This window comes from Lytechinus variegatus, chromosome 8, assembly GCF_018143015.1.
Source record: "Lytechinus variegatus isolate NC3 chromosome 8, Lvar_3.0, whole genome shotgun sequence".
Lineage (NCBI taxonomy): Eukaryota > Metazoa > Echinodermata > Echinoidea > Temnopleuroida > Toxopneustidae > Lytechinus > Lytechinus variegatus.
The window spans coordinates 20,166,306-20,387,647 of NC_054747.1; the positions used below are offsets into that span (position 1 = coordinate 20,166,306).

The 221,342-nt window shown below is 36.5% G+C and overlaps 5 protein-coding genes across 6 annotated transcripts; 4 read left to right on the plus strand and 1 right to left on the minus strand.

The window, feature by feature from the left end:
• Positions 1-1,902: 1,902 nt before the first annotated feature.
• On the plus strand, positions 1,903-17,023 carry LOC121420124. Its single transcript, XM_041614660.1, has 6 exons — positions 1,903-2,067; positions 3,245-3,407; positions 5,805-5,936; positions 10,773-11,138; positions 15,661-15,822; positions 16,436-17,023. The coding sequence occupies exons 1-6, from the start codon at positions 2,023-2,025 to the stop codon at positions 16,537-16,539; spliced, it is 972 nt and encodes a 323-aa protein (XP_041470594.1). The 5' UTR covers positions 1,903-2,022; the 3' UTR covers positions 16,540-17,023.
• A 10,822-nt stretch (positions 17,024-27,845) lies between these two features.
• On the plus strand, positions 27,846-37,622 carry LOC121419548. Its single transcript, XM_041614004.1, has 3 exons — positions 27,846-27,958; positions 36,527-36,894; positions 37,415-37,622. The coding sequence occupies exons 1-3, from the start codon at positions 27,890-27,892 to the stop codon at positions 37,620-37,622; spliced, it is 645 nt and encodes a 214-aa protein (XP_041469938.1). The 5' UTR covers positions 27,846-27,889.
• A 717-nt stretch (positions 37,623-38,339) lies between these two features.
• On the plus strand, positions 38,340-136,095 carry LOC121420125. The gene is made up of 45 exons (XM_041614662.1): positions 38,340-38,389; positions 38,963-38,986; positions 39,558-39,581; positions 40,154-40,177; positions 41,893-42,005; positions 57,334-57,395; positions 58,343-58,518; positions 60,583-60,609; positions 64,428-64,616; positions 65,906-66,043; positions 67,005-67,210; positions 67,441-67,591; positions 72,416-72,529; positions 73,354-73,473; positions 74,243-74,356; positions 75,338-75,481; positions 77,610-77,815; positions 78,598-78,760; positions 79,330-79,446; positions 83,556-83,687; positions 91,896-92,009; positions 94,320-94,433; positions 95,123-95,233; positions 96,255-96,374; positions 99,744-99,866; positions 101,210-101,370; positions 102,140-102,377; positions 103,215-103,334; positions 106,756-106,872; positions 108,063-108,185; positions 109,170-109,330; positions 110,608-110,839; positions 111,961-112,077; positions 114,771-114,881; positions 116,425-116,538; positions 117,479-117,808; positions 122,124-122,243; positions 122,582-122,701; positions 123,428-123,814; positions 125,804-125,947; positions 127,201-127,308; positions 130,931-131,050; positions 131,383-131,502; positions 132,229-132,615; positions 133,859-136,095. The coding sequence occupies exons 1-45, from the start codon at positions 38,347-38,349 to the stop codon at positions 134,005-134,007; spliced, it is 6,348 nt and encodes a 2,115-aa protein (XP_041470596.1). The 5' UTR covers positions 38,340-38,346; the 3' UTR covers positions 134,008-136,095.
• An 8,088-nt stretch (positions 136,096-144,183) lies between these two features.
• Positions 144,184-178,880, plus strand: LOC121420127 (uncharacterized protein PB18E9.04c-like). Of its 2 annotated transcripts, none has more exons than XM_041614663.1 (22): positions 144,184-144,824; positions 145,617-145,662; positions 146,969-147,244; positions 150,117-150,154; positions 150,740-150,797; positions 153,093-153,362; positions 154,302-154,339; positions 155,165-155,219; positions 155,570-155,740; positions 156,536-156,661; positions 157,461-157,687; positions 158,327-158,376; positions 158,735-158,843; positions 160,698-160,810; positions 162,217-162,319; positions 163,053-163,254; positions 165,865-165,931; positions 166,710-166,776; positions 168,711-168,826; positions 169,463-169,589; positions 170,233-170,274; positions 178,522-178,880. In XM_041614663.1, the coding sequence occupies exons 1-22, from the start codon at positions 144,792-144,794 to the stop codon at positions 178,594-178,596; spliced, it is 2,409 nt and encodes an 802-aa protein (XP_041470597.1). In that variant the 5' UTR covers positions 144,184-144,791; the 3' UTR covers positions 178,597-178,880. The 2 variants fall into 2 exon arrangements, with proteins under 2 accessions (XP_041470597.1, XP_041470598.1); XM_041614664.1 differs by having other exon boundaries at positions 146,972-147,244.
• Positions 178,881-181,575: 2,695 nt separating this feature from the next.
• On the minus strand, positions 181,576-205,472 carry LOC121420128 (NXPE family member 3-like). Its single transcript, XM_041614665.1, has 6 exons — positions 204,957-205,472; positions 190,496-190,632; positions 187,626-188,219; positions 186,904-187,082; positions 185,579-185,646; positions 181,576-183,468 (listed from the first exon to the last, which is right to left on the minus strand). Exons 1-6 carry the CDS (start codon positions 204,958-204,960, stop codon positions 182,633-182,635), a joined length of 1,818 nt encoding a protein of 605 aa, XP_041470599.1. The 5' UTR covers positions 204,961-205,472; the 3' UTR covers positions 181,576-182,632.
• Between the last annotated feature and the right edge of the window lie 15,870 nt (positions 205,473-221,342).

Below are 221,342 nucleotides of genomic sequence, written 5' to 3' on the forward strand. Positions count from 1 at the left end.
TATTTATTTATTCTCCCTCTATTTCACATGACTGTAATTATTCTACATGTCTCTCATTCTGTGCCCCTCTAATTCCTTCAAGATCGACCTTTCAATTATTGACCATTGTCACAGTGTCACTAGGCCTACTCTAAATGAATTACATTGCCCCAACCCAACTTATCCCCCCCCCTCATTAACCTCTTCTTTCTCAAATCATATCTCAGTGCACAATGTGTTTGTACACACATGTACAGCATGTTCAGACCCGGCGCCATCGCAATCGGTGCGGAAATAGAGATGGATAAGGCTGGGAAGTATATTCCTTGATCCTGTATCATACAGCTTAGAGATTGATTGCGATGCTGTTTTTTGCGATTGATCATACACAATGGTTAAATGGAAGTCGGTCCCACGACCAAGCACTAAGCGTTATGTTACCGGACCCTGATAAAGTTCCGAAACAGGTTGGCAAAAAAACAAAACATAAACAAAAACAACGACATGCACTTTTAATTAATTTTTGGCAGACTTGTTTCATCCTTCTGATTTGTTTCTGTTTATGGCAACTCCCGTAGGAACTCGGCAAAACAACGTCTTGCTGGTAAACGCCAAGCTGGTATATACCTAGGATACATATTACGACTAAGTTAATCAGTCATAGTGGCTGACCTTAATATAATAGACGACAGATATTACTCTCGGGCATTGTTTTGTATCAAAGTGGAGACAATGGCAGAGTGGGGATTCGAACTCACAATCTCGCGATTATTAGTCCAATGCTCTAACCACTGGACCACACGACCCTACCCATGGTCAGAAAATACCTGATGAAAAATCAAGTTTGGGTAGTCGGTTTTAGGATCAACCATAGTCCACATAACCCACCAAAGAATACAGTAAACCCCTTTATATCGATAAACATTTTTCTTAGGGGGGCAGTAGCGGACATGAATATGAATATTTATATGTCCAGAGGCGTATCCCGCCACAAGCGTGTGCTCCTAGGGACCTACGCCTTCCTCTGTACACATAATTTGTATATATTTATATTCTTTATGGAAATTGATTTTATGTGAATTCTTGTTAATAAAAGTGAAGAAAATTTGTAAATGGAGGAAAATAAATGTTTATTTGAAAAAATGAAATATAATCTTCTTAAAAAGGGAGTGTTATTGATGATAATGTTGATGACAATGCTAATGATGACGGTGATGATGATGGTGATGATAATGGTGATGGTGATCATAACAATAATGGTGATGATAATAATGATGATGATGATGACGGTGATGATGATAATGATAATCATCATCATCACTATCGTCATCATCATCACCTAAATGGTAATAGGTGTTTCAAATGCGCATTTCCCAACGATTCGATTTCATGACGCGACTTATACAAGTGCTAAAGATAATTGATGAGTAATGATAAAACTATAAATGGAAAAAAAGTAACGAAACCAGGTAGGTAGATGACTATTGACATAGATATGGGATTCAAGATCAGGCTGAAAAAGTAGGACTGACCACCTAAGGACGGAGTCTCCATAAAGACCAGTGTTAACGTGCTTCTGGTGTTGATGGTGTTGATATATAAGAATGGGGCATGCCTCACCTTCTCACTGGGGTGTGAATGCCGTCGGGACAGTTCATCAGTATTCATCATCTGAGTCGGATCGTAGCTCATCACCCATCACTGTTATTCATTAATCAGAAGCTGGTACTACTTCCTTTCGACACTCAAAGATTGCCCTAGCATGGGGACGTGGCGAGATTGAAGTCATTAAACAGAAGCATCCTCGTCATGCTTATTGACCCGGTCTGTATGTGTGTGAGGTACTGGCGGATCCAGGGGGGGGCACATGGGGATGGGATGGAGCTCCCCCCCCCCCCACCCACCCCCACGCTTGAGAACCTTAAAACTATAGTGGAAAATGTCGTGCATATTACGTAAGTTAATACCTTTTGGAAAAGCTGGCTTGGAAATATTGAGATGATAACGGGCAGAAAGATCAGAGATTGAACTGGACAGAGAAAGATGGAAAACTTTGACATTCAACCTCTCTACAGAGAAGGAACGGTGGTAAGGTAGGTGATGGTGCGCATGCATGTTATTTCAGTTCAATTTATCTAATCATCTCAGCATCAAAAAACATGAATGTATGCAGTATGTACAAGAATGAAGATGACATAAAATAAAGGAGAAATAGGAAACTACTGGAAAAGTTTATTAAAACATGTAAGTTGTAGATTTTTGCTACAAGTAAATTGAAATAAAATGAATGAAAAAATTAAATGAAAAAAAAACATAAACACAGTATCCATGGTATCAGAATTGACAAGCATATATACAAGGGGGAAGAAGTGTAATGTAGGAATAGGCGAAAAAAATGTAACTGCGCGCGGGGTAGGCTTTACAGGAGCGCTTTCATTGTGAGGGTTATGCGTGTGAGTGTGGGCGGAAGAGGGTGGGTGCTAGAAAGGGTCGGTGTCAAGATGGGTGCAAGCTCGGAATGTTTTTCTATAGTCAGAAGAGGAGATGGCTACTCTGATTTAATGAGCATACTTTAATGAAAAAAAATTAAAAAAATAAATAAATTCTTTAAAATTTGAAATGTTACACGTTTTAGTTTTGACGAAATCAGAAGTAAGCAATACTGAAATATATATATTTATTTCTTATTGGCCTAATTTGAAAATTTTTTTTTTTCTTTCTGGCATATAGATCTGCATTGTGTTTGAATCAATGTAGTGAATGTGTCTTCGTAGTCAAGTAAAAAAGAAATGAATACAACATATAAAAGAGTGAACACAACAAATAAAGAATGAATAAATCCAGGGCCCCCGTTTTAAAAAAACCCTATGATAGTAACAAATACATAACTTCTATAACAAAAATACAATCGACCAATGAGGTCGAAGGATTTCAGTAGCTTTGATTATAACTGCGATTTGTTTATTAAGTTTTTATGAAACGGGCCGCAGAAATTCATCGACGTCACAATGCAATCTCAATGCGAAACAAACACTACAGAGGGTGAGTGACTCCAAGCTTTGCTCTGATTGGACAATGCAAAATAAAGAATTTAATTAGAATGCGCGCGCAGACTATCTGAAAGTTGGTATAAGAACGTAGTCTGCTGTGATTATTACCAGTATCATCCAACGCCCCTCATCACCGGTGATCGCAGTTTGATCGACGTCGAGCGCAAAGTCAGGGTGGTTCGTCATATTCGGCTTTCATCTCCGTTTCTAAACAGATTTCAGTCATCTCGCTTGGCAGTCCAAGAATTTGGAAGAAGATGAAGTTCACCATGTCATCATCTCTGCTTTCTGTTGTGTTGGTTCTAGGGTTGGTAGCCCTCATCTCGGGAGCACGGCCAAAGGCTAGTCCAAGACGAAAGCCAAGTAACCTAAAAGCCAGTAAGTAAGAAGAAAAAAATATGTTATGTTTAGAGTGTTTCGTCAATTTTCTTTTTTTTTTTTTGGGGGGGGTCTATTAAAAAAACCCTTGCCACTTGGAGTAAGAGCTGTAACACGCTGCATTATATGAAAGGCTCTTTTTGTCCTTAAGTTTTCATTGTGTCACCAATATACATATCTACACTAATATTTAAGGGAACAATAAACAATATCTTTATACAAGCAAGTACATGAATTTTGTAATGTTCTAATTATGTACGTCTTAGATATTTATTTCCACGTGGATGAACTAAACCAGGAGGTAAACCGATTTGAGCAAGAGCAGACACAAAGATATTGGAAAAAAAAACTTTGTCGCCTAAATAAATTGATATTTTCTTCAGAATTTTTATCAAATGAAAAGGGGAATTCTTGGAATTTTACGAAAAAAGGGTGTCGCGTGTCTTCGGGGGAGCATTTCATAAAAATAGTTTTCAGTTATTTTTCACTGACTACCTGCTCTCAGCCAATCAGATTGTACGCAATGTTGGGTTTAATAGCCCAACATGTGGTTAAAAAAAATGCCAGACAAACATGCATGTTCCCTTTTTACCCAACATTGGGTAAATTTTACTAGGTGTTTTTAGAGTGAGAAAGCAAAGGCAATGAAGAGGTCAGTTGCAATACGCTGGAAACCTCGACTTATGATTTTCGTTATCTGTTTCCCCAGTTATAGTATTTTAGATTTATTTTTTTCTTCCTCGTGGCATTTAGTCCTTAAGTCATCGGTGTATTAAAGGGGTGCCACCCTTTTTGGAGAATGGGCGTGTAATACGACAAAATGATGATGAAGATATTTTGCCTGACTGCTAACAGAGCACGAATGTTTGAATATAACCAAAGGCTTTGGGTCTAGTCTGATGGACCTGGTACGCAGTAAAAGAAAATATTGGGTAAAATTTTAACCAGCACGAGGGTAATTATTTGTCCAACCAATTTTGGGCAGTATTTTATACAACGCGGGAAGCATGTTGTCCAGTAAGTTTAAAAAAATAAGCACCAATTATTGTCAAAATTTTACTCACACTCTATGAATTAAATGCCCAAAAGAAATGCCCAATGTTGGTTGGGCACATAATTACCCTCTTGTAGCACTTTTACCCAATACTGTAATGAGGATAAATGCTTTTAAAGGGTACTAGCGCATGAAGTGGGAATCGAACCCGGGGCACTGTTATCCGAAATCCCCACTCTATGAATGACCTATCATTCCAACTCTCATATGAAGGCGAAGCCCTCAGGCTCAAAAGCAGAGATTAAGTTTTGTCAGATAACTTGATAAAAGCATGATACATGCTAACAACTATGTCTATGACGATGTTGTGATATTTCTAATAAAAGTTCGCTATTATCCACACATTCACGTGCAAGATTTTTCAGAGGTGAGAAAAAACATTTTCTTTAATGGAGATATTTTTGCTATTAAGATATCAAGGGTAGAATCGTTTCTAGCACGGAGTTTATTGGAAGGGATACGTCTATGAAAAAAAGAGAATATCCCACTTTTACATCAACAAGAAATCTGTTCAGTGTGGATATGACATCTTTGTTATCATTTATAAATCTTCTACATATTGGACACGTTGCTGCGAAAGCTAATAACCTTAATATATTTTTCCTGCAAGCTCATGTCATAAGTTTTTTACAAACTTGCTTGGCTTGCCCAGAACTACAGAATATATCTTGCTTTTCTGAAAAAAAATATCACTAGCTTTTTATAAACTATGGATTTTGCACACATTCCTAAGATTTTCTTTTGGCTCTCGGAACTTAGCTTGTATACAGCCTAGACTTAGAATGTGATAATATTGAACGCTGGTATTTTTTAATCGTATGCTGTGTCAGGTTTGAACAAAAAAACATTTCGTGAATAGAAAGTATGAAACGTTTGAAGTGTGCATGATTGAATGATAAAATTCCATGGTTTATACAACTTACATCTAACATTGCTTTGTCTCTCATGCCGGTCACAATTCCGTCTCCAATGTTTTTTTGCTCTTTCTTCTTCTTCTTCTTCAATATCTTCGATATTGATGGGTGGTGTCCAGTGGCGTACCTGGGATTTTTCACAGGGGGTCAAATTCGAAATTCATCCGCCCCCCCCCAAAAAAAAAAAAAAATGTGACAACCAAAAATAAAGGTATTTAATCGTACCAGAAAAAAATTAACAAGTAAACAAAAAGAAAAAAAGGTCATCAAGCTCGTCAGGGGCAGGGATACGTCCTTTGCATGGGTTGTGACTCGTCAGGGCAGACTGCCCCCCCCCCCTAGGAACGCTAGTGGTGGTGCCCTACATCTAAAATTTGTTTCAACGATTGATAATAGAGTCAACTTCTCATTTACAATATCCTCCAATAGATTGCTTCAAGTGTTCTCCTGGCCAACTTGACTCCCCGTGCATCAAGCCACAACTTGTGTGCGATTTCAGGCGAGACTGCCCCGGTGGTGAGGATGAGGTCGAGGAGATATGCCATCGCTCTCGATTCACATGTAAGTTCCTTCTATTGCATAACACGTCATTTCCCTTATCACATATGGGGAAATTAACCCATACAAAAGAAATATTATAAAAATAGCAGAAACAAAATGAAATATATTGATGAAGGTGTGATGAAGATCCATCAATGATTACAAAGGCTTTTAGAATTTTTTATATGCGATATATGCGAGCAGTTTAGCCATAATCTCGATAGATTGAAATTTTTTTCTTATTGAATCTTCGGTATATCAGCAGAAAATTATTTCAGACTCGCTCCTGAAAGATAAAGAAGGTCATCATAAACCATTAAAAAGTAAAATATACGTAGATTATTTATAAAAAAAAACATATGGGCAGCTGCCAGAAAATGCCGTCAAAAATCCAAAGCTTGAAACTTTAATAACCTTTGATGGATTTTCCTCAATTTTCCTCAAACCCTCACCAATACATTTTTTCCTTCTGGTACTTTTACAACAAACTATTCTTGAGGTAAATTTCCCCTTTAAATGTTGCCTGTAAATATGGATTGGATGCGAACGAACGATCTGTTATTTACCGATGTGCTGGTGCTAGAATCGCACAAACCAAGCCTACTTCAAATCAATTTTTTAGATTAAGATTTTCGATGATATTGTGCCCTTACTATATACATTTATCTTTTATCTTTACTTTTACTCTCGTAAAGGCCACCGCACACTTTACGACTGTTCACGATCCGATTTTGGAACAAATCGCACTCTGGTCATTTTATGAAAATGTAAATTGAACATATCATTATATTTGAACTAAATTAATTGAAAGTATACTAATATAACCATTTTGAAAGATTGCAAACCTTTATTTTGGAGTAAAGACCAAATTGGTTTCAAATCGTAGCCAGTCGTACGACTGCTTTGACGTCATTACCGACTAGATATTAAATTCGCTTTTATTATTTTATTTAAAGAAGGATGATAGTTTAATCACAGATTTCGACATAGGTATTCGTACGATGATTTTGAACATTACACAGTAAGATATTCCAAGTCTCAATATTAGCATCGAATTCTACATTTTATTCTGAAATCGGGGCGCAGACCATAAGGTGTGCGGTCGCCTTAACATATAATTTACTCTCATCTTTCGTTTTTGTACAACTTCATTCTTCATTTCCCCCTCTCTCATATCATTTTAATTTCGCATCTCTCCGTTTTTCATGCAATCCCCTTTCTTTATCTCCGTATTTGTGATCTCCGTTAGCCTTGATAGGCATGATAGGTGTTTAATATTATTTTGTACTACCATTGCTATGAGTAGCCCACGTAATAAAGGCTTTGCTTTTAGTTGCCTAAATTTTCAAAAAATATAAATTACAAGGTTCTGATATATCGGTGTGATATCCGTACAGACGCATTTATTTCACTGTGATGATTACACAATACTATATCGTATTGAGTCGACAACATTTACTTCATTTGTATTTTAGAAGAAAAAACGGAAATTAAATGAAAATAAAATTTTGAACTTTGTGCTGCTAATATATCGATATTACTTCAAAGCAGAAGCCTAGAAATATATACTTAAAAATAAAATTAACAGGTCTTTCAATGTGTTTGGCCCAATAAGGCTCACACTAGATTTGATAAACATAATTTCCACTTTGATATTCATAATTATGGTATTCAGAACCTTGATTTTTTTTTAAGTGTTGGAACGCAATCACACACAGCTCGTATAGGGTAATCATATTAAATGAAGGCATATTTGTGCAGAGGGTCATAAATGCCCGTTTCTTATTAAACCAAGCGAGATCGTCACGACGACCCTCGGGTACATCGCCGTGATTAAAAATGAGCGGGGATGCACATAAGCTGAAAAATAGAACGGGTCCATTGGAAGATAATCACTTAAATACAGCTATGGTCATTATACACGCACCTCCTACGGCGGTTTCACACGATTAAAGGTATTCTCGAAGGAGGCAATCTTATTTCATTGCTCAATCTTGACCTGCATACATAACAAAATAAACGAGTAAGGTTTGATTGAATTCAAGCAAAAAAAAAGTAAAAAAGATTTATTAACACAGGTAGATAACCCTACCAACTAAGAGTGATGCTGCACATTATGTCAAAGCATTTTACTCTTGTATTCTGTCATATGTAACCTGTTTCACCTTTTAAAAACCGAAGTCTGAGGTGTCTTCAACGTGATTAAGGTTTTAATAAATTTAGAATATTTCAAAGAAAAATATTATGGTTTACAATGTCAAATATTGATATTTAAATTTAAAAATGTGCAGTGACTGAAATGATTGTCGGAAGAGGAAAGGAAACTTGTCCTGTTTGTGTGTTTGTTTTACCCAACGTCATTCGTTTTCAACGTTTTAAAGAAAGAGACTTGCGAGTAAACTATAGAATAGTGTGAAATTGCTCTGATAAATCCATGCAATAACCCCTGTATACCTAAAGGTGGTGACACACGCGAAATCTGCATGTTATTACCACAAAAACACTCACTTTCCTATACACACATAATTCCGTTAAATCACCGCATAACCGAGGACTTTTGTATAATCATGAATATGAAGTTAAAAATCTCATGCACGGAGGGGCAACATGATGTTTTACCTTTCAGTCGATGATAACCGCTGCGAATCGAGAACTCTTTATATGCAAGAGCCTGCAGTGTATATAATTTGAAACCCGAAACCATTTGCAATTGGCCCGTATAGGCGCGTACTGAGGACGTGTAGTTTGTGTCCTCAACAATGTGAATATGTTGTATGTGTCCTCATTTTCCTCCATGGTTTAGTGCATCATTATTATTATCCACATTCGCCCCCCACCCCACACACACACACATACACCACCCTTACCATAATGATAATAATGATGAACATAACAATAACAATACAAGTAGAATAGTTATATTACTAGTAAGTATTTTGGACGACTCAAACTTTTGTAAATGTACCATCATACTGCCAGATATATTTCCACCTGAGTAACTTATTTGTTTCTATGTTTTGCTTATGCATGTCTATTATCTTACTAAAAACCAGTGGAAAACACATTTCTTCGTACATTTTCATGTTGCGTAGACAAAATAAAAAATATTGTACATTCTATTACCAAAACAATCATATAACTCGATCTGACAGAAAATGATGCACCCCTTTCTTACCCCCGTTCCGTCCTCAATTAGCAAAGATTGCTGGTACTCCAGCGTTAAGGAGGATTTCCACCAGAGGGGTCTGGCGACATAAATCCATTAAGGTCCATACCTGGAAGCCTGATTGGGGCGCAGAGCAGGTGTTTCTACCTCTGGAATTACTGGGTCAATGTAGAATTTGTTTTTGTTTTGTTTGTTTACTGTTTTGGTCAGATAATATTGAATTCTTTATACTGTATAATGGGGTTATTCTTAGGGCATGTAGGGAAGGCTCCCATGTTGTGTGAGGGGACTTCATTTTAAGTGATAACATCCCTTTGATCCCAGGACGTAGGTACGGAAAAAAAATGATTTCACACGGAGCTAGATCCACTTTTGATATTTCAAAGAAAAGGACAACAACAACAACATTCGTTTACCCTTTTGCATACTTGCTTCTTGGCAAATTAAAATTATCAGTCTTTTTTTCGTAATTTCTCTTGATTGATATTGAAATTTATATATTCATATATTAATGTTCGAAAAGCTAGGGTTGGGTGATTAAAGCACACTATGAGTTAAATAACCGGATTTTCTTCAGAAGAACATTTAGCAGCTTTTCGAACGATAGTCTTCAAATTGACATGGAATTATTAGACAAACAAGGTTGATATTAATGACGTAAAGAGGTCATAATCGATTCCATAAACTGTTCGCAAGGTACAAGCATATCTTACGAATAAATTGAGAACAAAAAGCGTCATTTATTGTGTGATCCCTCGTTTTTTTTTTTTTTATTACATTTGAACGAGATACTTTTGTGTTTTTTAATAACTATATTCTAATTTTGTTATTGAATTCAGATGTAAAAATAAGGAAATTATGGCATTTTAAAAGTTTTTTTTCCATATTCGAGCAAAACAGTGATATGCTGATCGAGTGTGTCACACACTCACACCTTTTCATTTTCATTCGCATCTTCCCGTGTTAAATATAAACTATATTATATTTCCTCTTTATTTGTTCACATCTACTTGATATTTTCCCGTTTTTCGGGGGGGGGCTTGGCTTTAGATTTCAGGGAATACCATGATGTCACAATCTAGTGCTCCATACTCTAGTATGGGAGCCATTTAACGGACATATCAGGAAAAAACTTATGTAATATCCTGTGCTAAACCCATAAAAAGAACATTAATGAGATCTTATCCTCTTGTGATACGTTGCTCGAGCGCGAAGTCAAATATCAAAAGGGAATATGAGCGAAGTCTGTTTTAATGTTTACTGACGTAAATTAAATTCTGCTTTGAAATAACAATTTTTATAGACCCTTCGTATACTGCTTTGCTACAAGGCGATCCCCATTGGTTATCGTTCTTCATGAAAGTTCTTGTTCTCATTATTCTTTTCATCATCTTCTCATTCTTCTTCTTTCTCTCGTTCTTCTCCCCCTCCATCACCTCCTTCTTCTACTTTTCCTTATTATTCATCTTCTTTTCTTCTTCTTGTACTTACCTTTTTTCTCTTTTTTGTCTTTATTCTTCTTCTTCTCCTCCTCCTCCTACAGTCCTCATCATTCTTTTTCTTATAACTTCCTTTCCCTTGATAAATCGTTATAACTAGCATTACTCTCATTAATATCTTCATATCATTGACATTGTTTGTTGTGTCATCATTGTCAAAATAACTCATTCCCAAATCTGCTTAACTTTCAGCCACGTACAGTGTGAGCATCGATGATCCTATTTTGATACACGACAGTGACAACGCACCAGCCCCCTTACCCGGAACCAACACATTCTTTGCCCTCGATCGATTCACCGGTCCTCCGGGATCGCACATCACGTTTGAGTTCACCGACGTCGCTTTCTCGGCTGAGACTAAGCGATCCCGTCGCTCCTACATCGCAGTGGGGTCGGGCGACGATCCCACGATGGTCTCTACCCAAGTCGCCCGCATTTCGCCCGATACTCTGGCGAGTACGGATGGGTACACGGTTAGCAGCAATGAGGCGTGGTTGCTTGTAGTGCACCCAAAAGGAGAGAACATCGGCTTCACTGTCCGTGTAAACGTGGTTTCTGGTGAGTTGCGGGAAATAAAGAAAAAATACTTACATGCTAAATGGAGAGCTAGACGGAATGTCGCTAGGGAATTTTGATTTGGAGTGGAAGACTAAGATTATCAAAGGTGCTGAAAATATACATTTAGTATGATAGTAGTATACTAGTAGTTGGAGAAACAGTATAGATACATGTAGTTGCTGCAGTAATAGTTGTATAGAAGAAAAATAGTAGAATACAAAGTGGTAGTTGTATAGCAGCAATATACATGATATAGTAGTAGTAGTAGTAGTAGTAGTAGTAGTAGTAGTAGTAGTAGTAGTAGTAGTAGTAGTAGTAGTAATAGTAACTAGTAGTAGTAGTAGTAGTAGTAGTAGTAGTAGTAGTAGTAGTAGTAGTAGTAGTAGTAGTAGTAGTAGTAGTAGTAGTAGTAGTAGTAGGAAATAGTCGTAGTCAGGTAGTAGTAACAGAAGCAGCAGAGTTAATACAATCAGGCTCGCAGTAGTTGTACTAGTACAGTCTAGCGGTGATGCGTGGTGCAGGTGTTTGGTGGTGGTTAAGTTGTAATGGTAATTACTTCGATTTATATTTTTTGTGAAAGTAGAAACTTACAGAAGTAATATGTATGGTGTAAAAGATACTAAGGCGGAAGATAGGGAATGATACTTCCGTTATTCTTATTTGAAAGTGGCGCCAAGTGACTTTTCATTTTCTTCATCGAAGTAGCTCGAAACTTTCATTAACATTCATAAAAACACATTTCCGCTCTGCGACCTTGTTTCTATCTTCAAACCTAGCATCACAATCGTTTAGATTAAAGAGATACGTCAGCATGATTATGACCCATTCATTTACTACCATACGAAAGATAAGCCCCATAATCATTGTTGATATCTGGAAATCACCGCTTCACAATCAGAAATGATGAACCGTTGCCATGGCAATGGTAGATTAATTGTCACCTCAAATTGCACGACCATGAACGTTCGCAATGGACTCGTGCTACATCCTTCTGATGGTGATTATAATGAAAACAAAGAAAGGGAAGCCCTAGCCGTTTAATGAAGCTCTATAGTCTGGGTGTCACACAAGAGGTCATTTGCAGAAAGTGTTTCAATCAAACATAACTCTAGAAATCATTCGCAGCTTGATTTTCAACAAATCGAGAGCGCGCATTTGGGATTTGCGACTGATGTTTTTTAACTTACATTCAATCGCAAGTCTTAGAATGCTTGTGATCAAGAATTCAATTTCTATATCAAGAAATTATTGTCTGTTGTTTACGAAAATTGATTCATAAATGGGTACTCCAGGCTGAAGATGATAATAACAGACAAGAAATATCAGACAAACCTTACTCTATTTATTCAGATATAATTATTTTAAGCCCGGAGTACCCCATTAACAAAAGAAATATGATTAGACGGTAAAATCAAGTGTTCTACATCATGTACATTGTAGGCACGTCGGCATACGATGGCTGAAAATGTGCAATAGATACTGATGATAATAACAATGAAAACAATAATATAAAAAGAAATAATTATACTTATTACAGTAATAATAATAAAAGATAATGATAGTAGCAATAGTAATAATAGCAATAAAGATGATGATAATCACAATTATAATAGTGATATCAATAATAATGATAATAATAATAATCAAGGAGGTCGCTTCAAGCAACTTCTTGAGAGAACTTTGAACTCTGCCTACTTAAATGATGATATACATGCACATGTATTATTGATACACTTACATTCCCTGCCAAAAAAATCTCACTAATTTGAACCCCGACATATATAACTTTTTTTTCAAAGTTCTACAATTTCAAACCCTTTGATCTTCAATAATTCATTGATCAGTGACTCCGCCATATCTCACCCATGGTCCTTGGTCGTCGATTAATTTCCTGTATCTGGTTCGGATACAATGCTTTATATCGCTGCCCTAGTTTCTATCACCACCTGCATGTGATCTGACTTCACACATACACTCTATCAAGAGCATGCTATCCACCTTCATTAAACAGGTTTCAATGTACCACCCCCTTCCTAATGCCGTCTTTCAAATTGTATTGGGCAATTCCATATGGTCGCATGCCATAAGGTGGTCCAATTTCGCGAACAGGGTAAAAATGGTCAAAAATTTTATTATTTGATATTTTATAGCTATTACCATTCTCTACATAATGAAAAAGTTTTAAGTTTTGAATACCGTTATTTTTTTTTAAAATGACTAATTAACAGCTAATTATTACATAGATGTCAATGTAAATGTGAATTTTGAAATGCGTTTTTCTCAAATTGGACCTGCTGCACATAAAATGGTGTCAAAAGTTAATGCAACATTGGATCACCCTAGTATTTTGCAGTTATAATCTTGAAACATCAATGATTAAATCTGTACCAAAAATAAAATAATTATCTATTTTTTTATGCATGTTAATTATACTAATTAATTAACAGTATTTAATTTTAAATTTCTGCCCCCCAAATACCTGTCACTGTATTTGTATGCTTGGCAAAATGACAACATCATGGGTAGAAATGTTTGTTGCAATGATACACAACATTTGTACTAAAAATTAAGATTACAAATTAGAAAAATTAACCAAATCTCTCCAGTTTACTAATTGATAAGGTTGCAGATGAGAGCTGACATACACATGTATTCCATTGCTGCATATTTTCAAAATTGTCAAATTTTTATGACATTTAGTTGTTCCCTGCTTTAAAATTCCCAGAAATATGAGGATATCAGTCATATTACATATTATACTAAGTTGTTAATTAGGTTTAATTAACATTTTATCATTTACCGCATCCACCGGCTCCACATCCACCGGCTCCGCCACTCCTGTTACTTCAAACTTAATGTGCTATAGTTTTTGTTCCTGATATTGTATTGATCTAATTCAATAGTAATATACTTAGCCTATAGTTCTAGCTTCAAAATGAGATATTACTCAATCAATTTGGTTAAGATGCTGTGATGTAGCAACAATTTATCCATGGCACCGTGTGGAAAATTGTTCATACGCCACCCTTTTTGCATACCCAACTTATGAAATGCGACCATATATGTCTTTCGGACATATTTCTAGTCTCTTAGCTGATTGCTTGAGCAGTAGATTTTTTTATTATAACGTTATAGTGGCTAGTCATGAAAAACGATTAACAACAAAAGATGGTTGATTATGGGTGTATTAGAGGTGAAAATATTGCGTGTTGTACATGACGACCCACTAGTGCTTAATTATCACCAAAAAGTAACTTGAAGTTCCTCTTTTTTGGACAGTAAGTTGAAAAATGTTGCAAAAATGGCTGACTTTTCTAGCATGGAAACGACCTATTAAGGAGTTTAAAATGTATTTTCAAATGCTCGTCATGACAAAGAACAACAAAGAATTCTTTGTCGAAAATTGGCGAATCAGAACGCAATTTAGTAATTGATTTGGACAAATGACATAAGACAAAAAAAAACGAAATGCGAGTTTTCGTCAGCTCTGAAACGTATATGTTCTTTTTTTTTAAACAACAAGTGCACACCTAGTTAGCAATAATGCATATAGCATTTCCATTTATTTGAAAGCAGGATAAAAGAGCATTCCAGATTAAATGCCTTGCTCATGGGCATAGGTGCCACGGCGGGGATCGAACCCCGGACTTTCCATGTATAGCCAGGCGCCTTAGAGCACTCGGCCACGGCACCTCCATATGTGGCGGCTCAGCTGCGATAGCACGGTTAGAATTAATATGATTTGGAGAAAATGTCGAGCAAAATTGAATTAGAAATTCGCGGAATAGTTACAGAAATGATGATCACAAAATTAAAAGGAGCAATTGAATTTATTGTTTAACATCAGTTCTGTTTGAAATGTGTATACATGACATCAACGACATACAACGCCTTTTCTCTGTCAATTTCATTTATACACCTTTTTTTTGTTCCGTTTTGGTATGTCTTCCTTGTCAAGAATATTAGCCAGGCTTATACAAGAATGATGATCGAATATAAAAGCCATAAGTAATTCCTGATTTGTATTCTTAGAGCAGCAAATATTGAAATGAGCATAATATCACTTATGATATCAGGGGTTCATAAAGCTGTTCGTTAGTTAAGAGCGACTTTAAGAACGACCGGTGAACTTTTCTTACACGCTAAGCCATCGTAAATGAACATTTGGGTGGATACCATTTACCACAAGAAAGGATCACCAGTCGTTCTTAAAACCGCTCCTATCTTTATACTAACAGCTCTAAGTATGAAACTACCACCTGTAGTGTAATGATTCAATCTACATGGTTGTTCACTTTTGACTTGTAATATTCATCTTTTTTACGGATTTTCTTCCCATCATCGCCAAATGTTTTTATGTTCCTTCGCTCTGGGCTTTCTCTATCTCTCTCTCTCTCTCTCTCTCTCTCTCTCCCTCTCATCTATCTACATTCCTCCTTCGTGTCATCTTTACCCTTCCTTCGCTCTCTCCAATCACTCCGACATATTCGATCTCTATCCTTTCCCCAATCCTCTTTTTCAGAGAGCCCCGTGATCGTCCCCGCGGTCGGGAATGATGCTGACGTCGACGTGGGTATGTCAGCTTGTTTCCCGTGTCTCAGCAGTGACCTGATTTGTGTCAGTTGGGACTGGCACTGTGACGGAGCGAATGACTGTGACGAGGGAGAGGACGAGATAGGCTGCCGTAAGTGGAATTTATTTCTTGTCTGGAAGTTATATTCTCTAATACATAATTATTTTTTGCTAGATTATAACACTACTGAGTACGTATGAGTAAGCCTCGGAATTGTTCCAGGTGCTAGTACAAACAATAATGTTATTTACAAATCAATGATAACAGGTCAGTGTTACAGTCATTACGTGTCTGGTGTTCCACAGGGAAATATCATTGGTCCCTTGTTTTGTATGATCTTGATCTCCGCAAAGGACCCTCGTTAGTCTAGCTATGTTTTTTCGGTGTTTTGTTTATCTTGCTTCTTGTCAGAATTTTGTAAAAATCGTATGTACAAATAGCAATTTTTAATGCAGAATTGTCTAGTGATTAGCAGGACATGGGCTATTTTTATCAGGCCTATATCAAATAAAAATGCGATTTTCTATTTCGAAAACTGACAAAGGCCTCGACTTTTGGCCTGCATCGCTTCCTTTCTTCATTTGCTTTTACAACTCGTCTGTTTCTGTGTTTACATTGGTATTTCAGGAAGAAAAAAATATTTCATCAGCAAGAAGCTTGATATTTCATATTCATTTAACAATATAATAACTTTAAATACATTTCATGATATATTTATCTACAGCCTGCCTGGGATTCGAATGCAGCGATGGTAAATGCATTGAGAAGGGATTCCAATGTGATGGCATCGTTGACTGTTCCAACGACGAAACAGACTGCCCTGCTTAAAACGCAAGATGGCGCTACAGATTAAAGATCCAACAATCCCCATTTATCGGTGTCTGTTGTTCCCAATATATTCACGATGTCACATGTGTGTTCCTCTGTGATAATTTCTTACCACCAATTTTAAATGTGAAACAGTGTGGTAGCCCGGATGTTATGAATAAAGGATTCAGTTCGCTAAGTTCAGTACCTAAATTCAGAAAAGGGGAAGTGGGGGGGGGGGGGGGGACAACATATTGACGTATTTACTCGGTCAGTGTTTTCAATAAGGAAATCGGATGATGGAGATCGTGTATAAAGCAATAGATAAAAAGGTTGGTTATTAGTCATGATCGTCATTTTGTAGTTAATAATGCTTATAGCTATATGTATCTACGGTTTATTTTTTCCGCACACTATTTTATTATTATCAAATTCAAATGCATCTCCTCCCCTCCTTCTAATCCGTCTCTCCCTCGTCCCATCTAACCGACATCCCGGTCATTATGGGTCCAGTTTCATACAGACTTGTACAATTTTTGTGAATTATTCACTAGCAGCCAATCGAATCGATTGATTTCGAAGACTTTAAACTGCTGTTGAATTGAAATGAAATTTATTTGGTTTATTTCATTCTATATCCATTTTTTTTTTCAACATACAAACCAGAGATTCAAGAATGGAAATCAAAGACATAAATGAATGAAAATCGATCATAAACAAAAAATAATGACTTACATTTGTAAATTGGTAACGACAATACAAATAATATACAATAAGCAAATATCATAGATAGATTAAACATTTGAAAGGTATATGAACAGTTGTATGTATGCTAATAAAAGGATATTGCAAACATTTCTTACTGTGACAGGTTTTATGAAATTGGGCCTGTGATCTCGCGATTTCTCTCTCTCTCTCTCTCTCTGTCACTTCCTTATCTACATAATCCGTTTTTTTTTCTCTCTTTGTCCCCATTTCCTTTCTCTGTACAGTATTTACTCTTGGTTTGTAGTTAGTGAGGGATGAATCTTATATGGCTTATACTGTTAACAATATAGATTGCTTTACTCAATTAGGTGTAAGTTCGTCCCCAGCCTAAATCATTTTGGTTTAATTTCAAATCGAAGACATTTCAAGTGCACCCTAACTATTTGTAATACATATATTTCATTGTCTGCTAAATGAGTGTTGTCAAATTAATTAATATAAAGATGTAAATCAATATCATTAATTAAGGTTTAAGCTTTCTCATTGCATTGCTTAGAAATAGTGTTATTCAAATAAATGTTTTATCGACCCTGCTGCATTTTTTTTTTGTTTTAAATCAATACCATCCTTGTTTTCATCTGTCATTTTTTTGTATCTAGAGGTTTTTATTTGTGAAAAACTTCAACTTCTTGACATACAGAAATCGAAATAAAATACAAATTAAATATTATATCTTTACAACTTAGTGAATATGTTGACAACTGATAAAATACATAAGGGCAATTCCACAGGTTGGGACAAATCTGTAACGTGAGTAACCGACACATTCCAAAGATTTGCCAGGAGCATAATAGAATTTCCCAAGTTTTGTTTTTATACAAAGGATAGTCAGACTGTGTACTTTGTTGTGATACGGAGATGTTTAGTTCCTATCAATAATAATGGAGTTACAGCTCCAAGTATGAGTCAAGGTGTCTCCAAATGTAACGTGAGTAACCGTGGAATAGCCCATAACACTATGTATACATGTATTTTGTTCTTTATTTTTGGAAGCTCTAACATTGTTATATGCCATATTTCTATTTGTTAACTTGCTTCTTATTTCTTTTCAAATAAGCCCAGAGTCATATCTCTCTCCAAATAAAGCATGCAACATTGAAACGTCCTATCACATTATCCCAAGAAATAATTGTATGGGCAGTATGTTGCCCAGGCTTGGTTAAAATTTGGGCATTTTTGGCCTATTTTAATAGTGTACACACTGTTTATAATCGAGGTAAAAGATGATAATGATCTAAAAATTCCCATAAACGTTAATACATATATCTAGTGTAAGACGTGTCTTCTTTTACATTCACTGGTGATACAATGAACTACTAAAAAAAGAACCCACGTTACTTTGAAAGAATGCGCGCTTACAACTCGGAACTTCGTGCAGTCAATTGTAACACACCGAACAGATTAAAATATATCAGAAATGAATCAATATCGACACAACCCCTTGGATTGATAGTCTATAAAAACAGACTCCCATGAACAAACTTGGTCCACGAATCGGGGAGTTAACTTAATTTGGGGGAAGTCGGAATTATAAATCGATTCAAAAAGGTTGTGCGGCATCTCTTTCCAATGCTGAGAGCAAGGCCTGTGTCAGGTTTTGGGAAATACAAAGATTTATTATCAAAGTGTTTTTTTTCTTCATGAGATATGTTAGGGATATGAGAATTTCATACGTGATCACATTTACGTGAAATGTGAAGTGTAAAGCACAAGAATACGTGCGCCGCACACACACGCACCCTCACTTATTTTCCACTTACTCTCTCTCACACACACCCTCAACTATTAGCACAAGAAAAAAACGGCTGTAGATCAGGCCTCATTCAGACAACAACCAGACATGGTTTTCGAGTATTTTTAAGAAAACACCGACATTTTAAAGACAAACAGAGCGTTCCACTTAATCAAAATGGCGTTACATTTGAATCAAAAATAGATTTTCGCAATATGAATTAGCAAAAACATGCTTACACCCATTGACTAATGTCTGTGCAAACATGAACATAACCCATCGTGACATGCATGCGTGAGCGTGCATTGAACGGAGGATGTCTTTCTTGTTTAAAGTTATGTAGCTATTATTTTTTTTCTTAAATAACGTTCCTAGGATTTAGGAGGAAAACACAATTCGGATTATGGGAGGGGGTGATACCTGTAATCAACACATGAAATGAGTTCGTTTTCCCAGTTCATTTCATGAATTTCTCTGTTTATAATGTACTCGCCCACGCTTTCGTCAAAAAAAAAATACGCTCAAAGATTTTCGTCTCACTGTTCAGGGCCCTTGAAAATATGTAATGAAACTATAGTTGATAAACAGTCGGAGAGCCAGCCAACCAGGCATTCATTTATTTGTATAAATATTTAGTAATGCTCCATAATGTCACATGTACCGACAACAACAGTTTAAACTTCAAAGCGTGTAATATTTTAATGAGCACTTCATATATGTAGGCCTACAATCTTAATCGTGCCAACACGGAACCTAATAGTCCCGCTTTCTGAATTCAGGTTTAACTAAGACCACTGTCTAACTCTGTGATAAACTTATGGGAAACCATTTTTTTATGCTTATATTGTTTTTCTTTTGCCTTCACTATCATGTTTTCTTTTGCCTTCATAACGAAAAAAAAAATGTGTAAGTTATCATTCCCAGACCATTATGAACAAAGTGGGTTTCATTATGAGTTGATAATGGAATGTGTCCCGTTTTGGATTTTTGCCCAAAATGACTCTCCATATATAAACATGATAAACGAGAACTTTAAACCATGCAGGGTTTAATATAAATCCGGGTTCAGAATACGGGTCATAAAGTCAAAATTAATAGCTATTTTCGAGGAAAAAAATATGAAAGTATAACAGGGCAAAGAGCGCAAAAATAAAATATTCGAACAACCAGGAGGTGTGATTTCAGCACTTGCTCCTTTTGCGAATACAGTATTCTGTACGAGAAGGTAGCGAGCCCGAGTCCAACTCCCGGACACAAGTTGCAAGGATCTGAAATCAAACAAACAATATTCGCAACTCATCAACTGAGCGGAAAGGTGGTATCCCTGCGTTGCTGTTGACAAGAATTTGGTTTTAAATTATGATTTAGAGCATAAATTTGGAAAGCATATTTTTCGTGCTAAAAAAGGAGAGATTTAAAAAAATATACCAACACACGACTTCACTCTAATCTAAAAAGAGTAAAAAAAAATCTCTGGCCCATATTCTGGTCTAACTACGGCTGTAACCATTTTCTTTACATGTATCCCTCACAGTGTATGTTCAATCGTCAGCTCGTGTGACACTCATATCATTCATAACTGACTAGGAACGAGTGCAGAAATAGTTTCCTTTATCAATACATGTAAAACATGAGGAAAGAGCCAAGTAAACATGAAAAGTAAATGAATATTATACATTTTTGGCTTTCCATAACTTTAACACAGTCTTATATACTCCATTAATTGCCTAATACGCCACTGGCAAGGTAGACAGATGGATGGATAAAGACAGAGAGAAAGGGGACAAATGTGAGTTTCAGAGAGAAAAAGAAAGAAAGAGAGGGGGGATTTAGAAAGAGAATGGAAGAGAGGGGAGGTGTGTGTGGGTCTGCATGCATGTGCGTGTGCGTTTGCTTGAGTTTGAGGAAGCTGCACATTAAAATTAATCATTTCTGTTCTCAAAAGAGGACTTTTATCATCGTAGTTCATACCAACCGACATCGCTCGCTCCCTGATGAACAAATTAGTAAATAAACTTTGTACGCTCTTCACATAATGTTCAACCAAGCAGTATGAATACAGTCAAATAAACCTCACTGAACATCAAATTCTTTTTATATCATCATCAAGCATGACTGCAAACGTGAAAAGAAATTGTGATTTGTTTTTCTTTTGTCTATTTTTTTGCACCTTAACAAAACAACCTGGCTGAATTCCATAAATTTCAAAACGTACGAACAAAGAAAGAGAGGGATTTTTTTTAATCACCCTGCCCCGTGGCAGGACTACAATCTAAAAATCAAGGATATAATATAAATCCAGATTGGCTGTGGATATATAACTTCCAGTCGAATATTAGATTTAGTTTTAAACCTTTCAAATTTAAATATAAAACAGATTTGAAAGTTTATCCTTAAGATTTAAAATAAATCCAACATTCGGCTGGTCACTATCCACAGCCGATCTTGATTAATTTTGAATCCTTGATTATTTTTAGAGTGCTGTTAAGGGATTAGATGTTAATAATTTCCGGGAATGATGAAAAATGCCATTATCAATTCAAGTATGTGCCAGGATTGAATTAACGGGTAATTAATGATAAACTATATCTTCAGATGAGATAAAACATTGATTGGCCCACTAGATGTCTTTGTTAAAGCCCGTCTCAATCTATGCGATACGGTGCGACGCGATTTGTCATGAAATCGCATTTTGCAGTATTTATGAAAGTTCCAAGAAATACAATTATTTCATTTAAAGTTTGCCATTCCATATTTTTACTTTGCGGCAAGCCCTATGGTCGGAGTAAAGTCCAAATCGACTTCAAGTCGCAGCTAATGATGACGTCATAACGATTTGGAATTGAATTTGCTTTTAGTCATTCAGGGAGGCTTCTATAACCAACTGGACTGAATTCGGATTTCCGTAGTCTTACCACTATTCTAAACTGCGATCCGACTATTCTAAACTGCGATCCGTAATGTTTTATAAGTTGGAATATCCATATCTAATGTTATCACAATAAATTTGAAATTAGGATCCTAACGAATCGCGTAGTGGGAGGCGGACTTAACTTTGGTCCCTATTTCCATAATGGTACATCCCATGGTTACAAAGTTCAGTATAGCCAATCACGGTGAAGGTTTCCACAAAAGTGAACAATAAAAAAAATATCCTAACCGTGAGTGTCTATCATACAACTGGACCCTGGTCTGTTCAAATAAATAAACAATCGACGTGCCAATACCCCGACCCTGGGTGCTAGTGTGTCCATGCCATCATATTCATGAGATAAAGATATATGCTCCAGGGGCCTGTTGCTAAAGGTTTGGCCATAACAAAATCTGGCATACAACTGAATAGAAATTCGAACAAACAAAATTATGCCATTGACAATAACACATTGAAAAACTGGCCAAAAAAGGCCAGTGCTTTTGTTTTATGCAATAGCCCCTGTTTGTTATTCCTAATCCGTCAGCATTCGATTTAGTCAAGTTATTTGTTCTTTTCTTACATTTTGTCAGGGTAGTCAATTCATCTAGGTCTATATTAGAAGAGGTCTTCTGTGGGGTCCTGAATAGTAAAATTTCACCGAAATGCATAACGTATGTTAAGAACAGTTCAAAATAAATTTTAAAAAGAAAAATAAAATAAAATAACAGTTAAAAAAATTGGAGTTCCCAATTTTCACATGAAAAGCACGACTTCATTATGAATAAAGACATAATGATCACGTAATGAAGAACACATCCAAAGAAGGTAGATAAATGAGGAGAATCATCGCAAAGACAAACTTGTGAAACAATTAAAGATGGTCATTGGTAACATCGTTCTTATCCTTGATAATTGTAGTCCAGTCATTTTAACTTTTCACTTGGAACAAATTGCAACAGAATTTATTCCAATGCAGAACATTTCTTTGATGTCCATAGAAGACCATACTAAAAGTCCCAAAAAATCCGAATAGGGGAAAGTGTTCTAATTTGCATAAACATCATGGTTAATTTTGGCCATATTCGCTCATTAAGTTTACGTAGCAGACGACGCTAGTGTATACTATGTACTCAGACCCGATTACAAATAATATCAATTTCGGCCTCGATATACTATAAACATCGACTTCTTCAAACTATCGCTATATCATAAATATCAGAAAGCAAAAATTTATACTACAAGAACATTGTTACCATTAACATTAAATACATTAATTCGATTCTGTTTGGACTCTATCAATTGTTTAACATGAAAGGGTCTAGGCACGGAAACTATCATATGCTAGTCACGTGACATTGTACACCAAAATAATGACATTTACTGCTTGCTTGTTCAAGAGAAAAATAAGATGTAGCTATTAGACCTGCCACATCCTATCATACTACTATTAAACTATATACCGAAGTCACACTTTTTCCGTATTTTGCCAATTTATAGGAAAATCTGTCAATTTTGAGCCCCTGAAGAGGGAAGGGGTCGATGCGCCGTATTTTGCCAATTTATGGGGAAATCTGTCACTTTGGAGTCCCTGAAGATGGAAGGGTCGATGCGCTGATAAACCAAACCTACTCATCTCTAAGTTTCAAATAATAAAAGTGACTTAACCATATAGCAGAAATGCCTTTTGCCTGAATAGGGGGGGGGGGTCAAACACTGCAATTTTGTTTTAAGAAAGAGTAAAAATAAACACAAAAGGGTGGAGAGACTTCGGAACCTCTAAGGGGGTAGGCTTTGCTGAGCCAACACGTCTTTATTGTTGTTGATAGAGGAAAATCTACTATTTATCTCCAAGTGGTTACGAAACAATGAAAGAAATTTGCTATAGAGCAGAAACGTTTTGCCCCAATAGGGGCTCCAAATTGGCAGATTTTCCCCATAAATTATAAATAAAATAAGGAGGGGAAAATAGACAAAAAGGGTGGGGAGACTTAGGGAACCTCTGAGGGGGTAGGCTTTGCTGAGCCAGCACTTCTTTATATAAAGCTGATAAAGGATTTTTTTATCTCCAAGTGGTTACGAAACAATGAAAGTGGTTTGCTATATATACATATATATACAATTTTTTTTGCATCAATGAGGGCTCCGAATTGATAGATTTTTCCATAAATAGGCAAAATATGGAAAAGGGATGGGTGAGTTTGGCAAACCCCTGAGAGGTTGGGTTTGCTGTGCCAGCACTTCTTTGTATGTACCTGATGAAGGAAAATCTGATTTTGTTATCTCCAGGTGGTTCCAAAGAATAACAGTGGTCTACTGCAAAGGGGGAAACGCCTTTTACCTCAATGGGGCTCCAAAGTTTTACAAGAAATGGGCAAAATACGCAAAAGGGGTGGGGTGATTTTAGCAGCCCCCTAAAGGATGTAGGCTTTGATGTGCCAGCACTTCTTTATACGTAGCACATAGAAGAAAGGCTACTTTTTTGTTTCCAAGTGGTTTTAAAACAATAAAAGTGGTTTACACTGTAGCAGAAACATCTTTTTGCCTCAATGAGGGCTCCGGATTTATAGATTTTTCCAAAACTTGGCAAAATATGGAAAGGAATGATTGACTTTAGCAAACCCCGTAAGGGATAGACTTTAATTGCTGTGCCAGACTTATCTGATAATAGAAAATCTATTTTGTCATCCCCAAGTGCTTACAAAACAATTAAATCGGTTTACTGCAAAGGGGAAACACCTTTTGCCTCAATGGGGCTAAAAATTGTGCGAATTTTCCAAGAAATGAGCAAAATACATAAAGGGGTTTCGTGACTTCGGAAGACCCCAGAAAGGGTAGGACTTGCTGTGCCAGCACTTCTTTATGTGTAACTGATAGAGAAAAGCCTACTCTTTTGCCTCCAAGTGATTTCAAGACAATAAAAGTGTTTTTCTTTGTAGCAAAATACCGCTTTGTCACATTGGGGGCTCCAAAAAGCATGATATTTTTAATAGTTGAGCTACGGAAACTTTGACAAGCTATTGCGGGGCTATGCTGTTATGTTCTTGAACGTAATTAAATGCAGGATGCAGAGCAATGCATCCTCTAACTTTTTCTAAGAGATTTCATTAACATAAAAGTTACTTTAATATGCAGAAAAAGCCCTTTGTCCACACATCAATTTAAGTAATATATACCTTTGTATCGCTATACGTCATTGTATTTACGCGTGTTAGTCACACCAACAAAGGAGAGGCTAGACCGATTTAAGTACTATCTTCAAAGGCATGCGAGCGATCGCGTTGTAGTCGATATAAAAGAGTGACTGGGACACGGAGGTTGGTTTTTGGTGTCACTTTGTCGCAATATCGCATAATACATTCGGATGTATTTGCGCTTAATCTAAGCAAGTTAAGACATTAATACTGTTATGAAGCATATCAATTTTCTCGTTGATATATCCCCTTCCTTGTCGAATGCTGATATTTTGCATTAGTTGTTGATGCTAATGATAAAACAGAAAGATATCAATGCTTATGCAATTTTTTGACCGAAAACATGGACATTTTGACATAATTTCTCACATTTTTCGAAAAATATGAACCGGGCAGTCCCGGAAACGATTGCAATCGATTTATGATATCTTAATCATAGTGAATTGCGTATTCATTTCAAGATTTTTCCATTATCTGTACAAAAAATATTAAGGATAAGGCATATCAATTAATTTTGGCAGCCATCTTGGATTTATGCAAATTAGCTCCCTTTCCCCTATTCGGAAAATTTGGGACTTTTAGTATGTTGTACTAGAGACCTCACAGAAATGCATTGTGATAGAAAAAATTCTGTTGCAATTTGTTCCAAGTTTGGTCAAAATTTGGGCTAAAATGACTGGGCTATTGATCATCTAGGATAGGCTAGCAGGATATCATGGCCTCGTCTTACAAAAGATGCGATTGAAACGAAAAACGAAATGAAATGAAATATAGAAATGCACCGTTGTCATCATTTTTCCCAGAGGAAATTTGGCAAAGCCCTTTCAAATCAAATGAGAGCACACCGAACTGTCAAGACAAGGGTGACTGTATGAGCGTACATTATACATTATCTTGAAGATATATTGAAAAAACATGCATTTTGGCATTGCTGGCTTTCCATAGTTGTGTAGTTGATCTGGGGCCGATTGCACGAAAGGGTCTTTGCAAGGGCCGTCTTTCGTGTCGCCCATCTTTTATGATGCGCCATGTGAAACGCATTTTAAATAAATCATCTGCAAATATATTTCATTCGTCCGTTAAATTAAAGAAAATATTTGTTTATAAAATAATGTGATATATCATGAGATTGTATAAAACTTGATTTAAAAGCAAACTAACGAATCTTATTCTTTATCATAAATTTCAGAAACACCCCGCCTATAGCGTATCATAAAAGATGGGCGACACGAAAGACGGTCCTTGGAAAGACCCTCTCGTGCAATCGGCCCCCTGATCAATCGTAAGTCTTTGTAAGATGCGGCACAGGTTAGATCATTCAGACGTCCCTCTCTTCGTCTGTCCGACAAGACCAAGAAGACTATGTCAGAACCAAATGTGGACTGAGTTGGCAACAACATGAGTATGACGCCTTTTGACTAAAACAGATGCTGATCGAATGCTAAGCAATACTTACAGAGTTCACTGTGATAACGAGCCTAAAATTGGACTCTTTGTGTGTGTGGATTTTTGTAAGTATTTTTATTTATTTATTCTCTCTAGATTATCATTGCATTCTGTATAAGGGGCCCCTCTCACAAGCTCTGCTTCTATGTGGTCCCAAACCTATCATGTATTCTCATTTCTTGTTCAGTTGAATTATGTAATATGTCTTTTGTTTTGATTAATTGGTTTAAATAAACTTGAACTTGGATGAATTGTTTGTTCCAGAAGAAAGTGGAGTGATCCATATCACACAGGCCAACCATAAAGATCACTCAACAATCCAACATTGCTCCATCTTAACATGCTTGAGGCAAAATATCTATCTCGGGTTTTCAGTAGATGCTAATACGTGTAGTAAAAAAATCGTCATAGCGCTGTTTCACGGACTACTGGCGTATGTATTCATCATATGAAACACTGGAAAAAAAATAAATCTTGTAAAGACATTCTACCACTTCTAAGGACATTACACTATACACTCTTTAAAAAGGTTTACCCAATATTTGGTAAAATGGGAACATGCATGTTGGTGGGGAAAAAGATACCCAATACTTTGTAAATTTTACGCAATGTTGCGTTTACATAGCCCAATATTGGGTAAAAAAAAATCATCTTCCCTTTCTAACCAATTGCTCCGTGTTTTTAGAGTGTATTATAATGACAGACAATTGCCCTGACACGTGCTTGAAGGCTCTGCTTTTTCGCCATGCTATCATCATCGATCACGGTACTTTATTTAGTCTACATGTATAGGCAGTAGGTTTCAGTTTAAACGTTTTTTTTAAGGAACACGCCTTTAACCTTTCCATGGACAAATGAACCCTTGAAAATGTTGATAATTCGAAGATCCTTTTTCAATTGGACCAAAATGGGCCCATCTTATCCAAAGAAATAGGGTTACTCGGAAGTATCATAACTAAGATGGCAACCAGATCCAGTTTCCAGCAATATTAGCCAGTCACAATTATGCAAAATTCCTACACGCTGCTCCATGCATTCTTCTCGTCATGAAAATCATAAGAATTCAACAGCCATACTCTACTACTCTCCAACAAAAGATCACTATTCAATCGGAACAGTAATAATTACCTGTACGGTAGGGGTCCTGTTCTGATGAACTTGGAGTGAATAGTGGAACGCATATCTGTTTTCTGAACCATTGCAGGGCGAGGTTGTTGTCTGAATCATGTCATAGATATCATATTGTGAACCTGATTTATGACTAGAGACCGTTAATGCGGAGGAGTTGTTTCAGGACAATATTAGGCCTACGTTAGCCCCATGGATGAGTTATTCCCGAGGGCCGTGGATTCGAGGCCAGAGGTGTTCAAAATGGATCAGGACCTAGCGGTAAGTCTAAAGACCTTTATTGATAGGCTTTACCTATTGGCCTAGATCCGCCTTCCTGTTATTATATATTTTTCTAATCCAATAGATTGAAAGGGCGTATTCAGAGGGATAATCTAGCTACCCTTTGAACGCGTATACCTCTAATTTCAATCAATGTCTTGATTTAGCCCTGAGCCTCTCAACCGCCAAAGTTATGAGACGCCAAATGTCTAAATATTGCAGTCGTTTTATACATATATGCATGGGCTCTGTTTTTCTTTAATGATGACAAAGCTGTGATTTAATACAGCACTGTACTATAACCAATTGTGAATATTTGTGTGTATGTAAATGTATACATATACATACATATACAGTGCGTATCAATAAAAAAGGTTTACACTTTGAAAAAGCCCTGGGAATTATAAAAATATACAACATGTGGGTATTTTTTCACATATATTTTTGGGCTTGGGTCTCATCTATCCAATGAAAGTAAAAAGTATGACAGAATGTTACACTTGAGTGAGCACTGTCAATTTTTGTAAAGCTCGCAGAAATCTGTTTGCGCAGAATGCTCGTTTTTACGCTATGTCAAGGGAAAAGGACGAAATCAAACTTACCCTACGAAACATTTCTCATACATTTCCCTTGCACTTTTAGTCAATTGACATAAAACGTATACATTCAAGCATTGTGTAACAATTTTGCCACCGAAATTGAAATTTCAACACGTAGTAAACACAAACTTTACCTTTTTTGCGCCAGCTGGATCTTTCAATTCAAATAAACATTTATTTTCCTCCATTTTACAAAGTTACTTCATTATTGTTCACAAAAATACACTTCAAGTCAATTTCTATAAAGAATAAATATAAACAACTTATGTGTAAAGAGGAAGGCGTATGTCCCTAGAAAGGCTAGAAGCATATGCTTGTGGCGGGATACGCCTGTGGACAAATATATACAATACACAAAATACAATACAAAGATAAGAAGATAAGATAATCTGAAAAGATAAGATAATCTGAGGACGTAACTGAATCTGAACAAAAGTTTATAGCAGATATATCCAGCATTTTTCACTAAGTTTTTATCATTTAAAATGGGCTTACATTTCATTTGTAATGTAATACTTGTTTCTCCACACTTTCCCCAAACTTGACAATGATTAACAAAATAAAAATCAAGCCTAAGCCATTTCATGTAAATCACAGCTCAGTTTGAGGCAAATATCGTCATGATGGCATCTGTGTGTTTCGGGTGTAGATAGGGCGCAATGCTCTCTTCGAAGTGTTTTGGGCAAGGAAACAAGTTTAATAGGTAGAAGATAGCAGGAAAGATAGGGTAGAACAGAAAGAAAAAGTTCAAACTTCAAGCAAACAAAACAAATCCAATCATCTAATAAAAACCATAATGTTATTTGGGTTTTTTTTTAATGTATTTTAAAAATTTCATGAAGTAAAATGTTTTAAAAATGAATAAAATTTCAAAGTGAAACATATTGTCAAACTTAAAAAAATTAGATTAAACATTGCGGCATCGTACACACCAAGACTCAAAACGAAAGCTGAAATAACTAGATCTATGAAAAGTCAATAACTTGTTCCTCCGATTACATCTCCAAATAATGAATCTGAGAATCCATAATATAATTATAAAAATTTCCCGCCTATTTTTGTGATTATTTTGGTGGAAAAACTGTTTATCATGTGAGATTGTTTGCACCATTGAGAATTTGCTCCGATTCTACATGCCTAGCTAACAGCCTGCCACACACGGAGGCCAGTTCGTTTGCAATGTATTGGGTTATTAGCAAGAAAATGACCGCAGAACTTGCAAAAGTCTATGTACAGCTATCGATTTAATTGTTGTCTCTGCTTCGTCATCTGTTGGTTATTTAATGAAAATTCGTCACTGTTAAATGTTCTGAAATAATAATATTCTGAAATACGGGACAAATAGGCGTCCCGGGAAGGGTTTGTCGGGACGCCGGGACAAAGGAGCAAAATACGGGACAGTCCCGGGAAATACGGGACGTCTGGTCACCCTGGTTAAACACTAAATACCCTACCATAAACCTAGTATAAAAGCCTATTCCAAACCTGAACCTAATTCTATATCTTAGATGAAATTAAATCCCGAAAAAATTGTCGCAGAAGCAAATGTTATGCTACCAGTAATGAAACAATAGTAGTAACTTTTATGCCAATTTCGAAAATATGAATTAGTTGTTGTTGTTATTTTTATTATTATTATTGCAATTTATATTCCATTATTATTTTTATCAATATTATTGTTATTTTTATTATTATTTATTTACTAGGCCTATAATTATTGCCATTATTATTATTATCATTATTATTGCTATCATTGCAATTAATATTCCATTGTTATTTTATCAGTTTACTATTCATAGTTTACTATGAATGAAATCTTGGTCATCGTTAACAAAATGCACAATGGGAACAGTTCTGGATATGATAATGTTAGCATACGCCTTTTAAAATCAGTAATAAAATCTTTGCTCATTCCATTAACTCATATTTTCAATTTGTCATTGCATACTGGAGTTTTTCCATCTGTTATGAAAATCGCAAAAATTATCCCTGTGTTTAAAAAGGGTGATGCAGATAACATTGATAATTATCGGCCGATCTCAATTTTACCTTCATTTTCTAAGATTCTTGAAAGGCTGGTTTTTAATAGACTCTCTAGTTTTTTACATGATTTCAATGTATTATGTTCTGACCAATATGGGTTTCGTAAAGATTTTTCAACAGGGTCTGCAATTCTTGATTTATATGATAAGATACTACGTTACGTTGACGTCAATAATCATGCAATATGTGTTTTCATTGATCTTTCGAAAGCCTTCGATACCATACCTCATGATATATTGTTAGCTAAATTACGTTTTTACGGCGTCAGAGGTCTGCCTCTTGCTTGGTTTCATAGTTATCTGTCTGACAGAAAACAGTATACATCAATAAATTCTCATAATTCTTCTAATAAAACTATATTATATGGTGTGCCCCAAGGCTCTATCTTGGGGCCTCTGTTGTTTCTCCTTTACATGAATGACTTTGGCAACTGCTCATCTTTCTGTAAATTTACATTTTTTGCAGATGATACCACAATTCTTGCCTCTGATAAGAATTTTGAAATTTTGACGGAAAAAATGAATTTGAATCTGAAATACGTGTATGAATGGTTGATCTGTAATAAACTTTCTTTAAATATATCGAAAACCAAATTTATTGTATTTAAAAGTAGTAGAAAATCAACTCCTATGTATAATAATGTTTCCATTTCTATCAACAATATTAGAATAGAACAATGTACAGTGGTTAATTACCTTGGTGTTCATTTAGACGACAACCTGTCTTGGGATTCTCATATATGTTTTATCACAAAAAAGGTTTCTCAGTGTGTTGGTATAATTAACCATTTAAGGTTTGTTCTCCCTCTCCGCATTTTGTTTATGTTATACAATGCTTTCATCTTGCCATACATTATGTACTGTAATTCAGTCTGGGCAATGAAACATCCTTCTAAACTAACCAAGTTACATAGACTTCAGAAAAGGGCATTAAGACTCTGTTCAAACTCTTCTTATCTTGCTCCTTCACAACCTTTATTTAAAAAATTCAATACTTTAAATATATATGACATCAACAAATTACAAATTGCTTCACTGATGCATCGTTTCTTTTCAAATTCACTGCCTCCTAACCTCCAACTTTTATTCAGTCTTAACAGCTCTATCTACAGTTATAATACACGAAGTTCTAATATGTTCCATCAATGGAAAGTATCGTCACATTTGTTACATTGTTCTCTTCGTTATGTTGGTCCAAAAATTTGGAATACTTTACCTTCTTCTTTACAGTCTGTACGTTTTAATAATGCCTTTAAGAGGCTCTATAAAAGACATCTTCTCTCATTTTATGATGCCTAATTGTAAATACGTTTAATTGTTGTTATTATTTATATCCCTTTCTTTTCTCAGTTTAACGGTAATCAATAATATACATTGCAGAGAGTTCTATACCGGCTTTTCTGTGGATTTAATACTTGGACCGTTGTTTGGCGCTAACCGCAGGTGAAACTGTTCACCCGTCGGGAGCGGCTGCATATTTCTATGGTGGTGTGTGGATCGCACGTGTGACTGTTGCTACGTCGGGTGTCTTAGTATGCTTGACGTGCTAGCGGCTTTTGCGTGCGATCTGCATTCTGCCTGGTATGTGCATTGGCTCCCGGCGGGTGGATGGAGACACTATGTGCGGGCGTTGTCCATTGCAAAGCCTGTATACATGTAATAATGATTGTTGTGCGTTTTGGTGCATCCAATTCATCAAGCCTCATTGGCTTTTACGGATGCACCCTTTCCATTATTTTGTATTATACCTTGTACTTTATTATTTGTATGCTATGTATATTACATTTCCTATTTTGTATCGTTTTAATCGATTTGATATTTCCATTTTTACTTGTATATATATATGTATTTTAATGGAAATAAATAAATGAATGAAATAAAAAAGTTTAACCATCCTCATCAACGTAAAGGCTGTTCACAAAGTGACTCCGCATCACCCAGGTTATTCCGCTAATTAAGGAACTCTCTTATTTCATAAAGTGATAATAAATTTAAGACTTAGTTAAATTGAATGAGAGATTATCCTTATCGATTGCATGTGAAATATGCAAGATATCATACCTCAAAATGCCTATGGAAATAGTATAAAGAATAGCAAAACTTTGGCATAAAATGAATTAACAAGAAAGTGTGTTATTTCTGATACATGTCTGAAATCCATTAATAAAAGGTTGAAATACAGCTTAAAGGTCAGGTCCACCCCTGAAAAATTTTGATTTGAATAGAGAAATATCAAACTAGCAAAATGCTAAAACTTCATCAAAATCGGATGTAAAATAAGAAAGTTATGGCATTTTAAAGTTTCGCTTATTTTTCACAAAACAGTGATATGCACAATTCAGTGTCAGGCAAGTGAGTCAGTCGATGATGTCCATCACTCACTATTTCTTTTGTTTTTTATTGTTTGAATTATACAGTATTTCGTTTTTTACAGATTTGACAATATAAGGACCAAGTTAACTAAATCATATAGTTTTAAACAATGCCAGTTCCACATGTTCAGGGAGGAATAATCGCTGTTTCATTTGACAATGAGGAGAAAATTAGAATATTTCATATTTTATATAATAAAATACAAAAGAAATAGTGAGTGGATGACGACATCAGTCTCCTCATTTGCATACCGACCAGGATGTGCATATAACTGTTTTGTGAAATTAAGCGAAACTTTAAAATATCATAACTTTCTAATTTTACATCTGATTTTGATGTAATTTTCAGTGTTTTGCTTGTTGGATTTTTCTCTTTTTATTCAAATCAACTTTTTGTTTGAGTGGACTTGTCCTTTAAGTCCTTCCCAATAATTACTCTTATGTCCACAATACTTGTAAAGAAAAATAGATTTATTATTCACAAATTTTATAGATGAAAGATGACTGTTTGTTCAGAATCACGAGACACGTACACGTGACGATCTCGGGGGACGCCAGTGTTATATCATGGGGGATGTGACTTAATACGACTTTTTGGGGGGGGGGGTGGAGATCTTTTCAAAAAAAATATAGATACTCTTGTTTGAGAACATAACATATACTTTTTTCATAGTTTTTTTTATCTCCCCCTTAATCCAAACACATTTTCGTTCATTTACTCCCGTTTCAATAATTTTAATTTCACTAAACTAAACACCCTATTCCGCCCCCCCCCCCCATTTTAAACCCATCTCCTGCCATTTTATACATAAAAAATGGGCTTATAATGGTGTTATAAGGGGCAGGTCCAGCATTTTCCGAAATACGACATCTTCAATTGTGTATGTCCAACATTTTACACTACATATATGTTTTCTGGCTCTCAAAGGAGAGGAGAACTAGTGAGATTTGCCCCCCCCCCCCTTGATCTACCACTGGGTGTAACTATGCAAGACCATGGTCATAGAGCAAAAGTCTTGGGGGTCGAGGGGTGTTTCGCAAAGATATAAGTCTGACTGAAAGGCATGACCGCATTGGTCAGATCTTGCAAAGAGGACGCGCACTACTGCATTTTGATTAATAAGATTGCGTGTTGCATGTCACGCGTCAGCATTTAGTGCTACTCTCTGTCATAATTAAGTGTGTGTGAAACACCCCTTATCTCATTTGAGGTTTGGAGGGAGGGACCAGACGAGCTTAATAATTAGCCATGGCTGGGATTCGAACCCACGACCCTCTGAAAGACGAGATTCAGAACAACTGGACCACGACTTGCCCATGTGCATGGGGCAATCACCCCCCACGCCCCCCCCAGGCTGTGGCGCCGCCCTTTTTTTAACTGCACCATGGACATCAAAGGAGAATCCAGCCTTAATCATAAAACATTGCGTTGTTGGAAAGGAAAAAATAAATAAAACAGAATGGTGAAAGTTTGAAAGAAATCGGAAAAGCAATAAGAAATTTATGGCTACTTTAAAATTGAGATATATAAACTACATTCACTTTAGAAACACTGAGTAAGATTTTACCCAATATTGGGTAGAAAGGGAACATGCATGTTTGCTGGGTATTTTTTTCTCTACACCATATTGGGCTATTTTAATGCAATATTCCGTAAAATTTACAAAATATCTTCTTTTTTTTAAAAAAAATCTTTTTTTACTCAACCAACATGCATGTTTCCATTTTACCCAATATTGGGTAAACCCTTTTAAAGTGTATATTTCAAATTGGCAACTGGGTAGGTAAATTATGGCATGAGGCAAGGACAACTTTATAGTGATTACAAATTGATACATCTTTTTTTATAAATTCATAACTTTCTTACTGTTTGTCCGATATTGTTCAAACTTTCACCTATCGACTTGTCTGATTTTTCTTTTTCCTCTAAAAAAAAAAGTCCTATTTGGGTTGGATTCCCTTCAACTACACTTGTGGTGATCATACACAGCAAGCACCCTGCCATGTTGACTTGGGATCTTTTTATGTTTCATAATTCAAGAATTTGACTCTATTGAAGACGTCATTGTAGTCGGTACATTTTCCAAGGGCTGGATTTGTTTGTTTTTTTGTTCAAGACCATAAGCTTGTCACCGCCACGTTTAGAATGAGCGTGGGAGATAATCATTATAAATCTTTGTTCGACCATGGACCCTAGTAGACTGAGTTCATGGTTTAACAAAGCCTTATTATTTGCTTAAAATGATTCAATACCTTTTTAGAGGTACGATGTGGCACAATACTTATTTGTCACAAACTCAAAGGACCGTAGCATAACTGTCTGACTGCAAGAACAGTTCATGTTATTGGGAACATTACCTCACAGAAACCACCAGAAACAGTGTGTATGATGGCACACACAAAATAGTGTTGGCAAATGAAATTTAACATTTTAAGTGAAAATGAAAAATGTATGGAATTCTTTGCAGGGTATTCACTTAAAATCATTAACCAGAAAAAAAAGTGGCTTGAATCGCTTCCAAGCAAAGATGTCATCATGGAATAAAAATGTAAATAGAGTATTATTGAATTCAATTCAATTTATTTATTTTTCATTCTTCAAAATAATACAAATAAGTACAAGATAGATTGATTTAATTTAGATAATAGCGTGAACAAAATTCAATATTGAAAAAAAAATATATACATATTCGAAAGTGATTTAAATATAAATTAACATACATGTCAAGTTTAATCAATATAATTAATATCATTAAATATAATTAAATCAATGCAATTATATATCATAAGAAGAATTCACCATGATCAAATTAATAAATTAACAATAGATATTTGAATATATTGTATAAGCTAATTTTTTTAAATAAGCTATATTGTAAAAAAGCTAATCATCGTCACCACCACTATGCATCATGATAAACATCAGCATCGCCACCATCATCGTAACCATCATTAACACAATCATCATCGCCGCCATCATCGTTGTCGTCGTAATTGTTGTTGGGTTAACCTTTCCTTTATTAAAGTCAAAATTACCATCATCATAATTATCATCACCATCATCATCACCATCATCATTGTCATCATCATCATCGTCATCATTACCATCACTGTAATCCTCACCATCACCATTGTCATCATCATCATCATCATCATTATCATCATCATCATCATTATTATCTCCACCACTCCCACCACCGCCATTGCATCATACTATAATAAAAGTCTCATTGTTCAGGAGGAAGAACTAATTGGGAGCAGGGATTGACTTTTTTACATGTCTTGTACTGCAGTTTCGTTTCAATCTTAAGTATTTGTTTCTCCTCGTTATCATGGCGGGGGGGTGGGTGAGGATATTATGATACGCGGAACAAGATCAAAATGTGACGTCATTTTCTCAATGGAATGATAGGGGAATCATAGTATAGCATGGCTCGCGGATCTCTTTTTTTCAAACTCCCCCTTCCCTGTCACGTAATGAGCCAAAGATCATACTTGCGAATTGTTTTTCAAAATTGACACTGGTATGCATTGTTTACCCCCGTCCCTCCAAAGTCTGCTGCTAATGAGAGCCCTTACGACAAAGCTGATGTCCAGGAAAATGCTCTCGATAATCCAACCCACGAGATGGACACGGGCGAACAGACCAATGTGGACATGCCACCACCGCCGCCACCCGATGAAGATGTCCCGAACGACATCGATTTGGTCATTGACGCCGAGGAAGAGATCACTGAGCCTTCAGCCTTGATCGACGTCAATGTAGTGGATAAAAACGGAGACGTCGTCGATGAGGGAGACGGTAACGCCATCGAGGATCCGGATGGTGTGGAGCCGCATGAATACTCATACGTCGATACGGTTAACGAGCCGGTGAACGAGGAGGCCGGTCCATTGCCAAGCAAATCGATTGAAGATAAAAGGTAATGTACAATTTTATCTTGTCAATGTTATCTTTCCAATCTCTCCAATAGATATTTGATTGCGCAATAATAAAAAAAAATCGGGGGTCCGGACATGGCATATGGCATATGGGAAAATGTAAGCTGAGATCATGCGAAACGAGCTAACATTTTTTTGGCTAAAAAAATAATTTTGTGATAGATTTTCACATAGTATTCAGAAAAAAATCTGGATCAACCAAAGCCGACCAAAGACCGATCTAAGCTAATAGGTTATTTTCAGTACCGTATCATTTATCTGTTTGGAGAATTTTTTTCTCCTTGATGACTGATTTTTAGTGGATCCCCTCATTTCCATACACGCTTAATACTATTTAATACAAGCTTTTATTATATGATTATGCTAAGGTAAAATTAATATTGCACTCGCACTTTGATTTTTATTTGTTTTTTATTCATATTTGTCATGGAAATGAAATAAACTTCTTGAATCTTGAATCTTGAAATCTTGACTGCCATTTGATTTTTAATCCATTGATAGGTACGAGACCATCAAATTGCAGACAGAGTATCTCAGTGAAGATGAGATACAACGCAGAAGGGATAAATCTCTCAAAATCTGTCTTGGGATGTTTGTCGTGGTTCTCATCGGCCTTGCTGTGGGACTGATTGCATTCTTCATCAGTAAGCATGCAAACCTTCACAGCGAAAACTGTGGTGCACTGCTAAAACTCCAGAGAAAGTGTTAAACAACCCCAATTTGATTTTGGTCAAACACCAGATTAAAACACCAGTATCACAACAGCATCGGTTTGATTCCAAACTGGTGTTGTTTCATTACCTCTCTGGCATGTCTGGTGTGGACATATCCCGGGCTGATGGTAAATCAACAGCGGAGTTCTGTAGTGTAATAGCTTGCAATACCTTTGATTTGGTATTCTATAATTTTTTGGTGTCGTGTTCAAGTGTTCAATATTGGATAAAAATGCTCAATGAAGGTGATTATGTGTCCAACCGACATTGGGTATTTCTTTTCGGCATGTTTATTTATCCCGTGTGATAAAAATTATTTGATAATTTGTTGATTCTTTGATGGATTTTTCTCAAATCTTCGGCAATACATTTCTTTTGCTTTATTAACAATATTTTTTTTTTGTCAGGGTGAAGTTTCCCTTTAAATGGTGAGAGAATGAATGTTTAATCCCCTTTCCTATATTTTTATGTGGCAATTAATTTTTGTATTTTTTTTGGGGGGGGGAGTGTTTATAAACTTTAGATTTTTAATTGTTTTCTTGTATTTACCTCTGTAGACTTTTTCCTCCACTCTTTGTTCTATGATTTATTTTATGTAGGCCTATTTAATGGGCATTTAAATGGTCATTTTCTAATGCTTATATATGTATGTTTTGTAACTATAGTAGAACAATTTCATAAATTGAAACTTAATTATAGTAATTATTCACAGCGTATTCGATGGGAGATCTGACCCCAACGACGCCAGAGCCAACCACTGAACGTAAGTTGACATTAGCGATGAGTTACATTGGATTTAGCAATTAGTTGTACTGAATACCATTTACTTACTTTTTGTTACAATTGCTTGTAAAAGTCATAATTCATTTTGATCGTGTACATTAATTATTTACCATTATTATTATTAATAATAGTAGTAGTAGTTGTAGTGTATAATAATCATGATATAATAGTAATGTTTTGGTATGTTTATTATTTTCATGTGAAATAAAAATCAATAAACGAATGAAGTAGTGAAAAAATAAACAAAGAAATAAACAAACAAACAAATAGATAAATAAGCAAGTAAATAAATTAATAAGTAAATACAAACAATTCAATTCAGAGAACGAAAAATTAATCACTTGAATACCATCCAGGGCCTAAAATAATTATCTTAACTATGACCATGGTCCTTCAGCCCCACTTCCAGTGGTGAAATAAACATAAAATTGTTAGATGATATTTCATTTCAAAATACATGTACATGCATAATTAACTATGTTTCTATATAATTTTGTTTTTTAATAAAAGGATAATTATTGACACATTTCTTTTCGTTGTTTTGAACATGCAGCTACCCAACCACCTATTCAGACTGGTAAGTTTGCTGTTGGAATTGTGCAAGGAAATACCAACACATTTTTTCAATTTACACATTATCACAATTATCATTATTATTATTATCATTATTATTATTATCATAATTATTATCATCATTATAATCATCATCATCATTATCACTATCATTATTTTTTGTAGTACTAGTCGTAGTAGTATAGTAATCATGATATAGTAGTAATGTTTTGGTATGTTTATTATTTTTATGTGAAATGAAAATCAATAAAAGAATGAAGTAGTGAAAAAATAAACAAACAAACAAATAGATAAATAAGCAAGTAAATAAATTAATAAGTTAATACAAACAATTCAATTCAGAGAACGAAAAATTAATCACTTGAATACCAGCCGGGGCCTAAAATAATTATCTTAACTATGACCATGGTCCTTTAGCCCCACTTCCAGTGGTAAAATAAACATAAAATTGTTATATGATATTTCATTTCAAAATACATGTACATGCATAATTAACTATGTTTCTATATAATTTTGTTTTTAATAATAAAAGGATAATTATTGACACATTTCTTTTCGTTGTTTTGAACATGCAGCTACCCAACCACCTATTCAGACTGGTAAGTTTGCTGTTGGAATTGTGCAAGGAAATACCAACACATTTTATCAATTTCCACATTATTACAATTATCATTATTATTATTATCATTATTATTATTATTATCATAATTATTATCATCATTATCATCATCATCATCATTATCACTATCATTATTTTTAGTAGTACTAGTCGTAGTACTATAGTAATCGTGATATAATAGTAATGTTTTGGTATGTTTATTATTTTCATGTGAAATGAAAATCAATAAAAGAATGAAGTAGTGAAAAAATAAACAAAGAAATAAACAAACAAACAAATAGATAAATAAGCAAGTAAATAAATTAATAAGTAAATACAAACAATTCAATTCAGAGAACGAAAAATTAATCACTTGAATACCAGTCAGGGCCTAAAATAATTATCTTAACTATGACCATGGTCCTTCAGCCCCACTTCCAGTGGTGAAATAAACATAAAATTGTTAGATGATATTTCATTTCAAAATACATGTACATGCGTATCTATGTCTGTGTTTATTAAAAGGACAATATTATTATTGACACATTTCTTTTCGTTGTTTTGAACATGCAGCTACCCAACCACCTATTCAGATTGGTAAGTTTGCTGTTGGAATTGTGCAAGGAAATACCAACACATTTTATCAATTTCCACATTATTACAATTATCATTATTATTATTATCATAATTATTATCATCATTATTATCATCATTATCACTATCATTATTTTTAGTAGTACTAGTCGTAGTATCATTAATATCATTATTATCATTATTATTACTACTATCAAATTGTCTCAGTGATGTCCATTGTAAATTAGGAAGCTTTTATGGATTGCAATGGGCATGTGACAAAAATTCTGCATATTTACATTGAAGTGAAATAATTATGCGAAGTATGAATACATTAAAATCGCATTGTCCTGTCACTCCGTATGTGTAAATTCGGCATCATGTGCTAACTAATGCCGAGTGTTTAATCCAGTGGTCGGAATGTTTATATTTGGATCAGTATTCATTTCATCTGAGAGGGAAATGAAGAGTTTATTTGAAAAGAGGTTAGGTCCACTTTGGACCATTTCGAGAAAAACCATGTTTTTTATTCTCCTTTATTGCAATATTCTTATGAGAAACTTAATTGTCATGATGTCCTACCCTATCATGTGAACATACAATTGGGTATAAAATAAATCTACCTGTCTTCATTTTTTTTCTATATATCTTTAAAGAATTATCATTGTGAACCTAACCCCTTTTGCAACTAAACTGAAATTAATCCAATCTCTTTTGATAAAAAAAAGTTAATTTTCTTTGCCACTTCCATTCACGTTTTCATTTGAATTGCAAATTTTCTTTGGTATCATCGAAGTGACTAAAAATTTAGAGGTTTTGAGAAATAAAAAAAATATGAAAAATAGACCTAACCTTTATTGACAAATGAGTTGCTGAGAAAAGTTTTGTTGCAAAGGGTTTAGGTCTGCTCCAAGAAAATCATTTTTTTTAATTCTCCCATATTGCAATATTCTCATGCAAAACTGAATTTCCATGATACCCTACCGTGAGAACATAAAATTGGTTATAAATGAAATCTAACTGTCTTCATATTTTTTATGATATTCTTTTACAAAAAAAATCAATGTGGACCCCTTTTGCAACTAAACTAAAATAGACCGAACCCCTTTTTAAAAAAAATTTTAGTTCACTTTTTAATAGGAATTTTAACTTTTCTTTGGAATCATCTTATAGAGCTCCTATACATTGAGACATAAAAATCAAATTTGATGAAAAATTGACCTAACCCTTTTTTGCAAGTGAGCTCTTCAAATATGATAACATTCCCAACAGAATAGGGGAATGACGCCCCCCCCCCTCGGTTATCTAAGTAAATAAGGTGAAAAAGAAAGAAGAATTTAGCGAATATGAGAAAGGATGAGAGTCAATGACAACTTCGCAAAGAGGTTCCATGACATTTAGCTCCAGCGACAATTGTTCTGGTGAAGAAAAAAACTGCTCGTTAATCCGAACAATAAATTGTAACCTCCAAACCTAAATACACCTCAATCCTACAATCTTTACATTATTCTGAACCAATAAATCTAACCCTACGCCCTCTGAGATACTAAGACCGGAGCAAATTAATGCGGTCGTGTCATCAAGAAGGTTGATAGAATAAATGGTTAACTTGTGTCCCAACCTTTTGCATCACCGATACTACCTTTATGGAATCAATAAAGTTAGACACATCCCTTTATGTATCATACAGTTTTTGTATCACAAGTTTGATGATATTGCTGTGCCATTTTTCTTCATAGATTACATCGGTGCCCAGTTGAATATTACTTTCAATGACAAGAATTTCACCGAAGCTTTGAACGATCCCACCTCTCCTGAATATCAGGCTTTAGTTGACGAAGTTATCGACTTGGTAAGTTAGAGCAGATACGAAGCTATAGCGCCATCTCGAGTCTTCAATTACTCATGGTATCACAGGCCTAATTCATTCCCCATAGACTCGTGTGTTGAAGTGGCACTTAAAAAGAATTCATAAAAAATAAGGAGGAAATTCGAGGGTTGAATGTTTTCTACTAGTGGATAGGATAAATGTCTGACATTCCATATCTGACCAGAAAAGGGTACCTCGACCGGCTCATTTTAGAAATAAATCAGCATTTACGAAGACTACACCTGACGGGACCAAGGAAAAAGAAATATTTAAATTTTATTTTTTTCCATTTTAAGAAAACAAACGTTAATAATATGATATATACTATGGCGAAAATAGTCAAATTGACTGGTTGCCAAATAAAAATAAGAACCCCCCCCCCCCAATTCATCACTTGAGAGAGTAAAATAACCATAATTCTTCCGCCAGTAAAAATATAGTTCCATAGTGGTGAAATATCTTTCCACTTTGGAAAAGTAAGTTAGTAGGTACCCTCACTAGAATCAGTGTTGGATTATCAGTCATATTCATACATTTTTGTCAATCAGCAATATCAAATTCAAAAATTGAGCAATGGGTTGGCTCGAATGAATATCTTTTGCCTGCCAGTTGTGATTAGGCCCGTGCAGCATCATACCTCAGTTTCCTGACCCAAAGTGTTAGTGCAGTCTAGAAAAATAGAACCACTTGAATGGTAACATGCTAATTAAAGATAAATTCCAGTATTGGTAACGATCTCAAAATGACTTTTTACAGAATCTAATATAATGACCACCCAAGTGTCTGTTTGTATGAATAAAAAATATGTGCCAAAGGATTCTGGAAGAAATTGTGTAATTGCTGAGAAATAAGCAAAACAAGCGCGGATTCGGTCACTTCCGTCGGGTCTTTATTCCAGAAATAATAATACACTGTCCCACGTGTGCCTATCTGTGTTGGTGATCTTCAGTGTAAACATTTTTCAGCGTAGATTTCAAGATTTCACAAAGTTCAGTTTATGTAACTGTACCAGATCTAGATCCTCGATGATATACTGACAATTAAGCCTGGTTTTACAGACTTTCTCATGAAATCAGTGTTTACTGCAACTACTGGAATTTCTCTTTAACCACTCAATGCATTTATACCGCAATAATTATGCTACCAAGTAGCAAAACAATTACCTTTCCTCTCAAAACAGTTTAGTTTATCTATACAAATACAATTATAGGTCAAATTATTCTCTGTAATTATAGTAGATAACTGAAAACGTATATTTCAAAACTATGTAATTAATAACACACGGTCAATGAGAGACCACACAACAGTTGGTCGATGGGTCATGATACAATGATTTGCATGTGCAATCGTGTTTCAATCAGGGTTTAGACCTGCAGACTTATGTCGATCTTATCAAGGAGACAGGCCTAGGCCGAAATTTATACCTAATATGTAGGCGTTTATTGTTAAAAAATCAATTCTTAAATAATTCTTCCCAAAAGTAAAACGAAATAACTAAATTTTGCACTTTTTACCAAATGCGCTTATTGGGGTCAAATAAGGGGGAGGGGGGGGGGGATTATACTCACAGTGTTTGGCATCCTGGAATGTGCCAATGTAAGGGCATAAGGGCCTATTAAGTCACCTTGTTGTTAGAAAAATTCCATAAAGTGGGAATGGATTTGAAATGAAAATCCTTGATCATAGGGCCCAGGGAACGCGAGAGCGGGGGGGGGGGGCTTCAGCCACCCACTTTTTTCCAAAACCGTGTACAAAAACGAAAAAAATACCATAGGATTGTGATTTTCTTTGCATTTAATTCAGCCACCCCCACTTTGAAAGCCGTTCTGTGGCCCCTGGGGCCTACCTCACATTTTCGATTGTTGTCCCCCCTTGTGGTTTTCCTATATGAAGCCCCGGTATGATGCGCGGCGCAGGTCAAGGATTTTTTTTTAAGAGGGTTCATTTTGTCCTAAATATTTTGTACAAGCAAAAAGGAAAACCCACAAAACCCTTGACCCTAGGATCAAGCCTGAATTATCTTTGAAAAAAAAAGAAAAGAAATCCGTGGTGCTAAATATGCGGATGAGAGGGGGGGGGGGTTGTATCCATTGCGCCGCCCCGTTACTGTTGCTATAGCTTGCAAACTTTCGTACAATCAGAATTCGTGTGAAAAATTCTTAGCTTTGATTGGTCAATAATTTGGTGATGGAGGCGTGGCTGAGGCATGCGGGATATGCGACGAAAAATAAAGCAGCACCCAGATAGACCGACCCAGACTCTTTTAGCTTGGACCTTGCATGGTTGGTATGTCCATGATGACTATGAAAGTTGGTTACCGATAACTTTATTCCTTACTTTATATCGGTGAAATGTCTGCAGATGAAACAAGTTCATGTAAGTAGATATAAACGTTGGGCTTAACTGCACGTAGAATCTTTGTTACATTCTGCTCGGTCAAACGAGTAGGTATTGTTTTGATTGTCTAGTCCCACATGTTGATTTTTTTGTTTGTTGACCACTCTCTCTCTCTTCGGTGATCCTCCACTGTTCTGGAGATTCTAAGATACAAATAGAACAATTCCCAGTCAGGTAAATCACAGGTTCAGCAACAGGTTGGAACGGTAGCCATGCATTTTATGTAGGAAAAAGAGAGATTTAAGGAGCAGACAGTTATTGACTTCGGATGGGAGACCAGCTTTGATGGGTTAATAAGGTAGCACAGGTGAATTGGTGTGGGTCATCACTCTAGGCGACACCGCAATACTTACCCGTGTTAAGAAACTGGGACTCCACTCACGCGCATTTGGGCCGCCCTAGCTTAGAACTAAGCTTTCTTTCCGTAAAAAAAAATTATTCTTATGATTAAATAAATATTACTTAATACATGAATACTGTTAAATCGGTACTCACCGGTTCTCTTCTTGAATTTTCTGCCAATTTCCCACGCTGCTGGCTACAATTCCGCGTTAAATTTTGTCGCCATAGACAGCTGTTCATGCAACTTTATTTATAAATGGAGCGCCCTTTACGAGAGTTGTTAATGCCGCGGAGAAATCGTTAGGCATTTTGGCCTGTGTTCAAGGCGTAGCTGTTCTATTTTTTTATAAAATTATGTGTGAGATCGAAATCTCAGCGAGTAAACACTCTTCCATATGGAAGAGTGTAGACTCGCTGTGATATGATCCCGATAGGGAGGCGCAACACCCCCACCCACATGGGCGCAAACCCCAGGGCCGGGGGACATGTCCCCTCACCCAAAATAGTAGGGGGCACATTATGAAATGTCCCCCTACTATTTTTGGTCATTTCATTCAAAATCGAAATGTATTTTGGAAGAGACGATCTTACTTTTGGCATGCCCCCTTTTTTTGCTTGTTTGCTTGTCAAATTTCTTTTGGTCAAGATGACCTTCTTTAGAGGGTGATAAACCTTCTTTTTTTTGTTTGTTTTTTGCTTGTCAAATTTTCCAGCCCCTGGTCCCCCTACCTTTGGGGAGAGATTTCCGCCCTTGCAAGTAGACATACTCTTGATATTGTTTGCGAATCTGCACGGGCGTCGATCGAGGGCTGGGGATGAGGAAAAGCGGTGAGACGAGAAAAAAAATAGAACTTAGAAGGGAAAAGGCGACAGAAAAAAAGTGAACGAAAGAAAAATTAATGGAAAATAAAAGGGAAGAGAAAATAGGGAGAAATGTGATGGGTAAAATAAATTATGGGAAAAGAGTACAGAAAAAAAGTGAACGAAAGAAAAATTAATGGAAAATAAAAGGGAGGAGAAAATAGGGAGAAATGTGATGGGTAAACAAAATTATGGGGAAAGAGGACATAAAAAAAGTGAACGAAAGAAAAATTAATGGAAAATAAAAGGAAGGAGAAAATAGGGAGAAATGTGATGGGTTACGTCGAGATTTCATGTGCCCGTGCAAAAAGAAATGAGCAGAGGTTGACATGTTGTCCGTTTGGGCAAATGCCTGTCTATATTTCTCGGACTGGCGCTCGTGTTGCAAAAATTATTACCGTAAGCTGATGAATCACTGCTTCATGTATACCGACAGTGACAGGATTTAGCCAGGGGCGGATCCAGCCTTCGCCAATAGGGGGGGGCGGAAATTTTTTCAGCCATATTTCCCCCGATCGGCCGCTCGAATATGATTTTTTCCGGGATTTTTTTGTTTCTTTGAAGGGGTAGTCCTAAATGGTCACTTTTTAGATTTATTCTTATGAAACATAAATGTATAATACCATAACCCTTATTTGTATAATGCGAGTGGAAAGCGAGAGCTAAATTTTTTTGTAAATTTTATGTACTTTTTCCTAAAATTTTAAACATTCTGGGAAATGTTTGTTTTCCTGAAAAAAAAATGTGTATGCAAGTTAATAATTACTACGAACGTAAAGAGTGAGCAGAAATGAAGTGATGGAAAAAGTATTGTTAGATACTTGCTTGCAGTTGGCCATGAAGACGTTACACATTTTAAAAAATCAAATAATGTGAGCGCGAAGTGCGAGCCGAAATTTTTTGACATTTTTACCTGAGGAATGGAAATTCTTAGACGTTTTGTAACTTAACTGAATAGGTATATAATTAAACATGCGAGCACGAAGCGTAAGCAAAAAAAATCGAGATTTAGACCTGCTGAACAAGACACTCTGTTTAATTAGTATTGTAAATCATGAAAAGGATGAGTAAGTGGGGATCTTCCTTACATTAATAATGCGAGCGCAGAGCGCAAGCAGAAATTTTGTGTATACGTTTTGAACTGCTCAAAATTGTACCTGTTATGGACTGCTTGCATTTAGCCATGAAGACTGCATATTTCAACATTCAAATATTGCAAGCGCGAAGCGCGAGCTGAAAAATTTTGACCTTTTTTACCTGAATAATGAAATGCTAAGCACTTTTTGTAATCTTGGAATGACTCTAAGTATTTTATTGATGCGAGCGCGAAGCGCGAGCGGAAAAATTCTGGACGCACTATTCATGTTTTATCATGAAAAGGATAAGTTATTTATCTGCGAGCAGACACTTTTTGATATTGTGATCTGAAACTGGATAATGATTTAAATAGAGAACAATCTGCGTATCTGAATTAACGTGTGTTTTAGATTTCGACCTAGAATTTGGGTATTCTAAGTAACTTTCTTATCATGAAAATCAATAAAGAGAGCGCAAAGCGCGAGCTAAAAATATATGATATAACAAAGGGTGAATTTAAGCTCTGTAATGCAAACACTTTGTGGGAAAATTGTGAATTGTGATGGATCACAGTTAAAAAAGAGCTGATGTATTTTATTTTTATTACTTTGAGTTTTAACATAGGACCGGAACATGCTATGAGGGCATTATGTCATCATATGAAAATGATGACCATCTTCCTATTTCTCTCGCATGGGAGCGCGAAATGTGTTAATATTATGGCCTGAAAACTGGACATTTAAAGCACTTTGTAATTATGCATAAGAGGCATTATATATCTATCAATGCGAGCAGAAATCGCGAGTCGAATTTTTTGATAAACTGTCATCAAATTAGTTTGATTTAGAATTAATATTGGGATATACATAACCGACTAATCAAAATGCTAGCGTGCGGCGCTAGCTGATACGTTTTAAAAATCTGACCTGAATAGGGAACTTTTTTGAGAATTTTATGGAATACAGGAAAATAATAGGTACCTGAAAATTCAAATTTTGCGAGCGCGCAGCGCAAGCAGAAAATGATAATGTTCAGACGATAACACAGACATTTTTACAGAGCACTTTTTAAAAATCAATTTGTAAATGAAACAAAATAATGAAAGTTCAATTTCCCAGCTGAAATATGTTTTGTATATTGACTTCAAAGTTTGATTTTTCAAGCTCCATACTGAGCAAGATATGCAAATACCCTAAAAGACAATAAGGCGCGAAGCGCGAGCGAAAATTTTGTATCCTAACAAATAGATTTAAAAAAAAATTATTTTCAGAGTCTTCCCCTAATGTTATTTCATTTAATCATGTTCCTCCTCTTATGTTTGCCTTTCTTCTTTTTTCCTCTCTTTTCCCTTCCTTTTCTCCTTTCTTTTTTTTCTTTTTTTGCTCCGCCAATAGGGGGGCCTGGGCCCCTCGGCCCCCCTGGATCCGCGTATGTTAGCGGTTGTAGGTATAAATCGCGCTCTAACGCTCTAAAACTGTGTTCTTTATCAAAAAGCTGTCTTTCATATTCATTTTGTTCGCAAAAGAATATAAAGTTAATTTCAATCATTGTATATAGTTATCCTGTTTATGATAAAAATACTTAGAAATTGGGTTAGGTTAGGGTTATCAAATTATCAGGGCAGAAAATATATATTTTTTTCTCATTTTGCGCGTCGAGCTGGCACTATTTGATCTGTGAGATTATTTTTTTTAAGACATTCATTGTATTCACAGCAATAATTATTACCGTAAACATTGCGCACGCGCCGCATGAATTATGTAGATCAGGTGAATAACTTACCGCTACACACGAGCAGTTGCTCTATATATTCTATGTAATATAATATATAGAGCAACTGCCCATTTTTAATGGTCCATAATATACCCACTTTCTTCTTTTTTGGAACGAGTATGAATTTATCTACTGATATACTGAATGTACAATAAAAGTCATTATCATGTATTTCTTGGCATTTCATTTACTTTTTTTACCATAATTATATCACACAGCTGCTCGCATAGGCCTACGCCGTCACAAATAACAAAACAAAATCTCACTTTTTTTCTTTTTTGGTGGGGGATGGATTTTCCATACGCATACGTACAATTTTTCAAATTATTTTTTTCTGCTATTTTCATAATAAACTTTAAATGATTTCGCCTTTGCACTATTATTTTTTTAAAGACAAAATTACATCATCATCATATCATCGTCACCAACTTCATTCTCATCTTTATCACCACTACCACCATCATCATCATCATCACCGCCACCATCACCACCACTATCATCTTCACCAAGATAATTTTCATCATCATTATCATCATTGCCATCATCGTTTTTTTTTTCTTATTTTTTCTCCTTCCTGCTTTTTTCCCTTCCTATTTTCCTCTTTTTAGAGGGCACACCACCACGCCCCCTTACTGGATATCCGCCTCTAACGTTTGTTGTTGTATATAAGTTGGCGGATGCCTCATGAAATGAAATAAGATAAAATAAGGAAAGGGAAACTAATTAGAAAAAGGACTGAGGAGAAGAAAAAAGAAAGCCAAACAAACAAGAAAAAACAATATCAAAATTTTGTTGTAAAGTCTTCTACGTCAGTTTAATAATTATGTTTTCAATGAAATGAGAACATAAAAAAATGAAACAAGTAAGATGGGCTATACATCGTAGCAAAGAAATAGAGGGAAGCTCCGAGACAATAAAAAGGGTGAGAAAAAGAAAAGACTTTGAAATACTCACAACACGAGCATAATAAAAAATTATGGAATAAGCAAGGACAAGTAGCTGAGGGACACCCCCCCCCCTCTCTCTCTAGTTATTTATGTATCAAACTCGCATACACAAGAATTTCTTACTAATCAAAATATTGCGAGCAAAAAGCATGAGCTGACATTTTTTTAAATATTCAAAACTGATAGAGAGACACATTTTAAACAATTCATGAATCATAATAATTATACAACTAGCTTACCAATCGAATCATTCGATTGCGACAAATGATCTGAGAATTAATGCTTTTAGGAATTCATTAAATTAAAGCAAAGTATCTCAACATTAAAATAATTAAGGCGGGCGCAAGCTATCAGCTAATACACCGATAATTTTTTTTTTGACATTTGAAGTATTTTCGGTAATCATGAAAAAGATTGATATTTCATGAAAGCTCAAATCCCGAAGAGCGGAATATATTTATTAATTGACTTTTTAAAAAAATGTTCTAAGCCCCATTTAATATTTGATTATAAGTCGATGCAGTAAAAGCTGAAAAAATAAAGTATTTTGTGTTCCTCTATCATAATTGTCTTTCTCTTTAACCCTGGTTCTTTTTTTTCTGGGGGGAAGCATTTTGGTTAAAAAAAGAGAGAAAAAAGATAATTGCTGGCTTGTGGACGCCCGGTGTGGACGGTGGTAGGGACACCCCCGCCCCCCCGTAGTTACGCCAATATGGGACCAAATGATCCTAAATGTCCGAGGCGAAACTTGTGCAATCAAACGTTATTTCTGAATAAATTAAAGCTTGCGCTGTTCAACTTCAATCTCTTTCAGCTAAATTTGCGATGAACGCTGCGTTATGAAATATATAATTATCAACATCTGGCGAAAAGAATAACCGACCGATCACCTGACGAGAACGCGTATTACGTGATCTGCATATCAGGTCCGATCGCGAGTCAGAAGTGAAGGACAACTGCCAAGAAAATCAGAAAAAAGTCGTCAAAATGTAAGTTCCCCTTCATTTCTTTCAATTTTTTGTTACTTATTCAAAAATAAATGTCTCATTAAAGCAAAATTTCAACAAAAGCCTCAAATTTAGCTAGTACTTTTGTTGAAATTACAATAAATTTAGATCCACATAAATCTCTAACCCAATTTTAGCACTGATGTCGCCTATGAGGTCCATACATGTAATGTTTGGACCTCATTGGTACTAGGAGTGTGGGTCATCAGCAGTATACACGTCTAGATAAAGTGGGAAGTCAGTGAGACACTCCTTTACTCTGAGTATGAAGTCTTGGCGGAGGTGGTCAAGAGCGGAGCAAGATCCAACAAAATGTTCAACTGTCTCATCATCACTCTAGGGCCTAGGCGACACCGCAATACTTACCCGTGTTAAGAAACTGGGACTCCACTCACGTGCATTTGGGCCGCCCTAGCTTAGAACTAAGCTTTCTTTCACGAAAAAAATTGAATATTCTTATAATTCAATACATGTTAATAATTACATTAGTTCTGTTAAATAGGTACTCACCGGTTCTTTTCTTGAATTTTCTTGAAAATTCCCACGCTTCTGGCTTCAATTCTGCTATAAATTCTGTCGCCATAGACAGCTACACATGCAACTTTATTTATTAATGAGCGCCCCTTACGAGAGTCGCTAATGTTGCGAAAAAATTGTTAGGCATTTTGGCCTGTGGTCAAGGCGTTCTTCTGTTCTATTTTTTTATAGGTATGAGATCGAAATCACAGCGACTATTCACACTGTTCCATAATGATTCCGAAAGGAGGTGCAACACCCCCCACCCACATGGGCGCAAATCCCAGGGGGACACTTCCCCCTAACCCAAAATAGTAGGGGCACATTATCAAATGTCCCCCTACTATTTTTGTTCTTTTATATATGATGGAAAGAAATAGACCTACATCATTTAAATCGAAGTAAAACATGTATTTTGAACGAGACGACCTTCTTTTGGCGGTGATAAACCTTCCTTTTTTTTTTTGGTTAGTTTTTTTTTTTTTTTTTTTTTTGCCTGTTTTCCAGCCCCTGGTCCCCTACCTTAGATTTCCACCCTTGCCTCCCACTACTCTTGATATTGTTTGCGAATCTGTTTTGTAAATTAAAGGGGAATTTCACCCTGATAAAAAGATGATGAAAATATGAGAAAAATCATTTCAAAATATCGATGAAGGTGTTATTTGACAAAAAATGGAGTTGATAGAATTTAGAATGCTTGATTTATTGTGACGTCTATAACGAGCAGTTGCTCTATCCTAAATATAAAATGCCCAAATTTCCCATTTTTAATGGTCCGTAACGACCCACTTTTTTTCTTTTTGATAACAAGTATGAATTGATATACTAAATGTACCATAAAAATCATTATCATGTATTTCTTGACATTTCATTTACTTTTTTACCATAATAATAGCTGCTTGCAAAGGCCTACGCCGTCACAAAAAAACCCGGGGGGGCACTTACATTGACGAGTGGATACCATGCGCGACCAAAAAAACATGTAAAAAGGATGTCCTTTTCACGATAGGGCACGTTATCTACATAACGTGATAAGGGTGTCAAAAACACAAAAATAACGAAAAAAGGGTATCTATTAATTCGCTAGGAAAACCGTCGTGTTTAGGGTCTAATTTGCGGGGATGATAAAACAAAATCAAAATGTTTTATAAAGGATGTCCTTTTTGCTCCAACACTTCGTGTTTAGAGTCCGATTTGCGCGAGGTGTAGAAGGTGGGGTCGTACTAAACCAAATAAGGTAAAGCCAACGACCGAAGGACCCGTAACAATAAAATATTCCTGTACTTGTTTAGGGGTTCATTTCAGGGAATATTTGCCAAGAGTATCGTTTTGTTTCCAATACTTGTTAAGAGTAGGGTTTCACACGCCAATACTTGTTAAGGGGTGCATTTTCAGAATATGGAAATTACGTGTTTAGGGTGCTTTTCGAGACCCCATGGTCGCGCATGGTATCCACTCGTGAATGGAAGTGGCCCCCCCGGCAAAAAAAATCTTACCTTTAAAAAAAATTGATGGGGGATGGATTTTCCTCGAACGCATACCAATTTTTTTTCTGCTATTTTCATAATAAACTTTAAATGAATTCAACTTTGCACTACTTAATTTTTTCAAAGACAAAATAACAAAATTACATCTCGTCATCATCATCATCACCACTATCATTAGCATCACCATCATCATCACCACAACCGTCACCACAACCATCATCATCACCAAGATAATTTTCATCATCATCATTGCCATCATCATCTTTTTTTTTTCTTTATTTTTTCCCCATCCCTTCTTTTTTTTTCTTCCAATATTCCTCCTTTTTTTTAGAGCGGCACACCGTCATGCTCCCTCACTGATTATCCGCCTCTATATGCTTGGTGTTGTATAAATTGGCGGATACCTCATAAAATGAAATACTGAAGAGAAAATAAGGAAAGGGAAAAAGTAAGAAGATGAGGAGAAGAAAAAAAGAAAGCCAAACAAATGAAACAAAACAATGTCAAAATTTCGTAATAAAGTCTTCTACGTCAGTTTAATAATGATGTTTTCATTGAAATGAGAACAAAAAAAGAATTGAAACTATAGGCGGCGGAAGCGGGGACGTTCCCCCCTAAATTTGTTGTTGACCTTTTTTTTTTTGCTTGTCAATTTATTTTCCTACGTCCCCCCCTAAAATGTTTGGGTTGAGAGCCTTTTTTTTTTGCTTGTCAAAATTTTTTAGGTTGTCCCCTCCTAAAATTTGGGGCTTCCGCCGCCAATGATTGAAACAATGAGGTAAAAAGGACTACATTATATAGTGTAAAGAAATAGAGGGAAGCTCCGAGACAATAAAAAGGTTGAAAAAGAAAAAAATGTGAAAACACAAAGCTCTCACAACATGAGCATAATAACAAATAATAACAAATAAGCGAGGACAAGTAGCTGAGGGACCCCCCCAACTCTCTCTCTCTAGTTATCTATCTATCTATCCGACTCGATTATATAAGAGAAGAATTTACTAATCAAAATATTATGAGCAAAAAGCACGAGCTGATATTTTCTATGAATATTCAAAACTGATAGAGAGACGCAATCGAATTATTCGATTGCGACAAAATTGATGATCTGAGAATTTATTGTTTTTAGGAATTCATTAAAAGCATAAAGTTGATCAGCATTAAAATATGGCAGGCGCAACGCATGAGCTAAAGCTTTATAGGCATACACCGATAAAAAATTTTAAGTATTTTTGGTAATCATGAAAAAAATTGATATTTCATGAAAGAAAGCTCAAATCCCGAGGAGGAATATTCTTATGAATTGACTTAAAAAAAAACTGTGGTAAGCCCCATTTAATATTTGATTATAAGTCGAATAAAACAGTAAAAGCTGAAAAACGTTCGCGTGATATTTGGCAACCTCCCCCCCAAAAAAAAATAAATAAAAAATAAAAAAAGTTTTTAACTATAATAATGATCGAAGGTAATTTTGTCTCGCGTAGAACTGGACAAATGAAAAAAAGATTGTCACTAAAAAAATGAAGGTAATTTTGACCCACGTAAAATTTGGCGAGCCCCCCCCCAAAAAAAAAAAAAGGAAAAAAGGTTTTAACAAGCAAAAAAAGGCTAAAAAGAGAAAGAAGAGACAAGAATATGAACGAAATATCCCCATTACAAATAATGCTGTGATCATCATAAGGGAGGGGTCACATAACTAGTATGAACAACGTATTTAATTCCAAAATATTTACTACAAATCTCAATAGGGGGATCGGGCAGAAATGCTCACCCCCACCCCCCCCCCCCCCCGATCCGCCACTGATTCCAATCAATAATGACATTTATCTGCAATACTGATACTTTGAAATCAAGATACGGAAGATTGATACGCTTTACATAAATTATGAACGTCTGACAAAAAGATAATCTACCGATCAGCTGACCAGTTCGCGTATCACTTCGGAGTTGATCACTCGTCGCAGCTGTGTGGAACGCTCACCAAAAATCAACAAAAAGGGCCTGAAATGTAAGTTCAATAGTAATTCATTTTAATTTCAACTCATTTTTTTAAGTATTGAAAGTTTTCCCACCAAATGAAAGTCATATCGCATAACTCCAATATGTATTAAGGCGTACATTTACCAAAGTCTTGGGTTTGAAATCAGAACTGAATTGTCTAACCCATAATTTTGGGTAATGTCGCCTATGAGGTCCATACATGTTAATGTTTGGACCTCATTGGTACTAGGAGTGCTCATCATATGAGTCGCAAAGGGGGCAGGTACGAGTGGAGGACTTTCCCAATGTGTGGAGGCGACAGTGAGTGAGATATGTGGATGAGAGTAGCTGGGCTCTCACAATGAGTGCGAAACGGATTACAGGAGAATGTGAGGACTTCGGATAAAGGAGATTAACTGAGGGTGGTATGTGATCAATCCAGAACTTGAGAGTTGACTTCACACGGATGCCCTGGGCAACGAGATCATTGATGGCAGTGTAGATCTTGTAGGCCTACTTAATCAATTTCTTAAAGGTGGAGTAAGGAAGTGGTTTCAAGATAGTACTGTGAAGATCAGGGAGGTCATACTTTCTCAACGTATCCTGGATGACTTGGATAGTTGGAGTCCATGCTCCGAGAGCTGCCAGAAATGTCCGATATTCGAAGCGGTTGTGGTCCAGATTGGAGAGTTGGCCGAAAAGGAGCAATCTATCGAGATCTATCTGGATGGAGAGAGGCAAGAGGTTGGTGAGAAGATATACAATCTCGTCCGCCGCTGTTATTGGGACTCCAAGAACCCTCTTAAATAGATGCAATTGGGCTTTGTCGAGTTTCTGTAGCATGGATTTAGTGAGTTTAATAATAGGAGCGCCATGCAATATCCTAGGAATACAGAAAGTTCGCCAAAGGTGTGCAATCAGCAAGGGGGAGAGACCGCCAGCATATGCACCAGAGCCAGACAGGGAATAGAATGCACGAAGGCCAGTTCCGATGATGCCGTCAGTAGGATCAGACCGAGGGCCGGATTTTGAAATTCCAAGGTGAGGATGACTGGTTTTTGCATCAACAATACTTCCGTTGACTGTCCAGGAAGATTTTGTGGGATGCTTAGCATTGTTGAAGACAATCACTGCACTTTTGGAAGGATTGATTTTGTAATGCCAGAACTCCGCATAGCTGAATGTGGCATCAAGCATCAGCTGAAGCTCATCTGGAGAGTTGGCTATCAGTGCGACATCATCAGCAAGAACAACAACGCCAGAGAACTGTCATGCTTCAATCCACTACTCATCCTACGAACAACTGGACGTCTGTTCCAGGGAGTTTTTTTAACATTTTATATTTCTCCTGGTACACTGATGGTTTGAGATCGTTAGAAATGCAAAATCCCTCTGACGGGGCTCATCGATTTTTGTCTTAATTATTTCATAAAATTATAAAAAGAACTTTTTTAAGTTTTAGTACCAAAAATAATAGAAAAAAAGTGACTTCCACCAGCTGTCGTGCAACTCCCACTTCCATGGTTTATCCTTAACAGCTGCCAGCCCTATGTTTCGAGGAGTTTTTTAACATTTTTAATTTTTTTAATTTCTCCTCGTACACGGCTCGATATCGTGCAGCCACCATGACACTAGCCTAGCCCTAGGGGTTAACAATGCAACCCCCCCCACTGACGGGTCTCATCGATTTTTATCTTTTTTTAAAAAAAATATGTAAAAAGAATTACCAAAATCATTCTGTTTAGGCCTGAAATGCACCAAAAAGGGGAAAAATAGACTTAAATGGGGAAAAAGAGTGACTTCAGCTGCCGCACAACTCCACTTCCCTGTTTTATCTAAACTTAATACATAAACATATGGCCACTGAGTCCTTGTACAGATCGAGCTAGAACTTCTGTCTCTGTATTTGGTGAATGGAGCCAACGGAGTTCAGCGGAACAACCAACATAACAGAGACCGAAGCTTTTGGTCTATAGGCTTATCCAAACTTAATACATAAACATATGGCCATTGCATTGAACCCCTGTACAGATCGAGTTAGCAGAGTAAATATAACAGAGACTGAAGTGGTTAGTCTATAACCTGTCAAAAAAATTAAGAGTGAGTATGGCTTGGGACTGGGTTACATTGACAGAGTTCCACTTGCAGGACTAGGAGGCAGCGTGGCTCAGTCGGTTAGAGCGCATGTTTCGGATATACATGAGGGGTTCGAGTCCCACTCATGCCGAAACGCGTCTAACAAAAAAAGTGTGACGCTATAAAGCCTATTAACGTTATAGTGTTGTGTGTTAGTGTGCCTCACCACTGGCACTGCATTCAGTGCAGGTGTAAATACGGTTGGAAAAACTCTCTGTCCATCAGAAAGGACGCAAATGTTGGTACCGTGTATAGGAGAGGTACAACCTATGCCAGTTAAAAACCAATACAATAGTCATCAAAGAGTAGGGTTTTCATCCGGTGTATTGCACTTGCCGGTCCCGGCAAAATCCAGGTCAAATACCTGATGTGTTTATGCCCAGGAGGGCCCTGCATCATATACATCGAGATCCAGATAGTATGGTAGCGAGATATAATGCGCCATGAGCCATCTGTGCACGTTTATCAATATATTGAGGCATAACAGATCAGTTACCCAGAATTTAATTTGGGGGGGGGGGGGGTGATGATTGCATGCGAGTAACGTGCTAACACAGAGCGGGCAAGTTGCGCTCCCTAAGCAGTCGGGTGCTGGGTGGGGGTGTTTCAAAGTTAAAGTGCAAGAAGTCGCTACGATTACATGTGATCTACATATTACATTACTTTCTGTGGCTGAGTGTAGATGAGTTGCAGTTTGATTTTCCAAAGTATTGACATGCAACAGCCATCCCCTAATGCTTTTAAGGTTTTTGAAAAAAATTGTATTGCTTTCTTTTTATTAATGTAGATAAATGGACTACTGCAAAATGGATACTACGCCGATGGAAATACAACTGTTGTGGAATTCAGGTAATTCATTTAATTCACGCAGTAGTAATAAATTAGTATTCAGCAATAACATCATTAAAAAGAGCAACAACAGCAACTAACTGATTTAATGTCCATTCAATACATCTATTAATAAAGATATAATTATGCATTGTTTCTTTACATTTCAATCAAAATATTAGTTAAATTTACATGTACCCTTGCAGAGATGCCAAGTTCAAAGACCAGCTATGCATGAGATTTTCTGTGAATCTGAGTGAGATCACAGACATTGTGTACAATGTATATGGGGATAGGCTGTGATAGTTGCGTGAGACAGAGATTTGAGGGGATGAACAAGAGTCCAAAATGCTTGAGTCTCAGGCATAATGCGTGAGACTTGGTAGCTCTGCCCTTGCAAAGCAGAATTCATGTATTTTGTTATGCATGTTTTCTATGACAAATCAGATTTCCATTTGAGATCAAATTTGAAAAGGAATTGCAGGTTTTCAGGAAGAGTAATATTTTTTTGGAAACACAAGGAGGCGCGATAGCTCAGTCGGTAGAGCGGGGGATTCGTATTCTGGTGACCCGGGTTCGATTCCCACTAGGTGCGCTAGTGCCTTTTGGTAAGGCATTAATCCTCAGTACCAGGTCCTTCGGAGGGGACTTTAAGCCGTCGGTCCTCTGGTTGCTTGCTTACAAGCATTGACGCTTTCAAGCATTCACGCTTTCTTAGCAATCGGGTAAAAAAATCACATCCATCCATACAAAATAACTGTCTGTATCTGAGTAATGAGGAAAGTCTGAATTCATATATGAACTCATATTTTTAGTTTAGTGGTATCCTAATGGCATGATACATGTATGTACCAAAGAAGCAAAATGGTAAATTCATTATATCCCAATCACATGACACTGATATTTCCATGATAATTTACATAGCCTATATTTTCATATTTTTTTCAATAAACTATTGTTACATGCAGGCCTGGAAGTATTGTGGTTGTCCTTGTGATAACGTTTGATGCATTACCGGATCCACTCGTTGTCGTTCTAAACGATGGTGGAACTGATACCCTTGCTAATGTCATTGGTCAGGAATTAGTCAGCCTACTCACAGATGGTCTTTCGGATCAAAATGCTGCAGTTGAATTGTCTGACGGTAACCGCTTCTCTATTATTTCCCCTTTTTCAATTTGATCAAAAAAGAAATATTACAGATGTGCTGAAGAAAAACAAATGTTATGTCTTTAAACAGTATTCATATTTAAGGAGAATATCACAGAAAATGGTCCAGTACATGCCCTTAAATGCCATAATTCTCAACATATACTTTAAATAATGGCTGAAAAGATCAGGCCAACATTTTTTGTCAAGTCCCGTATATTAATCCTTAGGTTCAGATTTAATGGACATTTTGAAAAATATTGTGGTAAAGATTAAAATTATCAAATCGTGTTCATGTTATTACGGAAGAATATTATAAACAAATTGTCCACTGCAAAAGGATTGCTTTTCAAGTAATTATTCAGATGTAGCCCTGTACATGCTTATCTTTGTCCAGTGCGTTGGACCTTCGGAAGAATCAAGTCAATTTGAAAATAAAACCTCATTTTGGCAATTCCAGAGATCTAAATGCTTTTTCAGCTAATGCCAGTCCGTGGATTCATAACGAAAAACCTTTTACAGTCACTTGGAGACAGTTTCATGTATTCTAATTCATAATTTTTTTTAATAAAAAATTTGCAATGATAGTTTAATACTAACTGAAATCATGTAATTTGATTCACTGATGTTGTGGCATAGTGGATAAGTCTCCAGACTTTGAACCACAAGGTCCAGGGTTCAAATCCCACTACAGCACTCACATCCTTTGGCAAGGGGCTTATCTACATTTGCCACTCTCCACCCAGGTGTAGTAAATAGGTAGGCGGTAGGAAGAAATTCCTTGAATGCTCGAGCGTCCGATTAGGTTAGCTGTGCTAAAGCTGGGGTAATAGTATGCAGTGATAAAACACATTTATATTAAGTGCTATATAAATGTTGCTTATTGTTGTTACTATTATTATTATTATTATTATCATTATAATTACATGTTATTATCATTTATATTACTATTATCATTTAGTATTAATATTATTATTATAGGAATGGGCTGATTTGTTATCACTGTATATAACAAGTCTTTGTGAAAGTGGGTCCTCGGGGCTAAATGTTACCAAAAGTGAACTGACCGACTTTGCACGTGAGTGGTCTCTCATTCACCAACTTCTTATGTGCTATGAATAGCTACATTTAGTTTTAAAATTGTCCTGGTGGCTGTTTCATAAAGCTGTTCGTAAGATACAAATAACTTTTAAGGCACGACTGGTGATCCTTTCTTGTGCTATGCGATATCCCTATGTAATTGATTTATGACCTAAGAACATGTTCCAGTCGTGCGTAAAATCGTTCGTAACTTTACGAACAGCTTCATGAAACACCCACCTGTTGCAATAAAAAGTACAGAAGTGATGACGTCACAAAAGAGAATTTTTGATACCATAGTTTGGTAGAGCATGATGAAAAACCCCCACTACCAAATTTTGGTGGGAATCGGTTCATGGGGGCCTTAGTCTATGACCTCATGAATACATAATTAACCCCATTGAACATGTTGAAGTCAATGTATTATTTGCCTGGTTCCTAATATTTAGAACCAGGCCAATAATACATTGACTTCATAGGGCTAATTACATATTCATGATTTCATATCTTGGGGCCCCATGGATCGAATCCCACCAAATATGGGTTGTGGGGTTTTTTCATCAAGCATGGTATCAAAAACGCTGACAGGCAAAAAAAAAAAAGAAAATGATGACATCACACTGATTTGTACAGGGAAACTGAAATGTTTTGAGGGGTGGGGGGAGTACTTGTTTTGTTACTAGGGGCCCGTTGCAGAAAGAGTTAAACTCAAGCCAAAAGATATCAATCGCAAAGTCCCAATTGTGCGCTGTTGATTGGTCAAAAATCAAGTTGTGCTTGGTTTTTAGAGTTGCGATTGATTGCAACTCTTTCTGCAATGGGCCCTTGATAACATACTTGTAATTATTGCAATACGAATGTACGGGGTAGTGATCTTGTACAGATATCTTTTAAGAGGGTCATGTGAGGGCCACATGATTAAAGACACCTTTTTTATTAATATTTTATTTCTCTATCTCTTTCTGCTTGTTCAAAACAGTGGTAATTGAAGAAACGACCACAACAGGTAAGCCTGTACTTAGGATCGATAACAGTGACACTAAGGCCCGAATTCACAAAGGTAGTTTGAAAACCAACGGTTGAATCCATGGTTTATGTAGATTTCCTGTATTAATTACGCTTCATTTAGCGCGTATCGGGCGTGTGTATAAAAAATGTCCAATGCTGGTGCGCGCTTTTGTCACAGTGCTCCAAATTGACACCTGTTACCATGGTTAGATACGCTATTTTATTCATGAGTCCACTGTTTTTATTCATGAGCCCACTCTTCAAACAGTGGACTCATGAATAAAATAGCGAATCTAACCATGGTAATAGGTGTAAATTTGGCGCACTTTGACAAAAGCGCGCATCAGCATTTGACATTTTGTATACATGTGCCTGATACGGGCTAAATGAAGCGTAATTTATACAGGAAATCTACATAAACCATGGATTCAACCGTGGGTTTTCAAATCCACCTTTGTGAATTAGGGCCTAAAGGTTTGATAGTGATTGCAACTTATAGTCAGGCAGCATATGTCATCTACTTCGAAAAATTGGCTAAGTCTGATTTTTCACTTTTATGTGATTGGTGACATCATAAGGAACAACTTCCAACTTGGTGACAAATTTCTAATGGTCATCTTGACCATGTGAGGGGTCAAAATTGGGTCAATATGGGTCAATTTTTGGAATTGCCCCGATTGTGTTGAGTCATATATCAAATTGTTTGTCTGGCTATACTGAACAAAAAAGTGTACACAACCATATACTCTTGACTTCCCATTAAAAAGTTATACCCGGAAATGTCAAGAGGTCAACGAACTTTTGTTATATATTACATGGCCAATTACACTGAAGGTGATAAAAAGCTAATATTTTCGTTTTTTCTGTTTTGCATGTGTGTACTTTTTATTTTAATAAGTTCATCTTCAGAATTCGTTACCCAGAAGATATTAAGGGTCAAGACAAGGTCAGGGAAAGGTCAAGAGGTCAACAAACTTTCACTGGTAGCCAAAATACACTATAAAAGCGGTTTGAATTTAGAAGTAGGTTCTTCATTTTGAAAAGTCTCTAAGAAGACATTATCCATTAGATAAAAAGGGGTAAAATGTGCTCATTTAGGAACAAAATAGATAAACAGTGATAGACGTCGAATAGTTTAAGTGTGGTATCATGGTTTATTGCAGGAATACCTTGAAACGACTTGACAAAACCTATAAAAACCGTATCATCTTCATGACGTTATAAGTGCAACCAGCTCTTTCCGAGTTGCTTGATTTAGGAACTCAATTCAAGTTCTTTTCATTTCCAATTTACCAGTCTTTGATATGTAAAGAAACATTTCATCCATTTGCTTTGTACAGAATATTTTAATCAACAGAAAATATTGTAATGTACTGGGGTATATGTGTAATACTATGCTAATAAACACATCGATTGATCAGAGCTCCCAACTCCAAAGAAAGATGCCCAACATCTTATTTGACTTAACTTACGAATAAGATAATGAGGTTAGGATTGAGGATGATATGACAAGTTGGGCTCCAATTGTTCCTTGATTAATTGGAACGAGTGACTGTTATATTATTTCTAACAAAGAGGCAACATTTTTCAGGCATGCTCATTGTAGTCGTTAGTGTCCATTATGCGGATGTGATATATTCTGACCATTTCTGGAGCCAAAAAGGACTGCACAATATTTTTGATTGTGCTGTCATTAACACGGCTTTTCAGGCCTACAATTTTATCAAGTTTTTTTTCCAGAGCATACAACGTGAATCTAAACTTAATACCTGTTCTCACGACAGTGATATGCATAGATGCTGATTGTTCTTTTGTCGTTTTTTTCTCCTACTTTGTGAACTACCTGGATGTTGCCAGAAATAATAATCACATCAAATTTCATTGAAGTAAACCACGGCCATGCCGCAGCGGGCGGAGGTGGCAGCGGCCCCCAGAAATTGTGAAAACTTGCATATTTTTTTTTACTGAAAGATACATAATAATTGACCAAAAGTAAGCACGAAATCTATAAATTTCTCTTTACAATGTTCAAAAGCGGCCCCGATGATTAGCTCAGAACAGCACAACACCAGAATTGTGTAGTCCTTTTTGCTGGCTCCAGAGATCGAGTAATGGTCACAATATATTACATCAGCATAATTGACATACACTTCTACAATACGCATGCCTGCATAATGTTGCCTCTTTGTCAGAAATAATACAACCGTCACACATTTTGAATTAATTAAGGGAGCAATTGGAGCCCAACTTATAATATCATCCTCAATCCAAACCTCATATTATTCTTAAGTTAATCCAAATGAAATGTTATGCTTCTTTCTTAGGAGCTGGGGCACTGGTCAATCGATGTTTATTCTGTTAACATAGTATTACACTTATACCCTACTACAATACAATAATTTCTGTTGATTGAAATGTTCTGACAAAGCAATGAAGGAAATGTTTCTTTACATATGAAAGACTAGTGAAAATGAATTGAACTTTAATTGATTTTCTTAAAAAAGAAACTCGGAAAGAGCTGGTTGCACTTATTACATCATGAAGATGATAAGATTTTAAGGGCATAAGGGTTTGTCAAGTTGTTTCAAGGTATTCCTGCAATACCATGATACCACACTAAACGCATTCGACGTCTATCTCTGTTAATCTATTTTGTTCCTAAATAAGCATCTTAATTTATTTAATGTTATACATACAGACTTTTCAAAATAAATAACCCATAAAAAATGAGACTTCTACGATTCTAGTCGCTTTTAGTGTATTTTAGCTACATGTTGACCTTTTGACCTTTCCCTGACCTTGTCTTGACCCCAATATCTTCTGGATAAGGACCTCTGAAGGTGAACTTATTAAAATCGAAAATAAAAAAGTACAAACATGAAAAAGAAAAGAAAGAACCCCCCGGAAAATAGTTTTCTTAACACCTTCAGTGTAATTTGCCATATATACAATGTAACGAAAGTTCGTTGACCTCTTGACATTTCCGGGTATAACTTTTTAATGGGAGGTCAAGAGTATATGATTGTGTACACTTTTTTGTTCAGTATAACCAGACAAACAATTCGATGTATAACTCGACACAATCGGGGCAATTCCAAAAATTGACCCCTATTGACCCCATTTTGACCCCTCACATGGTCAAGATGACCATTAGAAATTTGTCACCAAGTTGAAAGTTGATCCTTGTGATGTCACCAATCACATAAAAGTGAAAAATCAGACTTAGCCAATTTGTCGAAGTAGCCTGTAAATCATGACATATGCTGCCTGACTATTATAATGAAAAGCTCTGATTAACTCTTAACATGCCAAATTGATTTTCATTGAAAAAGTATTAGAATTTCTTTTTGATCTTTGAGATGATATGAAAATCCTTGCTTGGTGTGAAAGAGTGGAAATTAATCCCCAGACACAATACAATGCACATTGTTGTTTTCCAAAGCCTGTATTGCTAGTATTAAATAGAAAAATGATGATATTCTATGGTTTCAAACATAATCTAGAAAAAATTAACACCTGTTCATATATTAAGAAACGATTGTTTTGGAAAATGTGAAATTGTTGAGAAATTGACAAAATAAGTGTTTTGTTCCAGGCAGGTATCCGGTCTTTTTCCAAGCAATAATGATAATACATGGTCCCACATTTGCTATAATATCTGCGTTGGCGATATTCAGATTAGCAATTACTCAGCTTAATTTTTTAATTAACGAGATTTAAATCTATTACTATTATTACCCATTTTCTGTGTAAATCTATATGCATTGGGCCTCAGACAAACGTTCATAAGCTATTTTCTTCCTTTGGCATTTTAAGTGGAAACTACTGTAGGGACAACAACCGAAGCAACAGGTCCCGCCACGCCAGAAACAACTCCAGAGTCAACTCCAGACACCACTCCAGGAACCAGTCCAGAAACATCTCCAGATACCAGTCCAGCAACCTCTCCAGTAACTTCGCCAACAACCACTTTGGAAACCACAGTAGCTTCTACGACACCGGAACGTAAGATGTTCCTTAAAGTTTTAAAGATAAATACCAGTTTTTGTAATGATCTCAGTTAAAGTGACCACCCAAGTGTTTGTATGTATACATAAAAAATATGTGCCAAATGACTCTGGAATGAAATATGTAGTTGCTGAGAAATACGAAAAGAATTCTATCAAATGTCAGGTATTTATCCAAGGAATATTAATACACTGTCCCACATATACCTTTTTTGTGTTAGTAATCATCAGAATTATAGGTTCTCAGCTAAGATTTCATGATTTCACAAAGATCAATTTATTTCATTGTGGCACTCTGTATCTCTGATAATATGGTGGCAATTAACTGTGATTTTAAAGACTTTCTGATGAAATAATAGTTTGGTGCAACTACTTTTTTTTACCTTTAACCGACAATTAGGGAAACATACCCTGATAAAGTGGTGGCTATGACGATTTATCAGTATTATGTCACTATACAGGTGAGGGGTCAGGATATTGAATTGTAAGAGCCATCAATTGTAACTGACTGAATCTGTGACAAACCATCTAAAAAAACCTTACAAAGATTTGATTTAATTGAATGGTGAATGAAAAACTCACAAGATACAGACAAGCAGCTGAATTACATCATGTTTTGTTCAAATTATAAATACACAAGAAACATAGCAACTATTACAAAAGACCGGGCGTGGTGGCTCAGTGGTAAATCGTCCGCTTCATGAAGGGGAGGTCAAGGGTTTGGTCCTCGATCAAGTCATACCAAAGGCTTGGGACCTTCTGCCTTCTTGCTAGGCGCTCGGCATGTAGATTGGAGAAGGGTAATAATAACATCGTTGTACAAGGCAGAAACGGAAAATACAAAAAAATAAATCATAGCGAAAAAGTTATGGGACAACACACCGGCTTAAGATTCAGACTGGACAAAGAATTCCACATATGTCACATGCTCAGATTCCAGGGCTCTGTAACACAAAGATTAGCGATCAATCGCTAAATGAACTGACCAATCATTATCAACGTTGCACGCGCATTAGGTTTAAAATATTGACCAGGGACCAATCAGAGCGGTATTTTCATATTTGCAATTCATCGCAAACCTTTGTGTTACGGAGTCCACACTGCTGTTCTGATTTACTGATTTTTGACAAAGGCTGCTTAAGGGCATTTGAGTTTTGACAGAAGACTTATATAAAAAACGCCTGCGAAGTGATTGCTAAAATGCCTTATCGTATAGATGAGTCATCTGTCAGTAAATTTGTTCTTGGGCATTGTTCCTGATTGCTTTACTGTAATCTCTTTGAACAGTTACTTGTGCTGATGACGAGTTCGCCTGTGACGAGGGACGCTGTATAGATGAGTCAGCTGTATGCGACTTTATTCCTGATTGTAGAGTGTCCAGAAACGACGAAACAGAAGATCTTTGTGAAGTTTCCTTGTTGACAGGTAAAATATATCTCCTAATAATAGTGTCGCATTATGGAAAATGATAATGAAATATACTAATTATGACACGTGTATCCAAAATGTTGTGAAAGAGGAGAAAAAAGAGAAGACTAAGTGATATTCCCCCCCCCAGACTGACAAGAATAAAACTACCCTGGAATTATTCAATACGGTTTAACCCTTAGAAGACGGGGGGGGGTGGTGATTTAGCCCCCCCTCGACATTTTTCGTGATATATCCGCCGCTTGAAATTTTTTTACTGCGTCGCCCGCTGACTCTTTACTTTCAAGTCTTGTGCAACTTTTGAGACCAAAATTGTGACCCCCGCGGTTCCGAAATTACGCAACATTTCGTAAGTGCATGCAGACCCAGAATTACTCAAAAAAACGTGAATTTGTGTACAAATCCAATGCAAATAGTGTTTTTAGCCAAAATTTGATATTTTGTCATTATTTTTCCTTTTACTGCTTAAAGTCAATTGATTTTATCTTGTTAATGGTCAAAATAAAGTCCCTGACAATTTCCATTGAAAAAAACATTAGAAAACAAAAAATCGAAAAACAGAGAAATACATAAGAAATTTAGAAAACAATAGCATACAGAAGAAAATTAAAGGTGATGTTGAAATTTTTGAAAAATAAATTTGATCAGATGCCTATCTAGAGTATGTGAAACAAAAATTAGAATTTTAGGGGCATTATTTTATTAATTAGAGCAAACTTATGATTTTACGCATAAACTAGCATAATTAATGAGCAATGAGATTTTTCGCAGAATTTTATATTATAGCTTTGTAGATAATGCCATGGGTAACGCACGTGCCAATTTTCGTCGCGATCGACGGCTGAGATCATAAGGGGGGGCTGAATCAGCCCCCCCCCCAGTCTTCGTAGGCATCAAAATAGCCCAGTCTTTTTAGGGTTAACTCTAGTAATTCACTTTCATGACATTTTTCTTACAGAGGATATCAGCGTTACATCTCGAAGGAACGCGACATTGATGGCTCCTGATAGCTACCCAAGTAGAACCGAAGACACCCCACTGGACTATATCCTTTATCGATTGACCGGTCCAGCTGACTCTTACCTACACATTGATGTCGCTTCTCTACAATCCGACGGTCCTGATTCAATAGTGACAATAGGAAATGGACATGACCCAGTAGAGGTAATTTTGAAAGATAATTAATTGAAAGAGTAACCCTTTTATTTCCCATCTCTTTTGGGCCTGTAAGATACAACTTAATCCTAATTAGACTGGGCTATTTTGATGCCTAAGAAGACGGGAGGGAGGGGGGGGGGCTGATTCAGCCCCCATTATGATGACCAGGATCCCATGTATTTTCCCCGTTTCATGGTGACAATGCACGGCACTTCTGTTTTTACACAATGTTTCAGGCATACTACCTACCTGATGGGATATTCCTGAGCTCACAATTAAACTCTGCATTTCCTAGCACCTACTACACACCAGATAATGAAGCATTTGTATTACTAGGAAGGGCACCAGAGGAGGATGTAGAAATCAACATCAGGATTAGCGTATTCCGTAAGTATAACAATCATATCCTCCTTTCTGGTGCGTTCCAGATAAAAGGGAACTGGGATTCCCATGTCTTTTTTTCTTCAAAGGCAAATTTACGTAATCATATAGTTCAATTATTCCTTTTTATATTGATACCTGATATGTGACAAACACTTTACGCATTAATGAGCAAAACGAGTTTGAAATTTTAATGTCAAAATCAGACCTCTCAGAAAAATAGGACAAGATTAGTTCATGATACAATGAACGTGTTTATTTTACGATTGGCTCATTAGCATAGTCCATGGTTTTGTTCATTGTACAATTGAAACCTCTGTTTAGAGTAGGGGCCAACATGTCTAGATTGGAAGCCCTTTCTTAACCCTAAAAAGTCTGGGGGGGGGCTGATTCAGCCCCCCTCGACATTTTTCGCGATAAATCCGCCGCGCAAAATTTTTTGACCGCGTCGCTCGCTGACTTTTTACTTTCAAGTCTCGCGCAACTTTTGAGACCAAAATTGTGACCCCCGGGTACGCGGTTCCGATATTACGCAACATTTCGTAAGTGCATGCAGACCCAAAATTACTCAAAAACGTGAATTTGTGTACAAATCCAATGCAAATAGTGTTTTTATCCAAAATTCATAAATGTATCATTATTTTTCCTTTTACTGCTTAAAATCAATTAATTTTATCTTTTTTATGGTCAAAATAAAGTCCCCGACAATTTCCATTGAAAAAACAAAAAACAAAAAGTCGAAAAACAAAGAAATACATAAGAAATTTAGAAAACAATAGAATATATAAGAAAATAAATGTGATGTTGAATTTTTTAAAATAAATTTGATCAGATGCCTATCTAGAGTATGTGAAACAAAAATTAGCATTTCAGGGGCATTATTTTATTAATTAGAGCAAACTTATGATTTTATGCATAAATTAGCATAATTAATGAGACATGAGATTTTTTGCAGAATTTGATGTTATAGTTTTGTAGATAATGCCATGGGTAATGCGTGTGCCAATTTTCGTCGCGATCGTGCGATCGACGGCCGAGATCATAAGGGGGGGCTGAATCAGCCCCCCCAGTCTTCTTAGGCATCGAAATAGCCCAGTCTTTTTAGGGTTAAAAGACGTTTGATATCATGTTGATAGTGGCAAGAATAAAAGTTGCATGGTTACAGGAACTAATGGAAAATATGTCATTTTTGTCTCACCTGCGAAGCAAATTGAGACTATAGGCGCCGCTTTTCCGACGGCGGCGGCGGCGTCAACATCAAATCTTAACCTGAGGTTAAAGTTTTGAAATGATGTCATAACTTAGAAAGTATATGGACCTGGTTAATAAAACTTGGCCATCTGGTTAATCAAACTTGGCCATAAGGTTAATCAAGTATTACTGAACATCCTATTAGAGTTTCATGTCACATGACCAAGGTCAAAGGTCATTTAGGGTCAATAAACTTAGACCATATTGGAGGAATCAACATCGAAATCTTAACCCGAGGTTAAGTTTTTGAAATGTCATCATAACTTAGAAAATATATGGACCTAGTTCATGAAACTTGGACATAAGGTTAATCAAGTATCACTGAACATCCTACATGAGGTTCATGTCACATGACCAAGGTCAAAGGTCATTTAGGGTCAATGAACTTTGGCCAAATTGGGGATATCTGTTGATTTCCCCTCATAACTTTGAAAGTTTATGGATCTGATTCATGAAACTTGGACATAATAGTAATCAAGCATCACTGAAAATTTTGTGCAAGTTTGAGGTCTCATGATTAAGGTCAAAGGTCATTTAGGGTCAATGAACTTTGGCCGAATCGGGGGTATCTGTTGAATTACCATCATAACTTTGAAAGTTTATTGGTCTAGTTCATTAAACTTGGACATTAGAGTAATCAAGTATCACTGAACATCCTGTGCGCGTTTCAGGTCACATGGCCAAGGTCAATGAACTTTGGCCGAATTGGGTGTATCTGTTGAATTACCATCATAACTTTGAAAGTTTATGGATCTGATTCATGAAACTTGTACATATGAGTAATCAAGTATCACTGAACATCCTGTTCGAGTTTCAGGTCACATGATCAAGGTCAAAGGTCATGTAAGGTCAATGAACTTTGGCCATGTTGTGGTTTTTTGTTGAATAACCATCATATCTCTGTAAGTTTATTGGTCTAGTTCATAAAAAGTGGACATAAGAGTAACCATGTATCACTGAACATCTTGTGCGAGTTAGAGTAGTATTCAAAGTCAGCACTGCTGCTATATTGAACCGCGTGATGCAGGTGAGACGGCCAGAGGCATTCCACTTGTCATGTTTTCTTGCTAGATAATAATTTTAAGAACAATCACTTGTCATGTCACTGTTTGTTACCATCATTACATGTACCTTTATCAATATCATAATTTTCATCATCATCTCCCTTTACTGTTATCATTAACTTTTTTTTCATTGTCATTGTAATCATCATCACCATCATTTTCATCATCAATTTAATAACCATCATCACCAAAACTGTTATCATTATTTATATTGTCATTGTCATCGTCATGTTCAACATTGCCATCATCACCATCATGATTTTCAACATCATTTTCATTATCATCATCATCAACAATACCATTACTGTTATTTTTTAATAATATTTTCATTGTCATTATATCCATCATGACCATCACCATCACGATTATTATCACCATGATCATCATCATTACCATCATTATCACCATAATTATCAACAATGTCATCACCATCATTTTTATTTATTAAACATTTTCATTGTCCTTTTCACTATCACCACCATCATGATTTTCAACATTTATCATTTTCATCACCGTCAAAAATACTATCACCATTACTGTTATTTTTATTAATGTTTTCATTGTCATTGTCATCTTCATCATCACCATTATTATCATCATCATGATCATCATCAACATCACCATCATTATCAACAATATCATCACCATCACTGTTACCACTATTTAAATTTTCACCTTCACTATAAAGATCATCATTATGATTTTCAACATTTATTATTTTCACCATCATCACCATTATCATCATTATTATGACCATCATTTTCATCATTATTACTATTGCTGTTTTCATTTTTAGTTTCATCAGCTTCATCATCACCATCGTCATCATCATCCAAGCCTTGAAATAAGTGGGCGCTGAGCGCAAATTCGCGCTCATAACGCCATCAATTGCGCCCATGAAGCCCCAAAATCATCAAAATTTTGACGACCGGGCGCAAATATTTTCCAGGTAATTGCGCCCGCCGTGAGTGAGCAGTGAAGCCATATCATACATGTAATTTAAATATCTGTAAAGCCAAAATCAAATAACTTTCAATTTACGATAAACACAGTTTAAAATTGCCAAGTGCGTCTTTTTCTCTGTACCATAAAAAGTGAGCTACGTCCGTCTTTTTTTTCCTGTAATACATGTGCGCGCGTTCTTCCGGTAGCGGTTTTTCCATACTTCACCATGTGCAATTTCTAATGCACACATTTCCAGTCGGGATATCACAATTCTGTGATATAGTAATTCGAATTGCACAGGAGATAGATCCCTGTTCACAGCACATACGATGTGCAAGTCTTTTATCCTCTCAGTCGCCGACCGTGCTTGTCAAAACGGAGCCTTAATAATCCAAAATAACTTAGCTTATAGTTGTGAATTGTAGCTTTTTAATTTCTTTCCTGGAGAGGGGTAAATATCAGACAATAAATAATCTAACAAGGCTCCATCTAAAAAAAAATAAGGAGGACGCCGCGTGCACTTGAGTGTGGTGTTAGCAAGCCAGTTTTGAGCTCATGTCTGCCAGAGCTCTGGGTGAGAATTCTATCAGTAATGGCCTAAGTGATGGTGATTTTCCGTTTGAGATAGAGTTTAGATTTCATGTTAATTTTTGAAAACTGTCAAAAAACTTTATGATTTCTTCATTGTGATGAATATTTAAGTTATTAATGAATACATTTTCACCGAATTCAGACTCTCCCAGAATGAAAGGCATTTTCTGTGGAGATCTGCGTTTTCAAATAACTTGTGAAAAACTTAAGGTATGTGAACCTACAATACATGTACATAGCCTGTGGCTATGTGCTGGAATTTGAATAGACTGAGTTATTTATTGATTTCGTATATGCAATCCAAGTGCACCTCACAGCCACAATCACACACAAACACTCACCCACTCCCATGATTCAAACCATAAAAAAAGCCTTAAAATTTTTTTTTTTTTTCTAAATTTATTATTTGATCTGAATTCTCTCTTTCTCCATCTCTCTTTTTTTTAATTTTTATTTTATTAATTTATTTAGATTTTTTTTTTGGGGGGGGGTTCATTGATCATGGTTCATTAAAGACGAAAAATAAATAAGCCCATGTGTGTGTGGTTGTAAAGGGGATGTGGAGTGAGGGTGTCAAAACACTTAAACATTTAAATCTGATTTCTTAAATGTTTGAATAAGCCTAATACTTAGCATATGCTATTCATTTACTAATTAAAAAATTGCAGGAGCTGCGCTTACTATAAACAAATTTGCGGTGTGGTTCACCGTTTTATATATATATTTTTTTAAATTGCCCCTGGTTCCAGAAAATTGCCCCCGGTTCCTGTAAAAAGCCCGTGAGCCGGGGGCAATTTAAAAAAAAAAATTGCCCCCGGCTCACAGGTGCTTATTTCAAGGCTTGTCATGATCATCGATCAATTCTCTCAAGATAATTTGATGACACTTTTTTCAGTTTGATGACACTATCTGTGGCATCACTCAGCAACTCTTTTGACTACTTGCTTAAACCACCATTTCTGTTATTATTCCATATCAGAATGCCCACAAGAGGGAGCTGTACCATGTCTCCGCTCTGCTGAATGTTACCTTCCAGATCAAATTTGCGACGATGAAATTCACTGCCAAAATGGAGAAGATGAACTCAATTGCCGTAAGCATAATTTCATTGATATCATGTCTCTTGTAAGAACTAGGCAATATACATGTAGGTTTTCTTATTTAATTAAATGAATTAATAAGGTTCATTTATCCGGGTCTTCAACCAAAATAGTGTGGAAGTTGTCTCTTTGTTTGGCAATTGGCATGCTCAAGCAGTATGAAATAATGTACTTAACATGTTTGTAAACATATGATATATAGATTGATGACAGGGGCCCATGAAACCTTATCGAGCCGGGGGGAGAGGGATAACACAGCCCTTACAACATTTTTCACGATATATCTGTAACATGAAAAGATTGCGATGCGAAGTTTATTTTTTTATTTTACTTTAAGTCTTGCTCAACTTTTCAGACAAAATTCGCGGCGCGGGGGTGTGCGGTTCCAAAATTACATAACATTTTTAAGTGCATGTCGTATCCAAAATTGCTCAAAAACATGTTTTTATTGACAAGTCCAATGCATATTTTGTATGTACGGTAACCAAAATTCATAAATGCATCATAACGTTTTTTTTTTTACTGAATAAAAGCAATAAATTTCATTTTGATGAAGTTTACTGCATTTTGCTCTGTGAATTTTACTCTATTTATTTAGAAATAAACATATTCAGCCCAGAGTATCCCTTTAATATTGCTGGGAAAAAGACCAAGCAATTTGTAAAATGTTGTGCTTATAATTCTTTGGCATATATATTTATTATTTATTTATTAATGCAGACACTTTGATAGTCATTTATTAGATTCTGTGCGAACTCATTTTGAATGCATTACCAGAACTGTTATTTATCTTTTACTTTTTAACTTTTCCAATTAGCAAATGAATGTGCCAGTTGTACACCACTGTGGGGTGATGATACACCAGTGTGTCTCCGTCAGGATTGGGTATGCGATGGATATCAAGATTGTGACGACAACTCGGACGAATCAGACTGTCGTAAGTCTTATAGGCATAGGCCCGTGTTCTGAACTTGGGTTTAACTTGGGCCATGGTCTAACTCTGTGCTAAAACTATGGGATCTGACACATTGAACCTCGACTGTGAAAGAATTATGTCACCATTGGCTATCCATAGATAAACCACAACTTTAAACTAGAGTTTAAATCAAAACCAAATTCAGAATATGGGCCATAGACTAACATTGATTTCACTATAAAAAAAAAAGAAGCTGAGCTGCAAGGTGTGTCTGTGGTACGTTTCAAAAATGAAGCCCCCCACCCCCCCCAAAAAAAAAATGCATTTGAAAATCATCAGTTATAGGGCTTCAAAAAGTGAAATAAAAGTGACCGGAAACACCATCTTATAAATTTACCATGTTTTATTAATGACTTGAAGAGGCAAAATTATAGAATCGTGGTTAGCATTGTAGGAAGGGGTGGGGTTTCGGAGCGTTTCGGAAATTTTGAAGCCTTTTTTGTCTTTTGATTACACACAAAATTTGAATTCAAGAGCTGTAAATCTTCAATTTTGTCCTCTATACTATTGCCTATCATTTTGTGCTAAGAATTGATGAGATTTTGCTTGTTAATTTTTCCAAATAGCTGTTTATAATAGATTGTCCGGACACACAACAACTGAGTACGGGTTTTGAGGTACAGTACTATGTTCAAGTATTTGATCCATGCATCTGCTCATTAAAATAGAGTGCCAACTTTCAGATTGCATTCCAATTAATTTTCCTTTTTTTTTGTTTGTGTTGTTGCAGCCACCTGCTTTGAATGTCCATCTGGATCCTCCTATGACTGTGTTTTTGATCCTGAATGGGTTTGTGATACATATGAAGATTGCAACGAAGGAGAGGATGAAAGAAATTGCCCAGGTAGGAAAGATGGCACCCATGATTGTATTTGAACCCATGGGAGACTGAATCCACATAGGTGACCTGCCGCCCCAAACCCAACAATGAGTTCTTTATTTAGCTTGAAAATTCATTTCCTAAGCTTTAAAATCAATGATAATTAATCATTATACTTGCTTATGTAGCGCTTAATACTTAATTTGTAAGAAGTCTCTAAGCGCTCTGCAGTATGCAGCATAATTACCCTGGCTTTAGCAGTGCAGCTTTTACGCGCGCTGAGTTTCAAGGAATAAATTCCTGCCAGGTACCCATTTACCTCACCTGGGTTGAGTGCAGCACATTGTGGATCACTTGCTTGCTGAAGGAAATTACGCCATGGTTGGGGTTCGAACCCGTGACCCTCTGTTTCAGAGTCCATAGACTAATCCACTCGGCCACAATGATATAAGATATGTTCAAATTGACCACCAGTAACCATTACAAGTACTTGATTGAATGCAGAGGAAATTCAGCAAGAGCTTAGAAAATAAGGGGAAAACGAGGTCTCAAGCATGAGGTGTGCATACTGTGTAATCTCAGTGAAACTTCCAAGCAGTCCAAAAAAGTAGTGTCCAAGAAACAAATTTTCACAGTATGAAGAAGAAGAATTACTCTTTCAGATGAATTATTCTTTTTAATTTTTTTATTTTGGAGATTAAATTACTACTGTATTTTGGCTATTGACAGAGAACCTTACCTGTACCTGGCGACATGTATTGGTGGTTTTGGGTTGGTAGGTCACATATATGTGGGATGAAGTCTATGGAAAACGTGTTCTAGTCAAATCATTCAGTAGGTTAATGAAAATGATGATGGTGTTTTTTTCTGCCATTTTTTTTTTTCGGGGGGGGGGGGGGCTGGTGGGCATGCAAGGTTGGCAGCTATGGATTAGGAGTAGTAGGTAAAGCCCATATTTTATTTGAGGAAATTTCTTATAATAGAGTGTTTTTGTGTGTGTTACAGTTTTCTGTCCAGATGGTGATTTTGGATGCCCGTGGCCAGATAGTGTCTGCATCAACGAGACACTGATCTGTGACTTTGTGCCTGATTGTAGGGTGGCGGGAGGAGATGAAGCTGAGGAAGTGTGTATGGTCTCTCAAATAACGGGTAAGTATCCTTCACCCCTCCAATCTTTCTCCCCTGTCCCCCTCCCCTCCCCCACTTTATTCACTCTCCTTGACATTCAACAAAATACAGAGCGTCCCAGAAAAAACAAAACCGAGATTTATCAATGCAGAGATGCCAACCCTCCCGATTTCATCGGGAGGCTCCCGAAAATTCATCCCAACTCCCGCCCTTACGATTACCATCCTTATCCTCCCGAAATTACGATTTTTTTTGCATTGATCAAATTGGATTTGAAGGACATGTATCGTCTGCTAACTTTAGCATGTAGTAACTCCATTACGTTCGCTGCTACTAAATTCTGTGTGAAAAGTAGACAAATAAGGAGCAGCGAAAAGCTGGTGCATGTGATATGCCCAACGGGAATCCACCGTGTTCCAGGCCGGTAGGCCCGGATAGCTTCGCGAGGCGTGTGCGCTCGCGGCCACTGGATTTGTTGAGTCGTGCGGTGGAATATCAATGTGTGATTTCGGCGTATTGATGGGTTGATATTGACACGAAATGGCGGAAAATCAACAAAAGAAGACCAAGAAATGGTCTCAGAAGTATAAGACTGAATACAGTCTCCAGTACCTGTGTGTTCGGAAGTCGGAAAGAGGAATTTACCATGCATTTTGCGCAATTTGCAGCGTGGACATTTCAGTTTAGCAGGGAGGTCGTGATGATAATTCGGAAGCACTTAACGTTCGGGAGCAAACGGCATAGGCCTACGGACATTGCGATGACAAGATCTTTGATCTCCACTAGTACCCTGTTGTCTTTATTTCACCAAGCAAGGGACCAGCGCTGAGCTTTTCTTTACTGGATTTATAGTGGAACATAACCTGCCTATAGCCGATAGTGATAATTCATCCTTATTATTGTTGTTGAACAGGTACTTCTTTTGTCCCCTCATTTTTTATTTACATGTGAAAATGCATACTGTAGGCCCTATTTGATATTTTTAATGTTAAAAAAGTGGGAACAATGTTTATTTCAAAACATGTGAAATGCCCCAAAATGATGGTCAGATTGTACCAGAGAGCATCTAGAAACCCAGAGCTTCCAGGGCCCTAAGGCGGGCCCTGGACCCCGGCCGCAAGGGTCGAGTGCTCCGCGCACATAATTTGGTGATTCTGATTTCCAAAAGTTTGCATCTCTGTCAATGATTTATCATAACTTAATCACAAATACAATAGACAAGTGACCTACCATTGTAAAGCTTAGAATCTCTTTCATCTGAAATTACTCAGATTATTTGAAAAAATTTGAAGAGGGGATACCAAAAAGTCACTTGGCAGGCTGTATCTGGGTTTCAAAAAAAAATCACAATTCAAAAAATTCAATATCTGCTCTTTAATTTGATACCTCAAATCATGCGTGAATGAGAAATAATCTGAGTAATTTCAGATGAAAGAGGAGATTCTAAGCTTTACAATGGTAGGTCACTTGTCTATTGTATTTGTGATTAAGTTATGATAAACCATCGATAAATCTCGGTTTCGTTTTTAGTGGGACGCACTGTAGAGAGATCTTGTGTATGGTCTCTAACATAGCGGGAAATTATCAGCTTGCGCTTTGGTTGGATTAGCTGGGAATATGAATAGTAAGGACTGTTGATATAATACAGGGGCTTGATATGAAATGGACAAATTTCTTGGAGGTTGAGTGTATAAATATCATGCTGTGGTAAAGGCGGGTAGACTTCTGGTATAAGCACTATGTAAGTACAGGGTAAAGTTATTATTAATATCAAAATTGCCCTTTCTTTGTCCCAGGGCAATATAAAAGTTCATGTGGTTGAACAAATTTATGTTGTATTTACCTCAAGGTTAGTCATGCTAAATGTATATTAATTTCATGCATAGTCTGGCCATGAGATCTGCATAATGCCTGGGGCCTGTTGCATAAAACTTTTTACCAGAGAAAACTCTGGTAAAAACTGAAAAGTAAGGTTAGTCTGATTTCTGCCATTGACTTTAAGACAGGGCATAAACTCGGGTAAAAACAACCTGAGTTTCCTCAGGTAAAAAGCTTTATGCAACTGGCCCCTGGTCTTCAATCCCTGCTTCAAACTACCTTTGCTAAATTTAGGTCTGTTTTCTTTTATCTTGTTTCTTTGTTTTTGCAGATGAAGTAATGGTTCCATTTAATGAGTATAAGATATTGAGAAACCCAGATTCCTATCCAACAAGGGATGTCAATACGTCTAGTGACTATCAGCTATACAAGATATCAAGCCCACCAGACTCACATCTACTGATTGAAATAATAAGAGTTACATTCGATGGGACTCAATCTACTGTATCTGTTGGTAGTGGACTAGATCCCGTTCAGGTAAATGTAGAGTGAACGATAATGCTGGATGATAATTTGATATTATGAATATATTGCAATATTGAAAAGGATGAAAAATATTGTGTATTTGTTAATGATTGTATGATTATATCAATATATCGTGGTTACACGATATGACCAAATATTGTCGATTGAGAAAAACAAAATGCTGTTTGTATTGCTTCTAACCAAGAAGTTTGTAAGTTATTACCAAATGCCCACTTTTCATGGACAAGAGCCAATGAAAGCCTTTACTTTCATTTCCTTCTCTCCCGCTCTCATGGACTTGCATTTCATAATGAACATATCAAATGGATTTCCCGACTTGGTGATATATCCTGTTATTGGCAATATTTTGCTGGCCATAATCTGCTACATTGTAGTTATAAAAAAACAAATATCAGATATTACAATGACATCAATGTTTGAGGGGGAAGGGTGGTGCAGTGGTTATGACTCTTGTCTTTCAATCTGAGGGACGTGGGTTCAAATCCCAGCCATGGCATGTTTTCCTTCAGCAAGAAATTTACACACATTGTGCTGCACTCAACCCAGGTAAGATGAATGGGTACCCGGTAGGAAGAATTTCCTTGAATGATTCAGCACCTATATGGCTAAAGGAGTCAAGAACTTAATGTGAATATGATTTTCCTGCTCTTGCTCACACATGTACCTAAGCTGTAGTGTTCAATTGTGGTAGGTAATATATCTCCACCGAAACATTTGATATATCAATTCTTTTCTTCTCTGATCAAATTCACATAATTTTCATCTTTTCTTAGGCCTTCTTCAGCAACAACATTGTATTGGCTTACACCAATGGATCGGGATACGTAGCGAATCCAACCCCGGCCTATCAAACATCACCTGGGAACGAGGCTTACATCTTGCTTGAAAAAGCCCCAGAAGAAGGGATTGAAATGTTGGTCCGAGTCAGTGCATTTGGTAAGTCAGCATTTAAAGATAAATACCAGTTTTGGTAATGATCTTCGAACAGAATCAATCAAAATGACCACCCAAATGTTTGTATGTATGCTTTAAGTAAATGGATGTAAAATGTCTCTGGAAAGGAATGTGCAATTGCTGAGAAATCAGAAAAATAAGCACGGAATTCCATAAAATATTTGGTATTTTTCCAAACAATAATACACTATCCCACATATGCATTTTTGTGTTAGTGATCATCTGGACTATCGGTTTTCAGTTAAGATTTCCTGATTTTACAAAGATGAGTCTATTTCAATATACCAGATATAGATCTGTGATAAATTTGTTGGTAATTAACCTTGATAAGGCTATGTTGTTTGCCAGTTTGAGGATCTCAAACAAAAGTACATTGGGACTTCAAATTTCTATTACTGTTATATTTTAGATTGATTATCCCCTTAACTATAAGTAGCTTATTTCATGTATTTGATATTAAAGAAGCCATTCTCACTTTAAACAAATCATTATTATGCACATGTAAATATATATCGTATTCAATGTTATATTTCATCCTGTTTTCTTACCAGAGTGTGAAAGTTATAATGCAACCCCATGCTCCAGGTCTAACCATTGTTATCTGGAAGATGAGATCTGTGATGGGACAGTGCAGTGTGAACGCAGTGGAGAGGATGAACAAGGATGCGGTAAGTTGGTATTTGACATCTAGACTTTATTTCCAGTGTGTACAAGTAATGATACAATTCCATGTTCACACTCTAATTATTGTTATCTGGAGGATGAGATCTGTGATGAAATAGTGCAGTGGGAACGCAGTGGAGAGGAACAAGGATGCGGTAAGAATATCAAGGCCCATTTTTTAATTCCAGTTTAGCTCGGCCTATGGTCTCGTTTGGGCAAATATTAACCCTATCTAGGCCGGGGGGGGTCTCGGAGGCCCCCCTCAACGAATTGCGCGATATTTTCGCTGTGCGAAATTTTTTGACCACGCCGCTCGCTGACTTTTTACTTTCAAGTCTTGCGCAACTTTTGAGACCAATTTTGCGTCACCTGGGTACGTGGTTCTAAAATTACGCAACATTGTGTAAGTGCATGTCAGACCGAAAATGGCTAAAAACCGTGATTTCGTGTACAAAGTCAATGCAAATTGTGTTTTTAACCAAAAATCATAAATGTATGATTATTTTTAGTTTTGCTTGTCTAAATGTATTCATTTTATGCTTTTTATGATCACAGAAGAGTCCCCAACAAATTTCATTGAAAACACAATGAAAAACAAAAGGTCAAAAAGACAAAGAAATACATAAGAAATTGCAAAAAACATTATACAGTCCGACCTCTCTTATCCGGACACGTTGGGACCAGCACCAATCCGGATCTGGGAGACCCAATATTAGATACACGCAGCTGCGCTGCCGGCTGCCTCAAGCCACCAGCAGTAGCTACACTGCACTATTGTAGTGGGCGTACGGTAAAGACAATATTCACTGCAGAGTCAGTGCAAATTATAGGCAGTGTTTTTTATTGAAATGAAATCGATCGATGGCCAAAACTCTTGGATAATTTACCTGCTAAAATGACTGAGGTATACATCGAGCATACTTCGAAAGAAAGTGAATGACTCAATGAAACCAAGTTTTAAAATTAGATCATCGCGGCGGGTATCGCAGCTTCGCAATGTCAGCCATTGTTCCACTGACTGTAGGCTCAAACATGATAGATGGCGCTGTCCGTATTGAGGCCTAAAGTTAGCTAGCAAGACATGTGTTGTTTTTCCCGCGAATCAAAAAGAGAAACGTGATGAAATGTTTGCGCTGCACCCTGATTTACTGGAAATTATCATTCCTAAAGTTCTTTTGGTGATTTGGGTGAGATATTTTCATGAAAAATATGTTTGGTGTAGGGTGACTATGTTGGGAAATATATGTAATCAGAGTGGGTTTATGTATAGGATTGAGTTTAGATTGAAATCTCATTTCCTCACGTACCTGTACTAGATTTAAAAAAAAAAAAATCTCGGCAAGTGTGCGTCCGGATAATAGAGAGATCCCGATAAGGGGAGGCCGGATAGTAGAGAGATCTGGATAAGGGGAGGCCGGATAAGAGAGGTCGGACTGTAATACATACGAAAATGATTTGATATCGCAATTTTTTTTATGTACACTTGCTAAGGACACCACAAAGAGTTTCTATACCAAAAATTAGTACATTTGGAGCTTTATTTAGGGAGTTAGAGGAAAAAGTATGATTTCGCATACTAATTATGCATAAATTAGCATAATCACTTAATAGCGATTCGCATGAAATAAATTACTATACAATCTTGTAGATTATGTCCCAGGCAACCCGCGTGCCTGAGAGGCCCCCCCCCCCCCCCGCCATAGGAACTCCCAAAATACCCCGGCCTAGATAGGGTTAAGAGGAGCTATGAACATCAAACGTTTCTTTCCACTTTATGCATTTGAGTTTACTGTGACCTATCCTACATGTATGTTTGAATGATATCATTTGAAGATGATATGTAATGCTTTGAGTGCCAAATATCATGATGATATCTTACAGGAAAATTGTCTTTCAATGATCTTTCGACAGTCTCTCAAGATTTTTGTGGAGATTACTGTAAAACTCATGAGAGATCATTGAAAGATCATTCAAAGACCAGGCAAAGTCCATGGGAAGAATTCTTGTTGCATAAAAGATCTCTGAAAACCATTGAAAGATCTCTATAGGACTAGTCTAAGACCAGTAAGACAAGAAATATCCATCAGTCTTTTAGAGTTCTTTGAGGGGTCTTTCTGAGCCATTCTACAGACATGACAATTTCAGTGATCTTGAAGACCGCTGTAACACCTCACAAATTTTAAGTCTTTCAGTGGTCTTTCAACAGTCTCCGTTCTGTGGAATGTGCGTGATCTGACCAATCCAGTGACGCGTTATACCACATGCAACTGAAATTGAAGTGCGACTCGATATCACACTTAAAATCTTTGTAAAATACCCCCTGGACTTGTTTAACTGTATTGGCTTTTAGGACTGTCTGACAAGCAAATTAAGGAAATTTGAGACGTCCAAAACCTCGGCTTATTAGGATTAATACTTTGTTTGTTATTCTATATACATGTAGGCTCACCCACTACGGATCATTGCCGTCATTGTGAGAGGTTTTGAACTGAGAATGATAATAATAGGCATTTTGATATAGATGGTGCTAAATATTAAAATGCCTATTGGTTTCAACTGGTTTCAATTGGTTTTAACTGGAATTTAACAATTTCCAGTTGAAACCAATTGAAACCAGTTGGGCAACTGGAAATCGTAACTGGAACCAGTTGGCATGGTTGGGTAACTGGATATGACTTCCAACTGGAAATGATTTCTAACTGGATCCAGTTGGGTAACTGGAAATCCTAACTGGAACCAGTTGGGCAACTGGAAATCCTAACTGGAACCAGTTGGGCAACTGGAAATCCTAACTGGAACCAGTTGGGCAACTGGATATCCTAACTGGAACCAGTTGGGTAACTGGATATGACTTCCAACTGGAAATGATTTCTCACTGGATCAGTTCGGTAACTGGAAATCCTAACTGGAACCAGTTGGGCAACTGGATATCCTAACTGGAACCAGTTGGGTAACTGGATATGACTTCCAACTGGAAATGATTTCTAACTGGATCAGTTGGGTAACTGGAAATCCTAACTGGAACCAGTTGGGCAACTGGAAATCCTAACTGGAACCAGTTGGGTAACTGGAAATAACTTCCATCTGGAAATGATTTCTAACTGGAACCAGTTGGGTAACTGGAAATCCTAGATGGAACCAATTGGGTAACTGGAGATGATTTCTAACTGGAAAGATGGGTAACTGGAAATGAATTCTAATTGGAACCAGTTGGGTAACTGGAAATCCTAACTGGATCCAGTTGGGTAACTGGAAATGATTTCCAATTGGTTTCCAATTGGAAATTTTCCAGTTGCCCAACTGGATCCAATTGAAACCAGTTAATTTGCATATTTCTGCCAGTGTGCACAGATTAATGTTTTATGAGATTCATCATAATTTACAATGTATCTATTTAATTTTTTTCAATTTGAAGTACCACACTTTTTTCAGATAAGTGTTTAGAATACTTAGCAGTGAAAGCCATGTTCATGAATATCATAGATTATAATTGAAACAGATTAAAAGAAACTGTTACCAAATTACATTAAATAAAAATACATATATTTGAATATCTCCCCTACAATTATACACATATGAAAGTCTGTATTTTATCAATGCCCTTTACATTGGTATTAATAGACAAATAACACTGCTTCTGTGTTGGCATGAGCAAGTTAGTGCAAATGCTAATTAATTTGTAACTAATTAAGTTCATTCCAACTGGAAGTTCCAATTGGATCCAGTTGGAAACCAATTGGTTTCAACTGGTTCCAGTTGAAACCAGTTGCCTCCAACTGGTTCCAGTTGAAACCAGTTGCCTCCAATTGGTTTCAACTGGAACCAATTGAAAACCAATTGAAACCAATTGCCAACTGGTTCCAGTTGCCCAATTGATTTTAACTGGAACCAATTGGCAACTGGTTTTCAATTGGAACCAGTTGTTCCAATTTCCCTATTGAAACCAGTTGGCCAACTGGTTTCAATTGGTTTTGCTCTAATTGGTTTTAACTGGATTTTGGTCCTGGTTTGTTGTTATTATTACCCCAGCTTTTCAGATTGTATCGATGGATCGGATGAAATGAACTGTAGAATTCCCCAATCTTGATACCATTCTGCTTTTTGTATTCCACAGGTTCACCCGTCCCAGATCCATGCCATTACTGTGAGAGGTATGGGACAGATGATACGTGCTTGCCTCAGCAATGGCTCTGTGATGACTATGCAGATTGTATCGATGGATCAGATGAATCTGACTGCGGTACTGGTATGTTTCATTTCATTACTTTTTGAAGATGATTGGGTCAATTTGATTATCCGTCTTTCTATGAGACCTTATGCGTAAAAAATGAATGACACATGGTCAAGAAAATGTTGCATGTGATGGAGAAGCACAATGTCTTGATAGGCGATTCCATACGTGTTGTATGGGACATTTTAACAACAATTTCCTAGCCGAATGTATGAGCAATGAAATATTCTTTTTTGTCAATGATAAAGCTAGAGTTGGTAGTTATGTGAAAAACTAATAACCAACGCAAACAAAAATTATTATGGGTAAATTATAGGTGAAAAAGTTGTGTGTCGTACGGGATGCAGAAATGTCCCATACGACACACATCATTTTAAGCTCTTATTAACCTACGGACAACAGATTTTTGTTGGTTGTCAGTTTTTTGCATGTCTACCCAGTAGTAATTTAATATTACCACAAAGCAAATTGAAGTCCTTTGTTTGTTGGGACAGCAGGTTGAAAAATGTAAAAATGGTTGATTTTTGTAGCATGGTATTGCCCTGATAGTGAAAATAATGAATAGGGATGTGAAGGTAGGAATATTAGAAGAGTGGAGAAGGAGATGGATGGATGATACTTGGAACATAGGCGAAAGAGGGGTGATCTCATAGAAGCCTACCGTATAATGTCACAAATCAACAACATCAATCCTGACTTCATGTTCCAGAAAGCAACGTATCAGAGTACCAGAGGCCATTCTCAAAAGCTCAAAAAAACTCATTCCAGACTGGACATAAGGAAACACTTTTTTAGCAAAAGAGTAATCGATAGCTGGAATAAACTTCCTGAAGAAGCTATCAAATCGTCCTCACTCCTCAGCTTCTAACAGAGACTATCCAAATTGGGTTATTAATGGGCTACAAAGCCCCCCAAACCCTGCCACACTAATACCTACCTACGTGAAGATGGAAGTGTGGCACTTCAAGGTATGTTCAAGGTATGTTGTGTATGTATATACTGAATATGACATTATATTTTTGTCATAAAACTCTTTGTGATTGATTAGGATTTTAAGGTGGATCCAAAACCTTGCTAATTTTCTCTGTTGTTTTTTTCTACAGCTACGCAGCTCCCTTGTTTCCAGTGCCCAACGGAACCAGACTGCATAAATCTTTCTGACATTTGTGATGGTGTTGATGATTGTCTGGACGGGTCAGATGAATTGAATTGCAGTAAGCTCAAATATGAAACTTAATACTCCAAGGGGGAGGAGGGGGATGGGGGCATCTTCCCCTGCATCTTCCCCTCCCTATTTACATTTTTGTGATAAATTTGTAATATTTTTAGGACCGAGACTGTTGAATGTCTGTGCACGTTCAGCCATGTGAAGGACAGCTCAACAGACAGTTCTTGCCCCGACTACACATACTACTTAATGCAACACTTGGATCGAGATGTTTCCTGATGTGTGATGAAAGCATGCTCATGTCTTTGAGATTATGGGACCAGGGATCCTTTGCAGAAAGAGTTGTGTTTAAACGCAAGTCAAAAAATCAATCGCAAGTCCCAAATGCGCGTTATTGATTGGTTGAAACTCTTTCTGCAAAGGGCCTCATTTCACATAAAGTTATCAACCAGTTTTAGAAACTGAATTTTAGTTTTCGGTTGTAAAGAAAATATTTTTTTTTGTGGGACACGCTTTACATGAAATACTATGTTGAACTATTTTATCCATGCCTTTTTTATTGAAATACAGCAATGCCAACTTTCAGATTACATTTGGTCAGATTTATTTTTCTATCATTATATGTGTTTTTCAGCTACCTGCTTTGAATGTCAATCTGGCTCCCGCTACGACTGTGTTTTTGATCCTGGTTGGGTTTGTGATGGCTATGAAGATTGCAATGAAGGAGAGGATGAAATTAATTGCCCAGGTAGGACAAAGTTGTTAAGATCACTCAAAAAAATCAAAACTAATCAAAGTAGAAAAGTATACAGAAACAAACGAGTTCACAGAAGGGTAGATGAAAGGTAATTGATTGTTCTGGAATCCGACCCGACATGAAATAAGCAAAAAAATAAGGAATATGAATAGATGACGGACAGTCAACCTGTCCGAAACGTCTCAAGCCAGCATCTCCTCATCAGCTCTACTACTCAAGCTGTTCTCACTCGTCAATTCCTTCTGGTTTACAGTCCTTTTCAGGACTACTTTCAAGAAAGAATACTCTACTCTCAAATCTCCCCTTTCTCGCCTATCCATTTCTTCTCTTCTATCCACTGTTTCTATAACACTCCACATGGTGTACCGTAAACCACATCAGCAATTGTACATGCCACCATGCAATCCTTCAAACAACATCGAGATAAAACAAGTTTTAGATTATTTGAAATATACTTCTAGTTTTGAAGCAGAAAGAATCTATTACCCAACCTGAAACCATGCTTTGAAATTGTTGAATGAAACCATATTTTAAACCAATTTTTAAACCAAGGATTGAAACTGGGTTGAAACCATTTTTTGTCTCACCTGCATAGTAGAGTGAGACTATAGGCGCCGCTTTTCCGACGCCAGCAGCGTCAACATCAAATCTTAACCAAAGTTTAAGTTTTTGAAATGATAGCATAACTTAGAAAGTATATGGACCTAGTTCATGAAACATAGACATAAGATTAATCAAGTATTACTCAGCATCCTCCCTGAGTGTCAGGTCACATGACAAAGTTCAAAGGTCATTTAGCGTCAATAAACTTACACCATGTTGGGGGAATCAACATCAAAATCTTAACCTAAGGTTAAGTTTTTGTCTTACCTGCGAAGCAAAGTGAGACTATAGGCGCCGCTTTTCCGACGGCGGCGGCATCAACATCAAATCTTAACCTGAGGTTAAGTTTTTGAAATGACGTCATAACTTAGAAAGTATATGGACCTAGTTAATAAAACTTGGCCATAAGGTTAATCAAGTATTACTGAACATCCTATTAGAGTTTCATGTCACATGACCAAGGTCAAAGGTCATTTAGGGTCAATGAACTTAGACCATGTTGGAGGAATCAACATCGAAATCTTAACCTGAGGTTAAGTTTTTGAAATGTCATCATAACTTAAAAAATATATGGACCAAGTTCATGAAACTTGGACATGAGGTTAATCAAGTATCACTGAACATCCTGCATGAGTTTCAGGTCTCATGATTAAGGTCAAAGGTCATTTAGGGTCAATGAACTTTGGCCGAATCGGGGGTATCTGTTGAATTACCATCATAACTTTGAAAGTTTATTGGTCTAGTTCATTAAACTTGGACATTAGAGTAATCAAGTATCACTGAACATCCTGTGCGCGTTTCAGGTCACATGACCAAGGTCAAAGGTCAATGAACTTTGGCCGAATTGGGTGTATCTGTTGAATTACCATCATAACTTTGAAAGTTTATGGATCTGATTCATGAAACATGTACATAAGAGTAATCAAGTATCACTGAACATCCTGTTCGAGTTTCAGGTCACATGATCAAGGTCAAAGGTCATGTAAGGTCAATGAACTTTGGCCATGTTGGGGTTTTTTGTTGAATAACCATCATATCTCTGTAAGTTTATTGGTCTAGTTCATAAAAAGTGGACATAAGAGTAACCATGTATCACTGAACATCTTGTGCGAGTTAGAGTAGTATTCAAAGTCAGCACTGCTGCTATTTTGAACCGCGTGATGCAGGTGAGACGGCCAGAGGCATTCCACTTGTTTAAATGACAGCATAACTCTGTAAGTGTATTGGTCCAGTTCATATAACTTGGACATACAAGTAATCAAGTATAACTGAACATCCTGTGCAAGTTTCAGATCGCATAATCAAGGTCAAAGGTTAATGAACTTTGGCCATGTTGGGGATATCTGTTGAATTTCATTAAACTTAGATATAAGAGTAATCAAGTATCACTGAACATCCTGTGCAAGTTTCAGGCCACCTGACCAAGGTCAAAGGTCATATAAGGTCAATGAACTTTGGCCATGTTCAGGGTATTTGTTGAATTACCATCATAACTCTGTAAATGTATTGGTCTAGTTCATAAAACTTAGACATACATGTAAGAGTAATCAAGTGTCACTGAACATCTTGTGCAAGTTTCAGGTCACATGATAAAGGTTAAATGTTAATGAACTTTGGCCATGTTGGGGGTATTTGTTGAATTACCATCATAACTTTGAAGTTTATGGATCTGATTCATAAAACTTAAACATAAAAGTAATCAAGTATCACTGAACATCATGTGTGAGTTTCAGGTCACATGACCAAGGTTAAAGGTCATTTAAGGTAAATGAACTTTGGCCATGTTTGGGTATTTGCTGAATTACCATCATAACTCTGTAAGTGTATTGGTCAAGTTCATATAACTTGGACAAAAGAGTAATCAAGTATCAATGAACATCTCATGCAAGTTTCAGGTCACATGACCCAAAGTCAAAGGTCATAAAAACGTCAATGAACTGTGGCCATATTAGAGGTAATTATTAGATTGCTGTCATAACTTTCAAAGTTTAAAATTTCGATATAGGGGTAATCAAGTATCACTGACAAGTCTTGGGTCGCATGATCAAGGTCAAATCATTTATTGACAATGAACATAATGTATTACTATATGAATTGTGTTTTTGTAAATAAATATGTTATGGTAGTTTTCAAAGTCAGCAGTGCTACTACATGTATATTGAATTGTGTGATGCAGGTCACATGACCCAAAGTCAAAGGTCATTTAACGTCAATGAACTGTGGCCATTTCGGAGGTAATTATTAGATTGCTGTCATAACTTTCAAAGTTGAAAAATTTCGATATAGGGGTAATCAAGTATCAATGACAAGTCTTGTGTCGCATTATCAAGGTCAAATGTCATTTATTGTCAATGAACATAGTAATGTATTACCAGTACTATACGAATTGTGTTTTTGTGAATAATTATGTTATAGTAGTTTTCAAAGTCAGCAGTGCTACTACATGTATATTGAATTGTGTGATGCAGGTGACACTGCCAGAGGCCCTCCACTTGTTTAAACCCTGGATTGAAACCATGCTTTGAAACTGTGGATTGAAACAATTTTTTAAACCATGGATTGAATTCAAACCATGCATTGAAACTGTTGTTCAAAATCATGGATCAAAATTGTTATGAATTTAGCTATTATAAAATCAATGAATCAATGAATTTTCTTGTGACAGACGAATGTACTGGGTTTGTATGTGAAACCTTCTTTGGCAACTGTCTTCTTGAAATCTATGTCTGTGATGGCATGCCTGATTGCACGGATGGTGCGGATGAATTAAATTGTAATGGTGAGTCTTTTCTTGATAAGATAGATTAACTATGCCAAGTGTGATTTTATATTTGAAACCATACATTAAATTTTGTAAAATTAATTCTATATACTAAACATCAACACATCTTGTAATAATTTTCCTTCTTGTCAACTAAATGCTCAAATATCACTCCTATTATGAATTCGCTGCACTGGCTACCTGTCAACACTCGGATAAAGATATTTTTGCTCGCTTTTCATTGCATTCATGGATCCGCACCCAATACAATTTCAATTACTATAAATCAACTATGATTCTTCACTCTTTGATGTCTGTTTCGCTCGTGGTTATAAAAGAATGAAATGACAGAAAACTGCAAAATGAACTTACCTTTAATACACAGTGATAGAATATCAGATCATTCCATTTGTGCTTCATGATTTATCTCCTTTCTTAATAACATTGACCCCTAAGGAGTGAATAAAATAGGTATTGCAAGAATCCCTATCTAACTGATTTTATCTCAACGTCAATCAAAATATATTATTCTCAATCTCCCCCCCCCCCCATCGGCCATACGATCTCCCAAAATACCCCGGCTTAGATAGGGTTAAGATTTGGTGGTTCAGTCAATTCGGTTCTTTTCAATCCCGCAAAAAATGAAATATTGTAAAATTCAAACTATAAAACGCAATCAAGAAATATAGTGAGTGAAGAACATATCATATCATTGAGGTATGTTTAAACTGTTTTTGTTCGAAAAAAAACAAACTCTGAAATGTCATAAATTTCTTATTTTACATCCAGTTTTTGTCTCGTCTGCATAGCAGAGTGAGACTATAGGCGCCACTTTTCCGACGGCGGTGGCGTCAACATAAAATCTTAACCAAAGGTTAAGTTTTTGAAATGACATCATAAATTAGAAAGTATATGGACCTAGTTCATGAAACTTGGCCATAAGGTTCATTAAGTATTTTCCTATTAGAGTGTCATGTCACATGACCAAGGTCAAAGGTCATTTAGGGTCAATGAACTTAGACCATGTTGGGGGAATCAACATCAAAATCTTAACCTGAGGTTAAGTTTTTGAAATGTCATCATAACTTAGAAAATATATGGACTTAGTTCATTAAACTTGGACATAAGGTTAATCAAGTATCACCAAACATCCTGCATGAGTTTCACGTCACATGACCAAGGTCAAAGGTCATTAAGGGTCAATGAACTTTGGCCGATTTGGGGGTATCTGTTGAATTACAATCAAAACTTTAAAAGATTTTGGATCTGATTCATGAAACTTGGACATAATAGTAATCAAGTATCACTGAACATCCTTTGCAAGTTTCAGGTCACATGATCAGGGTAAAAGATCATTTAGGGTCAATGAACTTTGGCCGAATTGGGGGTATTTGTTGAATTACCATCATAACTTTAAAAGTGTGTTGGTCTAGTTCATAAAACTTTGACATAAGAGTAATCAAGTATCACTGAATATCCTGTGCAAGTTTCAGGTCACATGATCAAGGTCAAAGGTCATGTGAGGTCAATGAACTTTGGCCACATTGGGGGTATTTGCTGAATTACCATCCTATCTCTGTAAAGTGTATTGGTCTAGTTCATGGAAATAAGAGTAACCAAGTATCACTGAACATCTTGTGCGAGTTATAGTAGTTTTCAAAGTCAGCACTGCTGCTATGTTGAATGGCGTGATGCAGGTGAGACGGCCAGAGGCATTCCACTTGTTATGAAATTTTCAGAATTATGCTTGATGAATTTTCTCTATTGATTCAAATTGATGTTTTTTTTTATTGGACTCGACCTTTAACCACTAAATATTATTTCACAAACTACATTTATTCTGATTCCGGGAAATGCACTCCAATGTTTAGAAGATTGTTTGAATAATGGAATAGATTCCACCTTTAAACTGTCAAATGCGATGTGCCCCAGGGGTCAATTTTGGGACCGCATCTTTTATGTCAATATATTAAATATATCCCCGTTATTATCTTTTTTCCTGTTTCTGCAGATGATATTAATATTTTACCTGCCTTAAACTAGGAAGAAAGAGAAAGAGGAAGATGGATAATACATGTGTGTGTATATGATGTACACATGAATATGACATGTACATTATTTTTTTGTCATAAAAATATATTATTGAAAATATTTCTATTAGGATTGATTAGAAACCTTTTATTGTATTTGTGTGTTTTTTCTACAGCTACGGAGCCCCCTTGTTTCCAGTGCCCAACAGAACCAGAATGCATAAATCTTTCTGACGTTTGTGATGGTGTTGATGATTGTCTGGACGGGTCAGATGAATTGAATTGCAGTAAGCTCAAATCTGAAACTTAATACTCCAAGGGGGAGGAGGGGGATGGGGGCATATTCCCCTCCCTATTTACATTTTTGTGATAAATTTGGTATATTTTGAGGACCGAGACTGTTGAATGTCTGTGCACGTTCAGCCATGTGAAGGACAGCTCAACAGACAGTTCTTGCCACGACTACATATACTACATAATGCAAAATATGGATCGAGATGTTTCCTGGTGTGTGATGAAAGCATGCTCATGTCTTTGTGATTATGGGACCAGGGATCCTTTGCAGAAAGAGTTGTGTTTAAACGTAAGTCAAAAAATCAATCGCAAGTCCCCGATGCGCGTTGTTGATTGGTTGAAAATCAAGTTGCGCATGATTTTTAGAGTTGTGATTGGTTGAAACTCTTTCTGCAAAGGGCCTCATTTCACATAAAGTTTTCATCCAGTTGTAGAAACTGAATTTTAATTTTCGGTTGTAAAGATAAAATAATTTTTTTTGTGGGACACGCTTTACATGAAATACTATGTTGAACTATTCTATCCATGCCTTTTTTTATTGAAATACAGCAATGCCAACTTTCAGATTATATTTGGTCAGATTTATTTTTCTATCATTTGTGTTTTTCAGCTACCTGCTTTGAATGTCCATCTGGCTCCCGCTACGACTGTGTTTTTGATCCTGGTTGGGTTTGTGATGGCGTTGAAGATTGCAATGATGGAGAGGATGAAATTGATTGCCCAGGTAGGACAAAGTTGTTAAGATCACTAAAAAAAATCAAAACTAATCAAAGTAGAAAAGTAGACAGAAACAAACAAGTTCTCAGAAGGGTAGATGAAAGGTAGTTGATTGTTCTGGAATCCGACCCGACATGAAATAAGCAAAAAAAATAAGGAATATGAAGAGATGACGGACAGTCAACCTGTCCGAAACGTTGAGTCTCTCTACTACTCATCATTTCTACTCGCCGACTCAAGCCAGCATCTCCTCATCAGCTCTACTACTCAAGCTGTTCTTACTCGTCAATTCCTTCTGATTTACAGTCCTTTTCAGGACTACTTTCAAGAAAGAATACTCTACTCTCAAATCTCCACTTTCTCGCCTATCCATTTCTTCTCTTCTATCCACTGTTTCTATAACACTCCACATGGTGTACCGTAAACCACATCAGCAATTGTACATGCCACCATGCAATCCTTCAAACAACATCGAGATAAAACAAGTTGTAGATTATTTGAAATATACTTCTAGTTTTGAAGCAGAAAGAATCTATTACCCAACCTGAAACCATGCTTTGAAATTGTTGAATGAAACCATATTTTAAACCGATTTTGAAACCAAAGATTGAAACTGGGTTGAAACCGTTTTTTCTCTCACCTGCATAGTAGAGTGAGACTATAGGCCCCGCTTTTCCGACGGCAGCAGCGTCAACATCAAATCTTAACCAAAGTTTAAGTTATTGAAATGATAGCATAACCTAGAAAGTATATGGACCTAGTTAATGAAACATAGACATAAGATTAATCAAGTATTACTCAGCATCCTGCCTGAGTTTCAGGTCTTATGACAAAGTTTAAAGGTCATTTAGGGTCAATAAACTTACACCATGTTGGGGGAATCAACATCAAGATTAATCAAGTATTACTCAGCATCCTGCCTGAGTTTCAGGTCACATGACAAAGTTCAAAGGTCATTTAGGGTCAATAAACTTACACCACTTTGGGGGAATCAACATCAAAATCTAGCATAACTATGTAAGTGTATTGGTCTAGTTCATATAACTTGGACATACAAGTAATCAAGTATCACTGAACATCCTGTGCAAGTTTCAGATCGCATAATCAAGGTCAAAGGTTAATGAACTTTGGCCATGTTGGGGGTATCTGTTGAATTTCATTAAACTTAGATATAAGAGTAATCAAGTATCACTGAACATCTGTGAGTTTCAGGCCACCTGACCAAGGTCAAAGGTCATATAAGGTCAATGAACTTTGGCCATGTTCAGGGTTTTTGTTGAATTACCATCATAACTCTGTAAATGTATTGGTCGAGTTCATAAAACTTAGACATACATGTAAGAGTAATCAAGTGTCACTGAACATCTTGTGCAAGTTTCAGGTCACATGATAAAGGTTAAATGTTAATGAACTTTGGCCATGTTGGGGGTATTTGTTGAATTACCATCATAACTTTGAAGTTTATGGATCTGATTCATAAAACTTATACATAAAAGTAATCAAGTATCACTGAACATCCTGTGTGAGTTTCAGGTCACATGACCAAAGTTCAATGAACTTTGGCCATGTAGGGGAGAATTGTTGAATAGCAATCATATTTTTGAAGTTTATGGATCTGATTCATAAAACTTATATACATAAAAGTAATCAAGTATCACTGAACATCCTGTGTGAGTCTCAGGTCACATGACCAAGGTTAAAGGTCATTTAAGGTAAATGAACTTTGGCCATGTTGGGGTATTTGCTGAATTACCATCATAACTCTGTAAGTGTATTGGCCAAGCTCATAAAACATGGACAAAAGAGTAATCAAGTATCAATGAACATCTCATGAGAGTTTCAGGTCACATGACCCAAAGTCAAAGGTCATTTAACGTCAATGAACTGTAGCCATTTTGGAGGTAATTATTAGATTGTTGTCATAACAAAGTTTACAAATTTCGAGATAGGGGTAATCAAGTATCCCTGACAAGTCTTGGGTGGCATGATCAAGGTCAAATGTCATTTATTGTCAATGAACATAATAATGTATTACTATATGAATTGTGTTTTTGTAAATAATTATGTTATAGTAGTTTTCAAAGTCAGCAGTGCTGCTACATGTATATTGAATCATGTGATGCAGGTGACACTGCCAGAGGCCCTCCACTTGTTTAAACCATGCTTTGAAACCGTGGATTGAAAAAAAAAATTAAACCATGAATTGAAAGAATGAATTGAAACCATGGATTGAAACTGTGGTTCAAAATCATGGATCAAAAGTGTTAACAATTTAGCTATTATAAAATCAATTAATCATTGAATTTTCTTGTGACAGACCAATGTACTGGGTTTGTATGTGAAACCTTCTTTGGCAACTGTCTTCTTGAAATGTATGTCTGTGATGGCATGCCGGATTGCTCGGATGGTACGGATGAATTGAACTGTAATGGTGAGTATTTTCTTGATAAAATAGCTACATTAACCCTAAATAGACTGGGCTATTTTGATGCCTAAGAAGACAGGGTGGGGGGTTGATTCAGCCCCCCCCCCTTATGATCTCGGCCGTCGATCGCGCAATCGCGACGAAACGACGTTACCCATGGCATAATCTACAAAATTACAAGATCTAATTATGCGAAATATCTCATTGCTAATTAATTATGCTAATTCATGTGTAAAATCAAAATTTTGCGTTAATTAACTAAATGATGCCCCTAAAATGCTAATATTTGGTACACAGACACTTTATATGAATCTGATCAAATGTACTGAATTTCTTATGTACTTCTTTGTTTTTTTACTTTTTGTTTTTTAATGTTTTTTCAATAGAAATTGTCAGGGACTTTATTTGGACCATAAATAAGATGGAATCAATCGGTAAAAGGAAAAATTATGATACACTTGACTGAATAGACTTGAATGTAAAAAAGTCAGTGAGCAACGCGTTCAAAAAATTTCGCGCGGCGGATTTATCACGAAAAATGTTGAGGGGGGGGCTGAATCATGTGTGTGTATGTACTGAACACATGAATATTACATTTTTTTTGTCATAAAACTCTTTGTGATTGAAAATATTTCAATTAGGATTTTTAGATCGATTAGAAACCCTTTATTGTATTTGTGGTTTTTTTTCTACAGCTACGGAGCCCCCTTGTTTCCAGTGTCCATCCGAACCAGACTGCATAGATCCATCTTACGTGTGTGATGGCGTTGATGATTGTGAAGATGGGTTTGATGAAGTGAATTGCAGTAAGCTCAAATCTAAACATTAATATTTTTTGTGGGGGAGAGTGCATTTCCCCTCCACCTTGACATGAATTTGTAATATTTTGAGGATCGAGTCTGTCAGATGTCTGTGCACGGACAGTTCTTGTCCTGACTATGCATACTACTTAATACAAGACTTGGATCGAGAGGTTTCCTGATGTGTGATGAAAACGTGCCCATATCTTTTGTGATTATCGGATCATATCACACAGTTTTCATCCAGTTGTAGAAACTGAATTTGAGTTTACTAATTAAATTCCCATTGAAAAAACAATTGGAATAATTATGTAGAAATGAGATTTGATCTTACAATTTTGTTGATTATGCCTTGGGCAACGTGTGTGCCAATTTTCATTGCTATCTTGCAATCAACAGCCGAGATCATAAGGGGGGTGGCTGAAAATTTAAAAAAAATGTGCGCAGAAGGAGAGATGAAAGGAATTGCTCATGTACATGTAGTATTTAGTTGTCAAGATCGCACCAACAAGCGTATTTTAAAGGACACCAAAAGCCAATAAGAAAAACAAACCAATTGGAAAGAGTAAAATGAGCGGAAAATTTTGAAACAAGTTTCCTCAAAATCGGTTGAAAAAAACAAGTCATGGACGTTAAGAATATCTCATTTTCATGTGACTGGAGTTGTGCATATAAATGTTTTGGGAAAAATAAGCGAAACTTTGAAATGTCATACATGTAACTTTCCTAATTATTCGTCCGATTTTAATGAAATTTTCAGCATTATGCTAGTTTGATTTTTCTTTATTTATTAAAATCAGTAGTTTTCTGGGGTGGACGTGACCTTTAAATATCAGTCAAAATATCATTGAAATATTTCACAGTACATACACCTATACATCGGCATTTAAGTGCGATTTAAGTCATATTCAACTCTTTGTAAAAATCCCCCAATCAAATATCTTATCGTTTTCTTCTGAACATGAGGGTTGGATGAATTTTTTAAAAATCTGTCAGAGTGTATAGCACATTTTTTTTACATGAACAGCTTGTCCGGATGATCAGTACCCTTGCTACTTTGCTGATTCAATCTGTCTTAATTATACTGCTTTTGGATGTGATGGAAACTATGATTGTCCAGGTGGTACGGACGAATTCAATTGTACAGGTTAGATTGTTCTTTCACGTTATATTTCCTTTATTTCTTCACCCCACTTTTGTTAGGGAGACTTGGTCGTAAAGTTGTGTCATAATCAAGAACTGGACTGGGTCCTTTGGTGTTTTTTCTAATACATCAAGTACAATGAGTTTACATGTACCGTAAGTAACGGTGTATTAACCGCACCCGTGTATTAACCGCACCCCCAACTTTGGACTAAAAAAAAAAAAAAAAAATCTCACATTTACATGCATATTTGAGGTACGAAGAAACAAAATCTAAGTTTTTAAGATTTCAAAGTATCCAAAGAGATTACCGGTATGCAGAAATATGCTGTTCTTGATCAATTGAATCTACAAATGTTAGAAAGAAAGAACGGTCCCGACAATATTGGCAACTTACACACTCGCTCACCTCACAGTCGGTGTACACACACAGCACTGCCATTACATTGCAAACTACGATACAGTACAAGTCATGCCAGTACATCTTATCAAATTATGATCTGTGTCTTTCCCAGCGTAGGAGGAAGAAACATTCACATTTCTTGCATCACAATCTCACAATCACTTTCAGAAATTTGATGTCTTAGCATGAATTTTGGATACGGAATTATAGGAAGGTTCAAGAAAAAAAGAAATTGGCATTTTTTCCAGTTGTTTTTTACGGCTTCGTGCCGTCTCTCTCGTGCGTGGTTTACATGGTATCTTATGAAAAGCAAACAGGAAGGAAAAAAACAAGCTGGCGCGAAACGGGACTTTGAATAGCGCCAGCTTAAGTCGCACTATAACCACATTACAACGCAATCTCTAAGCTCACTCAACTCTCGCTCAGCTTTGACAAAATATTACCGAGTATGCTTGGCGTCTCTTTTAAATTAGCCAGGGAACTTCACTACTTTGAATCGAGAATAAAGTCAAAATTAGTGTCATGAAGGTGGGTGCGTTTGTTATGGACAACATTTAATTAATAATGCTATAATCGCTTCCCATTACCCGCGGCTCATACCCCTCTAAACGACATTGCCTGGGCGGCTACGCCCGGCCACTCGAAGTGTTGTGAACTGGCAGACATCGTACATGTACGGGAGGGGTTACGGCGGGCTGGCTCAGACCCGTCACCGTGATAAACCGCACCCCTGACTTTTGCTTCTACCCCACCAAGAAAAAGGTGCGGTTAATACACCGTTACAATGAGTTTACGTGTATATCCAATTTGTCTAATGCCGATTCGTCCAGTTGCCAACTTGTAAACTATCATTTGGTCTACCATCAGTTCGTCCACTCACCTCATGGTCTACTTTCATTTAGTCTAATGCCATTCCATCTGGCAAGCAGTTGGTCCAATAGCCATTTAGTACATATGCCATTTGATCTAATTGGACTTGAGTGTTCATTTTGCAAAATGAGTGAAAATGAAATGGTTATTAGACCAACTGGTTATTAAACGAAATGGTCATAGATGAAGAGATGATTGGACCAAATGGTTATTAGACGAAATGTTGATGGACGTAATGGCATTAGACGAAATGAAGGTAGACCATGTGAATGGACGAGTTGGCAGTAGACGAATCAGTAATTTACAGCACAACGATTCCCAATACAATGTTATGAATGTTGTTGAGTGCGATGAATAGAATACAATATGAGGTGATAGACGAAGGTGATGATCCATTCATCAAGCTTAATGGATCATTTCAGCTTTCACCAAATGAAGCATTCTCTTTATTACACAAATGAACAAAAAATTCATTCAGCCCATTTTGCAATGATGTCATCATCCCTGCAATTTCGGATCCATTCAATTGTGTTCCTTGCATGATGAAAGAACAAATAAATGATCCATTCAACTCGGTTACGGCTCGTTGAATGAATCATTTCATCTTTCACCTCATGAAGTATTCTGTCTATTGCACTCATTAACATTCATTGTATGATATGGCCCGTAAAAGTAGATCATTGTGATTTAAAATTTATGCATGTTGATGTTAAGTGCATAGAGAGAGTGAGCACGGTCTGTTGATTCTTGCATATACATGTACATGTATGCATGTAACATTAATGCACGCTGCAAACGCGAGTACCGGTGAACGTGCAATGGACAAAATCATATAGATCCAAAATTGCACAAATGATGACATCGTTGTAAAATGGATTAAATGATCAATTTCAAAGAAGCAATCATATAACAAGGATCTATCTAGGTTTCATAAAGTTGAAGTATGACAATTTACAGGTACACATGACGAAAACCTCCATTTGAGAACACTATACCCCTGTTTCCCTCTTCATCCATTCTCTTCTCCAAGTACGACAAGCCCTTAATGCCCCCAAGCAAGCAATTTAAGTATCAAAACACCTGTTTCTTGACCTCGGTCCGAAGATAACAACAGCCCGGCATTTACAGTCACAGCAGGGGACCACACACGATGGGATGCATGCGCAGCGCTGAGCACGGTCCCTGCAAAGCATGCCGTCATTTTTATTTGCTTATTTTCCTTATTTCGAGGTCGATTTTTTTCGTTCGAAATTGAAAATGGAACAACATTGGATTTCTGAATACAATATGCCTTTGAAAACGTCATTAAATATCAAATACAATAATTTCATTCCAAAGGTCCTACTACAGGCAGAGAAGTCTTATGTAAAAGCACAGCTGTTGTTTATCATTTCGTCCTTGGCTCAACGCTCATATACTGGCCTGTGGAGGTGAAATTGAGACAGCATGGATTACCTGGCCAAGCAGGGTTGATCAGGGCTTGGAAATGATTTTGGGGATTTCCAAACGTAAAATGGGGTATAAAACCGCAGTTTGCAATCTGAACTGTGGTCCTTCTCCAAACAGGGGTTTGACGTAATGCATGCATATGTTTTAATGTACATGTATGTTTATATATTCATGATTTTCACTGTTGATTTTGTTTCTTCTCACAATTATGTTAACTTGACCCTACTACATCTAGATCTATAAAGGTATAACAACCTGTATTTTAAAGTCTGGCCCATATTCTGAAGCCAGGTTGAACCTAGACCACGGTCTAACTCTGTGCTAAAATTATGGGAGCCAAAATTTCAAAAATTTTGTTTATATTGTACATTTCTTATTTTTACTATTTTTTTCATTTTGCTTTTCATGATGAAGAAAAATACTTCAGTTATCATTCCCAGACAATTATGAATAATTTGAGTATCCAATAAGTTAATAAATTGGATGTGTACTGTTAATGATTTGCGCCCCATTTGGCTCTCCATACTTAAACCACAACTTTAAACTTAATTTAAGCCAGAGTTCAGAATACGGGCCTTTCTCATGAAATTATTCCTTCCTGCAACTACTAGAGTTTATCTTTAACATTTTTGTTTCTGTGTCTTTTCTTAGGTTGTTTTGCATGTCCTGGGTCTTCATCATGTTTACTTGACCTTCAAGTTTGTGACTTTTATAACGATTGTCCTTATGGGGAAGATGAGGCAGAAGATCTCTGCAGACACTCTGAGTATATCAGTAAGTTTATTTTTGTCTCGCCTGAATTTTGATAACACTTGGTTCAAATGATCTTTGGGTAATTCCGTGTTTGCGTTGTTGAGGAAGATGGGATCCCCTGTCATTTATGGGTCAGAAGGTCAATTTTCTGGTACAAATTGCTCTCTTTAGATTTACTTGAACTGAACTGAACCTGAATTTTATAATTAAATGCTATATTTCATATATAACCATGGAATATAAATAGAAGTAAAGAAATACCACAGAAATAAAGAAAAGAAAAAGAAGAGAGAAAGAGAGAGGAAATCAAGATTACGGGAAATAGTAAATATAACAAATGAGAAAAGGAAGAAAAGAAAAAAAGCAAAAGAGTGAGAGGAAAGAGACAGAAAGGAAAGAAAAGCTAAAGGAGGGGAAGATGAAAGGAAAATATGGAAAAGAAGACCAACGGAAAGGAAGTGTACGAAAAATAGGAAAATAATAATAATAATAATAATTGGCATTTATATAGCGCTTTATCAATCTAAGACTGTTCATAGCACTTAACAATTATTATTACCCGGTCACTGGATTCATAGCATTCCAAGCAGCCTGTTAGGCGCAAACTTTGCTAAACCAACCACAATGACGGTTGTTTCTTACTGGTACCCAATTAGCACCTGGGTGAGAGTGGCAAAGTGTGGATTGACGCCTTGCCAAAGGGTGCTAGGCCATGGTGGGATTCGAACACACGACCCTCTGATTACAAGGCGAGAGTCAGGACCGCTACACCACGGATGCAAAGCTGGTTTTAACCTTGTAAAAAATATAGTAACTGATAAACATTTACCAAGAATATAAGTCAACACAGAAAATAAAAAGGTGAGATGCATGGATGATGAGATACTGGCAAGAAAGATACCGTAGGCATTGACACAAATTATAATTTAGTACATGTATATACATTGTTACAAAATTCAATATTCAAAGAGTTAACTGTTTATTTGATCTAAAATTCAAATTTGTGCAGATCACTGGAATGCTGGGGAATGAAAACCTGTTCAGAAAACAATACAATTTCAAATATTAATAGGTAAAATATGGCAGTAACAAACTTTGAATATTGCACAGTTCATATAACACATTCCCTTTCAAATGGGAGACACTGTTTTGGCCACTAATTTCAATTTAATTATGAATATTTGCTTTTCCCTGTATCTCTTTCTCGTTTTCTTTCTATGTCATTGTATGCCATTCCCACCAATATTTTAATATTTCCCCATTCTCCCTTACTTTCTCAACACTCTTTTTCATGATATTGGCCTCTCCCTCTCTCTGTCTTATTCCCTCCCTTTCTCCCCTCTTTGACTAATTCCATTCACTAGGTAACTTTGACATCCAAGTTGGCGTTTGGACATACTTCAGTGAAGGGTTTGTGAGAGAGAGAACTCTTGATGATCGTGATACTCCAGCAAGCGAATTCTACGATTTCACCCACTATGTCTTTGAAAGTCCTGAAGGATCTACCCTGTTTATGGAGATACTGGTAAATATTCATGCATTACATTATTTGACGATAATAATGTAAATTTGACCCTAATAGGATTGAAATTCCTTCTTTGATTTGAGAACAAAAACTTTGTGCATTGTTAACAGATGACTGATGGCAATCAAAACTGTCTTGTCAGAAATGTTTGGAATAGAATCTTGTATCTGAATTTGAACCTCTCTACTTTGTTATTTTTAAAAAATATTACAAAAAGCACAGTGAATGGTGTTTTTTAGGGGATGTTGCAAGAAAATTTTATGATTTATAATTATAATTTTATACATCCAATTTATCATTATTATTATTGTTATCATTTAAATCACTTTCTCTTATTCTTTGTAGTCGCTTTACATGTATTTGGATTTGTTTTTGTTGATTACTTGTTTTTACTGTCTCCATTATTGTATATACATATAGCTTTGTTAATTAGTATTGAAACTAAGTTTAGGGACTTGCCTTTGACACAAGCATTGCTTTTCTTGGCAAATCCCTCTGTTCAGTTGATTTATCTTCTATATTTGTAATATAAAATGTCATTGAACTGTCTATATTGTTTTTAATATGTACTATTACTTCAATTATATTTGTTTATGATAATAATCAATCAGAAATTCACAATCTATTTCAGAACTTATGATTGATTTAGGGACCAAAAATAAACCTGCAATTGATCGCAAGTTTCTCGCAACTCCCCTTTAGACTAGTAATCATAGAAACATAATTCATATGATTCTGATTCTTTCATCTGATTCTCTTTATATTACAGAATTTTACAATGAATCTGACCGGACCTCTCGTGGACCTTGTGGGTGTCTCTACTGGAGCCTTTACCAACCCAACAGATATTTGGACAGTATTAGCATATGCAGATGGATATGGAAATCTGGAGAGCTATACTTCTAGTACAAACTTTACCCTACTTTTCAATACAGGTTATCTTCTCATTGCCATGCCAAAATCTGTTGCTGGTATCTTCAATATGACTTTCAGGGTGTCAGCTATTGGTAAGGCATGAATGATATAAAATATGTTTAACTTTGGAATCTTTAAAAAAAAAAATTCTTGTCGTTCGATGGAATATTTGTTATCAGCATACATGTTTAGAATGTTGCATTCTAAGATTAAATGATCTGAATAGTAAATTAAGAGGCTTTTATAGGTGAAAATTATAATTTGTTAACAGATTTTCGGCATTACTCCTGTTTGTTTAAGATCAGTATGCTCAATCTGTAATTAAAATCTGTCATTAAAGTCATAAGATCAGTATGCTCGATCTGTAATGAAAATCATAAGATCATAAGTCAGAAAAAAATTGGAACCAGTGGGATTCGATCCTGCCATCTACTGCTTTTCAGGCAGTGACTCAACCCCCAGGCTATTCTGGTTCATGGCTAAGCCACGATGAACTGGAATTCAAATACCCTCGATCCTCTTTTTTCTGACTCATTAATATTCAAATGCCATCTGCCGTGGACAATAGATAGTAAATTAAGAAGCTTTTATAGGAGGAAATTATAATTTGTTAACTAATTTTCGGCATTACTCCTATTTCTTTAAGATCAGTATGCTCGATCTCTAATGAAAATCCTAAGATCATAAGTCAGAAAAAATTGGAACCAGTTGGATTCGAATCTGCCATCTACTGCTTTCCGGGCAATAAATAAATGATCTGAATGTTGCATTGTGGGTAAGAAATGCCTGTGAGTTGTTTAGTGCTTTGAGCTATTGCCATTTAATGTCAGTGTGCTCCGTAGGAGTAAGCTAAAATCTGCTTTTCTGAGAATTCTGTGGTTATGCTCAGGGAATACCACTTTAAAAAAAAAGAATATTCTCTCTTTCAGAATGTGAGAGTCCTGAATTCCCCTGTTATCTCTCTCTGCATTGCCTGGACATTGATACGGATTATTGCGACGGAGAGGTTCAGTGTCTTGATAGTGAAGAGGATGAAAATGGATGTGAAGGTAAGAATACTACGATGGAGGAGAAAGAGAAGGATAGATGATAAATGTGATGGTGAAGTTCAGTGTCTTGATAGTGAAGAGGATGAATACGGTTGTGAAGGTAAGAATACTTGGATGAAGGAGAAAGAGAAGGATAGATGATAAATGTGATGGTGAAGTTCAGTGTCTTGATAGTGGAGAGGATATGGATGTGAAGAAAAGAATATGTGGATGGAGGAGAAAGAGAAGGATAGATGATAAATGTGAGGGTGAAGTTCAATGTCTTGACTTTTAGCACAAATGCATACAATAGTGGAGCGTTGTGGCCCAGTGGATTAGTCTCCGGACTTTGAAACAGAGGGTCGTGGGTTCAAATCCCAGCCATGGCGTAGTTTCCTTCAGCAAGAAATTTATCCACATTGTGCTGCACTCAACCCAGGTGAGGTGAATGGGTACCTGGCAGGAATTTATTCCTTGAAATGCCCCAGCGCTGTAAAAGGCTGCGGGGCTAAAGCCAGGGTAATAATATCCAAGTCCTTTGGAAGCGCATAGAGACGTTATTTATAATGTGTTATGCGCTATACAAGAACTGTCTATTATTATTATACATAAAAACTTATTTGTATGTAAAATATGATATTTTCGCCTTATATGTATTACTTTCTTTTGTAATGCAGTTTGACCTTTTATGACCTTAAATGACCTTTAACTGATCTAATTGTCAGTGATCCATATACATGTTTTTGCATTTGATTTTTCATTAGCTTTAATTTGATATCAAACATGATATGTTTTTTTGTAAAAGGTGAAAGTCCTATTTAAGAGATATGTAAAATAGTGGGCGTGGCCTATGACGTCAATTGTAAGAAATGCCGAAGGGTGCCCAATTGGCATCCGTCGGATTCTTGAAGTAGACACCCTATACTACAACTTTCATTTTAAAAAAAGCATTTGTACCCAACTTGGCGGTCATGTTGTGGTTGTACTTGACTGTACAGTATATGTCCCTGTTTTGTACCAATACTTTTATCATTTTTTATATTGAAATAAAAGCAAGATCGTGCTTTCTAAACACAACATCAGAATTTCCCCGGTAAAAAAACCTCATCAAATCTTCCAGTGTAACAGATTTTTCAAGTTGAAACCAAGCATGGGATATAGGTAGGGTTGTTAGGAAGCAGATGCTCATAAATATGTTGACTCTATGGCCCGTATTCTGAACTCGGGTTTAAATTGAACCCTGGCTTAAAGTTGTAGTTTAACTATGGAGAGCCAACTGGGGCACAAATCCTTAATGGTACACATCCAATTTATTAACTCATATGACACCCAAGTTGTTCATAATTGTCTGGGAATGATAACTAAAGTATTTTTCTTCATTATGAAAGCATAAGGAAACAATATAGTGAACGTAAGAAATATACAATATGAACACACTTTTTTTAATTTTTGGCTTCCCATAATTTTAGCACAGAGTTAGACCACGGTTTAAGTTAAACCTGACTTCAGAATACGGGCCTATGACTTAACTGCTAAATGAGCACAAGGTGAACAGTTACACTGTTTTTCAAAAACAGCTAAATGTGTGTTTTTATTGTTCTGTAAAATGACAGAAATTCTTGCCATAGTGGCTTAACCCTAATTTGTTGAGGGGGGGGGGCATTATGCCCCCCCCCCTCAACAATTTTCACAATATATCTGCCGTGCAAAATTGTTTGACCTGGTCGCTGACTGACTTTTTACTTTCAAGTCTCGCACAAATTTTGAGACCAAATTTGTGACGCCCGGGTACATGTACGTGATTACGACATTACGCAACATTATGTAAGTGCATGTCAGACCCAAAACTGCTCATACACGTGATTGCATGTACAAATCCAATGCAAATTGCGTATTTAGCCAAAATTCATAAATGTATCATTATTTCTACTTTTACTGATTAAACATAATTAATTTTGCCTTCTTTATGATCAGAATTAAGTCTGGAACGATTTCCATCCAAAAAACTATAAAAAACAAAAAGTAAAAAACAAAGATATACATAAGAAATTTAAAAAAAACAATAAAATACATGTACATTAGAAATCGGTCCTGAAACCAGAGTTTTTTTCATTCACAATTGTTAGGAATGCTATCAATATTTTCACCCAAGAAATAGCATTCTAGGAGCTTTATTAAGTGAATCAGAGTAAAAAGTATGATTTCATGAATAAATTCCCCCTGGGAATGACAAGAAGCAAAATACCCCGGGAGATTTAGGGTTAAGAAGAATCAACTTCAGACACCATGAGAAATTTACCAATTCTCAAAGAGTTTGTTCATGTTCATTTTCAATGTGATAAGACATACAGTAAAATGCAGTTTAACACCATTGCCCAAAATTGTACCATACATGTATTCCATGTTGTCAATTCCCATTTTCTTTCAAAGTAAAGCTCAGTCAGGATTTCATCATTCAATAGTTGTAAATCAGGAAGGGTTGGGGATGAGTATCACACAATAATAAAATGTAATGTACACACAACTGAAAGGAAATTTTTGACAAAATAGCTGAAATGTATCAGTTTATCATTATTCTGTGTCCAGTGAATAGATCACTTAAATATTTTGTTTCATTATATTGCATTATGCTATACTTTCTGTGTTAGACTTCAATACATAATCTCTCTTTGTATATAGGTGTGTATATTAATTGGAAATGTATGGAAAATGTATTGATGTATTACTAATTTATGTAACATACTTTATGTTATCATTGTATATATTGTAAAACTAAATGTTCATACCAAATGAATTAAGTTTGTAAATAAATTCAAATTCATGGCATGTTAGGAAGCATTTCTGATTCAACACATAATCAGTAATACATAATGCATTTTCCATACAGAATGCTCATAGAGTGCAAATTTTGGTGTAAATATTCTCAATTGCATGTGAAAAAAAATCCTGGGTTAAAAGTTAATTTCTTAAATATTTTATAGTTGTACATGTATGTATTTCTTTGTTTCTGCACATTTTTTTTTATGTTTTTCACTGAATTTATAGTAGAACCTTCTATAATTTTGCCAAAAGCAATTTCAGCTGATGAAAGTAAAAAAAAAATCATTACTTTATGAGATATGAATAACGTGGGAAAATTCAATTTACATTGACTTTGTACATAAAATCACATTTTGAAGCAAGTTTGGGTCTAACATGCACTTATGTAATGTTGCGTAATTTTCGGACCGCATACCCGGACATCATGAATTTGGTCTAAAAAATGTGCAAGACTTCAAAGTGAAATGTCAGTGAGCGGCATGGGCGAAAAAGCGGAATTGTCGTGGAAAATGCTGAATAATTCAAAGGCTTAAATAATATCAGATCGTTTTCCATTAAATGGTAAAGCAGTGTTTTATGATTCGTACATGTAGCTTTAATAGCATGTGTTTTTCATCAACAGGTTGCCTAAATGGCCTTTACCCATGCTTCACTGATGAGTCTTGTTATAATTATACTGTCTATGGATGTGATGGAAACTACGATTGTCCAGGTGGTACTGATGAATACAACTGCACAGGTTAGATTGTTCTTTCTCATTTTATTTCCTTTTATTTCTTTATGTCACCTTTCTTCTTGGGACGTGTTGTCATAATTCAGTTTGTAAATTAATAATGATATTCTGCATTTATACACTAGTTCTAAATACTTCAGAACAACATCTGTTAGCGCTTTACAGATATATTATTACCCTGGTCATGGGATCCTTGCTTGTGTCATATTGAATTAAAATATGATATTTGTTTATTGAAATAATTATTGCTGCCAAACATATGAATGTAAGATTTTGTAGTTTTAATTATAAAAAAATGAGTAAAACTTACAATAACTTACAAAGTTAAATTTCAATTTATTATTTTGCTTTGTATATAGATGTACATATGCATATATACATATAGTTCTTTCAATTAATTGAAAATCCATGGCAAATGAATTGGTATACTACTTATTTACATAATATACAGCTACATGTATAACTATTTTTTATGTTATTGTAAATTGCGAAGAGGTTTACGGTTATTGTAAATATTGGGAAACAAAAAGGTTCATGATGTGAATGAAGGGAAATGAATAAGGTTTGTTAATAAGTTGAAATTAATAACCAAAGCACAATTTGACAAATCAACTTCAAACTTTTACAGTACCTGTATAAATAGAAGAGAGTGGTAATGATCTTTACTGACCACACAGAAACATTAATGGCGCTAACAGTGCACTAGAAATAAATAGTGGGTATGTGCGGCGGAGGGGACCCCCATTTTTACACTCAAATTTCCGTTCCAAGGCATAGTATTTTTGTCTTATTGAGAAAAGGAACAAAGAAAGCCGCTCCAAGGCGTAGCATTTTCTTCTTATCGAGAAAAAAGAAGAAAGAAATCCGCTCCAAAGCTTCGCATATTTTTCGTTACGCCATTCCAGTCGCATTGATCTGCTACAAGGAGCTGCAATTTTGGTGAAAAGCGGCCGTAGAGCGCTTTTTCGACCATCGCCTAAGCGCAAGCGCACCCGGCGGAGGCCACGCTAGCAGCGTCAGGCACGATTGCCCGTTCCATAAGGATGCATGCGCACTCACAGAGATACAGAGATCCGTTCAGAGGACCCCCGTTTTCACAAACATTTGTAGTTCCGAAGCCCGTTCCGAGGACCCTTGCTTCCTGCAACTGCTATGAGTTTATCTTTTAACATTTTTGTTTTTGTATCTTTTCTTAGGATGTTTTGCTTGTCCTGGTTCTTCGGAATGTTTACTTGACCTTCAAGTTTGTAACTACTATAACGATTGTCCCGATGGGGAAGATGAGGCAGAAGAACTCTGCGGACACTCTGAGTATATCAGTAAGTTTATTTTCTGGTTATTGTATTTGGTTATGCATATATATATATATGTATATATATACTGTAGTACTTGTATAAAATTATTTAAAGGACAAGTCCACCCCAACAAAAACTTGATTTGAATAAAAAGAGAAAAATTCAACAAGCAAAACACTGAAAATTTCATCAAAATCGGATGTAAAATAAGAAAGTTATGGCTATTTAAAGTTTCGCTTATTTTCAACAAAATAGTTATATGAATGAGCCAGTTACATCCAAATGAGAGAGTTGATGACATCACTCACTCACTATTTCTTTTGTATTTTATTATATGAAATATGAAATATTGTTATTTTCTCGTCATTGTCATGTGAAATGAAGTTTCCTTCCTCCCTGAACACGTGGAGTTCCATTATTTTAACATTTTGTGCTTCAGGAAAAATCGTCAAATTCGTAAAAATTGAAATATTGTATAATTCAAACAATAAAAAACAAAAGAAATAGTGAGTGACATCATCGACTCTCTCATTTGGATGTATTTGGCTCGTTCATATAACTATTTTGTTGAAAACAAGCGAAACTTTGAAATGTCATACCTTTCTTATTTTACATCCGATTTTGATGAAATTTTCAGCATTGTGCTTGTCTGATTTTTCTCTATTGATTCAAATCAACATTTTTCTGAGGTGGACTTGACCTTTAATAAAAAAAAACTTATTTTTCTTTCAATATGTATGCACCGATGCAGCACTTATCGGATCAATTTTAGTCAATCTTATTCAACACTTTAACCATCTTTCTTGCTCAATGTCATACTATTGAAATGTTGTCAGATGTTTATTTAGACATTGGAATTAACCTTCATGTAATACAGCCAACTTTTTACAACTTTTTCTATCCTCTCTCACTTTCTCACACACATTCTTTCTCTTGGCCTCTTTCTCTGTCTGTCTTATTCCCTCCCTTTCTCCCTTTCTCCTTTCTTTGTCTAATTCCATTCCCTAGGTAACAATGACATTCAAGTTGGCGTTTGGACAAACTTCAGTGAAGGGTTTGTAAGAGAGAGAACTCTTGATGGTCGTGATACTCCAGCAAGCGAATTCTATGATTTCACCCACTATGCCTTTGAAAGTCCAGAAGGATCTACACTGTTTATGGAGATACAGGTCAATATTTATTCTTTAATGCTTTTTAGTAGCTGCCAAAAATATTCACACAGAAGCGATTTTCCCCCCTCTTTTTTAAAACCTTTTGATTTCTGATGTATTTCCTTCCAATAAAATGCAGTGAATCTAATACTTTGTTTGAGATTTCTTTGCTAGTTGATATTGATATGACTATTGAAGCTCCCCTTTCATTGTTGTGATAACAAATGCACAATTTCCATAACAAATATATTGTCAGCCAGTCAGATTGAAGAATTTCAGTAGCTTATAACTATTATTGTAACAAGTTTTATGAAACGGACACCAGTTTTATAATGATGATTGCAAATCCACAGGACATTGCCATCTTTTTCCAAAAAAAATCTATGATATTCCCCAGATTATGATGGATGAGATCTTGTCAAATGATTAAAACTAAAAAGGTCATCTTGTTAACTGGTCACCCATGTCCCCTTCTGGCATCAGCGGAGAGCCAGAGAAGCATTGGAGATTAAGGAATATAAGGCTGTCCCTCAAGACATACATGTACATGTAGCAACTTAGCAATATCTGGTTTACGTTCTTTACAAAGAGGCCAATTAAGACTAATTATCCCCCACACAATACATGTACATGTAGCTCACACTATTGTGTGAATCCTACTGTGATGTCTTAAAGCATCCACTCACCATGTGAGCTATACGATGGTGGCTTTTGCCTTTCATTGGCCATTTAGGTGGGAATGGACATTGGCAGCAATTATGGTTTTCACTGTATTGCAGCCCCTTATGTGTAATGCCACTGGCATTCGCATCTCGGTCACTCATTCTGCATATGTGAGTGTGACATGACTTACATGTATCTAGCCAATCAGAGACATGTACCCTGCAAGGAATCGTGCATGCGGCACCCCGAGAGAATATGCATAGCCTGCTTGTACATGTACAACTTTAGCCCATTTTCTTAAAGACGAGACTGCACTTGAAGCAACCAGGGGTGTGAGAGAGTTCAGATTTTTATCTGATTTTAGATTTTTTGTTTTAATTTTTTAGCTGAATTTCAGCTTATATTTGGCTTTCCTCTGTACAAAAAGTATGGGAACTCTTTCTATTTCAGAATTTTTTCAATACTCTTCAGCTTTTTTCAGATCTCTTTATTTGTGACCACTCACAGCCCTGAGCAACATCAAGTGTAGGAGATCCATTCCACGACCAACATATGCCCATGAAAGATGGTGCAACGTGAAACCACTACATTTATCTTGAAAACTCTGTCTCTTTCTGCATATCATGTTACAGAATTTGACAATCAATCTGACCGGACCTCTCTTGGAACTTGTGCGTGTCTCGGCTGGATATGGGACCGACCCATCATTCATTGAATCAACCCTGTTATATGTGAATGGATATGAATATTTGGAAAGCTATAGCGCAAAATCTACCCTAATGTCCAATACTGGGTATCTTCTGATCGCAATTCCAAAATCTGTTGCTGGTACCTTCAATCTGACTTTCAGAGTCACAGCTATTGGTGAGATATGAATGATTTGTACATGTATAAGGTGGTGGTGGGATTTTTACCTTATTGCTATTGGGTACATGTACATGTAGCTTGTCCAAAGAATGCACCTCCAAGCGGCCTCTTTTCGCACACTTCATTAAAGACAGAACAAAGTGCAATGCAGGAAAGCTGCCATGAAAAGATGCATAGTGCCTTCGTAGTGAGATTCCTGTCAAAAGACGTGACACAGGCTTTTGACAGGTCACCTAAGAAAGCATACACCCTGTAGATGCTTCTAAGCAAACAATCAGAGGAATGAAGGTTGTACGTTCCTTCAGAGTGACCTGGTAACGAAGATAAATGCCTTACCGAAGGACATTAGTTCTCCAAGTACATGTAGTAATCAAACCTGGCTCACTGAAATCCAGAATCCCTGCACCACCAACTGAGCTATCATGCCTTCTCGATTGCCAATCTACTGTACATGTAGAAGATTGATGCATGGTGATGATCTGATCCAAGATATTCCACATGTTAATCACAAATAATTTTCAAGAAAATATAGGTTTCTAGTTGACATTTGAAGGACTCAAGCATTTTAAGACTACATGAAGAGCTTGATTCCAAAATGGGCTAAATTCAAAACAGTTTTATTCCAAAATAAGTTAAATCCACTATTGGGTAATTTAAAATGTGTTAAGATCACTACTCAACAATAAGGTATGGATTTTTTTTGTATATACATGTTATGGATACAAGTTCACATCATCTGTGAAAAATTTGAATGAGTTTTCCTGGTTTTATGATTTCTTTTTTCTAGTTCATTTGGGAATAAAACATCTTTTCTCATATCAAAGATGTTTAAAATGGCAAAAATGGCCATTCAACAAATTTAGGTTTTATTCCAAAAGGAGCTGAATCCATGAAAGATAAAACCTCAAAAAATTGATATTGAATGCTAGATTAAAAAAAAACACGATTTAATCAATCTTATACAGAGGAACTAACATATATATCAAAATAAAACAGCACTGGATAAGGGAAAGTGGTGAATTAAAAAAGCCTTGATTTACAAGAAAATGCTACAAGTGGATTTAGCTCCTTTTGGAAAACTCTACTCTTATTCAAATTATTTTTTACTTTGTTTTCAGAATGTGGGAGTCCTGACATGCCATGCATTGCCTCTCTGCACTGCGTAGATATAGATGACTATTGTGATGGTGAAGTTCAGTGTCTTGATAGTGAAGAGGATGAATACGGATGTGAAGGTAAGAATATTAGGATGAAGGAGAAAGAATATGATAGATGATAAATGTGATGGTGAAGTTCAGTGCCTTGGTAGTGAATTGGATGAATATGGATGTAAAGGTAAGAATACTATAATGGAGGAGAAAGAAGGATAGATGATAAATGTGATGGTGAAGTTCAGTGCCTTGGTAGTAAATTGGATGAATATGGATGTAAAGGTAAGAATACTTGGATGGAAGAGAAAGAGAAGGATAGATGATAAATGTGATGGTGAAGTTCAGTGTCTTGATAGTGGAGAGGATGAATACGGATGTGAAGGTAAGAATACTAGGATGGAAGAGAAAGAGAAGGATAGATGATAAATGTGATGGTGAAGTTCAGTGTCTTGATAGTGAAGAGGATGAATACGGATGTGAAGGTAAGAATACTTGGATGGAGGAGAAAGAGAAGGATAGATGATAAATGTGATGGTGAAGTTCAGTGTCTTGATAGTGGAGAGGATGAATATCAGAGCTGTCAAGTAGTACGATTTTCCCGTATTTCATATGGAAATCAATTTAAAATACGGCAGTACGCCTTTTCATGATAATATACGGGAAAAAACAAATTAGAGAAGAAAAGGTATTGTTCACCCCACTATAGCATCTGGGAGCTTTCGGGCGGAAATGAAAAAATTACAGCCGTGTGCTGCTGCGATCTACGTTCAATGAGTTGTGCTTTCATCAAGGCTTTCCGATTAGAATTTTCAATATCCTGGCGAATCAATGCGAGTGACAAGTTCCGAGCACACGCCATAGAGATGTATACTAATTATTAGTTATATTTCTCTATGGCACACACACATCTACAAGTAGTGGCTCAAATCGCGATATATATATAGCAACTGGTAAATACATCTCTAAGGATGAATACGTCATCCAAGATGGCAACTTACATTGACCAACGAAAGGATCAAAGATGACAATGTTTCGATCATCATTTGAAAGGAATTAGCGGTAACTGCAGTTAAGGTAGGATATATCTGAATTTCACACATTTTCCCGTAAATATGGATGCAATTTCTTTTTCATAATGTGACATTTTATGTACAAAGAAACGATCAGAAAATCTGGTTTCCGCCGAATATTAGATCTAACCTTACAGCTAATACGTTGTCTGAATGTACGGGCCTCCAAGCTCTTCAGTCTATGTATTGGTGAATGAGCCAATGCAGTTCAGCGGAACAACCAAAATACAGAGTCTGAAGCTTTTGGTCTCGTGTGGGGCGCAAAATGTAAGAAGTGATCGAAGTTTGCAATTATGCATGCATAATTATCTCACACGGTAAAAATACAGATTTTTTGTCAAAATTCTGATTTGGGGGGATAAGAATACTGAAAATGCAAAATACAACTTGGCAGCTCTGGAATATGGATGTGATGTAAGAATACAAGGATGAAGAAAAAAGAGGATAGATGATAAATGTGTGTATATACATATTACATAATCTTGTTTTTTGTCTCGCCTGCATTGCAGAGTGAGGCTTTACATGTAGGCACTGCTTTTCCAACGGCAGCGTCAACATCGATTCTTAGCCTGAGGATAATGAAAGGTCAATGAACTTAGATTATGTTTGGGGAATCAAATCGAAATCTTAACCAAGGTTAAGTTTTTGAAATGTCATAACTTTGAAAGTATATGGATCTAGTTCATGAAACTTAGACATGAGTGCAATCAAGTATCAGTGAACATCTTGCATGAGTTTCAGGTCACATGACCAAGATCAATAAATTTTGGCCGCTTTGGGGGTATTTCTTGAATTGCCATGATAACTTCGCAAGTGCATGGCTCTAGTTCATGAAATGTGGACATAAGGGCAATCAAGCATCAATGATCGTCTTGCACAAGTCTTCGGTCACACAATCAAGGTCAAATGTCATTTAAAATAAATAAACATAGTATTTCAATATCATATGATTGGTGTTTTTTGTGAATAATTCCATGGGGGCCATACATTGACGAGTGGATACCATGCGCGACCAAAGAAACACGTAAAAAGGATGTCTTTTTCAAGATAGGGCATGTTACATACGTAACGTAATAAGGGTGTCAAAAACACTAAAATAATGAAAAAAGGGAATCCATTTTCGATAGGAAAGCTACATGTTTAGGGTCAAATCTGCGAGGGTATAAAAATTTAAGACTAAAATATTTTATAAAGGATGTACTTGTTGCCCCAAGAGTCAACACTAGCGTGTATAGAGTACGATTTGGTGTGGGGAGGTGGGGCTGTATACCCAATAATGTAGGTAAAACCGACGACCGACGTCTTCCGTGGCATAACAATTGAAATATCGCTGTACTTGTTTAGGGGTTCAATTCAGGAAATACTTGCCAAGAGTATCGTTTTGTTTCCAATACTTGTTAAGGGTAGGGTTTCACACAAAAATACTTGTTAAGGGGTGCATTTTCAGAATATGGAAAAAACGTGTTTAGGGTGCTTTTCGAGACCCCATGGTTGCACATGGTATCCACTCGTCAATGGAAGTGGCCCCTCTTGGGAATAATTCAATAGCCGTTTTTAAAGACAGCACTGCTGCCATATTGCAGGCAACACTGCCAGAGTCACTCCACTTGTTTATCATAAAACCCTTTGTGATTGAGAATGACTTTATTAGGATTTACCGGTGGATCCAAACCCTCTTTCATTTTCTTTGTTTGTTTTTTTCTACAGCTACGGAGCCCCCTTGTTTCCAGTGTCCATCAGAACCAGACTGCATAGATCCTTCTTACGTGTGTGATGGCAGTGATGATTGTGAAGACGGGTTTGATGAAGTGAATTGCAGTAAGCGCAAATCTGAACATTAATAATTTTTTTTTTGGGGGGGGAGTGCATTATCTCCACCTAAACATAAATTTGTAATATTTTGAGGATCGAGTCTGTTAAATGTCTGTGCATGTTTAACCATGTCAAGGACAGCTCAACGGCCAGTTCTTGTCCTGACTACGCATAAAACTTGGATTTAGGGATTTCCAGATGTGTTATGAAAACGTTCTCATATCTTTGTGATTATTGGACCATGGGGGTTTTCACAAAGATGAAGTATGATTTAAATTGCAGTTAAATGCTAACGCGCATCTGAAATGCAACGCGCAATCTTATTGATCGATACGCAGTAGTGCACGTCCTATTTGCATGATCTGACCAATGCAATTATGCCTTTTATACCGCACACAACAAGGCATTTAAGTGCAACTCTAAGTCATCCTTAAATCTTTGTGAAGCACCCCCCATATCACATACAGTTTTTGTCCAGTTGTAGAAACTGAAATTTAGATTACGGGTGTAAAGATCAGAACAACATTTTTTGCGGGACATGCTTTACATGAAATCCTGCATGTTTTTAAATACTGTGTATAGCCGTAGTTTAGAAGGGGGGCAGTTTTAAGCCCCCCCCCCCTCAACTTTTTTCGAGTTAAATCCTCTGTGTAACATTTTTAAACTCAATTCATTTATCTTGTTTGAAGTGAAAAAAAGTCCCTGACAATTTCCATTGAAAAACAAGAATAATCAGAAATTAGATTTTCCGAAGAATTTGTTCTTACAATTTTTTATACGCCCGTCCTATTATGGTAACACGCTCGATGTCCATCTGTCTGTCTGTCCATTAACTTTTCCTTGTAAACGCGATAACTTTAGTTTACCTTAACATAGGCTCATGTAATTTGGTGTGTATAATACTAGTATGGATTCCAGAAAGCCCATCGATTTTCAGGTCAAAAGGTCAAGATCACAGTGACATGTTCTTATCTTACCCTTCTGCAGTCCTTGTTAACAGGATAACTGTAGTTTAACTTAAGGTACATGTAGGCTCATATAATTTAGTGTGTATACTAGTGTATATCTCAGGAAGCCTATTGATTTTGAGGACAAAAGGTCAAAGGTCAAGATCATATTGTCATGTTTTCATCTTACCCTTCTGAATCCTTGTTAACGTGATAAATTTAGTTTAACGTAACCTAGGCTCATATAATTTGGTGTGCATGTACTAGCGCACATGTAGATTCCAGGAAGCCTATTGATTTTGAGGTCAGAAGGTCAAAGGTGAAGTTGCCACCTTCCACTTTTCTTGCTTGACCAATAACTCCATTTTCCGCATTACAGGCGGGCGTGTTATGTGCTCATGTGTTGATTTTCGTTGCTATCATGGGATCAACGGCGAAGACCATAAGGGAAGGCTAAACCCCCCAGTCTTCTGAGGCGTTGTAATAGCCTAATCTTTCTAGGGCTAAGAAATTGATCCATGCATTTTCTCATGGAAATACGGGAATGCCAACTTTCAGATCAGATTCGAATTCATTTTCCTAGTGTTTTTTGTGTTTTTCAGCTACCTGCTTTGAATGTCCATCTGGATCCTTTCATGACTGTGTTTTTGATCCTGGTTGGGTTTGTGATGGCGTCGAAGATTGCATTGAAGGAGAGGATGAAATGAACTGTTCAGGTAGGACAAAGTTGTTAAGATCACACAAGTAAGTGGGTTTTAATCAAAATAGAAAAGTAAAAAAAATGTTTTAAAAAAAAAGTGCACAGAAGGATAGACGAAAGGAATTGCTAATGTACATTGAATTGAGGATGTGATGAGGACATACGTATGTGGAGCTCTCCAAAACTATCGAGAGGGGCTGAATCAGCTCCCCCACCCCCCCCCCCCCCCCCCCCAGAATGGCGCGGACCCCCAGTCTTATTAGGGTTATATTGGATATGATTCAGATTTTTGACAATTGCCAATTTGTTTTTATGATGGTGAACTGTTATATTCTGATGAAATATCTGCCCTTTTCTTCAGAATGTTAGGGTTGAATTAATTTTAAAAATATGTCAAGAGTATATACCATATTTTTTTCATTAACAGTTTGCCCAGATGGTTTGTACCCATGCTTGTTTAATGAATCCATTTGTTACAATGATACTGCCATTGGATGTGATGGAAACTATGATTGCCCAGGTGCATTTTGCTAAGGCATGCCTCAATAAATGGCTGGAACGTGTTCCTTGGTGTTATATCAGCTTCTGCGATCATATTGATTTCCGTCAGCTCTAGTTGAAATATGTTCATTAAACTTCTTTTTTCCCTTTCTTCCATTTCAGTGTCGAGTTTTTGTTTTGTTTCTGTTATAGAAAAATGATTTAGACTTGATCACAATAACTTAAAGTTTATGCATCAGATCATTTTTTTTTGCTCATTCAATGTACATGTATGTATACATTGTATATTGAGTCAGATTATGATGCGATTGGTCCACTGATCCACAACTCTCCGCATATAGCAATGTTAAGAAATCCTCTCTGGGGGAATAGGTTTGACCATGCCCCATTAAGCATTTGATATATTTGTGTACATCTTTCATGACTTGACATGCTTTGATTATTCTTTTATACAGCAACCACTCCTACCACCAGTTCTACAATCAGTCCCGATACGAGTTCTCCAACCAGTCCTACAGTTAGTCCCGATACAAGTTCCCCAACTAGTCCTACAGTTAGTCCCGATACGAGTTCCCCAACCAGTCCTACAGTTAGTCCCGATACGAGTTCCCCAACCAGTCCTACAGTTAGTCCCGATACGAGTTCCCCAACCAGTCCTACAGTTAGTCCTGTAATTAGTTCTCCTACCAGTTCTACAGTTAGTCCTGTAATTAGTTCTCCTACCAGTCCTACAACTACACGTATTCCTTCATCCACTCCTACAACCACTTCTACAAGTCCTACTGGTGAGTTGAAAGTTACCTCTTTGTGCATTGACCCGTAACCCCCCTGTGTATTGCATTATTGTAGTGTCAGAGCTGCCAAGTAGTACTGATTTTCCGTATTTAGTACTGAAAATAGAGAAGAATACTGATGGTTTCTTACAAAATACTGATTTCTAAAGTTTCAGTTTATGTGTTGTCCTATGGTATTCCTGTGAAAATACTAATTTTCTCACCAAAATACTGATTTTCAGCCTTGAAAATACTGAAATGTTCTTGTTCAGGTTGGCAGCTATGTAGTGTACAGTATGTAGCTAGCAGTGAACACTTCTACGTGGTATAATACGCTGTGGTAATTGGCCATAACTTTTATCTATACTTTTTTAAAGGAAAAGTTGTGTCGTAAACTTGTTATATTGGCTTTCTTGTCGTGTAAAAAATTATTGGATTACTAATGTAAATAAATCATAGTATAAGTTTTTGTCTCGCCTGCAGAGCAGAGCGAGACTGTGTGGGCGCTGCTTTTCCAATGGCGGTGGCGTCAACATTGAAATCTTAACGTGAGGTTAAGTTACTTAAATGTTATCAAGTATTACTGAACATCCTGCTGGAGATTGAGGTCACGTGACCAAGGTCAAAGGTCATTTAGTGTCAATGAACTTACACCTTGTTAGGGGAATCAAATTTGAAATCTTAACCTAAGGTTTTTGAAATGTCATAACTTAAGAAAGAAAATATACAGACCTATTTTATTAAACTTGGACAGAAGGGTGATCAAGTATTACTGAACATCCTGGCTGAGTTTCAGGTTACATGACCAAGGTCAAAGGTCATTTAGTGTCAATGAACTTAGACCTTGTTAGGGGAATCAAATTTGAAATCTTAACCTAAGGTTTTTGAAATGTCATAACTTAAGAAAGAAAATATACAGACCTATTTTATTAAACTTAGACATACGCTTAATCAAGTATTAGTGAACATCCTGCCGGACTTTCAGGTCACATGATCAAGGTCAAAGGTCATTTAGGGTCTGATTTTTAAAACTTGGACATTAGAGTAATCAAGTATCACTGAACATATTTGTCTAGTTCATAAAACTTGGACATGAAGTATCACTGAATATCCTGTGCGAGTATCAGATCACATGACCAAGGTCAGAGGTCATTATTAAAGGACAATGAACTTTGGCCATGTTGGAGGTAATCATTAAATTGCTGTCATAACTTTCAAAGTTTATGGATATACTGTCTTGTAGTTCATGAATTGTGGACATAGGGGTAATCAAGAATCACTGGCAAGTCTTGATCAAGGACAAATGTCATTTACATGTAGGGTCATTGAACATAGTATTGTATCAGTATATGAATGGTGTTATTTTTGAATAATTATTTTATAGTAGTTATCAAAGTCAGCACTGCTGCTGTATTGAATCGCGTAATGCAGGTGAGAGTGCCAGAGGCGCTCCACTTGTTTCCTTTTTTAAAGGTCTCAAAGGGAGGGGTTTTTAAGAGGCAAGATTTGAACCGTAATGGTAGGAATGTCCTCACTTATTGTTGTTTACCCATCAACAAATTAGTCACCCCCCCCCCCTATATCTAAGAACATGCTGTCATAATTTGGGAGGCAAATGTGATCAAAGGAGAGGGGCGCGGTGGGTGAGGAACAAGACTAGCCGGACTGTTAACAATAGCAAAAGAACAACAACAGAAAATTGATAAACACACATCCAGTTTTGCAGGTGTTTAACTTTGTGGTACGTCTTCTATGTAATATCATGGACAAGTAATATTCCTTTAAACTTCTCATGCCCCTCGTTAGGTTTTTAAAATATTTGTTTTATCAAAGTATTGACGATCCCAATATAGATTTATGAATTTGCAAATGACAATAATGTTCATAATTCTTTTTATTGTTTGCGTTTGTCATATTTGGTGTTTTCTGTATTGATATGAAATACACTATATTCAATTTGTGATGTATGGACTTATGTTAATAACTTTTAATTAAAAAAATACAAGTCTGCTCAATGATTTTGTAAAATTTTGTTGATAGGCCGTAGTTTCTTCTTTTCACCCTGTGTTTACCGTTAAAACTTAATTAAGGTTTGATATTTTATCTAGAAAGTTCTTTCACTGATCATAAGGATATCATGAGTTTGTGGATGAATGTTGTTTACGCTGAAGGGAGAGTGCCTACATAGAACACTCCAGCATCAGATAGTAATCGTTCATCATGACTATTTCCAGGGAAAGAAAATGATATGATTTTTGTCTCACCTGCGAAGCAAAGTGAGACTATAGGCGCCGCTTTTCCGACGGCGGCGGCGTCAACATCAAATCTTAACCTGAGGTTAAGTTTTTGAAATGACGTCATAACTTAGAAAGTATATGGACCTAGTTAATAAAACTTGGCCATAAGTTTAATCCAGTATTACTGAACATCCTATTAGAGTTTCATGTCACATGACCAAGTTCAAAGGTCATTTAGGGTCAATGAACTTAGACCATGTTGGAGGAATCAACATCGAAATCTTAACCTGAGGTTAAGTTTTTGAAATGTCATCATAACTTAGAAAATATATGGACCTAGTTCATGAAACTTGGACATTAGGTTAATCAAGTATCACTGAACATCCTTCATGAGTTTCACGTCACATGACCAAGGTCAAAGGTCATTTAGGGTCAATTAACTTTGGCCGAATTGGGGATATCTGTTGAATTCCCATCATAACTTTGAAAGTTTATGGATCTGATTCATGAAACTTGGACACAATAGTAATCAAGCATCACTGAAAATTTTGTGCAAGTTTCAGGTCTCATGATTAAGGTCAAAGGTCATTTAGGGTCAATGAACTTTTGCCGAATCAGGGGTATCTGTTGAATTACCATCATAACTTTGAAAGTTTATTGGTCTAGTTCATTAAACTTGGACATTAGAGTAATCAAGTATCACTGAACATCCTGTGCGCGTTTCAGGTCACATGACCAAGGTTAAAGGTCAATGAACTTTGGCCGAATTGGGTGTATCTGTTGAATTACCATCATAACTTTGAAAGTTTATGGATCTGATTCATGAAACTTGTACATAAGAGTAATCAAGTATCACTGAACATCCTGTTCGAGTTTCAGGTCACATGATCAAGGTCAAAGGTCATGTAAGGTCAATGAACTTTGGCCATGTTGGGGTTTTTTGTTGAATAACCATCATATCTCTGTAAGTTTATTGGTCTAGTTCATAAAAAGTGGACATAAGAGTAACCATGTATCACTGAACATCTTGTGCGAGTTAGAGTAGTATTCAAAGTCAGCACTGCTGCTATATTGAAACGCGTGATGCAGGTGAGACAGCCAGAGGCATTCCACTTGTTGAAAGAATAAATGGTACTTTTTTAAAATCATTGCAGCAAAGGAGAAAACAATACTAATTTTGATATTCCAGCTAAAATAATTGTTTATTGATTTAAAAAGGGTGATAGTTAAGCAAACTTTGTTTCTCATGGAACATAATGTATTTCACTGAACAAGCATTGCGAGAGCAAAGAGCGAGCTAAACTATTTAAGTTGCATGAGATAATTGTCTATTTTCCAATTATGCCGCTCTCCTAAATTTATAACCATCTTCCTCTCCCCCTTCCCATTTTTCCATTCTTCCGGATATGATTGATACTGGTATTAAAATATCAATACCCAAAAAGGAAAAATGATGATAAGTGGGAACTTAACCCTCCGTGCATGACTAATGTCGAAAGAACATGCCGATATCGGATTGTAATCGACAACCACTGTTGCAAAAACAAAAAATAATGATATTTTAGGGAAAGCCTTCGTGCTTAATCTGATTTTCTAAGAAGAATGAGATAATTTAATGTCTAAAATGTAATCTAGAACAGATTCCGATCATGCTACTATTGAAAACATAGTCAGATGATGGTCTATCAGAAGAGAACCGAAGTAAGCCTACTGCTAGTGTGCCCTAGGGTAAATGCGGGCATGGCCATTTGCGGACGCGGCCAATTTTCCCGTGCGGGCCGACACCCTCGTCCTCTCCCCTCAAATGTTCTCGGGTAGACGAGGGAAAGCTCTAGGGCATTTGCGGGCATGGGTGTGACATTTCCTGCGGCCGACACTGTATTTCAGATCAGGATTTTACCTGACTATCATTCCCACTTTTGACCCTTTACAAAATATTTAGATGGCTTTTCCTATGATTTTTTTTTAAAGATCAGAAGAAAAATTTCTCTTATTTAAATGTGATTGTCTGAGAAGCAGAATCTGATGTGTTTATTTGTTGTTAAAGACTAAAAACTATATCAATCAATCTCTTTTTGTTTTTGTCACAGATCAATGCAATGAATTTTTATGCCGAACGGTTGATCCTGAATATGGTAACTGTATTTCCAATGACTCAGTGTGTGACTTCATAACAGATTGCTTAGATGGTAGCGATGAAGAAGATTGTGGTAAGTTTTGAAATGTCATTAATGTCGCTCATTTCGGTGGTATTTAATTTTTGGTGTGTCTGGAATGTCATAATGTGATGGTCAGTATACAAATGATGCACGTATGTTAGTGCATCAGAAGGTTTTTTGAGCTACATGTATACAGGGTTAAACTATGAAAAGTAATGAAAAGAAACCTCAAACTGTAACTTTTTTTGTTTTATATTTTCCCATGTCAGGTGCTTCTTCTTGTGTCTTGATATGCATGTTTCCAAGTAGAATACGATGTCTGAAATAAACACTTTTTGTTTTTAGTACAGGTGTTGTTTTCTCATTTTCATTTTCATATTTTTTCAAAGATTGTTTCAAATGCCCCAACGAGGATGCATGCCTCCTTGATGCTTTTGTATGTGACTTCCTTGTGGATTGCGAACCTGATGGAGCGGATGAAGACTTTTGCAAGCATTCAGATTATATCAGTAAGACTTTGATGAATATTCTCTCAAGTACCTTTAGTAATGTTGCAGCAAACAATTATTTCATGAGAAAAGTCTTTAAATTCTTGATTTGTCATCGTGACAAAGGCTTTGAAATCAAGATTAGTAGTCAACATATCATTGTGTATGTAGATCTGCCCCCTTTAATACAAAGGTTAGCCATTCACCCATTTGAAAGAACAATCCTGATTGGTTCGTGGTCAGTCTACTTAGCAAAATGCGCATGAAACGATGATCTTGATAGGCAATTTCATCACATGATTAATTGCGAAACTTTGTGTTACAGGGCCCTGATTCGGTCGAATACATGTAAATCTAACTTAATCTGTCATCATGCAATCTAAGCTGAAAATGATCACCCTGAAAATCACCAACACAGATAAGCACATGTGGGACAGCATTTTTCTGTTGTTTGGAAAAGACCCAACACCTGGCTGGAATGCCATGATGCCTATTTTGTCTATTCTTCAGCAATTACACATTTCTACTGGAATTATTTGGCACATAAATGTTGTTTATTCATGAATACAAACACTTAGAAGGATTCTGTCTCACCACATTAATAGTTTTCAAGGATGAGACAATGACATGTTACAAACCCATCAAGATGGGACAAATGGTGAGGCTATCACAAATTGGTCCACACCAGCAAAGCAAAACTTTTCTATTAATCTCTCTTGTTCTTTGATGTTTTACTGACCATGACAGGACCACGAATTGTCACAACTGGAGAATGGATTACAATAGAACAAAGAGCTGGAGATCCTGTGGAGTATCGTGGCACACCGGCTAGCGAGATATTTTACTTCTACCATTACGTCTTCCAAGCCGATTCTGGGGCAACGCTCTTTGTGGAGGTTCTGGACTTCACAGGAACTACAGATCACTCCCTGGACTACCATCCGATTGTGACTGCTGGAGCCGGGGAAGACCCTCTAGCTTCTTTGTCAGAGGAAGCTTACTTTGATACTTTTGGATCTGTGGATAGCATCAGCTCAACAAAGAATTTTACACTAGAAAGCAGTACTGGATATGTTTTACTTAACTTCCCGAAAAACACAGAAGTTTATGTGAGATTCAGAGTCACAGCTGTTGGTGAGTAGCCTAAAAAAACCTGAAAACTGCACCAAGTCCTCCTTGCATGATATGATCATTCCAGACCACCGACATCTGTCCTATGTGATCAATTTCATGTTAAATATTTTCCATTCCTTGTTTAACATTTCTATGTTGGCTGTATTTGGAAAGGCTGTTTCTATGTTAAAATGCAGCAATAACAGATAATACAAATCGGATTGAACAAGGCTTCAAGGAATCCACTGTCTTTGATTTTGTTGCTCTCCTAAACATAACAGGTTTCACACTTGTAATTATTTCCCCATAGACACCTTATAAATGTAGCAGTAAACAAAAATTCATCTACACGTAAAATAAGAATTTCATGTATCTTAGGGGGACTGATTTATATTACCATTATCTGATACTAGTATTTCATATCCCACCATCAAGACTTAAAGTGACAGCCCTATTTTAGAAATAAAACAGTGTTTTCTGACCTGTTGTAACTATATCTCATTCATCACCTGCAAAAGTAGAATAGCCCTCACTCTTCCACAAGTCAATCACTTCCAAAACAGATATTCCCCATTTATTTCATGCAACGGAAGGGGAGAGATTGCCCTTCCTATATTCAGTGTCAGCTGGGGAATCATATGCATGTTTTGAGGGTCGATCTGCTATAAATATCGAATTAAAAGTCTTGGGAAAAGGTTTGGGGTGAAATGAGTACTTTTTGAAGAATTAGGCACGTGCGACCTATACACTTTAACAGCTCTTGCAACTTTAGTGATATTGTTTATTTTGATTGGCAGAGAGGCTGGTTTATTTTGACAAGGAATTGTCATTGTGGTCACAGACCTCATGAAAAATTGATCAGAGCCTTGTCTTACAAAGAGATGCGATTGATTCAATCAGTTTACATCTATGAAGGCCATTCTATCCATTCAAACTGTTTTCAAATGTGATGTATACCAACATATGCTTTTTTGTGTGTATTATTTGTGTCTTATTTTCTATTGGATAAGGTTTACATTAGTTTACCATATACGTGGTAATAATGGTGAAGCTAGTACCATTACTCAATCTCCATGAAACAGGCCCTAGAAGTTCATTTCATCTTTAACCCTATCTAGGCCGGGGTATTTTGGGAGTTCCTATGGCCAGGGGGGGCCTCCCAGGCCCCCCCCCCTAAGATCTCGGCCGTCGACCGTGCGATCGCGCCGAAATTTGGCACGCGGGTTGCCTTGGGCATAATCTACAAGATTGTATAGTAATTTATTTCATGCGAATCGCTATTAAGTGATTATGCTAATTTATGCGTAATTAGTATGCGAAATCATACTTTTCCCTCTAACTCCCTAAATAAAGCTCCAAATGTACTAATTTTTGGTACAGAAACTCTTTGTGGTGTCCTTAACAAGTGTACATTAAAAAAATTGTGATATCAAATCATTTTCTTATGTATTATATTGTTTTTAGAAATTTCTTATGTATTTCTTTGTTTTTTTGACCTTTTGTTTTTCATTGTTTTTTCAATGAAATTTGTTTGGGACTCTTCTGTGATCATAAAAAGCATAAAATGAATACATTTAGACTAGAAAAACTAAAAATAATCATACATTTATGAATTTTGGTTGAAAACACAATTTGCATTGACTTTGTACACGAAATCACGTTTTTGAGCAATTTTCGGTCTGACATGCACTTACATAATGTTGCGTAATTTCGGAATCACGTACCCGGGTGATGCAAAATTGGTCTCAAAAGTTGCGCAAGACTTGAAAGTAAAAAGTCAGCGAGCGGCGCGGTCAAAAAATTTCGCACGGCGAAAATATCGCGCGATTCGTTGAGGGGGGGCCTCCGAGGCCCCCCCCCGAGGCCCCCCCCCCCCCCCCGGCCTAGAGAGGGTTAAGGCATGTGCTAACAACCTTTCATGAGCGCATAGAGATGCCCATGGGCAGTGATATGTACTATACAAGCACCACATTATTAATTTGATTTTTTTTCTCTCTCTTACTTTTTTAGCATGTGTGGACGGTGATTCTACCTATTGCATTGGGTCTCCCCATTGCTATGACGTAGTTACCGAATGCCGTGATGGAACTGTACAATGTCTATACACTGGGGAGGATGAAGATGAGGGCACGGATTGTCAAGGTTCTCCAGGTCGTTAGTAGACATACGTGTATCTCGCTCTAGCTTTTTTTCTTTAAAAAAAAATGGTTATGGTAACAAATAGGAAGTTTCTATGACAGAATCAGCATCAACCAATCAAGACGCATAATGTTAGTGATGATAAAATGTTATGATAGCAAGGTTTATGAAGCAGGACCCTAATAATGATTCTTATCACTTCCACAGTTCTGAAAAAGATATTGAGCGATTGCATTTCAGGTGCACATTGAAGATTAATTTCAAAAAAGTTCTTGTTATTTCACATATATATTTATCAGTATGCAAAGCTTAGAAATATTGTATTAAGTGCTATATTATGCATATTGCATCATATTATTTCTCCGCAAAGGTTAGAATTAATTGTAATCATTCTTCATATATGTTCTGTACAAGAACATGCACGTACCTTCGTATAGTAGTGCAAGAAGTAGTATTAGTAGTAGAAGAGTAGTAGTAGCTGTATTAGTTTTAGTAGTCACAGTAGTTGTAGCAGTAGTGTTAGTAGTAATAGTATAAAAGTAGAAGTAGTAGTAGTAGTAGTAGTAGAAGTAGTAGTAGTGGTAGTAAAAGTAGTAATATAGTTGTAGTAATAGTTGTATTAGTAGTAGCAGGAGGAGGAATAGTAGTAATATCAGTATTATAGAGGAATAGTAGTAATATCAACCGGTGTGTTGGCTCAGTTGGTAGAGCTGTCCGTCTCACAATCGGGAGGTCGGGGTTCAAACCCCGGCCGCGTCAGACCAAAAGACGTTAATGATGGGAGCTGCTGCTACCCTGTTTGGCGTTCAACAACTAAAGGGATAGAGCCTCGTCAAACTGGGGCTGCACGGTGACTGCCGGGCCCACGATCACTTGGGCAAAGCAAATTTTCGGAGTATTTCATTTCATGTCTATTTCGAACAATAAATTATGGATTTTCATTTCTAAGTGTGATGTTGCATGATGACAAATCTCATATTTTCCACTCTGAAAATTACCTGTCAGGTACACATTTACCTCACCTGGGTTGAGTGCAACACAATATGGATCAATTTCTTGCAAATGGAAATTACACCATGGCTGGGATTTGAACCCACAAACCTCTTATTTTTAAGTCACGAGACTTATCCACTGATCCACAACTCTCTGCATATAGCAATGTTAAGAAATCCTCTCTGGGGGAATAGGTTTGACCGTGCCCTTATAAGCATTCAACATTTGTGTTCATCTTTCATGACTTGACATGTTTTGATTATTCTTTTATACAGCAACCACTCCTACCACCAGTTCTACAATCAGTCCCGATACAAGTTCCCCAACCAGTCCTACAACTATTCCTTCATCCACTCCTACAACCACTTCTACAAGTCCTTCTGGTGAGTTGAAAGTTACCTCTTCGTGCATTGACCTGTAACCCCCTGTGTGTTGCATTATTGTAGTGCATGTAGCTAGCAGTGAACAGTTCTACGTGGTATAATACGCTGTGGTAAATAGCCATAACTTTTATCTATACTTTTTTAAAGGAAATGTTTTGTCGTAAACTTGTTATATTGGCTTTCTTGTCATGTAAAAAAATTATTGGATTACTGATGTAATAAAGCATAGTACTAGTTTTTGTCTCGCCTGCATTAGCAGAGTGAGACTGTGAGGGCGTGGCTTTTCCAACGGCGGTGGCGTCAACAATGAATTCTTAACGTAATGTTAAGTTTTTAAATGTCTTCATAACTTCAAAGTATTACTGAACATCCTGCTGGAGATGGAGGTCACATGACCAAGGTCAAAGGTCATTTAGTGTCAATGAACATAGATCATGTTAGGTGAATCAAAATTAAAATCTTAACCTAAGGTTAAGATTTTTGAAATGTCAAAACTTACATGTGTATATGGACCTACATGTAGTTCATGAAACTTAGACATGCTTAATCAAGTATTACTGAACATCCTGGCTGACTTTCAGGTAACATGATCAAGGACATTGGTCATTTAGGGTCTGATTCTTAAAACTTGGACATTCGAGTAATCAAGTATCACTGAACATATTGGTCTAGTTCGTAAAACTTGGACATCAAGTATCACTGAATATCGTGTGCGAGTTTCAGATCTTATGATTAAGGTCAAAGGTCATTAAGGACAATGAACTCTGGCCATGTTGGAGGTAATTAAACTGCTGTCATAACTTTCAAAGTTTATGGATATACTGTCTTGTAGTTTATGAATTGTGGACATAGGGGTAATCGAAGTATCACTGGCAAGTCTTAGGTGACATGATCAAGAACAAATGTCAATTAAATGTAGGGTCATTGAACGTAGTATTGTATCATTATATGAATGGTGTTATTTGTGAATAATTATTTTATAGTAGTTTTCAAGTCAGCACTGCTGCTATATTGAATCGCGTAATGCAGGTGAAAGTGCCAGAGGCGTTCCACTTGTTTCTTTGTTTAAAGGTTCCAAAGTTAGGGGTTTTTAAGAGACACGATTTGAACCGTAATGGTAGGAATGTCCTTGCTTATTGTTAACCCATCAACAAATTAGTCACCCCCCCCCTATATCTAAGAACATGCTGTCATAATTTGGGAGGCAAATGTGATCAAAGGAGAGGGGTGCGGTGGGCGGGGGGCAAGACTAGCCGTACTGTTAACAATAGCAAAAGAACAACAACAAAAAATTGATAACACACATCCAGTTTTGCAGACCTGTGTTTAACTTTGTGGTACGTCTACTCTGTGTTATCATGGACAGGTAATATTCCTTTAAACTTCTCATGCCCCTCGTTAGGTTTTTAAAATATTTGTTTTATCAAAGTATTGACGATCCCAATATAGATTTATGAATTTGCAAATGACAATAATGTTCATAATTCTTTTTATTGTTTGCGTTTGTCATATTTGGTGTTTTCTGTATTGATATGAAATACACTATATTCAATTTGTGATGTATGGACTTATGTTAATAACTTTTAATTAAAAAAATACAAGTCTGCTCAACGATTTTGTAAAATTTTGTTGATAGGCCGTAGTTTCTTCTTTTCACCCTGTGTTTACCGATAAAACTTAATTAACGTTTGATATTTTATCTAGAAATTTCTTTCACTGATCATAAGGATATCATGAGTTTGTGGATGAATGTTGTTTACGTTGAAGGGAGAGTGCCTACATAGAACACTCCAGCATCAGATAGTAATCGTTCATCATGACTATTTCCAGGGAAAGAAAATGATATGATTTTTGTCTCACCTGCGAAGCAAAGTGAGACTATAGGCGCCGCTTTTCCGACGGCGGCGGCGTCAACATCAAATCTTAACCTGAGGTTAAGTTTTTGAAATGACGTCATAACTTAGAAAGTATATGGACCTAGTTAATAAAACTTGGCCATAAGTTTAATCCAGTATTACTGAACATCCTATTAGAGTTTCATGTCACATGACCAAGTTCAAAGGTCATTTAGGGTCAATGAACTTAGACCATGTTGGAGGAATCAACATCGAAATCTTAATCTGAGGTTAAGTTTTTGAAATGTCATCATAACTTAGAAAATATATGGACCTAGTTCATGAAACTTGGACATAAGGTTAATCAAGTATCACTGAACATCCTGCATGAGTTTCACGTCACATGACCAAGGTCAAAGGTCATTTAGGGTCAATTAACTTTGGCCGAATTGGGGATATCTGTTGAATTCCCATCATAACTTTGAAAGTTTATGGATCTGATTCATGAAACTTGGACACAATAGTAATCAAGCATCACTGAAAATTTTGTGCAAGTTTCAGGTCTCATGATTAAGGTCAAAGGTCATTTAGGGTCAATGAACTTTTGCCGAATCAGGGGTATCTGTTGAATTACCATCATAACTTTGAAAGTTTATTGGTCTAGTTCATTAAACTTGGACATTAGAGTAATCAAGTATCACTGAACATCCTGTGCGCGTTTCAGGTCACATGACCAAGGTTAAAGGTCAATGAACTTTGGCCGAATTGGGTGTATCTGTTGAATTACCATCATAACTTTGAAAGTTTATGGATCTGATTCATGAAACTTGTACATAAGAGTAATCAAGTATCACTGAACATCCTGTTCGAGTTTCAGGTCACATGATCAAGGTCAAAGGTCATGTAAGGTCAATGAACTTTGGCCATGTTGGGGTTTTTTGTTGAATAACCATCATATCTCTGTAAGTTTATTGGTCTAGTTCATATTCATATTTATATTTATTTTCCAATTATTCCACTCTCCTAAATTTATAACCATCTTCCTCTCCCCCTTCCCATTTTTCCATTCTTCCGCTGCTGCTTCTGCCCCCTGGATCAGCATATGATTAATACTGGTATTAAAATATCAATACCCAAAAAGGAAAAATGATGATAAGTGGGAACTTAACCCTCCGTGCATGACTAATGTCGAAAGAACATGCCGATATCGGATTGTAATCGACAACCACTGTTGCAAAAACAAAAAAATAATGATATTTTAGGGAAAGCCTTCGTGCTTAATCTGATTTTCTAAGAAGAATGAGATAATTTAATGTCTAAAATGTAATCTAGAACAGATTCCGATCATGCTACTATTGAAAACATAGTCAGATGATGGTCTATCAGAAGAGAACCGAAGTAAGCCTACTGCTAGTGTGCCCTAGGGTAAATGCGGGCATGGCCATTTGCGGACGCGGCCAATTTTCCCGTGCGGGCCGACACCCTCGTCCTCTCCCCTCAAATGTTCTCGGGTAGACGAGGGAAAGCTCTAGGGCATTTGCGGGCATGGGTATGACATTTCCTGCGGCCGACACTGTATTTCAGATCAGGATTTTACCTGACTATCATTCCCACTTTTGACCCTTTACAAAATATTTAAATGGCTTTTCCTATGATTTTTTTTTAAGGATCAGAAGAAAAATTTCTCTTATTTAAATGTGATTGTCTGAGAAGCAGAATCTGATGTGTTTATTTGTTGTTAAAGACTAAAAACTATATCAATCAATCTCTTTTTGTTTTTGTCACAGATCAATGCAATGAATTTTTATGCCGAACGGTTAATCCTGAATATGGTAACTGTATTTCCAATGACTCAGTGTGTGACTTCATAACAGATTGCTTAGATGGTAGCGATGAAGAAGATTGTGGTAAGTTTTGAAATGTCATTAATGTCGCTCATTTCGGTGGTATTTAATTTTTGGTGTGTCTGGAATGTCATAATGTGATGGTCAGTATACAAATGATGCACGTATGTTAGTGCATCAGAAGGTTTTTTGAGCTACATGTATACAGGGTTAAACTATGAAAAGTAATGAAAAGAAACCTCAAACTGTAACTTTTTTTGTTTTATATTTTCCCATGTCAGGTGCTTCTTCTTGTGTCTTGATATGCATGTTTCCAAGTAGATACGATGTCTGAAATAAACACTTTTTGTTTTTAGTACAGGTGTTGTTTTCTCATTTTCATATTTTTTTCAAAGATTGTTTCAAATGCCCCAACGAGGATGCATGCCTCCTTGATGCTTTTGTATGTGACTTCCTTGTGGATTGCGAACCTGATGGAGCGGATGAAGACTTTTGCAAGCATTCAGATTATATCAGTAAGACTTTGATGAATATTCTCTCAAGTACCTTTAGTAATGTTGCAGCAAACAATTATTTCATGAGAAAAGTCTTTAAATTCTTGATTTGTCATCGTGACAAAGGCTTTGAAATCAAGATTAGTAGTCAACATATCATTGTGTATGTATATCTGCACCCTTTAATACAAAGGTTAGCCATTCACCCATTTGAAAGAACAATCCTGATTGGTTCGTGGTCAGTCTACTTAGCAAAATGCGCATGAAACGATGATCTTGATAGGCAATTTCATCACATGATTAATTGCGAAACTTTGTGTTACAGGGCCCTGATTCGGTCGAATACATGTAAACCTAACTTAATCTGTCATCATGCAATCTAAGCTGAAAATGATCACCCTGAAAATCACCAACACAGATAAACACATGTGGGACAGCATTTTTCTGTTGTTTGGAAAAGACCCAACACCTGGCTGGAATGCCATGATGCCTATTTTGTCTATTCTTCAGCAATTACACATTTCTACTGGAATTATTTGGCACATAAATGTTGTTTATTCATGAATACAAACACTTAGAAGGATTCTGTCTCACCACATTAATAGTTTTCAAGGATGAGACAATGACATGTTACAAACCCATCAAGATGGGACAAATGGTGAGGCTATCACAAATTGGTCCACACCAGCAAAGCAAAACTTTTCTATTAATCTCTCTTGTTCTTTGATGTTTTACTGACCATGACAGGACCACGAATTGTCACAACTGGAGAATGGATTACAATAGAACAAAGAGCTGGAGATCCTGTGGAGTATCGTGGCACACCGGCTAGCGAGATATTTTACTTCTACCATTACGTCTTCCAAGCCGATTCTGGGGCAACGCTCTTTGTGGAGGTTCTGGACTTCACAGGAACTGCAGATCACTCCCTGGACTACCATCCGATTGTGACTGCTGGAGCCGGGGAAGACCCTCTAGCTTCTTTGTCAGAGGAAGCTTACTTTGATACTTTTGGATCTGTGGATAGCATCAGCTCAACAAAGAATTTTACACTAGAAAGCAGTAGTGGATATGTTCTACTTAACTTCCCGAAAAACACAGAAGCTTATGTGAGATTCAGAGTCACAGCTGTTGGTGAGTGGCCTAAAAAACCTGAAAACACTTGTTTCAACTTAAAACTGCACCAAGTCCTCCTTGCATGATATGATCATTCCAGACCACCGACATCTGTCCTATGTGATCAATTTCATGTTAGATATTTTCTATTCCTTGGTTAACATTTTTATGTTGGCTGTATTTGGAAAGGCTGTTACTATGTTAAAATGCAGCAATAACAGATAATACAAATCGGATTGAACAAGGCTTCAAGGAATCCACTGTCTTTAATTTTGTTGCTCTCCTAAACATAACAGGTTTCACACTTGTAATTATTTCCCCATAGACACCTTATAAATGTAGCAGTAAACAAGAATTCATCTACATGTAAAATAAGAATTTCATGTAACTTAGGGGGACTGATTTATATTACCATTACCATTATCTGATACAAGTATTTCATATCCCACCATCAAGACTTAAAGTGACAGCCCTATTTTAGAAATAAAACAGTGTTTTCTGACCTGTTGTAACTATATCTTATTCATCACCTGCAAAAGTAGAATAGCCCTCACTCTTCCACAAGTCAATCACTTCCAAAACAGATATTCCCCATTTATTTCATGCAACGGAAGGGGAGAGATTGCCCTTCCTATATTCAGTGTCAGCTGGCGAATCATACGCATGTTTTGAGGGTCGATCTGCTATAAATATCGAATTAAAAGTCTTGGGAAAAGGTTTGGGGTGAAATGAGTACTTTTTGAAGAATTAGGCACGTGCGACCTATACACTTTAACAGCTCTTGCAACTTTAATGATATTGTTTATATTGATTGGCAGAGAGGCTGGTTTATTTTGACAAGGAATTGTCATTGTGGTGACAGACCTCATGACCTCACAGACCTCATGAAAAATTGATCAGAGCCTTGTCTTACAAAGAGATGCGATTGATTCAATCAGTTTACATCTATAGAAGGCCATTCTGTCCATTCAAACTGTTTTCAAATGTGATGTATACCAATGTATGCTTTGTTGTGTGTATTATTTGTGTCTTATTTTCTATTGGATAAGGTTTACATTTAGTTTACCATAGAAGTTGTAATAATGGTGAAGCTAGTACCATTACTTAATCTCCATGAAACAGGCCCTAGAAGTTCATTTCATCTTTAAGGCATGTGCTAACAACCTTTCATGAGCGCATAGAGATGCCCATGGGCAGTGATATGTACTGTACAAGCACCACATTATTAATTTGATTTTTTTATTTTTCTCGTACCTTTTAGCATGTGTGGACGGTGATTCTACCTATTGCATTGGGTCTCCCCATTGCTATGACGTAGTTACCGAATGCCGTGATGGAACTGTACAATGTCTATACACTGGGGAGGATGAAGATGAGGGCACGGATTGTCAAGGTTCTCCGGCTCCATAGTAGATATATCATGCTCTAGCTTTTTTCTTTTAAAAAAATTGGTTATGGTAACAAATAGGAAGTTTCTATGACAGACTTGGCATCAACCAATCAATACACATAATGTTAGTGATGATAAAAATGTCATGATAGCAAGGTTTATGAAGCAGGGTCCTGATAATGATTCTTATCACTTCCACAGTTCTGAAAAAGATATTGAGTGATTGCACTTCAGGTGCACATTGAAGATTGATTTTTTTTTAATTCTTATTATTTCACACATATATTTGTCAGCATGCAGAGCTTAGAAATAATGTATTAAGTGCTATATAATGCATATTGCATCATATTATTTCTATGCAAAGGTTAGAATTAGTTGTAAACATTATATGTGTTGTACAAGAACATGTACCTTTGTATGTAATTTTACGCTTAAATTGTTTGAAATCACTCGTGTATATATATATATATAGTATAATCGTAACATACTTTGATATGCCTTAAACTTTGCTTCCAGTAAATGTCTTATAATTAACAAAAAACTACTGACAATGCAAAGACTTTGCTAGAAAATTTAATTATTAAATTGAATTATTAAAAGAAATAATTCGGAAGAAAATCTACTGAAACATAAAGGGCAGTACAACAGATCATTGTATTTCAGGGGGAAAAAATCATGCCCTTGAAATGGTAACAAAAAAGAGCCCTGAAAAATCCCTATTCAATGTAAAATTTTATCCAATGCTGCAGATTACAGCCAGTGGATCATGAAAAGAGCCCTTTTTTTTAAATGTCTGATGTACAGTTGTGCTCATATGTAGTGAAACCCAGCAGAAAATGCACTCCTTCATGCCGGGTATTGAATGGAGACAATTTCACTACAATGTTCTGCCCCTGCCAGCCCAGAGAAACAAACTGTATTGAATGCACCATTATTATCACCTGACATCACAATTAAATATCTAAAACGTGGCAGAAATTGAACACTTGAAAAATGTTCATTTTCTGGTGGGTTTCACTTTTAAACACCACTGTATATACCAGATTTTGCTCTCGGGACACTTTCTACTGTGTGAAAATAGTGATACGTATTAAACACTACCCGTTAAAGGTACTGGCATTTAGAATGCCTTTGAAGGACACTGCAGACATAAGAATTAGTGTGACTCAATTTTGGAATAAAACTTTGTAACAATTCATGTGAATACTATAAAAGGCATGCTCCCTTTTTTACAATCTTTTTTTTTATTTGTAGGAAAATCAAAGGGAATGTAGTGTGTTTTATATTATATTGTACTGTTGCATTAATGAACTTATTAAAGAGAGTTAAAAGAAATATATTTTTTCATGTTGCAATGTAAGATTGGTTTTAAAAATATAAACATATATAATTATATAAACATTTACAAGCAGCTGTAAAGGTACATTTCTATTCACATTTTATGGTGTATATTGGAATCTGAGGGTTGTTGTATCTTACGTTATCTTTTAGTAAATGTAAAACATGTGACCAGCCACCCCAAGACCAACAATAAGTCGCCCGAAAGGATTATTGTTTAGATTTTTATGGAGTGTTAAAAAGCATATCCTAAGCTTTGAATTGAACTAGTTGAAATCGATCAGCAATAACCCTCACAAGTAGTTGATTGAATGCCCAAGATATTCAATGAGATTTGAAAAAAATGAGGTGGAAACAAGGTTTCAAGTTCGGGGTTCAATCAAACATGAACTGTATCTACTGTGAAATTTATGTGAAACTTTCCAGTAGCGTGCAAAATGCAGTGTCAAAGAAACTCTAAATCTTGTCTTTTATTCAGCAGTATTCAGCTTTAAGTTTTGGCAGAATGAAGACGGATTACTCTGACTTTCAGATATTAGCAATTTTCCGATTGTCAATTTTTGAAGTCCCGCAAATTACTATTTTGGCTATTTTCAGAGAACTTTCCTCTTGGCGTATTGTTGCTTTGGGAGTGGCTGGTCTCTTATGATCATTATCAGGGTAGGAAGAATCTGACAGTGAGTAGAATAGCATCATTTATATTTCAATGCCTTCATAGCAGAGTTCCCGCAAAAAGTCTGTATGGCGTCTATCCCAAAGCCTCATTGTTCTTTTTATGACAAAAATGAGATGATTAGCATTAAGAGGTGCTTGACGGATTCGTGCATGCATAAAAGATGTGGCTCTGACCTTTGGTGGTGTACTTATTCATATGCACACAGTACTGAAAAAGATTTTATATTCAGATATTTTTTAAGGAGAAGATAGTAGATTTTATATGTCAAAATCTGTATAAATCGTGTTGGTGTTGGTTGTATCATTGTAAGCCTTAAAGAGAAAAGCCAGTAGTTGCAGTAAACACTGATTTCATGAGAAAGTCTGTAAAACCAGGCTTAATTGTCAGAATATCATCGAGGATCTAGATCTTGTACAATTACATATACTGAACTTTGTGAAATCTTGAAATTTACGCTGAAAAAGGTTCACACTGAAGATCAACAACACAGATAGGCACGCGTGGGACAGTGTATTATTATTGCTGGAATAAAGACCCGACGGAAGTGACCGTATACGCGCTTATTTTGCTTATTTCTCAGCAATTACACAATTTCTTCCAGAATCCTTTGGCACATATTTTTTATTCATACAAACGGACACTTGGGTGGTCATTATATTGGATTCTGTAAATAGTCATTTTGAGATCGTTACCAAAACTGGAATTTATCTTTAAAGCAGATGTGAAAGCAAGTTTAACCCTAAAAACACGGGGGGGGGCTGATTCAGCCCCCCCTCGACATTTTTCGCGATAAATCCGCTGCGCGAAATTTTTTGACCGCTTCGCTCGCTGACTTTTTACTTTCAAGTCTCGCGCAACTTTTGAGACCAAAATTGTGACCCCCGGGTACGCGGTTCCAAAATTACGCAGCATTTCGTAAGTGCATGCAGACCCAAAATTACTCAAAAACGTGAATTTGTGTACAAATCCAATGCAAATAGTGTTCTTAGCCAAAATTCATAAATGTTTCATTATTTTTCCTTTTACTGCTTAAAATCAATTAATTTTATCTTGTTTATGGTCAAAATTAAGTCCCCAACAATTTCCATTGAAAACACATTAAAAAACAAAAAGTCGAAAAACAAAGAAATACATAAGAAATTTAGAAAACAATAGAATACATAAGAAAATAAATTTGATTTTGAAATTTTTTTAAAATCAATTTGATCAGATGCCTATCTAGAGTATGTGAAACAAAAATTAGCATTTCAGGGGCATTATTTTATTAATTAGAGCAAACTTATGATTTTACGCATAAATTAGCATAATTAATGAGACATGAGATTTTTTGCCGAATTTGATGTTATAGTTTTGTAGATAATGCCATGGGTAACGCGTGTGCCAATTTTCGTCGCGATCGCACGATTAACGGCCGAGATCATAAGGGGGGGCTGAATCAGCCCCCCCCCCCCCCAGTCTTTTTAGGCGTCGAAATAGCCCAGTCTATTTAGGGTTAAACCCATGATTGTGATTAAACTATAAGATATAGAATATACATGTATGTTAACAAAAACAGTATGTGCTCAGGTAAGTCCGGATGTCTCCATAAATTTCAGGATGAAAAGATTTATCCAACATATTTTTTTTAATAAATAGACAAGTTCAAGCACAAAAATCTCATAGATTAAGGTTTAATAGAACATGTTAATGACTGACTGGGTTAAAAAAATGAAATAACTTCAACCACATTCTTGAACTTTCACCAGTTAAAGACACAATTTATAATGGTAGTCTTCACACTATGATTTTATACTGAAATAACGAATTGTATTTGTTAGTTTCTGAAATTAAAGAAATTATTTGATGTATGCATGTATCCCGGGGGGCCACTTCCATTCACAAGTGGATACCATGCGCGACCATGGGGTCTCGAAAAGCACCCTAAACACGTAATTTCCATATTCTGAAAATGCACCCCTTAACAAATATTGGCGTGTGAAACCCTACCCTTAACAAGTATTGGAAACAAAACGATCTACTCTTGGCAAATATTCCCTGATATGAACCCCTAAACAAGTACAGGAATGTTTTATTGTTACTGGTCCTTCGGTAGTCGGCATTACTTATTTGGTTTTTAGTACGACCCCATCTTCTACACCTCGCGCAAATCGGACTCTAAACACGACGTGTTGGGGCAAAAAGGACATCCTTTATAAAACATTTGAAGTTTGTTTTATCATATCCCCGCAAATTCGACCCTAAACACGTAATTTTTCTAGCGAAATAATACCCTTTCATTATTTTTGTGTTTTTGACACCCTTATCACGTTACGTACGTAACGTGCCCTTTCGTGAAAAAGACATCCTTTTTACGTGTTTTTTGGTCGCGCATGGTATCCACTCGTCAATGTAAGTGGCCCCTCCGGGGCATGTATCAATTCTGTATTTCTTGTTTGACTGTTTCAATTGTTTGGGATTATAAACGAATATTGGAAGGCTTGTACACCCTAAGAAATTAATGACCAAGTCATGAAGAATTTTTACATCTACTGGTTTCACGACTTGTCTTTTTATGTTTCTGAAATAAAATAAGGAATGTTTTGAGATATATCATTCTTGTATTCTGTATTTCCTGCTGGATTCTTTCAACTGAGCTATGAAGATAAATTATTATATTAAAAGGGTTCCATGACATTCGCTCCGGCAACAATAGTTCTGCTATAAATTCCACACAATAATGGCATAACCAACTTCAGCACTGGACGTAACACCATACCTAATCCTAACACCCTATTCCAACCCTAACCATTGCTGTATACCATAGACGAAATAAAGCCCGGAGCAATTGTCGCCGAAACAAAATTTGTTCTGGCGACATATCATCTGGGCTTTATTTCATCTAAGTTGTCATGTTGTGTCATCTAATGTTGTTGTGTCAATATTGTGAGGCATGTATCAAACCATCAGGTGATGGATTTTGTTATCATGTAACCCAACCTTTTGTGAAACAGACCCCCTTCAGGAAAGCCCCATCCACAAACAATCACCATTTGATAGCTTTCTCTGTGAATGGTTGTAACTAGTTGCACTTCCAATTGTGCAATCCATGCTACAGATGCGTGGGGTAAATTTCTGAAACGAGTGGACATGCACCATGGCCCGTATGCTGAAGTCCAGGGAGCGTTTCATGAAAGGACTTGTCAGACGTTTTATCCGACAAGTCCCAGTTTACCCTAAAATTTCCACAGGAAAAATGTCTTCCTCAGCCAGTCAAAATCGAGGGAATTTGTCAGATCTTGCAATGTGTTGGACAAGAAGGTTGATGGGGGTTGATAAAACGCTCCCAAGTTTAACTTAGACCATGGTTTAACTATTGGGAGCCAGCGGCGTACCCAGGATTTTCCAAAGGGGGGGGCAAATTTTTTTTGAGGATTTCGTCCGCGATAAAATTTGACAAGCAAAAAGAAAAAAAAGTCTTCAATCAAAAAATAAAGGCTTTTGTATCAGAAAAAAAATTGACAAGCGAAAAAAGGGGTCTTCAAACGCAAATAAAGGAATTTATACCAGAAAAAAAAATGACAAGCAAAAAAATAAATCAAATGATAAAAGGTCTTCGCGATCAAGAGGGGGCACACGTCTGTTTTAATTGCATTTTTACATTAGGGGGAGCAGTTGTGACTTGTCAGGGGGGCAGGGGTACGTCCCCTGCATTAGTTGTGACTCGTCAGGGGGTTAGTTCCCCCCCCCCCCTTAGGTACGCTAGTGTTGGGACTTGGGAGCGTTTCATGAAAGGACTTGTCGGACGTTTTATCCGACAAGTCACAATTTACCCGACAGTTTCCAATCAAAATCAAGGGAAGTTGTCAGATCTTGCAACGTGCCAGACAATAATGTATCTGAAACGATCCCCAGTTTAAACTTAGCTAGGCCATGGTTTAATTCTGATAAAGTATGGTAAGCCAAATATTTCAATATTTTGTTTACATTGTATGTTTCTTATGCTTACTATGCTCTTACATCATGCTATGATGGCGGAGAAAACCAATTCATTTATTATTCCTCCACAGTTATGAATGATCTGAGTAATAGATGGGATGATGAATTGAACGTGTGTTGTTAGATACAGTATATGCAGTTACCATAGTAATAGTCAGAGGGTAGTATTTCAGCTCTACAGCCGATCAAAAAGGGGTAGGGCGAAAAGAATGGTCCTTACTCCTAAACGGACGTACTAAGCCTCTCAAAAAATGTCTAAACACATAATAAAAGGTGTAATTTCTGAAAGTATGTACTTCTGAAAAGAGAGGATAAACAATGTACAGTTTTTGTTTCGAAAGGTGGGAGAGGCATGTTTCTGCTCGAGCTGCTGCTCTTGGATCCGCGCATGGGGAGATAATATGAAGGAAGGAGTAAATTTGATATCGGGAAGCTGAACAAGGAGGGATGAAGGACGTCGTGGTCTAGAAGTTCTGACTCGTCTTCCGATCGCACGGTCGTCGATTCGAATCTCAGCCATCGCGTACGTGTTTTCATTCAGCAAGAAATTTACCCCTTCATGCTGCACTCATCCCAGGAGAGGTGAATGGGTACTTGGCTGGATCAATTCATTGAATGCTTGAAGGCAGCTCGAGCTTACGCCGTGTTTAATAATAAGCGCCTTGGAATAGATCATTTCTGGATAGATGGCGCTGTACAAATACCTAAATGACAGCGGGTGCCACGAGCCTAATTACATCAGGAGGGCTCAAGATATTCGTTCGACCCAACCCATTCGAATTTTTCTCAATTTGATGTTGCTGATTGACAAAAATGTATGAATATGATTCAAAATCTAACACTGATTCTAGAAATGGTAACTACTGAACTTCCTTCGCCCAAATTGGGAAGATAAAAAAAGTGACTTGGAACTATTTTTTGACTGGCGGACTAACTAGGGCTATTTTACTGTTTCAGTCAATGAATTTGATCCATTCATAGTTATCTTCATAAATGGCGATTTATTTTTAAAATGAGCTGGCTACGGTACCCTTTCCTGGTCAGATATGGAATGCCAGATCCTATCCAATGGTAGTAAACATTCCACCCTCTAATTTCACATTTATTTTTTATGAATTTTTCAAAAGTGCCAAGTTAACACACAAGTCTATGGGGAATGTTTTACGCGCGTGACACCAGCGGTTGTCTAATAAGCCAGTTCGTAGTTCCTTTCTGCGCACGCTCAAAAGATTTTACGCATGATCAGAGGAAGGTCATTCTGCTATGTAAGGCAGGCTTACGTAATATATTGCTTTGAAATCTGCCTATCATGATGAAAGAAATGAAAGGTCATTTGACCAAAATTGCCCATGAAGTAACTACGAACTGGTGTATTAGGTACATCGCTCTTTGTTTTACAGAGTAAAACCGCTGTCACACCGTACAGGCTCCAGACCGATCAACTCTATTGTTATTTTGAATTACATACCATCGGTCGGTTCACAGTCGGTTTTTGTGTGAGTGAAGCAGCTTAATAACGAGGGAGAAGTGAAACAAGTTGATGAATACCTAATAATTTTGATGAAATTAACGTGAGCATCTAATACAAATTTCATGATTGCACATACAATAAACCGATTTCTTATTCATGTGAGAGCCATACAATTTGCTGACGATGCCTTGCCTACCCTTTTAATTATGCATACATGTCCATCAAGTAAAGAATTTTAAAACACAATACGCTCAAATGGCTCAGGGAAATGAAATATTCGTTTTGTGTGCAGTTTTAACGAACAGTTGATGTGTTTTTTTACTCAAGGCTGACTATTAGTTGGTTTCATTACAGTAACAAAGTAAAAATCGGTCAAACCAAATGCTGAAAATTTCTTTAAAACAGGACAAGGACGAAGTTGTGACATACAACTTTGCATTGTTTCGGTGAAACAGTCTGATGCATTGTCTTCATGAAGAACACAAAGAGCGAGCTGACAGTGTTATATCCCCATTCATTCTGTTTGTATTTTTATGTGAAATTATATTTATTCAAGTTTTGTTCACTAAGGATGGAATAAATGGATTGACGACTGATTTGATAATTAGATATTCGTCGGAGGAACTTATTTTGTATAAGGGAGACATATCATACACAGAAGTATGAAAATATGAAATTACAATTTTACATAATAACGTATGAAAGGGGAGAGTGGGGACATGAAATCATCAGGTGGATTTTACTCTATCTTGTCTTCTCTGCCAATAGCATAGGCGGCGGAAGCGGGGGGACGCGTCCCCTCCTAAATTTGAGGAGGGGGGACGTTCCCCCTCCCCCCCTAAATTTGTTGATGACCTTTTTTTTTTTTTTTTGCTTGTCAATTTATTTTCCTACGTCCCCCCTTAAATGTTTGGGATGAGACCCGTTTTTTGGGGGGGGGGGTTGTCAAAATTTTTTTGGTTGTCCCCTCCTAAAATTTTGGGCTTTCGCCGCCAATGGCCAATAGTGCCTAATTTTGACCTGCTGTGTAATATCATCAATTGTTAAAATGTAGGTGTCAATGGAGTCAAGAGTAGACAACTTAATAAATTGAAATACCATTAGGCTGAGCGTTACGATGCATGATTTTAATTATCTGATTATAAATTACTATTAAATTTTTGTTCTTTATTCGTTTTTGCAACGCTGAGACCTAGTTATAGCTCGGAAGCGATGATTAGACGATGAATATTTCATAGGGGTTTTCATTCACTTTTCATCTAGGCAATTAATCTTCTTAGGAGAGGCCGATGAGCCGTGTGTTGGTGTTCATAGTTGTATAACAGGATATTAAACGGGAAAATAAAGAGCTTCATGATGGATGGAAGGAAATAGAGTATCAAAAGGGGTGGACAAGAAATGACGAGAAGGGGGCAGGGGGGAAAAGTAATAAGGAATCTATTTGCAGATGAATATATAAACAGACAGAAAAGTATTTATATATGCTGTAAATAGATAGATAGATAGATAGATAGGATAGATAGATTGAAAGATAGATGGATGAATGGATGGATGGCTAAATAAATAGAAAGATAGACTTTTGTGACAACTTTGTTAGAATTTTGTTAATTGTATTCCGTATTTTTATTTCTCTCTTCATCCATGATCTAATGGTAAGTAGAGCTATGTTAATTTTCATTCACAGACATTGAACGATTTGAATGATAATACTAATAATAGCTGGATGATTTGAATGATAATAATAATAATAGCTGGATTTATAAACCCCTTTATTACCCCGCAATTATTACCCCGGCTTTAGCTCGAGCTACCATCACCGGCGCTCAGTGAATGCAAGGAATTACTCCTGCCAAGTTCCCACTCACCTCACTTGGGTCGAGTGCAGCACAGTGTGGATAAATTTCTTGCTGAAGGACATAGGACATGGCTACGATTCGAACACACGACCCTCTGTTTCAAAGGCGAGAGTTAGAACCAATAGGCCACGACGCACCCATTTGAGTGTAAAATGGACTTATAGATTTAGCTTACAGGATCTGTGTCACAGCTAGCTATCCATAGTTAAACCAAAACTTTAGACCAGAGGTTATTTCAACCTGACCTCAGACTACGGTCCTTTTAATCTCAAAAAGTAAATGTTTAGTTTATCACCTTGTAATTTTGAAAGTCATTCATCATCTTCAGAATGACTTTCTTAATGGCATTGGTCTACATTTGCCACTCTCTATACTCAGAAGAGGTAACCAGGTAGCTGCCGATATATGCTTTTGCTATACTGTAAATGACTGCCAACGGTGTATCAATATGAATGATTATAATAGTAACAATAATAGTAATGATGATGATGATGGTGATAATGATAATAGCTGGATTTATACAGCGCTTTTTTGCTTGAGGATACAAAGCACTACCAACATGACTAATATAACTCCCGGCTTTAGCTGTGCTGCCATATAGCCACTGAAGCCTTCGAGGAATTTCTTCCGATACTGAGTACCCATTCACCTCACCTGGGTTGAGTGCAGCACAATGTGGGTAAATTTCTTGCTTAAGGAAAACATGCCATGGGTAGGAATCGAACCCATTACACTCAGATTAGAAGACGAAAGTCATAACCACTAGACCACGTCGCATATTATTACTGGTAATATTACCATTATTAATACATTAACTTGATGGAAAAACAAGTTACGTTATGATTAATGTTTTTTACGTATTACAACTCTGGGACGAATTTTTAATCTATTAAAAGTATTTTAATCATCTCAATTCAAGGGGCTGGGGTAACGAAACGCATCACACATCAGTGACCATGGCGTGCTACTATGACAACCATTCCATGGTAATGATGATGCTATCCAACCTGGGGAGTTTTCAGGTCTATCTCCTCGATCAAGATGATGCATTGGCATCGCTTCAGTGAAACTCGGAGCACATCTCTCTTCAACATCGCAAAGGAAAAGAAAATTTATAACTTTTCCATCATCTCTTTATTAGTTTATATATATTTTTGTACGGAACAATTTTAAAAACATGAAAAATTAACCTGGCTGATATTGGATTGTTCACTTCATCAACCTATAAAATAGTATTGAAGAGTGATTATACATTCAAATGCATATGCACCAGTAATATATCGTCTCTTATTGAGCAATTGAGTTGTTTTTTAATGTTCTGATGTGCTTCGGTATGATAAAATGACAGGATTGTGAGACAGACAATTTGGCCGTGATCATCATAATTCATCAAGGTATTGAAGACGGAAACTGAACACAAACTTGCAGACATAATCGTTTAAGCTTTGGGGAAGCTGATCTTAGGAAACGGTTACGTTTTTGGGCACCATGAAGATAAAGAAGCAGTTTGGACCTTTCCAGGTACGGAAAGTATTAATCATTTTCCAACAATTAGCATTAGTGCTAATTTAGGGAGAATGGTATACAACGTTTATTGGTAATGATATTGTTGTTGCTCGGGATATTTGCTTGATAAAATGTGTCTTTGTTGGTGAATTTTGGGGTCACTTTGCTGCCGATGGATGGAATTTCATCAGTAAGGGTAAGGGTTGTTGGTGGTTTATTTATATATTGTGTCTTTGGTGATGATTTTGTGTGTCATCGGAGTGGTGAAGTTTGTGGTGAAGTTTTGTCTTGAAATCGTATAGGTTTACATAAAGCACATTGCAAATTGTAACTTTATAAATCAATATAGTCTGAGGTTACTTTGTCGGATTGTGCACTGTAAAAACTGTGGTGTTAAAACTGACACCAAATGGTGTTAATAGAGGACCTCACCCTGAGGTGTTAAAATTACACCCTATAGAGATTGAACATAACACCAAAGAGTGTAAATGTAACAACCAAAGGTGTTGTAATAACACCTATAGGTGTAAAACTAACACCACCAATTTAACACCAGTGTAAAATAACTGGTGTGGTCCTCTATGTACACCGGTTAACACCACAGTTTTTGCTGTGTGTGTTTAGTGAGCGTTGCAACTATTTCGTAAATGGAGGTAATTATTTGCAAGTTTTGTCAAATGAGAATAAAATAACAACGACTGTGGTAATGAATATGACGGGGGCGATGATGGCGATTATTATGATGTTGATGCCACGAAAATCGTTAAAAAACTACTTTTATTCAATTTTTGTTCGTATTCCCTAAAGGTCCTTGGCTTGGTTCTCTCTGTGAGTGTAATATACGAATCAACTGGTGAGTGATTAAATATTTCAAAGATTAGAGATTTACCTTAAGATGCAGATTTTCTTTTTTTAAATCTATCTAACTAAATTATATAATACAATATTTACACACGTGTTTCCTACGGTATCTTGCCAAGTTGACTTTATAAAACGTTATATGTCAACATAGCGAGATATTTTATCTTGCCAAGACGACTTATAAAAAATGGCAAGATATGAAGTGTCCAAGGCCTGGCGAGAGTCCAATTATCTCGCCAAGTTGACATACCTTTTTATACTACTTGGCGAGATAACGGATCTCGCCATTTCGACATATAACTTTTTATAGGTCGACTTGGCGAGATAACGTATACGTATCTCGCCATGTCGACATAATAAGGTTATTATGTCGACATGGCAAGATAAAGTATCTCGTCTTTAAAGGCTCCGCACTTTCTTTATCATTGTTACAGTTTCTATTTATACACTGGTATCTAAATACCGCATGTATCATATAATGACAGTGTGTCTAATATCAATGGAAATGCACTAAAAATCCACCAATATAATGAGGGATGATTATGTTCATAGCAGTGAGAAAAAATGAAATGAAATGGTGAATAAATAATTATGTTGAGTTTGAACTGGTGAAAGTCCTGAATCCCGTTTCATAAAGTGTTACAAAAATTGTAACTTTACCATAATGGCAACTATTATGGCTACTTGGATTTTGATTGGCTGTTTAGCGCTTTTACAATGATATTTTGCCATGATGACAAAGTTACAATTATTTCAACTGTTAATGAAACGGACCCGTCCCGCTCTCTGGTGACTGAGATATTCTGACTACACACGTTTTGGTGTTAAGTTTCATCGATCAACCTGTCTGTCTCCTCGTTTATAGAGAGTGTTCTATATCATCTGGTCAGCATCACCATCTGCATGACCTCTAATGATAAAAAATAAGAGTAATGGTGATAATTTCATAAAAAGTGATGAAATATTATAAGCATTATAAACCCCATAATGTGTAGGAAAAGAAAAAATAATAAACCGCGTAATGCGGAGTAGATGATTATTAGCAAGCCTGCCGGACTCTTGACCTGCGTTGCATGATCAGGAAGGCCGTTACCGGTTGAAGAAAGGCGAAAGTGCACAAGTAGATGAGGGTCGATGATAGATCCCTGGGGTACGCCAGATTACCCCCCCCCCCCTCCACAGGAGAAGAAAATTGATCTTACCATTATTCTCTAGGTTCTGCATAAGTCGCTGGGTATCAAGCCACGATAAAAATGAAACCAACCTTTCCCAACTTCTAAAGTTTAAACTTCTCCCAGCAGCCACATCTACGGACCTCATCTTGTGTCAGAACCAACAAGAAACAATAGACTGTTCTCCTGGTACCATCAATATCATTGACTGCAAGTACGGCCGAAGTGCTCCAGGTAGTGTGGCTTGTCCGCATTCATCAATCCGAACTACAAACTGTGTGCAAGATGAATTGCCTTATGCCCAAGGTCTATGTCAGGGTGAACAGACTTGTGACCCTGCGTGCCGTTTCAATTATGACCCATGTCCGAATACCTACAAGTATCTTAATGTCACCTATTCTTGTGAGTATTAGGATAATTTATTTCATGTTTTGTTTATAACATTTCTCTCATTAGCTACATCCAACTGCTTCGTGTTCTTCTAACTCTTCTTCTATTTATTACTCTCCTTATTTTTTCCACTTCTTGGTCTCCTTCTACAATAGTTCATTTATTCTTCCTCTCCTCTTCCGTCTTTTTCTTCGAGCTTCTTCTTCTCTTTCTTTTCCTTACATACATATATACTACTTCTTCTAGCTTCCCCTTTCCCATCTACTATCTTCTCCTCATAACTATTATTATACGAAATATTTTCCTTATCATTATCGATGTATTTTGTTGTAGGTGTCATCTAATTTTTATAATGATAATAACAGTAATGATGATAATAATATTAGTAATGACAATAATGATAGTTATTATTATTGTTATTATTAATATTGTTTTTATTATTATTATTATTATTCCTATTATTATCAGCATCATCATCATTTGACCGATTTCTATTGTGCCTGCAGCATCCCCCCCCCCCCCCGCCTCAATGATGCTGCATGGTACTATACCGTCCTAATTTTTTTACCATTTAATTACGTACCATAATGGCGGCAAAGTTCCTTGATTAATTACATTTTACACTACCAGCATCCCGTATTTGTAGCTATGATGATACATGAGTTATTAGCAGATTATATCGAATAATTATGCATTTAATTCATACTCAGTAATGGTATTGATTGAATTCGTTCTCATTTAAATTTGAAGCACATAACATGGAGCAAAATGAACAAAATATTCAAAATACCATTTATTCATTATAATTTATGTATCAGTATCATGTTATTCATTTTTATTTTCTTAATTATTTTTCATTATAAATTTCATTACCATCATCATTAGTGTTATTGTCATTCTCTGCTTCTTTTTCTTCCTCTTTTTCATCTCCTTCTTCTGCTGCTTCTTCTTCTTATTATTATTATTATTATGATTATTATTATTGCTGTTATTGTTGTTTCTGTTGTTGTTTTTGTTGTTATCATCATTAGGCACAAATAACGTACAAATACCATACCCAAATGTCACTGCTATGGCATCCTTGAATTATGCTTAAATCATAAACCAGGATTTTAACATACAAATATTAAGAATAATGGCGTCGTCACATTTCCCCTACGGCGGCCCTACGGCGAGTCGAAAAAAGCCGTTTTGATATTTTTGTACCAGCTGCATAATGGAACTTTGAATAATATTAGATAAAACGGCTGTTCCCGAGTCGGAAATGTGACTGCAGTATAAATTCTGTATTATTTCAAAGGACAAGTCCATCCCAACAAAAACTAGATTTGAATAAAAAGAGAAAAATTCAACAAGCATAACACTGAAAATTCATCAAAATCGGATGTAAAATAAGAAAGTTATGGCATTTTAAAGTTTCGCTTATTTTCAACAAAATAGTTATATGAACGAGCCAGTTACATCCAAATGAGAGAGTCGATGACATCATTCACTCACTATTTCTTTTGTAATTTATTATATGAAATATGAAATATTTTTATTTTCTCGTCATTGTCATGTGAAATGAAGTTTCATTCCTCACTGAACACATGGAATTACATTTTTTTTTACATTTTGTGCTTCAGGCAAGGAGGTCCTAATCGTCAAATTCGTAAAAATTGAAATTTTGTATAATTCAAACAATAAAAAACAAAAGAAATAGTGAGTGACATCATCGACTCTCTCATTTGGATGTAACTGGCTCGTTCATATAACTATTTTGTTGAAAATAAGCGAAACTTTGAAATGTCATAACTTTCTTATTTTACATCCGATTTTGATGAAATTTTCAGCATTGTACTTGTCTGATTTTTCTCTATTGATTCAAATCAACATTTTTCTGAGGTGGACTTGACCTTTAATAATCAGTATGTCAATGTGAGCTGGTAGGAAATTTACCTCAAAGTGACACAAAATGTCAATCCAAAGTGAAAAATGATAATTTTATCGGGGGTGGGTGGGGACACTAATGTGTAATGGTAATATGGGTATGTGCAGCCCTTAAGCATGTTAAGGCCCATTTTTCACGCATTGCCAGCAGTTCCAAGGGATACCGTTTTCATCACTGTTCATTGACCAATCCGTTCTCCTCTGTTCGTGAAGGCGACCGAACACATACGATTGTCTGCGACCCGATTTCAGAATAAAATGTAATATAGTTTGATGCTAATATTGAGACTTGATATATCTTTCATCAACGGGGGTGCAAAGTCGCCCCCAAAAAATTTGACAATCAAAAAAAGCGGGGTCTTCAACCACAAATAAAGGGTATCGTACCAGAAAAAAAATGACAAGCAAAGGAAAACAAAGAGTGGGCCACTTGTAGCTCGTCAGGGATAAGTTGTTACTCGTCAGAGGTACGTCCCTTGTATGAGTTGTGACTCGTCAGGGGGGCAATCTGCCCCCCCCCCCTTAAGGCTATACTATCATCCTTCTTAGAATGAGAGCGAATTTAATATCTAGTCGTAATGACGTCAGTCATACGGTTGGCTACGATTTGAAACTAATTTGGCCTTTACTCCAAAATAAAGGCTTGCAATCTTTCAAAATGGTTATATTAGTATTCTTTCAATTGATTCTAACCTCAAATAAAATGATATGTTCCATTCAAATTTTCAGAAAATGAGCAAAATGCGATTTGTTCCAAAATCGGATCGCGAACAGTCGTAAGGTGTGCCTGGCCTTAAGGCTCTCATTTCAGGCGTCAGTTCTCGGAGTCCCCCATTTCATGTTAAATTCCAGTTTCCGAGCAGCCCCTCCTCCCCATTTTGAGAGGACCATCTAGTTCTTATACAGCTTATCAAACGTACAGTATATTTCATTCTGCTTTCTTTCATTCAAATAGGTAATTCAGCGGTACCTGCAACAGTAGCCCCTACTACAGTAAGTATAAGGTCATGTTTTATTAAAAAACAGCCATATAAGGATTGAAAAGGAGGAAAGGTGGGATTCACCCCAACCCAACAGCCCCTCCCACACACACACACACACAAACACAAAAGGAGAGGAAAGGAGGTATATTCAGGCGACCCCCCCCCCCCGCGCGCACACTGTCTTACACAACATTCTAGAATAAAAACAATATTCTGAATGTTCATCCCATAGATGAGTTGGAAGTCAGGAGATAATCTTCACATTTGAACTACAAGGTCATAGGGTCAACTCTGATCTGGAGATGATTGCCATTCAAATAATGTGATGAAGCAAAGCCCCCCCCCCCCTCCTGCCATAATCATGCAACCCAGTTTAAAAAATAGAAAGCGAAAGAAAAAGAGGTTGAAGTGTGATAGTATTTTTCAATATAAAAATCATCAAAAAGTGGGATTCCATTTTTAAAGATATCAAAGGATTAAAAAGCATTTTCTTGCCGATCCCTAAATAATTCCGCCTCGATAGTGGTTACATTTTTTTTTAAATATTCAACTGGTTAATCAATCTTTCGTCCTTGTAATTTTTATTATTATTTAGGTGCCTACTACAACTGCCGCCGCTGGTACTGTAAGAATCGTGGAGGAAAGTAAAACAGGCAAGTAAAAAGATAGATCTTTCTTAAACAAATAAAAACATATTTATTGTGTTGTAATATTTGTTGTGCATGTGATTTTCTATTTATGCCCTCCCATATTTCCATTTCATATATCCTTTCCTCTTTTCCTTCTTCATTCTACGTGCTAGGATGGGAATATTATTTCATGCAGTGAGACAGAGAAAACAAAATCATCAAAAAACAAATTCCGATCGGCTGTTCGAACAGCTAAAACTTAATGCAGGTAGTTCTAAAGATTGAATTTCAGCACATGTTAGCTTAATTTGTAAACTATTTTATTTATTCGAGCACTCAATAATTTATCATATTTCGGTCTTGATTTTTGTTGGCTGATACCTGTTTCAGCATATGGCTTTCAGTCAACATGATTTATATGGAGCAGCAAACTTGAGAAGCAGACGATTTTCGTGATATAAAATATGATATTATTCGATCCGCTAACTACCACTCACACACAAGGACCTCAATCATATCATAGGCCTATGACTTTCATATTTTTTTTCAAAAAACTTACAAACAGATCGATATTATTTACAGGGTGAAAGCCATTAAAGCATTTACACTATAATAAAACTTCCCCACCAGGCCTTTAACATTCCATTGAAGTCTTTGTCGATGTTTGTCCGTTTGGTGAATCAAAATGCAGTTTCGTACAACGTTTCAGAGGTGACGAATAATCGCAAACAAGTGGTTTGTCCAGAGTCACGGGCGATCGAAACTGGTGCTTCGATCGTCCGTGACTGGTTCATTTGATTGATTTGATTTGATTGATTTGATTTGATTCATTTATTTATTGACGGTAAAAGCCCTGTTCAGCTACTAGGCTGGTTTACAAAGGGGCCGTGCAAAATAACAAATACATAAAACATGCATGACAATCATGACAATAGAGATACATATTATACAGAACTCAATGAAAATAGGAATTACCGATGACACAATGATAAAGGAAAAATGAAAAGTAAAATCAAATTGTGTATATGTAAAATGAAAACATACAATTATAAATTTCGTTAAGCTACAAAATTGCAACGTATTTAAGATTATCTAAGGAAATATGAATAAATAAAAAGCATAGAACTATAATTTATGTCATGAATAAAATAAATATATAAGGCTTACTTAAATATGCCTAATACCATGATAACATGTAAGTTATAAAAACAAATTAATGCAGTAAAGTGAGATGCACAAACTTATTAAATTATTAAAATAGAGGAGGTATAATACAGACTAAAATGTATGAAAAACTGAAAAATAATATAATAACACAAAATTGCAAGTAATGTAAAACAAAATAAAAGAATTCTTATAAAAAATAACAAAAACAGACGGTTTGACTGATGAACGTATATATGAGATGAATAATATAATACGAATAAATAGAAAGTAATGTAAAACAGAATAAAATAAATCTTTATGAAATAACAAAAACAAACGATTTGACTGGTGAAAATATATATGAGAGGAATAATATAATATTATAAGGATATTAAATATTTTTAATGAATAGTAAATAGTAATAGTGACGAATAATCGCAAACATGTGGTTTGTCCAGAGTCACGGACGATCGAAACTGGTGCTTCGATCGTCCGTGACTCTGGACAAAAATTTCTCCCGAGGGGGGGGCACTTCCATTGACGAGTGTATACCATGCGCGAATATGGGGTCTCGAAAAGCACCCTAAACACGTAATTTCCATATTCTGAAAATGCACCCCTTAACAAGTATTGGCGTGTGAAACCATACCCTTAACAAGTATTGGAAACAAAACGATACTCTAGGCAAATATTCCCTGAAATGAACCCCTGAACAAGTACAGGAATATTTTATTGTTATGCCACGGGTCTTTCGGTCGTCGGTTTTACGTTTAGGGGCCTACACATCATGTAGTTTACTACCACACCTCGCGTAAAGCGGACTCTAAACACGTAGTGTTGGGGCAAAAAGGACATCGTTTATAAAAACATTTTAATTTTGTTTTATCGTCCCCGCAAATTTGACCCTAAACACGTAACTTTCCAAGCGAAATAGATACCCTTTTTTCATTATTTGTAATTTTGACACCCTTATCACGTTACGTACGTATCGTGCCCTATCTTGAAGAAGACATCCCTTTTAGGTGTTTTTTGATCGCGCAAAAACGCGCACTTACTCTCGCCAATATAAGTGCCCCCCCCCGTGATTTCTTTCTGATTTTGCGGCCTTGCGTTCTAGCATTCATTCTGTGTGACTGTGTGAAAACTCCCTTATATCTCTTCATTTCATTCCAGAAAGGAACTGTCAGAATGACCATCGTAGCCCAACGAGTACCCTACGATGTACAGCGGGACGAGAGATCGTGGTAACCAAAGCGTTCTGCTTGGGCTATGAGGAATGCGATGACTTTGATCGTAGTGATTTTACCTCGTGCCCCACTGACGAAAGGACGATCTTGTATAATACAATTTGCTCATTCTCACCTAATCCTCATGAATGCGCTCTTACTTGTACAGGGTCTTGCCCTGAGAGAGAGAGCGGCTATTTATTTGTGCAGTATGATTGTAAGTAAATAATCTCCCAATTAACAATAAAACCACATGAATCTCCTAATAATTCCAAACAATATTAATTCAATCTCACTTTCCTATAGGCATGTCTTCATACAAAACTGTAATAATATGATATTTGGAAAATGGTACCCAGCGCTCGGACATGTCTTATAGTTATCAGAATGAAATATGTACTAGTTATCAAAATTCAAAAAGTCCATGTCTATAGTTTCAAAATGAAGAGAACCTTCCAACAGTCGGCAATAACTGTTGCAATTATCATGTTGATATTCATCTTACCTGCGACAATCATCAAATGATCACTTCATGATATTTGTTTGGACATGATTCAAATTAATGAGGGAATTCCAGTATTCATGACATGCCCGACTTGGTCGGAATGAAATAAGATGATACGCAACACATCGGGATTGGATATATGGGTTAAAAGAAAACGATTTTAGTAAGTCACTCCTACCTACAAATTTAGATTCGTGTTGTGCTATAATCATGCTCCAGTCAAACGAAATAAACTGTTTCCAAAAGGCCGATTGTCTGTCATTGCTATTAACATTATAGTTTTTGTAGGTCTGGGTTCCGTCTTACAAAGAGTTGCGATTGATCCGATCAACCGTAAATATGGAAAGCCAGCAAAAAAAACATCTATTATACATGTTTGTTCAAAATAATTTTCTAGCTATGATATATATTCATGCATTCATTGTTTTATTGAAAATTTGCTGTCCTTCTCTTTGTTTATAAAAGACATGGTGCAAATTTTCTGTGGAAAGAAATATGACACTGGTGGATTTCCATAGAGTTAGATTGACTTGATCACTCAAAACTCTTTGTAAGACGGGGCCCAGGAGTCTGTTTCACCGAAAAACTGTAGCGTTACATAGTTTCAAGGTTTATATCTAATGTTTGCCACTTTGTTTTATTTTTTAAAAGGTGTCATTGACGGCCCAGTGGGACCAGAGACAACTACGGTACATATTACAATTTTCTATAACTTAATTGTTTATTTGATTTTACTTCATAAACATGCAACGTAACATTTGGGTGATACATTTAAGTGTTACAAAATAATAATGCAATGATCATAATAAAGCAATGAAAAATAAATATCAACAGGAAGCAATATTCAATTCAAAGAAAACAGTTTAAACGAATGCAGGAGACCGCCCTCGTAAGCGGTTAAGCTTGAAAATAATGGCGGCCTTGTTTTTCTATGGGGAAAGGGGGCAAGTGTGTAAATTCATTTGTTAACTACATAGCTATATCGCCTCTTCATTTTTATTTATCTTCTTCTCTTTTATAGGGGAGGGGGTTGATGATATAGGCTTATTGAACACATTTATGGTATGCCATCCGAATGAGAAATAAGCTTGGAGTTCCTTGAACTAAACGAAACAAAATTTTACAAGGTTCATGTTTTCTTGATCGAAACCGTTGAGAGGAGGTTACTTGGCAACAGACAACAACACCCTATAGTCATAAATGAAAAGGCCTATTAATATTAATCAAGATTTATGATTGGTGCTGGCTTTTGTATTCTATTAACTGCAATTCACTTTATTGAATTTCTTGAATGTTTCTTAATTATTTGCAGCTAGAATTAATTGCATTGATATAGACATGATAGAGCTAGGTAACTGGTGAAATAAAATAAGGCAACTTATGAATTGAATTATGAAGTAAAACAGACCAAGTGCATTTTTTTTTTGGGGGGGGAATAGGAAGAATCCAGTTAAGCGGCAAGTGTACATAGATGAGTAATTCTAATTTAATTTGTTTTGGGGTTTATCCGGCAGATCGCCACTACCACACCTGCTCCTACTACAACTATTCCAACTACCACAGCACCTGGTAAATAGCTTTTATTAATATTCTTGCTATTATGAGTGATGATTATTTGCTTTGCTGATTACCATAACTATTTTTTCCATTTTTATTACATTTTGATGCTGTCTTATTAATTTTTGTTATTTGTTGAATTCAATGACGTAATTTTCTTCCAACGATGATTTTTTTTTATCATAGGATTTTTCCCCACTCCATTGAACATTTTTCCGCGACCCTTTTAGTTACCATCCCTTGAATCTGTAAAAAAAAAATCCTTGCTTCACCCCTGCCTGCAAACCCTTTTTAGCAGACCTATAATTTATTCTTTCGGATTTGAAAATTAGATTTTTTTTCTTTCATTATGTTGACAACAGCTGCGACAACTACAACGCAAACAACTACCCCAACCACAACTCCGCCTGCAACTACTACATCGGCTCCAACCACTGCAGCGCCCTCAACGACGAGTGTAACAACTCCAAATGCAACGACAAAGGCATCGTCTCCTGAGGCTGTGTTTGAGGAGTTCCTCGCAGAATGTTTCGGTAAGGTCATTGTTAAAAAAAAATCTTATTTTTCTTTTGACCCAATGATTGAACAATGCAAACACATGAAGCATTATGTTCAACACTGCCCCAATACATTGTTTCACAGTCTTAGACTGACAATTATGCATCTTCAAAAGAAGTTGCCAATCAAGAGGGGAGAGATCAACATGACATGATAAATATCAAGGTACAAAAAGAGTAATGTTTATGAGAGTAATCATGTAATGGTATTTTTTTTGTCTTGCAGCTAGTTGATTAATTGATTGATTGATTGGTTGCTTGCTTGGTTGGTTGGTTGGTTGATTGATTGATTGATTGATTGGTTGATTGATTGATTGATTGATTGATTGATTGATTGATTGATTGATTGATTGATTGATTGCTTAATTGATTGGTTGAATGATTGATTGATTGATTGCTTAATTGATTGGTTGAATGATTGATTGGTTGAATGATTGATTGATTGATTGATTAAATGATTTTATTCGACAGGTATGACATAACAGGTACAAGTATGAAATAAAATAAAATATATCAAAATACCCTAATTGCATAACCCATGAATGTCGAGATAACTTTTTTTCTAATGGGGTATCAAGTTATATCTACAAACTACGTTCAATTTTATTTCATACACCCCATCTCAACCGGAAAAGGAAATTATTCTGGACAAGTACGCAGACATGTTGACATGGACACTACCGTATATTTTCGTAGATAAATCACAAACGTACGACACAAAAACACTCTTTACCTCGTACTCACATCTTCTATAAAATGTTCTTGCTTTAGGAAATGCCTCCGCAGGAGAAGCGGATGTGAAACCCTATCGACCTTTGACCTTTACCTCGTCTGGTGACGATGCAGAGTCCCGTTTAGTTGTGAACTTCCAATCAGCATCTCTACAATCCAAACCAGGTATACCTGTTATGCATGTCTGGGGGCTCTGCCCCCCTCCCCTCAAACAGTAATAATAGTATTGATGATGATAATAATAATAATAGTAATAGTAGTAGTAGTAGTAGTAGTAGTGCTACTACTAATAAAACAATAATAATAATAGTTATACGACTACTACTGCTAATAACAAAGATAACAATATTAATGACAATAGTAATGAAGAAACTTAAATGGAAACGGGTTAAAATAAACTCATTTTGGGGTCAAAAGGTGAAATTGTATAAGGTCATATCCATCCATTTTTCAAGTTTTTGTTCGAGTTGCTCTCATTTATTTATGCGTCAATAGTGTTTACACTTGGTGCACATAATCACGTGTGTTCATGAGGCTGATATAGTCAAAGATTATCAAGGGGTGAAAAGATCATATTCCATATTTTATTGAGCGCGAAATCAGGCGAGACTCTGTTCGTGAACCACCTTGTTTTCTAAAGTGTCATTTTTTTGCTCGTTCTCTTTGTATGCTGTTTGTAAATGTCAACATGTGTACAATGCTGTTCCATCTTTTTTTTTCATTATCCCCCCCCCCCCATTTTTGTATTTATTGATTTGTTATTCTATTTTCTTTTGGGGGGATGACATCAGTCATTTTCATTTTCCGTATGAATGAATATGAAGGAACTAAAATAAGGCCTACACCTAAAAACGTGTAAACATGAGGGAATGGCGGACTACATATTAAAAGTAACTACTGGAATACTTATTTCATCAGTTAATCGATTAAACATTCAAGTGTCATTTAATTGACTCATTTGTAGTTAAACTAGCCATCGCGGCCTTCAGTGAACCGAGCCAGTCGGATGGTTGTGGTAGCGCTCCCGATTTGGCATCAAACAATACTGATAATAACGATACCAATGTTGAATCGGCGTCTTCTTCCCGCGCTCTTAATTCTGTTGTCAACGTAACGGTCTTCTGCTTCAACGGGGCCCCGCTTCAACTCAAGGATGGGGAGTATGTGGACGTTGCTTTTCCAGCCAAAATAGTAAGTATATTGTACAGGGATTTTCCAAATGAATAGCTCTTGTAGGGTCTATTTGTGTTGGTTTGATGTGGAAGATTATTTAATTATATATAGGATAAATTAGGGGAGCCCCTTTTATTCTCTGTATGTTCATATTTTGCGGCAGTAACTTGATGATTCTCGTATTCTTTATGTAACGTATCAAAGCACTAGGCATTAAATACTCTGTGAAGTCATATATTAAGTATTCTTTTATACAGATGACTAAGATGCATTTTTACCCTATATTTCAGGAATTTCAAATAATTCAGATCAGCTGTCAATAGAGACCAGCCAGTAAATTTAGATTTAAACCTTGCAGATTTGAAATCAAAGCTTAACTATCTGAGCTTTTATTTTATTTCATTTTTTTTTAGATTTGAGAGATAATCTTTGCATTATAAATCGTTCCAATTTTCGGCTAGTCACTATTCAAAGCCGATTTACATTTATTTTACATCCTTGAAATGTATATGTATATTATGTGAAAATATATAGCCTATATCATGTATAAGTTTGTGCGTGTGTAAGTGGGTATTGGTGTGTGTATACATGCTATATAGGCCTAATATTTGTACTCTGATGCTATGATAAACTATTCATTTCTTCTTTTTTATTAAGGATTTTGAGAACGAGGTGCCTCTGTGTACATCAATGAGAGGAGCCGCATCGTAAGTAAAAGAAATTGTGCCTCAATTTCATTTTCTATTTCATAAATTATCATAATGATATACATCTATAAATTACATTGTGATGTAGTTGGGGGACCACTATAGTTGCAGCCACCACTTTTCTCCATCAATTTCCGCCCTCCGCCTCTCTGCGATTTTACAAACCTCATTTCTGTCATCCCATGTATGTAATCTTCTCACCTCATATGCTATATCTACCTCGTTTGTGGCTAACTTTTACTTAATTATATATTTTTTTAAAAAAATCATGAAGTTACATTTGCATCTTTAAATAAGGTACATGAAAAACTAGTATATATTGCACATTACAAAAAAGCTCATGTTTATTTATTTGTAGGGATTGGAAATGGACAACAGATGGTTGTAAAGTTGTCTACTCGAACTATACCCACGTGACTTGTCGATGCGATCATCTCGCAGCTATTGCCCTTGAAAGAGCCCCAAAGGTATAGTATTTTTTACATCGACAATCGAATGTATTTTCTCTATATGGAATTTGAAAGGCATTTTTATCTCCAGATCTTAGGATGGTATCCAGTTTAATTCACATAATATGAAATTTCAAGGAAAGATCTTATTCCCTATTTTTTTCTCTCATTCGAGGGAGCTTTTATAATTAAAATAGAATTTTAGAACTTGTTTTGGGGGTTAATTTTTTATATTTCATAATAAATATATAACCACGCCGCAACTTTTCATTAGCATTGATTGCAGAGATTTTGTATTTTGATATTTTTTAGTTGTAGATGGTTTGCCTGGTAAAAAAATTGCATTCCCTTAATCGCAAAACACCTTTCTCTTAAAATTTAGCTCTTATTTATTTTTGAATTGATAATTCCTGATTATAATAGAATATAATAATAAATGCAATAATTTTTTTCCAATCTTAAAAAATAATTAATTGAAACTGTGGTTGATGTCCAAAGTAATTTCAGTGAGATTTGCTCTTGAAACAAATAGCTCTTTGATGTTTTCTTGTTTTAAGCTTACTTATTTAAAATAATACTCTTATATGTTCAACTTTGTAAAATACTTCTTTTGAGTTTTCCTTTGGATTCTACCGTCCGAAAAAAATGTGTATTTTTTAATTTTCTTTATTGATGTTTGATCTATAGTAGATCGTAAAACACCTTCTTTCAAGCTGCTACAAAGGTTCTACTTGAAAACATATTCTTATATTTCTTTCTTTTTCATTTTTCTTTCAAAACATTTTGTAAGGGAATTAAGCGTTTGATTAGTTTTATGGTACCCATCTGCAGTCGATCGTTAAACACTATTTCATTCGGCAATTTTCGTTATTGAAAATATACTGCAAGTAATTATATTTTTCTTTGCAATCCTCTTTAATTTGAATTTATATTCCTTTTTAGTTGGTAAGTGGAGTGATTGATTAGTTTTGTGGTAATTACCTACAGTAGATCGTACAGTACTATCTAGCAAGTTACAGAAAAATGTTTAATTGAAAATATCTTAATATTTTTCTTTTTATTCGTCTCTTCAAAAGATTTTGTCCTGCATGGTATTTCAACCTTTTAAGTCGAGGCATTGATGTATCTATTTTTACTATCTACAGTAGATCGTAAAACATTGTCTTTTAAATTATGGCAAAATTTGTATTTGAAAATACATACATTTCCTCTCTTTGAAGTTATTTTCTTAAAATTAACGTTTTGAAATATATTCTGATTTAGTTTGTGGTAACTATCTTCAGTAGATCGAAAAACACTATATCAATTCGGCAAGATCGGTTATTGAAAATATACTTCATGTAAATATTTTTTTCAATTTTGCTTATTTAAAAGCAAAATTTAAATGTTCTTTATTGGTAAGTATAATGTGTGTGTATTTCAATGGTACCTATCTACAGTAGATTGTAAAACACCCTGTCAATTTGACAAACTTTATTGCTGAAAATATTTTCTAATGATTTTTTTATTTTGTATCTTTTTTTTAAAACATCTTTACATATTTCAACTTTGTACGTGCAAGGTTTAATTAATCTATCTATATTAGATCGCCAAGTACTATGACGAAGCTAATTTGAATAGATTATGGATCTTTGGTGCTTAATTATTATTGCCAGGGTATTTTTATAGTCACACGTTTGAGGACGCACGAGTAAGGATGGGGTAACAAAAATAAGTTTTTCTTCCTTATTTTTTTTGTATATGTCCCACTAAAAAAAGAAAATAAAAGAAATAAAAGGCAGTAGTCCCATAATCCTGTGATGTCACTCCTGTGTCTAACATAATAATGTAATGTCTATGTTAAATGTGTATTTCAAATGACTTCTCTTACAGGGTTTTACTGTAGGCCATGTCAATATCATTGCATTGCTTCTCATCGAGAGGGTTCTCGGGGGAATATCAATCATCAGCCTTCTCGTCCTGGTCATTGTTTACTACATCTTTGGGTACGTAGCGAGGTCAAAGGTCAAAGATCGCAGTTCACATGTTTTCGTAATTGTTTACTTCATCCTAGGGTGCGTATCAATGTCAAAGATCAAAGACCACAGGCCATATATATCTTTGTTTACTTTGTCCTTTGGTATGTAGCAAGGTCTAAGTTTAAAGGTCACATGTATTAGTCATCGTTGGAAGTAATTAACCTAACATCATTCACTTCATTTCTGGCCTGAACTAATAATTATATTGGCTTCGGATACTGGCCGACGTTTAAACTGATTTAGTCAAGCCAAAATTCGACTAGAACAAACTCACTGCTGACTGGAAAATAGTATAAAAACCTATATTAGACATCCATTTACACCCAGTTTACGATTCATCTAGTTGGCTTAACTAGTTTGTTTTTAGAATGCAATATCACAATGATCTAGTTCCATGCAAGCGGAAGCTTTCTCAATTCCTGTCTTAAAAAACAACAATACAATATACATGTATATATATATATATATATATATATATATATATACAAAGGAACACTGTAATACCCTTTTTAACCCAGTACTATAGGTGGGGCTAAATTGCCAGCCCCACCTATAGTACGGGGTTAAGCTTAGCCCACTTTCTTTTTACACAGCATTTTTGCAAAGTGGGGTTATCCCAGCAATTGCGGTGCTAAGAGCGATAGTACGGGGTTAAGATCGCTAGTGTAAAACGAAAGTGGGATAACCTCAACCCCGTACTATAGGTGGGGCTAAATGGCAATTTAGCCCCACCTATAGTACGGGGTTAACTTTTATCGTGTGTAAAAGGTGTACGAGTGTAGTACTTGTACTACGAATGATCGACAAATGTATTTAAAGCATGAACTACCACTAGTCCGGGGTTAGCGAGTTTCGTGTGTGAAAAGCAAGCATTCCTTATCCGGGGTTAGCGATAACAATTTGGTAGGTGTGAAAAGGAAAAAAAATAGTACGGGGTTAGCGATAGTCCGGGGCTAAGAAAATCCTGTGTAAAAAGGGTATAAGAGGTTTCACGGTAAACCATGTATCTTTCTTGGGCAAGTGTTGGTCCTGAAAAGGACTACCCAAACTTTCTTTTGTTTCTCAAATTTTCAAAAATTTGATTTTTGAAAAATTTTGGATGGTACTTTTCAGGACCAACATTTGCCAAAGAAAGATGCATGATGTACCGTGAAACCTATCACCATAAAAACCTTCAGAAGTAACAATGACCATAATGCTGTAAAAAAAAGAATATGGCGGGGTTTTTTTAATAATGTTTCAAGTAACAATTATTTGTCACTTTATTATCATCTGAACGCCTATAGAAATACCGGTAGATGAAATTTTGACAATCGAGGTGATATTTCCCAAGTATTTTGACTGCCTCTTCTTCTAACATTTTGTTTGAGCAGTAATCAGCAGTCGCAGCTTGCAAAGGTCCAGTTGAACATAGCAATGTCCTGCTGTCTTGCTCACCTTATCTACCTAGTAGGAATGGAAGCTACAAGCAACCTGGTTAGTCTTACGGCATTGCCATTGTCCTATTACTCTTCTAAAGACCCTGGATTTACTATTTTAGTGTATTACTATTAGTAGTAGTAGTAGTAGTAGTCGTCGAAGAAAAAGCAGTAGTAGTAGTAGTAGTAGTAGTCGTCGAAGAAGAAGAAGCAACTAGTAGTAGTAGTAGTAGCATTAGTAGTAGTAGTAGTAGTAGTAGTAGTAGTAGTAGTAGTAGTAGAAGTAGTAGTAGTAGTAGTAGTAATAGTAGTAGTAGTAGTAGTAGTAGTAGTAGTAGTAGTAGTAGTAGTAGTAGTAGTAGCAATAGTAGTAGTAGGCCTAGTACTTTGTAGAAGTAGTAAGAGGACACATTTTAGTAGAAGGAAGAAGTAGCAGCAGTACATGTAGTTACAGTAGAGGTAGTAGTAGTAGTAGTAGTAGTAGTAGTAGAAGAAGAAATAGTAGTGGTAGTAGTAGTAGTAGTAGTAGAAGAAGAAATAGTAGTGGTAGTAGTAGTAGTAGTAGTAGTAGTAGTAGTAGTAGTAGTAGTAGTAGTAGTAGAAGTAGTAGTAGTAGTAGTAGTAGTAGTAGTAGTAGTAGTAGTAGTAGCAGTAGTAGTAGTAGTACTAGTACTAGTTGTTGTGGGGGTGATGAAATGAAACAAAGATGCTAGGTGTTGCCATATCCTCTAATCAAGATCATCAATATAATTCAATTTTTATCATCTTTGTCATCTTCCTAATTCAAATAGCACGTGTGTGCAGCCATGGCAGCAGCTATACAATACCTCTTCACAGTGTATGGGACATGGTTGGTCGTACAGACAGCAATGTTTCTTCACACATCTTACATACACGGAAAGACGCGGGAGGGACTGCAAGCACCACTCATTGCACCCAAGACCTTTGGTCTGGAGCTGATACCCCTTACCAGGACTTTCATCGCTGCTTGGGGTAATTAAGTTATTTTATTGTGAATTTTGTGTACCCAGTTAAGCCTCATCGTGCTATCCACACCCTACTCCTTTTCTCCGTCATTCTATGTTTCGATATTTTGTATACCTTTTTTCGATTGTGTTCTGTTTATCTTCGTTATTGTATGGCAGTGAGTCCAAACTTCGCGTGTGTCCATACTTCGCGGAGATATTATCTCAAAAACTAGCCAATATCCTTATAATCTGTTATCACGAACGTGAAAAGCGACCTAAAATTACCCTTTGCTATATTTTCTTTAGGCTGAGCATAGTATTCATGAAAATATCGATAAAAGATCGGAAAATCTGATATTCTCAACAACCATCATGATATCATCATTTTACAAGCACAAATCATTAAAAAAATGAAGATTGAATGTGGTACCAACCGATTTCATAGCATTTTGCAGTCAATCTGACATACATGTACATATTTCACTTTTTGAGCTGAGTTTCTTGTTAAAATCTCCATAAAAACTTTGGCCCACAAAGTTAGGTCACATCTTTCCAGGAAAGCGCGAATTCGCCGATCAGAATAAAATTTTGGGTACGCGATACCGGCGAAACCCTTGACCTACTTTACATTTGATCAATGATCTTATAGTTTACGATCTTGCCGTCAATATGGTAGCGATTTCTTGAATTGGTTTTGTATAAATTGTGAATATTTTGTGAACAAATTCAAGCCTGATGAATATTTTCTGAAAAGTCCGCGAAGTTTGGACACACCATAATACAAACCTGGTTTGTTACCATGCATTACTTTGTATTGAAACTTAGCATCTTTTAGGGGCTTGTCCCTCATACAAGTTACAACCATGGTTTTTCTTGGAAAGCCCCCTCCGTTCTGTGTAATTTTACTTAATTTTGACAAAGTCACTTCCATTTTAGTAAGATTTAATCATTTCTTCTAGTTATAGAAATTATTATGACAATGTAATGTTATGTCACTTTGATTATTATTTTGTGATCTAAAAATCGAAAAAAAATCAAATACATCAACAATTTTTCTGGTATTGACAGATATTGACTTATGGGGTATGTAATATCAACATTCTGTGGACCGCCGGATTCATATTTTCTCGATGGGTTTTATTTTCCCGAATCGCGCAGCGCTGAGGAATATATGATCACGAGGGAAAATACAAATCCTTTAGGTAGTCCAATGAATGTTTTTTTTACACGACCATCAGTCAATATATGTTAGCCTTTGAAGATAGATCTAACGTTTGGCCTGACTAAAATCCCGGGGCTAAAGTTACGTCTACGATGCATGCAGTCTGTTGTGTATGATATTTTCACAGTGACAGATGGAACTGATAAAGGTCTAACGCAGTGAATGAACCTTTTCTAGGCCCTAATCAAAATCAAGTTTGTTTAGGCCTACGTCCAGGTCCAGGACCCAAAGCAGACCGAGAATGCATTTTGAGCCATGATCAAGTGCAGATTCTGATGAGTCTTATCTGACTAATAAGACATGAGAACATGACTTAGTTAACGTTAGGCCCTAGGTCTAGACCTAGAATTCAAGATCTAAGTTAGATTTAACGTCGATCTAGCTATGACAGAGACTAAGTTAGGTTGTGCCTGTAGTGTAGTGGTCCAGGACCAAATCTAACTCACGTTGTCATTACATCAGCAAGATTTAACATTAGATTTCTTTTAAAAAAAAATTACTAGACTCTAGCCAAAGACTATAAGATCTTGCGTTAACATGTTAAAAAGTTTTTAACGTGTTATAATGTTGTAAGTTTAGATCTAACGTTAGATCTGGATCTAACTTAGACTATTTGCTTGAAAGCCTTACTTAGTCTTAGGCCTATCCGCCTAAATCTAGATCAACTTACCCAATTTCATCGTCCAAAAGCTGATCTTATTCCTAATCCTAGGCATTTTTCTTCAGACATCACCACAAATCTTTGAAGTTAGACCAAATCCAATGCTAAAAGTTTTAAAACGAAGCTGCGCTTCAGTCTCTATAAACTACGTTGGCTCCAGTCACCAGTACATATGCAGAAATCGTTAAATAAAACTCCAGAATTTCAGAAATGACGGTTATCCTGTCTACACAAATCTAGGCTCCATTTTTAGTAACTGAAGAAGGCCTAACGTTTGAACTAACGTTAAACCTAACTCGTAGTAGGCTCCTACGTCGTCGTCGGACTCACAAAAATTGATTGATAGGCCTACCAACTGACATCGAGTGTTGATCGATTGCAAAAGATCGCTACTTTAGTCCCACAAAATGTTATTTTTGTTTTTTTTTGTATAATTGGTAATATCTAATCCACAAGAGGGCGCCAGCATACACGTAGAAAAATATATTGATGGACCGGCTGGTCAATATATTCATCGAGGGTGGACCAGCTGGGAAAATACATTGATTTCGATCATATCACGTACCGCGCTATGGACCATTGCGCTTGGCTATATATTATCATTAAAGATGATAATAATGATAATTATTATCATTAACACCATCATCGTAATAATATTGCGCTAAATATATTTTTTCTAAACGCTGCATACTATAACTCCAATGAATATTTAAGAAATGTACATTTTATAATTTCTTTTTCCCCATTATCAGGAGTTCCTCTGGCCATGGTCGGACTTCTCTACAAGGAATACCCTCACGCATTTGGAACACCAGAAAGGTAAATAGGGCCTGTATGATTCTTCATAATGCTTTTTAAAAATGCTAGATTTCTATGAAACACCAATGAATTTTCAAAGATTTTCACGTTAGTGTCATATTGTGGGCACGGCGTGGTCTAGTGGTTCTGACTCTCGCCTTTCAATCAAAGGGTCGGGTTCGGACCCTAGCCAAGGCGTGTTTCCTTTAGCGAGAAAAGTAAACACACTGTGCTGCATGCACTCGACCCAGGTGAGGTGAATGGGTGCCCGACAAGATTAATTCCTTGAATGAAAGAGTGCTGAAAAATATTAATAATAATAACAATGCGCCTCGGAATAGATTGTTTCTAGATAGATGGCGCTATACAAATACATATTATTAGTCACGATTTGTTTTTAGTCATTTATTTTCATCCTGTCATGAACCTTAAAAATTAGGCACGATAGATAAAATTACTGTGTGTTTTTCACCCTCTCAAAAGTGATATAATATTACCGGGTATGTTTTATTTTCTTTAAAGTTTAGGGCATTTTTTCCTTTGACAGAAACATAGTAGGAATGTTATAGGCCTATAGGGCCTGCATATGCTAATTGACTTATAAATGCGAGCTGGATTTGGAATGAAATCACTCGCGAAACCCTAATTATTTAATTTTCATGTCATTTCTAGTCAATCTCTATGAGAGGACCGAATTGCAAAACGGAAAAGGGAAAATATATATTTTATTATGTATGCCAAAATGAAAACATGAGTAAAGGTCATGAAATCTTCTCTCTTTTCTTGTATTATCCCACAGCTGCTGGCTTGTAGAGTCTTTCACACCGTACAAGATCTTTTTATCGACGATTATCATCGGAGTACTGGTAAAAATCACATTTTTAGTGTCTGTTGTTTGTTTCGCCTGCACAGCAGAGCAAGACTATAGTCGCCACTTTTTCGACGTCGGCGGCGGAGACGGCGGCGTCGCCAACGTTGAAATCTTAACCAAGGTTAAAGGTCAAGTCCACCTCAGAAAAATGTTGATTTGAATCAATAAAGAAAAATCAGACAAGCACAATGCTGAAAATTTCATAAAAATCGGATGTAAAATAAGAAAGTTATGACATTTCAAAGTTTCGCTTATTTTCAACAAAATAGTTATATGAACGAGCCAGTTACATCTAAATGAGAGAATCGATGATGTCACACACTCACTATTTCTTTTGTTTTTTATTGTTTGAATTATACAATATTTCAATTTTTACGAATTTGACGATTAGGACCTCCTTGCCTGAAGTACAAAATGTTAAAATAATGGAATTCCACTAGTTCAGGGATGAATGAAACTTCATTTCACATGACAATGACGAGAAAATGAAAATATTTCATATTTCATATAATAAAATACAAAAGAAATAGTGAAAGGAGTGATGTCATCAACTCTCTCATTTGGATTTAACTGGCTCGTTCACATAACTATTTTGTTGAAAATAAGCGAAACTTTAAAATGCCATAACTTTCTTATTTTACATCCGATTTTGATGAAATTTTATTTTATTCAAATCAAGTTTTTGTTGGGGTGAACTTGTCCTTTAAGTTTTTTAAATGTCTTTATTAGAATACTTAAAAAGTATCAAATACTTAGAAAGTAATTAAACCTAGTTCATGAAACTTCGACATAAGGGTGATCAAGAATTACTGAGCATCCTGTCTGAGTTCAAGTCACATGACCAAGGTTAAAGGTTATTAAAGGTCAATGAACTTAGACCATGTTGAGGGAATCAATATCGAAATCTTAAACAAGATTAAGTTTTTGAAATGTTATCATAACTTAGAAATTATATAAACCTAGTTCATGAAACTTACACATAAAAAACAACCATGTAACCCTAAATATCATGTGCGAGTTCCAGGTCACATGACCAAGGTCAAAGGTTACTTAGGGTCAACGAACTTTGGCCATGTTGGGTTTTTTTTTTAGGAATTGTCATCGTAACCTCAACATTTTATGAATCTAGTTCATGAAACTTGGACATAAGAGCAATCAAGTATTATTGAACATCCTTTTCGAGTTTCAGGTTACATGACCAAGGTCAAAGGTTATTTAGGGTCTACAAACTCTGGTAATGTTGGTATTATTTGTGGAATGGTCATCATAACTTTAAAAAAGTTTATGGATCTAGTTCATTAAACTGGGATATAAAAGCAGCAATGTATTCCTGAATACACAGTGCGCTTTTCAAGAACATGGCCAAGATCAAGGGTCAATTAAAGGTCAGTGAACTATTGCCGTGTTGGGAGTATGTGTTGAATTGGCATCATAACTTAGAAAGTTTATGGATCTAGCTCATAAAACACCGACATAAGGGTAATCAAGTATGAATGATTTTTTTTGCACATGTCTTTAGGTCACATGATCATTGTCAAAAGTAATTTGGGGTAAATATGGACATAATATTTTGTGATCATATTAGTGGGTTTTTTTCTGTGAATAATTATTCAAAAGCTGTTTTAAAGGCAGCACTGCTGTTTTATCGAATTGCGTAATGTAGGCGAGACTGCCAGAGGCGTTACACTTGTTTTTTTTGGGTTTTTTTGCTATTTTTAACGATGTTATTGCTTTTGTATGATTCATGATAATTATGTTTTCATGCTTTCATTCGCCAACCCTCGACAAAGCCTTCATGTCATGAAGCTTAGGGCATTTAACAATACGTTCTCTATGTTCTTGGAAGCGTTTGCGAAAACTCCCTTATATTTTATTTCTTCTCACATTAAACTGTTGATTATAGGATGTCTTATATGTCTTCCCTCTTAGGTGAATATTACCTTATCCATCATCACTGCATACTATATGTTCAGGATTGAACGTACTTTCCATGGGGATGATGAGGATTACGAGGAATGGACTGATAAACTGAAGATACTTGCAAAGTTAGTATTTTTAAGCAATTTTATTTATCGTATATTTACTCTTTTTTTTCATTTTACTATCAGACCTTTTTGATATGTTCGTTTGTTCTCTTTCATGGATGCAAAACCCATTTGTTTAAAATTGCCTTCCAGTAGTTTCCTTTCATTGTCATGACTGTGCTTCTTTTATCTTTGTCCCTATCTACTCCTTGTAATTTTTCTCTTATTTCCTTTTCGTTTAGCGCCTTGAGCACATAATCAATGTGGATTTGGCGCTTTAGAAATACTCTGTATTATTATTATTTTTAAAAAATTGAGCTTGATGGCCTATAGTGGTTATACATTGGCGTTGTCTCGTGTCTGGTCCTGGTGAATTAACTAGTGTATTTATTTACCGATTTTTAATATATCGTTTATTGTACACTCTAATTTGCAGGATTTAAAATAAATCAGAATTCTAGGTTTAATTTGAATTCTAAAAGAGATGTTTTAAAATCTCGAGATAATTGAATTTAGATCCTTTGAGATTCAAAGATGAATCTTCAGGATTAAAACTTCATTCTGGAATTAAATTGCTCCCTACTACATTCTACCTGAATTTATTCCAAATCCTTGTAATTAAGATTTTAGTATTTCGTTGTTAAATGAATGGAACAGGTGGTGTCTCCCTACTTCGGTCCTGCTTTCCTTGGTCCTGGTCTTTACTTGGGTCCTACACACGGTCTACCACACTTGGTCCAGTCTGGTCTTAGACTACATGTTCCACATCTGTGTCATGTCCCAGGTGGGTGATGCGCATGCTCATATGGTCACATGAGAAAGTTATTAGATTACAGTTTCCTTTTTTTCTTTCAAACATACTTCTACCGAGAATTTCAAGATAACCTCCAATTTAGTTCAGGAGGTTGGGTTTCATATTTGACTTGACGTGGAGATTTTTCATCGGAGCAGTTGTCGCCGGAGCAAATGTCATGGAACCACCAGCAACAACAGACTGCTAACATGTTTTTCAACTTGATTTGAAATTGAATACCATTACTCAACAAAATTATGGAAATTATAAAGAGAAGATGAGAAGAAAGAAGATGAAGGAAAAGAAGGAGAAGAGGAAGAAGAAAAGAAGGGAGGAGGAAGAAGATGATTATTATTATTAAGAAAAAGATGATGATGATGATGATGATGATAATGATGATGATAATGATGATGATGATGATGATAATGATGATGATGATGATGATAATGATGATGATGATGATGATGATGATGAAGATGATGGTGGTGGTGGTGGTGGTGGTGATGAAGAAAGCCAAGGATTAGCCAATGTTGTTACACATGCTAGTTCAATCTTTTGATAGTGCAATACTACTCAAATCATATATCAAACTTATAGCAAATAATTCTCTTGTTATCATTATTTTAATATCCAGGGCATCATTGTCTTTGTGTTCTACTGTCTCTTCAATCCCCAGGTAAGTTACAGTCCAGACTTTTCGCAATGACTACGGTCAACCTCTCTACAACACACCAATCTATGGAAGCTTAAAAGTGCCACCGAGATGTTGAGATAATTATCTCTGGAAGTCGACATCTTGATTGCAAAAGTTAAGATGACGAGATCCTGGATCTCATCATGTCAACATCTTTTAGAAGAGATGATGAGATGACAAGATCCCGGATCTCATCATGTCAACATCTTTTAGAAGAGATGTTGAGATGACAAGATCCCGGATCTCATCATGTTGACATCTTTTAGAAGAGATGATGAGATGACAAGATCCTGGATCTCATCATGTTGACATCTTTTGGAAGAGATGATGAGATGACAAGATCCCGGATCTCATCATGTTGACATCTTGTAGAAGAGATGATGAGATGACAAGATCCTGGATCTCATCATGTTGACATCTTGTAGAAGAGATGATGAGATGACAAGATCCTGGATCTCATCATGTTGACATCTTTTAGAAGAGATGATGAGATGACAAGATCCCGGATCTCATCATGTCAACATCTTTAGAAGAGATGTTGAGATGACAAGATCCCGGATCTCATCATGTTGACATCTTGTAGAAGAGATGATGAGATGACAAGGGCCTGGATCTCATCATGTTGACATCTTTTGGAAAAGATGATGAGATGACAAGATCCCGGATCTCATCATGTTGACATCTTGTAGAAGAGATGATGAGATGACAAGATCCTGGATCTCATCATGTTGACATCTTGTAGAAGAGATGATGAGATGACAAGATCCTGGATCTCATCATGTTGACATCTTTTAGAAGAGATGATGAGATGACAAGATCCCGGATCTCATCATGTCGACATCTTTAGAAGAGATGATGAGATGACAAGATCCCGGATCTCGTCATGACGACATCTTTTAGAAGAGATGATGAGATGACAAGATCCCGGATCTCGTCATGTCGACATCTTTTAGATGAGATAATCTGACAAGATGCTTGCACCTGCACGCATTAACACCGACAGGAATTTGGTTGATATTCGATTTTCGATATTCAAACTGTGAAGTTGGTTCGATATTCAAACGCGTGTGAATTTGGTTAATTTTCGATATTAAAAATTAGGGGCTTTCAAAGCTAAATAGGGGGTTTAACAGGTGCAGCACATCTCGGGCAACCATAAATACACTGGCTTGCCCTATTACGAGGACATTTAGGGGACAAGGTCAGTGAATAAAAGGGCATGAAATTTTTGATTTTTGATTTTTTTTTCGAGGGACCCCTAGAGATATCCCGACGGCTTAGCCAGGGTAACCACGTATCTGAACTTGTAGAACTCGACTCGGGCAACCAGATAAACACTACCTTGACCCGGTGCATGCACATTTAGGGGGCTCAAATTAACAAAATTAAAGGGAATAAAGGGCTATTTAGAGCATTTTTTAACTAAAAAAAGTATTTTTTCAAGAGGCCGGCCCCAGGGATATCCCGACGGCCTAGCCATGGTAGCCACGTATCCTAACTTGTAGAATTCGACTCGGGCAACCAGATAAACACTAGCTTGACTAGCTTGACCAGGTGCATGCACATTAAGGGGGCAACTCGGTAAAGCATCTCATGAGCAGATCTTAATCTATTATACTCAGTCCTCATTCCTCCGCCAATAAAATATTCCGAAAGCTGAGTGACACATGTATTTTTCTTTTATTTGCACAAAATATGTTTAGTGGTTGCCCATTCTTTGTTTTTAGAATCAGTCTAATCATTACACATACTCTTCATTGTAATCAGTTTACAAAATTAAAAAAAAATGAGAATTGGTTGGGTCGAATGAATATATTTAACCTTTTGTTGTAGATCGTCATATCTTGGAGAAAAGATGTCGACGTATATTGATAGAAAACGTATTGTCAAAATATAAAATATGAGTATAAACCTCCTCTAATCTTTGAATGATTGTCATGAGACATTTTCTTTTGCATGTATCTTTCAATTCAATTAACCAGCAAGGAGTAATACCCCTCCAATAAAACTTTCATGAACGAAAATGTCTCTTTTAGACAATATCGCGTGACTAATTTCAAAGCTCTTGATTGATTGATCGACTAAATTTCCAAAGCGACTATCACATAATTAGAATTTAATTTCAAAATCATTTTAAAAGGCCAAAATTTTCTAGCTCGCTTCGCTCGCTTGCGACTTTTTCAAATTATTCCACATTTGCTATGTTGTCGTGCCTTAGCATATTTCGTTTATTATCCGCAACTGCGTTGAACTTAATATAATTGTGGTGTATGTACCCGCGATATGATAAAAAAATTGGCCATCTGCAATATTTAAAAATATCACGAGGTTCCGGGGGCTCCGCCCCAGACCAGTGGCGCCACCGAATGGGGAGGCCCCAGTGAGTTCCCCCCCCCCCTTCCCCCCTTTCTTTCCTATTTCCCCCTTTCGCTTCTTTCTCTTTTTTTCTATCTTTCCTTGTTTTTTTACTGTACCCATTGGCGGTACCAAGGGATGGGGAAAAAGTCAGGACCGTGGTTCCCCATGCTTGAAATAGCCCTATATTCCTTTAATTTTGTTAATTTGAGCCCCCAAAATTTGCATGCGTCAGATGAAGCTAGTGCAAATCTGGTTGCCCGGGTCAAGATCTACAAGTTAGGATACCTGGTTGTCCCGGCTATAGGCCGTTTGGATATCTTGGGGGGCCACTTAAAAAAAATCACTTTATTAATATAAAAAATGCTTGATATAGCCCAATATTCCTTTATTTTAGTTAATTTTAGCCCTCAAAATGCGCATGCACCTGATCAAGCTAGTGTTTATCTGGTTGCACGGGTCACGTTCAACAAGTTAGGATGCCTGTTTGCCCCGGCTAGGCCGTTGGATATCTCTGGGGCCCCTTGAAAAAATATACTTTTTTAAATTAAAAAAGATGCTCTAAATAGCCCTTTATTCCCTTTAATTTTGTTAATTTGAGCCCCCTAAATGTGCATGCGCCGGGTAAAGCTAGTGTTTATCTGGTTGCCCGAGTCGAGTTCTACAAGTCAAGATACGTGGTTACCCTGGCTAAGCCGTCGGGATATCCCTAGGGGTCCCTCGAAAAAAAAAAAAATCTCATGCACTTTTCTTCACTGACCTTGTCCCCTAAATGTCCTCGTACTAGGGCAAGCCAGTGTATTTATGGTTGCCCGAGATGTGCTGCACCTGTTAAACTCCCCTATTTAGCTTTGAAAGCCCCTAATTTTGAATTTCGAAAATCAACCAAATTCACACGCGTTTGAATATCGACCCAACTTCACAGTTTGAATATCGAAAATCGAATATCAACCAACTTCCTGTCGGTGTTAATGCGTGCAGGTGCAAGCATCTTGTCAGATCATCTCATCTAAAAGATGTCGACATGACGAGATCATGGATCTTGTCATCTCATCATCTCTTCTAAAAGATGTCGTCATGACGAGATCCAGGATCTTGTCATCTCATCATCTCTTCTACAAGATGTCAACATGATGAGATCCGGGATCTTGTCATCTCAACATCTCTTCTAAAAGATGTCGTCATGACGAGATCCGGGATCTTGTCATCTCATCATCTCTTCTACAAGATGTCAACATGATGAGATCCGGGATCTTGTCATCTCATCATCTCTTCTAAAAGATGTCAACATGATCAGGGGCGGATCCAGGATTTTGAAATAGGGGGGCGCCAGCGGCGAGGGAGCGAAGCGACCGAGCGGGGGGGGGCTGTGGGAGGGGGGATACCCCCTCCCACGGCAAGGACTTTTTCAAAAAATCATGTCCAAAAGTCGTATTTTGAGAGCACCTTTAGAAGAAAAATGCACACTTAAATCACTGTAACTTCATGAATAAAAGACACATACTGACTCATTTAGGAGCTGGTTTCCAGTCACACACCGTATAAGCGGTCATTCAAAACATACATTTGGCAAAGGCTCTTCACTCGCTTGCATCGTGTGATTGAAACGTCAAATTTAAATGATACGAAACTGAGACTTGTAATCGATAAGTTCCGAATAATCCATTCTGTTTATTGTCATTTGTGTATTTACATTGTGTGTTTCAAGCGAGAATTGTTTAGTCGTATGGCAACATGCATAAAATTTGGTTCTTTTTTCTCCAAAATGCACAGTAAATTGTTACAAACTACAGAAAAAACGACATCATCTTCTAGTAATCAACCTTTTCCAGGCGCGTACGCAGGATTTTTGAAGGGGGGGGGGTTTCGAGCTGATTTTTTTTTTTTTTAAATCTCCCGCCCAGTCTCTAAAAAGTGATGAGCGGGGGGAGGTGATGATTTTTTTTCTTTTTTTTTTTCAGCGCTGCAAATAAGACAATAACATTTAAGTGGGGATGGGGTATGTAACAGTGCGGTCATGACCCGCGAGCGAGCAGAAATGTTCTTGTTTTGGGGTTGAAAACATAACCTTTTTGTCAATAGTTTGTTGGTATCATAGTCGATGCTACATGTCCTTCGGATCGTAGCACTCATGATATGGCCTTGATCAGAACACTAGAAACTTGAGAAATGTCATGAATAATTACGAGCGAGCGAGCCGAAATGTTTGCGTTTTTCCGTCAAAACATACAATTCTTCTCAATAGCTTGTTGGTAATGATTACATATTAGTTGATGATACATGTCCTTCTGCTCGTATCATGATATGGCCTTGATCAAGAGACTAGAAACTTAAGAAATTTCATAAATGATTACGAGCGAGCGGAGTGAGCGAGCCGAAATTTTCGCGTTTTCCCGTCAAAACATACATTTCTTGTCAATAGTTTGTTAGTAAATCAAGTATTAGTCGATGCTACATGTCCTTCTATTCGTAACACTCATAATACGGCCTTGAACAGGAGACTAGATACTTATGGAATTTCATAAATTATTACGAGCGAGCGGAGCGAGCTAACCGACACTTTAGCGTTTTCCGTCATGTTGGTAAAACATATTTTGTAAGAAAACGTATGTCTTTGTCTTGGTTCACTTGTATTCATGAGTATACATCATGATAATCATGTATGGCCTTGTTAATGGCGATACCGTGATCATGTCGGCGACATGCGGAAATAAAAGATATAATAAAATGGAGCGAGCGAAGCGAGCCGAAATTTTTTCTGTGTTTTTCGTCGGAAACATGAGATTCTGTTCATTATTGCTGTCATATACATTATTGGGTAGGGGAACTGTCCGTAACCAGACCAAAGAGTTATCAGGCGCTTGCCCGATAACTCCTTGACCAGACCGACCCCTGGAGAGACAAGCAAAAAAAAAAACAAAAAAAAGGGGGAAAAAAAAGGAAACGAAAAGTGGGGGGGGGGAGTTTGAACCCCCTAACCCTTGCGTACGCGCCTGACCTTTTCCCTCGTATTATTTTCAAATCATCTTCAATAATCCAGTCATTCTGCACAACCTCAAAGTAATATAATGCTTCTTAAGGGGATTCTCATCATTTTTATTGTTTACGTTCAAAGTCTCTCATCGCGTTGCCATCTTAACTTATGACCAGCCAGGATGAAATTGTATTTATATTTATTTTAACATAAGATAATCAATTTTTACGAAGCACTTGTTAAAACTATACCACAAATAATTAAATAAGGTCAATGATAAAATGCTAGAAAATACATGTAAGGAGCTTTGATATCCAGTCCATAATTGTATAAGTTATAACTATCAGTGGTAGAAAATGTAAAATAAACCGAGGCTCGTCTTCGGTATACAGAGTTCAGAAGGCATTTTGTAAGCTTTTCATTTATGAAAACAACTGTTTAGACCATGAATTCATATAGGCTTCCAATTTGATGTTTTTTCTACATGTTGAATCAATGTATACTAGCTTTCCAACCAACTTAGTCTGCACGAAAGTATTTTTATTCTCCCCCCACCCCCACCCCCCCCCCCCCCCCCCCCCGTCACACAAAATCTTCGCTCCTGACGCTGTCATATAGCTGCCTATACACAGCAAACGCGGAGAGGCCGGGGTCGACTGGTGATTGAGAATATACAATTTTGCTCCTTGATAATTCGTTGGAATGATTGCTTCGGCGAAACTTAGTTGGGGCGCCCTGCCTCTGAATCTACCAGAAAGTGTAAAAGTTAGTTTACATTAAATACAAATATGTCTGACCTATACATTTCAGTGAAAACGTACATGACCAAGGCAGAATGATAATGCTGCGCACGTGGCGCCCGATATAGGGCTTCATCTTTGAGTGAAGAATAATCTCGGGGATAGACATTATCATTCGCATCGTTGACACTTTCTCTCGCGATCTGTTACTTACAATTTACATGTATTTGCCATAAAGACGGACAAACGCATGTTACAAAAAACACAAAATTTCGGGAAAAAATGATATCCAATCCAACATCTTCACACTGGTCACTGCACTGCAACTCCCGATTACAAGTGGTGCAACTTTCCAACCAATCGACTTGCGCGCCCTGGAATTCCGGAATTTACATATTGCAATACAGTATGACAGAAGTGCACTTGTGCGAACACAAAGGCCATTAGCGTAAGTTAAAATATAGTTTTGACTAGATCTAGCCCTTGAAATTGACTACATTGTACCAATCCAGTAAATATAACCATCCAAAAAAAAAAAAAAAATCCGGCGAAAATAGGGGGGGCGCGCGCCCGGGGCGCCCCCCTCTGGATCCGCCACTGATGATGAGATCCAGGCCCTTGTCATCTCATCATCTCTTCTACAAGATGTCAACATGATGAGATCCGGGATCTTGTCATCTCAACATCTCTTCTAAAGATGTTGACATGATGAGATCCGGGATCTTGTCATCTCATCATCTCTTCTAAAAGATGTCAATATGATGAGATCCAGGATCTTGTCATCTCATCATCTCTTCTACAAGATGTCAACATGATGAGATCCAGGATCTTGTCATCTCATCATCTCTTCTACAAGATGTCAACATGATGAGATCCGGGATCTTGTCATCTCATCATCTCTTCCAAAAGATGTCAACATGATGAGATCCAGGATCTTGTCATCTCATCATCTCTTCTTAAAGATGTCAACATGATGAGATCCGGGATCTTGTCATCTCAACATCTCTTCTAAAAGATGTTGACATGATGAGATCCGGGATCTTGTCATCTCATCATCTCTTCTAAAAGATGTTGACATGATGAGATCCAGGATCTTGTCATCTCATCATCTCTTCTAAAAGATGTCGACATGATGAGATCCAAGATCTCGTCATCTTATCTTTTGCTATCAAGATGTCGACTTCCCGAGATAATTATCTCAACATCTCGGTGGCACTTTTAAGCTTCCATACCAATCCCTTTGAAAATGCAAGTCAAATCACAATGGAGCGCCAAGAGGCTTTTGTCGAAAGTTGGTGGACTGGGACAGCATCGGAATCTCTTGACTCTGGACAACGACATATTTGCAATTGTTCGACCGGTGCAAATCTTCGGATGATCTGCTGTCCCATAAACTTTCGACAAAAGCCTCTTGGCTCTCCATTGTGATTTCAATTGCATTTCAAAGGAATTGATGCGTGAGATCAGTCTCCCCGTAGTAAATGCTAAAACTACCTTATATGTGACTGGGGGAGGGGCGTACCATCCCTCTTTCCAGCAATCAGTCTGTACGTACATCTTTATTATTCACCTACTTCACCGCCCCCCCCCCCCCCCCTTCTTCAGTCATGCAGACACCCGTACACACCTGACACGTGTTTCCTCACATATTATTATTTCGATAAACACACATCTCCCCCCCCCCCCCCAGAAAAAAAACGTGATTTAATGCACACTTTGTAGTTAATTTGTGCCCAATTGCAACTCAATTACGCCAGATTTTTAGACTAGCGATTTATTTACAATAACGTGTTTTTCTGGTTTTGGGGTAGGTAACGCCCGGTTAGTATGATCACTGCCCCTAAAACACCGTTCTGCCACACGCACTTGGCCTCTTCAAATCTCTCCATATCTAAAGCACCGTTTTGCCACACGCACTTGGCCTCTCTTCAAATCTCTCCATATCTGTCTTTGTAAATGATGCAAGAAGATGTAGAATTAAAAGGTTAGAGAAAGAACAGACTTTCCTGTCCAGGTCGTATTAACAATAATGTTACACGCGACCGTTTATATTGCATCAGACTTTCATGTGAGAACTCAACCAAACAGAGTTCAAGAGAAATATAAACGAAATGATTTCACTGGAATATAAACATCAATTATATTTCATTTGTGTTCTAGCTTCGCGAATCTCACAACAGGAAGCAAGACTACGTAACTGACGACACGAACCCAGATGAAGGAACCAAGAAATAGACCTGGTCCTTAACCTAGAACAAGACCTGGGCCTACGATTGAGTCTTTGTTATCGATTAAGATGGCCTTGTTGAATCGGTTTCCTATCGCTTATCAAATACATTATATTATGTGTGATTTTAAGAAAACCATTGTGTCAATAAAGCATTTTTAATGTATGTATTGTTTATTCAATAAATTTTGCAAGTCATACGGCTGCTGAATGGTAAGATATGACTAAAAAATAAACTTAATTAAGTTATTAAGAAGGAGCGTAATGATGTACTTAATGCATTGTTTTAGTTTTTAAAAAATAGGTTCCTATTTTGACTCGCTTCTCTCACTTGCATCCTGTGTTGTAAAATATGAATTATGTATTACGTGGCCTTTTATGGAATGATACGATAACTTAGAGTGAGATAGAAAATGAAACATGTAGGCAAAAATGAGGCAAGCGTTGTACGCGTTTTTGTAACCACTACATATTATTTTATTATAGTTACTTGTCTTACGCGCGAAAATATTGCGAACTATGAGGAATATGGCTGTAAATTTCTTCTATCTACGTAACTCTAATCATAGCAAAATGGCAGTTTTCTTCTGGATTTATCACTTCTCATTATACATCAGTCTGAAATTATGAGGGCAGTAACTGGTAAAACTGTATTGAAAGTATTGAAAATATAACGCTTGTATTATTTATGTGTATATTACTATGAAGACATTTCATTCTTTTGATTACTCACATGAATGTAGGGATGGAAACTGATCATATATCCATTCTGAGAAGATATATGATCTCTAACATTCCTGGGGGATGTTCATCAAAGATTTAAGTATGACTTCGAGTCGCACTTTAAAATGCCGACGCGTACATGATATGCAACGCGCAGTCTTTTGATGAATACGATAGTGTGCGTCCTCTTGGCATGATCTGACCCAAAGATCTGACCAATACGGTCATGCCTTTTATACCGCTCTCAACTAGGTGTGCAAGTGCGACTGAGACTCTTAGTCGAACTTTAATCTTTATGCCCCCCCCCCCTCCCCCGTTCTGTAGTAATCAACGTACACACTTAAAATGTTTGGCAACATACTGTCCACTGTGTTGGGAAATGTATGTTAGTAAAAACATATTCTGGGCAATTATTGTCCAATTGAGCAAATTTGTTACCAAATTATTAATTTTTATTACCCAATTTTGGCAGATTTTAACCAGTAGTTGTGTGGACAGTATGCATTTTTTGCCTATTTAAAAAGTGTAACATTATAGCTGTCGGTTGACGTGGAAATATTATTAGTTTTTACTCGCCCGTTTGATGTGTAAATTCAATAAACATATTGACTACAAATCGTAATTCAGCATCTTTTGTGAAAACTTTGTATTAAAAAACCTTTTGTTTACACTCGGCTAAAATGACTTTCAAAAGTCAAAATTTGAAGAATTTTTATCAAATTTTCATTTTTTTTTACTTTGAGAAAAAATTTAAAAACAAAAGTATTGCAACACGGAATAATTACCATTCCCTTCAACCCGTTCTTTCTCACACACGCCCTACACAGATTTTGCTTGAATTGAATGAAAGTTTTATTTGACGTTGTCTGTGTGTCTTATCTCAGTTTGCCATCTATATGTTATGTGTGTATGTGTTATGTGTTCAATCAAGAAATCCTTGATTAAATGACGTCATTTCTTGCCATTCTACGATTTATCTGACCATTAATGAATCAATGATTTACCATTGAAGTGGGGGGGGGGAGACTGGCCCAATTTTTCTAAAATTTTCTGACAACCAAAAGGTCATTGTAATCGCAACCCCTCTCCCCCTCCAAAGCGAACACAATCGACACACGTGGACACCCGCACACACTTTTTGACGCCCGAGGAGCGTGATCAAACCATTCCAAGAAAGGGGAATGCCCCGAAACTGCTGTAAGCCATTACATATAAATACAAATCCAAATTTCTGTTATAACATCCACATTGCTTTTAATAATCATCAAAATATACAACATTTACAATGTAAATGAAAATCATAAAGCAAGCAACAAAGGTATCGTACATACAAAATAGAAAAGAACAGAAATACATTTTACAAATGACGTAACAATGTCAAACACTGAATACTGACCATGTTCTTTTCTCTGCCAGGTATTATTATTTATTTTACATAGTTTTAAAGAAGTTTTTTAATCGATAAGTCCTTTCTTTTATTCCTTCTTTTTTTCTTTTCTCTCTTCCTATGATTCTCCTCTTCGTGTTGTTATTGTTGTTGCTGTTTTTGCCGTTGTCCTTATTCTTTTTCTTCCTTAAAGGAGAATGAAACCATTTGGAACAAGATAGCTTGTGTGAAAACAGAAAAATCAAAGAAACAGATCAACGAAAGTTTGAGAAAATTCGGACAAATAATGAGAAAGTTATGAGCATCTGAATGTTGCAATCACTAATGCTATGGAGATAGCAAATTGGCAATGCGACAAAGATGTGCGATGTCACTTGTGAACAACTCTCCCCATTACTTTAGTATATATTTCACTTGAATTGCCTCTTTTATCACATCTATCCATAGATCATGTGTTCTTTCTACATGAGGGCATGTAATACATATTTTTAAGAATACATCATGGATAAAGAGTTTGTATCATCATAAGAAAAAGCAGAGACATTTTGAGGGTATTTTATAGTCCACCAAAGGGAAAGTTGTTCATCAGTGACATCACACATCCTTGTCGCATTGCCAATAGGAGGATCTCCATAGCATTAGTGATTGCAATATTCAAATGCTCATAACTTTCTCATTATTTGTCCGATTTTTCTCAAACTTTCTTTATTCTTATTCTTTGATTTTTCTGTTTCTACACAAGCCTATTTGTTCCAAAGGTTTCATTCCCCTTTAAATCTTCTCCTTCTTCTCCTCTTTCTTACCCTCCTCCTCTTTTACCTTTTATTCCTCCCCTTCTTCCTTTCTTCTTCTTCTTCTTCTTTTTCTTCTTATTTTCTTCTTTATATTCTTCTCGTATATATCATCTGTATATATTATTTATTGCTGATAGCAAATTCTGATTTTTTTCTTCGTTCTCATTATGTAAATGGTATAATATTACCGTCTTATTAAATCGTAACGCTTTACATGTCGAGGACCCCATCGGGGAAAAAAATCAAGCTTTCGTGGGTCATCCTTTGCAACCCTGTTGTTTGTATTGCTACTGACTTGTATATATGTTATGGTGACTTGCCAAATAAAATCAACCAATCAATCCATCAACACAATAGGGAAAACCTTTATATATAACGTACAAACATAAAGACACGGGATACATAATTAAACGTTGGTCCTGCCAACTCGAAAATGTGTAATACCACATGTATATAGTCACTCCAAAGAAACTTACTCCCAACCGGAAAATAGAAGTGACTTTTCACAACCTCGAAGCAAAACGAAATCAAGAACACAGTAATTTTATTGAAAATACCCGTCATCTGACAATGAACAGCTGGGAGGTCTTTGTCACAATTTGTAGTACGGAATGGCACCTCTGTCCTAAATTTCGGAGCTGACGAAAAATAGTAAAAAGTCGTTTGTATAGAGTCCAGGACGAGTCTGTTTTAATTCACCTATTTTCGACAAAAACTTCTTGGTTGCTCTTTGTCACGAAGGGCATGTGATAATAAGTTTTTTAAAGCGTTCGACGCGGCGGTCGCGAAAAAATCCTACTGTTCTGCTATTGGTAACGTATTAATGACTCTTGTTGGTCTCGAGTCGAATGTGCCGGTTTGACCACATCCTAAGTATCACTGCACATACACCCCCATCCAAGCCAAGTCTAGATGCTTGTTCGGGGAAGGTTCATAAGGCCGAAGGTCTTGCATGTTGACGTCTTTCCAAAGACCTGGAGGCTTTTCCCCCGTTGTATCTTATTGTATTCAATCCGATCCAATGAGTAATTGGTATAGCGTCTTTTTCTTGCGTGAAATAATGATCAACTACAGAAATGAAATACTGTTGATTTTTCTGACCCGCGAATTACCATGGTATCAAATAACTTTTGTTGAAACTTAACTGCTCGTTGGACATACGAATGTTAAGATTTGACTGATGTAGTTCGCGATAATAGTCCGATGTGGATGGATGTTGTACGAAAAGAGCATTGCTTTCGTCATGTCCCAGGCATCTATGAGAGCTATCCTTGGGTCGTTTCCGAATATCTTTCGCATTGTCCGATCCACAGACCACATCCACCATTCACTATTCGCTGCGATGTGGCGAAGAGTAGCGAATTCTCTCGCCGTCAGAGATTTCATGATAACCATTGTGTTTGGAACGCGCTCAAAAAGCCTATCTATGGCTCCCTTCACAGAACGCATGCGTGCTTCATAGAAGTCTAAATTGTGGTAGGTGAAATGCGCTGCAATTGTCATGACCAGAATTAAACGTCGCGTCGAATTTTGAATCATATCGATCCGCGTCGTAGCATCCATTATGTTTGAAATGTTAAACCAGTTTGATCCGCCTATTGGAAATCCGTGAAAGTTGTATCGGACTTCGATTCCGTTATTGTAGTCGATGAACCAAAGCGGTCCGCTCCGGTGCTCCGACTCGTGCAAGAATCCGGATCGCTCGATCGTGATTTGCTCCTGCAACATTTCTTTTAACAAAGTGTAGATCTGCCTTGCTGCAGAGTCTCCGATTATCTGAAGATCGGTGTTCGCAAGGCAGGATGACATGTTACCGGGCAGCCAGTGTCTCCGGATCCGACATTGAAGCGAATACCAAGTGTCGTTGTAGAAGTATCCGGATGGGTGCGGTTTACCGATATGCTGACCGGGTTGACAGGGTGGTAGATCCAGATTTTGCCACGGATATTCGAAAGGATTTGCATTGTAAGTGCCAGCTGAAAGAAAAAAAGTCGGATAAACCTTCATTATCCACTATTCATCGGTAAAATTTATTCCAGTTCTGCATAATATCTTTAACTTTTTATTGGACATTTTAGGGTAGATCCTGAATATAAAATGGGCAAACATTATCCTGGGGTGGTATTCTGTAACTCTGTCATAACTTTTGTCATAAATTTTGTCATTTCTCTCCGAGATGTGACACCGCTATGATTGTCACAAATCGGTATTCTGAACATTGTCTTTTCCCTGTCATATCTCTCAAAGATTCCACCCATCTTTTCGGAAGCAAACCAATCAAAATCATCGTTAGTTCCCAGTTGGAGCCCTTCTAGCCAATAGGAAAGCCCCGTGGCAAGTAGGGCGTATCCCCAAAACAGTTGCTGGCATCGCGCAACTACTCGTATATTGATGCGCTAAATTACAAAGAGAGACAGGGAGCTGTGAAGAATTTTAGAGGAGAAGTATAAAAGTAGGGAAAACAGAGAAAAAAAGGAGGAATAAATATGTAAGGCCTAACTAATTGTAGCATGAAAAAATAATTTTGAAAATTGTCATGGAAGAAGAGTGAAACTAATACCACAATCTAATCTAAATAATATAATTGTTTGCTTGACATTCAGTCGGCAGGATATCGGGATATTTGGTACTAAAAGATATGACAAAATTTATGACTGCTACCCCCCTGTCATAACTTTTGTCGTATCTTTTGCTTGTATAAAAGGATTACGCGCATTTAAAGCCGCGTATTTTTGCTGCGCGCTAAAGAGAAGAGACAAAATTTATGACAATTTTTGTGACAAAAGTTATGACATCCACCAGAATACCGATTTTGTCATATCTCTGAGATAAGATAAAATATGGAGAAAAGACAATGTTCAGAATACCGCCCCTGGTTTCGCAAGGGTATTGAAAGTGAAGAAAAACTGCTGAAGCGGTGATAATATATTACCGATGTAATAATTAGCGATTCACAGCGGCTTGATCCCGAAGTAAGATACAGAGTTTTGCAAACTCGTTTTCAGATGGTTACAATGAAGCCGGTATTGCTATGTTAGGCAAGCAATATTCAAAATAAATTAGGAAACGTCGTAACCCATCAAAATTAGCGGCTAATCTCTATTCTAACGGGGCTCTCACCGCATCCAACTTCGGGGACAAACCGCCATGAACCACGATCTAAACAGGCGATGTGTGATTACCCCCTACGACCAAGAAGGTCTTTGAAAACTGATTTTGTGTCATTATGGTAGGCCTAATAACAATGATTCTTTTTAGAAAGTGCACAATCTTGTGGTACAGTGATGGATGTTCTTCATGACTATACCCTAACATACAGAATAGTCTAGAGCACGGGCGAAAATCCCAGGAAAATAGTAGGGGGCAAAATATCAAATGTCCCCCTATTTTCGTTTTTTTATGATGGTAAGAAATGCATCAATTAAAAATCGAAATAAAACGTGTATTTAAGGACGAGATGACCTTTCTTTAGGGATGATAAGCTTTTTTTCTTTGTCTCTTTTGCTTGTCAGATTTTCCAGCCCCTTGTCCGCCCTACCTTTTGGGAGAGATTTCCGCCCCTGGTCTAGAGATGTATGTGTTGATTGGCTTTCCATAAAAAACATACTTCATCCACAGCCACTTAATGAAAAATTATAATGTTACCATTGGCACACCTAGCGCGGTGACAAGGGTCCTATCCAAGGTAACCGCTTTCAAAATGTCAAAAAGAGTTCCACTGCACACGCATGCACACAATGATACAATGATTGTAGATATTAGATGAATATCGGTGTAACTTGCAGGTTCAGCACTTGTAGTAGGTGCGGTCCCTGATGTGTCACTAATGACGACATGATTTTGAAAGTGGGGGAATTGACCATCCAAAATTCGAAATCAGATGGTTATTTTTACGTTTTGTACACGCTTTTGGAAAAAGGTGGAAGCTGATCCCCCCCTCTCCCCCCCCCCCCCGATTTCGCCTCCCCTGCATATTCATCCTTATCCCAAATAAGAATCAAATATCTATCTGATCACATAAGAAATATTAATTTATCAATTAAAAAACTTAGATGAAAGAATTTCTTTAAACATGGTTAGGCCTACCTAACGTTGCATCCCACTCGACCTTGATATTTAGGGGAATCCCTCCGTTCTGTATTTGTTCTCTGTATCTGTAAGGAGAAATTCAATGTAATCCACTTCAAGTAAACACTTATTTTTCCTCCAATTGACATTTCATCCATTTTCATGTATACAAATCAATTGTACATAACAACATGTAGTATGATGTGTATGGAAGAAAGCGTAAAACACAGAAATTAGGGGCATGGGTCCATATATGCCCATAAAACTATATAGCAATAAAACAACAATTAACAAAAAGAAAAGAACTAGGAGAATGGAAAGGAAGAGAAGAGAGGATAATAAAAAAAACTTGAGGAGAGCAAGTAGAACGGGCATGGATTACTTAGCATTGTATAAGATATAGGCCTATTAATAAACACGACTAGCATGATGCAGCGTGCATTTGGGCCTGTAGCACAAAGTAATTCAACTCAGGAAGATATCTTGACCTTTTAAACTTGACTTAATCTTGATGTCCACGAGGACTTTTTTAATATTTTCAGGAAGACTATTCCTCATTTTAGGACCAGTATACCGAATATTGTGCTGATAGATAATTTTTCTGTTTTTATGGAAGGGATTTTGATCAAGGATGTGCGAGTTGCGCACTAAATCCAGTGAGAACATTAATAATCCCCATTCCAGTTACAACCCCGGGATCAAGACAAGTAGAAAAGTAACACAACGCCTGTAGCACGAACAATGACCAGAATGGCAAGTTAGACCAGCAAACCGATGATCCAGTTTTCTGAGTAACCGGTTGAAACTACTTCGGCTTAACTGGTACATATGCAATTGATATTTCCTACTGGGAAACATTAAATTCTTGTTGTAGGTAGTTTTTATAAAACCCGAGTAACTCTTTTAAAAACAGATTACCAACATAATAAAGGTTTGGGGATGATCGATCTCTCACTGAAAAAGAGGTCCTAGCTTTGGAGTCCTGACTGCAGGTTAATAGGGATTTCTTGTACAGCTACACAGAACATGTATTGTCAAGTGGCCTTCATGACGATGCGCAACCAAGAATACAAGGCTTTGTCGAAAAATGGTGAATCAAAACAGCAGTTTCATCCTGGACTCTGGACGAGGTTTAACGACATATTTCCAATTTTCCGTCAGCTTCAAGACTAGGGGAAAACTGCTGTTCCGATTCAACAACTTTCGACAAGGCCCCTGCAGCTGTTCATTGTCATTTGACGGGCATTTCCAATACATGTATTGTGTAGTGACATTCGTTCTGCATGGCGGAGCGAAAACTCGTTATTACTCGTTACCTTCGTAAACTTGTTATTACTCGTTACCTTTGTAAAGCAGTTCGTCTTGATGGATGGCCGATCAGGTTATCAAGAAGTTTGGATGTAGCGGGTTCATCGCTCTGAGACCACCTCCAGTCATCGCATGAAACCCCTGCTTTGCTGGGAGCTTGGCAAAACCATGGCATTCTCCCATCAGGTTCGGACATGTTGCAGAATTGTCCATACTGTGAAAGGAAAATGAGTGCATTTAGATTAAAGGGCAATATGAACAAGTAATCGCAATATAGCCCCATCTCGAGTCCTCAACTATATTCTTATAACCTGGCCAGGTGTAGACCCATAATGCAATATTCTGGGCAGTGTAGTCTCGTAATGTTGGCCCACTTAAATTATAAAAGACTAATTTACTAGTCAATGTATTCATATCACAAAGATTATATTACATAGTAGCATATAACAGGTACTCAATCTCATACCACAACTTCAGATTCCTCATACTGACGGGGAAGCTTTGTCTGTGATCAAGAAGTATTAAATTGCTTTCACAGATGCACCCCCACATAAAATATATCTACAAATCAGTAGAGTTCTAATTAAATAAATTATGCTTAAATATTGTATTTTCTTTAATAGGTGCACACCTAGTTACCAATAATGCGTATAGCATTTCCATTTATTTTGAATGGAAGATGATTATTTATCTGAATCGATTGGCATGCGCATGCGTAGAATTAATTGGTTCACATGCTATTAATAAGTCAACCTACTAGAGGGGGATACATGTTGCATTTTGTTGTAACAGAAACGTCGGAGTTCCCACTGACGAACCTGCCGATGTAAACCATTTTAGCCGGATTTTGGACAATATCTCGGAGAACCGACAATGCTTCCGCCGTGTGGACTAAGACCACTTGGATGGTAGTCACGCCGGGCCAGCGAGCCGTGAACCACGCCTCATACCAGCCATTGCCGAGGTCGGTCACCTCCCCGTCCGTGCTCTGGCTCGCTCGATCATCCGAGCTGAACATCTTAGCCCGGATAAAATCGCCGCCCGCGGTTTTCGGTGCGTTGCGATCCGTCCTGGTCTCGATCATGATTTTGATCCGGTCTCCAATAGCATAAACCGGTTTAGGATCTTGGATAAAGAACCGGGAGAAATGGCCGCTGGTCATGTTTACATTGTCTATGGGAGTAGAAGGATGACTTTTGTTTGAGCTTGGTTGCCGTAGTTGTAGAGGGATTCCTGTTGGTTGCTGCCTGAGTCTTAATGATTGATGTTGGGTAATAGCAATGTGATTTTCCCTCGTCTCCTTTCGAGCGGTTACGTTTGGCAACGACAACTTGTCTGTCAGGATCATAATCTAGAAAACGAAAACAGGAAAAAAAATGATTCATTTGCTGGTGATTTTTATTTCATCTAAGTCGATCCTAAGCAAACAGAGGTTCGAAGCCCCTCTATGGCACCTGGTTATGGGGATAAATTCTTGAACAACGTACACTGGCGCACCAACTGGGAACCAAACCCGGGTCAGCACCAGAATCCTAAACTGCCGCTCTATCGCGACTTAGCTATCACTTCTCCTTGAACGAAAAGAAACTTTTTTTATCTTATCTTATTTAATATAAGCTAGAAAATTATTTTCTATATAGTATACCTCATTCTATATATTGCCTACCTCATCATCAATGAAGAATGTATTTTTTTCTTCATTGATGATGAGGTAGGCAATTAAATGGTTTGATATTTAACAATCTAGACTTCAATGTGACTGTTAAAAGGCCTATGGTATTTGGTAAAAAACGAAGTACATTTGTATCGCCAATCTGGGCACCGTCTTACAAAGAGTTGCGATTGATCCGATTAACCACAACTATGGAAAGCACCGTTCACTCGTTCTTTCATCGTTGTTGTGACAAGTTGATGTGCATTCCACTTTGTTTGAAAAGAGGATGTGCCTCCTTAGTTTGATCTTTTTGCAAGAAACATATTTATAACAGAGATTGATTTCCATATTTTAGTTGGGGTTAATATAGGATCAATCACAACTTTTTGTAAGTGGTTTGTGTCTTCTGGTAACCCAAAACCAGGAAAATTCTCAGGAATTATGGTAAATGGATTCTCAGAATTAAGTGGTTTGTGTCGGCCCTGATAACTCCAAACCCGGAAAATTTCTAGGAATTTCGGTCAATATGGATTCTCGGAATTTTCATTCAAAGCGAAACTCATTACCTTTAACAACCTTTGTTTCAATTAAAGCGGCAAAGAAATATTGATGCATTTTCTCTCTTTTTGTGGTAACTCTGAGTGTAGCGGCGGGATTTTACCAATACTGTATACGCTCAGAGGCTTCGATTATGGGGGGGCAGGGGGCGATCGCCCCACCGATGAAAATATTGGGGGGCAAACATATCGTTTTGCCCCCCCCCCCAATAATTCCGCATGTGCTAAAAATAAAATAAGATTGTAATGTTACACAGAAATCAGCAAGCGAGATTGAGATGCACAACTCATTCTTCGTCTAAAATCGTGCTCAAAATGTCCACTTTTCAGATTGGAATATCAAAAAATTTCAGCTCGCGCTTCGCGCTCGCATCATTTCTGTAAGAAAATCCTATACTCTCCATGATTAATTAGGTAAATATGGTCCCGTTTTCAGTTCTAAACCTCAAAAAGAACTCCCACTTCGACTTGCAATAATCTTTTGTTGGATATATATATCTTGCTCTTTATTCAAAACGTCCATTAAACTCAATTTTTGTTTTCAGATCGAAATATAAAAAATTTTAGCTCGCGCTTCGCGCTCGCATTAATCTGCTGGTGAGATATGTATATATATATATATATGTGTGTGTGTGTGTGTGTATACATATATATATATGTACACATATAGGCATATGTGTGTGTGTGTGTGAGTTTGTTTTGTGTGATCGAGCGCTTTTGGAAAATTGATTCATGATTTTGCCCCCAATCTGAAAAATGGATCGACGCCCCTGTATACGCTTAATCCTCACGATGCATTATATCAAGGTATTTATTACACTTTAAAACCAGCCGAAAGAGACTGCTTTCAAACAGCCATTTCTTTTAATTCCTTGCCTGATTATTTCGAAATTTCGGCATTCTATTAATCCCATTTCCCCCCTTTAATTATAGAATGAACAAGCTCGGATTCCTCTTTAATTTAAGTATATTTCAAAGCATCTTCGAGTACCATTTTCACTGGGTAGGCCTATACGGAATATTAGACTTTAATACTACATGGATAGTTGTCTGTCTCCAACCGTTTTATATATATGGGGCTAAATCAAAAGATTGGCTATAATTTAACACGCGACCGGTCATTTATTTTGGCTAACTGTGACATAGCTAACGACTGGTACTACTGACTACATTATTGACCGGTAGAAGTTTAGAGATGAGGATCAAATAATAGTGATCCACAATATTGATAAAATATACATTCTTGCACCTTTTTTCATTGGGGGCAAGAATAATTACTCACGTGCGCTTGTTACTTTTAAACACTAAAAATGTTCTCGGCAGTGCCGCGCGCATGCAAGGTCCGTTTTAAAGGTAATACTGGGGTGTAGTCCTTACTAATGCCCTCTAGGATGTGTTTTATTTTGTACTATTTACCTTATTTGTAAGATGGGTAACGTATCTTGGTACGCCATACCGTTCCCCGGTGTGTGACAGGAGAGCGAACATGAAGAGAGAGGTCAAACACAATGCTATAGCAATAAACCATCCTCTGCGTGTATCAGCGAATCCACCTAAGAGAGGGGAAAAGAAGAATATTATTAATAATCAAATTTCAGTAAAAGTAAAGGGTGACGATTTATTTTCACGGCCGGAAGAAGATGAATCCCCGTTTGGTGACTCAAGTGTGGAGCGCCCGTCCTATGAACAGCAGGTCTCGGATTCTATCCCCAGCCGAGTAATACCACCGACTTTAAAGAGGAGCAAACTCATCAAAACTGCGTTCCGTCTCTTTTTGACGTTTATTAATGATTGTGTATTATAAATGGCTAGTCTTAAAACAAACACTTTTGTATAATTATTAATACAGAGAACAAATCAAATCAAGTTCTATTTGTAAACAGAAACTAAAATGCTTTTGAGAGGAGGGGTACCTATCTCCAACTTGGTAACACTAATCAATGTGGTATGGATGTACAATATTGAGAAGATGAGTGGTGCGTTACAGTTCAAGTGGATGTGTAATGAAATATTACACTGCACAGAACGGTTGCATTGTGGGTAATGAGCTTGGCCAGATGTGAGCAGTTGAGGGCTTAATGTGGGACTATTAAGGCTGCTGGCTGGTCCCTGTGCCCTCTAGAAAATGTGACTTTCTGTCTCCTTGCCAGGCCCTTGATGTTTTAAAATGAATAAGGATAATACCCGGGATAATAAATACATAAAAATGAGATACAGGCCCCAGTTACGAGCGTGGAGATTGAACGATAATCATATACCCCTTTCAGTAACTCGCTGGCCCGGGCCAGGCCCGGGCTAAGTCGTAAAATTTTGAGTTTATGAATGGCGCGGGCCAAAATAGCCCGCGCCAGGCCCGGGCTATTTTGGTGCTGCTTTTATCAGCACCAGACCAGCGCCAGGCCCGCACCAGGCGCCGACCAAAGCAGAGTTTATGAACGGATAGCAGCACCAGGCCCCGGCCAAAATTCCTCACACGCTCAAAGGTCACACAATTCTGGTCGTGCCTCCGCATCGCGTGTACATCAAATTTACCGCGCGAATATTCAGCGAATACGGAGCACTTCCGCTCTGTATATGGCGTGTTCAGTTACCATGACAGTTTGCCCTTACGTGCCCGAGTTTTTGAATGGGTGATCGTAAAAGTGGCGCGGCTCTGCTATAGTTACTGAAAGCATTTTTTAGGGCACATGAGAGTAATTCAACCGCGCGCAAAGCATGCAGGACAGGCGTAAGTAAAGATCACATGACTTTATTGATTAAAATAATTCATTAAAAATAGATTAAATGTTTGTATATCAAAAGAAAAACGATAGAGAAAATGCTACGTTCATACTCTTTCATAATTAAGGCGTTTGGGGAGGCTAGACTGCATTTTTGTATTTCATTTTAATTATTATTACCCACAATGCAGTTCTGGTTTTTGTGGCAATGAACTGTGTGTGTGTGTGTATTTTGAGTTTTGTCAGACGTGTATCAATCAGATATGATTATTTACGTCTGGGACCGACCTTTTACGTCACCATCCGAAAGACGTGACCAGGGCTCGAACCTCGAACCTCTGCATCAATTTGTAACTTCCCAACAGCTTGGATTACAGGCGCACGCCACAACGCCCAGGCGCACGCCTGTTAAGGCCCTAAACCGCAAATTGCACCTAAACCGCAAATCGCCGCCTAAGCTTGTAGAAAAAAAGTATTTTTGAAACGAAGGACCTTGGATGAGTGGTTTCACTACTACTACTACTACTACTACTACTACTACTACTACTCCTACTCCTATACTACTACTACTACTACTACTACTACTACTACTACTACTACTACTACTACTACTACTACTACTACTACTACTACTACTACTACTACTCCTACTACTACTCCTACTACTACTACTACTAAAACTACTACTACTACTACTACTACTAAAACTACTACTACTACTACTCTTACTGCTACTACTACTTCTACTACTGCTACTCCTACTACTACTACTACTACTACTACTACTACTCCTACTCCTACTACTACTCCTACTACTACTACTACTCCTACTACTACTCCTACTACTACTACTACTCCTACTACTACTACTACTACTACTACTACTACTAAAACTACTACTACTACTACTACTCTTACTGCTGCTGCTACTACTACTATACTAAAACTACTACTATACTAAAACTACTACTACTACTACTCTTACTGCTACTACTACTTCTACTATACTGCTACTCCTACTACTCCTACTACTACTACTACTACTACTACTACTACTACTAAAACTACTACTACTACTACTACTCTTACTGCTGCTGCTACTACTACTACTACTAAAACTACTACTACTACTACTCTTACTGCTACTACTACTTCTACTATACTGCTACTCCTACTACTACTACTACTACTACTACTACTACTACTACTCCTACTCCTACTACTCCTACTCCTACTACTACTACTACTAAAACTACTACTACTACTACTTCTACTACTCCTACTCCTACTACTACTCCTACTACTACTACTACTACTACTACTAAAACTACTACTACTACTCTTACTGCTACTACTACTTCTACTACTGCTACTCCTACTACTACTACTACTACTACTACTCCTACTACTACTCCTACTACTACTACTACTACTACTACTACTACTACTAAAACTACTACTACTACTACTACTACTACTCTTACTGCTACTACTACTTATACTGCTACTCCTACTACTACTACTTCTACTACTACTACTACTACTATTTCGTACTGGTTATGACTATAATAATATGAGTACATGGGCCCCTAAAAGGCTATCATTATTGTTCTTCTTGTTTGTTGGTTTTGGACTCTTGGTTATTATGGGAGTTGGGCAACTTGGGCTGTACATAGTGCCGTTTTTGTGTGTGTGTTTTTTTGAGGTTTTTTTTGTGTATCCCTAATTCTCCCCTAGTATAATCTAACGCCTGTAGGTTTAAGCAAAGGAAAAGGGAAGAAATGAAAGGCGGAAAATAAAGAATCGCTATAAATATTTTTTTAAATATTTATTATAATCTTTTTAAAACTTTAATAGAAAATGTTACGAGGGTAATAAAGCCATGTACTCATATTATAGTCATAATCAGTACGAAATAGTAGTAGTAGTAGTAGTAGTAGGAGTAGCAGTAGTAGAAGTAGGAGTAGTAGTAGTTTTAGTAGTAGTATAGTAGGAGTAGTAGTAGGAGTAGGAGTAGTAGTAGTAGTAGTAGTAGTAGTAGTAGTAGTAGTAGTAGTAGTAGTAGTAGTAGTAGTAGGAGTAGTAGTAGTAGTTTTAGTAGTAGTATAGTAGGAGTAGTAGTAGGAGTAGTAGTAGTAGTAGTAGTAGTAGTAGTAGTAGTAGGAGTAGTAGTAGTTTTAGTAGTAGTAGTAGTAGGAGTAGTAGTAGGAGTAGGAGTAGTAGTAGTAGTAGTAGTAGTAGTAGTAGTAGTAGTAGTAGTAGTAGTAGTAGTTTTAGTAGTAGTATAGTAGGAGTAGTAGTAGGAGTAGTAGTAGTAGTAGTAGTAGTAGGAGTAGCAGTATAGTAGAAGTAGTAGTAGCAGTAAGAGTAGTAGTAGTAGTAGTAGTTTTAGTAGTAGTAGTAGTAGTAGTAGTAGTAGCAGTAAGAGTAGTAGTAGTAGTAGTTTTAGTAGTAGTAGTAGTAGTTTTAGTAGTAGTAGTAGTAGTAGTAGTAGTAGTAGTAGTAGTAGGAGTAGTAGTAGGAGTAGGAGTAGTAGTAGTAGTAGTAGTAGTAGGAGTAGCAGTAGTAGAAGTAGTAGTAGCAGTAAGAGTAGTAGTAGTAGTAGTTTTAGAAGTAGTAGTAGTAGTAGTAGTAGTAGTAGTAGTAGTAGTAGTAGGAGTAGTAGTAGGAGTAGGAGGAGTAGTAGTAGTAGTAGTAGTAGTAGTAGTAGTAGTAGTAGTAGTAGTAGTAGTAGTAGTAGTAGGAGTAGCAGTAGTAGAAGTAGTACTAGCAGTAAGAGTAGTAGTAGTAGCAGTAAGAGTAGTAGTAGTAGTAGTAGTAGTAGGAGTAGTAGGAGGAGTAGGAGTAGTAGTAGTAGTAGTAGTAGTAGTAGTAGTAGTAGTAGTAGTAGTAGTAGTAGTAGTAGTAGTAGTAGTAGTAGTAGTAGTAGTAGTAGTATAGGAGTAGGAGTAGTAGTAGTAGTAGTGGTAGTAGTAGTAGTAATAGTAGCTTATTTTCAAAAATTTTCAAACTTTAATACTAAATGTTACCAGGGGAGTGAAACCACTCATCCAAGGTCCTTCGTTTCAAAAATACTTTTTTTCTACAAGCTTAGGCGGCGATTTGCGGTTTAGGTGCAATTTGCGGTTTAGGGCCTTAACACACGCCACAACTGGCCGAAATTATGGTTAGTCTTATTTCAGGCCATTAAACTTTTGATTGAGCTAGTCAAGTACCTGATTAACATATCAAGTCATAATGTACTGTTAATTGTGACTAATGTCAGTGAATTAAAGCAAAATCTATCGAGGGATTGATTTTTAATGATATTTTGATGAGCTATGATATAACACGTGAGTAAATGGGGTCTGTAATACTCATGTGTGCCCTTTATCGTTTGTTGCGGACTATTTTAGCGCGGGCCTGGTACGGACCAAAAAATCTTGAGTTACTGAAAACGGCATCAGACATGGTGGCTCAGTGGTAGAGCGCCCGCCTCATGGACGGGAGGTCGTGGTCTCGATCCCCGGTCGAGTCGTACCATTAAGGCTTTAAAAATGGGACCTTCTGCCTTCTTGTCAGGCGCTCGACGTATGAGAGCGGAGAAGGTTCGTAGTAACATATTATGTTTTTTTTAGTTGTTTTCTTTCTTTTGTATCTTTAAAGATATTACATGTACACACTGAATACTATTTAGTCATGTACTTGAAACAAAGGAGACCCTAGCCTTACAAGCCCTGCTTTTTCAGGGGTTCTCCTTGTCTTTCTCTCAATACGTAATTAGTTATTTGCTGTTCTTCTTTTTTCTACTGTAGCAATGATTTATGGTTAATTGATTTTCATTCAGTGTAGAATGTGAAATCACACTTGTAAGATAAAATGTATGTGCAGACAGACTGAGACGAATAAATATATCTTATCTGTTATGCAGTGCCCTCTGAAAGATACCCTGGGTAAATAAGTGTTATCAGTATTATTATTATTATGATTAAATCTTACAAGTAAAATATAATCGTAGTTATCATATACAACTTTGCAGTGAAAAGGGGTATGTGAGACTATCGTCCTATAAAATATCAATAAACAAGGGAGTGTAGCGTTCAAGTAACAACATGTACCACCTTCAAACGTAAAAAAAAAAACATTACCCGTGCTTGTAAACTGGTATACCAGAATATTGAAAATTATAATAATTGTTCATGTGATTTGCTAAAGATACACTTTACAGGCTCGCGTAACCATTCTCTAATGTATTACTACTAATCAGTATGTTCAAAGGGGGAATATGATATAGACCTTATTACAAACTAAAAAAAAATTCTTGCACCTTTGAGTAATGGAATCTAATGGTTGCCCTGTGAACTATCGGTATCTACCCCGGGCATTTACCACGGGACAGTGAACGAGTTATCGATAAAGATAAGATTTCGAGAAGGAACACTGACACCTGTTTTGCTCTATCAAAAATATATTCCTATTTTTTCATTGTCACAGGCTCACTCATACGGAGAAGCTAATTTTAACTTTGATTGCATAATAAAAGGACCTATATTTGAACACATTTCCTGTGCCTTGTACTCCATATAGTTCAGTGCATCAGATCTGATCATCATCAAAGTGCATTCTGGAAGTAACATGAGTCACCCTTTGCCCTAGCGTGCACAGGACCGCGAGGCCAATCAAACAACACTGTACTATCCTATATTAAAAAAACAACATACCCCTTAATTTTAATTCTCTAATCACAGTTGATTCCATAACATGCAAAAATTATGAAGGATAGTACTTAATTTGGTTGATGATGAAATGATTGAGGCGAGCTTACTTCCCGTGTCTCACACATAACTTAATTCCCTAATCCAAATAAATTAGTTCCATTCGGATTCAGAATCCATCGCTGCTGATGACAAATTTCTCATAAGTCTTTCAGCTTGTCTTCGTCATGTTATTCCTGCGACAGTATAACATATTGGAAAGTCGGTCCCATCCCTCTCAGTGATATGCTTTCAACTTTTACAGTTTGACGCCCCCCCCCTCCCCCTTCCCACACAATACCGTAAACCATGCTTTGAGAAGGGGATGTGAACAAACACGTGATCCACCAACCCTGAATATCCTTGTCGAACTTTCGACTATGGGCAGGCGAAATCATTTCACCTTCTTCGTCTAGCGTTGGTAATTTAATTAAAAGTAAAGCTGGAGAATTGATATTTATTTTTCACATTGGTGCTTATTCATTTTATGATTGACTTATCTGGAGTGATAATAATGCACTTGTGCTATTGCACCTCAATTTTAGTCAATTTCATATAAATCTCCCAACACCTAGACTCATCCATCCCCCCCCCCAAAAAAAAAAAAAACAGCACAGGTTCTTGTCCCACGTGTGTGTTTTTTTTCATGGGGCCAATGGAATATGAATTAGCGAATTTAGTGTTATTCACATCAAGAGATCCCTGTTTTATTAAAATTTTCTGATAGACCAGAAGAATGTGCATTTTTTTAAGAAACCAAAAAATCGTCACTCACAGGAGCATTTTTGTTGAAAATAAAGGATATAAAGCCTACTGCTCACCCGCACGATCTGTGCCTGAATTTAATTTCATTTTCAATTTTTTTTCATTTCATTTTCAACAAAATAAAAGTAAAGTGGTCGTCGTATATAATAACAATGACATTTGCAAATGAAAATTATTCAATATAAAATTGAGGTAGGTGCAATATATCAAATTCAATTCATTTTTATTCAAACATTTAAAATTAAATATACAAACCAAAATATATACAAAATCTTACATGAATGTAGGCCTACAATATAGTTTGAATTATTAGGGTGCTCCTAAAAGCAAAAGCTTGGTGGGTATATAGGACATCCAATATATATAATATATATATATATATATATATATATATATATATATATATATATATATATATATATATATATATATATATATATATATACATATAAACGTATATATATATATATATATATATATATATATATATATATATACATACATATAAACGTACATAAAAGCTAAAATGTAATATATCTTTTTCCATAAGTAAAACAAAGCATTATATGATAATATAAGCAAATTACCATAAACATTATAAAGATCTGAGCATGCCCACACACAGACAACCTCGCCTACACACACCGAAAACGTCCTAAGACATGAAACACACATACACTACCCTCTCACACACGCACAAGGCACACCCCCTTACATGATACATCTTTCCGAATACAATTCCGAAGCTTCGTTATTCCGAAGGTTCGTTATTCCGAAGGATCGATCGTTAGTCCGAAAACGGTAATGATTAACTAACCTTATTTCGTATTCAGAATAACGAACCTTCGGAACAACGAACCTTATTTCGTTTTCGGACTAACGAACCTTCGGAACATCGAACCTTATTTCGTTTTCGGATTAACGAACCTTCGGAACATCGAACCTTATTTCGTTTTCGGATTAACGAACCTTCGGAACAACGAACCTTATTTCGTTTTCGGACTAACGAACCTTCGGAACAACGAACCTTATTTCGTTTTCGGATTAACGAACCTTCGGAACAACGAACCTTATTTCGTTTTCGGACTAACGAGCCTTCGGAACATCGAACCTTATTTCGTTTTCGGATAATCGAACCTTCGGAATAACGCCACAAATGTTCGGATTAACGAACCCTTTTACGTTTTCGGATTAACGAACATCGAGGTACATGTATAGGCAATTTACGTGTTTCGGAATTACGAAGTGTAACCCATCTTTCCCTCGACATCCCGCCCCCTCTATTTTGCACCTGTACTCTTACATGAAGATAGTATCATTAAATATAATTTGTAATTGTTTTCCGGGGTAGCCACACAGTCAACCTATGCTTAAAGTGGCAGCCCTGCAGTGCAATCTTCTAGAATGATTTTTGTCATAGAAAATACAATCATGTTCATATTTTTCATAAATCATTAAATATTTTGTGTTGTATTATGTATTTTCTTTGTTATTTCCTATTTGAAAAAAGTTGCAGAAACAATAAATGAAGTGAAAATGGAAATAAAAGGTTACACTTGCTTGAACATAATATCAGTATAGTCGTGGTTTTCAGCTGTATACATTACATATGGTTTTACGATATCCTGTTAAAAATGTAGATCAGCTCACTCTGTCAACAAAAAATTTATATTACGATGATAAGTAACCAGCCATTTTGGTCAAGTTATGTTATTAGTACCAGTACAAACTATTTATGAAGGAATTGCAATTACTTTGAAACATTATCACTGATTATAGGCTATAAATGAATACTCGACTTCACTTTAATTTCATTGCTTCAACAGATTCTTGCTAACATTCAGTAACTCCCAAGTGACATACAGGAAAGAGAAACTGAGACGATGTAATGAAATTACACACTCGTTATTCAGTTTGTAAATTAAACCCATTTTGAAAGGTATAAAGGTATAAAAGGTATCATGATTCAGACTAACTTGAATGCGAAAAGAATTATGAAATAATATTAACTGATAAAGATCATTCTTTAATACTTTACGAATTGTTTTAATATGTGTCTGTCTGTAAACCCTTACTTATGTTCACGAGGTTCCGTTCAGGTCTGTAATATTTTCGATTAGACAGTATTTTGAATTTCTGATAAAAGATTTAAAGTGCTAATCCATGTTTATAACCCAACAATAGGCATATACCTTCAATATCTTCATTGAGTCTAGCCTATAATCATGGAGCTATGTTATAATATTACAATCGAAAACACTAGGTACTTGAAATGTATCTGAGGCATGAAGTAATGTGTGCGTAATGCTTTGTAACCGGAAGGAAAATGTATATTATTATTGATTATCATTTCTATCATCATCATCATCATTAATATAATTATCACTATAATCACTATCATTTTTGTTATTATTATCATTATTATCATTATCATTATGATTGTTATTATCATTATTATTATCATCATCATTATCATCATCATCATAATTAATTACACTGAAAAGTACACACTCAAGAAAACACAGTTGTCGTTTCAATCACGTAGAAGTCAATTATGTGCACCATCGGGGCAAGTTTTGAAACTGGAAGCAAGGTATATGAGATTAGGCTGAGCAGAAAATCATTTTGAGTTAAACTGTCGTATATAGGCCTAATCCTCGGCCTCTAAGGGAGACAGTATTCACTCCAACTGCTAATTGACCATCGCAACACAGCAACAAACAAGTAAACATTGATTAGAAAGTAATAACAAACGTCATCAAATGAAACATTGCCAACAATTTATGAAAACAAGAATATGTAGCCCTTCTCCAGATGTCCCCAAATTTAAAAAATGTAAACTTCATTGAACTTTCGTTCTCATAACTCATCTTTACAAAAGTGTTTTATTGACCGATTCTTTTTTTCCAACTGATTGTTTTTATTTTAAGCTCAAGTTTATTTACTATTTCAAATATAACATGTTTAACGTTAACCTTGTTTAATGGACTTTCCCACCCAAAAATTGTATATTATAAACGCATTTCTTGTTTTAAAAAATAAATTTAGACAGTTAAGTTGTAATTTCCCACCGCTTTAATTATATCTCAATTTAGATTTAATTTTCCACACAACATGCACTGTTTCAATTTATTTTACAAAGAATTCAAGTTGTGGAAACGTTATAATATCTCTAGGTTTAACAAAGAAACCCAGGGGCCAGTTCCAGAACGAGTTGCAATCGATCGCATTTCTAAAAATCATGCGTAACTTGATTTTCAATCAATCAACAGCGCGCATTTGGGACTTGCGATTGAATTCTTGACTTGCGTTTAAAGGCAACTCTTTCTGCAACGGACCCCTTACCTATTTCGGAATGACCATATAATATGGTCACTTCCTGGTGATGACCGGTCGTTATTAAAATGTATATGATGACGTCATCTTGTGCTGTGGGTGACAAAACATTTACCATACAGGGGGTGTACCCTTACAAGGATTGGTCAAGATTATCAATTGATGGGTTGGACATGACGTGCAAAGCAAAAAATGGCTAATGAATTTTAAGCAACTACCAAACAACCAATGTCCATTATTACCACATATCATTAACTAAAAGGACCGAAATTAAACTCCCGAGTAGAGCCATCATTATCTTTCATTTAAAACAACCAATATTGCTTATTTTTTTTAAAGAAATTCTCTAGCATTTCTTTATGTAATCTGGAATTTCGTCCCATATTTTGGGGCCAGTTTAACGAATGTTGTGTTGAAAGATAATTTATCTATGTTTGGGAATGAATATTGAATTATTTGAGCGGGTATCAAAATACTGTATGTTGGAAGCATGCGTAAATGAATCACGAAATTTTTGTGGCCGGAATTTGAGAATTTAGACATCTGTACAGAAAATTACATTGTTGAAGTTTGTAAATGTCGTCTAATTTCAGCAATTTTAGGGAATGAAGCTAAATGTTAGTACTATTTGTTAGTGGTATCTTTGTCATATGGAGAAAATAAGTACAATTTTATTTTAAGGAAACAAAATTTCTTAAGATGGTTTAGTATGCGATAGCCTAGACCAAATTAAAGAAATGAAAATATGGCATGATTAAAGAACATCACAATGTATGCAATACAGTGATGATATAGTATACAGCGCTTAGAAACATTTGTATTAAGCGCTACATAAAAATTTGCATATTATTATTATTTTAGGCAAGTAAAACTTTAGGCGATGTATCATTCCAATATTTATTACAACTTTATTTTCAATTACATTTATGTGATGTATCCATGTTATATTACTGTCAACTATATCGCCAAGAATCCTAGTATTTTCAACTCTGGGAATAATTTGGTTGTTAAGCTTGTTAAGAATGAGTCGTGCTCAAATGAGTCAATAATGGTATTAATCCGAGAAGAGACAGATTTGTTGAGTGGTCACTAAAAAATCCATATTGAGATTCAAACGGACACTTGTTATTTTCAAGAAAATTTATAAATCCTTATATGAATAATCTTCTCCAATAATAAAAAAAATTAGAAAGCACTGATATAGGCATATAATTACCAATCTGCTCTTTGTCGTCAGTTTTTTTTTTTTAAATTGGAGAAACTCGTGTAATTTTCATTTTATCAGGAAATACCCCAGAGGTTAACGATAAATTGAATATATGACATTAAGGTTCGCAAATGAATTCTGTTTCAAGTTTTACAATCTTAGGTGAGCATTGGTCAAGACCCAGGGCTTTGTTGTTATTGAAACTGTTTTACATATTTCACGTTGGCTTACCGGATTTAAAAACAAAGATTTTGAATTTTGGTTCAGATAGATTAGCTCTAAAATCTGTATTATTTTGAGGAGTGATATTAGCTAACTTTGGACTTATTTCAAAGAAAATATTATCAAAAGTATTTGCTATTTGGAACGGGTCTGACGAACGACCTTCATCAGAAACTATGGTGTTGGAGGAGGATTTTCCTCTTTAATTCAACATTGATTTGATCGCTTGCCACTTTCGGTTTATAAATGTTTTTATATTCTTCAAATTAAGATTTGTTAGGGTGTCGTTTCAAGCAATTGAATTGAGAATCTTTGTATATATCTAATTCCGTTTCTAACTTTTGGTTTATGGATGTATTTTTTTTTTAAATAGATTGTTTTTTGTCGAATAGATTGAAGCAAACCATCGGTCATCCAGCATTTCAGTTTTTCTTACTAGGTTTTTTTTAATGGAAAATTGTTACTCTACAAAGTAGTGTATTTCGTTGTGAATATGTCATATAATTGATACGTGACCTGAATATTAAGAATTTCATCCCAATTAGAATTTTCAATTTCGTTTTTAAATTGCGCAATATTCTGTGTTGCAATTTACTAACATAGGTTACATGAAATATTGGTAAGTGATCTGACGCGTCAGAGTATATCACTCCACCTTTAGTATCTAATTCGAATTGATTAGTCATAAAATTATCTTAAAGGGTGGAACTTGTCTTAGTAATTCTTGTGGGCCTGTGAATTATAGGGAGCAAAAAAATACTGAAAAGACAGTTCATAAAGTTCTTAATTTGTGAATTTGTGTTTTAAAATATCTATATTTAATATTCAATATTTAAAATTAAGGTCACTGCGTTCTAAGAAATTAAAAGAATCATGGATATAAATTCAGACTCCACCACCTCTGAAATATTTCCTATCATTGCAAACAAGCGAATAGTTATAGGCATAAAAATCAAGGGGGCTTTCGGATCTTAGCCAGGTTTCGGATATGGCAATTATATCAAATGTAAATTTCAATGAGTTAAGACAGTTTGAAATGTCATCAAGAGAATTTAAGAGACTTCTAGCATTAAAGTGAATGCTAAAAAGTTTACCGCTGCTCGGGGCACCAATATTTTCAAAGTTTGTATTAAATTCTTCATAACAATAGTATCGAGAGTCATTTGAATTACTCTCAGTATAAGACTGGAATTCTGGATCAACATCGTCATCTAGGACAATGCTTTCATGTGTTAAAAAAAGGATCAAAATGTAAATGAGAAAGTCTATCAAAGTGGTCTTCTTAAGGTTCATCAGCCGATATTACATCATCGAGCTTATTATCATTTAACTGGTTGAAAGGCAATAAATGTTCAAGGCAGTGTTACAACAAGAAAAATATTCGTTCCAGTCATGGTTCCGACATACTTGCTTGTACATGTAACAACAATTATATTCGATTATGTAATAGGTCACTAAATTCTTGTATAGGTTCACTCGTCATCAAAGTAAAAAAAAGCGTCGCTTTATCATGTAGGAATTTCAATCCAGAATGATACCTGATTTGACAAATGTCATTTAATTATAGGTTACATGCTATGTGTATTGTAGCTTTAGCTTTGGGAAAGATAACAAAACCTATGCCAATAGTTGTTGCAAATTGAATGAGTGAGAAAAAATGGATACATATAAATGCTTCATATTCTTCAAAATTGTGATAAAGAAATTTCGCCTAACAGTAAAATGATCCTTCAGAAGAATCTTGTTTTATCTTGTTTTTTTTACACGCTAAGGTATATCATTTTTCTCACAATAGTTTTTATTTCATAAGTCGGAGTTGCACGTCTGAGCAGAGAAAAAAATAATTATCAAACTTGGTTTAGTCAAGTAAATTTACATAAGCCTGTGTAGTTTTAAAAATACAATCTTTCAAAAAAACTCATTTGGCCTGAACATTGCTGAAAAACAATGATCTGAGAAAACACTGGCTTATATGTATGATACAGTCGATTAAATATCATTATCAAAATGGATTGAAATGTATAAATATTGAGAAAAACCTAAAACCATGATAAAGGATGCGCATGTCCCACAAAACTTGAACATGGGAATGCTTGAAACTTGAACAATGTGCTGCACTCAACCCAGGTGAGGTGAATGGGTACCCGGCGGGATTAATTCCTTGAATGCACCAAGCGCCATTAGCAGCAGGAGGTAAAAACCGGGATAATAGCCTATACATGTGTAGTGCGCCATTGACTAGGCAACTAGGTAATCGGCGCCTTATAAATGCTTTATACTTTCATTATTATCATTATCATTATTATCATTATTGTTGTTATTATTTAATTTGTAATTACTACACGGCCATCAAATCACTTTAACATTTTTTATCAAATATTTGTTAGGATTTCATCTATTAAGAGCTAAATGTTGATAAGCTTTTTAACCTAACCTAATACGTTCCTTTCAAATAAACTAATTTATGGTACTTGGAGATAAGTCAATAAAAATTACAGTGAAGAGCTTAACCTGGTAGGCTTATCTTGCGTTTGGCAAGAACACATGTAAATCTAGGTGGAAGAGAAGCCAAATAGCCACGTTATGAACCCTAGGTCTTTCCTCACATTGAAATTAAAGACAAAACATCCTTAGAATATGGCCTATACTAAAGGGCCATACCTATGGTAATATCCCGAGGCTTCTATTTTCTTGTGACTTCGCGACCTTTTAAAGTAGGCCTATGAAATGCAAATTGAAAATTATCTCACCGAAAGCAGCCTTGAATATTTAAATGAGAAGGTTATTTTGTTCCGTCTAAAATATCATTTTAGTTCTTTTAAAGGATACTCCTAAGGATACTCCTTTCAAACAGCCAATTGCATTTTATATTCAAGAAAACGAAATAGACTTACCCATTTTACAAGATAGGGATACTCCAAAATAGATCTCAAACTCGCTATTCCTGCACGGCAGTGTTCAACGCATTCCCCTCAGTGCACGAAAGTTTCAACTTTTTGTGCCCCGAGATTCGCAATTATGCTATTTAGGTCTGCGTGGTGTCTTACATGTCAGTCACACCAATAAAATCGATTAGTGACCGATCACATCTGTTTCTTTAATCCGAATGACTCAATATCAGTCGGTTTGGAGTCGGTTTTATTGTTGTGACTGACAACCGCGACTAGTCATGAGCACGATCGGATAAGGGGGACTTCCCTTCCTGTTGAGCGACAGGGGCTGGGGTGTTCACACGAGAATAATTCACGATACAATGATACTCGAAAGGATGGTGATGTTCACATGGGGAGGATTTGAGATATATGATACATTTAGGCGATAGGCTGGGGGTGTGACACATGAGAAGGATTCACGATACTTGCATGAAAACAGGCTGGAGTATTCAGACGGTCATGATAGCTGGAGTGTTCACACGAGTAGGGCTCACTATAATTATGAAACACGATAGGCTCCGTTTTTACACAAGGAGGGTTCACAATACAGAATAGACGTTAGGATTGAGTGTTCACACAAAGGATCAGCGATGTATGATAGGCGAAGGGCTGGGAATGTTCAGACAAGTATAGAGTTCGCGGTTTACCATAGTCATGTTAGGACATACCTACTAGTTAGGCTGGGGTGTTCATATGAGTAGTGTTTGCGATGCATTATAGACGATAGGCTTGATCGGGTGTTCACACGAGGGGCGTTCATGTTCGGGTTCGTGGTGGGGTGTTCTGGGGATGAAACAGAGATATTTTATAGGATTATCCTGTGTTTTAAAACATTCAGATTTGAAAACGGGCTTTGTGTTGGTGTTTGTGTGTTAGCCTACGGTAATTCGTGTTGAATTTACTTCTCTATGAAGCAGGAAATCGCAGGAAATACATTATCACACGCTCATTTTTCAAAAAGCCCCCTCTCCTCCCCTCTCTTCCTCTCTCTCTCTCTCTCTCTTACAAACACACACACACACACCATCACCCATCCTACCACACTCACCATCACCCACCCACATCCACACACGCACACCCACCCTAACACACACAATGCCCCTCATATCTTCGGTTGTAGGAGCTATTCAGACAATGATTATATCTTTGTTTGTTTGTTTGTTTGCATTTATTTCTGCGTTCAAAAACACAATACAAAATTATTTATAATTGCAAAATACAAAATAATTGATAATATAAACAATGTGGTCATATTACATAATAAATACAAATAAGGATGTGAGTATAAATTAATCTTTTATAAATGTAAACATATACATATAATGTAAAAAATGAACGCAGGAGACCGCCATCGTGAGCGGTTAGGCTTGAATTGATGGCGGCCTCATAAAAGATTCGTGACTAAGATTGATATTTACTGACCAAGTGGGTGCATTGCAAGTGCAGGTGCTGGTGCTGTGTATAGCAGTTGAGTAAAATCAGAATATTAAATAGCGAATGTGAATATTTGAGTGAATGTTTTAATTTGGAGGGTGGGGTTGATAAGATTGAATGATAGTTTTCTTTAGAGTGGCTTTTAATGAGTATATGGTTGAACACGTTTTAATATTGTTTGGAAGACCATTCCAAATGTCAGGACCATGGTGTCGTATTGATTTAGAGGCAATTACCAGTCTGGGGTTAGAGAGGTGAAAGTTTCCGGATATGCGCGTTGGGTAAGTATGGACAGTACTATTAAATTTGAACATGTTATCAAAGGACGAAGGGAGCAGTTTGTTAATATATTTAAACATAATTATAGTTATTTGAATAGTATATAAGTCGGCAATTTTTAATGTTTTCAGTTTAAAAAATAAAGGATCGGTGTGAGCCAAATAATGTGATCCTGTACAAATGCGAATTGCTCTTTTTTGTAATTTAGAAATAGAAGTAAGTTTTGTGGAACCACAATTAGCCCAAACAACGTTACAATATGTTATATACGGGAGTATTAACGAATTATACAATAGAAATAAAGTTTTGTGTGGTAAAATAAATTTCAACTTGGAAATTATTCCAATATTTCTCGAGATACATATAATGATATGGTGCAGATGTTCATTCCAAGACAAAGCTTGATCTATGATGACGCCTAAGAATCTAGATTGAGTCTTCCGCTCTAATGGTGTGCCGTCAATCTGTAAGTGAATTGGAGAATCTGTAATATGAGAATGTTTAAAATGGATGAAGTGGGTCTTTTTCGAGTTCAAGGATAGTTCATTAGCTTTAAACCACTGTGAGACTTTAATTAATTCAATATTTAAGATGTTGTTTAAGGAAGTTATATTTTTATGAGAAAAAAATATATTTGTGTCGTCAGCAAATAATACAAATGATAAAATGGAAGATGTATTAATAATATCATTGACATATAATAAAAATAAAAGGGGGCCTAGAATGGAACCTTGAGGGACACCACATTGAACTGGAAGTAAACTAGAATCGTTGCCATTAAAAGTGACATATTGTTTTCGGTTTATTAAATAATTTTTAAACCAAAGGAGTGATTGACCGCGAATACCATAATAATTAAGTTTTGAAAGTAAAATATTATGATTCAGTGTATCGAACGCCTTACTGAGGTCACAAAATATACCAATGACATGCTCTTTGTTGGCTATGGCGTTTGTTATTTTATCGTAAATTTGGATTAAAGCCAAGTTTGTGGAATAATTTTTTCTAAAGCCATATTGATTAGAAATTAATAAATTGTGTTTGTTGATAAATTCATAAAGTCTATTGTAAACTATTTTCTCGAGGATTTTGGATATACTAGGGAGAAGAGATATAGGACGATAATTGCTTATTTCATGAGGATTGTCTTTTTTGAAAATTGGATTGACTTTGGCGATTTTGAATAAGTCAGGAAATATACCTTGTGATAGAGATTTATTAAAAACATGACTAAGAGGGTTTGCAAGCGGATGAATTATTTCTTTTAAAAGAGACATACTAATTTTATCATGCCCATGAGATTTGGAGCTATTAAGAGACCGTGTAATGTTGAGAATTTCTGTGGGGTTCGTAGGGTTCAGGAAAAATGAATGTGGATTAGGTTCGGGGAGGTAATCTGTGAAATGCGCATTTTGGCTATTGATCTTGCTTGCAAGTTCGGGTCCGATATTTGTGAAAAATGAATTGAATGAGTTTGCATGAAGGGAAGAGTCAACTTTGGAACCATTTAAAGTCATGTCATCAGTAGGTGGGGGATCTGCACTTGTTCCCATTAGTTCTTTGATGATTTTCCAGGTAGTATAAGTGTTTGAACTGGCATCTTTTATTCTATTAGTATAATACATTTTACGTGATAAACGAATTAATTTTGTTAACTTGTTGCGATATACTTTGTATTTTTTTAAATTGGCTTCAGTAGGATTGCGTAAATGTGACTTGTAAAGGCAATTACGTGTCTGTATTGATTTTAATAAACCTTTTGTTATCCATGGTTGTTTGGGTGTTTTTCGATTATTTTTTACTTTTCCTATGGGAATATTCTTTTCATAATAATGTTGTAATTTATTATTTAAGAGATTATACGATGTGTTTGCGTCAGTTTCATTATAGACATCCTCCCACCCCTCAAGTAATAAGTCTTGCTTCATTAATTCAATATTACGTTTAGATTCTTTTCGATATGAGTGTTGGTTAATTGATTTGGGGCACGGTAATTTCATTTCACAAGTTAAAAATATTGGTAGGTGGTCTGAAACTTCAGAGCATAGAATTCCTCCTATCATTTTATTATTCATGTTGCTATGTACGTTGGAAAAAATATTGTCAATTTGAGTAGATGAATTTGGGTTGATTCTAGTGGATTTATTGATGAATGAATGGAAGCCGAATGAGTACATTAGTTTCATAAAATTGATTGAATGATTACTGTCGACCGAGGGTAGGAAATTGATATTAAAATCACCAAAAATAAAAGTATGTTTATTTTCATTACCTATTGCATATAAATATTGCTCTAGCTCTTCACAAAACAAATCAAGATTAGAGCCTGGTGGTCTATAAATCAAACCTATGATGATATTTTTAAATCCTGTGTTTTCAATTTCAATGAACAAAGACTCTGCATGCAAGAGTTTCACATCGGAACGGATCTTAAATTTTAGTTTATCAATAATATAGAAGGCCACGCCTCCGCCTCTTTTTCCTTTGCGGTCTGCCCTTATCAACTTATAATTTGGTAAATTAAACAAATTTGGGGAATTATCATGCAACCATGTCTCGCTAATACCTATAACAGAAAATTTGAAATTATTCAATGTGTGTAAGATATGTTCAAAATATTCGAAGTTTCTATTGAGACTTCTTAAATTTGCATGTAAAAGGGAAATATAATCGGAATTACTATCAAACATATTATTAAATTCTTGAGGTGTATAGTATTTGCTGTCATGTGAATTGTCTATGTAATTATCAAGAATAAAAGAGAGGGACTCCATCAAAATTGATAAAATGTAAAGTAACATAAACTAAGAAAGGGGTCAACTGCAAGGGTGCTTGTGGTGTAGGTGCGCTTGCTAGTGATTGAACGGGTGTTCATGTATGTCTGTGGTGCAAATGTGCAGTCAATATCAATATAAATTACATGTACAAAAAGAACAAGTCCCATCTTGGTCAGCAAGAACATATCATTGGAAGCATTAGAGCAGAGCTCAACCACCCAAGTACATATAAGATTTGAAATCATTACACTTAAAAAAAAAATAAAATAAACGGTCAGTTGAAAATGAATTAAGAGTATACCCAGAAATAAAAGTTAGGTACAAGTCTAGCGAACGATTAAAAAAAAATCAGATTGTATTAATCAATTTTAAGTAGCAGATTGATGCCCTTGCAGTGCAGGCCTATTAAACAGACACTTTATTCCTGTTCTGGTGAGTATTTTGATAGCCATGCATGACGGAGTTGCCACGCCTTCTCTGATCAGACACGGGCAGGGGTGAACATGCGCGAGTTAATAATCAACATAAATGTCGGGCTGTTTTGGAAAAAAAAACATGTGATGAAATGTATTAAAGCCGGGTGTAATGCCTACATCAATCAGTATTTAAATACCTGACCCGTTGGGTGTTTTAGTGATTTAAAAGCAAAAATATGTGTGCATTGATCATGCATAAAATAGCCCGCTTTCTCTGATCAAACAACGCATGTGCGAGGATGTCGGGAGACACACAAGTTAAAGTTAACATATTTAACAAGTCAATGTTCTTGGTAGGGTAGATTGAAATTAACCCATGCATATAATTGCGAACATAATAGATGGACGTTTGTTCATGCATGTATAGCCACACCTTCTCTGGCAAGGTCGCATGCGTGTTTTTAATCATAAAGCGAATCTGAGACACACGTAGGCATGGTAGGTGTATCTTCATGTTCAATATTGGATAGCCACGCCCCCAATAATCAAACAGTGTACGTACATGAGGCATGCAAGCACGCGACTGGTGTTAATGTCATACCATGCATGAACAATGGAATAAACCACAAGAATTCATTGATCGTTATACAATATTGAATTACAAATCGTTTAACATAGCTGGTATCAACACCAATAACAGAGATAATGAACCTTTATCTATTGCTTGTCAAAGAAATTGGATTACATCGTTTAAAATAGTTGAGGTGATCAATGAAATATCATGGATGAACAACGAAATTAACTACATAATATGCGTTGATTCTCATACAAATTGTTTAACATAGCTGGTATCAAGATCAATAATAGAGATAATAAACACCTTCATTTATTGCTTGTCAAAGAAATTGGATTACATCGATTAAAAATAGTTGAGAAGGTGATCAATGAAGATGCAATTCATACATCCATGCATGTCTGAGTTGTCACACCTCTGACCAGATACGGGGCTGAACATGTGGAGTTAATACACATGAATATCGTGTTGATTTGGAAATAATGAGATGTATTAAAGCAGAGTATAAAGCCCACATCGATCAGTATTTAAACACCTGATCCGTTGGGCGTTTTGGGGTGAGTTAAAAGCAAAAATAGGTGTGCGTTAATCAAGCATGCAAAAGCCCGCCTTCTCTGATCAGACAACGCATGTGCAAGATATCTGGAGATACACAACATTAACATATTTAACAAACCAATGTTATCAGTAAGGCATATGGAAATCAACACATGCCTGTAGTATTGAACACGTTAGTTGAATAGATGGAGGTTTTTGTTCACGCATGTGTAGCCACACCCTTTCTAGCAAGGGCGCATGCGTTTTTTCGATCATAAAACGAAACTGAGACACATGTAGGCATGGTAAGTGCATCTTGTTCAATATTGGATAGCCACGCCCCAAAAATCAACAGCGTACGTAGATATCGTGTTGATTTGGAAATAAAGAAATGTATTAAAGCCGAGTATAAAGCCCACATCGATCAGTATTTAAATACCTGATCCGTTGGGCGTTTTGGGGTGAGTTAAAAGCAAAAATAGGTGTGCGTTAATCAAGCATGAAAAAGCCCGCCTTCTCTGATCAGACAACGCATGTGCAAGATATCTGGAGATACACATCATTAACATATTCAACAAACCAATGTTATCAGTAAGGCATATGGAAATTAACACATGCCTGTAGTATTGAACACGTTAGTTGAATAGATGGAGGTTTGTTCACGCATGTGTAGCCACACCCTTTCTAGCAAGGGCGCATGCGTTTTTTCGATCATAAAACGAAACTGAGACACATGTAGGCATGGTAAGTGCATCTTGTTCAATATTGAATAGTCACGCCCCAAAATCAACAGTGTACGTAGATAAGGCATGCAGGCACGAGACTGGTGTTGGGCATGGAGTTGAAAGAGAGATGCATGAACAACATAATCAACCACAAGAATTCATTGATTGTGACTCAATTGGATTATAAATCGTTTAACACAGTTGGTATCATGAACAATAATAGAGATAGCACCTACATCGATTGCTTAGTCAAAACAAATTGGATTACATCGATTAAAATAGTTGAGAAAGTGATCAATGAAGGTGCAATTACCATATGAATTTATCTGAGCTTCGTTCAGTGTTATGGTTTGATTGTGAAGAGTCTATAGGCGATCGAACTATTAAAAAAGATGACAAAATTTTAAATAAAGTGGTTATCAATTCAGAGATTACATTAAGCGGGTAATTTTTTAGAAAAAGATACAGAGAACAATGGATTTTACACGCTTCTCTTTGTATCTAGCCATGGCATTGAAATGATGATATTGTTAAGAAACATGAAGAGGATTCAAAATGCCATGCTCCCCTTGTGCCCTCTCCTCCCTTCTCCTTTTTTCTCTGATCTATAACCAATTTGATAAAACGTCAACATTCTGTTGGTAAATATTAAATGAAAATTTACAATCCAAACAATATGCCTGATGGGTTTCTTTGATAAAGAAAAGCAGCAAATTTGATTTCATTGAATGTATATACACACAGCAAAAACCATTAAGCATTGAAAAATGTGGATTATATATGTGTTTTCCTTAAGAAAAATAGTGTTGAATGCTTTTTGAAGATTAGAAGTCGAAGTTATATTTAACCTGACATATCAGGGGTAAAAAGAGAAGAAAAAAAGAATCGATTTTTTTTCTTGTTTTGTTTATAAAATACAAAATATAGGTTCAAGTCTAGAAAATGAATAAATATATTTCGTATTTTATCAATCAGTTTCAAATAGTACACTCATGCCCATGCAGTGTAGGCCTATTTAATAGTCACTTTAATCCTGTTAAGGTGAGTATTTCATGTATATATGCAAGATAGCCATGCATGACGGAGTTTCCACGCCTTCTCTGATCAGACATGGGGTTGAACATGCGGGAGTTAATGATCAACATGAATGTTGGGCTGATTTGGGGGAAGAAAAAAAAACATGTGATGGAATGTATTAAAGCAGGGTGTAACGCCCACATCAATCAACCTGACTCGTTGGGCGTTTTAGTGATTTGAGAGCAAAAATAGGTGTGCATTAATCATGCATAAAATAGCCCGCTTTCTCTGATCAAAGAACGCATGGGCAAGGGTGTCGTGAGACACAAGTTAAAATTAACATATTTAACAAGCCAATGTTATTGGTAGGGTAGATTGAAATTAACCCATGCATATAATAGCGAACATAATAGATGGACGTTTGTTCATGCATGTATAGCCACACCCTTCCCAGCAAGGTCGCATGCGTGTTTTCAGTATTAATGCGAATCTGAGACACACGTGGCATGGTGGGTGCATCTTGTTCAATATTGGATAGCCACGCCCCCTATAATCAAACAGTGTACGTACATGAGGCATGCAAGCACGCGACTGGTGTTAATGTCATACCATGCATGAACAATGGAATAAACCACAAGAATTCATTGATTGTTATACAATTGAATTACAAATCGTTTAACATAGTTGGTATCAAGACCAATAATAGAGATAATGAACCTTTATCTATTGCTTGTCAAAGAAATTGGTTTACATCGTTTAAAATAGTTGAGAAAGCGATCAATGAAGGTGTAATTACCACATGAATACCTAAGTTTCATTCAGTGTTGGGATTGAATTATCAAGAATCTAGAGGTAATTGAAGTATAAAAAGTTTTAGACAGATTGGTGTTTATGCACAAGATTTTTTATTTTTATCATTATTTTTTTAAAGAAAGACACAGAGAGCAATACACGCTTTTCCTTGTATCTAGTCATGGCATTAAAATATGATATTCTTAAGAGACAGGGAGGGGATTTAAATGTCATGTTCCTAGTGGGGGTCCCCCCCTACAACGATCTATCACTGATATTCATAAAACATCAACTCCTAAATCAACTTGGAAGTATGCAATATAGTTCCAATTACATTTGTTACTTGGGTTGTGTTAAGTGCAATGCATACAATCTGCAGATTTCGAGAATTAAAGGGGAAAAAATACATATATTTCCAAAGTGTTGCAGACAATTCGGTTTGAATGGAAAGTAGGCTACTTCTTAATCTTGATATCTGCTGTACTTGACTTAGTGCTTGGTTATAATTTGAAAAATCTCAAATATTGAAAATGAGTACATTTTTATATAGACATTGGATTATTTTATGTATTTTTTTTCCTCCCCACATGTGTTTGCTGAAGAAATATGGCTGCTTGGCATTAAAAAAGAACAACTTCAAAACAAGCAGAATTTCATCAATGTATCTGGCTTTGAAGGGAATACAAATTATCTGATTGAAAAAAAAAAAAAACAATTTGAAAGTAGTTTGAAGGTTTACAGACACATTCAAAATATTTTTTTTCCATGTAGATTGGGGTATTAAACGTTCACTATCACAATCGAAATATATTTATATTCAAAAACAAGGCAAAGAAAATCAGATGACACTCGGTAATAAACACACGAATTCTGACAGGGGAAATGCGATAATGTTTCATATTTTTTAGGGGAAAACTGTTAAATCTTCAGTCTTCGTTGCATTAAGAAGGTGAAGGAGAAAGATAGAAAATTTAAGTCATATCACCTGGTAAAACGTTGAATTTGTTCATTCTCTGTAGATATTCCATATGGTTGTGCCTTTTTCCTTCCACTGAAGAACGATTTTTGTACCTAATAGCTTTATTCTCGTAGATTGGTTTTTCTCCTTACGCAATTTATATGCGATTTCTGCGAGATGGCCGCGGTGAATCTTCAGGCTGGGAGGGAGATCCATTCTCACTGTGATGCGAGGGGGAGGTAGTGGTGGTTGCATTTCAGCTGCTAATCCTGGTTGCTGAGATGTCTCCTTCGGGCGTCTCTCAAAAGTAGAAAGAATGAGATCTCTGTCAGGCATTTTCTGGAACTTAGCAATTATCGGAGCGGGTCGGGGACGGGCTTGGGCACCGGCGTCTGGGGTCCTGGGTTGGTTGCGGGAGGGTAGTCGGTGGGCGTTGACGAATTGGATTCCTTTGGCCTTTTCTTCGTCGATTCCAAGCAGGATGAAAACCTTAACTAGCGTGGTATAGATATCCTCATTCGGGTCGCTTTCAACACCGTAGAATAACAAATTCGGCTTTCGATTGTAAATCTCCATCAGAAGCAGTTTCTCTTTCAGATTAGCGATTTCGTCTTGTAGAGGCGCGAGGATAGCCGGTATAGAATTTTCCACATCACATATTTTTGCAGAATTATGCTCCACTGTAGATTCCACGTCTGTCAGGCGGCGATTGAATGATTGCAGCTCGGTGTTGATATTATCAAGTTTGGATAATATTTTGTCAGAAAAGTCTGCAATATCTCGCTGTAAAACAGCGTTAGAGGGATCCGGGGTAGTAGGCGAGCGAACTTTGTCAGTCAAGGGTGCCGACGGGGCCGGCTGCTTACTTGCAGTTTGCCGTGTAACAGGCCTCGGACCATGGGATGCCATAATTTCTATTATGTAACGTGTAATCTCAAAGTGTGGTGGGAGCTCTGCTCAATGCGTCCGTTTAGCTCGAAGTCATGTCACGTTATCTGCTGCCCTCATCCAATTTCCCATTTCCTTTATCATCCTGCATTAGAACAAAGGATCTTTTTCGATTTGCTTGCGAGCGTAATCACATGGACCGCCAGACCCGCCCCTCTGGTGACCGGATAATATGACCCTTCCTGCACACATGCATATCATCACAACTATATGGGTATAATACCATTGACTCAATTTATTATACGTAATTGTTCATAATCACGTTAATTTTTGCCTTACTGCTCCATAAATATATGAAGAGCTCACTTGCAAAAGGGGTTAGGTCAATTTTTCATCAACTTTTTTTAGCATTAATGTATAGATTTTTAGTACCTCTATAAGATGATACCAAAGAAAAGTTGAAATTCCCATTAGAAAGTGATCTAAAATGGCAAAGAAATATTGAATTTTTTTCAAAAGGGGTTAGGTCCATTTCAGTTTAGTTGCAAAGGGGTTAGGTCCAATTGGACCATTCCGAGAAAAAACTGTTTTTCTATTCTCACTTACTGCAATATTCTTATGAGGAACTAAATTGTCATGATGTAGTACTCTATCATGTGAACATAAAGTTGGGTATAAAAAAAACCTTCCTGTCTTCATTTTTTTCTATGTATTAGGTCCAAGTGGACCTAACCCCTTTTGCAACTAAACTCTCCATATATAATAAAGCCGGTATTACGATTTGGTAAAGCTTGGGATGTGAGCCAGGGTCTTGAGAACGATTTTTTTCACTGGGGGTGCATGATGCTTGAAAGAGAGAAAAAAAGAATGGGTCACTAAAAAATGAAGGTAATTTTGGTCCCGGATCTTGGTTACATTTTCCCGGCGTTTTTACACACCTTCCAAAATAGCTGGGGGCATGGGCGGAAATCCCAGGGGGGACAGGGGGGTCTTTTCCCCCCTACTCAAAATAGTAGAGCAGACACATATGAAATGTCCCCCCCTACTATTTTGGGTCTTTGGTGGTGCTAAGAAATATATCACTGAAAATGGGAATAAAACGTGCGTTTTGGGACGAGATGACCTTTTTTTTTTTTTTTTTGCTTGTCAAATATATTTTCGTCGAAATGACCTTAGATTTTAGGTAATACCCTTTTTTTTTTGCTTGTCAATTTTTCCAGACCCTTGTCCCCCCTACCTTTTGGGAGAGATTTCCGCCCCTGGCTGGGGGTGCTGCCTATGGAGAAAAATAAGGAGAATAATACACGCAGCACCCCCAAGGCAAATCTTTGGGGTGCTGCGAAGCACCCCAGGACTGCCCCCACTTCCCAGGGCCATGATGTGAGCCTATATCCCCCCCCCCCCGGCCCCACAGAATTTGAATTCATTTGCAGACGAATTGAAAGCCTTAGTTAGGCCTATTATAGTTTTGTGAAAGATGCGAGATGGGGGGGGGGAGTCCAGATCTACTCATCTTGACTCCCCAGGGAGTCAAGATGAGTAGATTGGCGCTGATGATTAGAGATTGGGAGACATGTGCCCTTTATGTTAGCTTTTGGGAAAGGGCACTTCCAAACAACAAGGTCCAATCTGGACTAGGGGGGGGGCAATCGACTTAATCTAATTCTTGGTATTTTCATTTTGCTTTCTATATAAATAATCCATGTAAACAAGTGCAAATTTAATGAATTATAATGCAATTGAATCAAGACCAGTATGGGGAAAGGATACCCTTAATGGGTGTGAATTAGCAAGAACCAATTTTCCTCTTTACGTTATTTTACGCCTGTCGCGTATCCCGTCTTAAAGCCCAGCTTGTCTATCTGATGCGACGCGATGTTTTTGATAAGATAAGATTGATTTCATTTATACACGGTTTAAACCCCAAAATCGCACTTTGCCTCAAATAGAAAGGTTTCAATTAAGAAGTAAATTATTTTATTTGAAGTTCGGCATAGGTATTCAATCAGATTTTGCTTTGCGGCAAGCCCTGTGGTCGGAGCAAAGTCCCAGTCGACTTCAAGTCGCAGCCGATGATGACGTCATTACGATTTGAAATTGAATTCGCTTTTATAATTCCTCACAGGGAGGCTTGAACTAGACTGAAATTCGATTTCAGTAGTCCTCCCACTATTCTGATCCCTGATCGCTAAAATTTTATTGGTTGGAATCATGAGCGGAAATCTGTCACCACAGAATGGGGGGACCATGTACAGGAAAATTTAACAAGCAAAAAAAAATAAGGTTTCACCAAAAATGTAAGGTCATTTAGCCCATGTATTTTCTCCATTATAAAAGATAAAAAATAGTAGGGGGACATTACATATTGTGCCCCCCTACCTATTATTTTTGGTAGGGGGATGCGTCCCCCCCCCCCTGTAATTTTCGCCCATGGTTGGAATGTGGAATGTTCATCTAATACCTAGTTCCAATTATCACGATCTTCGCCACGATTCAAACGGCGTATATACTTAATCGTGGGGGTAATCGTAGTGATCTTATCAAACCAGTCGTGGCAATCGTATTGATCGTAGACAATATTGAAGTGGTTCACAAATTTTGGTGATCAGTTATGAAAGGCCAATCGTGGCTTACAAATCGCACGACAGTGGGAACGGGGTATTAAATGTTGATACAATGTCTTTGAAATTTGGATCGCGCCACGAATGGCAATGTGCGCCCGGTTTTACTCGAAAAGCGACCATCTTTACGTGATAATGAATAATGATTGTCAGTCTATCACCCCCCCCCCCCTTATACTCTATATTCCAAAGATTTAAAAAAAAATCCAGATCGGCTGTAAATAGTGAACAATTTATTTTATTATTATTATTATTTTAAATATTGAAATCAAGGTTTAAATCTCAATCTAATATTCGACTGGTCACTATTTACAGCCGATCTGGTTTATTTTGAATTATTTTGCACGTATTCTGAAGTCAGGTTCGACTAAGACCACGGTCCAACTCTGTGCTAAGTATGGGGAGCCAAAAGTTGAAAAATTATGTTTATATCGGATATTTCTTATGTTTAATATGTTGTTTCATTTTGCTTTCATAATGAAGAATAATATTCAGTTATCATTCCCAGACAATTGTGAACAATTTGGGTGTCATATGAGTTAATAAATTCAGTGTGTACTGTTGGGATCTGTGCTCCATTTGGCTCTTCATAGTTAAACCACAACTTTAAACCAGGGTTTAATTTAAACCCGACTTCAGAATACGGGCCTCGGAATTTAGAGTGTAAAAAGTCACCAAAGAACAACCAGCTCCCCATAATTCAGAAAGGGAAATTGGTACATTTCTTTTGATTTTGTCATCATCATCATCATTACCACAATCATCACAATCATCATCATCGAGAATATTATTGATTTGGTATAATTCAAAATGACAACGCATTATCCAGGTGCGGGACTTTATTCCCCTGCTTTACAACAGCAACTAAATTTCACCACATGAAATTAGACCTGCACAAATCTGTTGATAATGCCCTTCGTTTTCAGTTCGGGATATATATTGCCCGCACAATTTGATACTCTTGAATAATAATAGAGGACGTATCAATAACTTTGAGATTTAATATCGCCCCTAGAAAAGATATAGGCAAATTATATATTTAATGTCAGGTACAGGAGAGGGATCCTTCCAAAAACAGTAAGCCCTTATTTTCAATTACGCTTATACTCTCCCGTATGATACAAATATTCTAAACTGAATCGTATTTGCTCCAAAAGATTTTCTGTCTATGAAAGAGGAATTAAAAAAAAATCCCCGCTCCCCCTCTCTCTCCCTCACTCTGTGTCTCATTTTCCCGTCTCTCCCCCCCACCCCACCTCTCTCTCTCTCATACACACACACACGCACGTATAACGCATTATATTCGTCCTCAAGAACTCTCTAACTCCATGTCCCGACGCTCTTTCTCTTCATTTTTCCTCCCTCACCCCCCTCTCTCTCCAGATCCTATCTTCCCGTCCCTCCCCCCCCCCCTTCCATTCCCTTATTCTTACTCCCCCACTCTCTCTCTTTGTCTCTATCACTCCGACTCTCTCATGTTTTTATATATTTCTTCTCTCATGTCTTTATATATTTCTTCTACAGATCTTGTCTTACACCCCCCCCCCCCCCCCCCATTGTTTTGGCATCAAGAGAGATGCAAATAAACCATGAATATGGCCGAGTTGATGCGACATATTTCGTTACAGACGAATACTTCAAAAGCGGTACTTCCAAAATTAGTTTAATATCTTGTACATCTTCATATATACATTCAATAAGTCTTATTTAGGAGTACAATGACATAAACCAGTACCATGAATAGAATGATAGAAACACATTTCAATAATTATATATTTATATTCTTAAATTAGCAAATGTCAGAGTCAAAACCTGTACTTGATTAGCGCTTATAACCTCCTATGGCTTCTCATAATTGTATTATAAAAAATGGTGAAATTTACCTAATAAAATGATTGACTGAAATATATCATGTGACCAGTAAGTTACAGTGGTCCTCAAAGGTTAACCCTATCAGAAAATGAACATAACTTGTTAACTTTCTGCCATATTAATTTAGATATCGAATTGTTAAGTCAGGTGATGAAAATATTACATTCAATCAAGTTTGTTTCTCTTGGCTCACCGAATATTGCAGTGTTGCCGTCTCCATTCAACATCCAGCGCCAAGGAGTGCATTTTGTGGTGGGACTCACCAGGGGCGGATCCAGGATGAAAAATTTGACAAACCAGAAAAAAAGAGGGTTTTTTAACCAACAAATTCAGGATATTTCTTCAAAAAAAAAATTACAAGCGAAAAAAAAAAAAATGGTCTTCACTTTCAAGGGGGGGGGGGCACATTTCTATTTAAACAGCATTTTTACATCACAAATTTTAATTGTGCCTTTCAATAGGGGGGGGGGTAGGGCCAGCTTTGCCCCCCCCCCCCACTGTATGTTAGCCAAGAGGCAAATCAATTAATCGCTGGTACTAATGAATGGTTATATTGACGGTTATGGTTGGTTTATCACATAATGATCCACATCACTATATCATAAAACATATAATATACACCACCAAGGTCATTAGGATATTAACCCACACTTGTTACTTTTAGAGTGGTGCAAACGCCCTCAGCTTGGCCTCGAGCATGTCAGAACTGTTCCAAAGGTAAAGGTAAAATTGAGACATTGAATATCTTACTGTGTAATTTTCTAAATCATTGTACGAATACCTATGGGTGAATCTGTGATTATGTTATCATCCTTATCAAAATAAAAGCTAATTTAATATCTAGTCGTAATGACGTCATAGCAATCATACAATGGGCTACGATTTGAAACTAATTTGGCCTTTACTCCAAAATAAAGGCTTGCAACCAATCATCCAAATTATTATTTAAGTATTCTTTTAGTTAATATGAACCTCAAACAAAAAGATAATTTTCATTATTTCCAGAAAACAAATGCGATTTGTTCCAGAATCGGATTGCAGACCAGTCGTAAGGTGTGTGGTGGACTTAATACCTCAGATGTGTATTGTTTGTATACTACTTCCAGCAAATCTTTCAAGACACTACATCACTGATTTCAAGTAATAATATTACTACAATCAACTCAATTCTTCACCTTCAATTCTATATATCTCAGGAAAAAAATAAGACACAACTATTCTTAAATTGTTTCAGATCACCGCCACTTGCATAAACTAACCATCAATTTTGTAGTTGATTCCATTATGTTATAAAAATATATATTATAACATTACATGTCAGAAATTTTCAATAAATATGTACATAGAGTTGTTAATAGTTACAAATCTTGTATAAAAACAATAGGAAACGATGATACCATTTGATAGAGGTTTTTTTTTTTAATGTTTAAATTATGGAAATCTTTTAACCTACATGT

Excerpts from the sequence above, each read along its gene's own strand:
- LOC121420124 (XM_041614660.1), top strand. The coding sequence starts at position 2,023 with ATGGAAAACTTTGACATTCAACCTCTCTACAGAGAAGGAACGGTG. Across the intron at positions 2,068-3,244 it reads TCTACAGAGAAGGAACGGTG|ATTTCAGTCATCTCGCTTGG; the intron begins GTAAGGTAGGTG and ends GTTTCTAAACAG. Across the intron at positions 5,937-10,772 it reads CCATCGCTCTCGATTCACAT|CCACGTACAGTGTGAGCATC; the intron begins GTAAGTTCCTTC and ends CTTAACTTTCAG.
- LOC121419548 (XM_041614004.1), top strand. The coding sequence starts at position 27,890 with ATGGATGAGTTATTCCCGAGGGCCGTGGATTCGAGGCCAGAGGTGTTC. Across the intron at positions 27,959-36,526 it reads AAATGGATCAGGACCTAGCG|TCTGCTGCTAATGAGAGCCC; the intron begins GTAAGTCTAAAG and ends GTCCCTCCAAAG. Across the intron at positions 36,895-37,414 it reads AAATCGATTGAAGATAAAAG|GTACGAGACCATCAAATTGC; the intron begins GTAATGTACAAT and ends ATCCATTGATAG.
- LOC121420125 (XM_041614662.1), top strand. The coding sequence starts at position 38,347 with ATGGGAGATCTGACCCCAACGACGCCAGAGCCAACCACTGAAC. Across the intron at positions 67,592-72,415 it reads CATCAGGATTAGCGTATTCC|AATGCCCACAAGAGGGAGCT; the intron begins GTAAGTATAACA and ends ATTCCATATCAG. Across the intron at positions 102,378-103,214 it reads TTTCAGGGTGTCAGCTATTG|AATGTGAGAGTCCTGAATTC; the intron begins GTAAGGCATGAA and ends TCTCTCTTTCAG.
- LOC121420127 (XM_041614663.1), top strand. The coding sequence starts at position 144,792 with ATGAAGATAAAGAAGCAGTTTGGACCTTTCCAG. Across the intron at positions 155,741-156,535 it reads GTTCCTCGCAGAATGTTTCG|GAAATGCCTCCGCAGGAGAA; the intron begins GTAAGGTCATTG and ends TTCTTGCTTTAG. Across the intron at positions 168,827-169,462 it reads AAACTGAAGATACTTGCAAA|GTGGTGTCTCCCTACTTCGG; the intron begins GTTAGTATTTTT and ends TGAATGGAACAG.
- LOC121420128 (XM_041614665.1), bottom strand. Across the intron at positions 188,220-190,495 it reads TTACCCATCTTACAAATAAG|ATTATGATCCTGACAGACAA; the intron begins GTAAATAGTACA and ends TTCGTTTTCTAG. Across the intron at positions 187,083-187,625 it reads GCAACATGTATCCCCCTCTA|TATGGACAATTCTGCAACAT; the intron begins GTAGGTTGACTT and ends TTCCTTTCACAG.